Source organism: Phyllobates terribilis, unplaced genomic scaffold, assembly GCF_046119375.1.
Source record: "Phyllobates terribilis strain yellow unplaced genomic scaffold, ASM4611937v1 Scaffold_3__8_contigs__length_932513732, whole genome shotgun sequence".
Taxonomy (NCBI): domain Eukaryota; kingdom Metazoa; phylum Chordata; class Amphibia; order Anura; family Dendrobatidae; genus Phyllobates; species Phyllobates terribilis.
Genome location: NW_027362763.1, coordinates 192167096 through 192395942, shown reverse-complemented (window position 1 = coordinate 192395942; position 228847 = coordinate 192167096). Strand labels below are relative to the sequence as shown.

The window sequence follows — 228847 nt, the reverse complement described above, 5'->3', positions numbered from 1 at the left end:
GTAATACTGCACACTGTGCCCCTGGAGTAAGTAATACTGCACACTGTGCCCCTGGAGTAAGTAATACTGCACACTGTGCCCCCGGGATAAGTAATACTGCACACTGCCCCCGGATAAGTAATACTGCACACTGTGCCCCCAGGACAAGTAATACTGCACACTGTGCCCCCGGGATAGGTGCTACTGCACACTGTGCCCCTGGAGTAAGTAATACTGCACACTGTGCCCCCAGGACAAGTAATACTGCACACTGTGCCCCCGGGATAGGTGCTACTGCACACTGTGCCCCTGGAGTAAGTAATACTGCACACTGTGCCCCCAGGATAAGTAATACTGCACACTGTGCCCCTGGAGTAAGTAATACTGCACACTGTGCCCCTGGAGTAAGTAATACTGCACACTGTGCCCCCGGATAAGTAATACTGCACACTGTGCCCCCAGGACAAGTAATACTGCACACTGTGCCCCCGGGATAGGTATTACTGCACACTGTGCCCCTGGAGTAAGTAATACTGCACACTGTGCCCCTGGAGTAAGTAATACTGCACACTGTGCCCCCAGGATAAGTAATACTGCACACTGTGCCCGCAGGGATAATTAATACTGCACACTGTGCCCCCACAAATAAATAATACTACTCACTGTGCCCTCCGGAATAAGCAATACTGTACACTGTGCCCCCAAGAAATAAATAATACTGTACTCTGTGCCCTGGAAGTAATACTGTACATTGTGCCCCAGAAATAAGTAATATTGCACACTGTGCCCCCAGAAATAAGTAATACTGTATACCATGCCCCCACAAAATAAAAAAATACTGTACACTTTGCCCCTGGAAATAAGTAATACAGTACACTATGCCCCCTGAAAATAATACTGTACACTATGTCCCCACAAATAAATAGTACTGTACACTATGCTTCCACAAATAAATAGTACTGTACACTATGTCCCACACCCAGAGATAAGTAATACTATAAACTGTGCCCCCAAAAATAAGTAATACTGTACACTGTGCCCCTAGGAATAGGCAATACTGTGCACCCAGAAATAGATAATGCTGTACACTGTGCCCACATGAATAAGTAATATTATACACTGTGCCCCAGAAATAAAACTAGCCGAGGAAAGAAAGAAATGTGGTATTGTCCAGGTGCTGCCGTGAATGAATTGGCACAAGATCACAGTAGGATTAGTGACTTTTATTGGACTATGCGTTTCAGAGACAATCTGTCCCCTTCTTCAGGTATATACCTGCATATAAGAACTGGCAGTCAGTGCAGCAGCCTTGGTCGTTCCAAGGTCGTTTCACCAGTGTTGTGCCTGCCCAGCACAACTATCTCAGGTGAGCAGTACTATACTCACTTAGGTCTACTCACCAGCAGGGCTGTGGAGTCAGTATAAAATGGACCGACTCCGACTCCTAAAATATATAATACATTGAGTTCTGTTGTTCAGTGCAGGATGTGCTGTAAATGTTCTCATAAGGATTTGGGAAAGTTATGAAATGTCCTATTCCTGATCAAAGGATCTCGGCTTTTAGTTGAGATGAATCTGTGCTGCACTTTATGTACACGCTCAGTAGTGAGGTAGTGCTGTGGAGTCTGAGTCGTAGAGTCGACGTTGGAGTCTGAAGTCAGGGAAATTGAGTAGTTGGAGGTTTGGCTTACCGACTCCACAGCCCTGCTCACCAGGACTGGTTCACACAGGGCCCTTGATGTGTGGCTCTCTGCTGTCTGTCAGCTTCGTGCTCTAGGTCTAGCAAACAGCTATTAAGAGTAGATCTCTAGATGGTGACTTGTGTGTAGCCTTGCACAGAAGAACAGATATGAATGGGGGTAAGATAGGAAAACCCTGGAGTTTGGCATACAGCCTTTGTGTGATTTCAGTGGAAAAGCTTTGGCAGTCATTATACCAGTAATGGGAGCTCTGGGTGTCACTTCTGTGAATGGGGCAGGAGCTGGATGTGGCTGGCGACCCTCTTCCTTAGCTGAGTGTGGCTCTCAAGGTCAGAAAGGTTGGGGACCACTGCCGTATACTGTACTTTCAGGAGTAATACTTTTTTGCTATGCCACCATGAATAATGTTGTAAACTGTGCCCCAGAAATAATACTGTATTCCCCCAGAAATAATACACTGTACACTGTGCTGCTGGAATAAGTAATACTGTACACTGTGCCCTCAGAAATAAGTAATACTGTACACACTGTGACCCCGGAAATAAGACATTCTGTACATTGTGCCCATGTACACTCGAAATAAGTAATACTGTGCTCCCATGAATAAATAATACTGTACACTGCCCCCAGGAATAAGTAATAGCGTACACCAGGGGTCTCAAACACGCGGCCTGCGGGCCGCATGCGGCCCCTCCGGCTGCTTCATGCGGCCCGCAGGCACATAGACCCCTTGATGATCGCGGCCCGGTCCAGGAGCCGCCGACATCAGCGCTGTAGTGCAGTGTATTGCCGCGCAGAGACCGGCTCTCTGCACAGCAATACCAGTGCCAGCCGCCGGCCTATCAGAGGCCAGCAGCTGACATCTGCGTCCCAGCGCAGCGGCGTATGACGTCACTGCCATGCGCTGGGACGCAGATGTCAGTTGCTGGCCTCTGATAGGCCGACGGCTGCCATTGGTATTGCTGTGCAGAGAGCCGGTCTTTGCGCGACAATGCACTGCACTACAGCGCTGATGTCGGCAGCTCCTGGACCGGGCCGCGATCATCAAGGGGTCTATGTGCCTGCGGGCCACAGGTGCAGAAAAGACGCCGAGGGAACGGAGGACAAGTGAGAATAATCTTTATTTTTTTTTTTTTTTTCTGTCATGCCTATGTGAAATACTGGACAGGGGCACTGTGCACAGTATGGGGGGAGGGAACTTGTGCGCAGTATTGGTTGGGTGACCTGTGTGCAGTATTGGGTGGGTGACCTGTGCGCAGTATTGGGTGGGTGGCCTGTGCGCAGTATTGGGAGGGTGACCTGTGCGCAGTATTGGTTGGGTGACCTGTGCGCAGTATTGGGTGGGTGGCCTGTGCGCAGTATTGGGTGGGTGGCCTGTGCGCAGTATTGGGTGGGTGACCTGTGCGCAGTATTGGGTGGGTGACCTGTGCGCAGTATTGGGTGGGTGACCTGTGCGCAGTATTGGGTGGGTGACCTGTGAGCAGTATTGGGGGGTGACCTGTGCGCAGTATTGGGGGGGTGACCTGTGCGCAGTATTGGGGGGTGACCTGTGCGCAGTATTGGGTGGGTGACCTGTGCGCAGTATTGGAAGGGTGACCTGTGCGCAGTATTGGGGGGGTGACCTGTGCGCAGTATTGGGGGGTGACCTGTGCGCAGTATTGGGGGGGGTGACCTGTGCGCAGTATTGGGGGGGGTGACCTGTGCGCAGTATTGGGGGGGTGACCTGTGCGCAGTATTGGGGGGTGACCTGTGCGCAGTATTGGGGGGGGGTGACCTGTGCGCAGTATTGGGGGGGTGACCTGTGCGCAGTATTGGGGGGTGACCTGTGCGCAGTATTGGGTGGGTGACCTGTGCGCAGTATTGGGTGGGTGACCTGTGCGCAATATTGGGTGGGTGACCTGTGCGCAATATTGGGTGGGTGGCCTGTGCGCAGTATTGGGTGGGTGACCTGTGCGCAGTATTGGGGGGGTGACCTGTGCGCAGTATTGGGGGGTGACCTGTGCGCAGTATTGGGTGGGTGACCTGTGTGCAGTATTGGGTGAGTGACCTGTGCGCAGTATTGGGTGGGTGGCCTGTGCGCAGTATTGGGTGGGTGGCCTGTGCGCAGTATTGGGTGGGTGGCCTGTGCGCAGTATTGGGTGGGTGGTCTGTGCGCAGTATTGGGGGGGTGGCCTGTGCGCAGTATTGGGGGGGTGACCTGTGCGCAGTATGGGGGGGGCGACTTGGATGGGGACATATGCGCAGGATAGGGACCAGTCAAAAGGTGTATAGGAAAAAAAATGGTATCACTAAAAATGTCACTTTGTCCTGCAAATAATGCGGCCCCCCAAATTCAATGTTTTTCCGTGTGCGGCCCATATACCCAGCTGAGTTTGAGACCCCTGGCCTACACTGTGCCCCCGGAAATAATACTTTATACTGTATCCCAGAAATAAGTAATACAGTACACCACACCCCCGGAAATAAGTAATGCTGTACACTGTACCCCCACAAATAAATAGTCCTGTACACTATGCACTCCCCTCAGAAATAAGTAACACTGTACACTGTGCCCCCAGAAATACTTAATACTGTACACTGTGCCCCTGGAAATATATAATACCGTGCACAGTGCCACCCAAAGCTAAGTAATATTGTACACTTTTGTTCACTGATCCACTTAGTTATCACTTTTGCTTTGTGACATGGTCTCCGTCATGCGGATAAAAGCTTTGCTCATCACCAAATTTCTTCTGGATTGTGGGGAGAAGCTGGTCTTGAAGGATGTTTAGATCCCATTCTTTATTCATGGCAGTGATCGTAAGCAAAATTGTGAGTGAGCCCCCTCCATGGATGAAAAGCCCCCACCCATGAATGGTCTCAGGATGCTTTACTGTTAAGGCCCCGTCACACTAAGCGATGCAGCAGCGATCCCGACAACGATACGACCTGTCAGGGATCGTTGCTGCGTCGCTAATACATCGCTGGTGAGCTGTCAAACAGGCAGGCTCACCAGCGATCAGGGGAGCAGCGATATCGTGGAAAGAATCGTTCCACGATGTCCTGCTCCCGGTTACCAGCCTGCTGCTGAAGCAGGAGCAGGCTCGTAACCATGATAAACATCGGGTTACTAAGTGCGCGTGTGCCCCTAGTAACCCGCTGTTTACCATGGATACCACTCTGCTACCGTGCGCGGGAGGTTACCGTTCACCTTAGCAGAGTCGTATCCATGATAAACATCGGGTTACTAGGGGCATACGCGCACTTAGTAACCCGATGTTTATCATGGATAAGACTCTGCTAAGGTGAGCGGTAACCTCCCGCGCACCGTAGTAGAGTGGTATCCATGGTAAACAGCGGGTTACTAAGTGCGCGCGTGCCCCTAGTAACCCGATGTTTACCATGGATACCAGCCTGATCGCTGCTCCCGCTGGTCACACACAGCGATGTGTGCCGGCCAGCAGGAGGCCAACGACCAAAAAATGGTCCAGGACACTTTGCAGCGATCAGCGACCTCACAGCAGGGGCCTGATCGTTGCAAAGTGTCACACATAGCGACATCGCTGGTGAGGTCGTTGTTGCGTCGCCAAAACCGTGACACAGCAGCGATCTCGCTAGCGATATCGCTATGTGAGACGGGGGCTTTAGTAGGAGGTTTGATGAAATCCACTGTGACAGGGGCACAAAATACAAACAACTTTTCTTTTTACCAAAATATTTCCGTTCACTTTCTTTACACAGCTGTAATTACTACAAATATAATTCACATTGTCTGCTATGGGGATGTTTATATATCATCTCCCCTAAGAAAAAAATATTTGAATAAGAAATGTGTTGGCAGAAGTTCCTTTTCATGTTTCCACCACCAAGTCTGGCCAGGAGGGAGCCTCGGTAATCTCCTCTGTCCTATGCAAATTATTCTAATCGTCCATTACAGGATTGTGCAACTGCAGCCTCACTCATTGGGAAATCATGCGTCTGCTAACACAATGTTACTTTCCGGAGAGATAAGAGAACTGAAGTTTGGAATTTGTTATTACAGTGGAATTATACAGATGGAAATACCAGACATTGCACATAACACATGCTTGTGCTTCCTGTAGGACATCACGCTCCATCAGATCACTTCCATTTAATCGTTGATTAACCAAAAAGCTGCAGGGAAATTATACTAATATCAAGAAAATTACCTCCAGTGATTTAAGGTCAAATTTGGTTTAATTGAGCCCAAAAATAACATCTGCCCTGTCTTATGGGAGTAGAAAATTATCATCATGGCCGATTATTACAAGTATTATTATATATGTTGGAAATCATTATGAGATTAAAAGAAACAATTTCTGCATTTATGAGCATTGCATTCAGGCAAATTGGGGAAAACCCTCACTAACAAGCCCTAAAACTCAGTTTTTATTAATTTTTATTTAAAATAGCGAGGTGAATTAGAAATGATCCATTTTGTCCCTACACTGCCTAAATCATTATCATTGTGTATGAAGGCATAACCAATATTATTATGTGGTGAGTCCTCGAGGTGTCAACTCTGTTGGCAGTCTAGGACAATCATTTTAAAAGTACACATCCCCCAACATGTTTCACTGCAGATGCGGCGTCATCAGGGGTTGGGACAGTAACTACAATATTTGGGTTTTCCCAATTTGTCTGAATATCATACATATATCCCTCCCAAGTCCATTATATTTATTCTTTTATGAATATTGAGTCGATGATACGAGTTCGAGTTTGAGACGTGGATCCACTGTGTACCTACAGATTTGACTGACACCAAGTCATCTTCCTTAGCAACAGCGAAAATGAAGATAGACAGAAGACACCAGTCCACAGTACCAAGACAATAGACGTAGGGGCCGATTCATTAAGATTGGCATTTCATATGACCGTCTTAATAAAGGGATAGCTAGAGTAGGATATGCCTACATCTTTTAAGTGGTGTACGCATCCGTTGCGCCTCAACAGAAATGCTACTCCTGTTGGGGACTGCATTGCTGGAGTAGCGGTGGATGAGTAACGTTCAGTTTGTCTGTTTTAATTTTGGCAGGCTTGGGCAGTACGAAAAAATATTTTTGGAAAACCCTTTTTTGTAATCTTTTACTTCCTTAATATTTGAAAATAATAATATTAACTCCTTACCGACATATGACGTACAATTATGTCACATACGGGCTCAGGAACAAATGACTGAAAAACAAAACTATGCATGTTTGGTATCTCCATAATCGTACTGACCTAGAGGATCTTATTTTTAGATCATTTTTAGCATATAGTTAACATTGTAAATTAAAATAAAAATTGTGGGATTGCACTTCTTTCGCAATTTTGCCGTCCTTGGAATTTTCCCCCACTTTACAGTCCATCAAGTGATTAAATGAATGGTGTCATTCAAAAGTACAACTCATCATGCAAACAAGCATCCCTCAAGTGACTATGTGGATGGAAAAATACAAAAGTTATGGCTTCTGGAAGAGGAAAAACAAAAATGGAAAATGGCCGTGTCAGGAAGGGGTTAATAATAATATTTAAACTCTAAAGGATGTTGGGCTCCTTTTAAACTTTCATGCTGCCTTTTGTTCTTGAGGTCTATGGGAGCAGTGCAGGCAATTATGGTCTATTTTGCTGTTGTTTTATTTTTAGATATGATTTTGAAATATATGTGATTGGTTAGACCTTGCTTAAACCCTTAGTGACCGAGCCAATTTTGTCCTTAATGAGCAGGCCAAATTTTTGAATTCTGACCAGTGTCACTTTATGAGGTAATAACTCTGGAACACTTCAACGGATCCCACTGATTCTGAGCATGTTTTTTCGTGACATATTGTACTTCATGATAGTAGTAACATTTGTTTGATACGACTTGCGTTTATTTATGAAAATATCGGAAATTTGGCAAAAACTTTGAACATTTCACAATTTTCAAACTTTTGATTCTTATGCCCTTAAACCAGAGAGTTATGTCATACAAAATAGTTAATAAATAACATTTCTCATATGTCTACTTTACATTAGCACAATTTTTGAAACATCATTTTTTTTTGTTAGGAAATTTTAAGGGTTAAAAGTAGACCAGCAATTTCTCATTTTTCCAACAAAATTTACAAAACCATTTTTTTAGGTGCCACATCACATTAAAAGTGATGGGAGGCGGGTCTGTATGACAGAAAATACCCAAAAGTGACACCATTCTAAAAACTGCACCCCTCAAAGTCCTCAAAACCACATTCAAGAAGTTTATTTACCCTTCATGTGCTTCACAGGAACTAAAGCAATGTGGAAGGAAAAAATGAACATTTTACTTTTTTTCACAATAAATTTATTTTAGCCCCAAATTTTTTATTTTCACAAGGGTAACAGGATAAAATGGACCACAAAATTTGTTTTGCAATTTTTCCTGAGCATGCTGATACCCCATATGTGGGGGAAAACTATATTTTGGGCGCACAGCAGGGCTCGGAATGGAAAGAGCACCAGTTTGACTTTTTGAACGCAAAAATGGCTGGAATCGAGAGCGGACGCCATGTCGCATTTGGAGAGTTCCTGATGTGCCTAAACTGTGGAACCCCCCCCAACAAGTGACCCCATTTTGGAAACTAGACCCCTCAAGGAATGTATCTAGATGTGTGGTGATCACCTTGAACCCCCAGGTGCTTCACAGAAATTTATAACGTAGATGTTATGATCTGCAACAAGTACTAAGGAAAGAAAGAGGAAAGCTATCCCTACAGTAAGACTAAGCTGAATCCCTACGATGTAGCGGGCTGCCTGTTCCTATGAAACAGACCCGCCATAGTCCTCGGCTAGTCTGAAAGAAGACCTAAAGCATAAAGGAGAGGGGTCCGTAAAAGAACTAAGTACTGGAACAAAAATGGGACATCTCCTAAACAGAGAAGTTGTTGCAGAGCACAAAAAGATAAACTGACAAAAAGGTACTAGAGGTTCCAGAAGGACCAAGCAAACTGACAGAGAAAGGCACAGAAGCACCTGGCTAGCAAAACAGTCAAACAACACTGAAGTCCAGCACAGCCAAAAGGGCGGAGCTGGAATATAAAGGCAGATGGTCACATGACCGCAAAACACAAGATGGAAAAAACAAACAGGAGGGTTCTAACTGTACCCCCTCTTTTATGAGGATCCTCCGGATCCTCCAGGCCTATCCGGAAACCTCCTGTGGAAACCTCTAACAAGCCTAGGAGCAGAGACATCATCCGCCCTTACCCAGTAGTTATCTTCGGGACCGAAACCCTTCCAGGAGACAAGATACTGTAATCTCCCTCTATGCCATCTAGAATTCAAGATGCGAGAAATTTCATATTCACCGTCTTCCACCACAGGAGGAACAGTGACAGTGGCATCCCTATCTGATACATCAGCTTTTTTTCAACAAGGAAACATGAAACGCAGGATTAATCTTCCAGGAAGTAGGGACATCCAACCTAACCGCAGACGGGTTAATAACCTTAAGCACTTTAGAGGGAATCCTCAACTGCAAGTTCCTTGAGGACAACCAAACCAGGTCACCCACAGTAAACAAAACCTCCTTACGTTTCCTGTCCAAATACTTCTTGGACTTCTTGTTAGCCTCTTGAAGGCTGCAACGTACATTAGTCCAAACTCTCTCCAAATCACCGGAAAAATTCTCCTCCTCCGGCACCGCCGACCCCAATTTGGAGAACGAACCAAAAGATGGATGTCTCCCAGTACAACAAAAAAAATGGAGCACACCCAGCTGAGGAGGATGTATGATTGTTAAGAGCAAATTCTGTGAGAGGCAGAAACTCAGACCACACCTCTTGATTGTCCGCCACAAAACAACGCAAAAACTGTTCTACTGCCTGGTTCTTTCTTTCAGTCTGTCCATTAGACTCAGGATGATACCCAGACGAAAATGACAAATGGACTCCCAACCTGTCACAAAAAGCACGCCAAAAGCGAGCCACAAGCTGAGGTCCTCTATCAGAAACAATATCCGTGGGAACACCATGAAGCTTGACAATCTCCTTAACAAACGCCTCAGCGAGAGTTTTGGCGCAGGGCAACTTAATGAAGGGAACCAAATGACACATCTTACTAAAACGGTCCACGACCACCCAGATGAAAGTAAAACCCTCGGACACAGGCAGATCAGTAATAAAATCCATTGTGAGATGCGTCCAAGGCGCACTAGGAACCTCCAAAGGGCAAAGCAACCCCACAGCAGGAGTATGTGAAGCCTTTGACCTAGCACACACAGTACAGTGACGCACCCACTTGATGACTTCTTTCTGCCATCCAGGCCACCAAAAACTGCGACTGATAAGTCTCTTAGTGTCAGAAATTCCTGGATGACCTGCCAACTGAGATTCATGACATTCCACAAACAAATCTCTCCTAAAGGTTTTAAGCATGAACAACCTCCCATGGGGAGTGTTAGATGGAGCATAATCCTGAGCTTTCAGAATCCCATTATTCAAAACGGAGTCCAATGCCGCCACCACAACTCCTTTCTGTAAAATGCTCTCCTCCTCCTCGGCACCGACCGTAGGAGAGAAGCTACGAGATAAAGCATCGGCTTTAAAATTCTTAGTACCAGGGATATACAGTTAGGTCCATATATATTTGGACAGAGACAACATTTTTCTAATTTTGGTTCTAGACATTACCACAATAAATTTTAAACAAAACAATTCAGATGCAGTTGAAGTTTGGACTTTCAGCTTTCATTTGAGGGTATCCACATTAAAATTGGATAAAGGGTTTAGGAGTTTCAGCTCCTTAACATGTGCCACCCTGTTTTTAAAGGGACCAAAAGTAATTGGACAGATTAAATAATTGTAAATAAAATGTTCATTTCTAGTACTTGGTTGAAAACCCTTTGTTGGCAATGACTGCCTGAAGTCTTGAACTCATGGACATCACCAGACGCTGTGTTTCCTCCTTTTTGATGCTCTGCCAGGCCTTCACTGCGGTGGTTTTCAGTTGCTGTTTGTTTGTGGGCCTTTCTGTCTGAAGTTTAGTCTTTAACAAGTGAAATGCACGTTCAATTGGGTTGAGATGACTGACTTGGCCATTCAAGAATGTTCCACTTCTTTGCTTTAATAAACTCCTGGGTTGCTTTGGCTTTATGTTTTGGGTCATTGTCTATCTGTAGTATGAAACGACGACCAATCAGTTTGGCTGGATCTGAGCACACAGTATGGCTCTGAATACATCAGAATTCATTCGGCTGCTTTTGTCCTGTGTCACATCATCAATAAACACTAGTGACCCAGTGCCACTGGCAGCCATGCATGCCCAAGCCATCACAGTGCCTCTGCCGTGTTTTACAGATGATGTGGTATGCTTTGGATCATGAGCTGTACCACGCCTTCGTCATACTTTTCTCTTTCCATCATTCTGGTAGAGGTTGATCTTGGTTTCATCTGTCCAAAGAATGTTCTTCCAGAACTGTGCTGGCTTTTTTAGATGTTTTTTTAGCAAAGCCCAGTCTAGCCTTTTTATTCTTGATGCTTATGAGTGGCTTGCACCGTGCAGTGAACCCTCTGTATTTACTTTCATGCAGTCTTCTCTTTATGGTAGATTTGGATATTGATACGCCTACCTCCTGGAGAGTGTTGTTCACTTGGTTGGCTGTTGTGAAGGGGTTTCTCTTCACCATGGAGATTATTCTGCGATCATCCAACACTGTTGTCTTCCGTGGACGCCCAGGTCTTTTTGCATTGATGAGTTCACCAGTGCTTTCTTTCTTTCTCAGGATGTACCAAACTGTAGATTTTGCCACTCCTAATATTGTAGCAATTTCTCAGATGGGTTTTTTCTGTTTTTGCAGCTTAAGGATGGCTTGTTTCACCTGCATGGAGAGCTCTTTTGACTGCATGTTTACTTCACAGCAAAACCTTCCAAATGCAAGCACCACACCTCAAATCAACTCCAGGCCTTTTATCTGCTTAATTGAGAATGACATAACGAAGGGATTGCCCACACCTGTCCTTGAAATAGCCTTGGAGTCAATTGTCCAATTACTTTTGGTCCCTTTAAAAACAGGGTGGCACATGTTAAGGAGCTGAAACTCCTAAACGCTTCTTCCAATTTTAATGTGGATACCCTCAAATGAAAGCTGAAAGTCTGAACTTCAACTGCATCTGAATTGTTTTGTTTAAAATTCATTGTGGTAATGTCTAGAACCAAAATTAGAAAAATGTTGTCTCTGTCCAAATATATATGGACCTAACTGTAGGTAACAGAAAAATTAAACCGAGAAAAAAAAGTGCCCACCTAGCTTGATGGGCATTCAAGCGCTTGGCAGCATCCAGATAGATCAAATTCTTATGATCTGTGAAAACCTGAATAGGAAATCTAACGCCTTCTAAAAAATGACGCCAATGTTCAAACGCGAGTTCAATAGCCAGCAACTCCCGATTTCCAACATCATAATTCAGTTTGGTTTCCGAAGATTTTTTCGAAAAGAAGGCAAAGGATGTACTCCAACCCTGTTCTCCTGAGACAAAACTGCTCTGACCCCCACCGATGAAGCATCGTCCTCGGCCAAAAAATGCTTGGTCTCATCAGGCTGCATAAGGATAGGGGCAGAACTGAACCTCTCTTTGAGATACTTAAACGCTTCAATGGCCTCAGTAGTCCACTGGACCGTATTCGAACCTTTCCTGGTGAGATCGGTTAGAGGCTTAACAATTACAGAAAAATTCTTAATGAATTTCCTGTAATAATTGGCAAAACCCAAAAATCTCTGTATAGATTTCAAACCAATAGGCCTAGGCCATTCCTGAACAGCCTGAACCTTCACAGGGTCCATCTCAAAGCCCTCGCTGGAGACAATGTAGCCCAAAAAACTAATTTTCTGCACAGTGAACTCACATTTCTCCAGCTTAGCAAAGAGTGAATTATCACTCAATAACTGCAAAACTTCACGTACACTCTGCCAATGGGACTCCAGATCTGGCGAATAAATCAAAATGTCGTCTAAATACACAACCACATTCTTACCAATCAAAGGTCTCAGGATGTCATTAATAAGGTTCTGAAAAAATGCAGGTGCATTGGTAAGACCAAAAGGCATCACCAGATTCTCAAAATGACCTACCGGAGTGTTAAAAGCAGTTTTCCATTCATCACCCTCCTTCACTCGTAACAAATTGTATGCCCCCCGGAGATCAATCTTAGAGAACCACTTAGCCCCCACTAACTGGTTAAACAAGTCAGGAATTAACAGCAATGGGTAGGAATTGCGTACGGTAATCTTATTAATTTCACGAAAATCCAGACATGGACGTAAACCCCCATCCTTTTTTTTAACAAAGAAAAATCCAACTGCCACAGGCGACTTAGAAGGTCTAATGTGACCAGCAGCCAGGCTAGTCTGTATGTACTCCTCCAAGGCCTTTCTTTCAGGGATAGTCAGATTAAACAAGCGACTCTTGGGAAGAGTAGCTCCCGGAACAAACTCAATGGCGCAATCATAATCCCTATGAGGAGGTAAATCTTACGATTCCTCCTCCGAAAAAAACCTCCAAAAATCTTGAATAGGTACAGGTAATTCCCCTTTTTCCACAACCGCAATGCGACCATTGCAACATTTATCATAGCACTTCGGACTCCAAGACTTTATCATATTAGTAGACTAGTCCAGCAAAGGATTGTGCAGTTTTAACCAAGGCAATCCTAGAACGACCGGAGAGGGTAAATTATCTAATACAACCAGTCCAAAATTTCTTGGTGAAGTCCATTGATAGTGAGGGGAAATGCAGCAACCTTGTGAGTAATACATTTCAAGGGAGTGTCATCAATTGCAATCACAGAAATAGGTGATGACAAAGGTTTGGATTTCAATTTATGTTTTTCCAAAAACCCTTTATCAATCACATTAAGTGTTGAACCACAATCCACAAATACCTGAAATTCAATCAAATTTTCCTGCAAAGTAGTACTCCCTGAAAGAAATACTCCTGCAGAGCGTAAACAAGCTATACGGGCGTACCTGACCTTTTTTTTTTCTTTACTTAAACGAAGCTCACAATACTTAATCAAATGGTCAGCTTTACCACAATAAAGACACAATCCCTCAGCGAACCTCCGGTCTCTTTCCTGAGAGGGGAGCGACTTCGCCCCAACCTCCATCGGTTCTCCGCCGTCAGAGCAGATTTTCTGGAGACTAGGACCTGGCATTACAGGAGTCTTTACGTCATTCTGCCTAGCTCTCAGCCTCCTATCCACACGAACAGCTAATTGCATGGCATCCTGCAGAGTCTCAGGTGCGGGGAATGCAATTAGCAAAACCTTAACCCTTTCACTCAGACCAGCAAGAAATAGACATTTCAGAGCAGGATCATTCCATTTGACTTCTGAACCCCACCTTCTAAAGTGTGTGCAATAATTTTCAACATCACCTGACCCCTGATTCAAACGCCTGAGTTCTGCCTCAGCAGATGAGATTCGATCAGGATCGTCATATAATAGACCCATAGCAGAAAAAAATTCTTCTACAGACCTTAAGCATGGATCATTAGGTTGGAGAGAAAAGGCCCACCCCTGTGGTTCATTGCGCAAAAGTGTCATAATAAAACCAATGTGCTGTGATTCATTCCCAGAGGACCTTGGTTTCAAATAAAAATATAACAAACAAGCATTTTTAAAGGAAAAAAAATCTTGCTGTTTACCTTAAAAAAGCATCAGGCAGTCCTACCTTGGGTTCCACAAAATGCGCTCCAGAACAGCTAATCACGTGTTGCTGGAGCTCAGCCACCTCCAGAGACAATCCCTGCAAGCGTTGAGCCAAAACTTGGATGGAAACCATACTGATTCCCGAATTTCTTTCCTTTAGTTTTTTTTTGGTCTGGACTTACTGATCTGCAGCAAGTACTAAGGAAAGAAAGGGGAAAGCTATCCTCACAGTAAGACTAAGCTGAATCCCTATGACGTAGCGGGCTGCCTGTTTCTAGCGAACAGACCCGCCATAGTCCTCGGCTAGTGTGAACGAAGATCTAAAGCATAAAGGAGAGGGGTCCCTAAAAGAACTAAGGACTGGAACAAAAATGGGACACCTCCTAAACAGAGAAGTTGTTGCAGAACACAAGATAAACTGACAAAAAGGTACTAGAGGTCCCAGAAGGACCAAGCGAACTGACAGAGAAAGGCACAGAAGCACCTGGCTAGCAAAACAGTCAAACAACACTGAAGTCCAGCACAGCCAAAAGGGCGGAGCTGGAATATAATGGCAGATGGTCACGTGACCGCAAAACACAAGATAGAAAAAACAAACCGGAGGGTTCTAACAGTAGAGCCATGAAAATAAGAATATAACATTTTTCCCAAAAAAATGTACTTTTAACCCCAAATTTTTTATTTTCACAAGGATAACAAAAGAAAATGGACCCCAAAATTTGTTGTTCAATTTCTCCTGAGTACGCCAGTACTCCATATGTAGGAGAAGACTATTGTTTGGGCGCATGACAGGGCTCCGAATGGAAGGAGCACAGTTTGACTTTTGAACCCAAAAAGGCTGGAAACGAGAGCGAATGTCGCATTTGGAGAGCCCTACATGTGCCTAAACAGTGGAAACCCTCCACAAGTGACCCCATTTTGGAAACTAGACCACTCAAGGATTTTATCCAAGAGTATAGTGAACATTTTGAACCCACAGGTACTACACAGAATTTGATAACATTAGGTCGTCAAATGGAAATTTTTCATTTTTTTCACGAAAATGTTGTTTTAGTCCCAAATTTGTAATTTTCACAATGGATAATAGATGGAAGCGGACCCCATAATTTGTTTCGCAATTTCTCCTGAACGCGATGATACCCCAAAGGTGGTCAAAAACTTCTGTTTGGGCACATGGCAGAGGTAGGAAAGGAAAGAGCGCTATTTGTCTGAAATAAATTGTGAATTCCATGTCACATTGAAAGAGCCCCTGACATGCAAAAACAACACAAACCCCCCACAAGTAACCCCATTTTGGAAATTAGACCCCTCAAGGAGTTCATCTAGGGGAGTACTGAGCATTTTTAACCTATAGGTGATTCACAAAACTTTATAACATTTAGATATGAGAACAAAAAATTTTTTTTTTCCACTAATACTGTTTTAACACCAAATTTATAATTTACACGAGGGGTAATAGGATAAAATGGACCCCATAATTTGTTATGTAATTTCTCCTGAATGTGGCACTACCCCATACGTGGTTGTACAATACTGTTTGAGCACACGGCAGGATTTAGATGGGAAGGAGCACTACTTGGCTTTTAGAACACATCCCATTTGAATAGATTATGGGCTCCATTAGCTGAGCCCCTGAGGTGCCAGAACATCAGAACCCCCCTTCCCTCAGGTGACCCTATATTGGAAACTCCACTGCCTAAGGAATTCATCTTGGGGTGTAGTGAGTATTTTGAACCCATACGTGCCTCACAGAATTTTTTAACATTGAGACATTGAAATATGACAATTTTGTGGGAAAAACGTAATTATGATATTTGCTGCAAATTTTTCAGGTACACAAGGGTTAATAGGTGAAACTGGACCCTATAATTTATTGTGCGATTTCTCCCGTACGCGATGATGCCCCATATGTTGTCAGAAATTACTGTTAGGCCACACGTCAGGGCTGAGAAGGAAAGAGCACTATTTGGCTTTTGGAGCATAGATTTTGCTAGAATAGTTTGTGGTCAACATTTGCGGAACCCCAAAGGTGCCAGAACAGCAGAAAAACCCCAAAAGTGACCCCATTGTAGAAATCACACCTCTCAATTAATTAATCTACGACTGCAGTGACTATTTTGTAAAATGCACGCCAGGCTTTATTCTGGAGAATTGCAAATCTGCAGCTCATTGCCCATACATTGTGCCCCCATACAGTGTAGAGCCCCCATATATTGTGCCCATCTTTTGCTTCTGGCAAAAAGCACCCCATAAATTGTAAAGTGCTCTCTCCCCACTACAATACTGCCAAACATGTAGCCGCTTACTGCAGTTTAGGCACAGTGAGGCTCAGAAGGAGGGGGCATTTGGTTTTAGGGAGTGCAGAACTCACTGGATTTTATTTGAGGGTCCGGGAGCCATGTCGCTTCTCCAGAGTCTTTGTTCTACCAGTAACATGGGAACCCCCTATAGTTCCACTGAGAGATGACAGACCTGAGTGGGGGCTGGTTTTATGTGGGATAAATTAGGGTTTTATTGGTAACATTTTGGGGTACATAGCATTTTTGATTGCTTCCAGAATAAGGCTGGGATCACATTCTTGTATTTTACGCTGAGCACTTACGTCGGGTTTTCGTGTAACCACCCACCATAATGAGGGACATGGAGACACTTTGGTCTCCATCTTTTTAGACGTGCACAGATCTGTGGTCACCCACACTTGTGCACTAAAAAACACCTAAAATGACGGGACACCGCTGGAACACAGACCAGTCAAAAGTGACTCCATCTGCCTCATAAGTGAGTGGTTCCATCCGGGGTTTTGTCTGAATTTACACGAAAACCCCGAAATAAGTGCTCAGCGGAGAGCGCAGGATAAATGTGAGCAGAGCCTTATTCTGATTTTTAGGAGGTAGCATGAACAAATAGACAGCAGTACAAGAATAGTTCTTATTTTTATTTTTTTGGGGGGGGGCGAAATTTGTTTCTAATGTTTAGCTATAATTGTCTTGGCTGCTGTGAGAAAATGTTGAAACAACCTGGCAGCTCTCTTACCTAAAAATTTTAGGGAGACATTAAGGAGATAATTTAAGGGGTCTGAAGACACCATGAGCCAAGACTGGAGTAGTCAGCTATATCTGTTCCTCCCAGAAGGGCTGTATTGAGTAACACTCCCAGAAGATTTGGTAGATCATACCCTCTTTCGCCTGCCATCTCCAACACGGAGAATAAACTGAAGGGTGGATCCTGTGGAGAAAGGCAGTGGGGGTTGGGTTGGTACCAAAATATAATTTTGTATTGAATTTCTGTATATGTAGTGCATAGAGATGTCTTGGAAGGCCTCGACCATATGACCCTCTATAAATTGGGCGAAATGTGGCGGATCAATTATATCTGCTAGATTAAATTTGTCAGCTGATTACCAAAACCAGACTGTAGTTGAGCAAAACCTACCTGGAATAGAGAGATTACATAACAAAGAAATCGTTAGCGAACATTCAAAAACTAACAAGAAGTGGTTTCTACATTGGTGCCAGAGGTCTCTGGTAAACTTAATAGGTCCTAACAATACTTGCTGAAAAAGGGGAGAAGGGCGGTTCCACAGAAGTGAACTGGGGTAAATTGATGTATGTAGAAACAGGAAGTCTCTTGTCCCTGTATTTATCATTCCCCTCTTTAACTCCTGACTCAGCTGCTCTGCTCCTCCCCTTGTCATGAATTTTTGTAGTGAAAATTGACCTCCTGTTTCTACACAGAGCTAATAAGGATTCAGCTAGTCAGTTTATAATCATGTGAGTCATAAACCTAATGGAAAACAGAAGAATTAGCTGGGTAGAAAGGCTAAATGAGCAATTGTAAGTACACAGTGCTATATAATATGATGATTGCAATATATTAATAGGATAAAATTGTGATGGGAAGAGGAATGCTTCTTTAACAAAGAGGGACAGGATCTGTTGCAAAGGCCTATAAGCCAGCACCAGTCAGGATCTTATTTCAGGGGACAGGAGGAGTGCCAGACTAAGGGGATCTTTGCAATCATAGAATGGTAGAGTTGGAAGGGACCTCCTGGGTCATCTGGTCCAACCCCCTGCTCAAAACAGGATTCACTAAACCATCTCAGACAGATATCTGTCCAGCCTCTGTTTGAAGACTTCCATTGAAGGGGAACTCACCACCTCTCGTGGCAGCCTGTTCTACTCATTGATCACCCTAACGGTCAAAAAGTTTTTTCTAATATCTAATCTGTGTCTCCTCCCATTCAGTTTCATCCCATTGCTTCTAGTCTTTCCTTGTGCAAATGAGAATAAAGATGATCCTTCTCAATGTGACAGCCCTTGAGATATTTGTAGACAGCTATTAAGTCTCGTCTCAGTCTTCTTTTTTGCAAGCTAAACATTCCCAAATCCTGTAACCGTTCCTCATAGGACATGGTTTGCTGACCGGTCACCATTCTGGTCGCTCTTCTCTGAACTTGCTCCAGTTTGTCAATGTCTTATTTAAAATGTGGTGCCCAAAACTGGACACAGTATTCCAGATGAGGTCTGACCAAAGAGGAGTAAAGTGCGATAATGACTTCACGTGATCTAGACTGTATGCTTCTGTTAATACATCCCAGAATTGTATTTGCCTTTTTTGCTGCTGCATCACACTGTTGACTCATGTTCAGTCTATGATCTATTAGTATACCTAAGTCTTTTTCACATGTACTGTTGCTTAGCTCTATTCCTCCCATTCTCTATATGTTTTTTTCATTTTTATTGCCCAGATGTAGTACTTTGCATTTTTCCCTGTTAAAAACCATTCTGTTAGTTGCTGCCTACTGCTCCAGTTTATTTATGTCTATTTGAATCCTCTCTCTCTCTTCTCTAGTGTTAGCTATCCCTCCTATCTTTGTGTCATCAGCAAATTTAATCAGTTTACCCTCAATTCCTTCATCTAAATCATCGATAAAGATGTTGAACAATACAGGTCCCACGACAGAGCCCTGTGGTACCCCACTTGAGACATTCATCCAACTGAATGTGAAGCCATTTACGACCACTCTTTGAGTCCGATCACTAAGCCAGTTATGAATCCACCTAACAGTTGCCTTGTCCATTCCATACTTGGTCATTTTTTCAATAAGGATGGTGTGAGATACTTTGTCAAATGCTTTGCTGAAGTCAAGATATACTATATCTACAGCATTTCCCTGATCTACCCAGTCAGTGATTCTGTCATAGAAGGAAATTAAGTTAGTCTGACATGACTTGTTAGTTACAAACCCATGCTGACTCTGGTTAATCACTCCATTCTTATCCAGGTACTTACATACATGTTGTTTAATAATTTGTTCAAAGATCTTTCCTGGTATACAAGTCAGACTCACCGGCTTATAGTTCCCTGGGTCCACCTTCTTCCCCCTTTTAAAGATAGGAACAACATTTGCTCTTCTCCAGTCTTCTGGGACTTCTCCTGTTCTCCAAGAATTTTCAAAGATTATGGAGAGTGGTTCTAAAATGTCTTCTACGATCTCCTTCAGTACTCTGGGGTGTAATTCATCTGGACCTGGAGACTTGAACTCATTTATGTTAGCTAAATATTCCGTCGCAATCTTTCTGTTTACAGATAACCTGGATTCTTCTATTTCTTTAGTAGGACAGTGAAGATCAGTTGATGTTACATTTTCTTTCTGAGAGAAAACTGATGCGAAATAGGAATTAAAAAGTTCGGCCTTCTCAACATCCTTTCTTACCTTTTCACCATTTTCATCCTGTAAAAATCCTATATCATCTTTGACTTTTCTTTTACTTTTGACATACCCCCCAAATCCTTTTTTATTGCTTTTGACATCTCTTGCAAGCCTTAATTCATTGTCAGCTTTAGCTAACCTGATACTTGCCCTGCAGGTTCTGCAGACTGCATTATAATCTTCTTTAGATATGCCTCCCTCTTTCTTTCTTTCTTTCTTTCTTTTTAGCATGTGTTTAAGTTCTGTGTTCATCCATCCTGGTTTCCTTAAATGCTTCCCATTCGTCCTACTTTTTGGGATTTTTAACGATTGTGCTTTGAGAATCTCATTTTTAAAAATTTCCCATCCTTCCTGGCCATTTTTGTCCTTAAGGACATCCAGCCATTGGATCCCTCCTATTCTCTTTCTGAGTCGCTTAAAATCTGCCTTTCTGAAATCTAACCTTGAAGTTTGAGTCTTCACATGTCTTACTCCTCTAGTTATCCAAAATTCTATAATAGCATGATCGCTGCCTCCTAGGGTCCCAAACACTTTTACCTCCTCAACCATTTCCTCCCTGTTTATAAGGATTAGATCCAAAGTAGCAGATGCCGCCTTTCTCTGACGGTCTGCTACAGTCTCTGTGTGGAGGTGGCAGGTCTATATCTCAGTCCTGGATTTTTCGCATGAGTATCTCCAGGGTCTCCCAGAATGGTGGCAGGTCGGATTGGGAGCAGAGGATAGCCGTTGTCCGCCTTTTCTGGCTGATAAGACAAAGTCGAAGGTCCAGCAGGAAAGAATGCGATTCTTACATAAAATAGTAAGTAGAGGTTGAAGAGTTCTCCGTTCCTGCAATGTGATCCACGGAAGACCCTGAAATATCTGGACCTGTGTATCATCATATCCAGGATTCCTAATGCGTCTTGACTTTGCCACTATTTATTTTTTGAGGAGGAAGTCATGAACACAGCAGATTATATCCCTCAACTGCGAGCCTGTTCTTCTTGACTTCAAAGCCCTGTGAGCTCTGTCAATTTAAATTTTTTTGAGGGGGAGTAGAAGACAGGATGAGATTGAACAGAGATTCTAGGGACACATTCAGATCTTCATTACCATTTACTTCAGGAATCCTAATGTTATTTCTGCACACCCTAATATCTGAATCTTCCAAGTGGCAACTGTAGATTGCAGACATTCAATATATTTTCTAGTAACATCATAGTCGCCTTTTAGGGAGTCAACACAAGCAGTAATTTGCTGCTGGCCCTTCCCAAAACATGGGAGCATAGCATTGCATAATTCTGAGTCAGATCAGAGTCTGAAAATGAGGTCCACAAATCTCTAGCAATCTGTCAGCAAGATTTCACCCCCCAAAACTATATGTGCATGAAGTTCTTTCAATGACAAGTCCAGCAACACCTTTACATGGCCACTGCATTCCTGCATTATTGAAAAACCAACATTTGACCTGATGAGACAGTAGATCTGAAGTCTCTGTTACTCCAGCTCTATTCCCCACCCAGGGCCACTCCTCCTCCTGCTTGACTGATAGCCTCTATGCTGTGTGATTTTAGGCAAAGGAGTAGTTAGTCAAGAAGAAGAAGGCAGCGCTGGGCAGGGAATAGAGCTGGAGTGATGGGGGCTTCAGATCTACAAATAGCTCTTCAGCCTCATTTGCAAATCAATTCAAATGCTGATTTCTCAGTAATGAAGGAATGGACTGGCCATATAAAGGTATTGCTGGATTTGTCTTTGAAAATAGTTGTGTGTTGTGAAATCCTGCTGACAGAATCCCTTAAGGATGGTGTAGCTCCAAGTGATTTACTGATATATTGTGATGAAGTCACTGTAAGGGGCCATTTGTGTGGGTCACCAATCTGTCAATTTTTGACTGTTTTTGATCTTTAGGAGGTAAAGCAAGAGATGCTGTGATTGTGATGATGCAGCGGAATTGCCGCTGCTGAAATGCTTAAAAAACGCATAGTGGGCACACAGCCTAAAAAAAATATTATAATATATTAATATTGTGTCAAATGAATTTCACGTGAACTATCACAGGGGATCATGTGACATGTGATACATCAGGGGTGTGTGTGTGGGGCGAGGGGCCTGCGCCTTCTAAACTGCCTGGGGCCCTTGCTACTCTTAATCCACCCCTGTTCACATGCATTTCCGCATGCGGGTTGACAAGCACTTTCCAAGCGATTTTAGCATCACTTGGAAAGTGCTTGTCAACTTGGTCACACTATATAAATCTATGCAACCGGCATGGATTTATATACTGTGACCTTTAAAGAATGGTAAAAAAATAAAAAAATAAATCTATACTTACCTTCTGATGGCCCCCGGAGTCTTGTTTCGCTCTGTCCTGGCTGCCAGCAGCTCGCGGTACACTACACTGAAGGACCTGCCATCACATGACGTCAGCACAGGTCCTTCAGTCCATCGCGAGCTGCCGGCATGGGAGGACGAGCGCAGCTGAGGCCGTCAGAAGGTAAATATAATATTTATTTTTTATTTTATTCTTTTTTTCACAGGTGCTATGGTACCCGGGTCCGGAGGAGATTCTCCTGTCCTCCACACCCGGGTACCATCTGCACATTGGAACGCATGGAATGCGCATCTACAGATGCAGTGATGCGGAATCCATGCGTTCCAATGAAAGTCAATGGCGGTGAAAACGCAGCGCTTCCGCAAAATAATTGGTAGTGCTGCGTTTTTTTCCGCAATGATAACCCGCAGCGGAAATTGCACATGCGGATTATCATTGGGGAACATGGCAGGCCTTCTACCATGCATTTTTTAAGCGTTTCTGCAGCGTTTTTGCCGCTGCGGAAACGCTTAAAAAACACATCGTGGGCACACAGCCTAAAAGTGAGCTTGGGTTCAATATAACTATAAGTGTTCAGCTCCCCCTAGTGTCAGCCTAGATGTAACGCATGGAAGCATTTTGCAAAAAGAGTAAGGATGGGACTAGTGATGGGCAAGCACTAAAATGCTCGGGTACTCATTGCTCGGGTCGAGCACATTGGAATAGTCGGGTGTTCGACCCGAGCAACGAGCCCAATGTAAGTCTATGGGAAACTTGAGCATTTTTCAGGCGGCTCCCCCCGGCGGTCTGCAGAGGGCCTAAAAATTTCCCAAATTGTTGGGAACAGTGCTCAAATGACATGGGAACAGCATGGGGAAGACCCCTGGAAGCATTTCTGACTCCCAGGTCACTGCTGTCAACAACGCTGTCAGAGGTATTACGCCACTTTTACGGACTCACAATAACACATACTAAAACGAAACCAAAATGGATTTTCCTGGGAAATATGTTAAGGAACATCCGTTCCAGGGTAATGATTTGTATATAAGGCAAAATAAATAACCAAAAACAAAAATACTACTGCACACCTTGGGCTATGTTCACACTTAGCGTTTTTGATGCGTTTTTTGCACTTTTGCATTGCTTTCAACCGTGACAAATGCATTCACCGGGAAATGTCATTTTAACATTTTACAACCTTATCTGGCCATGTGGTGTGTGTGATATCATCAGACACATCCTGTTTCATTTATGAAGGAGGGACTCTGAAAGTCACAAAGCCTATTTTTATAGGGCCATCAGGCGGCCCTTACTATTCTTAAAGGGCAAGCAGTTGGCCCTTGCTATCAGAGAGCCATCAGCTGGCTAAGCTTTGTTGTTCCCATTACTAAAGATTGGGTATCCTATACTGTTTTTGCGTATGCAGTGAGTGGCAGGTCTGCCCAAAATTTGGACGCACCCCAATACCCCTTTGAAAATTTGGACGCACCCCAATACCCCTTTGAAGAGACTTAGAAGAGGGCCTCCTGAAAACAATGTTCCCAATATTAGGAAGTGGGTCTCCCATACTGTTTGTCTATGCAGTCAATGCAAGGGCTGCCAAAAATTGGGAGGCACTCCAATGCCCCTTGGGAGAGACGTGGAGGAGGGCCTCATAAAAAAATGTTCCCATTAGAAAGGAGCGGGTCTCCTATACTTGTAATGCCATGCACTAAGTGTATGGGCTGACAAACATTTACCCCTGGGGGGCATACATGAACATACTGTATAAAAAAAATGTTTTACGGGCATCATAAACACCCTTTAAAAGAATTATGTGGGTGTTGCATCACGGACCATGGTCACCCTGGTGATATGGTGGTGGAGGATGAGGAGAAGGAGGAGGACAAGAGCAAATAGCCAAAATCAAGAAGCGTATACCCATGTGTGGGTGTGAAAAGGTGCATGGGAATATACCTCCCAAAAAAAGACACTGGATTTGAGTTTATGTTACGCTGCTATCATTCGGTGGTGTTGAGAAGTCTGGCCCAATCCAGCCCTTGTTCATTTTTATAAGAGTCAGCCTGTCAGCATTTTCAGTTGACAGGCGGATGCGCTTAACAGTTATAATTCCACCAGCGGCACTAAAAACCCGCTCTGATAAAACGCTGGCGGCAGGGCAGGCCAGGACCTCCAAGCCGTAGAGAGCCCGTTCATTCCACTTATCCAGCTTGGATACCCAGTAATTATAAGGCACAGAGGAATCATGGAGGACGTTGGTACGGTCGGCAAGGTACTCCCTCAGCATCTTCCCAAACTTTGCACTCCTTGTGCACACCTCAGGGCCTGTGCGATGGGAGGGGCTGAGAAAATTCTCCCAGAACTTTGACAGTGTTCCCCTGCTCTGCTGGATTGGAGTTGTGTCTCTCTCGCATGTACTCCTTGGTTGTCCAACGAATTGTGACCTCTGCCGCCAGCGTTTTCAGATGGGAATTTTTTTAATAGTTCCGCAACAAGGGCCTTCTGGTACTGCCCCATTTTTGTAGACCTGTCCGCCTCAGGAATAAGAGATATAAAGTTCTCCTTGTAGCGTGGGTCTAGAAGTGTCACCAACCAGTAATGACTGTCACCCAAAATTTTGAGAACGCGAGGGTCATGGGAAAGGCAGCGTAACATAAACTCAGCCATGTGTGACCGACTGCTAACAGGCAAGACTTCCGTGTCCTCACCAAGAGGACTAGTGTCCATGCTCTCCTCCTCCTCCTCTCTGTCCTCACGCCATCCACGCTGAACAGACGGTATGACAGTTGTGCAGGTAGTACTGTCTATAGCGCATGAAACTAGCTCCTGTTCTTCCTCCTCTTACTCATTGTCACCCTATCCACGTTGGGATGAGATGAGGCTGGGCTGTGTGTAATCACTCTGTATGGTTCCGTGCTCCACCTGCAATGCATCCTCTTTGATTGTGAGCAGAGAGCATTTCAGAAGACAGAGAAGCGGGATGGTGACGCTAATTATAGCGTCATCACTGCTCACCATCTTGGTGGAGTCCTCAAAGTTTTTGAGGATGGTACATATGTCTGACATCCATGTCCACTCCTGAGGTCTTATGTGTGGAGTCTGAACTGAATACCGATGGCCTTGTTGATGCTGGTACTCAACAACTGCCTTCTTCTGCTCACAAATCCTTCCCAACATCTGCAGTATAGAGTTCCATCGCGTGGGGACATTACACACCAGTCTGTGAGCCTGTGAACACGGCAAGGGCGGCGGAAGCTGTGAGTGACTTTCTAAAATGGGCACACAGGCGGCGTACTTTAACAAGCAGATCTGGCTGCTCTGGGTAGGATTTGAGAAACCGCTGAACCACGAGGTTAAGCACATGGGCCAGGCATGGTACGTGTGTGAGCTCGCCTCGCCGCAGAGCCGCCACCAGGTTCCAGCTATTGTCACACACGACCATGCCTGGCTGTAGGTTCAGCAGTGTCAGCCACAGATCTGCCTGCTCTTTCAGAGCTGTCCACAAATCTTCAGCATTGTGCGGTCTGTCACCTAAGCATATTAGCTTCAGCACAGCCTGTTGCCGCTTGGCCGAGGCAGTGCTTCCAGCTTGTGACTGATGTGGTCATTTCGGAGATGGAGGTTGAAAAGGAGGCAGGTCTCTGAGGAGGATGAGGTGCAGGAGCTGTAGACTGTGGGGGCAACCTTGACTGACCTAGGGCCCACAATCCTTGGCGTCGAGAGGACGTATTCCGTCCCAAGGTTCGACTGGGTCCCGGCTTCCACTATGTTAACCCAGTGTGCCGTCAGTGAGATGTACCGTCCCTGCCCACAAGCACTTGTCCACGTGTCCGTGGTTAGGTGGACTTTCCCGGTAACTGCGTTGTTGAGGGCACGGCTAATGTTTTGGGACACATGCTTGTGTAATGCGGGGATGGCACACCTGGAGAAATAGTGGCGGCTGGGGACCGAGTACCAAGGGACGGCCGCCGCCATCAGGTTGTGGAATGCTTCGGTCTCCATGAGCCTAAAAGGCAACATTTTTAGCACAAGCAGTCGCGAAATGTGGGAATTTAGTATTGTGGTCTGTGGGGCGTTAGCTGCGTATTTGCGCTTGCGTTCCAAGGACTGGGGTATGGACAACTGAACGCTGTGCTGGGACAATGACGTGGACGTGCTTCTTGATGCTGCTACTTGAGAGTGTGCAACGACAGGTGCAGGGCAGGAGGCATCTTTGCATGCACCAAGGACAGGGGATTGGCTTGCATGCACAACAGTGGAAGAAGCAGTGGTGCCACCCACAGACACTGTTCCTGGACCCTGGGGTTCAGCCCACAAAGTCGGGTGCTTTGCTGCCATGTGCCTTATCATGCTGGTGGTGGTCAGGTTGGTAGTTGTTATGTTAGGCTACAAGCACTAAGGAAAGACAGAAGATCTGTCCCTACAATAGAACTAAGCTAGATCCCTACGATGTAACGGGGAACCTGATCCTGCGATCAGACCCACTAAAGTCCTCAGCTAGTCTGAACGAAGACCTATAGATGTGAGGGAGGGATCCCTACAAGAACTAGGGACTGGGAGAAAGATGGACACCTCCTAGCAGAAATTGTAGCAGTAAAAAGACAAACACACAACATAGAACATAAAGGTCAAAAGACCTAGCTAAACTGACTGAGAAAGGTTACAAAGCACCTGGCTAGCTTAAGAGTAGAAATTACAATGAAGTCCAGCATGGCCAGAAGGGCGGAGCAGGATTAAATAGGCAAAAAGGTCATGTGACCAGCAAAATAGAAAAAACCTAACAGGAGAGTTCTAACAGTACCCCCTCTTCTAAGAGGATCCTCCGGATCCCCTAGGCCCAGGCTTATCCGGAAACCTCTTGTGAAACGCTCTGACAAGTCTGGAAGCAAACATCATCCGCCCTCACCCATGAGTTATCCTCGGGACCGAAACCCTTCCAAGCGACGAGATACTGCAAACTCCACCTATACCGTCTAGAATTAAGGATGCGGGAAATTTCATATTCCTCGTCCTCCCCCACCGGAGGAACAGTGGCAGTGGCGTCTCTATCTGATACATCAGCTTTTTTCAATAGAGAAACATGAAACACCGGATTAATCTTCCAGGAGGTAGGAACCTCCAACCTAACAGCAGATTGGTTAACTACCTGAAGCACCTTAAAGGGCCCTACAAACTTGGGACCCAATTTTTTAGAAGGAATCCTCAACCGCAGATTCTTAGAGGACAACCAAACCATGTCACCAACCGTAAACAAAACCTCTTGACGTTTCCTGTCAAAGTACCTCTTAGATTTTTTGTTAGCCTCCTGAAGATTACCACGCACATCCATCCAAACTCTCTCCAAATCACCGGAAAAACTCTCCTCCTCAGGCACAGCCGATACCAATTTGGAGAATGACCCAAAAGACGGATGTCTCCCAGAACAACAAAAAAAAGGCGAACACCCAGCAGAAGAGGATGTATGGTTGTTAAGAGCAAATTCAGCAAGCGGCAGAAACTCAGACCACCCCTCTTGATTGTCTGCCACAAAACAACGCAAGAACTGCTCAACATCCTGATTCTTCCTTTCTGTCTGGCCATTAGACTCAGGATGATATCCAGATGAAAACGACAAATGAACTCCCAACCTGTCACAAAAGGCACGCCACGAACTGAGGTCCCCTATCAGAAACAATGTCAGTAGGAACACCATGGAGTCTGACAATTTCCTTGACAAAGGCCTTAGTGAGTGTCTTAGCGCAGGGCAGTTTGATGAAGGGAACCAAGTAACACATCTTGCTAAAACGGTCCACGACCACCCAGATGACCGTGAAACCCTCAGAGGAGGGAAGGTCAGTAATAAAGTCCATAGCCAGATGTGTCCAAGGTGCACTAGGAACCTCCAGAGGGCAAAGCAACCCCGCAGCAGGAGTATGAGAAGACTTAGATCTAGCACACACAGTACATTGACGCACCCACTTAATGACTTCCTTCTGACATCCAGGCCACCAAAAACTGCGACCCACAAGTCTCTTGGTCTCAGAAATTCCTGGATGACCTGCCAACCGAGACTCATGACACTCAACAAACAAATCTTTCCTAAAGGTCCTAGGCACAAACAACCTCCCATGGGGAGTGTTAAATGGGGCATTCTCCTGTGCTTTAAGAATCTCATCTTCCAAAACGGAGTCCAATGCAGCAATCACAACACCTTCTTGTAAAATGCTCTCCTCCTCCTCAGCACCGACCATGGGAGAAAAGCTGCGAGACAACGCATCAGCTTTAACATTCTTGGTACCCGGGATGTAAGTAACGGAAAAATTAAACCGCGAAAAAAAAAAGTGCCCACCTAGCCGGACGGGCATTCAAGCGCTTGGCAGCATCAAGATAGATCAGATTTTTATGATCAGTGAAAACCTGAATGGGAAATTCAGCACCTTCCAAGAGATGACGCCAGTGTTCAAATGCGAGTTTAATAGCCAGCAATTCCCGATTACCAATATCGTAATTAAGTTCAGTCTCAGAAAATTTTTTTGAAAAAAAAGCACAGGGATGTACTCCATCCTTGTTTTCCTGAGACAACACCGCACCGACCCCCACAGAAGAAGCATCAACCTCAACCAAAAACGGCTTAGTCACATCAGGCTGCATAAGGATGGGGGCAGAGCTGAACCTCTCCTTTAGAAACACAAACGCTTCAATGGCCTCAGTAGTCCACTGAACCGTATTAGCACCTTTCCTGGTGAGATCGGTCAGTGGTTTAACAATAATAGAAATTTTTTTAATGAATTTTCTGTAATAATTGGCGAAACCCCAAAACCTCTGTATCGATTTCAAACCAATAGGCCTAGGCCATTCCTGCACAGCTTGAACTTTCACCGGGTCCATCTCAAACCCCTCGCTGGAGATAATGTAGCCCAAAAAACTAATTCTCTGTACAGCGAACTCACATTTCTCTAGCTTAGCAAAAAGCGAATTGTCAATTAATAACTGTAATACCTCACGTACGCTCCGCCAATGAGACTCCAGATCAGGCGAATAAATCAAAATGTCATCCAAATACACAACCACATTTTTGCCGATCAAAGGTCTAAGGATGTCATTAATAATATTCTGAAAAAATGCTGGTGCATTGGTAAGACCAAAAGGCATAACCAGATTCTCGAAATGACCCACAGGAGTGTTAAAAGCAGTCTTCCATTCATCACCCTCCTTCATGCGCAACAAATTGTATGCCCCCCGGAGATCAATTTTAGAGAACCACTTGGCCCCCACTAACTGGTTAAACAAATCAGGAATCAATGGCAGTGGGTAGGGACTGCGTACAGTAATTTTATTAATCTCGCGAAAGTCCAGACATGGACGTAAACCGCCGTCCTTTTTTTTAACAAAAAAAAATCCAACAGCCACAGGTGACTTAGAGGGTCTGATATGACCGGCGGCCAAGCTCATCTGTATGTATTCCTCCAAAGCCTTTCTCTCAGGAATAGTAAGATTAAATAAACGACTTTTAGGAAGAGTCGCTCCAGGAACAAATTCAATGGTACAATCATAGTCTCTATGGGGAGGCAAAATTTGCGACTCCTCCTCAGAAAAAACTTTCCAAAAATCCTGAATAGGTACAGGTAATTCCCCTTTATCCACAGCAGCAATGCGCCCGTTACAACACTTGTTATAACACTTCGGGCTCCAGGACTTAATTTCATTAGTAGACCAATCCAGTACAGGATTGTGCAATTTTAACCAGGGTAACCCCAAAATTACTGGAGAAGGCAAATTATTTAATACTACCAAATCCAAATTTTCTTGGTGAATACCATTAATAGTGAGGGGAAATTCATAAACCTTGTGAGTAACACATTTCAAGGGAGAGCCATCAACAGAAACCACGGCAATAGGGGATGACAAAGGTTTGGGTTTTAATTTAAGTTTTTCCAAGAATCCCCCATCAATCACATTCAGAGTAGAACCACAATCCACAAATACCCGAAATTCAATGAATTCTTCCTGAGCTGCCGTAGTAGCAGAAAGAAATACCCCCTTAGTGTTTAAACAGGCTATACTCGCGTAACTGACCTTTTTTTTTTTTTTTCTTTGTTCATGCGAAGCACACAGTTCTTAATGAAATGGTCAGATTTTCCGCAATAAAAGCACAAACCTTCAGAAAACCTGCGGTCTTTTTCCTGAGAGCGGGGTGACATCGCCCCAATCTCCATCGGCTCTCCAATGTCAGTACAAACCCTCTCAAGACTAGGAGCTGACATGGCAAAGGATTTACTCTCATTAACCCTTGCACGCAGTCTCCTGTGCACCCGTATAGCTAATTGCATTGCCTCCTGCAAGTTTCCAGGTGTAGGATAAGCAATAAGCAGATCCTTAACCCTTTCACCTAGCCCAGCAAGAAACAAACTTTTCAGAGCTGAATCGTTCCACCCCACCTGAGCAGACCACCGACGGAAGTGAGTACAATAATTTTCCACATTACCTGATACCTGTCTCAAAAGTCTCAATTCCGTCTCAGCTGATGAGACACGATCAGGATCATCATACAACAACCCCAAAGCAGAAAAAAAACTATCCACTGATCTAAAGCACGGATCACTAGGTTGGAGAGAAAAGGCCCATCCCTGAGGTTCTTTGCGCAAAAGTGACAATATGAACCCTATGCGCTGTGATTCATCACCAGAGGATCTGGGTCTCAAACGGAAATACAATAAACAAGCATTTTTAAAGGAAAAAAAATCTTGTTGTTCACCAAAAAATAAATCAGGCAATCGTACCTTTGGCTCCACAAAATGCGCTCCAGAACAGCTACTCACGTGTTGTTGGAGCTCGGCCACCTCCAGAGAGAGTCCCTGCAGGCGTTGAGCCAAATCCTGAACCGACACCATGATGGAAACTGGAGGTCTTTCCTTAGAGATATTTTTGGGCTGGACTTACTGTTATGATAGGCTACAAGCACTAAGGAAAGACAGGAGATCTGTCCCTACAATAGAACTAAGCTAGATCCCTACGATGTAACGGGGAACCTGATCCTGCGATCAGACCTGCTAAAGTCCTCAGCTAGTCTGAACGAAGACTTATAGATGTGAGGGAGGGATCCCTACAAGAACTAGGGACTGGGAGAAAGATGGACACCTCCTAGCAGAAATTGTAGCAGTAAAAAGACAAACACACAACATAGAACATAAAGGTCAAAAGACCTAGCTAAACTGACTGAGAAAGGTTACAAAGCACCTGGCTAGCTTAAGAGTAGAAATTACAATGAAGTCCAGCATGGCCAGAAGGGCGGAGCAGGATTAAATAGGCAAAAAGGTCATGTGACCAGCAAAATAGAAAAAACCTAACAGGAGAGTTCTAACAGTAGTTTTGCTACCACTGCTGATGCTGGCCTGGCAGGTGGTGCAAATGGCTTTTTTGGGGTTATTGGTAGAGTCTTTAAAAAACAACCAGACTCGGGAAGACCTAACAGTTGTAATGGCAACTTCCTTCATGTTGGTGTTATGGGGAACGGTTGCCTGCCTACTGTCTGCGGCCACCACACTGCTTCTTCCTGCCTGTTGCGGTGCTCTGCCTCCCTCCCCCTATGTGCTGCTGTCCTCGCTCTGCATATCCTTCTGCCAGGTTGGGTCAGTTACTATGACATCCACCACCTCATCTTCCACTTCCGCACCCTGGTCCTCCACCTGACTTTCTGGCAATTGTGTCTCATCATCGTCCACCTCTTGTGACTTCCCACCGTCGCCTTTGTGTGACCGTGGCTGCTCAAATATTTGGGCATCACTACATGCGATCTCCTCTTGCCCCTCTTCAAGTGGACTGGGCGAGAGGCCCAAATCTATAAATGGAAAAGTGAACAGCTCTTTCGGAGTGTCCAAGTGTGGGATCAGTTGTCTCTGGGCACTCGGCATGGTGGGAGGAAAGAGGTTCAGGGTGAGGAATATGCGGTCCAGACTGACGGCTACTGAGACTTGACCATGTGGAAGACAGGGTGGTGGTGGATAAGTGACTGGAAGCATTATCTGCTATCCAACCAATAACATTTTGACACTGCTCTGTGTTCAATAGTGGTGTTCTGCGGTCACCTATTAATTGGGACAGGAAGGTTGAGCGAGAAGATGTGGGTGTTTGTTGCGGCACAATTTCTGCTTGCCCATGGCCTCGGCCTCTGCATGCACCATCATCAATATCACGTCCAGTTCCCCGTCCCTTGCCACGTGCCTTGCCCATTTTAAATGGAGGACAATATCTTCCACGCTCACTACAAATGGCGGAATTTGAAGCGAACTTATATGTGATCCATGTGATGGACAAACCACAGTTTTAAAAAGCTGGCCTGTAGGTAACTATTTTTAACAGCAAACTGGTGTCAATAGCTTCACTGACAAACTGAAAAAAAAATTAAATGGAGGCCAGAAATGGCAATATTTTCAGCGCAATTACATGTGATCCGTGTGACGGACAAACCACAGTTTTAAATATCTGGATTTTTAGCACTGTAATATGGAAAGGACCTGGCTGTAATCTGCAGTGCCAACAAGCAAATGGCACAGAAAAATGGTGTTCTCTGGATTGCTTTTTAAGCAAATAATGAGGGTTAAGATCCAAAAAAAAATTATTCCTGGCCCCTGAGACCTGGGCCTATGTCTAGAAATATCTAACAGCAGCAGCATACAAAACTGAAATGGAGCCTCTTGTGCTATTTGCACTGGAGTCTGCTCTATACCCTGCCTGCCTGCCTATATACACTGCCTGCCTGATATCTCTGCAGATGGATTAGTCCTCAGAAGGATTGTTTGTTGAGATTGATATGTGTAATATACTTCTGTTCTACCTACACTACCTATTAAACAAGCAAATCTCTCCCTAGCTCAGCAGCACCTCTCCCTACACTGTCTGATCCGGAGTGACTGTGACGAGCATGGTGGCGCCAGGTCTGATATTGACCTGATGACACTGTGCGGCCAGCCAATCACTGTAATGCCACAACCAACATGGCTGCGGCATTACAGTGAGTGGCTGGCAATCCCTGCATGTTTATTGGCTCTGTAAAGAGCGCCAAACATGCAGGGAGAGGACCCGTGCTCCTGCCGAGCAACCCCGGAAATACTCGGCGAACGCCAAACATCTCGAGCAGTGAGATGCTTGGGTGAGCACCGAGCAGTAGCGAGCATGCTTGCTCATCACTGGATGGTACAGCTAGATGATGACTTTGTCCGCAACACCGGTCGCACTGACAAAGATCACACTCGGCTGCTACTACACCATAATGTAATGCGGGTGAATGGGGTAGCGTTGAGACCTCTAGTGTATCGCGATCACAACAACCAACTTGCAAAATATCTGAACCAGCTGGATTTTTGCAGCTTGCTTGTTACACTACACTTCTAGCGGCATCACAATCTTTGGCCGAGGGGACCTGTGTCCTAGTCATAGTCGCCATCAAGCCCTGTCTAACCTAGTAACATTCTCCCTGTGTAATTCTCTTCAGGTGAAATGCACTTTATTGTAATAGGTTTATGTAGCACTATGGTGGTGGTTTGGGAGGCATAGGAGACCTGACCGCTTCCCTTTAATGTAAGTTGGTCCAATATTTTTAGCTGTTTATTTATCTTTATAGGGAGTAGGACTGCGATACTGAGCTCCAAATCCACTGAATCCGCTTAAACATCCTTAAAATTAAATCAGAAAATTCAGTTTGTTTGCTGGCACCACAGTTTATTAAATTATTTTACATGATCAGTTCAGAAAGTTTACTTCCCCTGGGTTCTTGGGCTGACTACCTGTATTGTACCATAGACTGATGGACTTTCTCAGTTCTCCCATTATATACAGTGCCTACAAGTAGTATTCAACCCCCTGCAGATTTAGCTGGTTTGATAAGATGCAAATAAGTTAGAGCCTTCAAACTGCAAACGAGAGTAGGTTTTATGAACAGAAGCATAAATCTTACAAACCAAAAAAATATGTTGCTCAGTTGAATTTTATTAAATTTTAAACATAAAAGTGTGGGTCAATTTTGTGGAATAACCCTTGTTTGCAATTACAGCTAATAATCGTCTTTTATAAGACCTGATCAGGCCGGCACAGGTCTGTGGAGTTATCTTGGCCCACTCCTCCATGCAGATGTTCTCCAAGTTATCTAGGTTCTTTGGGTGTCTCATGTGGACTTTATTCTTGAGCTCCTTCCACAAATTTTCAATTGGGTTAAGGTCAGGAGACTGACTAGGCCACTCCAACACCTTGACTTTTTCCCTCTTGAACCAGGCCTTGGTTTTCTTGGCTGTGTGCTTTGGGTCGTTGTCTTGTTGGAAGATGAAATTACGACCCATCTTAAGATCCTTGATGGAGGAGCGGAGGTTCTTGGCCAAAATCTCCAGGTAGGCCGTGCTATCCATCTTCCCATGGATGCGGACCAGATGGCCAGGCCCCTTGGCAGAGAAACAGCCCCACAGCATGATGCTGCCACCACCATGCTTGACTGTAGGGATGGTATTCTTGGGGTCGTATGCAGTGCCATCCAGTCTCCAAACGTCACGTGTGTGGTTGGCACCAAAGATCTCGATCTTAGTCTCATCAGACCATAGAACCTTGAACCAGTCTGTCTCAGAGTCCTCCAAGTGATCATGAGCAAACTGTAGACGAGCCTTGACATGACGCTTTGAAAGTAAAGGTACCTTACGGGCTCGTCTGGAACGGAGACCATTGCGGTGGAGTACGTTACTTAAGGTATTGACTGAAACCAATGTCCCCACTGCCATGAGATCTTCCCGGAGCTCCTTCCTTGTTGTCCTTGGGTTAGCCTTGACTCTTCGGACAAGCCTGGCCTCGGCACGGGAGGACACTTTCAAAGGCTGTCCTGGCCGTGGAAGGCTAACAGTAGTTCCATAAGCCTTCCACTTACGGATGATGCTCCCAAGAGTGGAGACAGGTAGGCCCAACTCCTTGGAAAGGGTTTTGTACCCCTTGCCAGCCTTGTGACCCTCCACGATCTTGTCTCTGATGGCCTTGGAATGCTCCTTTGTCTTTCCCATGTTGACCATGTCTGAGTGCTGTTCACAAGTTTGGGGAGGGTCTTAAATAGTCAGAAAAGGCTGGCAAAAGAGATCTTTAATCCACACATGTGAAGCTCATTATTCTTGGTGCCTGAACTACTTCTTAATACTTTAGGGGGACCAAACAGAATTCTTGTGGTTTGAGGGGTTGAATAATAAATGACACTCTGAATTAACTTTTAACGTTTAAAAAAAAAAAAAAAAAAAAAAAATTTGCTGCAGTGCATTTCCCACTTCCAGGCTGATCTACAGTACAAATGTCACAATGCCAAGTTAATTCCGCATGTGTCAACCAGCTAAATCTGCAGGGGGTTGAATACTACTTGTAGGCACTGTAGGTGGTTATAGCCAGAGGAGAAGACTAGGAAAATCTTTAGGTTCTTGCAGAGTGCCCCCAAGAAAATTGCCCACCATGGTCAAACACTATACGAGCTGGAAGACTGTGGAACCAGAAAATTTCTTTGAAGAACATTTGGGCCAGCTCTGTAGTAAATGGAAGTCCACATAGTGGAACAAAAGACATTTTGGAGAAATTCTCCATCACAACCTAGATATAAGTGAATGCTTATAACCCCTTTAAGAGTAATTTTTAATAAACTAGCAGTAATAACAAAGCCTGGAAACCTTTGGAGACCAATGGGTTGTGGCCAATCCAAAATAGCAGAAAGTTTCTGTGGGCACATTCTCAGACCCTCAGAAGAGATTATGGGCCCCCAGTTATGAAGGTGTTTTACTGGTTTAAAACATTTTCAACAATTGCAGTTATTTGCACAGCATGTGTGATTTTTCACACCAGTTCTGGACATTTCCACAAAAGTGGTGTGGAGCTGAGGTATGATGGGGTGTGACGAAGACTGCCCAAAAAATTCATAAAAAGTTGTGTCACAGCTTACAACAGAAATGTTACTCCAATCTCTGAATGGAGTAACATTACCGACGAGCCACACATCAGTGATGAGATCTGCCTAATTCATTAAGTTTCTTGATCCTCTTAATGAATTAGGCATATTTTACTCCTGCATGTCCATCATTAACACTGGCATATGAAACCCCAGTCTTAATGAATCGCGCACTATATATTGTATCTGAGAAGCGAAAATTCATGATACTCAATGAGACATTTTTCCAGCTTGGTATAAAGATGATGCTGATGGGAGTTTGTTCAATTTGGAGAAGACAAGAAGACATTGTAAATCCAGGTCTTTGGAGTAGATTAAGATTAGGATGCCATCCAGATAGACTAACACATACTCAAACAGGATGTCACAAAATAATTCATTGATGAAATGCTGGAACACAGCCAGTAAGTTGCATAAACCGAAAAGCCTGACTAGATATTCATAATGGCCATCATGGGTGTTGACTGCTGCCATCATTAATGCAGATGGGTTGTAGGCTCCACACAGATCTAAACTGATGAAGATGGAACCACCCTGTTTAAATAATATCGCTCCAAAAGATTAAAATCTACTGCACCAAATCTCAGAGTTGCTTAATCCAATCAAGCAACTCTGAGATTTGGTGCAGTAGATTTTAATCTTTTAGAGTGATATTATTTAAACACCAATAGTCTATGTGTGGCGCCCCTGAGGGTTCGACCACCACAGGGATGCTACACTTCTCTAATGGAGTGTAGTGTTCCTCCTCTGAGGTAAGAACAGTGTGATAGTCGTGACCCAACCTTTGCATCCAACACCACATTTCTCCACCAGAGGGGGCTAGTATGCACTAGGTGCTGCTCCCCTGGTTACAGGGAGACTGGGGAACCAAGAGTTAGGGGAACCAGTTAGTGGGTGAGGGTGGAGGACTTACAAGTTAGTTGCACTTTAGATTTCATATTTAATAAAAAGCCATCTTTGGTCTTTGTCTTTTGCTGGTCCTTGATAGTCAAGGTCTTTCGGCTGTTCTCTGTGCTGTCATAGACTGTGTGTAAATGTGACCTCCCTCCCGGAGCGCAGATCCTGTGTGGGCCTGCACCGGCAAGGGACACAGCCCTCGTACCTTAGCCTTGGGACGAGGGGCAGGTTGTGGACTAGGAAATGTCTCAACCCGGCCAATGACCAGGACCAAGAAGGCCCGGAGCTCAAGAGTGTGGCTCCACAGCAAATGGATCCCAGGCAGGATGCAGACGGAGCGGAGTACGCCACCTGTCCTCGCCATGCTGATATATTCAGAGGGAGTCCGGCTGCAAGAGGGGTACCGGCCCCCGACACCCGACCTTGCTACTCTATGTCCTGGTCGGGAAAGCCCGGTAGGCCCAGAGGATCCCACCGGGTATCGGACGGAGCGGAGCTGCCACCCGTGCCTTGTTCTGAGAGGAGCTCAGAGGGAGTCCCGGCCTATTTGCACACACACGGACAGGAAAGGATTCGGTCTGTAGTTCAGGAACACTCTGCTGTAGGGTCCCGATTGAACGCTGGACTTACTCGGAGGTTGTCGGACCCCCGTCTCTGATGACCGCAGGACTCCGCGGGGAGCAGGGAGTCGCCTTCCTTCTGCCAACTCTAAAGTGAGTAAAGCCTTGGAAGTTCTCCCCTATGGCCTCCGGACTGTTTATTCTGCGCCACACCGCGCGACGCGGCATCCGTTCTCCTCTACTACTACCCCCCTCCATCCTGTTCCTCTGCCCTGAGGCCCTGCTCCGCCTGTGGGGAGTAGTAATAACTTTGGCCACCATAACACCATGCCTCAGCGTACTGCGGTTGCGCTGGTGGCCTTCACCAGGTGCCACAGGTGGCGTAGTCGTTAAATCAGCCACTCAACCCGGATGAGCCGACACCATCTCTTTTAATGTGACGGCCCTGAGCACGGATCCGGTCCGGGCCATGGCTGCACCCCATCTCTTCATCACAGGACCTGACTCCGAGTCCCCCATCACCCAGGGTAAACTAAAGGGCTTTTTCGAGTATGAGGCGTCACATATACACAGCCTCAGAGACCCATCTTTCTTCTTTACAAAGAAGAAGCCTGCATTATCCGGAGATGTAGACTTATAGAAGAACACCCTCTTCAGGTTCTCTTAAATGTAATTGAACGTCGCTTTCATCTTAAGGAGAGATAGCTGATAACGTTTCTATCTGTGTGGTTCAGTACCTGGAAGATGAGGTACAGTACCAGTCTAAAGGTTGGACACATCTGTCCATACAATGGTTTTCCTTTTTCTTATTAGAAGGTGAACAATGAAGATTCAGAGCCTGGGGGTGTGTTTTGGGTCATTGTCCTGTTGCAACAAAAATGATGGTCCCACTAAGCGCAAACCAATTTGGATGACTTGTCATTGCAGAATTCAGTGGTAGCCTTGCTGGGTAAATGTACCTTGAATTTGGAATAAATCACCAATGGTGTCACAAGCAAAGCACACCCCTCCCCGCACCCACCATCCATGCTTCACAGTAGGCACCACTCATTTAGAAACCTTTCACTCACCTTTTCTGCATCACACATAGACATGGCAGTCGGTCCCAAAAATATAAAATTTTGACTCATCAAACCAGAGTGTATATTCCCACGACTCTAATGTCCAGTCCTTTTATTGCGTGGCCCAAACACATTTCTTCATACTTGTGGTCCTCAGTAGCGCCTTTCAGTGGTTGGACAATAAAGGTCTGCTTCTCACAGTCTCCACCGAACAGTTGATATTGAAATGTATCTACTACTTGATGTCTGTCAATCATTAGTTAGCTGTCAATTTGCGATTTATGAAGCTGGTAACTGATTAACTTATCCTCTGCATCATAGATAATTCTTGGTCTCCCTTCCCTGCGATGGGCGTCATGAGAGCCAGTTTCATCATAGCAATTGATGGTTTTCATGACTGCACTTGAGGATACCTTAAAGGTTCTAGCAATTTTACAGATTTACTGACCTTCATCCCTTAAAGTAATTCATCAGGACACAAACCGTATTTCTTTACTTAGTTGAGTGGTTGTTTTCAATATTCTGGCTTAGAACAGTTGTGGAACTGTAGTTAGCTGTTTACCAATATTGTCTTACCAAAACGCACCGGATGGTTGTCAACACTTTTCTAAAGGCAGGTGATGTTACAAATGAACTCTCGATGAGGCATACAGCAGGTGAAACGAGTATTGAGCATGTCACCAATTTCTAAGTAAATATATTTCTAAAGGTGCTATTGACATGAAATTCTCACCAGATGTCGGTAATAACCCATCCAATCCACACAGTCAAAAAAATCAAACCATAGATGTCCATACATTAAGTGTTATAATGAGAAATGACAGGGAAAAAGTATTGAACACGCTTACTGAAATTTATGTAATGGTTCGTACAAGAACCCAATAGGAACAAGAAAAACCATTGTGTGAACTTTTATGCCCGAACTTTTTACTGGTACTGTATGGCGCAGTCAAACAGCCGAGGTGGAGGTAGCATTTCGACCTTCTGCTAGGAAAAGACATTTGCAAAGTCCTAGTAAGAGCAGGTAAGTTGAAGGAACTGGAGGCTGAGTAGAGCTTCTGAGAAGGTGGTTGACAAAGAGCCTTTGTAAAACAAGACGATTCACACTCTACAATCTGATCTGACAACTAGTCAATAACCGGAGTATGTAACCTAAGAACTGAGTATCCCAAGAGCACGTGTGCATCAGGAAATATAAAACTAAAAAAGAAATGTCCTCAACCTGTAGTCCTCCCACCTGAAGAGTTATTACCTTCTCATTCTTAAATTGTATATGACCACCAAGCATTGTGGAACTATCCATGAAGATTAGTTTCAGAGGTGTCCGCAAGGAAAGAAAATGAAATTTCAGCCTTCTAGAGAAGTCAATATAATACTCTGTAACTCCAGAATCATTAAAGGCTTGTCCTGGGAACTCCGAGGAACGGAGAAAAATAGAGATAGGCAAAACATGCTTGTCTTTAGTGGAAAATAATATTAATCCTAAGGCAATTGCTCCTCTTCTACCTAGAATTTGAAATTTGTTTGGCGTTTTGTTTGGTACAATCAATGCTGGAATGATCCTTGACACCACAATACAGACAAAGTCCTTCAGGCTATGTGCCCACGATGCAGAAATGCTCCGGATTTTTCCTGAGCGTTTCTGCATCTCCCTGGCAGAAAAAACGCATGCGGATTGTACATGTGGATTGTACATGCGGATTGTACATGCGGATTGTACATGCGGATTGTACATGTGGATTGTACATGCGGATTGTACATGCATTTTTCCTACCAGGGACAAGCGGATGTGAAGCGTTCTTCACTTGCATTTCCGCATGCGGGTTGACAAGCGCTTTCCAAGCGATTTTAGCATCACTTGGAAAGTGCTTGACAACTTGGTCACACTATATAAATCCATGCAAACGGCATGGATTTATATAGTGTGACCCCAAAGAATGGTAAAAAATAAAAAAATATATCTATACTTACCTTCTGATGGCCCCCAGAGTCTTGCTTCGCTCCGTCCTGGCTGCCGGCAGATCGCGGTACACTGCACTAAAGGACCTGCCGTCACATGACTATGACGTCAACGCTGGTCCATCGCGAGCTGCCGGCATGGGAGGACAAGTGCACCGCGGGCCATCAGAAGGTAAATATAACATTTATTTTTTATTTTATTCTTTTTTTTACAGGTTCTATGGTGCCTGGGTCCGGAGGAGAGTCTCCTGTCCTCCACACCCGGGTACCATCTGCACATTGGAATGCGCATCTACAGATGCAGTGATGCAGATTCCATGTGTTCCAATGCAAGTCAATGGCGGCGAAAACGCAGCGCTTCCGCAAAATAATTGGTAGTGCTGCGTTTTTTTCCGCAATGATAATCCGCAGCGGAAATTTCTGCAGCATGTGCACAGCACATGCGGATTATCATTAGGGAACATGGCAGGCCTTCTACCATGCGTTTTTTAAGCATTTCTGCAGCATTTTTGCCGCCGCGGAAACGCTTAAAAAACGCATCGTGGGCACACAGCCTCAGTAAGGTAATGGGTAAACATTTTATCAGGTCATCTGTACGGCCTCTCTGGAAAGATGCTTTATGGTCCAGGGCTCAAGAATCTTCTGCTTTCTCCTTTGACCTGTCTTTAAAATGCAAGTTCACTCAGGTGGCAAGAGAAATAAGGTCATCAAGAGAAGATGGCAATTATCTACTAGATAGTTTGTGCTTAATCCTACTGGATATCCCAGCTTAGACAATAGCTAGGAGAGCATATAATGCTTCAATAAGACATGTGATAGATCGAAATGTTGCATCTTGTTTATGGCAGCATAAAAGATGTATTGAACTTCATCACTTGCTGGACGCTGCCTACTACTTTTCTATGCATATTGTATCCAAGTGAGATCCTTGGAATTTTGGACCTGTCATCTTTACGCAGGAGAAAGTCCTGATCAGCTCCTTTTTCTCAGAAAGAGTGCTGCAAGCAATTTCTATATGGTTAATAACCCGGAGAGCTTCATTGTGAAGGGGGGAGGCACAGGGCTGGTAACAACACGCCGTGGGCCGGAACTGAGTTCTCTTCGCCCTGTGTCCCCTCTTCTATAAAGGACTAAGAGTGGAGTGTATTGTGTGATGGAAGATTTTCTTTACTCATTGTTACACTGTCCATGGGACCGGAACCGGTTCAAACAAGACAGGAGATCTAAGATCCGGATTAACAGGCTCACTTTTACTGTGCAATTCTTCTACACATGGCTGCAGCAAACAGATTTAGACATGGTCTTTTGTTAGTGAAGTACCCTTGGTTATGTTCCTTTCCAGTGTTCATCCTTGTCCTGTCCTGAGTCTCACCATCTTCCACTTCCTCTTCGACCCAGCTGATATTCTCCCCATGAGGGATACAGAGGCCTGCTTCTCAGTGCCTCTTGTAGGCTTTAAGCCCAGGACTTTGCCAGCGTCCAGATCGAGCATCAAACGTGTCCTCATTCTGCTCAGAAAACTTGCGCTGAATAAACACTCTCTTCTCCACTGTATCTGCTGCTCAAACCTGTCTCCCTGTCTGTTCAGCCTTCCTTCTCCATTCCACTTTCTCTTGTACAAGACCTGCACCGGTCCTGTTCTATAAGAGTCGTGGACCCAGAACTTGGGTGTCCGTGTCATGAACTACACCCTGACCAACTCACTGCAACCCGGAAATTGTTTTCTATAAAACTGTTCTAAACCCTCCCAGCTGATGATCTAATCCCTGAGTTAACTGTCTAATGTCCAAGTATCGCGGGTGCTCGAGTGACATGCTCGAGTTCCCCCCTACATGTTTCACGGTTGTTAGACACCCAAAAAAAAAAAACATGCGGGGATTGGCAGGCAATCCCCGCTTGTTTTTTTTGGCTGTATAACAGCCACAAAACATATGGGGCGGAGACTCGAGCATGTCACTCGAGCACCCGCGATACTCGGTGCATACCCGAGCACCCAATGCAAACTGAAGAAGCAAGCACTTGTGCTCAACACTGGTCGCCATATCGTCATTATTTTTTTTTCTTTACTTTTGAAAAAATCCCAACCCCACCACAACCCTAACACTAACGCTAATCCTAACCCTTACACAACCCTAACACAACCCCAACCCTAACCCTAACACAGCCCTAACCCTAACACAGCCCTAACCCTAGAGTTTATTTTTTACGCCGTTCCTCGTGCTATGGAAATACGGCAGTGCGCACAAACACTTTGTTTTGACCTTGTTAACATGTACTGGCTAAGTGGTTGTGTGCACTGCCATATTTCCATATAGTGACTATTGGGTCTAATGTCAAAAAAATTTTGTGCACTTGATATCCTTACTCTTTTATAGCACACTCAGCATTTATTTAAGCTAGGTCTGAGCGTCATATTTATATTGCATTTTGATTTCTAGTGGTAATACCTCTTGACTCCACTAGAGGGAGATAAAATTATATAAATTGATTTTCCACACCTATATATGGTATTTTTTCTGGATATTTTTAGATATATGCAAGAGGCACTTTATATTAATATATTTCTACGTAGCAATCATGTAGGTTGCATTTACTTGAATCTCATTATGGGAATATATTGTGTAATAATTCTGTGATAATTTTTAGATACTACTTGTACATTTGTACTGGATTTTTATTGATATCTATATGTTTGTGTGTGGTATTATATTTCTCAATGTAGACTAAAGCATATATGCATATATAATTTCTCCCATAATATCCAATATAATTTTCTCTTGCATAATAAGTATAATTTTCTGACCTATGACCTGTTCATTGGCAGTAGGTTCTCCTTCCTTATTGTATTTTTTTTTTTTTATTGTGTGTTGTTGAAATACATGTTCAATAAAATTTAAACATTTTATTATTTTATTTTACTATTATTTTTCTTCTCATGGGAGTTCTTCTTTCGGCTGGAAATCTATAATTAAGACAAAAATTGGGCTAACGAAATGGTAATGGGGACTAGAGGAGAGAGAAGAGAGAGGTAGTAGAAAGTAAGGGAAAAATACGACACAACATGTAGGAATATTTTTTATGACTCCCCTTCATGCTCTGTAATCGAGGAAATAGGGCAAGAGGGGTTAAAGTGATTATGCGATTAAGGTGTCAGTCTTATGAATTTTTATACTCCTTGCTCATTTGTAATGATGTATTGAAGAAAAATTAATAAAGGGATTAAGGGAAAAATTTGATCACTGGGCATTATTACTAATTAAGGGGCCATCAGTAGACAGTGTTACTTTGCAAAAGGTTCACTCATCGGGCATTATTTGTTTCAATGGGGTACTCAAGAGATATTATTACTTATTTAAGAGGCACTTGAGAATTACTACTTTTTAAAAGTGGCATAATAAACATTATTACTTGTAAGGGGGCATTTTGTGGCATGATTAATTTAAGTGGTACTTAGGGAACATTGTTACTTTAAGAGAGCACATAAAGGGAATCTGTCAGCAGGATTTTGCTATACAATCAGAGTAACATGATGTAGGTCCTGAAACCCTGATTTCAGCGATGTGTCACTTATTGGGCGGTGTGTTGCTGTTTCAATAAAATCAGTGTTTTATAAGCAGGAGATTATCACTATAGGACTAGGTGTCTCGTGCCTCCTGGTCCAATCTCCCCCCGCTACTGACTAGCAGATTCCTGTCACTATACAATGTACACAGAAAGCTGCCAATCTGTGATCTGCGGCAGAGAAAACTGTGATTCTGTCACAACTGCTGCACCCAGTAAACTAAGTGACACCGCTAGAATCAGGGTCTCTGCCCCTACATCATCCTGCTGTCAGATTACATAGCAAAAACCTGCTAACATAGTCCCTTTAAGGGGCATTATTATTTTATTAGAGCATTGCTACTTTAAGGGGCATTTTTACGTTAAAGTAACACTTGGAGCAGTATAACTTTCAATGGATCAAAAAGAGGGACATTTTTACTGTCTAGGGGAAAAAAAAGGGGGCATATTACTTTCCAGGAAGAATGCAGGGACCCTATTACTTTTTAGGGACCCCCAACAATCAATCAAACCAATTTATCCGATGTGCAATTTCGGGAAACGAGCGCTGTGCTACCTGAGCTCGCACACAGAGCAGTGTCCAGGCGCTATAAGAAGTCTAGGCAGGGGCGGACATATCATTGGTGCAACCAGTGCAGCCGGACAGGGGCTCAAGAAATAAGGGGGTCACTTGTACCTCCAAAGCAGGTGAAATTGTGCATTATGATGAGCTATTGACTTGCAAAGGCCCCATATACTGTTCTTGCACGGGGGCCCTTTCCTGTCTGTGTCTGCCAGTGAGTCTAGGAGCCTGTACACAACTCCTCTAGGCATAGACAGTAATGCATATTTGATGTAAAGTGCTATATGTGAAAGCTGCAATAAAAGTGTGATAGATTTAGTGATGTGTTGCATGTGTTCTCTTCACCTCTGTACCAGTCTATCACTGTTACAGGTGGTAGATAAAGAACCTCACAACAGCACAGGATTTGCATACAGGTCAATAAGCAGTGGAGGATCAACCTTTCAGTATTAAAAGAAAAAAAAAGTGCCGTAAATTTGTTGTCCTTTTTTTACGCTTTATCATCATTTCCTAATACAATAATAACGGCAGAATAGAATGTTATGGTTTCTTTAGATTTAGTGGTTTGTCCATGGTTCTTACCTCATGGCCAAGAAACACATGGCAAAAACCACCTGCGGTTTTACTGTCTATTATCACATAAACCTGCGAAAACCACAGAATTGCGCAGTAAGGCTATGTGCCCACGTTGCATTTATGAAGCAGAAAATTTCTGCAACATTTCTGCATGTCCCTTGCCAGAAAATCGCGTGCGTTTTTTGGTCGCGTTTTTGACGCGTTTTTGACGCGTTTTTGACGCGTTTTTGTATGCGGATTTTACATGCGTTTTTGTAAGCTTATTTCATGCGTTTTTGAGCACAAAGAAAGTTATTGAAAAAAAAAAAAAAAAAGATGGAAATCCTGATGTCATTTCCTAGTTCAACCCCTCTTCACCATTTTGTTTTTTGCAAAAGACAGTATGCCACAGGAATTGCAGCCCCTGCGGGTCAGCAGACCATGCCTAAACCTTCTGCTAATGACTTGCTTAAATCTCCTGCACTACAACGTTGAGCAGGTAATATAAACTAAGTTTTTTTGGGGTACATTATTTTTATGTAGTGTGTGTACTAACCTATTATTGTTCTATAGGAGCGTTTAAGGAGGAGAAGACGACCAAAAAAAATTTGGGTGCACCCTATCTTGCAGGAGCGGACGGACAAGGGCCACTTTAATGTTCTCTACCAGGATTTAAGGAGGTAAGATATATGTGAACAAAGTATAATGTCATCCGTCTATGCTGTTTTTTTAAGGTTTTGTTTGTATACTATGTTCCAAAATTATCTTTTAATATTTTTTTTTTTCTCTGTTTACTATAGTTTTCCTGAAAAATTTAAACAGTTCTGCCGTCTGAACATTATTGCATTTGATCGGCTGCTAAGCCTTATGTCTCCTGACCTGGACTTCCAAGACACTGTAATGCGAAGGGCCATCTCTGCTGAGGAAAGGCTGCTCATCACCTTGCGGTAAGTTGAATGTTGATTTATATGTACCTGGTTTTGTTCGCCACCCTGCGGTGATGGCTCCACTGTGTCTGTCTTTGTGTACATATTTTTAGCTTGACCATGAGATCACCATGCACAGAGATCAGATTGAAAAGGTCACTGATGTGTAAACTCTAGAGCAAACATCGTAGGCAAACACAGACACAAAGTCAAAACACATTATAAATTGATATGTGTGAACTCAAGAGAAAACAAAAGATGACCAAAAAAGATTGAGAATGTGGAGCCCCCCCCCCCCCCAAAAAAAAAAGAGCCCATTGTTGGAATAGTTTTTTGTAATAAAGACCTTAATTTTTTAAAAGATGAATTAATAATGGATAATTACTGTTGGCTTGTATTTCTTTTTATGGCTTTTCTAATTATCTATTTTTCCTTTTCAGATTTTTGGCCACAGGAGAGAGCTATACATCACTGCACCTCCAATTTAGGGTTGGTAAATCCACCATTTCCAGAATTGTGAGGTGCACATGTACCGTCATCTGGCAGAAGTTGCAGCCCATCGTGATGCCTTCTCCAACCGAGGAGACTTGGCTGCAGGTCGCAGCAGGCTTTCAAACTGTGGCCAACCTTCGCTGACTACTTCATGAGTCCTGAAGGTGCCGTGCACTGGCAATACTCCTGTGCTGGTGTTGAGCAGCCTGACCAGCAGAGAAGATCTGATGAACAATAAAAGAAGAACTTCCTCCTTTTTTTTTAAAATAAAAATGTAAAAAAAATGTTTTTAAAAAAAATAAATTTTGGTTAAACTTAAATTTGTCTAAAATATTTCTTGAATTGCAACCTTCTACATTTTTTTTTTCGACAATACGTCAACGCAAAAGTGAACAAGCCACAAAGACCAGAGCCTGTAAATTGGCATTACTACCTAGAGCGCTATTCCCAAGTACTGTCTGCTAAAGTCAACCCTCACCATTGTTATTTGCTTGCGCTAAGAACAGAACTAGCAAATAACAGTGTTGAGAGTAGTATTCATCCAAAAAATAGTTGTGGTCCAAAATATCAAAGTATATTTCTAATTTAAAAACCACTGTATACAGCCGACCACATACGTAGATTAGTTTGAACAAATTTCAAAAATGTAGAGTTCCTCTGACCTGCGCTGTGGTGAGCGCAGATCAGGGGAACACTTTTTCATTACAACCCAATCCAACCACATATACACTTGAAAAGAAAAATTAACAGATAGTTTAAATAATTTTTTTAATACGTAATATAGAATAACTGTAAAAAACTTTTTAAAAACACAAAACAACAAACTTCTAGAAAATTTAATCGGACAAACATTGCCCATAACTTGGGAAAAAATTACACACTGTGTACAGCACACCTGTCCTGTAATCAGTTTTGGGCCCTAAAATACGGGCAGCACCTGTAGGTTGTTTAATTATATAAAAAGAAAGACCTTTTCTTACAGTCCCCTACGCCTGATGCCTGGTATAGGTGACCATAAGAAAAGGTCTTTGTTAATTGTCTGATTCTCTAAAACATTGTGTATCTATCGACCTACAGGTGCTGTCTGTATTTGCTAGGGTCCAAAAATGCTGACAGGGAGGGGTAAAATTTTTTAACTACAAGTTTTGAAGGTCTTCTTCAAAGCTGTACCCAGGAAACATTTCTTGCGAAAAAGTAGAGTTGGGGGATGGTCCTCTGATAAATGATGATGCACCATGAGCCATTTGCCGACCATAACTTGGTTGCATATCTTCTGGACGGTATGCTGCAGCAACCTGCCCAAAACGCTGGGTTGCAGCTGCTGGTCGTGGTGGAGGCACACTGGGTTTGAAACAATTAAATATTCCGCATACTACGGCTGGGGGCGAGGGCATAACTGCTGCCTCTTCAATTGCCATGACCATAGCGCCTGCTGCAGTCATGTACATGTTCTGCCTATCTCGTGGCAGAGATCTGATGCGGGCAGCTTGGGCTGAGCAAAATTTATCGATGGCATCTTCCTGGGATGCCCTTTCCACAAGGCTGAGGGTTCGATTTGTGAGTGCTTCAAGCACAATAGTCCCACCCCCGTGGCTTTTGGCCTTTTTTTTGCCCGCCCTTCTCGATGCCACGAGATGAGCAGAACCAGACCCCCTCCCAGTGGGCCTCAACACATCACCAGCAGAGCTTCCAGCGTCACTTGGAGCAGGAGCAGGAGAATCAGTCACCAAACCCGTCCCGATGTCCGCTGGATTGGACAAAGAATGTGAGGGACAACCAGATGCTGAAGATGCCGAAGCAGATGGATCCGGTGAGGAAAGCTGGAAAAAGTCCTCGGATTCCTCCTCTACTTGCTCAGTGGTTGTGTCCTCTTCTGCTGTTGGGGCCATGATGTTTCCTTCAGTTCTGTATATAATAAAAGGTAAATCCCAATGTAAATACAACATTTTTGGAAACATTTCAATTAATATGTTTTGGGAATTTACCTCCGCAAACTCCTACTGGTTAGTATGAAGGCCAGCTCGTCCGCAAAAGGAAATTTCTTTTTTTTGGGTGATGAGCCACTTTGCACCGACTGGTGATACTTCACCAGCCGGTCGGTGACCGATCTCCACCGATTTTTAATATCATACACTGCAATGACACAACCAAAACAATTTATGAACTGCTTTGACACCAAAAAGTGCAATTATAAATAGATATAAAAATAAGTGTAAAAATCAAAACTTACTAATTTCCTCTTGGGCATCACGTTCAGCATTAACCCACTGGGGATACATTTGGCTCAACACAGAGGCCCAGGCGTCTTTTTTCTTCTGCTTGTCTTTGTAGTCAGGACTAGCTCGGTCCCATATTTCGGGATATTTTTCAATCTACAGTGAATAATAACGTGTGTGAATATTATTTTAAAAACAAAATGGAGGAATAAAAGATTAACCCCAAAAAAAAAATTAAATAAACATATGGAGATATGTACGCACACACACCAACACTAACCCCTCACCTATATTGTACGGTTCTTTCACACGTCAATCTCCGGGACGAGTGTTGATGCCATTTTCCACACACAGCGGAGACCCACACACAGACCCATTGCAAAGCATGCTCGGTCACACTTATCTGTACTAACGTGGATATGTGGACGTGAGAAATCAACCTTACAGCGTATGCAGGAGCTTTCAGTGAATGAACCTACATACACTGTACAATAATCTTTCAATCTTTTAACCAAAAAAAATAAGTGGGCTCACGCATAGCTTTAATAAATAGCAAAGGGAAAGCAGACGGTTGTTGGCTGATGTTATAGTCTGTGAAGTAGCCAATAACCATGGACCCTTCCTTTGCTATTAATACCAGGCCGCAGCAGTTAGCTTAGCCTTTACTGGCTACTATATAGGAAGCCCCCCCCAAAAAAAATGACATGGGGTCCCCCTATAAATTGTAGCCAGCAAAGGCTAGCCACTTTGCCTTTTCTGGCTACTATTTATGAAGACCCCCCCCAAAAAAATTACATGGGGTCCCCCTATAAATTGTAGCCAGCAAAGGCTAGCCGCTTTGCCTTTTCTGGCCACTATATAAGAAGACCCCCCCAAAAAAAATTACATGGGGTCCCCCTATAAATTGTAGCCAGCAAAGGCTAGCCGCTTTGCCTTTTCTGGCTACTATTTATGAAGACCCCACCCAAAAAAAATTACATGGGGTCCCCCTATAAATTGTAGCCAGCAAAGGCTAGCCGCTTTGCCTTTTCTGGCCACTATATAAGAAGACCCCCCCAAAAAAAATTACATGGGGTCCCCCTATAAATTGTAGCCAGCAAAGGCTAGCCGCTTTGCCTTTTCTGGCTACTATTTATGAAGACCCCCCCAAAAAAAATTACATGGGGTCCCCCTATAGATTGTAGCCAGCAAAGGCTAGCCGCTTTGCCTTTTCTGGCCACTATATAAGAAGACCCCCCCAAAAAAAATTACATGGGGTCCCCCTATAAATTGTAGCCAGCAAAGGCTAGCCGCTTTGCCTTTTCTGGCTACTATTTATGAAGACCCCCCCAAAAAAAATTACATGGGGTCCCCCTATAAATTGTAGCCAGCAAAGGCTAGCCGCTTTGCCTTTTCTGGCCACTATATAAGAAGACCCCCCCAAAAAAAATTACATGGGGTCCCCCTATAAATTGTAGCCAGCAAAGGCTAGCCGCTTTGCCTTTTCTGGCTACTATTTATGAAGACCCCCCCAAAAAAAATGACATGGGGTCCCCCTATAAATTGTAGCCAGCAAAGGCTAGCCACTTTGCCTTTTCTGGCTACTATTTATGAAGACCCCCCCCAAAAAAATGACATGGGGTCCCCCTATAAATTGTAGCCAGCAAAGGCTAGCCACTTTGCCTTTTCTGGCTACTATTTATGAAGACCCCCCCAAAAAAAATGACATGGGGTCCCCCTATAAATTGTAGCCAGCAAAGGCTAGGCGGACAGCTGCGACCTGATATTAATAGCCTAGAAAGGGGCCATGGTTATAGGCCCCCTCCCAGGCTATAATATCAGCCCTCAGCTGCCCCAGATTTGGCGCATCATATTTGTGCGCCAAATCTGGCGCTTAGCCTCGCTCTTCCACGCTGCCCTGGTGCGGTGGCAGGGGGTAATAGTGGTGGGGTTCATGTCAGCGCCAGCTGACATGAAGCCCAGGTTAGTAATGATGGGCGTCAATAAGACACCCCCATTACTAACCTACAAAGTGTTAAAAAGAAAAAAGACAAACACCCAGAAAAAAATAATTTATTTGAAATAAAACACAATTTTATTTAATTCTAATTTTACTAAAAAAAAAAAAAATAGTTACCTGTCCACGTTCCTGCGCTGATCTCCCATGCACAGCTGTCACATCTGGAGATGTGACAGCTGTCATGGCTGCTGTAAGCTCACGCTGCCGGGAACACGTCCGCTCCCAGCAGCATGAGCCCCTGACTGAGGTCACCGGAGTGCATTCAGTCAGCGCTGCTCCGGTGACCTCCTTTACAGCCCTGTTGTACCGTGGGAATTTCTCACGATACAGCGGGGCCGTAAAGCAGATCACCGGAGCAGCGCTGCCTGAACTCCGGCGAACCCGTTTATTCTAGCGGCGGCAGCGGTTCAGAGCGGTCACATTCTATGTGGCTGCTCTGAACTGGAGATCTTCGTGGGACACTCGTGGACTGCTACGGAGGGGTAAGGATAAGGTTGTGGTTTATTATTTTATATTTTATTACAGGAGATCGATGGCTTCGGGGAATTAGGTGTCTAGGTGAGTATAGGTGTAGTTTTTTATTTTTTACTTTATTTTAGGTGGCGATCGGCGGGGACAGGTAATGTATGAACTATTTTATTTTAGGTAACCACTGGCCACCAATGAAAAAAAAGGGGGCAGTAGATGACATATTATTGGGGCAAATAAAAAAAAAACTTTAATAATGATAGCACCCCCCCCCCCAAAAAAAAAAAAATAGGGGGGGGGGGGATAGGGTCAATAATATATGGAGGCACATATGGGGGCTATTAAATTTAATTTTGGGGCACATTTTACAGCAGGATCAGTCTGATGGGAACTACTGCTCCCATCGAGCTGATCCTGCTGGCAGGAGTGGACGGGGGACAGACATAGGCCGATGGGAGTAGTAGTGTCACATCGGCCTATGTCTGCCTGCTGACACCCGCGCACACAGACCCCACACAGACTCCACACAGACCCCACACAGACCCCACATACACACCACACAGACACATACAGACCACATACACACCACACAGACACATACAGACACTTACCACACTAATCATGAATCCCACGTTGACATTCATCCGCTTGTACCATCCCACGTTAGCAGCCATGATCCTGAGAGACGGGAATATTATGGGATTCTCGTCTTCCTGGATTATGGGATGCTCATGGGATGGATGGATGGAACGCCCAATTGTGACGTCACTTCCTATTTGCTGCGGTTTTGAGGTACAAGACCGCAGCAAAGGCGCTTCACTTCCGCAATTATTTTTACATATTTGCGGATTTGAAGCGGCCCAATGCAAGTCAATGGCGGCGATTACGCCGCGCTTCCGCAAAATTAAATGACATGCTGCGGATTTTTCCGCGGAGCATAAACGCAGCGGAAAAAACCGCAGCGTGGGCATTGACAGTGCGGCTTCTCATTGAGGACCATGGGGGGCGGATTACAAAGCATTTTTGGAGCGTTTATGCTGCGGAAATTCCGCAGCATATACGCTTGAAAAATGCTACGTGGGCACACAGCCTAAAACTGAGTGCAAGAACCGTAGCCAAGGTGTTTGCTGTAAAGAATATACAAGTGCTTCTCACTAAATTAGAATATCTTCAAAAAGTTAATTTATTTCAGTTCTTCAATACAAAAAGTGAAACTCATATATTATATAGAGCAGTGTTCCCCAACTCCAGTCCTCAAGGCCCACCAACAGGTCATGTTTTCAGGATTTCCTTAGTATTGCCCAGGTGATAATTCCATCACCTGTGCAATACTGACAAAATCCTGAAAACATGACCTGTTGGTGGGCCTTGAGGACTGGAGTTGGGGAACCCTGATATAGAGTCATTAAAAACAGAGTGATCTATTTCAAGTGTTTATTTCTGTTAATGTTGATGATTATGGCTTACAGCCAATGAAAACACAAAAGTCATTATCTCAGTAAATTAGAATAATTAACAAAAAACACCTGCAAAGGCTTCCTACGTGTTTAAAAAGGTCCCTTAGTCTGTTTCAATAGGCTCCACAATCATGGGGATGACTGCTAACTTGACAGATGTCCAGAAGGCAGTCATTGACACACTCCACAAGGAGGGTAAGCCACAAAAGGTCATTGCTAAAGAAGCTTTTTGTATTGAAGAACTGATGCAAATTAACCTTTTTATGATATTCTAATTTAGTGACAAGCACTTGTAGGTGCATCTGTGGCACCCCTGAGGGTTCAGTCGCCACAGGGGTACTGCACCTCAGAACGAGGTGTGGTATCTCCTCTTCAAGGTAAGGATGGAGTACTACACAGGACCCCAACCATACACTCAAGACTACACCACTCCAGTTCTGAAGGGGGTCTAAAGCACCATAGTGCTGCCCCGTACCTGAATGGAGGAGTTGGGGGGAACCAAGTAGTGAGTGAGAGTGGAGGAAGCACTTTACTTTAGCACTTAATAGAATCATATATAATAGGAGGCCATCTTTATAACCGGGTCTTTAGTCATGGTTCTTTGGGAAGGTCAGTCAGCACAAGGCTACAGCCGGCTCAGGGAGTCACGGTTCCCGGTCTCAGGCCTCGAGACGGGGGATTGGGGCAGAGTTATAGCCAGCTCTATCCCCGGTCAGAGTCCAACCAAGAAGGCCCAGGAGGGGAGCAGAGGAGATAGGCTCCACAGGCGAAAGGATCTCAGGGGATGCGGACGGAGTGGAGTCGCCACCTGCACACCTTATTCTGGCCCTGCCAGAGAGACCCTGCCACAAGAGGGGGTACCGGTCCCCGATTATCTGACTTTGCACTTCATGTCTCTGTCGGAAAAGTCCGGAGGCTTAAGTGGATCCCAGGGGGATAAGGACGGAGCAGAGTCGCCACCTGTATCCCTTAATCTGAGTTTATCCAGAGGGACCCGGCCTAACGCCACGTTCTCACCACAAGTCACCAAGAAGGGCACCCAGTCGGTCCGGGAGCTACACGTTACCCATATAGGATATCGCAGTATCCGTACGGGACTCAGTGGGGGACACAAGGCGGTACTAGTTCAGCAAGAGAGGAACACACTAGAGCGGGGGTCCTGTCAAGTGCACCTGAACTACCTGGAGTGTGCTGAACCCCACCCTGGCGGCCGCAGCTCGCTGTGTGACAGCAGAGAGAAGCTCTGAGCTGAAAACTATACCGTGAGTAAAGACTTGGATGACTTCAATTCCTGCCTCTGTCTGTTCATTCCTCCGCGGCCCTGCACCCGCCAACGCTCTACTCTACACAATTTCTCTCTCTCCTTACTCTGCCCTGAGGCCCTGCTCCACCTGTGGGGAGCCGCACCAACTGAGCTGTCTGAACGCCGGCCTCAGAGGACTGCCGCAGCGCTGGTGATCCTCACCAGAATCTACAGGTGGCGTCACGAACATTTCCCCTATCCCATATACCTATCCCCCTTTTCCATAGCCTTTTAAAGAGTGACCACAGGGTACGGGCCCGGGAGCCGACCACCGTGATATCCCCCAAGGTCAGGCAACAACAACAAGGCCCGGGCGCCGAGTCGTGTCCCCCATCACCCTGGGCGCGTCACATCTACACTGAAAGATTATCATGAACCAGGGACACTCGATTCATGATAGTCTTTCAGTCTAATCAGGCTGCTGATCACTCAATGAGCGAGCAAAGCACTTGATCGTCGGGTGAAATTATCATTTGTGCTGCACAAAAGATCATTGTTCTGACAGCACATCCTCCAGTGTAAACAGGAATTGTTTTGCTGATAACAATGGCAGCCTGTGCGTACAGAGTGATCTATTATTGATTGTTCAGTGGGCATTGATAAAGGGAACCTGTTATGTTGAAGATGGTATATGATCTGCAGGCAGGATGTTATAGAGCAGGAGGAGCTGATCAGATTGATGGACATTTTTGTGGGAAGATTTTCAGCAAAAGTTATTACAATCATTGAAATCTTAGTTGCTTGTAGGCATATGAGTCCAGTGGGCAGTCACACACTGTTTAATTTACGTTTTTAAACAGTTATAGGGGAAAAAAAGCCATTCATTTAAAGCGTTCTATAGTGTTTTTAACAAGCATTTTTTGTGAGGTTTTTTTTTACATACATTACCGACCAAAAGTTTGGACACACCTTCTCATTTAAAGATTTTTCTGTATTTTCATGACTATGAAAATTGTACATTCACACTGAAGGCATCAAAACTATGAATTAACACATGTGGAATTATATACTTAACAAAAAAGTGTGAAACAACTGAAAATATGTCTTATATTCTAGGTTCTTCAAAGTAGCCACCTTTTGCTTTGATGACTGCTTTGCACACTCTTGGCATTCTCTTGATGAGCTTCAAGGTAGTCACCGGAAATGGTCTTCCAACAATCTTGAAGGAGTTCCCAGAGATGCTTAGCACTTGTTGGCCCTTTTGCCTTCACTCTGCGGTCCAGCTCACCCCAAACCATCTCGATTGGGTTCAGGTCTGGTGACTGTGGAGGCCAGGTCATCTGGCGTAGCACCCCATCACTCTCCTTCTTGGACAAATAGCCCTTACACAGCCTGGAGGTGTGTTTGGTGTCATTGTCCTGTTGAAAAATAAATGATGGTCCAACTAAACGCAAACCGGATGGAATAGCATGCCGCTGCAAGATGCTGTGGTAGCCATGCTGGTTCAGTATGCCTTCAATTTTGAATAAATCCCCAACAGTGTCACCAACAAAGCACCCCCACACCATCACACCTCCTCCTCCATGCTTCACGGTGGGAACCAGGCATGTAGAGTCCATCCGTTCACCTTTTCTGCGTCGCTCAAAGACACGGTGGTTAGAACCAAAGATCTCAAATTTGAGACTCATCAGACCAAAGCACAGATTTCCACTGGTCTAATGTCCATTCCTTGTGTTCTTTAGCCCAAACAAGTCTCTTCTGCTTGTTGTCTGTCCTTAGCAGCGGTTTCCTAGCAGCTATTTTACCATGAAGGCCTGCTGCACAAAGTCTCCTCTTAACAGTTGTTGTAGAGATGTGTCTGCTGCTAGAACTCTTTGTGGCAGTGACCTGGTCTCTAATCTGAGCTGCTGTTAACCTGAGATTTCTGAGGCTGGTGACTCGGATAAACTTATCCTCAGAAGCAGAGGTGACTCTTGGCCTTCCTTTCCTGGGGCGGTCCTCATGTGAGCCAGTTTCTTTGTAGCGCTTGATGGTTTTTGCAACTGCACTTGGGGACACTTTCAAAGTTTTCCCAATTTTTCGGACTGACTGACCTTCATTTCTTGAAGTAATGATGGCCACTCGTTTTTTTCTTCACTTAACTGCTTTTTTCTTGCCATAAAACAAATTCTAACAGTCTATTCAGTAGGACTATCAGCTGTGTATCCACCAGACTTCTGCACAACACAACTGATGGTCCCAACCCCATTTATAAGGCAAGAAATCCCACTTATTGAACCTGTCAGGGCACACCTGTGAAGTGAAAACCATTTCCGGTGACTACCTCTTGAAGCTCATCAAGAGAATGCCAAGAGTGTGCAAAGCAGTCATCAAAGCCAAAGGTGGCTACTTTGAAGAACCTAGAATATAAGACATATTTTCAGTTGTTTCACACTTTTTTGTTAAGTATATAATTCCACATGTGTTTATTCATAGTTTTGATGCCTTCAGTGTGAATGTACAATTTTCATAGTCATGAAAATATAGAAAAATCTTTAAATGAGAAGGTGTGTCCAAACTTTTGGTCTGTACTGTTTATATCATTTATTTTTGCTGTTTTTCATATCCTATAGAGAAGCTTTGTGAAAAAAATGCCATGCTTTGAACACTCTGCATTTCGGAAAAAATGTGCCAATAAACCTAAAGGCAACACAAAAAAAGCCATTAAATGAAACAAATTTCATATTCTTGTCCGTGAAAAATTGTACATATAAACATCATAAAAAAAAAAAAAATCCTTTTGCGTTTTTGGTTTGAAAATACTATATGTGATATAATGCTTTTAAATTATTTGTTTGACTCTATTAGCCAAACATTACAACCTATTTTTGCGCCTTTTGGACTAATATTATAATAGACCTGGCCCTGCAATCTACTGCTTTAGGAATTTTTTCCCAAGAGTGCTGTGCTTCAAATACATCATTGCCAATAGATTTAAGATAGTTGTATAAACTTAATTTATTGTACAGATTTTGGTCCCATCTGTTATGTACTGAAAAATGATGAAAAGATGAACAATCTGGATCATTTTTTTGGGTCTTATTAAAAAAACAAATCCTCTAAAATAAACGAATCTTGCAGATTTTAGGAAATGCAGATCCTTAGTCATAACAGGAGGCAAAGGTTAAATTGTAAAGATCAGTCAGATATGGGGAGGTCCAGCTTAGAAAACTACATAATCTGTTGGGTTCACTACTAGATGTATTTTCAAAAATACAAGCTAAACTAGTGGCATTACAAGGAAGTAATGTACTAATATTAATAAAGCAAAATAGTTAATAAAGCAGCACGGTGGCTCAGTGGTTAGTATTATTGCTGTGCAACGCTGGGGTCCTGGGTTCAAATCCCACCAAGGACAACATCTGAAAGGAGTTTGTATGTTCTCTGTGGGTTTCCTCTGGGTTCTCTGGTTTCCTCCCACATTCCAAAGACATACTGATAGGGAATCCAGATTGTGAGCCTCAATGGGGACAGGGATGATGATGTCTATAAAGTGCTTGCCCTATAAAAGCAAAGCCTAACAAATAAAAAAAATAAAATAAAGCAGGATAATAATCAATAATAATAAAACAAGATAACATTTTATAACTTAATGGCACCAAGGCATTTTAGAATTATTTGTAATTTGCTTCCTCCTTTTTGTGGACTTTAGCCTGTTAATCGTTTTTATAATTTTTTTCTTTCCTCTGGTAAACTTTAACTTTACTCTCTATGAAGCTCTGATACTTTTAAGTCTTCACTCATAGGCTAGTTTGCTCTCCAACAACATGACTTGCACAGAAAAATGGTCGTCTTGCAATGGATTCTTTCTGTTGGTGCTGGCTTTGTTGGCTATCGTCCTTAACTTGACTCCACTTGTTGCCGATTACGTAGAAGATGGCAGACCCTTCTATAGTCCAATTTCATGTTATGAGTGGTGGCTTCCAGGACTGCTTGGCGGAGGCTTACTTGTAAGTATCAGTTGACAGAAAGTATCAATGTGAGTAAAGCTATCTAGATAGAGATCAGACAATCGCTCGTTCAGTCGTCAGCTATCTTCTAGGCGTTGTCGTAAAAACACATTGTTTTGAAATTTTGCCACAAGGTAGCGGCATAAAATTGATAAATATATCAGCCTGGGTTTCAGCCGATTATTTAGTTTAGGGTCTGTTCATATCATAAGTTATTTTCCTAAGTGTGTATGGCAGGAAAGCTCCTGACGTACCCGCTACATGTGTCCAGAGGTGTTCCTTAGACAGAGGCCAAAAAATTTTAATTTTGGTTTTCATCTGAATGGTGTATGTTAGCATACCACAAGACAAAAGGTTATGAAACAGTTTAGTAAACTACTTTATTCTCTCCTGAGATGACCAGTGAAATCTTTTTTTTTTCACAGATATTTGATAACTTGATACGAGCTTTTCATTAACTTTTTATGATGTGTCCAAAAAAATGGATGCCGTGGGTGACAAATTCCAAAAATGAGTCATGTTTCATCAGCATTAAAAGGAAAAAGCCTAAAGTCTTAAATTGTACTTTCATCAATTCACTTTTATTTTTCTATGAGGGGTTTGCAGGACGAGTTTTCATTTTCAATGACACAATCCATTTTACCCTATAATCTACTGAAAACTGGAAAAACACTCGAAGTTGGATGGAATTGAAACAAAAAACAATCAATTCCATCATTGTCTTTTGGGTTGAATTTGTTCTATAAGTCACAAGTTTTACTACTTAAAAAAAAACTATATAAAAACATACTGACAAATTAGTTTGTGTAGCCATATTCTGAGAGTCATCACTTTATTTTTCTATTGATAGAGTTGTATGCGAGCTTAGGGTTTTTAGTTTTATACATTTATCCTATAGTTTTTATTGTTTCCACTTCAGGGTAAATACGACTTTTTGGTCACCTTTTTATTTCACTTTTTTTAAAAGTGAAGTGAACAAAAAGAGCATTTCTAATGTATAAGTTTAGGCGTTGACTGTGTGTAGTGTTATATTATATTATTAATATTATTTATTTACTTTGGATAATTGTACTAGACATGTTACTTTTTTTTATCCTGAACATTTTGTTATTTACACTTCAGGAAAAAGGGGTGATTTCAATTTTTTTATTCTAAATTTATACTATGTATACTTCTATACTATCTATTTTATATTTAAAAATATATCTATCTATTTTAAACTAATTTTAATCAGTCTCCTTAGGGGACTTGAACTTGTTTTAAATTGTTTAAATTACATTGACATTGCAGTAGCTTAGGTAAATTTCTAATTGGAGGTATTTGCTAATATTATTATTACACCTATCATATATTAGGATAGGACCTTGGAGATGGGAATACCCCTTTAAGTCTCTGCTGTATAACACAGCCAGCCCACGGAGTGAATGGAGTGGACTTGACTCTAGTACTCACTTCATACATGTAAAATGCACATCCGCTGTGTCGTGAAGGGGTTAAATCGATCACTGCCAAGACCTTTTTTCCATATTTGACATACACACAATGGGAAATCTTAGCTCCCCAAATGCCAGGAAAAATTTAGTTAACAATTATCCATTTTAGGCAAGGGAGGGCAATGAAACTTTTACCCCTTTGGAAATATAAAAAATCCTATACAGTACTGATCAAAAGTTTGGACACACCTGTTAATCCAATAGTTTTCTTTGTTCTTATTGGAATGTGCACGTTGAAGATTCAGACTGAAGGCAACAAAACCACAAAATAACACATGCGGAAACAAGGAGTAAAGAAATAGTCTTCTACTTCAGCTCACATACCCCACTCTGTTTATAAGTCTACAGCATCTTCTGATTGTTCTTGAAGCAAATAGTCTTGTAGAAATTCAGCAAAGAACACATCCTTGGTTAGCCTTCTGCTGATCATTTCCACTTACATCTGGAGAACAGATGAAAGGTGGCGCTTTGCCAGTAGGGACAGAGCTTAAAGGGGTTTTCCCATTCGGGATTGTTTTTAACCTCTTCACCCTTGGGCCATTTTCCATTTGTTCTTTTTCGTTTTTTCCTCCCGTTCTTCCAAGAGCCATAACTTTTTTATTTTTCCGCCAATAGTTGTACTATTGAATGTCAGGACTAAGGGCGGTTGAGCTTGAAACGCGCAGACCTATGCCTCCCCTCCTCCTTTTTTCTACTATTTTTGGTTATGTTTATGTTCATGTTCTTATAATCCTTCTTTTTTAAATATCGCAAATGAAAGGTCATGTTTTTACTTATTTGCTGTGGATGCTGTTTTTTTTTCTTTGTTTGTTGCTGTACTTTTGAATGACACAATTGATTTTACCATATAGTGTACTGGAAAGCAGCAAAAAAAATTCAAGTGTGGTGAAATTGCAAAAAAAGTGCAATTCCACAATTGTTTTTTTTACTTACCATATTCACTATATCGTAAAACTGACCTGGCAATATGATTCTCCCCGTCAGTACAAGTATTCACATACCAAACATGTATAGTTTTTTTTTATTTACGTGATGGGAAAAAATTCGGAAATTTGTATGAAAATTTTTTTTTTGCTTTTGTCACCATTTTCCGAGACCCATAACGTTTTTATTTTTCGGGATCTGGGTCTGGGTGAGTGCTCATTTTTGTGCCCTAATGTTTTACTGATACCATTTTGTGATGGATACAATGTTTTGATCGCCTCTTATTACATTTTATAGCAAAAAAATATAATTCTGGAATTTTGATTTTGTTTCTCATTACGCTGTTTACCGATTGTATTAATTTACTTTGTATATTGATAGATCGGACGTTTCTGTATGCAGCGACGCAAAATATGTGTATTTTTTTTATTGTTTCATTTTCAATGGGGTAAAAGGGGGGTGATTTTCAACTTTGTGTTTTTTAATTTTTTATTATATTTTTAAAACTTTTTTTTACTCTGTTTAATAGTCTCCTTAGGAGACTTGAAGCTGCGATCATCCGATCACTTGTGCTACACATAGCAGGGCTTCAGCATTGTTATGTATGGCGAAAATCACGATCTCCTATGAAAAGCGGCCACAAGCCAGCATTAACAGGAGATTCACAATGACAGAAATAGGGGTCATCAGCGGACCCCCAACTGTTATGACGACCCATCGGAGTCCCACGATCATATGATAGGGGTGCCGATGGTCGGGATGAATTACACGCTTTCGGCCGGTGCATGTTAAATCCCGCTGTCAGTGATTGACGCGGGATTTAACTGGTAAACACCGCTTCATCTGCGGCTGTTAAAGGCAGATGATGACTGATTAAATCAATCATCATGTGCGGGGAAAGATGCGGGCTCAGCGTGTGAGCCCACATCAAAGTCAGGGACATGACATATGACGTAAATATATGTCATATTGTTGAGGGAGGGCAGTAATGACCCTTCACGGTTGACCAAGTGAGTGTCAAATTATTATGTTACAAGGTTGATTGCAATCCAATAGAAAACCAGGCGGAGGCAAAGGTCTGTATGGGGGGATTCAAGAATCTCTAACTACGTTTATTTCTACTTAGCATTTTATATTGTTTTGAGTTTATTAATATCTAATCACCTTTAGCCATACTACAAGCTTGAACCAATGTTAGTACAATTATTACGGAAATACACATATGGTCATATTATCGTTAGTTCGGTACATGGTGGAAAGTTACAAGGTAATACATCCCGGCTCAGACTAGCTAGATAACAGGAGCAGGGTGTCTCATAGAATGTTCCTGAGAGAAAAGGTTAATGTCGGAAAGTTGCTTGTGAATCAAGAGGAAAGAAGGAAAGAATGTATGTTATGCAAAGAGTATAATAACATGATTTTGAAGCAAGCAGACAAAATGGAGTTGCCATAGCATGAATATCAATATGTCCTTTACAATATGTCATGAAAGAGTTAAAGCATGCGTCAAAATAAATATAAAAATAAAATAAAAATAAATGTTAAAAAATTCTCTTAACCAATCACTATCGTTCCTGTTCTAATGCTGCCTTAGTCCTCAGCCCTTTATCTCTGTGGTTTCACTTGTAATGATACATTTAATAGTTCTGCTGTGTAATGCACACGCCCGGACTGACTGGCGTGTGCGTGTTTAGTGGTTCCACTGTGCCATGAACCGGAGAGTGCCTGGAGGGGCGTAACTAAGTATCTGCCCGATCCGACTAAGGTCGCACGACGGCATACGACGCCAGTGCACCAGGGAGGAACCGAGCAGAGGGACCAGGGTCTACTCCAGGTCAGACTCCGGACACGGCTGTTGACCCACACCGGGGAATACAGGAACAGGCAGACTAGAGCGCAGGCTGGGTAGGGTCCAGTACAGACTGGGAGACAAGTTCAGAGCCGCAGATGCGGTAAACAAACAGAGTAAAGCGAAACCGCAGACGCGGTAGACAAGGCTGAGCAGAGCGAAACCGCAGACGCGGTGAACAAGGCTGAGCAGAGCGAAACCGCAGACGCGGTAGACAAGGCTGAGCAGAGCGAAACCGCAGACGCGGTGGACAAGGCTGAGCAGAGCGAAACCGCAGACGCGGTGGACAAGGCTGAGCAGAGCGAAACCGCAGACGCGGTGGACAAGGCTGAGCAGAGCGAAACCGCAGACGCGGTGGACAAGGCAGAGCAGAGCGAAACCGCAGACGCGGTGGACAAGGCTGGGCAGAGCGAAACCGCAGACGCGGTGGACAAGGCTGAGATAAATCGCCGAAGAGGTAAACAAAGACAAAGCAAAAGGGATAGGGCTCTGTTCACACGGAACAGACTGGAAAAGAAAAGCAGAACCAGATACACACAAGGTACTTGCAAAGAAGTAGCGAAAGGACTCCAACTCACAAACGGAAGTACAATGACAACGAGTAGAAGTTAGGTGCAGGTTCAGACTCTACAGAAAAAGGGAGCAAACCGACAAAATGACAAAACAGGTAAGAAGCTAGGAGACAGTTCAGACAGGAACTGTACTGCAACAAATACAGGAGCGAGTCTGGGTATATGACCCCCAGAGGGCGAGACAAACAGGCTAGGAGCGTGTTCAGACAGGCCTGGAAATACAGCCTCCAGGAAGGCAGAGAGACAGGTGGCTAGAGTGCACAGACAGGACACAGTTCAGACACGGGAACTGATACCGTAAGACAGGAAACATAGATAGGACCTGGCATGTCAGCGACCAAAAGCCAACTGACAGAATAAGATGCTCAGGCCTGGATTCCAGGGAGGAGCTGGGTTAAATACCAGGTGACAGACAGCAATAGGCTGAGGACGCATTAGGGGTGTGTCTGCAGCAGCTACAAGAATCAGGAAGTTCGGCGGGCGTCGCCCTAAACAGCAAGAGCAAAGCAGACAACATGGAAAGAAGCCAAAGTGACAGTCTGGACTGGAGATCAAGTGCGCGCTCTTGCACAGTGGGAGATGGACCACTATGCAAGGACGCCGCCAGGTATGTTACATCCTGCTACAAGATAAATATCTGACTTTGCTCATGGTGCCAAAAGCAAAGTCAGGTGAGATCAGATAATTTTTAAAGACGGTGCCTCTAAAGAGACAACTCCCTTTCAATGTCCTTTAACATGGGCAAATTACTGTATATCATTAAGATCCACTCCTTTGCAAACAAAAACAATAGTTCAATAGTTGGGGAGTTCAAAAAGATCAGAGATAAACTATAAAACAGCCCTGTATCGTTGATCTTATTTGTGCCACATAAAAATGATCAATGGTTTGTTTTTGGCAAGAATGACATTTTCACACTCCGGATGACAACACCACTTCTTGCCTGGCTAGATAAAATTCCTTCTTGGTCATCTACATTCTGAACAAAATGTCCATCAAATCATCAAGAAATAAATATTTATATATGTAATTAATTATGCTGTGGTATGTATAAAGAGATAGTTTATGTGGATATATTATAAGATGGCATTACTGTATATTTTTGCATAATATCTGTGCTTTGTACAACACTACATACATTCTCTGCTTGAAGTCTGGTCTTCTCCCCAGGATTCAAACTCAAAACCTCTGGCATAGTAGGTAGTAGCTATAGCTGTGAGTCACAGACTGCGCTACCGAGTATAGGAGAATTCTCTCTGCTTACTTCTCAAAAGTAAGTTGTTATTCTTTACAGGCACATTGTTCTGGTACAAAGAGATACATCTCTATATTCAAATAAAATAAATATAGCGCCTTACCCCAAAAAATAGGAATAAATAAGATTTTGTTTTGTAGAAACACATTTTATTATACAGTGGTATGTAAAAGTTTTGGTACCCCTGGTCACAGTTAAGTAAGTTGAAGATGAAATGATCACTAAAAGGTCTAAAGTTAAAGATGACACATTTCCTTTGTATTTTAGGCAAACATGTGTGGAGAAAAAAGGGCACAGAATTTCAGGAAAATAATATCTTGCCAACCATTTAGCATGGGAGTGGATTAATCATGCTTTGGGGTTGAGTTACAGCCAATGGCACAGGGAACATTTTACGGGTAGAAGGAAGAATAGATTCAATGAAATTTCAACAAATTCTTTTTTTGAATCAGATATTTTTTTATTAAACATTTTCAAAAGTACAGTACAATTAACCCCCAAACATTACCCAATTTCAACAGATTCTTGATGCAAACATAACTCCATTTGTAAAAAAAGCTGCAGTTGAAAAGAAGATGGCTTCTACAAATGGTTAATGATCCTTAACACGTGTCAAAATCCACAATAGACTACCTCAAAAGGCGCAAGCTGAAGGTTTTACAATGGCCCTCACAGTCCCCTGATCTGAATATCATTGAAAATCTGTGGCTATACCTCAAAAACGAAGTGCATTCAAGACGACCCAGGAATCTCACAGAACTGGAAACATTTTCCAAGGAAGAATGGATGAAAATCCCTCAAACAAGAATTGAAAGACTCTTGTCTGGCTACAAAAAATGCTCCCCCTTTGTGATGCGGGCTCTCGCGATGAGCCCGCACCTTTTCAGGCACATGACAGCTGATTTCATCAGCTGACATGTGCCCCTAACAGCTGCGGGTGGAATCATGATCCACCCGTCGCTGTTAACAAGTTAAATGCCACTGTCAATCTCTGACAGCGGCATTTAACATGATCGCACCGGAAGCGAGTCATTAGCTCCAGCCATCATGCCCCTGTCGCATGATCGTGGGGCGCTGATGGGTTGCCATGACAACCCGGGTCTGCAGGAGACCCCTGTGGTTGTCATTGCCGAACTGCTATGAATGCCGTCCACAGGGTGGCGCTCATAGCAGATGAGCATTTTTGTTACACATAGCAGGGCTGAAGCCTTGCTATGTGTAACACAAGCGATCAGAAGCTCGCAGCTTCAAGTCTCGTAAGGAGACAATTGAAGGAAGTAAAAAGTAAAAAAAAAAGTTTTTACAAATATAAAAAAAATGTAAAAAATATAAAAGTTCAAATCACCTCTTTTTTGCCCCATTCAAAATTTAGCAAAAAAAAAATCAAAAATGCCCTTATTTGGAAAACAATAAATCCGATCGGTTAACAGTGTAACGAGAAAAAAAACTACAGAATTACGTTTTTTTGGTCCCTGCAACATTGCAATAAAATGCAATAACAAACGATCAAAACATCGTATCCATCACAAAATGGTATCAATAAAAACATCAGCCCAGCGCGCAAAAAATAAGCTCTCACACGGCCCCAGATACCAAAAAATGGAGACGCTACGTGTCTCGGAAGATAGTGCCATTTTTTTTTTACAATTTTGGATTTTCTTTCACCACTTAAATAAAAAAGAACCTATACATGTTTGTTATCTACAAACTCGTAATGACCCGGAGAATCATAAAGGCAGGTCAGTTTTAGCATTTATTGAACAATAAAAAAAAAATTGTGGTATTGCACTTTTTTTTGCAATTTCACCGCACTTGGAATTTTTTTCCTGTTTTCCAGTACACTATATGCCAAAATCAATGGTGTTGTTCAAAAGTACAACTTGCCCCACAAAAAACAAGCCCTCACATGGCCATATTTGCGGGAAAATAAAAAAGTTATGGCTCTGGGAAGAAGGGGAGCAAATAACGAAAACGCAAAAATGGAAAAACCCAAGGTGGTGAAGGAGTTAAAATGTAAAAGATGAAAATATATATTTTTTGACTAAAATACAAAGGAAATGTGTCATCTTTAAAGGGAACCTGTCACCAGTAATAACGCTATGCAGTTAATCTGCAGGTGTCCACTCGTCATCCCATAAGAATCTATTGAACTTGTCACTTTTGCCCTCTGCATTTGTTTTTCCCTTAGTTTCCTTAATTCCTTCAGAATATTGAATGAGATAAGGAGACACAATAGTTCAGCAATTTTTTTCCTGTTTTATGGCCAGAACCTTTTTGGTACAGAGTCCACACTATTATATGGGTTCTTAATACTTTCTGTACGGAAACTTGTTTGCATCACATTTGATAAAGCAGGTTATTACTATGCTCTCACCTGATCGAGATAGAAACTGCAAGAGTATTACGAATGTTCTGATAAAAAGAATAAGCCGCAATCTTGTGCTCCTTGCCAACATTATCTATTTATGAAGATGGGAATAACCCTTTAACTGTGTGCAGTTGACTCTCCATCTCATTTATGTCTTTTCATGAAGTTCCATTGATGAGCCCATGAAATACCTGAAATACAGTGGTGTGAAAAAGTGTTTGCCCCCTTCCTGATTTCTTATTCTTTTGCATGTTTGTCACACTTAAATATTTCAGATCACAAAACAAATGTAAATATTAGACAAAGATAACACAAGTAAACACAAAATGCAGTTTTTAAATGAAGATTTTTATTATTAAGGGGAAAAGAAATCCAAACCTACAGGGCCCTGTGTAAAAAAAGTGATTGCCCCCTGAACCTAATAACTGGTTGGGCCACCCTTAGCAGAAACAACTGCAATCAAGCGTTTGTGATAACTGGTAATGAGTCTTTTACAACACTCTGGAGGAATTTTGGCTCACTAATCTTTGCAAAATTGTTGTCATTCGGCCACATTGGAGGGTTTCCGAGCATGAACCGCCTTTTTAAGGTCATGCCACAGCATCTCAATCAGATTAAGGTCAGTACTTTGACTAGGCCACTCCAAAGTCTTAATTTTGTTTTTCTTAAGCCATTCAGAGGTGGACTTGCTGGTGTGTTTTGGATCATTGTCCTGCTGCATAACCCAAGTGCGCTTTAGCTTGAGGTCACGAACAGATAGCCGGACATTCTCCTTAAGGATTTTTTGGTAGACAGCGGAATTCATGGTTACATTTACCACAGCACATCTTCCACATCCTGAAGCAGCAAAACAGCCCCAAACCATCACACTACCACCACCATATTTTACTGTTGATATGATGTTCCTTTTCTGAAATGCTGTGTTACTTCTACGTCAGATGTAATGGGATAAACACCTTCCAAAAAGTTCAACTTTTCTGTCGTCAGTCCACAGACTATTCTCCCAAAGGTCTTGGTGATCATCAAGATGTTTTCTGGCAAAACTGAGATGAGCCTTTATGTTCTTTTTTCTCAGCAGTGGTTTCCCCAGTCTCTTTCTTATGGTGGAGTCATGAACACTGACCTTAACTGAGGCAAGTGAGGTCAGCAGTTCTTTGAATGTTGTTGTGGGGTCTTTTGTGACCTCTTGGTTAGGTCGTCGATGCGCTCTAGGGGCAATTTTGGTCAGCCGGCCACTCCTGGGAAGGTTCACCACTGTTCCATGGCTCTCACTGTGGTTCGCTGGAGTCCCAAAGCTTTAGAAATGGCTTTATAACCTTTTCCAGACTGATAGCTCTCAATTTCTTTGTTTCTCATTTGTTCTTGAATTTTGTTGGATCGCAGCATGATGTCTAGCTTTTGATGATCTTTTGGTCTACTTCACTTTGTCAGGCAGGTCCTATTTAAGTGATTTCTTGATTGAGAACAGATGTGGCAGTAATCAGGCCTGTGTGTGTCTAGGGAAATTGAACTCAGCTTCCTAAAGAAGTGATAAACCACAGTTAATTTATGTTTTCACTTTTCACACAGTGCCCTATAGGTTTGGATTTCTTTCTCCCTTAATAATAAAGACCTTCATTTAAAAAAAACTGCATTTTGTGATTACTTGTGTTATTTTTGTCTAATGTTTAAATTTGTTTTGTGATCTGAAACATTTAAGTGTGACAAACATGTAAAATAATAAGAAATCAGGAAGGGGGCAAACACGTTTTCACACCACTGTACATACATATTTACCCATTTTAATGGGTACTAGGCAGTGTTGCTATCGTTTATACTTTCTTCAACATTAAAACTACAACACCAAGATAGAAAAGTCATGGAGTTATGTAAATCACAGGATGGATAGACATGTTAGTGACATGCAAATGATGAAAAAATTGAAACAAAAATGTTATAACATCAACATTTTTTCAGTAGCGAGTACATTGGGAACATAAATAATCAAAATCTGCTGCTGGCAGCTCCCTTTGCAATTGCGGAGCTATGATGTCACAGATGTGTTCGATGGAAGACAAATCTGGAGAATCTGCAGGTCATGGTAGCACGTTTAGGCCATGCAGGCTGCTCACAATAGCAGAAACAACATGCAGCCTGGTGTTGTAATGTTGAAAAATAGCTCCTGGGACATTTTGGAGAAATGGCCGTAACACTGGTTCCACCAAATCACTGTAATGCTGAGCTGTTAGTGTACCTGTAATAAAGACTAGAGGGATCAGTCTACCATACACTATGCCAACCCACCCCATAATCCCAGGAGTAGAACCTATTATTATTGTTATTTATTTATATAGCGCCATTGATTCCATAGTGCTGTACATAAGAAGGGGTTACATACCAGATACAGACATCACTTACAGTAAACAAACTAACAATGATAGACTGGTACAGAGGGAAGAGGACCCTGCCCTTGCGGGCTTACATTCTATAGGAACGGGGAAGGAGACAGTAGGTGGGGGTTTCAGTAGCTCCGTTGGTGTTTGTAACATCCCTGGCGGCGTGCTTGCATGGCTTACCACCTCCCACCATGCAAGACCGCGATCTTACCTATCAATCCAGGCTGCACACTTTGCTCCAGTACCTGCTGTGTCTCTTGTCTGATTGCTTAGGGCGGCGGCGCGGTTACTGCCTGATTCTTATAGTTACTGTGTGCACACTCCTAATGCCTCCCCAGCCTATTGCTGTGAGTCACTGGATACTTAAACCCCCTCCACCCAGTAGGGGGTGCCTGAGCAACACTTTTCTTCAGTGTGTTCCTTGCAACTGAGTTGCCAGGTCCTGTCCTGTATCTTGTCTGTTCCGCCCCTGGTGGCTGTATACCCAGGCCTGTTACCTGTATCTGTGACTTCAAGTCTGTTTCCGCCACCCTGGGGGCTGAGTTCCCAGGCTCGTTCCTGTATCTTGTTCCTGTTTCAGTTCCTGTCTGAACTGTGTCCTAGCCCGTTACCTGTTTGTCTCTATGTCTGAACCTTCCCTTTTCCTGCAGTGTCTGAACCTGCACTTAACTCCAACTCATTGTCTCTGAACTTCTGTTTGTGAGTTTTGTGTACACTCGCTATTTCATTGTAAGTACCTTGTGTGTATCTGGTTCTACATGTTCACCGCACCTGCGGTTTTGCTCTGCTTGTTCACCGCACCTGCGGTTTCGCTCTGCTCTGCTTGTTCACCGCATCTGTGGTTTCTCTCTGCTCTGCTTGTTCACCCCACCTGCGGTTTTGCTTTGCTCTGCTTGTCCACCGCACCTGCGGTTTCGCTCCACTTTGCTTGTCCACCGCACCGGTGGTTTCGCTCTGCTCCGCTCTGCTTGTTCACCGCACCGGCGGTTTCACTCTGCTCTGTTTGTTGACCGCATCTGCGGTTTCGCTCTGCTCTGCATGTTCACCGCACCTGCGGGTTTTGCTCTGCTCTGCTTGTTTACCGCACCGGCGGGTTTTGCTCTGCTCTGCTTGTTTACCGCACCTGCGGGTTTTGCTCTGCTCTGCTTGTTTACTGCACCTGCGGGTTTTGCTCTGCTCTGCTTGTCTACCGCATCTGAGGGTTTTGCTCTGCTCTGCTTGTCTACTGCACCTGCGGGTTTCGCTCTGCTCTGCTTGTTCACCGCACCTGCGGTTTCGCTCTGCTCTGCTTGTTCACTGCACTTGCGGTTTCGCTCTGCTCTGCTTGTTCACCGCACCTGCGGGTTTTGCTCTGGTCTGCTTGTTTACCGCACCGGCGGGTTTTGCTCTGCTCTGCTTGTTTACCACACCTGCGGGTTTTGCTCTGCTCTGCTTGTTTACCGCACCTGCGGGTTTTACTCTGCTCTGCTTGTTTACCGCACCTGCGGGTTTTGCTCTGCTCTGCTTGTTTACCGCACCTGCGGGTTTTGCTCTGCTCTGCTTGTCTACCGCACCTGTGGGTTTTGCTCTGCTCTGCTTGTTCACCGCATCTGTGGTTTCGCTCTGCTCTGCTTGTTCACCCCACCTGCGGTTTTGCTCTGCTCTGCTTGTCCACCGCACCGGTGGTTTCGCTCTGCTCCGCTCTGCTTGTTCACCGCACCGACGGTTTCGCTCTGCTCTGCTTGTTCACCGCACCTGCGGTTTCGCTCTGCTCTGCTTGTTCACCGCACCTGCGGTTTCGCTCTGCTCTGCTTGTTCACCGCACCTGCGGGTTTTGCTCTGCTCTGCTTGTTTACCGCACCGGCGGGTTTTGCTCTGCTCTGCTTGTTTACCGCATCTGCGGGTTTTGCTCTGCTCTGCTTGTTTACTGCACCTGTGGGTTTTGCTCTGCTCTGCTTGTCTACCGCACCTGCTTGTTTTGCTCTGCTCTGCTTGTCTACCGCACCTGCGGGTTTTGCTCTGCTCTGCTTGTCTACCGCACCTGCTGGTTTTGCTCTACTCTGCTTGTCTACCGCACTTGCGAGTTTTGCTCTGCTCTGCTTGTCTATCGCACCTGCAGGTTTTGCTCTGCTCGGCTTGTCTACCGCACCTGAGGGTTTTGCTCTGCTCTGCTTGTCTACCGCACCTGCGGGTTTTGCTCTGCTCTGCTTGTCTACCGCATCTGCTGGTTTTGCTCTGCTCGGCTTGTCTACCGCACCTGCGGCTCTGTTCCTGTATCCCAGTCTGTACTGGTCCCTATCCTGCCTGCGTTCCTATGTGCAAGTACCCGCCTGTCTGCATACCAGCCGTGCATGCCAGTGCCCACCTGTCTGCATGCCAGACGAGCCTGCCAGTGCCCACCTGTCTGCATACCAGCCGTGCCTGCCAATACCCACCTATCTGCATACCAGTCGTGCCTGCCAGTACCCACCTGTCTATATGCCAGTCTAACCTGCCTGTTCCTGCATTCCCTGGTGTGGGTCAACAGCTGTGACCGGGGTCTGACTTGGAGTAGCACCTAGTCCCTCTGCTTGGTTCCTCCCTGGTTCATGGAGTCGACTGAGCCGCCGTGCAACCTTGGTCGGACCGGGTTCATACTTAGTCACGCCCCTCCAGGCACTCCTCGGTTCATGGTCCAGTGGGATCACTAACCACGCTCACGCCAGACAGTCTGGGCGCGAGTGTAACAGTGTTGAGTGTGGTTATACTATTAACTTATTGTAATTTTTTGTGCAAACTATGACTTTTTGGATTTTAGTTTACACCTAAAACTGTTATTTAGAAAGTGATGGCAGCAACACATCACAAGACCTATGTGACACTCCCTCGTCATGCAGACCTCTTCATAGTGTTGCCCACCTTGTTAGAAGAATGGCACGTAGTGATCCATTCTGCACTGAATGAACAAATGTTAGCATAAAGGCGAAAACACGATTGGTGGCAATTGATATATTGAAAAATATCCCTATTTTCGATTATTTAAATATATCAAAAATAAAATAATAGGGTATAAAAATTGGATAACGAAGTAGAAAAGTACTTAGAGCAGTTATATGAAAGGAATAGGAATCAATTGTTCTCAAAATTGTAAAAATAATTCAAGCTCAAGAGTAAGGAACATTTTTTGGAAGGATGAAAAATTAGTGCAGATTTTGGGAAAATAGGTCATAAGGAGCTACTGTCACATCATAACTCATAAGATATGACTCATAAGATACTGTAATAAAAAATTACTAGCTATTAATATAATATATGTACAAGGTGAGATACATAAGGATAGAGTTAAAAAGGCATGGGAAGCAGACATTGGGGCATTAATATCCCAATGTCAATGTTATGAGATTTTTACATTTTTACCTAAAATTTCACAGAATTTATTAAAAAGGAACACTCAGTGTTTTATCATATAGATTACACTGGAGTCCTGCATTTTTGCATACAATCCACAGGCCGCATGTATCAGGCACAGCTGTATGTTTTCAGCCAGGTGTGTTTGAAGAACATGCTTTAATTGTCGCTGGGGACCGAACCACATGTGAAACTAGTCAGACAGACGGGTCTGTTCTTAAGTCAATGAAGGGCATTTTATGGATTGTGATTTTTAAGAATCGGGTCCTCAACAAATTCCAAATTTGCCACCCCATACCATCCCATGGACCCTGACAGTTACAGAACAGCGGTTAAAAGAAGTGAAGTTTTAAAAAAAAGACTTAAGAGAATTTAGAGTTTGTAAGGATAGCAACCCATGTTTTATAGAGCATCTGTCACCAAACAGACTACTTTACTTTCGGACATCTAAAAGACACACTATGAAAGACAAGAAGAGAGGTTATAATGTGCTTCTTTTATAGAGCCATCATATTCCACAGCGCTTTACTTACATTATCATTAGTGTTGAGCCACCCCCGTAGTGTTCGAGTTCGGTTCGGTTCGTCGAACACCCGTGTGTTCTTCGAACTGTTCGTCGAACACCTTCGAACACCGTTAAAACCAATGGCAGGCAAACAAAAACACATAGAAACACATAGAAAACACCTTCAAAGGTGTCCAAAAGCTGACAAACTGCTCAGAAGACACAACTAACACATGGAAAAGTGACAAGTACATATAGTCATGCGAAAAGAAAAGAGGTGGAGGAGTAAAAGGAGGGGGAGACACAGATATAGGCATGGCATGCCCTTCTAAAATCCAAAAAGTGAGAAGCCGACACGGCCAGTCCGCTCCTGCCCGTGCCACCTCCGTGTCGCCGGGTTTGTGCCAGAGCCGCGGTGAACCCTGACGGCCAGCCCCCCTCTCCCAATACTGGTGCCTGTCCGCTGGTGGGTCGAGCGAGCCCCCCTGTGGTGGAGGCAGCTCTAAGCTTTTTAATTTAAATTGTCTCTCTAATTTGAATGAATACACTTTAAATCCATTTACAAGGATCTATTGGAGGGCAAGTCTCATGCCAGCAGCCGCGTAATTCCAGCTCCAGTAGCGTCCACTAAAGCTGCTGCAGTTAAAAAGCTTTTATAAGGATCGAGCTCGGCTGTCCACCGCAAGGCATCCTACTGCCAGTCCCAGCCCCTATGCCTTGGGGTGCCTCCTGATGCTCTTCACTGAGTATCCCGTGGTCCCGAAGCATTTCCTTTGAAAAAATTAAGTGTCCAAACTACAGGTGGTGTAGCTTGCTTAACAGCCGGGATAATCCGCTGAATAGCAGACACTGCTACTAGGCACAAAGTATTTCCTGGGCTAGATGCAGTTAAAAATTTGTAATTAGATACTCTCGTTGGATGCTGAGAAAGCATTCCATAGAGTCTCCTGGCATGCCATATATGATTCTCTTAAAAAGCTTGGGGTAGGGGTCTAGGGGACCCTTTTATAGCCAAAATCACGGCCCTGTATCGCAATACGTCACCTAGGCTGAAGATAAATGGAACTGTAGCACCCTGAGGGCTCGGTTGCTACAGAGGTATTGCACCTCACCCAGAGGTGTGATATCTCACTCTCAGGTAAGGATGGAGTGTGGATCAGGACCCGACACCTGCATGCATTACACCACATTGCCGTGGGGCAGGGCGACCAATATGCCCCTGAGATGGGCACGACAGTCCCTGTCCCTGGCTGGAGTGGGGGGAGGGAACACTGAGGAAGGGGAACCCTGTAGTGCAGGAGCAGGGAGGAAGCAGTTCCTGGGTGCATTCAGAAGGGAGTATAAAAGGTGGGCACCATCTTAGTTCAGTGCAGAGAAGTCTGAGCAGAAGTGACAGGGAGCAGGGGCTCTGCATGAGCTCTGCTCCGGAGGCGGGCCTAGTAACAGAGGCCCAGGCCTGGAAGAGGGAGAAGGAAGGAAGAGGAGCGGAGAAGGCTCCAGGAATGAGGAACCAGGAACTGTGAGTAAAGGCCCTGGACTGCATCACTGACTCCGTGTCGTTACTGCTGCTGCCCTGCACCATCACCCCCATCCTCCGCATACACAGCCCTGAGGCTATACTCCTCCCGTGGGGAGTTATGCTACGCTCTGCTGCACCCACAACACCAGCCTCAGCGGTCTGCCCTGCAGCGGCGGTTCACTCTGACCGCAATCCACGGGTGGCGTAGTCGGACATTTAAACATCAAAACCACATAAATAGTTCCGCCACTGGTTTGACCGCCCTGAGCCACGGAACCGGGTCGCCGCCACGGAGACTACAACCACCAGCATCCACCAAAAAGGGTCTGGCTCCGGGTGTCCCAAGGCCCAGGGGGTGCATCAGAACATTTTCATCACCTTTCACAATCACCAATGGGACAAGGCAGGGATGTCCTCTGTCCCCTCTCTTATACATCCTAGTGACGGAGCACCTGCTCTCATCAATTCGCCATAACCCCAATATTAGGTGGATTGAGGTGGGAGGCACCGAGTACAAGTGCTCTCTATTTGCTGATGATGTCCTAGTATATATCACTCAATCACATATATCCACCCATGCTGTTATGGCTGAAATAGATCACTTTGTTACATGGTCAAATTTTAAAATCAATGCAGCGAAGTCTGAGGCCCTCGATGTCTCCCTCCCCAAATCCATACAGGATTCCATCCAGTCCAACTTTCCCTTTGCCTGGCCCTCACAGGGTATCAAATATTTAGGAATTCCTATTCATAGAGACCTCTCCCATCTATGTTATCTTAATTTTGGGTCCTTTATTGAACATCTCCATACAGACCACGGTTGGCAAGTTAGAACTGTAAGATTCACTACGTGAACCACTGGTGTTTTGTGGAAAAGCACATGTACACTGTGTTCCAAATTATTATGCAACAAGTGTTTAGGAGTGATAAGGGAAGAATTTGTTTGTTTGTCAGTTAAACTCATTGATGGTGATGTGTGTCAGGGCTCTTTATATCACTGTAAGCAATTGCAGACACCTGTGCTAATTAGTTTGGCAGGTGTGTCCAATGAAAGGCAAGACTACTTAAGAAGGCTGTCCCACATTATTAAGCAGCCTACATTTTCTGCCAAAATGGGAAAGAAAAAGGATGTGTCGGCTGCTGAAAAGCAACAAATTGTGGAGTGTTTAGGTCAAGGCATGACTACAATCAACATTGTGCGATGATCAGGATGAAGTGTCTTGGCAATCAAGAAGTATGTAGCTGATTCACAGAACACACGTGTGCGTGCTGATAAGGGCAAATTGAGGACTCTTTCCTACAGGCAATTACGTCAGGTTAAAAGAGCAGCGGCAAAAAAGCCTTGTCATAGCAGCAGACAAGTTTTTGAAGCTGCTGGTGCCTCCAACGTCCCCCGAACAACAAGTTGCAGGGTCCTTCAGAGGTTTGCAGCTGTGCATACGCCATCCTGTCGACCTCCTCTATCCACTTCACACAAGCAGAAACGGCTCCAGTGGGCCAAACATTACATGAAGACTGATTTCCAAACTGTTTTGTTCACGGATGAGAGCCGTGCAACGCTCGATGGTCCAGATGGATGGAGTGGAGGATGGCTGGTTGATGGACACCCCACGCAAACACGGCTACAGCGCCAACAAGGAGGAGGTGGAGTAATGTTTTGGGCTGGAATCATGGGGAGAGAGATTGTCGGCCCCTTTAGGATCCCTGAAGGGGTAAAGATGAACTCCATAATGTATGTGGAGTTTCTCAAACAGCACTTCCTGCCATGGTTCAAGAAGAAGAACCGTGTATTCCACAGCAAGATCATTTTTATGCATGATAATGCACCATCTCATGCTGCACATAAAACATCTGCATCTCTGGCTGATATGGGCATAAAAGGGGACAAACTTATGGTGTGACCCCCATGCTCCCCTGACCTCTACCCCATTCAGAACCTCTGGAGCATCATCAAAAGGAGTGTCTATGATGGCGGGAGGCAGTTCACATCTAAGCAACAGCTCTGGGAGGGTATTCTGTCCTCATGCAAAACAATTGAAGCAGAAACCATCCAAAACCTGACAAATTCAATGGACGAGAGAGTTCAGAAGCTCCTTTCGAACAAGGGGTTCTATGTGAAAATGTAACATCACCTAGAATAAAGTTTTGAGTTGAAAACTGTTTGATTTCAGTTTCTAATAACCTGCTAATGCTTATAATTTCAAAAATGACCATTTTTTTGGTCTTTCTTAAAATTAAAAGGTTGATCGAAAAGTTTGGAGGATCTAAGAGTGTGGCAACCCAGTAGTCAGGATTACTTCGAATTCTGACAATATGAGGGTCATGTTGCAGGTAGTGCAGCAAGAAGGCAGTTATGTGTCTTGCGCATCTCGGAGCCCCAAAATTATTTTCCGGGCTAGATGCAGCTAAAAATTATTATTAATTTTAAATCTGGTGGAGCTTAGTATAGATGGCCTAATAGAATCAGTGCTGCACACTGCTACAAAGCCCAAATTATTTTCCAGCCAAGGTACAGATAAACATGATTAGTAATTTTAAATCTGGTGGAGCTTAGTATAGATGGCCTAATAGAATCAGTACTGCACACTGCTACAAAGCCCAAATTATTTTCCAGCCAAGATACAGATAAACATGATTAGTAATTTTAAATCTGGTGGAGCTTATTATAGATGGCCTAATAGAATCAGTGCTGCACACTGCTACAAAGCCCAAATTATTTTCCAGCCAAGATACAAATAAACATGATTAGTAATTTGAAAGCTTAAAACGGTTGGTGAGGTGATTTTAACCAATCATCAAGCTTTTACTCTCCCCAGGATGACACAGGGGTAGAAAAGTCGTTTCGGATCCATGATTTGTTCATCTTTTTGAACGTGAGTCTGTCTACATTATCAGTGGAGAGCCGCGTGCGCTTATCTGTCAGCACACCACCAGTAGCGCTGAACACACGTTCAGACAGAGCGCTGGCTGCGGGGCATGACAAGATCTCCAAGGCGTAAGTGGCTAGCTCCGGCCATTTATCCAGATTGGAAGCCCAAAAAGAGCAAGGGTCCAGTGACACAGTCATGGCTTCAATGTTTACTTGGAGATACTCCTGTACCATCGTCTCTAGGCGTTGACTATGTGTCAGACTTCTTGTCTCCTGTGGCCTTGCAAAGGATGGGCTAAAAAAGTGGTGAAATGATTCCGCAAAATTGATGTTACCAGCAGATACTGTGGTTCTGTTACGGTTTGAGTGCTGAACACTCGACGGTTCCACGGTTGGCAAGTTGGAACTGTGAGATTCACTACGTGCACCACTGGTGTTTTGTGGAAAAGCACATGTAAGATTCTGCAACAGTCTCTGCTGATACTCCTGCATGGGTGCATCCCTTTCTATGGCAGGAATAATTTCTGCAAATTTACTTTTGTACCGGGGATCTAACAGTGTGGCAACCCAGTAGTCAGGATTATTTCTAATTCTCACAATTCGAGGGTCATGTTGCAGGTAGTGCAGCAAGAAGGCACTCATGTGTGTTGCGCATCCAGGAGCACCAAGTCCCTGTTGTGTTGGTGCGAGGTAACAATCATGCTTCCTTCCTCTGTCCTCTCCCCCCAACCTCGCACAACAGAAATGTGATCAAGGTCTCCCTCATCTGATGAGTCTTCCATCAGTTCGTCCTCCACTTCTTCCTGGGCTCCTGCACCTTTCTCACTAGTTTGGCTGCTACCATGCGCCCTGGTAAAACCATCTTCCCCACCCTCACATCCCTGCCGCCTTGGTGCTGCCGACCGTCTGGACCTTGCAGATGTTAGCCCTTCCGCATACAACTCCTCCTCCTCTACTTCCTCCACCTCCTCTTGTGCCACCACCTGACTCCGAATTCTGTTTAACATGTGCTCCAGCATGTAAATCACCGGAATAGTCATGCTGATAATGGCATCGTCAGCACTAAAGATCTTCGTCGCCATTTCAAAACTGTGCAGAAGGGTGCATAGGTCCCTGTTCTGAGACCACTCCTCCAGCGTGATTTGCCCCACCTCTGGATCTCGTTGGCCCAGGCTATACGTCAGAACGTATTGCACCAGGGCTTGTCGGTGCTGCCACAGTCGCTGCAACATGTGCAGAGTTGAATTCCACCGGGTAGGCACATAGCATTTTAGCCGGTGAAGTGGCAGGCCCAACGACTTCTGTAGAGATGTAAGTCGCTGAGCTGCGGGATGCGAACGGCGGAAGTGAGCACACAGCGACCGTGCCCTCTGCAGAAGGCCATCTAGTCCGGGATAGTGGGCTAAAAATTGCTGGACAACCAGGTTCAACACGTGAGCCATACAAGGCACGTGTGTGACATTGCCCCGGCGAAGGGCCGCACCCAGGTTTGCAGCATTGTCGCACACGGCCTTCCCTGGTTTCAGGTCCAGAGGAGACAACCATTCATGAAATTGGTTCTCCAGAGCTGACCACAACTCCTCAGCTGTGTGACTCACATTTCCCAGACATTTCAAAGTAAAAACCGCCTGATGATGTTGAGCCCTACTGCCAGCATAGTAAGGAGGTGTGCAGGATCCCTTCTGCGCAGTTAGAAAGCTTGTGGCATGACCAGACAGGCTTTGGGTGCAGGTGGAGGACCGAGAGGAGGTTGAGGAGGCAGAAGCAGTGGAGGAACTTTTAGATAAAGAGGATTGACGCACAACTCGTGGGGACGGCAAGACTTGGACAGCAGCCCCTTGTCCTGCTGTCACCATAGTTACCCAGTGCCCAGTCAGCGACATGTAACGCCCCTGTCCATGCCTACTCGTCCAAGTGTCTGTGGTGAAATGCACCCTGTCACACACAGAGTTTCTCAAAGAAGCGGTGATGTTGTGTGCGACATGCTGGTGGAGCGCAGGCACACCTTTCTTTGAGAAGTAGTGCCGACTGGGCATCTGGTACTGGGGCACTGCGACGGACATAAGGTCTCGAAAATCCTCTGTGTCCACCAGGCGGAAAGGCAGCATTTCTGTAGCCAAGAGCTTGCAGATGGTGAAATTCAACCTCTTAGCTTTCTCATGGCTAGGAGGAAATGGTCTTTTACTTGTCCACATCTGAGGGACCGAGGGCTGGCTATTGTGCTTAGACGGGGTTGATAAGGATGTCCCCGGCAAACTGCCGGTCTGTGAGGAAGATGCAGGCGGACATGTTAGGTTGCCTTGATCCAAAGGTGGTGCTATCGATGTCGGACAGCGCTCAACACCAGCTGGTGTTACCACCTCCAAAGAAAATGATGACCTGCCAATCACGCTGGCTGTTGCGGGTAAAGAGGTGGCAGGTCTGCGCCCCAAAACAGGTGTGACTGCTGTCCCCCCAGTCACAGAGGATGAAGAGGCCGCGGATGCACAAGATATGGCAGAAGGTGGTTGGCCCGGCCGGCTAGGCCGCATTGTAGCACAGTGAGCTTCCCACTGCAACTTATGCTTCATGTCCATGTGCCGGTTCATGCATGAAGTACTCAAACTATGTATTTTTTGGCCTCTACTTAGCTTTTGCTGACAAATGTTACAGATAACACGAGTTGGGTCATCTTTATCGATCTGAAAAAATGCCCAGGCTATGCAAGGCTTAGCACCCATGCGACCTGAAGAGCCACCACGACTTGTGGTGAGAGGCAGAGTTGTGTTTGAGGATGCAGTTGTTGACGTGCTTCCAGTACTACGTCTCTGTCCAGGAAGGCGCAACCTGACCTCGTCGTCTCTAGCATTCTCCTCCAACTCCTCTACTGACCTCATCTCTTGGCTGACTGTGGGTTGACAGTAAGTGGGATCTCCAACCTCATCATCATCACCCTGTGCGTTATCACACCCGTCGTCCTCAGAGCCAACCTGTTCCTGTCCTGACAAAAAACTAAAGTTGTCGCTCCAATCAGGTATTTGAGTCTCATCATCGTCTTCCTCATTGTCTCCACCAACAGGAGTTACAGTTTGGGAATGAGGGTCTACATTATGGTCAGAACCTTCTGCGTCTGGTCCTGGATCCGACTCATAAAGATTCTGGGCATCAGTTCAGATCATTTCCTCGTCTGGATTCACAGAAGCGCTGGAGTCGACCTCTGATTCCCAGGCTATAGTATGAGTAAACAGCTCTGCAGACTCAACCATCTGTTCTACCTCATACTCAGACGGGCAGCTGGAGATTTGGGAGCTGTGAGGAAGCAAGTGCGATTGGGGTGACACCTTTAAGGACTGGAGTATTTGTGATGTTGAAGTTGATGTGGAGGAGAGCCCACTTAAAGGAACACTTGATATCCGTTGAAGCACCTGCTGTTTTTGTGCCTCATCTGGAATTTGTAGCGATTGGCGTGGCCGTAAGAAAGGGATCAAATCACATTGTCCGCTAAAAGTAGTAGACATTTTAGTTTGGCTGGAAGATGGTCTTTCTTCTGCAGATGTTACTGTTGCTTTAACACCTACCCCACGGACACAACCTTTTTTCCCCTTCCCAACACGCCTATTCCCCTTTCCACCAGCAGCAGGCCTTTTTCCACTCATTTTGGTGGTTAACTAATTCACAACTCTGGAGTTGTTTGCACAAAAAAACAATGGATGGGAACCGAGCAGAGCTGAGTGGCCAAACTGTGGTATTAGGCCAAAACTATTGGCTGGGTTAGATGCAGAAAAAAAATTACATTCAATTTGCAACCTGATGGAGGTCAGTATAGATGGACTAATAGAACAAGTCCCACACACAGCTAGAAGCCCAAATATTTTTTCAGAGGTAGATGCAGAAAAAAATTGTATTCAGTTTGCAACCTGATGGAGGTCAGTATAGATGGACTAATAGAACAAGTCCCACACACAGCTAGAAGCCCAAATATTTTTTCAGAGGTAGATGCAGAAAAAAATTATATTCAGTTTGCAACCTGATGGAGGTCAGTATAGATGGACTAATAGAACAAGTCCCACACACTGCTAGAAGGCCAAATATTTTTTCAGAGCTAGATGCAGAAAAAAATTATATTCAGTTTGCAACCTGATGGAGGTCAGTATAGATGGACTAATAGAACAAGTCCCACACACTGCTAGAAGGCCAAATATTTTTTCAGAGCTAGATGCAGAAAAAAATTATATTCAGTTTGCAACCTGATGGAGGTCAGTATAGATGGACTAATAGAACAAGTCCCACACACTGCTAGAAGCCCAAATATTTTTTCAGAGGTAGATGCAGAAAAAATATATATTCAGTTTGCAACCTGATGGAGGTCAGTATAGATGGACTAATAGAGAAAGTCCCACACACTGCTAGAAGGCCAAATATTTTTTCAGAGCTAGATGCAGACAAAAAATTATTTTTAATTTGCAACCTGATGGAGGTCAGTATAGATGGACTAATAGAGAAAGTCCCACACACTGCTAGAAGGCCAAATATTTTTTCAGAGCTAGATGCAGACAAAAAATTATTTTTAATTTGCAACCTGATGGAGGTCAGTATAGATGGACTAATAGAGAAAGTCCCACACACTGCTAGAAGGCCAAATATTTTTTCAGAGCTAGATGCAGATAAAAATTATATTCAGTTTGCAACCTGATGGAGGTCAGTATAAATGGACTAATAGAACAAGTCCCACACACTGCTAGAAGCCCAAATATTTTTTCACAGGTAGATGCAGAAAAAATATATATTCAGCTTGCAACCTGATGGAGGTCAGTATTGATGGACTAATAGAGAAAGTCCCACACACTGCTAGAAGGCCAAATATTTTTTCAGAGCTAGATGCAGACAAAAAATTATTTTTAATTTGCAACCTGATGGAGGTCAGTATAGATGGACTAATAGAGAAAGTCCCACACACTGCTAGAAGGCCAAATATTTTTTCAGAGGTAGATGCAGAAAAAAATTGTATTCAGTTTGCAACCTGATGGAGTTCAGTATAGATGGACTAATAGAACAAGTCCCACACACAGCTAGAAGCCCAAATATTTTTTCAGAGGTAGATGCAGAAAAAAATTATATTCAGTTTGCAACCTGATGGAGGTCAGTATAGATGGACTAATAGAACAAGTTCCACACACAGCTAGAAGCCCAAATATTTTTTCAGAGGTAGATGCAGAAAAAAAATATATTCAGTTTGCAACCTGATGGAGGTCAGTATAGATGGACTAATAGAACAAGTCCCACACACTGCTAGAAGGCCAAATATTTTTTCAGAGCTAGATGCAGATAAAAATTATTTTTAATTTGCAACCTGATGGAGGTCAGTATAGATGGACTAATAGAGAAAGTCCCACACACTGCTAGAAGGCCAAATACTTTTTCAGAGCTAGATGCAGAAAAAAATTATATTCAGTTTGCAACCTGATGGAGGTCAGTATAGATGGACTAATAGAACAAGTCCCACACACAGCTAGAAGCCCAAATATTTTTTCAGAGGTAGATGCAGATAAAAATTATTTTTAATTTGCAACCTGATGGAGGTCAGTATAGATGGACTAATAGAGAAAGTCCCACACACAGCTAGAAGGCCAAATATTTTTTCAGAGCTAGATGCAGACAAAAAATTATTTTGAATTTGCAACGTGATGGAGTTCAGTATAGATGGACTAATAGAACAAGTCCCACACACTGCTAGAAGACCAAATATTTTTTCAGAGGTACATGCAGAAAAATATTATATTCAGTTTGCAACCTGATGGAGGTCAGTATAGATGGACTAATAGAACAAGTCCCACACACAGCTAGAAGCGCAAATATTTTTTTCAGAGGTAGATGCAGAAAAAAATTATATTCAGTTTGCAACCTGATGGAGGTCAGTATAGATGGACTAATAGAACAAGCCCCACACACTCCTAGAAGCCCAAATATTTTTTCAGAGGTAGAAGCAGAAAAAAAATATATTCAGTTTGCAACCTGATGGAGGTCAGTATAGATGGACTAATAGAGAAAGTCCCACACACTGCTAGAAGGCCAAATATTTTTTCAGAGCTAGATGCAGACAAAAAATTATTTTTAATTTGCAACCTGATGGAGGTCAGTATAGATGGACTAATAGAGAAAGTCCCACACAGTGCTAGAAGGCCAAATATTTTTTCAGAGCTAGATGCAGATAAAAATTATTTTTAATTTGCAACCTGATGGAGGTCAGTATAGATGGACTAATAGAGAAGTCCCACACACTGCTAGAAGGCCAAATATTTTTTCAGAGGTAGATGCAGAAAAAAATTGTATTCAGTTTGCAACCTGATGGAGGTCAGTATAGATGGACTAATAGAACAAGTCCCACACACAGCTAGAAGCCGAAATATTTTTTCAGAGGTAGATGCAGAATAAAATTATATTCAGTTTGCAACCTGATGGAGGTCAGTATAGATGGACTAATAGAACAAGTCCCACACACAGCTAGAAGCCCAAATATTTTTTCAGAGGTAGATCCAGAAAAAAATATATTCAGTTTGCAACCTGATGGAGGTCAGTATAGATGGACTAATAGAGAAAGTCCCACACACTGCTAGAAGGCCAAATATTTTTTCAGAGCTAGATGCAGACAAAAAATTATTTTTAATTTGCAACCTGATGGAGGTCAGTATAGATGGACTAATAGAGAAAGTCCCACACACTGCTAGAAGGCCAAATATTTTTTCAGAGCTAGATGCAGATAAAAATAATTTTTATTTTGCAACCTGATGGAGGTCAGTATAGATGGACTAATAGAGAAAGTCCCACACACTGCTAGAAGGCCAAATATTTTTTCAGAGCTAGATGCAGATAAAAATAATTTTTAATTTGCAACCTGATGGAGGTCAGTATAGATGGACTAATAGAGAAAGTCCCACACACTGCTAGAAGGCCAAATATTTTTTCAGAGCTAGATGTAGAAAAAAATTATATTCAGTTTGCAACCTGATGGAGGTCAGTATAGATGGACTAATAGAACAAGTCCCGCACACAGCTAGAAGCCCAAATATTTTTTCAGAGGTAGATGCAGAAAAAAATTATATTCAGTTTGCAACCTGATGGAGGTCAGTATAGATGGACTAATAGAACAAGTCCCACACACAGCTAGAAGCCCAAATATTTTTTCAGAGCTAGATGCAGAAAAAAAATATATTCAGTTTGCAACCTGATGGAGGTCAGTATAGATGGACTAATAGAAAAAGTCCCACACACTGCTAGAAGGCCATATATTTTTTCAGAGCTAGATGCAGATAAAAATTATTTTTAATTTGCAACCTGATGGAGGTCAGTATAGATGGACTAATAGAGAAAGTCCCACACACTGCTAGAAGGCCAAATATTTTTTCAGAGTTAGATGCAGACAAAAAATTATTTTTAATTTGCAACCTGATGAAGGTCATTATAGATGGACTAATAGAGAAAGTCCCACACACTGCTAGCAGGCCAAATATTTTTTCAGAGCTAGATGCAGATAAAAAATATTTTTAATTTGCAACCTAATGGAGGTCAGTATAGATGGACTAATAGAACAAGTCCCACACACTGCTAGAAGGCCAAATATTTTTTCAGAGCTAGATGCAGAAAAAAATTATATTCAGTTTGCAACCTGATGGAGGTCAGTATAGATGGACTAATAGAACAAGTCCCACACACTGCTAGAAGCCCAAATATTTTTTCAGAGGTAGATGCAGAAAAAATATATATTCAGTTTGCAACCTGATGGAGGTCAGTATAGATGGACTAATAGAGAAAGTCCCACACACTGCTAGAAGGCCAAATATTTTTTCACAGCTAGATGCAGAAAAAATATATATTTAGTTTGCAACCTGATGGAGGTCAGTATAGATGGACTAATAGAGAAAGTCCCACACACTGCTAGAAGGCCAAATATTTTTTCAGAGCTAGATGCAGACAAAAAATTATTTTTAATTTGCAACCTGATGGAGGTCAGTATAGATGGACTAATAGAGAAAGTCCCACACACTGCTAGAAGGCCAAATATTTTTTCAGAGGTAGATGCAGAAAAAATTTGTATTCAGTTTGCAACCTGATGGAGGTCAGTATAGATGGACTAATAAAACAAGTCCCACACACAGCTAGAAGCCCAAATATTTTTTCAGAGGTAGATGCACAAAAAAAATATATTCAGTTTGCAACCTGATGGAGGTCAGTATAGATGGACTAATAGAGAAAGTCCCACACACAGCTAGAAGCCCAAATATTTTTTCAGAGGTAGATGCAGAAAAAAAATATATTCAGTTTGCAACCTGATGGAGGTCAGTATAGATGGACTAATAGAGAAAGTCCCACACACTGCTAGAAGGCCAAATATTTTTTCAGAGGTAGATGCAGAAAAAAATTATATTCAGTTTGCAGCCTTATAGAGGTCAGTATAGATGGACTAATAGAACAAGTCCCACACACTGCTAGAAGGCCAAATATTTTTTCAGAGCTAGATGCAGACAAAAAATTATTTTTAATTTGCAACCTGATGGAGGTCAGTATAGATGGACTAATAGAGAAAGTCCCACACACTGCTAGAAGGCCAAATATTTTTTCAGAGCTAGATGCAGATAAAAATTATATTCAGTTTGCAACCTGATGGAGGTCAGTATAAATGGACTAATAGAACAAGTCCCACACACTGCTAGAAGCCCAAATATTTTTTCACAGGTAGATGCAGAAAAAATATATATTCAGCTTGCAACCTGATGGAGGTCAGTATTGATGGACTAATAGAGAAAGTCCCACACACTGCTAGAAGGCCAAATATTTTTTCAGAGCTAGATGCAGACAAAAAATTATTTTTAATTTGCAACCTGATGGAGGTCAGTATAGATGGACTAATAGAGAAAGTCCCACACACTGCTAGAAGGCCAAATATTTTTTCAGAGGTAGATGCAGAAAAAAATTGTATTCAGTTTGCAACCTGATGGAGTTCAGTATAGATGGACTAATAGAACAAGTCCCACACACAGCTAGAAGCCCAAATATTTTTTCAGAGGTAGATGCAGAAAAAAATTATATTCAGTTTGCAACCTGATGGAGGTCAGTATAGATGGACTAATAGAACAAGTTCCACACACAGCTAGAAGCCCAAATATTTTTTCAGAGGTAGATGCAGAAAAAAAATATATTCAGTTTGCAACCTGATGGAGGTCAGTATAGATGGACTAATAGAACAAGTCCCACACACTGCTAGAAGCCCAAATATTTTTTCAGAGCTAGATGCAGATAAAAATTATTTTTAATTTGCAACCTGATGGAGGTCAGTATAGATGGACTAATAGAGAAAGTCCCACACACTGCTAGAAGGCCAAATACTTTTTCAGAGCTAGATGCAGAAAAAAATTATATTCAGTTTGCAACCTGATGGAGGTCAGTATAGATGGACTAATAGAACAAGTCCCACACACAGCTAGAAGCCCAAATATTTTTTCAGAGCTAGATGCAGATAAAAATTATTTTTAATTTGCAACCTGATGGAGGTCAGTATAGATGGACTAATAGAGAAAGTCCCACACACTGCTAGAAGGCCAATTATTTTTTCAGAGCTAGATGCAGATAAAAATTATTTTTAATTTGCAACCTGATGGAGGTCAGTATAGATGGACTAATAGAGAAGTCCCACACACTGCTAGAAGGCCAAATATTTTTTCAGAGGTAGATGCAGAAAAAAATTGTATTCAGTTTGCAACCTGATGGAGGTTAGTATAGATGGACTAATAGAACAAGTCCCACACACAGCTAGAAGCTGAAATATTTTTTCAGAGGTAGATGCAGAAAAAAATTATATTCAGTTTGCAACCTGATGGAGGTCAGTATAGATGGACTAATAGAACAAGTCCCACACACAGCTAGAAGCCCAAATAGTTTTTCAGTGCTAGATGCAGAAAAAAAATATATTCAGTTTGCAACCTGATGGAGGTCAGTATAGATGGACTAATAGAGAAAGTCCCACACACTGCTAGAAGGCCAAATATTTTTTCAGAGCTAGATGCAGATAAAAATTATTTTTAATTTGCAACCTGATGGAGGTCAGTATAGATGGACTAATAGAGAAAGTCCCACACACTGCTAGAAGGCCAAATATTTTTTCAGAGTTAGATGCAGACAAAAAATTATTTTTAAATTGCAACCTTATGGAGGTCATTATAGATGGACTAATAGAGAAAGTCCCACACACTGCTAGCAGGCCAAATATTTTTTCAGAGCTAGATACAGAAAAAAATTATTTTTAATTTGAAACCTGATGGAGGTCAGTATAGATGGACTAATAGAACAAGTCCCACACACAGCTAGAAGCCCAAATATTTTTTGAGAGGTAGATGCAGAAAAAATATATATTCAGTTTGCAACCTGATGGAGGTCAGTATAGATGGACTAATAGAGAATGTCCCACACACTGCTAGAAGGCCAAATATTTTTTCAGAGCTAGATGCAGAAAAAAATTATATTCAGTTTGCAACCTGATGGAGGTCAGTATAGATGGACTAATAGAACAAGTCCCACACACAGCTAGAAGCCCAAATATTTTTTCAGAGGTAGATGCAGATAAAAATTATTTTTAATTTGCAACCTGATGGAGGTCAGTATAGATGGACTAATAGAGAAAGTCCCACACACAGCTAGAAGGCCAAATATTTTTTCAGAGCTAGATGCAGACAAAAAATTATTTTCAATTTGCAACGTGATGGAGTTCAGTATAGATGGACTAATAGAACAAGTCCCACACACTGCTAGAAGGCCAAATATTTTTTCAGAGGTACATGCAGAAAAATATTATATTCAGTTTGCAACCTGATGGAGGTCAGTATAGATGGACTAATAGAACAAGTCCCACACACAGCTAGAAGCCCAAATATTTTTTCAGAGGTAGATGCAGAAAAAAATTATATTCAGTTTGCAACCTGATGGAGGTCAGTATAGATGGACTACTAGAACAAGTCCCACACACTGCTAGAAGCCCAAATATTTTTTCAGAGGTAGATGCAGAAAAAAATATATTCAGTTTGCAACCTGATGGAGGTCAGTATAGATGGACTAATAGAGAAAGTCCCACACACTGCTAGAAGGCCAAATATTTTTTCAGAGCTAGATGCAGATAAAAATAATTTTTAATTTGCAACCTGATGGAGGTCAGTATAGATGGACTAATAGAGAAAGTCCCACACACTGCTAGAAGGCCAAATATTTTTTCAGAGCTAGATGTAGAAAAAAATTATATTCAGTTTGCAACCTGATGGAGGTCAGTATAGATGGACTAATAGAACAAGTCCCGCACACAGCTAGAAGCCCAAATATTTTTTCAGAGGTAGATGCAGAAAAAAATTATATTCAGTTTGCAACCTGATGGAGGTCAGTATAGATGGACTAATAGAACAAGTCCCACACACAGCTAGAAGCCCAAATATTTTTTCAGAGCTAGATGCAGAAAAAAAATATATTCAGTTTGCAACCTGATGGAGGTCAGTATAGATGGACTAATAGAAAAAGTCCCACACACTGCTAGAAGGCCAAATATTTTTTCAGAGCTAGATGCAGATAAAAATTATTTTTAATTTGCAACCTGATGGAGGTCAGTATAGATGGACTAATAGAGAAAGTCCCACACACTGCTAGAAGGCCAAATATTTTTTCAGAGTTAGATGCAGACAAAAAATTATTTTTAATTTGCAACCTGATGAAGGTCATTATAGATGGACTAATAGAGAAAGTCCCACACACTGCTAGCAGGCCAAATATTTTTTCAGAGCTAGATGCAGATAAAAAATATTTTTAATTTGCAACCTAATGGAGGTCAGTATAGATGGACTAATAGAACAAGTCCCACACACTGCTAGAAGGCCAAATATTTTTTCAGAGCTAGATGCAGAAAAAAATTATATTCAGTTTGCAACCTGATGGAGGTCAGTATAGATGGACTAATAGAACAAGTCCCACACACTGCTAGAAGCCCAAATATTTTTTCAGAGGTAGATGCAGAAAAAATATATATTCAGTTTGCAACCTGATGGAGGTCAGTATAGATGGACTAATAGAGAAAGTCCCACACACTGCTAGAAGGCCAAATATTTTTTCACAGCTAGATGCAGAAAAAATATATATTCAGTTTGCAACCTGATGGAGGTCAGTATAGATGGACTAATAGAGAAAGTCCCACACACTGCTAGAAGGCCAAATATTTTTTCAGAGCTAGATGCAGACAAAGAATTATTTTTAATTTGCAACCTGATGGAGGTCAGTATAGATGGACTAATAGAGAAAGTCCCACACACTGCTAGAAGGCCAAATATTTTTTCAGAGGTAGATGCAGAAAAAAATTGTATTCAGTTTGCAACCTGATGGAGGTCAGTATAGATGGACTAATAAAACAAGTCCCACACACAGCTAGAAGCCCAAATATTTTTTCAGAGGTAGATGCACAAAAAAAATATATTCAGTTTGCAACCTGATGGAGGTCAGTATAGATGGACTAATAGAGAAAGTCCCACACACAGCTAGAAGCCCAAATATTTTTTCAGAGGTAGATGCAGAAAAAAAATATATTCAGTTTGCAACCTGATGGAGGTCAGTATAGATGGACTAATAGAGAAAGTCCCACACACTGCTAGAAGGCCAAATATTTTTTCAGAGGTAGATGCAGAAAAAAATTATATTCAGTTTGCAGCCTTATGGAGGTCAGTATAGATGGACTAATAGAACAAGTCCCACACACTGCTAGAAGGCCAAATATTTTTTCAGAGCTAGATGCAGATAAAAATTATTTTTAATTTGCAACCTGATGGAGGTCAGTATAGATGGACTAATAGAGAAAGTCCCACACACTGCTAGAAGGCCAAATATTTTTTCAGAGCTAGATGCAGACAAAAAATTATTTTTAATTTGCAACCTGATGGAGGTCAGTATAGATGGACTAATAGAGAAAGTCCCACACACTGCTAGAAGGCCAAATATTTTTTCAGAGCTAGATGCAGATAAAAATTATATTCAGTTTGCAACCTGATGGAGGTCAGTATAAATGGACTAATAGAACAAGTCCCACACACTGCTAGAAGCCCAAATATTTTTTCACAGGTAGATGCAGAAAAAATATATATTCAGCTTGCAACCTGATGGAGGTCAGTATTGATGGACTAATAGAGAAAGTCCCACACACTGCTAGAAGGCCAAATATTTTTTCAGAGCTAGATGCAGACAAAAAATTATTTTTAATTTGCAACCTGATGGAGGTCAGTATAGATGGACTAATAGAGAAAGTCCCACACACTGCTAGAAGGCCAAATATTTTTTCAGAGGTAGATGCAGAAAAAAATTGTATTCAGTTTGCAACCTGATGGAGTTCAGTATAGATGGACTAATAGAACAAGTCCCACACACAGCTAGAAGCCCAAATATTTTTTCAGAGGTAGATGCAGAAAAAAATTATATTCAGTTTGCAACCTGATGGAGGTCAGTATAGATGGACTAATAGAACAAGTTCCACACACAGCTAGAAGCCCAAATATTTTTTCAGAGGTAGATGCAGAAAAAAAATATATTCAGTTTGCAACCTGATGGAGGTCAGTATAGATGGACTAATAGAACAAGTCCCACACACTGCTAGAAGCCCAAATATTTTTTCAGAGCTAGATGCAGATAAAAAATATTTTTAATTTGCAACCTGATGGAGGTCAGTATAGATGGACTAATAGAGAAAGTCCCACACACTGCTAGAAGGCCAAATACTTTTTCAGAGCTAGATGCAGAAAAAAATTATATTCAGTTTGCAACCTGATGGAGGTCAGTATAGATGGACTAATAGAACAAGTCCCGCACACAGCTAGAAGCCCAAATATTTTTTCAGAGGTAGATGCAGATAAAAATTATTTTTAATTTGCAACCTGATGGAGGTCAGTATAGATGGACTAATAGAGAAAGTCCCACACACAGCTAGAAGGCCAAATATTTTTTCAGAGCTAGATGCAGACAAAAAATTATTTTGAATTTGCAACGTGATGGAGTTCAGTATAGATGGACTAATAGAACAAGTCCCACACACTGCTAGAAGGCCAAATATTTTTTCAGAGGTACATGCAGAAAAATATTATATTCAGTTTGCAACCTGATGGAGGTCAGTATAGATGGACTAATAGAACAAGTCCCACACACAGCTAGAAGCCCAAATATTTTTTCAGAGGTAGATGCAGAAAAAAATTATATTCAGTTTGCAACCTGATGGAGGTCAGTATAGATGGACTAATAGAACAAGCCCCACACACTGCTAGAAGCCCAAATATTTTTTAAGAGGTAGAAGCAGAAAAAAAATATATTCAGTTTGCAACCTGATGGAGGTCAGTATAGATGGACTAATAGAGAAAGTCCCACACACTGCTAGAAGGCCAAATATTTTTTCAGAGCTAGATGCAGACAAAAAATTATTTTTAATTTGCAACCTGATGGAGGTCAGTATAGATGGACTAATAGAGAAAGTCCCACACACTGCTAGAAGGCCAAATATTTTTTCAGAGCTAGATGCAGATAAAAATTATTTTTAATTTGCAACCTGATGGAGGTCAGTATAGATGGACTAATAGAGAAGTCCCACACACTGCTAGAAGGCCAAATATTTTTTCAGAGGTAGATGCAGAAAAAAATTGTATTCAGTTTGCAACCTGATGGAGGTCAGTATAGATGGACTAATAGAACAAGTCCCACACACAGCTAGAAGCCGAAATATTTTTTCAGAGGTAGATGCAGAATAAAATTATATTCAGTTTGCAACCTGATGGAGGTCAGTATAGATGGACTAATAGAACAAGTCCCACACACAGCTAGAAGCCCAAATATTTTTTCAGAGGTAGATGCAGAAAAAAATATATTCAGTTTGCAACCTGATGGAGGTCAGTATAGATGGACTAATAGAGAAAGTCCCACACACTGCTAGAAGGCCAAATATTTTTTCAGAGCTAGATGCAGACAAAAAATTATTTTTAATTTGCAACCTGATGGAGGTCAGTATAGATGGACTAATAGAGAAAGTCCCACACACTGCTACAAGGCCAAATATTTTTTCAGAGCTAGATGCAGATAAAAATAATTTTTATTTTGCAACCTGATGGAGGTCAGTATAGATGGACTAATAGAGAAAGTCCCACACACTGCTAGAAGGCCAAATATTTTTTGAGAGCTAGATGCAGATAAAAATAATTTTTAATTTGCAACCTGATGGAGGTCAGTATAGATGGACTAATAGAGAAAGTCCCACACACTGCTAGAAGGCCAAATATTTTTTCAGAGCTAGATGTAGAAAAAAATTATATTCAGTTTGCAACCTCATGGAGGTCAGTATAGATGGACTAATAGAACAAGTCCCACACACAGCTAGAAGCCCAAATATTTTTTCAGAGGTAGATGCAGAAAAAAATTATATTCAGTTTGCAACCTGATGGAGGTCAGTATAGATGGACTAATAGAACAAGTCCCACACACAGCTAGAAGCCCAAATATTTTTTCAGAGCTAGATGCAGAAAAAAAATATATTCAGTTTGCAACCTGATGGAGGTCAGTATAGATGGACTAATAGAAAAAGTCCCACACACTGCTAGAAGGCCAAATATTTTTTCAGAGCTAGATGCAGATAAAAATTATTTTTAATTTGCAACCTGATGGAGGTCAGTATAGATGGACTAATAGAGAAAGTCCCACACACTGCTAGAAGGCCAAATATTTTTTCAGAGTTAGATGCAGACAAAAAATTATTTTTAATTTGCAACCTGATGAAGGTCATTATAGATGGACTAATAGAGAAAGTCCCACACACTGCTAGCAGGCCAAATATTTTTTCAGAGCTAGATGCAGATAAAAAATATTTTTAATTTGCAACCTAATGGAGGTCAGTATAGATGGACTAATAGAACAAGTCCCACACACTGCTAGAAGGCCAAATATTTTTTCAGAGCTAGATGCAGAAAAAAATTATATTCAGTTTTCAACCTGATGGAGGTCAGTATAGATGGACTAATAGAACAAGTCCCACACACTGCTAGAAGCCCAAATATTTTTTCAGAGGTAGATGCAGAAAAAATATATATTCAGTTTGCAACCTGATGGAGGTCAGTATAGATGGACTAATAGAGAAAGTCCCACACACTGCTAGAAGGCCAAATATTTTTTCAGAGCTAGATGCAGACAAAAAATTATTTTTAATTTGCAACCTGATGGAGGTCAGTATAGATGGACTAATAGAGAAAGTCCCACACACGGCTAGAAGGCCAAATATTTTTTCAGAGGTAGATGCAGAAAAAAATTGTATTCAGTTTGCAACCTGATGGAGGTCAGTATAGATGGACTAATAGAACAAGTCCCACACACAGCTAGAAGCCCAAATATTTTTTCAGAGGTAGATGCAGAAAAAAATTATATTCAGTTTGCAACCTGATGGAGGTCAGTATAGATGGACAAATAGAACAAGTCCCACACACAGCTAGAAGCCCAAATATGTTTTCAGAGGTAGATGCAGAAAAAAAATATATTCAGTTTGCAACCTGATGGAGGTCAGTATAGATGGACTAATAGAGAAAGTCCCACACACTGCTAGAAGGCCAAATATTTTTTCAGAGCTAGATGCAGAAAAAAATTATATTCAGTTTGCAACCTGATGGAGGTCAGTATAGATGGACTAATAGAACAAGTCCCACACACAGCTAGAAGCCCAAATATTTTTTCAGAGGTAGATGCAGATAAAAATTATTTTTAATTTGCAACCTGATGCAGGTCAGTATAGATGGACTAATAGAGAAAGTCCCACACACAGCTAGAAGGCCAAATATTTTTTCAGAGCTAGATGCAGACAAAAAATTATTTTGAATTTGCAACGTGATGGAGTTCAGTATAGATGGACTAATAGAACAAGTCCCACACACTGCTAGAAGGCCAAATATTTTTTCAGAGGTACATGCAGAAAAATATTATATTCAGTTTGCAACCTGATGGAGGTCAGTATAGATGGACTAATAGAACAAGTCCCACACACAGCTAGAAGCCCAAATATTTTTTCAGAGGTAGATGCAGAAAAAAATTATATTCAGTTTGCAACCTGATGGAGGTCAGTATAGATGGACTAATAGAACAAGTCCCACACACTGCTAGAAGCCAAAATATTTTTTCAGAGGTAGATGCAGAAAAAAAATATATTCAGTTTGCAACCTGATGGAGGTCAGTATAGATGAACTAATAGAGAAAGTCCCACACACTGCTAGAAGGCCAAATATTTTTTCAGAGCTAGATGCAGACAAAAAATTATTTTTAATTTGCAACCTGATGGAGGTCAGTATAGATGGACTAATAGAGAAAGTCCCACACACTGCTAGAAGGCCAATTATTTTTTCAGAGCTAGATGCAGATAAAAATTATTTTTAATTTGCAACCTGATGGAGGTCAGTATAGATGGACTAATAGAGAAGTCCCACACACTGCTAGAAGGCCAAATATTTTTTCAGAGGTAGATGCAGAAAAAAATTGTATTCAGTTTGCAACCTGATGGAGGTTAGTATAGATGGACTAATAGAACAAGTCCCACACACAGCTAGAAGCTGAAATATTTTTTCAGAGGTAGATGCAGAAAAAAATTATATTCAGTTTGCAACCTGATGGAGGTCAGTATAGATGGACTAATAGAACAAGTCCCACACACAGCTAGAAGCCCAAATAGTTTTTCAGTGCTAGATGCAGAAAAAAAATATATTCAGTTTGCAACCTGATGGAGGTCAGTATAGATGGACTAATAGACAAAGTCCCACACACTGCTAGAAGGCCAAATATTTTTTCAGAGCTAGATGCAGATAAAAATTATTTTTAATTTGCAACCTGATGGAGGTCAGTATAGATGGACTAATAGAGAAAGTCCCACACACTGCTAGAAGGCCAAATATTTTTTCAGAGTTAGATGCAGACAAAAAATTATTTTTAATTTGCAACCTGATGGAGGTCATTATAGATGGACTAATAGAGAAAGTCCCACACACTGCTAGCAGGCCAAATATTTTTTCAGAGCTAGATGCAGAAAAAAATTATTTTTAATTTGCAACCTGATGGAGGTCAGTATAGATGGACTAATAAAACAAGTCCCACACACAGCTAGAAGCCCAAATATTTTTTCAGAGGTAGATGCAGAAAAAATATATATTCAGTTTGCAACCTGATGGAGGTCAGTATAGATGGACTAATAGAGAATGTCCCACACACTGCTAGAAGGCCAAATATTTTTTCAGAGCTAGATGCAGAAAAAAATTATATTCAGTTTGCAACCTGATGGAGGTCAGTATAGATGGACTAATAGAACAAGTCCCACACACAGCTAGAAGCCCAAATATTTTTTCAGAGGTAGATGCAGATAAAAATTATTTTTAATTTGCAACTTGATGGAGGTCAGTATAGATGGACTAATAGAGAAAGTCCCACACACAGCTAGAAGGCCAAATATTTTTTCAGAGCTAGATGCAGACACAAAATTATTTTCAATTTGCAACGTGATGGAGTTCAGTATAGATGGACTAATAGAACAAGTCCCACACACTGCTAGAAGGCCAAATATTTTTTCAGAGGTACATGCAGAAAAATATTATATTCAGTTTGCAACCTGATGGAGGTCAGTATAGATGGACTAATAGAACAAGTCCCACACACAGCTAGAAGCCCAAATATTTTTTCAGAGGTAGATGCAGAAAAAAATTATATTCAGTTTGCAACCTGATGGAGGTCAGTATAGATGGACTAATAGAACAAGTCCCACACACTGCTAGAAGCCCAAATATTTTTTCAGAGGTAGATGCAGAAAAAAATATATTCAGTTTGCAACCTGATGGAGGTCAGTATAGATGGACTAATAGAGAAAGTCCCACACACTGCTAGAAGGCCAAATATTTTTTCAGAGCTAGATGCAGACAAAAAATTATTTTTAATTTGCAACCTGATGGAGGTCAGTATAGATGGACTAATAGAGAAAGTCCCACACACTGCTAGAAGGCCAAATATTTTTTCAGAGGTAGATGCAGAAAAAAATTGTATTCAGTTTGCAACCTGATGGAGGTCAGTATAGATGGACTAATAGAACAAGTCCCACACACAGCTAGAAGCCCAAATATTTTTTCAGAGGTAGATGCAGAAAAAAATTATATTCAGTTTGCAACCTGATGGAGGTCAGTATAGATGGACTAATAGAACAAGTCCCACACACAGCTAGAAGCCCAAATATTTTTTCAGAGGTAGATGCAGAAAAAAATATATTCAGTTTGCAACCTGATGGAGGTCAGTATAGATGGACTAATAGAGAAAGTCCCACACACTGCTAGAAGGCCAAATATTTTTTCAGAGCTAGATGCAGATAAAAATTATTTTTAATTTGCAACCTGATGGAGGTCAGTATAGATGGACTAATAGAGAAAGTCCCACACACTGCTAGAAGGCCAAATATTTTTTCAGAGCTAGATGCAGACAAAAAATTATTTTGAATTTGCAACGTGATGGAGGTCAGTATAGATGGACTAATAGAACAAGTCCCACACACTGCTAGAAGGCCAAATATTTTTTGAGAGCTAGATGCAGAAAAAAATTATATTCAGTTTACAACCTGATGGAGGTCAGTATAGATGGATTAATAGAACAAGTCCCACACACTGCTAGAAGCCCAAATATTTTTTCAGAGCTAGATGCATAAAAAAATTATATTCAGTTTGCAACCTGATGGAGGTCAGTATAGATGGATTAATAGAGAAAGTCCCACACACTGCTAGAAGGCCAAATATTTTTTCAGAGCTAGATGCAGACAAAAAATTATTTTTAATTTGCAACCTGATGGAAGTCAGTATAGATGGACTAATAGAGAAAGTCCCACACACTGCTAGAAGGCCAAATATTTTTTCAGAGCTAGATGCAGATAAAAATAATTTTTAATTTGCAACCTGATGGAGGTCAGTATAGATGGACTAATAGAGAAAGTCCCACACACTGCTAGAAGGCCAAATATTTTTTCAGAGCTAGATGCAGATAAAAATAATTTTTAATTTGCAACCTGATGGAGGTCAGTATAGATCGACTAATAGAGAAGTCCCACACACTGCTAGAAGGCCAAATATTTTTTCAGAGGTAGATGCAGAAAAAAATTGTATTCAGTTTGCAACCTGATGGAGGTCAGTATAGATGGACTAATAGAACAAGTCCCACACACAGCTAGAAGCCCAAATATTTTTTCAGAGGTAGATGCAGAAAAAAATTATATTCAGTTTGCAACCTGATGGAGGTCAGTATAGATGGACTAATAGAACAAGTCCCACACACAGCTAGAAGCCCAAATATTTTTTCAGAGGTAGATGCAGAAAAAAATATATTCAGTTTGCAACCTGATGGAGGTCAGTATAGATGGACTAATAGAGAAAGTCCCACACACTGCTAGAAGGCCAAATATTTTTTCAGAGCTAGATGCAGATAAAAATTATTTTTAATTTGCAACCTGATGGAGGTCAGTATAGATGGACTAATAGAGAAAGTCCCACACACTGCTAGAAGGCCAAATATTTTTTCAGAGCTAGATGCAGACAAAAAATTATTTTGAATTTGCAACGTGATGGAGGTCAGTATAGATGGACTAATAGAACAAGTCCCACACACTGCTAGAAGGCCAAATATTTTTTGAGAGCTAGATGCAGAAAAAAATTATATTCAGTTTACAACCTGATGGAGGTCAGTATAGATGGACTAATAGAACAAGTCCCACACACTGCTAGAAGCCCAAATATTTTTTCAGAGCTAGATGCATAAAAAAATTATATTCAGTTTGCAACCTGATGGAGGTCAGTATAGATGGATTAATAGAGAAAGTCCCACACACTGCTAGAAGGCCAAATATTTTTTCAGAGCTAGATGCAGACAAAAAATTATTTTTAATTTGCAACCTGATGGAAGTCAGTATAGATGGACTAATAGAGAAAGTCCCACACACTGCTAGAAGGCCAAATATTTTTTCAGAGCTAGATGCAGATAAAAATAATTTTTAATTTGCAACCTGATGGAGGTCAGTATAGATGGACTAATAGAGAAAGTCCCACACACTGCTAGAAGGCCAAATATTTTTTCAGAGCTAGATGCAGATAAAAATAATTTTTAATTTGCAACCTGATGGAGGTCAGTATAGATGGACTAATAGAGAAAGTCCCACACACTGCTAGAAGGCCAAATATTTTTTCAGAGCTAGATGCAGAAAAAAATTATATTCAGTTTGCAACCTGATGGAGGTCAGTATAGATGGACTAATAGAACAAGTCCTACACACAGCTAGAAGCCCAAATATTTTTTCAGAGGTAGATGCAGAAAAAAATTATATTCAGTTTGCAACCTGATGGAGGTCAGTATAGATGGACTAATAGAACAAGTCCCACACACAGCTAGAAGCCCAAATATTTTTTCAGAGCTAGATGCAGAAAAAAAATATATTCAGTTTGCAACCTGATGGAGGTCAGTATAGATGGACTAATAGAGAAAGTCCCACACACTGCTAGAAGGCCAAATATTTTTTCAGAGCTAGATGCAGATAAAAATTATTTTTAATTTGCAATCTGATGGAGGTCAGTATAGATGGACTAATAGAGAAAGTCCCACACACTGCTAGAAGGCCAAATATTTTTTCAGAGTTAGATGCAGACAAAAAATTATTTTTAATTTGCAACCTGATGGAGGTTAGTATAGATGGACTAATAGAGAAAGTCCCACACACTGCTAGCAGGCCAAATATTTTTTCAGAGCTAGATGCAGATAAAAATTATTTTTAATTTGCAACCTAATGGAGGTCAGTATAGATGGACTAATAGAACAAGTCCCACACACTGCTAGAAGGCCAAATATTTTTTCAGAGCTAGATGCAGAAAAAAATTATATTCAGTTTGCAACCTGATGGAGGTCAGTATATATGGACTAATAGAACAAGTCCCACACACTGCTAGAAGCCCAAATATTTTCTCAGAGGTAGATGCAGAAAAAATATATATTCAGTTTGCAACCTGATGGAGGTCAGTATAGATGGACTAATAGAGAAAGTCCCACACACTGCTAGAAGGCCAAATATTTTTTCAGAGCTAGATGCAGACAAAAAATTATTTTCAATTTGCAACCTGATGGAGGTCAGTATAGATGGACTAATAGAGAAAGTCCCACACACTGCTAGAAGGCCAAATATTTTTTCAGAGGTAGATGCAGAAAAAAATTGTATTCAGTTTGCAACCTGATGGAGGTCAGTATAGATGGACTAATAGAACAAGTCCCACACACAGCTAGAAGCCCAAATATTTTTTCAGAGGTAGATGCAGAAAAAAATTATATTCAGTTTGCAACCTGATGGAGGTGAGTATAGATGGACTAATAGAACAAGTCCCACACACAGCTAGAAGCCCAAATATTTTTTCAGAGGTAGATGCAGAAAAAAAATATATTCAGTTTGCAACCTGATGGAGGTCAGTATAGATGGACTAATAGAGAAAGTCCCACACACTGCTAGAAGGCCAAATATTTTTTCAGAGCTAGATGCAGACAAAAAATTATTTTTAATTTGCAACCTGATGGAGGTCAGTATAGATGGACTAATAGAGAAAGTCCCACACACTGCTAGAAGGCCAAATATTTTTTCAGAGCTAGATGCAGAAAAAAATTGTATTCAGTTTGCAACCTGATGGAGGTCAGTATAGATGGACTAATAAAACAAGTCCCACACACAGCTAGAAGCCCAAATATTTTTTCAGAGGTAGATGCACAAAAAAAATATATTCAGTTTGCAACCTGATGGAGGTCAGTATAGATGGACTAATAGAGAAAGTCCCACACACAGCTAGAAGCCCAAATATTTTTTCAGAGGTAGATGCAGAAAAAAAATATATTCAGTTTGCAACCTGATGGAGGTCAGTATAGATGGACTAATAGAGAAAGTCCCACACACTGCTAGAAGGCCAAATATTTTTTCAGAGGTAGATGCAGAAACAAATTATATTCAGTTTGCAGCCTTATGGAGGTCAGTATAGATGGACTAATAGAACAAGTCCCACACACTGCTAGAAGGCCAAATATTTTTTCAGAGCTAGATGCAGATAAAAATTATTTTTAATTTGCAACCTGATGGAGGTCAGTATAGATGGACTAATAGAGAAAGTCCCACACACTGCTAGAAGGCCAAATATTTTTTCAGAGCTAGATGCAGACAAAAAATTATTTTTAATTTGCAACCTGATGGAGGTCAGTATAGATGGACTAATAGAGAAAGTCCCACACACTGCTAGAAGGCCAAATATTTTTTCAGAGCTAGATGCAGATAAAAATTATATTCAGTTTGCAACCTGATGGAGGTCAGTATAAATGGACTAATAGAACAAGTCCCACACACTGCTAGAAGCCCAAATATTTTTTCACAGGTAGATGCAGAAAAAATATATATTCAGCTTGCAACCTGATGGAGGTCAGTATTGATGGACTAATAGAGAAAGTCCCACACACTGCTAGAAGGCCAAATATTTTTTCAGAGCTAGATGCAGAGAAAAAATTATTTTTAATTTGCAACCTGATGGAGGTCAGTATAGATAGACTAATAGAGAAAGTCCCACACACTGCTAGAAGGCCAAATATTTTTTCAGAGGTAGATGCAGAAAAAAATTGTATTCAGTTTGCAACCTGATGGAGTTCAGTATAGATGGACTAATAGAACAAGTCCCACACACAGCTAGAAGCCCAAATATTTTTTCAGAGGTAGATGCAGAAAAAAATTATATTCAGTTTGCAACCTGATGGAGGTCAGTATATATGGACTAATAGAACAAGTTCCACACACAGCTAGAAGCCCAAATATTTTTTCAGAGGTAGATGCAGATAAAAATTATTTTTAATTTGCAACCTGATGGAGGTCAGTATAGATGGACTAATAGAGAAAGTCCCACACACTGCTAGAAGGCCAAATACTTTTTCAGAGCTAGATGCAGAAAAAAATTATATTCAGTTTGCAACCTGATGGAGGTCAGTATAGATGGACTAATAGAACAAGTCCCACACACAGCTAGAAGCCCAAATATTTTTTCAGAGGTAGATGCAGATAAAAATTATTTTTAATTTGCAACCTGATGGAGGTCAGTATAGATGGACTAATAGAGAAAGTCCCACACACAGCTAGAAGGCCAAATATTTTTTCAGAGCTAGATGCAGACAAAAAATTATTTTGAATTTGCAACGTGATGGAGTTCAGTATAGATGGACTAATAGAACAAGTCCCACACACTGCTAGAAGGCCAAATATTTTTTCAGAGGTACATGCAGAAAAATATTATATTCAGTTTGCAACCTGATGGAGGTCAGTATAGATGGACTAATAGAACAAGTCCCACACACAGCTAGAAGCCCAAATATTTTTTCAGAGGTAGATGCAGAAAAAAATTATATTCAGTTTGCAACCTGATGAAGGTCAGTATAGATGGACTAATAGAACAAGCCCCACACACTGCTAGAAGCCCAAATATTTTTTCAGAGGTAGAAGCAGAAAAAAAATATATTCAGTTTGCAACCTGATGGAGGTCAGTATAGATGGACTAATAGAGAAAGTCCCACACACTGCTAGAAGGCCAAATATTTTTTCAGAGCTAGATGCAGACAAAAAATTATTTTTAATTTGCAACCTGATGGAGGTCAGTATAGATGGACTAATAGAGAAAGTCCCACACACTGCTAGAAGGCCAAATATTTTTTCAGAGCTAGATGCAGATAAAAATTATTTTTAATTTGCAACCTGATGGAGGTCAGTATAGATGGACTAATAGAGAAGTCCCACACACTGCTAGAAGGCCAAATATTTTTTCAGAGGTAGATGCAGAAAAAAATTGTATTCAGTTTGCAACCTGATGGAGGTCAGTATAGATGGACTAATAGAACAAGTCCCACACACAGCTAGAAGCCGAAATATTTTTTCAGAGGTAGATGCAGAATAAAATTATATTCAGTTTGCAACCTGATGGAGGTCAGTATAGATGGACTAATAGAACAAGTCCCACACACAGCTAGAAGCCCAAATATTTTTTCAGAGGTAGATGCAGAAAAAAATATATTCAGTTTGCAACCTGATGGAGGTCAGTATAGATGGACTAATAGAGAAAGTCCCACACACTGCTAGAAGGCCAAATATTTTTTCAGAGCTAGATGCAGACAAAAAATTATTTTTAATTTGCAACCTGATGGAGGTCAGTATAGATGGACTAATAGAGAAAGTCCCACACACTGCTACAAGGCCAAATATTTTTTCAGAGCTAGATGCAGATAAAAATAATTTTTATTTTGCAACCTGATGGAGGTCAGTATAGATGGACTAATAGAGAAAGTCCCACACACTGCTAGAAGGCCAAATATTTTTTCAGAGCTAGATGTAGATAAAAATAATTTTTAATTTGCAACCTGATGGAGGTCAGTATAGATGGACTAATAGAGAAAGTCCCACACACTGCTAGAAGGCCAAATATTTTTTCAGAGCTAGATGTAGAAAAAAATTATATTCAGTTTGCAACCTGATGGAGGTCAGTATAGATGGACTAATAGAACAAGTCCCACACACAGCTAGAAGCCCAAATATTTTTTCAGAGGTAGATGCAGAAAAAAATTATATTCAGTTTGCAACCTGATGGAGGTCAGTATAGATGGACTAATAGAACAAGTCCCACACACAGCTAGAAGCCCAAATATTTTTTCAGAGCTAGATGCAGAAAAAAAATATATTCAGTTTGCAACCTGATGGAGGTCAGTATAGATGGACTAATAGAAAAAGTCCCACACACTGCTAGAAGGCCAAACATTTTTTCAGAGCTAGATGCAGATAAAAATTATTTTTAATTTGCAACCTGATGGAGGTCAGTATGGATGGACTAATAGAGAAAGTCCCACACACTGCTAGAAGGCCAAATATTTTTTCAGAGTTAGATGCAGACAAAAAATTATTTTTAATTTGCAACCTGATGAAGGTCATTATAGATGGACTAATAGAGAAAGTCCCACACACTGCTAGCAGGCCAAATATTTTTTCAGAGCTAGATGCAGATAAAAAATATTTTTAATTTGCAACCTAATGGAGGTCAGTATAGATGGACTAATAGAACAAGTCCCACACACTGCTAGAAGGCCAAATATTTTTTCAGAGCTAGATGCAGAAAAAAATTATATTCAGTTTGCAACCTGATGGAGGTCAGTATAGATGGACTAATAGAACAAGTCCCACACACTGCTAGAAGCCCAAATATTTTTTCAGAGGTAGATGCAGAAAAAATATATATTCAGTTTGCAACCTGATGGAGGTCAGTATAGATGGACTAATAGAGAAAGTCCCACACACTGCTAGAAGGCCAAATATTTTTTCAGAGCTAGATGCAGACAAAAAATTATTTTTAATTTGCAACCTGATGGAGGTCAGTATAGATGGACTAATAGAGAAAGTCCCACACACGGCTAGAAGGCCAAATATTTTTTCAGAGGTAGATGCAGAAAAAAATTGTATTCAGTTTGCAACCTGATGGAGGTCAGTATAGATGGACTAATAGAACAAGTCCCACACACAGCTAGAAGCCCAAATATTTTTTCAGAGGTAGATGCAGAAAAAAATTATATTCAGTTTGCAACCTGATGGAGGTCAGTATAGATGGACTAATAGAACAAGTCCCACACACAGCTAGAAGCCCAAATATTTTTTCAGAGGTAGATGCAGAAAAAAATTATATTCAGTTTGCAACCTGATGGAGGTCAGTATAGATGGACTAATAGAACAAGTCCCACACACAGCTAGAAGCCCAAATATTTTTTCAGAGGTAGATGCAGAAAAAAAATATATTCAGTTTGCAACCTGATGGAGGTCAGTATAGATGGACTAATAGAGAAAGTCCCACACACTGCTAGAAGGCCAAATATTTTTTCAGAGCTAGATGCAGAAAAAAATTATATTCAGTTTGCAACCTGATGGAGGTCAGTATAGATGGACTAATAGAACAAGTCCCACACACAGCTAGAAGCCCAAATATTTTTTCAGAGGTAGATGCAGATAAAAATTATTTTTAATTTGCAACCTGATGCAGGTCAGTATAGATGGACTAATAGAGAAAGTCCCACACACAGCTAGAAGGCCAAATATTTTTTCAGAGCTAGATGCAGACAAAAAATTATTTTGAATTTGCAACGTGATGGAGTTCAGTATAGATGGACTAATAGAACAAGTCCCACACACTGCTAGAAGGCCAAATATTTTTTCAGAGCTAGATGCAGAAAAAAATTATATTCAGTTTGCAACCTGATGGAGGTCAGTATAGATGGACTAATAGAACAAGTCCCACACACAGCTAGAAGCCCAAATATTTTTTCAGAGGTAGATGCAGATAAAAATTATTTTTAATTTGCAACCTGATGCAGGTCAGTATAGATGGACTAATAGAGAAAGTCCCACACACAGCTAGAAGGCCAAATATTTTTTCAGAGCTAGATGCAGACAAAAAATTATTTTGAATTTGCAACGTGATGGAGTTCAGTATAGATGGACTAATAGAACAAGTCCCACACACTGCTAGAAGGCCAAATATTTTTTCAGAGGTACATGCAGAAAAATATTATATTCAGTTTGCAACCTGATGGAGGTCAGTATAGATGGACTAATAGAACAAGTCCCACACACAGCTAGAAGCCCAAATATTTTTTCAGAGGTAGATGCAGAAAAAAATTATATTCAGTTTGCAACCTGATGGAAGTCAGTATAGATGGACTAATAGAACAAGTCCCACACACTGCTAGAAGCCCAAATATTTTTTCAGAGGTAGATGCAGAAAAAAAATATATTCAGTTTGCAACCTGATGGAGGTCAGTATAGATGGACTAATAGAGAAAGTCCCACACACTGCTAGAAGGCCAAATATTTTTTCAGAGCTAGATGCAGACAAAAAATTATTTTTAATTTGCAACCTGATGGAGGTCAGTATAGATGGACTAATAGAGAAAGTCCCACACACTGCTAGAAGGCCAAATATTTTTTCAGAGCTAGATGCAGATAAAAATTATTTTTAATTTGCAACCTGATGGAGGTCAGTATAGATGGACTAATAGAGAAGTCCCACACACTGCTAGAAGGCCAAATATTTTTTCAGAGGTAGATGCAGAAAAAAATTGTATTCAGTTTGCAACCTGATGGAGGTTAGTATAGATGGACTAATAGAACAAGTCCCACACACAGCTAGAAGCTGAAATATTTTTTCAGAGGTAGATGCAGAAAAAAATTATATTCAGTTTGCAACCTGATGGAGGTCAGTATAGATGGACTAATAGAACAAGTCCCACACACAGCTAGAAGCCCAAATAGTTTTTCAGAGCTAGATGCAGAAAAAAAATATATTCAGTTTGCAACCTGATGGAGGTCAGTATAGATGGACTAATAGAGAAAGTCCCACACACTGCTAGAAGGCCAAATATTTTTTCAGAGCTAGATGCAGATAAAAATTATTTTTAATTTGCAACCTGATGGAGGTCAGTATAGATGGACTAATAGAGAAAGTCCCACACACTGCTAGAAGGCCAAATATTTTTTCAGAGTTAGATGCAGACAAAAAATTATTTTTAATTTGCAACCTGATGGAGGTCATTATAGATGGACTAATAGAGAAAGTCCCACACACTGCTAGCAGGCCAAATATTTTTTCAGAGCTAGATGCAGAAAAAAATTATTTTTAATTTGCAACCTGATGGAGGTCAGTATAGATGGACTAATAGAACAAGTCCCACACACAGCTAGAAGCCCAAATATTTTTTCAGAGGTAGATGCAGAAAAAATATATATTCAGTTTGCAACCTGATGGAGGTCAGTATAGATGGACTAATAGAGAATGTCCCACACACTGCTAGAAGGCCAAATATTTTTTCAGAGCTAGATGCAGAAAAAAATTATATTCAGTTTGCAACCTGATGGAGGTCAGTATAGATGGACTAATAGAACAAGTCCCACACACAGCTAGAAGCCCAAATATTTTTTCAGAGGTAGATGCAGATAAAAATTATTTTTAATTTGCAACCTGATGGAGGTCAGTATAGATGGACTAATAGAGAAAGTCCCACACACAGCTAGAAGGCCAAATATTTTTTCAGAGCTAGATGCAGACAAAAAATTATTTTCAATTTGCAACGTGATGGAGTTCAGTATAGATGGACTAATAGAACAAGTCCCACACACTGCTAGAAGGCCAAATATTTTTTCAGAGGTACATGCAGAAAAATATTATATTCAGTTTGCAACCTGATGGAGGTCAGTATAGATGGACTAATAGAACAAGTCCCACACACAGCTAGAAGCCCAAATATTTTTTCAGAGGTAGATGCAGAAAAAAATTATATTCAGTTTGCAACCTGATGGAGGTCAGTATAGATGGACTAATAGAACAAGTCCCACACACTGCTAGAAGCCCAAATATTTTTTCAGAGGTAAATGCAGAAAAAAATATATTCAGTTTGCAACCTGATGGAGGTCAGTATAGATGGACTAATAGAGAAAGTCCCACACACTGCTAGAAGGCCAAATATTTTTTCAGAGCTAGATGCAGACAAAAAATTATTTTTAATTTGCAACCTGATGGAGGTCAGTATAGATGGACTAATAGAGAAAGTCCCACACACTGCTAGAAGGCCAAATATTTTTTCAGAGCTAGATGCAGATAAAAATTATTTTTAATTTGCAACCTGATGGAGGTCAGTATAGATCGACTAATAGAGAAGTCCCACACACTGCTAGAAGGCCAAATATTTTTTCAGAGGTAGATGCAGAAAAAAATTGTATTCAGTTTGCAACCTGATGGAGGTCAGTGTAGATGGACTAATAGAACAAGTCCCACACACAGCTAGAAGCCCAAATATTTTTTCAGAGGTAGATGCAGAAAAAAATTATATTCAGTTTGCAACCTGATGGAGGTCAGTATAGATGGACTAATAGAACAAGTCCCACACACAGCTAGAAGCCCAAATATTTTTTCAGAGGTAGATGCAGAAAAAAATATATTCAGTTTGCAACCTGATGGAGGTCAGTATAGATGGACTAATAGAGAAAGTCCCACACACTGCTAGAAGGCCAAATATTTTTTCAGAGCTAGATGCAGATAAAAATTATTTTTAATTTGCAACCTGATGGAGGTCAGTATAGATGGACTAATAGAGAAAGTCCCACACACTGCTAGAAGGCCAAATATTTTTTCAGAGCTAGATGCAGACAAAAAATTATTTTGAATTTGCAACGTGATGGAGGTCAGTATAGATGGACTAATAGAACAAGTCCCACACACTGCTAGAAGGCCAAATATTTTTTGAGAGCTAGATGCAGAAAAAAATTATATTCAGTTTATAACCTGATGGAGGTCAGTATAGATGGACTAATAGAACAAGTCCCACACACTGCTAGAAGCCCAAATATTTTTTCAGAGCTAGATGCATAAAAAAATTATATTCAGTTTGCAACCTGATGGAGGTCAGTATAGATAGATTAATAGAGAAAGTCCCACACACTGCTAGAAGGCCAAATATTTTTTCAGAGCTAGATGCAGACAAAAAATTATTTTTAATTTGCAACCTGATGGAAGTCAGTATAGATGGACTAATAGAGAAAGTCACACACACTGCTAGAAGGCCAAATATTTTTTCAGAGCTAGATGCAGATAAAAATAATTTTTAATTTGCAACCTGATGGAGGTCAGTATAGATGGACTAATAGAGAAAGTCCCACACACTGCTAGAAGGCCAAATATTTTTTCAGAGCTAGATGCAGATAAAAATAATTTTTAATTTGCAACCTGATGGAGGTCAGTATAGATGGACTAATAGAGAAAGTCCCACACACTGCTAGAAGGCCAAATATTTTTTCAGAGCTAGATGCAGACAAAAAATTATTTTTAATTTGCAACCTGATGGAGGTCAGTATAGATGGACTAATAGAGAAAGTCCCACACACTGCTAGAAGGCCAAATATTTTTTCAGAGCTAGATGCAGATAAAAATTATTTTTAATTTGCAACCTGATGGAGGTCAGTATAGATGGACTAATAGAGAAAGTCCCACACACTGCTAGAAGGCCAAATATTTTTTCAGAGGTACATGCAGAAAAAAATTATATTCAGTTTGCAACCTGATGGAGGTCAGTATAGATGGACTAATAGAACAAGTCCCACACACTGCTAGAAGCCCAAATATTTTTTCAGAGCTAGATGCAGAAAAAATATATATTCAGTTTGCAACCTGATGGAGGTCAGTATAGATGGACTAATAGAACAAGTCCCACACACAGCTAGAAGCCCAAATATTTTTTCAGAGGTAGATGCAGAAAAAAATTATATTCAGTTTGCAACCTGATGGAGGTCAGTATAGATGGACTAATAGAACAAGTCCCACACACTGCTAGAAGCCCAAATATTTTTTCAGAGGTAGATGCAGAAAAAAAATATATTCAGTTTGCAACCTGATGGAGGTCAGTATAGATGGACTAATAGAGAAAGTCCCACACACTGCTAGAAGGCCAAATATTTTTTCAGAGCTAGATGCAGACAAAAAATTATTTTTAATTTGCAACCTGATGGAGGTCAGTATAGATAGACTAATAGAGAAAGTCCCACACACTGCTAGAAGGCCAAATATTTTTTCAGAGGTAGATGCAGAAAAAAATTGTATTCAGTTTGCAACCTGATGGAGTTCAGTATAGATGGACTAATAGAACAAGTCCCACACACAGCTAGAAGCCCAAATATTTTTTCAGAGGTAGATGCAGAAAAAAATTATATTCAGTTTGCAACCTGATGGAGGTCAGTATATATGGACTAATAGAACAAGTTCCACACACAGCTAGAAGCCCAAATATTTTTTCAGAGGTAGATGCAGATAAAAATTACTTTTAATTTGCAACCTGATGGAGGTCAGTATAGATGGACTAATAGAGAAAGTCCCACACACTGCTAGAAGGCCAAATACTTTTTCAGAGCTAGATGCAGAAAAAAATTATATTCAGTTTGCAACCTGATGGAGGTCAGTATAGATGGACTAATAGAACAAGTCCCACACACAGCTAGAAGCCCAAATATTTTTTCAGAGGTAGATGCAGATAAAAATTATTTTTAATTTGCAACCTGATGGAGGTCAGTATAGATGGACTAATAGAGAAAGTCCCACACACAGCTAGAAGGCCAAATATTTTTTCAGAGCTAGATGCAGACAAAAAATTATTTTGAATTTGCAACGTGATGGAGTTCAGTATAGATGGACTAATAGAACAAGTCCCACACACTGCTAGAAGGCCAAATATTTTTTCAGAGGTACATGCAGAAAAATATTATATTCAGTTTGCAACCTGATGGAGGTCAGTATAGATGGACTAATAGAACAAGTCCCACACACAGCTAGAAGCCCAAATATTTTTTCAGAGGTAGATGCAGAAAAAAATTATATTCAGTTTGCAACCTGATGGAGGTCAGTATAGATGGACTAATAGAACAAGCCCCACACACTGCTAGAAGCCCAAATATTTTTTCAGAGGTAGAAGCAGAAAAAAAATATATTCAGTTTGCAACCTGATGGAGGTCAGTATAGATGGACTAATAGAGAAAGTCCCACACACTGCTAGAAGGCCAAATATTTTTTCAGAGCTAGATGCAGACAAAAAATTATTTTTAATTTGCAACCTGATGGAGGTCAGTATAGATGGACTAATAGAGAAAGTCCCACACACTGCTAGAAGGCCAAATATTTTTTCAGAGCTAGATGCAGATAAAAATTATTTTTAATTTGCAACCTGATGGAGGTCAGTATAGATGGACTAATAGAGAAGTCCCACACACTGCTAGAAGGCCAAATATTTTTTCAGAGGTAGATGCAGAAAAAAATTGTATTCAGTTTGCAACCTGATGGAGGTCAGTATAGATGGACTAATAGAACAAGTCCCACACACAGCTAGAAGCCGAAATATTTTTTCAGAGGTAGATGCAGAATAAAATTATATTCAGTTTGCAACCTGATGGAGGTCAGTATAGATGGACTAATAGAACAAGTCCCACACACAGCTAGAAGCCCAAATATTTTTTCAGAGGTAGATGCAGAAAAAAATATATTCAGTTTGCAACCTGATGGAGGTCAGTATAGATGGACTAATAGAGAAAGTCCCACACACTGCTAGAAGGCCAAATATTTTTTCAGAGCTAGATGCAGACAAAAAATTATTTTTAATTTGCAACCTGATGGAGGTCAGTATAGATGGACTAATAGAGAAAGTCCCACACACTGCTACAAGGCCAAATATTTTTTCAGAGCTAGATGCAGATAAAAATAATTTTTATTTTGCAACCTGATGGAGGTCAGTATAGATGGACTAATAGAGAAAGTCCCACACACTGCTAGAAGGCCAAATATTTTTTCAGAGCTAGATGTAGATAAAAATAATTTTTAATTTGCAACCTGATGGAGGTCAGTATAGATGGACTAATAGAGAAAGTCCCACACACTGCTAGAAGGCCAAATATTTTTTCAGAGCTAGATGTAGAAAAAAATTATATTCAGTTTGCAACCTGATGGAGGTCAGTATAGATGGACTAATAGAACAAGTCCCACACACAGCTAGAAGCCCAAATATTTTTTCAGAGGTAGATGCAGAAAAAAATTATATTCAGTTTGCAACCTGATGGAGGTCAGTATAGATGGACTAATAGAACAAGTCCCACACACAGCTAGAAGCCCAAATATTTTTTCAGAGCTAGATGCAGAAAAAAAATATATTCAGTTTGCAACCTGATGGAGGTCAGTATAGATGGACTAATAGAAAAAGTCCCACACACTGCTAGAAGGCCAAACATTTTTTCAGAGCTAGATGCAGATAAAAATTATTTTTAATTTGCAACCTGATGGAGGTCAGTATGGATGGACTAATAGAGAAAGTCCCACACACTGCTAGAAGGCCAAATATTTTTTCAGAGTTAGATGCAGACAAAAAATTATTTTTAATTTGCAACCTGATGAAGGTCATTATAGATGGACTAATAGAGAAAGTCCCACACACTGCTAGCAGGCCAAATATTTTTTCAGAGCTAGATGCAGATAAAAAATATTTTTAATTTGCAACCTAATGGAGGTCAGTATAGATGGACTAATAGAACAAGTCCCACACACTGCTAGAAGGCCAAATATTTTTTCAGAGCTAGATGCAGAAAAAAATTATATTCAGTTTGCAACCTGATGGAGGTCAGTATAGATGGACTAATAGAACAAGTCCCACACACTGCTAGAAGCCCAAATATTTTTTCAGAGGTAGATGCAGAAAAAATATATATTCAGTTTGCAACCTGATGGAGGTCAGTATAGATGGACTAATAGAGAAAGTCCCACACACTGCTAGAAGGCCAAATATTTTTTCAGAGCTAGATGCAGACAAAAAATTATTTTTAATTTGCAACCTGATGGAGGTCAGTATAGATGGACTAATAGAGAAAGTCCCACACACGGCTAGAAGGCCAAATATTTTTTCAGAGGTAGATGCAGAAAAAAATTGTATTCAGTTTGCAACCTGATGGAGGTCAGTATAGATGGACTAATAGAACAAGTCCCACACACAGCTAGAAGCCCAAATATTTTTTCAGAGGTAGATGCAGAAAAAAATTATATTCAGTTTGCAACCTGATGGAGGTCAGTATAGATGGACTAATAGAACAAGTCCCACACACAGCTAGAAGCCCAAATATTTTTTCAGAGGTAGATGCAGAAAAAAATTATATTCAGTTTGCAACCTGATGGAGGTCAGTATAGATGGACTAATAGAACAAGTCCCACACACAGCTAGAAGCCCAAATATTTTTTCAGAGGTAGATGCAGAAAAAAAATATATTCAGTTTGCAACCTGATGGAGGTCAGTATAGATGGACTAATAGAGAAAGTCCCACACACTGCTAGAAGGCCAAATATTTTTTCAGAGCTAGATGCAGAAAAAAATTATATTCAGTTTGCAACCTGATGGAGGTCAGTATAGATGGACTAATAGAACAAGTCCCACACACAGCTAGAAGCCCAAATATTTTTTCAGAGGTAGATGCAGATAAAAATTATTTTTAATTTGCAACCTGATGCAGGTCAGTATAGATGGACTAATAGAGAAAGTCCCACACACAGCTAGAAGGCCAAATATTTTTTCAGAGCTAGATGCAGACAAAAAATTATTTTGAATTTGCAACGTGATGGAGTTCAGTATAGATGGACTAATAGAACAAGTCCCACACACTGCTAGAAGGCCAAATATTTTTTCAGAGCTAGATGCAGAAAAAAATTATATTCAGTTTGCAACCTGATGGAGGTCAGTATAGATGGACTAATAGAACAAGTCCCACACACAGCTAGAAGCCCAAATATTTTTTCAGAGGTAGATGCAGATAAAAATTATTTTTAATTTGCAACCTGATGCAGGTCAGTATAGATGGACTAATAGAGAAAGTCCCACACACAGCTAGAAGGCCAAATATTTTTTCAGAGCTAGATGCAGACAAAAAATTATTTTGAATTTGCAACGTGATGGAGTTCAGTATAGATGGACTAATAGAACAAGTCCCACACACTGCTAGAAGGCCAAATATTTTTTCAGAGGTACATGCAGAAAAATATTATATTCAGTTTGCAACCTGATGGAGGTCAGTATAGATGGACTAATAGAACAAGTCCCACACACAGCTAGAAGCCCAAATATTTTTTCAGAGGTAGATGCAGAAAAAAATTATATTCAGTTTGCAACCTGATGGAGGTCAGTATAGATGGACTAATAGAACAAGTCCCACACACTGCTAGAAGCCCAAATATTTTTTCAGAGGTAGATGCAGAAAAAAAATATATTCAGTTTGCAACCTGATGGAGGTCAGTATAGATGGACTAATAGAGAAAGTCCCACACACTGTTAGAAGGCCAAATATTTTTTCAGAGCTAGATGCAGACAAAAAATTATTTTTAATTTGCAACCTGATGGAGGTCAGTATAGATGGACTAATAGAGAAAGTCCCACACACTGCTAGAAGGCCAAATATTTTTTCAGAGCTAGATGCAGATAAAAATTATTTTTAATTTGCAACCTGATGGAGGTCAGTATAGATGGACTAATAGAGAAGTCCCACACACTGCTAGAAGGCCAAATATTTTTTCAGAGGTAGATGCAGAAAAAAATTGTATTCAGTTTGCAACCTGATGGAGGTTAGTATAGATGGACTAATAGAACAAGTCCCACACACAGCTAGAAGCTGAAATATTTTTTCAGAGGTAGATGCAGAAAAAAATTATATTCAGTTTGCAACCTGATGGAGGTCAGTATAGATGGACTAATAGAACAAGTCCCACACACAGCTAGAAGCCCAAATAGTTTTTCAGAGCTAGATGCAGAAAAAAAATATATTCAGTTTGCAACCTGATGGAGGTCAGTATAGATGGACTAATAGAGAAAGTCCCACACACTGCTAGAAGGCCAAATATTTTTTCAGAGCTAGATGCAGATAAAAATTATTTTTAATTTGCAACCTGATGGAGGTCAGTATAGATGGACTAATAGAGAAAGTCCCACACACTGCTAGAAGGCCAAATATTTTTTCAGAGTTAGATGCAGACAAAAAATTATTTTTAATTTGCAACCTGATGGAGGTCAGTGTAGATGGACTAATAGAGAAAGTCCCACACACTGCTAGCAGGCCAAATATTTTTTCAGAGCTAGATGCAGAAAAAAATTATTTTTAATTTGCAACCTGATGGAGGTCAGTATAGATGGACTAATAGAACAAGTCCCACACACAGCTAGAAGCCCAAATATTTTTTCAGAGGTAGATGCAGAAAAAATATATATTCAGTTTGCAACCTGATGGAGGTCAGTATAGATGGACTAATAGAGAATGTCCCACACACTGCTAGAAGGCCAAATATTTTTTCAGAGCTAGATGCAGAAAAAAATTATATTCAGTTTGCAACCTGATGGAGGTCAGTATAGATGGACTAATAGAACAAGTCCCACACACAGCTAGAAGCCCAAATATTTTTTCAGAGGTAGATGCAGATAAAAATTATTTTTAATTTGCAACCTGATGGAGGTCAGCATAGATGGACTAATAGAGAAAGTCCCACACACAGCTAGAAGGCCAAATATTTTTTCAGAGCTAGATGCAGACAAAAAATTATTTTCAATTTGCAACGTGATGGAGTTCAGTATAGATGGACTAATAGAACAAGTCCCACACACTGCTAGAAGGCCAAATATTTTTTCAGAGGTACATGCAGAAAAATATTATATTCAGTTTGCAACCTGATGGAGGTCAGTATAGATGGACTAATAGAACAAGTCCCACACACAGCTAGAAGCCCAAATATTTTTTCAGAGGTAGATGCAGAAAAAAATTATATTCAGTTTGCAACCTGATGGAGGTCAGTATAGATGGACTAATAGAACAAGTCCCACACACTGCTAGAAGCCCAAATATTTTTTCAGAGGTAAATGCAGAAAAAAATATATTCAGTTTGCAACCTGATGGAGGTCAGTATAGATGGACTAATAGAGAAAGTCCCACACACTGCTAGAAGGCCAAATATTTTTTCAGAGCTAGATGCAGACAAAAAATTATTTTTAATTTGCAACCTGATGGAGGTCAGTATAGATGGACTAATAGAGAAAGTCCCACACACTGCTAGAAGGCCAAATATTTTTTCAGAGCTAGATGCAGATAAAAATTATTTTTAATTTGCAACCTGATGGAGGTCAGTATAGATCGACTAATAGAGAAGTCCCACACACTGCTAGAAGGCCAAATATTTTTTCAGAGGTAGATGCAGAAAAAAATTGTATTCAGTTTGCAACCTGATGGAGGTCAGTGTAGATGGACTAATAGAACAAGTCCCACACACAGCTAGAAGCCCAAATATTTTTTCAGAGGTAGATGCAGAAAAAAATTATATTCAGTTTGCAACCTGATGGAGGTCAGTATAGATGGACTAATAGAACAAGTCCCACACACAGCTAGAAGCCCAAATATTTTTTCAGAGGTAGATGCAGAAAAAAATATATTCAGTTTGCAACCTGATGGAGGTCAGTATAGATGGACTAATAGAGAAAGTCCCACACACTGCTAGAAGGCCAAATATTTTTTCAGAGCTAGATGCAGATAAAAATTATTTTTAATTTGCAACCTGATGGAGGTCAGTATAGATGGACTAATAGAGAAAGTCCCACACACTGCTAGAAGGCCAAATATTTTTTCAGAGCTAGATGCAGACAAAAAATTATTTTGAATTTGCAACGTGATGGAGGTCAGTATAGATGGACTAATAGAACAAGTCCCACACACTGCTAGAAGGCCAAATATTTTTTGAGAGCTAGATGCAGAAAAAAATTATATTCAGTTTATAACCTGATGGAGGTCAGTATAGATGGACTAATAGAACAAGTCCCACACACTGCTAGAAGCCCAAATATTTTTTCAGAGCTAGATGCATAAAAAAATTATATTCAGTTTGCAACCTGATGGAGGTCAGTATAGATAGATTAATAGAGAAAGTCCCACACACTGCTAGAAGGCCAAATATTTTTTCAGAGCTAGATGCAGACAAAAAATTATTTTTAATTTGCAACCTGATGGAAGTCAGTATAGATGGACTAATAGAGAAAGTCCCACACACTGCTAGAAGGCCAAATATTTTTTCAGAGCTAGATGCAGATAAAAATAATTTTTAATTTGCAACCTGATGGAGGTCAGTATAGATGGACTAATAGAGAAAGTCCCACACACTGCTAGAAGGCCAAATATTTTTTCAGAGCTAGATGCAGATAAAAATAATTTTTAATTTGCAACCTGATGGAGGTCAGTATAGATGGACTAATAGAGAAAGTCCCACACACTGCTAGAAGGCCAAATATTTTTTCAGAGCTAGATGCAGACAAAAAATTATTTTTAATTTGCAACCTGATGGAGGTCAGTATAGATGGACTAATAGAGAAAGTCCCACACACTGCTAGAAGGCCAAATATTTTTTCAGAGCTAGATGCAGATAAAAATTATTTTTAATTTGCAACCTGATGGAGGTCACTATAGATGGACTAATAGAGAAAGTCCCACACACTGCTAGAAGGCCAAATATTTTTTCAGAGGTACATGCAGAAAAAAATTATATTCAGTTTGCAACCTGATGGAGGTCAGTATAGATGGACTAATAGAACAAGTCCCACACACTGCTAGAAGCCCAAATATTTTTTCAGAGCTAGATGCAGAAAAAATATATATTCAGTTTGCAACCTGATGGAGGTCAGTATAGATGGACTAATAGAACAAGTCCCACACACAGCTAGAAGCCCAAATATTTTTTCAGAGGTAGATGCAGAAAAAAATTATATTCAGTTTGCAACCTGATGGAGGTCAGTATAGATGGACTAATAGAACAAGTCCCACACACTGCTAGAAGCCCAAATATTTTTTCAGAGGTAGATGCAGAAAAAAAATATATTCAGTTTGCAACCTGATGGAGGTCAGTATAGATGGACTAATAGAGAAAGTCCCACACACTGCTAGAAGGCCAAATATTTTTTCAGAGCTAGATGCAGACAAAAAATTATTTTTAATTTGCAACCTGATGGAGGTCAGTATAGATGGACTAATAGAGAAAGTCCCACACACTGCTAGAAGGTCAAATATTTTTTCAGAGGTAGATGCAGAAAAAAATTGTATTCAGTTTGCAACCTGATGGAGGTCAGTATAGATGGACTAATAGAACAAGTCCCACACACAGCTAGAAGCCCAAATATTTTTTCAGAGGTAGATGCAGAAAAAAATTATATTCAGTTTGCAACCTGATGGAGGTCAGTATAGATGGACTAATAGAACAAGTCCCACACACAGCTAGAAGCCCAAATATTTTTTCAGAGGTAGATGCAGAAAAAAAATATATTCAGTTTGCAACCTGATGGAGGTCAGTATAGATGGACTAATAGAGAAAGTCCCACACACTGCTAGAAGGCCAAATATTTTTTCAGAGCTAGATGCAGAAAAAAATTATATTCAGTTTGCAACCTGATGGAGGTCAGTATAGATGGACTAATAGAACAAGTCCCACACACAGCTAGAAGCCCAAATATTTTTTCAGAGGTAGATGCAGATAAAAATTATTTTTAATTTGCAACCTGATGGAGGTCAGTATAGATGGACTAGTAGAGAAAGTCCCACACACTGCTAGAAGGCCAAATATTTTTTCAGAGCTAGATGCAGACGAAAAATTATTTTGAATTTGCAACGTGATGGAGTTCAGTATAGATGGACTAATAGAACAAGTCCCACACACTGCTAGAAGGCCAAATATTTTTTCAGAGGTACATGCAGAAAAAAATTATATTCAGTTTGCAACCTGATGGAGGTCAGTATAGATGGACTAATAGAACAAGTCCCACACACTGCTAGAAGCCCAAATATTTTTTCAGAGCTAGATGCAGAAAAAATATATATTCAGTTTGCAACCTGATGGAGGTCAGTATAGATGGACTAATAGAACAAGTCCCACACACAGCTAGAAGCCCAAATATTTTTTCAGAGGTAGATGCAGAAAAAAATTATATTCAGTTTGCAACCTGATGGAGGTCAGTATAGATGGACTAATAGAACAAGTCCCACACACTGCTAGAAGGCCAAATATTTTTTCAGAGCTAGATGCAGAAAAAAATTATATTCAGTTTGCAACCTGATGGAGGTCAGTATAGATGGACTAATAGAACAAGTCCCACACACAGCTAGAAGCCCAAATATTTTTTCAGAGGTAGATGCAGATAAAAATTATTTTTAATTTGCAACCTGATGCAGGTCAGTATAGATGGACTAATAGAGAAAGTCCCACACACAGCTAGAAGGCCAAATATTTTTTCAGAGCTAGATGCAGACAAAAAATTATTTTGAATTTGCAACGTGATGGAGTTCAGTATAGATGGACTAATAGAACAAGTCCCACACACTGCTAGAAGGCCAAATATTTTTTCAGAGGTACATGCAGAAAAATATTATATTCAGTTTGCAACCTGATGGAGGTCAGTATAGATGGACTAATAGAACAAGTCCCACACACAGCTAGAAGCCCAAATATTTTTTCAGAGGTAGATGCAGAAAAAAATTATATTCAGTTTGCAACCTGATGGAGGTCAGTATAGATGGACTAATAGAACAAGTCCCACACACTGCTAGAAGCCCAAATATTTTTTCAGAGGTAGATGCAGAAAAAAAATATATTCAGTTTGCAACCTGATGGAGGTCAGTATAGATGGACTAATAGAGAAAGTCCCACACACTGTTAGAAGGCCAAATATTTTTTCAGAGCTAGATGCAGACAAAAAATTATTTTTAATTTGCAACCTGATGGAGGTCAGTATAGATGGACTAATAGAGAAAGTCCCACACACTGCTAGAAGGCCAAATATTTTTTCAGAGCTAGATGCAGATAAAAATTATTTTTAATTTGCAACCTGATGGAGGTCAGTATAGATGGACTAATAGAGAAGTCCCACACACTGCTAGAAGGCCAAATATTTTTTCAGAGGTAGATGCAGAAAAAAATTGTATTCAGTTTGCAACCTGATGGAGGTTAGTATAGATGGACTAATAGAACAAGTCCCACACACAGCTAGAAGCTGAAATATTTTTTCAGAGGTAGATGCAGAAAAAAATTATATTCAGTTTGCAACCTGATGGAGGTCAGTATAGATGGACTAATAGAACAAGTCCCACACACAGCTAGAAGCCCAAATAGTTTTTCAGAGCTAGATGCAGAAAAAAAATATATTCAGTTTGCAACCTGATGGAGGTCAGTATAGATGGACTAATAGAGAAAGTCCCACACACTGCTAGAAGGCCAAATATTTTTTCAGAGCTAGATGCAGATAAAAATTATTTTTAATTTGCAACCTGATGGAGGTCAGTATAGATGGACTAATAGAGAAAGTCCCACACACTGCTAGAAGGCCAAATATTTTTTCAGAGTTAGATGCAGACAAAAAATTATTTTTAATTTGCAACCTGATGGAGGTCATTATAGATGGACTAATAGAGAAAGTCCCACACACTGCTAGCAGGCCAAATATTTTTTCAGAGCTAGATGCAGAAAAAAATTATTTTTAATTTGCAACCTGATGGAGGTCAGTATAGATGGACTAATAGAACAAGTCCCACACACAGCTAGAAGCCCAAATATTTTTTCAGAGGTAGATGCAGAAAAAATATATATTCAGTTTGCAACCTGATGGAGGTCAGTATAGATGGACTAATAGAGAATGTCCCACACACTGCTAGAAGGCCAAATATTTTTTCAGAGCTAGATGCAGAAAAAAATTATATTCAGTTTGCAACCTGATGGAGGTCAGTATAGATGGACTAATAGAACAAGTCCCACACACAGCTAGAAGCCCAAATATTTTTTCAGAGGTAGATGCAGATAAAAATTATTTTTAATTTGCAACCTGATGGAGGTCAGTATAGATGGACTAATAGAGAAAGTCCCACACACAGCTAGAAGGCCAAATATTTTTTCAGAGCTAGATGCAGACAAAAAATTATTTTCAATTTGCAACGTGATGGAGTTCAGTATAGATGGACTAATAGAACAAGTCCCACACACTGCTAGAAGGCCAAATATTTTTTCAGAGGTACATGCAGAAAAATATTATATTCAGTTTGCAACCTGATGGAGGTCAGTATAGATGGACTAATAGAACAAGTCCCACACACAGCTAGAAGCCCAAATATTTTTTCAGAGGTAGATGCAGAAAAAAATTATATTCAGTTTGCAACCTGATGGAGGTCAGTATAGATGGACTAATAGAACAAGTCCCACACACTGCTAGAAGCCCAAATATTTTTTCAGAGGTAAATGCAGAAAAAAATATATTCAGTTTGCAACCTGATGGAGGTCAGTATAGATGGACTAATAGAGAAAGTCCCACACACTGCTAGAAGGCCAAATATTTTTTCAGAGCTAGATGCAGACAAAAAATTATTTTTAATTTGCAACCTGATGGAGGTCAGTATAGATGGACTAATAGAGAAAGTCCCACACACTGCTAGAAGGCCAAATATTTTTTCAGAGCTAGATGCAGATAAAAATTATTTTTAATTTGCAACCTGATGGAGGTCAGTATAGATCGACTAATAGAGAAGTCCCACACACTGCTAGAAGGCCAAATATTTTTTCAGAGGTAGATGCAGAAAAAAATTGTATTCAGTTTGCAACCTGATGGAGGTCAGTGTAGATGGACTAATAGAACAAGTCCCACACACAGCTAGAAGCCCAAATATTTTTTCAGAGGTAGATGCAGAAAAAAATTATATTCAGTTTGCAACCTGATGGAGGTCAGTATAGATGGACTAATAGAACAAGTCCCACACACAGCTAGAAGCCCAAATATTTTTTCAGAGGTAGATGCAGAAAAAAATATATTCAGTTTGCAACCTGATGGAGGTCAGTATAGATGGACTAATAGAGAAAGTCCCACACACTGCTAGAAGGCCAAATATTTTTTCAGAGCTAGATGCAGATAAAAATTATTTTTAATTTGCAACCTGATGGAGGTCAGTATAGATGGACTAATAGAGAAAGTCCCACACACTGCTAGAAGGCCAAATATTTTTTCAGAGCTAGATGCAGACAAAAAATTATTTTGAATTTGCAACGTGATGGAGGTCAGTATAGATGGACTAATAGAACAAGTCCCACACACTGCTAGAAGGCCAAATATTTTTTGAGAGCTAGATGCAGAAAAAAATTATATTCAGTTTATAACCTGATGGAGGTCAGTATAGATGGACTAATAGAACAAGTCCCACACACTGCTAGAAGCCCAAATATTTTTTCAGAGCTAGATGCATAAAAAAATTATATTCAGTTTGCAACCTGATGGAGGTCAGTATAGATAGATTAATAGAGAAAGTCCCACACACTGCTAGAAGGCCAAATATTTTTTCAGAGCTAGATGCAGACAAAAAATTATTTTTAATTTGCAACCTGATGGAAGTCAGTATAGATGGACTAATAGAGAAAGTCCCACACACTGCTAGAAGGCCAAATATTTTTTCAGAGCTAGATGCAGATAAAAATAATTTTTAATTTGCAACCTGATGGAGGTCAGTATAGATGGACTAATAGAGAAAGTCCCACACACTGCTAGAAGGCCAAATATTTTTTCAGAGCTAGATGCAGATAAAAATAATTTTTAATTTGCAACCTGATGGAGGTCAGTATAGATGGACTAATAGAGAAAGTCCCACACACTGCTAGAAGGCCAAATATTTTTTCAGAGCTAGATGCAGACAAAAAATTATTTTTAATTTGCAACCTGATGGAGGTCAGTATAGATGGACTAATAGAGAAAGTCCCACACACTGCTAGAAGGCCAAATATTTTTTCAGAGCTAGATGCAGATAAAAATTATTTTTAATTTGCAACCTGATGGAGGTCAGTATAGATGGACTAATAGAGAAAGTCCCACACACTGCTAGAAGGCCAAATATTTTTTCAGAGGTACATGCAGAAAAAAATTATATTCAGTTTGCAACCTGATGGAGGTCAGTATAGATGGACTAATAGAACAAGTCCCACACACTGCTAGAAGCCCAAATATTTTTTCAGAGCTAGATGCAGAAAAAATATATATTCAGTTTGCAACCTGATGGAGGTCAGTATAGATGGACTAATAGAACAAGTCCCACACACAGCTAGAAGCCCAAATATTTTTTCAGAGGTAGATGCAGAAAAAAATTATATTCAGTTTGCAACCTGATGGAGGTCAGTATAGATGGACTAATAGAACAAGTCCCACACACTGCTAGAAGCCCAAATATTTTTTCAGAGGTAGATGCAGAAAAAAAATATATTCAGTTTGCAACCTGATGGAGGTCAGTATAGATGGACTAATAGAGAAAGTCCCACACACTGCTAGAAGGCCAAATATTTTTTCAGAGCTAGATGCAGACAAAAAATTATTTTTAATTTGCAACCTGATGGAGGTCAGTATAGATGGACTAATAGAGAAAGTCCCACACACTGCTAGAAGGCCAAATATTTTTTCAGAGGTAGATGCAGAAAAAAATTGTATTCAGTTTGCAACCTGATGGAGGTCAGTATAGATGGACTAATAGAACAAGTCCCACACACAGCTAGAAGCCCAAATATTTTTTCAGAGGTAGATGCAGAAAAAAATTATATTCAGTTTGCAACCTGATGGAGGTCAGTATAGATGGACTAATAGAACAAGTCCCACACACAGCTAGAAGCCCAAATATTTTTTCAGAGGTAGATGCAGAAAAAAAATATATTCAGTTTGCAACCTGATGGAGGTCAGTATAGATGGACTAATAGAGAAAGTCCCACACACTGCTAGAAGGCCAAATATTTTTTCAGAGCTAGATGCAGAAAAAAATTATATTCAGTTTGCAACCTGATGGAGGTCAGTATAGATGGACTAATAGAACAAGTCCCACACACAGCTAGAAGCCCAAATATTTTTTCAGAGGTAGATGCAGATAAAAATTATTTTTAATTTGCAACCTGATGGAGGTCAGTATAGATGGACTAGTAGAGAAAGTCCCACACACTGCTAGAAGGCCAAATATTTTTTCAGAGCTAGATGCAGACGAAAAATTATTTTGAATTTGCAACGTGATGGAGTTCAGTATAGATGGACTAATAGAACAAGTCCCACACACTGCTAGAAGGCCAAATATTTTTTCAGAGGTACATGCAGAAAAAAATTATATTCAGTTTGCAACCTGATGGAGGTCAGTATAGATGGACTAATAGAACAAGTCCCACACACTGCTAGAAGCCCAAATATTTTTTCAGAGCTAGATGCAGAAAAAATATATATTCAGTTTGCAACCTGATGGAGGTCAGTATAGATGGACTAATAGAACAAGTCCCACACACAGCTAGAAGCCCAAATATTTTTTCAGAGGTAGATGCAGAAAAAAATTATATTCAGTTTGCAACCTGATGGAGGTCAGTATAGATGGACTAATAGAACAAGTCCCACACACTGCTAGAAGCCCAAATATTTTTTCAGAGCTAGATGCAGAAAAAAAATATATTCAGTTTGTAACCTGATGGAGGTCAGTATAGATGGACTAATAGAGAAAGTCCCACACACTGCTAGAAGGCCAAATATTTTTTCAGAGCTAGATGCAGACAAAAAATTATTTTTAATTTGCAACCTGATGGAGGTCAGTATAGATGGACTAATAGAGAAAGTCCCACACACTGCTAGAAGGCCAAATATTTTTTCAGAGCTAGATGCAGATAAAAATTATTTTTAATTTGCAACCTGATGGAGGTCAGTATAGATGGACTAATAGAGAAAGTCCCACACACTGCTAGAAGGCCAAATATTTTTTCAGAGCTAGATGCAGATAAAAATTATTTTTAATTTGCAACCTGATGGAGGTCAGTATAGATGGACTAGTAGAGAAAGTCCCACACACTGCTAGAAGGCCAAATATTTTTTCAGAGCTAGATGCAGACGAAAAATTATTTTGAATTTGCAACGTGATGGAGTTCAGTATAGATGGACTAATAGAACAAGTCCCACACACTGCTAGAAGGCCAAATATTTTTTCAGAGGTACATGCAGAAAAAAATTATATTCACTTTGCAACCTGATGGAGGTCAGTATAGATGGACTAATAGAACAAGTCCCACACACTGCTAGAAGCCCAAATATTTTTTCAGAGCTAGATGCAGAAAAAATATATATTCAGTTTGCAACCTGATGGAGGTCAGTATAGATGGACTAATAGAACAAGTCCCACACACAGCTAGAAGCCCAAATATTTTTTCAGAGGTAGATGCAGAAAAAAATTATATTCAGTTTGCAACCTGATGGAGGTCAGTATAGATGGACTAATAGAACAAGTCCCACACACTGCTAGAAGCCCAAATATTTTTTCAGAGGTAGATGCAGAAAAAAAATATATTCAGTTTGCAACCTGATGGAGGTCAGTATAGATGGACTAATAGAGAAAGTCCCACACACTGCTAGAAGGCCAAATATTTTTTCAGAGCTAGATGCAGAAAAAAATTATTTTTAATTTGCAACCTGATGGAGGTCAGTATAGATGGACTAATAGAGAAAGTCCCACACACTGCTAGAAGGCCAAATATTTTTTCAGAGCTAGATGCAGATAAAAATTATTTTTAATTTGCAACCTGATGGAGGTCAGTATAGATGGACTAATAGAGAAAGTCCCACACACTGCTAGAAGGCCAAATATTTTTTCAGAGCTAGATGCAGATAAAAATTATTTTTAATTTGCAACCTGATGGAGGTCAGTATAGATGGACTAATAGAGAAAGTCCCACACACTGCTAGAAGGCCAAATATTTTTCAGAGCTAGATGCAGAAAAAAATTATATTCAGTTTGCAACCTGATGGAGGTCAGTATAGATGGACTAATAGAACAAGTCCCACACACAGCTAGAAGCCCAAATATTTTTTCAGAGGTAGATGCAGATAAACATTATTTTTAATTTGCAACCTGATGGAGGTCAGTATAGATGGACTAATAGAGAAAGTCCCACACACTGCTAGAAGGCCAAATATTTTTTCAGAGCTAGATGCAGACAAAAAATTATTTTGAATTTGCAACGTGATGGAGGTCAGTATAGATGGACTAATAGAACAAGTCCCACACACTGCTAGAAGGCCAAATATTTTTTCAGAGGTAGATGCAGATAAAAAATTTATTCAGTTTGCAACCTGATGGAGGTCAGTATAGATGGACTAATAGAACAAGTCCCACACACAGCTAGAAGCCAAATATTTTTTCAGAGGTAGATGCAGAAAAAAATTGTATTCAGTTTGCAACCTGATGGAGGTCAGTATAGATGGACTAATAGAACAAGTCCCACACACAGCTAGAAGCCCAAATATTTTTTCAGAGGTAGATGCAGAAAAAAATTATATTCAGTTTGCAACCTGATGGAGGTCAGTATAGATGGACTAATAGAACAAGTCCCACACACAGCTAGAAGCCCAAATATTTTTTCAGAGGTAGATGCAGAAAAAAAATATATTCAGTTTGCAACCTGATGGAGGTCAGTATAGATGGACTAATAGAGAAAGTCCCACACACTGCTAGAAGGCCAAATATTTTTTCAGAGCTAGATGCAGAAAAAAATTATATTCAGTTTGCAACCTGATGGAGGTCAGTATAGATGGACTAATAGAACAAGTACCACACACAGCTAGAAGCCCAAATATTTTTTCAGAGGTAGATGCAGATAAAAATTATTTTTAATTTGCAACCTGATGGAGGTCAGTATAGATGGACTAATAGAGAAAGTCCCACACACTGCTAGAAGGTCAAATATTTTTTCAGAGCTAGATGCAGACGAAAAATTATTTTGAATTTGCAACGTGATGGAGTTCAGTATAGATGGACTACTAGAACAAGTCCCACACACTGCTAGAAGGCCAAATATTTTTTCACAGGTACATGCAGAAAAAAATTATATTCAGTTTGCAACCTGATGGAGGTCAGTATAGATGGACTAATAGAACAAGTCCCACACACTGCTAGAAGCCCAAATATTTTTTCAGAGCTAGATGCAGAAAAAATATATATTCAGTTTGCAACCTGATGGAGGTCAGTATAGATGGACTAATAGAACAAGTCCCACACACAGCTAGAAGCCCAAATATTTTTTCAGAGGTAGATGCAGAAAAAAATTATATTCAGTTTGCAACCTGATGGAGGTCAGTATAGATGGACTAATAGAACAAGTCCCACACACTGCTAGAAGCCCAAATATTTTTTCAGAGGTAGATGCAGAAAAAAAATATATTCAGTTTGCAACCTGATGGACGTCAGTATAGATGGACTAATAGAGAAAGTCCCACCCACTGCTAGAAGGCCAAATATTTTTTCAGAGCTAGATGCAGACAAAAAATTATTTTTAATTTGCAACCTGATGGAGGTCAGTATAGATGGACTAATAGAGAAAGTCCCACACACTGCTAGAAGGCCAAATATTTTTTCAGAGGTAGATGCAGAAAAAAATTGTATTCAGTTTGCAACCTGATGGAGGTCAGTATAGATGGACTAATAGAACAAGTCCCACACACAGCTAGAAGCCCAAATATTTTTTCAGAGGTAGATGCAGAAAAAAATTATATTCAGTTTGCAACCTGATGGAGGTCAGTATAGATGGACTAATAGAACAAGTCCCACACACAGCTAGAAGCCCAAATATTTTTTCAGAGGTAGATGCAGAAAAAAAATATATTCAGTTTGCAACCTGATGGAGGTCAGTATAGATGGACTAATAGAGAAAGTCCCACACAGTGCTAGAAGGCCAAATATTTTTTCAGAGCTAGATGCAGAAAAAAATTATATTCAGTTTGCAACCTGATGGAGGTCAGTATAGATGGACTAATAGAACAAGTCCCACACACAGCTAGAAGCCCAAATATTTTTTCAGAGGTAGATGCATATAAAAATTATTTTTAATTTGCAACCTGATGGAGGTCAGTATAGATGGACTAATAGAGAAAGTCCCACACACTGCTAGAAGGTCAAATATTTTTTCAGAGCTAGATGCAGACGAAAAATTATTTTGAATTTGCAACGTGATGGAGTTCAGTATAGATGGACTACTAGAACAAGTCCCACACACTGCTAGAAGGCCAAATATTTTTTCACAGGTACATGCAGAAAAAAATTATATTCAGTTTGCAACCTGATGGAGGTCAGTATAGATGGACTAATAGAACAAGTCCCACACACTGCTAGAAGCCCAAATATTTTTTCAGAGCTAGATGCAGAAAAAATATATATTCAGTTTGCAACCTGATGGAGGTCAGTATAGATGGACTAATAGAACAAGTCCCACACACAGCTAGAAGCCCAAATATTTTTTCAGAGGTAGATGCAGAAAAAAATTATATTCAGTTTGCAACCTGATGGAGGTCAGTATAGATGGACTAATAGAACAAGTCCCACACACTGCTAGAAGCCCAAATATTTTTTCAGAGGTAGATGCAGAAAAAAAATATATTCAGTTTGCAACCTGATGGACGTCAGTATAGATGGACTAATAGAGAAAGTCCCACCCACTGCTAGAAGGCCAAATATTTTTTCAGAGCTAGATGCAGACAAAAAATTATTTTTAATTTGCAACCTGATGGAGGTCAGTATAGATGGACTAATAGAGAAAGTCCCACACACTGCTAGAAGGCCAAATATTTTTTCAGAGGTAGATGCAGAAAAAAATTGTATTCAGTTTGCAACCTGATGGAGGTCAGTATAGATGGACTAATAGAACAAGTCCCACACACAGCTAGAAGCCCAAATATTTTTTCAGAGGTAGATGCAGAAAAAAATTATATTCAGTTTGCAACCTGATGGAGGTCAGTATAGATGGACTAATAGAACAAGTCCCACACACAGCTAGAAGCCCAAATATTTGTTCAGAGGTAGATGCAGAAAAAAAATATATTCAGTTTGCAACCTGATGGAGGTCAGTATAGATGGACTAATAGAGAAAGTCCCACACACTGCTAGAAGGCCAAATATTTTTTCAGAGCTAGATGCAGAAAAAAATTATATTCAGTTTGCAAGCTGATGGAGGTCAGTATAGATGGACTAATAGAACAAGTCCCACACACAGCTAGAAGCCCAAATATTTTTTCAGAGGTAGATGCAGATAAAAATTATTTTTAATTTGCAACCTGATGGAGGTCAGTATAGATGGACTAATAGAGAAAGTCCCACACACTGCTAGAAGGCCAAATATTTTTTCAGAGCTAGATGCAGACGAAAAATTATTTTGAATTTGCAACGTGATGGAGTTCAGTATAGATGGACTAATAGAACAAGTCCCACATACTGCTAGAAGGCCAAATATTTTTTCAGAGGTACATGCAGAAAAAAATTATATTCAGTTTGCAACCTGATGGAGGTCAGTATAGATGGACTAATAGAACAAGTCCCACACACTGCTAGAAGCCCAAATATTTTTTCAGAGCTAGATGCAGAAAAAATATATATTCAGTTTGCAACCTGATGGAGGTCAGTATAGATGGACTAATAGAACAAGTCCCACACACAGCTAGAAGCCCAAATATTTTTTCAGAGGTAGATGCAGAAAAAAATTATATTCAGTTTGCAACCTGATGGAGGTCAGTATAGATGGACTAATAGAACAAGTCCCACACACTGCTAGAAGCCCAAATATTTTTTCAGAGGTAGATGCAGAAAAAAAATATATTCAGTTTGCAACCTGATGGAGGTCAGTATAGATGGACTAATAGAGAAAGTCCCACACACTGCTAGAAGGCCAAATATTTTTTCAGAGCTAGATGCAGACAAAAAATTATTTTTAATTTGCAACCTGATGGAGGTCAGTATAGATGGACTAATAGAGAAAGTCCCACACACTGCTAGAAGGCCAAATATTTTTTCAGAGGTAGATGCAGAAAAAAATTGTATTCAGTTTGCAACCTGATGGAGGTCAGTATAGATGGACTAATAGAACAAGTCCCACACACAGCTAGAAGCCCAAATATTTTTTCAGAGGTAGATGCAGAAAAAAATTATATTCAGTTTGCAACCTGATGGAGGTCAGTATAGATGGACTAATAGAACAAGTCCCACACACAGCTAGAAGCCCAAATATTTTTTCAGAGGTAGATGCAGAAAAAAAATATATTCAGTTTGCAACCTGATGGAGGTCAGTATAGATGGACTAATAGAGAAAGTCCCACACACTGCTAGAAGGCCAAATATTTTTTCAGAGCTAGATGCAGAAAAAAATTATATTCAGTTTGCAACCTGATGGAGGTCAGTATAGATGGACTAATAGAACAAGTCCCACACACAGCTAGAAGCCCAAATATTTTTTCAGAGGTAGATGCAGATAAAAATTATTTTTAATTTGCAACCTGATGGAGGTCAGTATAGATGGACTAGTAGAGAAAGTCCCACACACTGCTAGAAGGCCAAATATTTTTTCAGAGCTAGATGCAGACGAAAAATTATTTTGAATTTGCAACGTGATGGAGTTCAGTATAGATGGACTAATAGAACAAGTCCCACACACTGCTAGAAGGCCAAATATTTTTTCAGAGGTACATGCAGAAAAAAATTATATTCAGTTTGCAACCTGATGGAGGTCAGTATAGATGGACTAATAGAACAAGTCCCACACATTGCTAGAAGCCCAAATATTTTTTCAGAGCTAGATGCAGAAAAAATATATATTCAGTTTGCAACCTGATGGAGGTCAGTATAGATGGACTAATAGAGAAAGTCCCACACACTGCTAGAAGGCCAAATATTTTTTCAGAGCTAGATGCAGATAAAAATTATTTTTAATTTGCAACCTGATGGAGGTCAGTATAGATGGACTAATAGAGAAAGTCCCACACACTGCTAGAAGGCCAAATATTTTTTCAGAGCTAGATGCAGATAAAAATTATTTTTAATTTGCAACCTGATGGAGGTCAGTATAGATGGACTAGTAGAGAAAGTCCCACACACTGCTAGAAGGCCAAATATTTTTTCAGAGCTAGATGCAGACGAAAAATTATTTTGAATTTGCAACGTGATGGAGTTCAGTATAGATGGACTAATAGAACAAGTCCCACACACTGCTAGAAGGCCAAATATTTTTTCAGAGGTACATGCAGAAAAAAATTATATTCACTTTGCAACCTGATGGAGGTCAGTATAGATGGACTAATAGAACAAGTCCCACACACTGCTAGAAGCCCAAATATTTTTTCAGAGCTAGATGCAGAAAAAATATATATTCAGTTTGCAACCTGATGGAGGTCAGTATAGATGGACTAATAGAACAAGTCCCACACACAGCTAGAAGCCCAAATATTTTTTCAGAGGTAGATGCAGAAAAAAATTATATTCAGTTTGCAACCTGATGGAGGTCAGTATAGATGGACTAATAGAACAAGTCCCACACACTGCTAGAAGCCCAAATATTTTTTCAGAGGTAGATGCAGAAAAAAAATATATTCAGTTTGCAACCTGATGGAGGTCAGTATAGATGGACTAATAGAGAAAGTCCCACACACTGCTAGAAGGCCAAATATTTTTTCAGAGCTAGATGCAGACAAAAAATTATTTTTAATTTGCAACCTGATGGAGGTCAGTATAGATGGACTAATAGAGAAAGTCCCACACACTGCTAGAAGGCCAAATATTTTTTCAGAGGTAGATGCAGAAAAAAAATATATTCAGTTTGCAACCTGATGGAGGTCAGTATAGATGGACTAATAGAGAAAGTCCCACACACTGCTAGAAGGCCAAATATTTTTTCAGAGCTAGATGCAGATAAAAATTATTTTTAATTTGCAACCTGATGGAGGTCAGTATAGATGGACTAATAGAGAAAGTCCCACACACTGCTAGAAGGCCAAATATTTTTTCAGAGCTAGATGGAGATAAAAATTATTTTTAATTTGCAACCTGATGGAGGTCAGTATAGATGGACTAATAGAGAAAGTCCCACACACTGCTAGAAGGCCAAATATTTTTCAGAGCTAGATGCAGAAAAAAATTATATTCAGTTTGCAACCTGATGGAGGTCAGTATAGATGGACTAATAGAACAAGTCCCACACACAGCTAGAAGCCCAAATATTTTTTCAGAGGTAGATGCAGAAAAAAAATATATTCAGTTTGCAACCTGATGGAGGTCAGTATAGATGGACTAATAGAGAAAGTCCCACACACTGCTAGAAGGCCAAATATTTTTTCAGAGCTAGATGCAGACAAAAAATTATATTCAGTTTGCAACCTGATGGAGGTCAGTATAGATGGACTAATAGAACAAGTCCCACACACTGCTAGAAGCCCAAATATTTTTTCAGAGGTAGATGCAGAAAAAAAATATATTCAGTTTGCAACCTGATGGAGGTCAGTATAGATGGACTAATAGAGAAAGTCCCACACACTGCTAGAAGGCCAAATATTTTTTCAGAGCTAGATGCAGATAAAAATTATTTTTAATTTGCAACCTGATGGAGGTCAGTATAGATGGACTAATAGAGAAAGTCCCACACACTGCTAGAAGGCCAAATATTTTTTCAGAGCTAGATGCAGATAAAAATTATTTTTAATTTGCAACCTGATGGAGGTCAGTATAGATGGACTAATAGAGAAAGTCCCACACACTGCTAGAAGGCCAAATATTTTTCAGAGCTAGATGCAGAAAAAAATTATATTCAGTTTGCAACCTGATGGAGGTCAGTATAGATGGACTAATAGAACAAGTCCCACACACAGCTAGAAGCCCAAATATTTTTTCAGAGGTAGATGCAGATAAACATTATTTTTAATTTGCAACCTGATGGAGGTCAGTATAGATGGACTAATAGAGAAAGTCCCACACACTGCTAGAAGGCCAAATATTTTTTCAGAGCTAGATGCAGACAAAAAATTATTTTGAATTTGCAACGTGATGGAGGTCAGTATAGATGGACTAATAGAACAAGTCCCACACACTGCTAGAAGCCCAAATATTTTTTCAGAGCTAGATGCAGAAAAAATATATATTCAGTTTGCAACCTGATGGAGGTCAGTATAGATGGACTAATAGAACAAGTCCCACACACAGCTAGAAGCCCAAATATTTTTTCAGAGGTAGATGCAGAAAAAAATTATATTCAGTTTGCAACCTGATGGAGGTCAGTATAGATGGACTAATAGAACAAGTCCCACACACTGCTAAAAGCCCAAATATTTTTTCAGAGGTAGATGCAGAAAAAAAATATATTCAGTTTGCAACCTGATGGACGTCAGTATAGATGGACTAATAGAGAAAGTCCCACCCACTGCTAGAAGGCCAAATATTTTTTCAGAGCTAGATGCAGACAAAAAATTATTTTTAATTTGCAACCTGATGGAGGTCAGTATAGATGGACTAATAGAGAAAGTCCCACACACTGCTAGAAGGCCAAATATTTTTTCAGAGGTAGATGCAGAAAAAAATTGTATTCAGTTTGCAACCTGATGGAGGTCAGTATAGATGGACTAATAGAACAAGTCCCACACACAGCTAGAAGCCCAAATATTTTTTCAGAGGTAGATGCAGAAAAAAATTATATTCAGTTTGCAACCTGATGGAGGTCAGTATAGATGGACTAATAGAACAAGTCCCACACACAGCTAGAAGCCCAAATATTTTTTCAGAGGTAGATGCAGAAAAAAAATATATTCAGTTTGCAACCTGATGGAGGTCAGTATAGATGGACTAATAGAGAAAGTCCCACACACTGCTAGAAGGCCAAATATTTTTTCAGAGCTAGATGCAGAAAAAAATTATATTCAGTTTGCAACCTGATGGAGGTCAGTATAGATGGACTAATAGAACAAGTCCCACACACAGCTAGAAGCCCAAATATTTTTTCAGAGGTAGATGCAGATAAAAATTATTTTTAATTTGCAACCTGATGGAGGTCAGTATAGATGGACTAGTAGAGAAAGTCCCACACACTGCTAGAAGGCCAAATATTTTTTCAGAGCTAGATGCAGACGAAAAATTATTTTGAATTTGCAACGTGATGGAGTTCAGTATAGATGGACTAATAGAACAAGTCCCACACACTGCTAGAAGGCCAAATATTTTTTCAGAGGTACATGCAGAAAAAAATTATATTCAGTTTGCAACCTGATGGAGGTCAGTATAGATGGACTAATAGAACAAGTCCCACACATTGCTAGAAGCCCAAATATTTTTTCAGAGCTAGATGCAGAAAAAATATATATTCAGTTTGCAACCTGATGGAGGTCAGTATAGATGGACTAATAGAGAAAGTCCCACACACTGCTAGAAGGCCAAATATTTTTTCAGAGCTAGATGCAGATAAAAATTATTTTTAATTTGCAACCTGATGGAGGTCAGTATAGATGGACTAATAGAGAAAGTCCCACACACTGCTAGAAGGCCAAATATTTTTTCAGAGCTAGATGCAGATAAAAATTATTTTTAATTTGCAACCTGATGGAGGTCAGTATAGATGGACTAGTAGAGAAAGTCCCACACACTGCTAGAAGGCCAAATATTTTTTCAGAGCTAGATGCAGACGAAAAATTATTTTGAATTTGCAACGTGATGGAGTTCAGTATAGATGGACTAATAGAACAAGTCCCACACACTGCTAGAAGGCCAAATATTTTTTCAGAGGTACATGCAGAAAAAAATTATATTCACTTTGCAACCTGATGGAGGTCAGTATAGATGGACTAATAGAACAAGTCCCACACACTGCTAGAAGCCCAAATATTTTTTCAGAGCTAGATGCAGAAAAAATATATATTCAGTTTGCAACCTGATGGAGGTCAGTATAGATGGACTAATAGAACAAGTCCCACACACAGCTAGAAGCCCAAATATTTTTTCAGAGGTAGATGCAGAAAAAAATTATATTCAGTTTGCAACCTGATGGAGGTCAGTATAGATGGACTAATAGAACAAGTCCCACACACTGCTAGAAGCCCAAATATTTTTTCAGAGGTAGATGCAGAAAAAAAATATATTCAGTTTGCAACCTGATGGAGGTCAGTATAGATGGACTAATAGAGAAAGTCCCACACACTGCTAGAAGGCCAAATATTTTTTCAGAGCTAGATGCAGACAAAAAATTATTTTTAATTTGCAACCTGATGGAGGTCAGTATAGATGGACTAATAGAGAAAGTCCCACACACTGCTAGAAGGCCAAATATTTTTTCAGAGGTAGATGCAGAAAAAAAATATATTCAGTTTGCAACCTGATGGAGGTCAGTATAGATGGACTAATAGAGAAAGTCCCACACACTGCTAGAAGGCCAAATATTTTTTCAGAGCTAGATGCAGATAAAAATTATTTTTAATTTGCAACCTGATGGAGGTCAGTATAGATGGACTAATAGAGAAAGTCCCACACACTGCTAGAAGGCCAAATATTTTTTCAGAGCTAGATGGAGATAAAAATTATTTTTAATTTGCAACCTGATGGAGGTCAGTATAGATGGACTAATAGAGAAAGTCCCACACACTGCTAGAAGGCCAAATATTTTTCAGAGCTAGATGCAGAAAAAAATTATATTCAGTTTGCAACCTGATGGAGGTCAGTATAGATGGACTAATAGAACAAGTCCCACACACAGCTAGAAGCCCAAATATTTTTTCAGAGGTAGATGCAGAAAAAAAATATATTCAGTTTGCAACCTGATGGAGGTCAGTATAGATGGACTAATAGAGAAAGTCCCACACACTGCTAGAAGGCCAAATATTTTTTCAGAGCTAGATGCAGACAAAAAATTATATTCAGTTTGCAACCTGATGGAGGTCAGTATAGATGGACTAATAGAACAAGTCCCACACACTGCTAGAAGCCCAAATATTTTTTCAGAGGTAGATGCAGAAAAAAAATATATTCAGTTTGCAACCTGATGGAGGTCAGTATAGATGGACTAATAGAGAAAGTCCCACACACTGCTAGAAGGCCAAATATTTTTTCAGAGCTAGATGCAGATAAAAATTATTTTTAATTTGCAACCTGATGGAGGTCAGTATAGATGGACTAATAGAGAAAGTCCCACACACTGCTAGAAGGCCAAATATTTTTTCAGAGCTAGATGCAGATAAAAATTATTTTTAATTTGCAACCTGATGGAGGTCAGTATAGATGGACTAATAGAGAAAGTCCCACACACTGCTAGAAGGCCAAATATTTTTCAGAGCTAGATGCAGAAAAAAATTATATTCAGTTTGCAACCTGATGGAGGTCAGTATAGATGGACTAATAGAACAAGTCCCACACACAGCTAGAAGCCCAAATATTTTTTCAGAGGTAGATGCAGATAAACATTATTTTTAATTTGCAACCTGATGGAGGTCAGTATAGATGGACTAATAGAGAAAGTCCCACACACTGCTAGAAGGCCAAATATTTTTTCAGAGCTAGATGCAGACAAAAAATTATTTTGAATTTGCAACGTGATGGAGGTCAGTATAGATGGACTAATAGAACAAGTCCCACACACTGCTAGAAGCCCAAATATTTTTTCAGAGCTAGATGCAGAAAAAATATATATTCAGTTTGCAACCTGATGGAGGTCAGTATAGATGGACTAATAGAACAAGTCCCACACACAGCTAGAAGCCCAAATATTTTTTCAGAGGTAGATGCAGAAAAAAATTATATTCAGTTTGCAACCTGATGGAGGTCAGTATAGATGGACTAATAGAACAAGTCCCACACACTGCTAAAAGCCCAAATATTTTTTCAGAGGTAGATGCAGAAAAAAAATATATTCAGTTTGCAACCTGATGGACGTCAGTATAGATGGACTAATAGAGAAAGTCCCACCCACTGCTAGAAGGCCAAATATTTTTTCAGAGCTAGATGCAGACAAAAAATTATTTTTAATTTGCAACCTGATGGAGGTCAGTATAGATGGACTAATAGAGAAAGTCCCACACACTGCTAGAAGGCCAAATATTTTTTCAGAGGTAGATGCAGAAAAAAATTGTATTCAGTTTGCAACCTGATGGAGGTCAGTATAGATGGACTAATAGAACAAGTCCCACACACAGCTAGAAGCCCAAATATTTTTTCAGAGGTAGATGCAGAAAAAAATTATATTCAGTTTGCAACCTGATGGAGGTCAGTATAGATGGACTAATAGAACAAGTCCCACACACAGCTAGAAGCCCAAATATTTTTTCAGAGGTAGATGCAGAAAAAAAATATATTCAGTTTGCAACCTGATGGAGGTCAGTATAGATGGACTAATAGAGAAAGTCCCACACAGTGCTAGAAGGCCAAATATTTTTTCAGAGCTAGATGCAGAAAAAAATTATATTCAGTTTGCAACCTGATGGAGGTCAGTATAGATGGACTAATAGAACAAGTCCCACACACAGCTAGAAGCCCAAATATTTTTTCAGAGGTAGATGCAGATAAAAATTATTTTTAATTTGCAACCTGATGGAGGTCAGTATAGATGGACTAATAGAGAAAGTCCCACACACTGCTAGAAGGTCAAATATTTTTTCAGAGCTAGATGCAGACGAAAAATTATTTTGAATTTGCAACGTGATGGAGTTCAGTATAGATGGACTACTAGAACAAGTCCCACACACTGCTAGAAGGCCAAATATTTTTTCACAGGTACATGCAGAAAAAAATTATATTCAGTTTGCAACCTGATGGAGGTCAGTATAGATGGACTAATAGAACAAGTCCCACACACTGCTAGAAGCCCAAATATTTTTTCAGAGCTAGATGCAGAAAAAATATATATTCAGTTTGCAACCTGATGGAGGTCAGTATAGATGGACTAATAGAACAAGTCCCACACACAGCTAGAAGCCCAAATATTTTTTCAGAGGTAGATGCAGAAAAAAATTATATTCAGTTTGCAACCTGATGGAGGTCAGTATAGATGGACTAATAGAACAAGTCCCACACACTGCTAGAAGCCCAAATATTTTTTCAGAGGTAGATGCAGAAAAAAAATATATTCAGTTTGCAACCTGATGGACGTCAGTATAGATGGACTAATAGAGAAAGTCCCACCCACTGCTAGAAGGCCAAATATTTTTTCAGAGCTAGATGCAGACAAAAAATTATTTTTAATTTGCAACCTGATGGAGGTCAGTATAGATGGACTAATAGAGAAAGCCCCACACACTGCTAGAAGGCCAAATATTTTTTCAGAGGTAGATGCAGAAAAAAATTGTATTCAGTTTGCAACCTGATGGAGGTCAGTATAGATGGACTAATAGAACAAGTCCCACACACAGCTAGAAGCCCAAATATTTTTTCAGAGGCAGATGCAGAAAAAAATTATATTCAGTTTGCAACCTGATGGAGGTCAGTATAGATGGACTAATAGAACAAGTCCCACACACAGCTAGAAGCCCAAATATTTTTTCAGAGGTAGATGCAGAAAAAAAATATATTCAGTTTGCAACCTGATGGAGGTCAGTATAGATGGACTAATAGAGAAAGTCCCACACACTGCTAGAAGGCCAAATATTTTTTCAGAGCTAGATGCAGAAAAAAATTATATTCAGTTTGCAAGCTGATGGAGGTCAGTATAGATGGACTAATAGAACAAGTCCCACACACAGCTAGAAGCCCAAATATTTTTTCAGAGGTAGATGCAGATAAAAATTATTTTTAATTTGCAACCTGATGGAGGTCAGTATAGATGGACTAATAGAGAAAGTCCCACACACTGCTAGAAGGCCAAATATTTTTTCAGAGCTAGATGCAGACGAAAAATTATTTTGAATTTGCAACGTGATGGAGTTCAGTATAGATGGACTAATAGAACAAGTCCCACACACTGCTAGAAGCCAAAATATTTTTTCAGAGGTAGATGCAGAAAAAAATTATATTCAGTTTGCAACCTGATGGAGGTCAGTATAGATGGACTAATAGAACAAGTCCCACACACAGCTAGAAGCCCAAATATTTTTTCAGAGGTAGATGCAGAAAAAAAATATATTCAGTCTGCAACCTGATGGAGGTCAGTATAGATGGACTAATAGAGAATGTCCCACACACTGCTAGAAGGCCAAATATTTTTTCAGAGCTAGATGTAGATAAAAATTATTTTTAATTTGCAACCTGATGGAGGTCAGTATAGATGGACTAATAGAGAAAGTCCCACACACTGCTAGAAGGCCAAATATTTTTTCAGAGCTAGATGCAGACAAAAAATTATTTTGAATTTGCAACGTGATGGAGGTCAGTATAGATGGACTAATAGAACAAGTCCCACACACAGCTAGAAGGCCAAATATTTTTTGAGAGCTAGATGCAGAAAAAAATTATATTCAGTTTACAACCTGATGGAGGTCAGTATAGATGGACTAATAGAACAAGTCCCACACACTGCTAGAAGCCCAAATATTTTTTCAGAGGTAGATGCAGAAAAAAATTATATTCAGTTTGCAACCTGATGGAGGTCAGTATAGATGGACTAATAGAGAAAGTCCCACACACTGCTAGAAGGCCAAATATTTTTTCAGAGCTAGATGCAGACAAAAAATTATTTTTAATTTGCAACCTGATGGAGGTCAGTATAGATGGACTAATAGAGAAAGTCCCACACACTGCTAGAAGGCCAAAAATTTTTTTGCAGAGCTAGATGCAGTTAAAAATTATTTTTAATTTGCAACCTGATGGAGGTCAGTATAGATGGACTAATAGAGAAAGTCCCACACACTGCTAGAAGGCCAAATATTTTTTCAGAGCTAGATGCAGATAAAAATAATTTTTAATTTGCAACCTGATGGAGGTCAGTATAGATGGACTAATAGAGAAAGTCCCACACACTGCTAGAAGGCCAAATATTTTTTCAGAGCTAGATGTAGAAAAAAATTATATTCAGTTTGCAACCTGATGGAGGTCAGTATAGATGGACTAATAGAACAGGTCCCACACACAGCTAGAAGCCCAAATATTTTTTCAGAGGTAGATGCAGATAAAAATTATTTTTAATTTGCAACCTGATGGAGGTCAGTATAGATGGACTAATAGAGAAAGTCCCACACACTGCTAGAAGGCCAAATATTTTTTCAGAGCTAGATGCAGAGAAAAAATTATTTTGAATTTGCAACGTGATGGAGGTCAGTATAGATGGACTAATAGAACAAGTCCCACACACAGCTAGAAGCCCAAATATTTTTTCAGAGGTAGATGCAGAAAAAAATTATATTCAGTTTGCAACCTGATGGAGGTCAGTATAGATGGACTAATAGAACAAGTCCCACACACAGCTAGAAGCCCAAATATTTTTTCAGAGGTAGATGCAGAAAAAAAATATATTCAGTTTGCAACCTGATGGAGGTCAGTATAGATGGACTAATAGAGAAAATCCCACACACTGCTAGAAGGCCAAATATTTTTTCAGAGCTAGATGCAGACAAAAAAATATTTTTAATTTGCAACCTGATGGAGGTCAGTATAGATGGACTAATATAGAAAGTCTCACACACTGCTAGAAGGCCAAATATTTTTTCAGAGCTAGATGCAGATAAAAATTATTTTTAATTTGCAACCTGATGGAGGTCAGTATAAATGGACTAATAGAGAAAGTCCCACACACTGCTAGAAGGCTAAATATTTTTTCAGAGCTAGATGCAGATAAAAATTATTTTTAATTTGCAACCTGATGGAGGTCAGTATAGATGGACTAATAGAACAAGTCCCACACACAGCTAGAAGCCCAAATATTTTTTCAGAGGTAGATGCAGATAAAAATTATTTTTAATTTGCAACCTGATGGAGGTCAATATAGATGGACTAATAGAGAAAGTCCCACACACTGCTAGATGGCCAAATATTTTTTCAGAGCTAGATGCAGACAAAAAATTATTTTGAATTTGCAACCTGATGGAGGTCAGTATAGATGGACTAATAGAATGATGCTATGCCCAAAAGATTTTACTTCACTAGGTGCAGTAAAAAAATTGGTATTCTATACACAGGTGGTATATCTTGCAACACAGATAGGCTACTCCACTGACTAACACACTCTGCAATAGGCTAAAAAGGATTAGCTTTGCTAGATTTAGCCAAATGCTATGAAAAAAACTTGCACAGCACTGGCACAGACCTGCCTGGCAAAAACTGATAGGAACTGATGTAACCTAGTCCTGAAAAGGACTGCAATTACAATTAGTCTTTACTCCCACAACCTATCTATTTAAGAGCACAGACCTGGCTGATAAAAGTCGTAGGAAATGCTGTAACCTAGTCCTTAAAAGGACTGCAATCACAACTATTCCCTACTCCCAAGCTATCTGTAGATTTGTGCGAAAATTGGCTTGAAATTAACAAGGTATAGCGCACACAGCAACAGCGGTGCCGTCTAACACGCAGCTGCAGCAGTGAGAAAATGGTGGCGACGGGGAAAATGGCTTGGTCTTATAGGGCAAGGACATGTGACATACACTGCCAATGACACATGCCCTTGCTTGTGTGAAAAAAGCACTTCGCTCTGTGTGTGCGCTGCTGATAGGCTGACAGATTGCACCTTCCCACTGTAAATGCGGGAAAGAGAAAAAAAAATGGAGATCTTCATTATTCCTGCAGAGATCCATCCCCTGCCCCTCCCCCCACCCCGCTGTACACTCAAACTGCGTATTAACATTAATTTTCATCATTACTGAGAAAAAATCCAGTTATGATTTTGGTGCACGAACAGTTATCGAACATAACCTCGAACAGCCGAATTTTTCTCAAATCGTTCGTGTTCGCCGAACGGCTCGAACACCGCCCAAAACAGCTCGAATTTGAGATTGGCGAACAGTTCGAGTCGAACAACGTTCATCTCTAATTATCATCAGTTTGTCTTTGGAGTGTAGGAAGAAACCAGAGGAAACCCAAACAAACACAGGGAGATCATACAAACTCCTTGCAGATGTTGTCCTTGGTGGGATTTGAACCCAGGACCCCAGCGCTGCAAAGCAATAGTGCTAACCACTGAGCCACTGTGATTGGTGGGTGCACTGGTATACTGGAAGCCTAGCCACTCAAAGCATCTTATACAATAAGTGTATATAGGGCTTATGTGATTGCCCCTTCCTGTAACAAAGGAACTTTCTAAATTAAAGGACCCACTTCGCACATTTGGAAGAGATGGATGTGTATAGTATAGTTGTCAGGCTATGTCCTTGAAGCTTTTTTGAATATGGGGGTAACATTACCTATTGCCAGTCCATGAAGTACATTCCATGTATGCAGAGAATTCTAAATTCCTAAAAAAAGAGTTGCTGTTTTTTTAATTAGTGAACTAAGTTCCCTAAGAACACTATGATGGAAATCACCTTTTGTTTGTACATCTGACCTGCAAAAGTTTTCACCCTCTGATGTCTTATATTGAACATTTTTATGTTTTGATTACATGTTACTTGTACTGTTTTTGTGACTTGTTTGTATCTAGCATATTACTTATGATGGTGTGTACTGTATATTTTCTATTGACTTATGCGAATACAGAGATCAAATGAGCAAACAACAAATATTATTAGTTTTGTCTTCAGTGGCATTGTGCCTGTTCTGCACAATTTCATCAATGCATATTGAAATTGGATGTATGAGGTACCAATTTATTTTCGATACAGTCTACATGATATAGATTATTCATGCATAGTCACCCCACCTGGTGCCTTCTGTTTGCCTCCCGCTGCCTCCTCTACTTAAATCAGCGTTCTTTTCCTCCTGCTTCCAAGATGGACACTGCATAGCATGAGGAGTGCAATGGTAAGACTGAGGCTATGTGCACACATTCAGAAAAATCTGCTGCAAATACTGGAGTGTTGACAGTAATGCTGCCTAAACTACGTGGGTTTTTGCAGCATTTTAATGTCTATTTTCCCCATTGTTGAAAATTGCAGCAAAAATGCTGAAAGAATTGACATGCTTCAGATTTGAAACTACTTCAAATCTGCAAGGGAAAGATAGGAAGCATATGCATGAGATTTCAGAAATCTCATTCACTTTGCTGGTCCAGGAAAAATGCAACGTGTGAACATACCCTAAACCACAGCACCCCTGCCCTTCATGTGCTGTGGGATAGATATGGCAGGGAAGGCATGGCTTAGACTTACCACACACCCCACACCACTGTGGTGGCCATATTGGAAGCAGGAGGACACGAAGGCTGATCAGAAAAGGCAAAGGGAGACAAGCGTAGGGCACCAGGTGGGGTGACTATACATGAGAAAAGTATAGTCACTTTTCAGTCTCCACAAACTTGATATTTTTGTTTCTGCTAAAGAATATGGCTTATTGTCTCTTTTTGCCAATCTCTCCTGTAGGTTTTACCAGCCGTATCAATGACTTTGGCAGCAAGGAAGAAAGGCAGCTGTAATAGCAGGACAGGTGTAAGTATATATATTAATATCTAAGATAAATGAATTAAAGATTTTATTTGGGGGTGACTGAGAACAGAATAGTTTGTAAAAAGTGCTATCAGGATGGTAAGTATTGGCCCCCTCGGCAGTCAGATTTTCCCACCAGTCTAACTGTCTGGATAACCCTGGTTTTACTGTCTATGGTCTAAGAAAAGCAAAACAAAAAGACTAAAAAAGACTAAAGAAAAATATAAATATTTACTACTCTCAAGTGTTATTGACTTTGGTGATATCTGTGATGGATAACTAAACGTGATCTCTTCACTCTGCAGATGCTGTGCTCCTCGCTGTGGTGTGTTTTTAGCATTTTAGGATCTGCTTACTGCATCTTGATATCCATCTATGCAATCAGTAAAGGGCCTCTGATCTGTGAGAAAGGAAGAAACACTTTGGATTTTTGTGACTACACATTGGGAAATCTCAGGTAATCTCAAAACTCATTTCCAATAAGGCTTTCAAAACTGTATGACGTCGCAAAGGTGAGGAGAACAAAGAAAAATGCATGGTGCCTACAGTGAAACATGGTGGTGGCAGTGTCCTTATGTGGGGCTGCATGAGCGCTGCTGGAGTCAGGAGCTACATTTCATTGATGGTGTAATGAATTCATAGATGTACTGATCTATATTGAAAGAGAAGATGCTACCATCACTCTGTGCCCTTGGTAGACATGAACATTTCCAACATGACAATGATCCAAAACACAAATGTAAGGCCACTGTTGCACTTTTGAAGAAAAACAAGGTAAAAGTGATTCAAAGGCCAAGTATAATATGTAATTAGCATAGTAACAAATAACATTAAATGTTAAGGGAGTGGCCGCCCTTTCTCTGAACTGGAAAATCCATTCTGCTTCCCAGGTCTATGCTATTACAAGTGGTTCAGTCTCTCATCCTTATTCATATGCATGTCACTTGACAAATGGTAAGGTTTTGATACAGAGTTAGGACTGTCCCACAAGGGTTGCCGTTACGAGGCGGAATGGCTTTTACATTATGTTGATCAAAATTATGTTAACTAAATACTCTTTATTATTTTTATTATTATCATTACCTTCATGCACTTTTGCAGTTTATTTATGTATTTTATTTACTTTAGGGTAACTGTGTATTGTGCTTTTGTCTTTGTTTTTTTCTGATATTATAGTGAGAATTTCATTTAGCAAAATCTCCAATCCTTCTTGCACATTTCTGTCCTTTAGAACATCCAGCCATTATTGGACCTTTCCTACCCTCTTTCTGAGTTCATTAAAATCTGCCTTTCTAAAGTCCAACCTTAAAGTCTGAGTCCTCACAGGTCTTCCTCCTCTTGTAATCCAAAATTCGAAGATAGCATGATTCCTGCCTCCTAAATTCCCAGCCACCTTTACTTCCTCAACCATTTCCTCCCTGTTGGTAAGAATTAGGTCCAAGGTGGCAGATCGTCTTGTTCTCTCTTTTATCTTTTGAAAGATAAAGTTGTCAGCGAGAGAAGATAAAAAATTTTGTGGATCCATTACTCTTGCCTGCGAGAGATTGCAAACAAATATCTGGATAGTTAAAATATCCCATGATCACTATGTTGTACTTTTTTTTTAGAACAAAGACATCTGATGTAAAAAGAGTTCATTCATACCATCAGGTATGTCCAGGTGGCTTATAGTAAACACATACAATAGTGTCCTTTCTGTTCTTCTCTCCTTGTATTCTTCCCCAAACAGTTTCTTCAGAGCTACCATTCTCTGAAGCCTGGATCTCTATGGAGATATACACTTTCCTAACATACAATGTAACATCTCCTCCCCTGTTGTTAAGCCTGTTTCATATAAATTAGTTGTAGCCTTCAAGGTTTGCATTCCAATCATGTGTATCATCCCACAAAGTTTCAGTGATGCCTATGCCATCATATCTCTCTTCCTGTTTTAGCAGCTCCTGTTCTCCTTGTTTGTTCTCCATGCTCTGAGCATTTGCATAGAGCATTTGCATAGACACATTGTAGTTTGTAGTCAGTTTCTCTTGCTCCTCTATTTTCATTCAGAATATGTTGTCTGTGTTCTTTATTTCCACTTCAAATAGCATGGTTCTCAAAAGAATTCATAGCTGCATACTTTTTACTGGTCTTATATTTCTCATCCCATATTACATAGTTTAAAGTTCTCCTGATGAGTGTAGCAAGGCGTCTTCCAAATATGTGTTTTAGTGTTTTCATAAGATATAACCCATCAAGATGTCAGTTATGTGTAATAATGAGTAATGACACAGGGAAAAAGTATTGAACACCCTTACTGAAATGTATTTAATATTTTGTAAAAAAGCCTTTGTCGGTGATGACAGCTTCACAACTCCTCCTGTATGGAGAAACTAGTCGCATACATTGCTCAAGTGTAATTTTTGCTCATTCTTCCACACAAACTTTTCAAATCCTGAAGCTTCCTGGCCTCCTTTTATGAATTCTGAGCCTTAGTTCCTTCCATACAATTTCTATTGGATTCAGGGCAGGTGATTGGCTGGGCCATTTTAGCAGCTTTATTTTCCTTCTCTGGAACCAGTTGAGAGTTTACTTGGCTGTGTGTTTGGGATCATAGTCTTGCTGAAATGTCCACCCTCATTTCATCTTCATAATCCTGGTAGATGGCAGCAGATTTCTATCAATAATACCAATAATGTTTCGGTACATTTGTCTATTCCTCCTTCCTTCAATCATATAAAGTTTGCCAGTACCGTATGCTAAAAAACTGCCCCAGACAATGATGTTGCCATCTCCAAGCTTCACTGTTGGTATGGTGTTTTTGGGTGTGAGATGCAGTGCTTTTTGACCTCCAAACATGCTGTGTATTATGGAATCCAAAGAGTTCAGTTTTGGTCTCATCTGACCAGACTATATTCTCTCAGTATTTCACAGGCTTGTCTAAATGTTAAGCAAACTATAAGCGCACTTGAACATGCTTTTTATTCAGCAATGGAGTCTTGCGTGGTGAGCGTGCATACAGGCCATGGAGGTTGAGTGCATTACTTGTTTTCTTTGAAACAGTTGTACCTGCTGATTCCAGGTCTTCCTGTAGCTCTCTACAGGTGGTCCTTGGCTCTTGGACACCTCTTCTGATACTTCTTTTCACTCCTGTGTCTGAAATCTTGCAGGGAGCACCTGGTCGTGGCCGGTTTACTTACTGGGTTGCTTGATGTAGTTTTTTTTAAAATCACTGCTTCATTAGCAGGAGATTATCACTAGAGGACTAGTAAACTTGCTGCTATGTAGTCCTCCATATTCATGAGCTCTATTTAACCCCACTCACACTACTGATTGACAGCTTTCTGCCTATGCACAGTGTACACAGAAAGCAGCCAATCAGTGTTGTGGGCAGGGTTATACAGAGCTCAGCATTCTGAGAAATGGTAGATCTGCAGCAGATAAAATATTGATTTTTTTCAAAACTGCAACAAGCAGCCTAGTAAGTGACACATCGCTGGAGTTAGGGTGTCTATATCATGCTGCTCTCAGATGGGGTAGCAAAAACCTGATGACAGATTCCCTTTAAGGGCTACAAAAAAGGAGCCATTACTAATAGATGAGTATATGTAAATTTACATACAGTGGGTACGGAAAGTATTCAGACCCTTTTAAATTTTTCACTCTTTGTTTCATTGACGCCATTTGATAAATTCTAAAAAGTTCATTTTTTTTCTCATTAAAGTACACTCTGCACCCCATCTTGACTGAAAAAAACAGAAATGTAGAAATTTTTGCAAATTTATTAAAAAAGAAAAACGGAAATATCACATGGTTGTAAGTATTCAGACCCTTTGCTCAGTATTGAGTAGAAGCACACTTTTGAGCTAGTACAGCCATGAGTCTTCTTGGGAATGATGCAACAAGTTTTTCACACCTGGATTTGGGGATCCTCTGCCATTCTTCCTTGCAGATCGTCTCCAGTTCCGTCAGGTTGGATGGTGAACGTTGGTGGACAGCCATTTTCAGGTCTCTCCAGAGATGCTCAATTGGGTTTAGGTCAGGGCTCTAGCTGGGCCAGTCACAAATGGTCACAGAGTTGTTCTGAAGCCACTCCTTTGTTATTTTAGATGTACTTAGGGTCATTGTCATGTTGGAAGGTGAACCTTCGGTCAATTCTGAGGTCCAGAGTACTCTGGAAGAGGTTTTCATCCAGGATATCTCTGTACTTGGCCGCATTCATGTTTCCTTCAATTGCAACCAGTCGTCCTGTCCCTGCAGCTGAAAAACACCCCCATAGCATGATGCTGCCACCACATTTCACTGTGGGGATTGTATTGGGCAGGTGATGAGCAGTGCCTGAGTTTCTCCACACATACTGCTTAGAATTATCACCAAAAAGTTCTATCTTCATCTCATCAGACCAGAGAATCTTATTTCTCATAGTCTGGGAGTCCTTCATGTGTTTTGGAGCAAACTCTATGCTGGCTTTCATATGTCTTGCACTGAGGAGAGGCTTCTGTTGGGCCACTCTGCCATAAAGGCCCGACTGGTGGAGGGCTGCAGTGATAGTTGACTTTGTAGAACTTTCTCTCATCTCCCTACTGCATCTCTGGAACTCAGCCACAGTGATCTTGGGGTTCTTCTTTACCTCTCTCACCAAAGCTCTTCTCCCACGACTGCTCAGTTTGGCTGGACGACCAGGTCTAGGAAGACTTCTGGTGGTCCCAAACTTTTTCCATTTAAGGATTATGGAGGCCACTGTGATCTTAGGAACCTTCAGAAATGCAGACATTCTTTTGTAACCTTGGCCAGATCTGTGCCTTGCCACAATTCTGTCTCTGAGCTCCTTGGGCAGTTCCTCTGAGCTCATGATTCTCATTTGGTCTGACATGCACTGTGAGCTGTGAGGTCTTATATAGACAGGTGTGTGCCTTTCAAAATCAAGGCCTATCAGTTTAATTAAACACAGCTGGACTCCAATGAAGGAGTAGAAACATCTCAAGGAGGATCACAAGGAAATGGAGAGCATTAGTGTTGAGCGAGTATGTTCTGTTAACCCTTTTGCCGAGTATGCTCGGGCCGAGCTCCGAGTATTTATAGCTGCTCGGTGATATGGTTGAATCGCTCCCGTGTGCATGATTTGCAACTGTTTGACAGTTTTAATGCATGTGAGGAATGTCTATTTCTTACACATTCCTCACATGTAATAAAGCTGTCAAACAGTCGCAAATCATGCACACGGGAGCGATTCAAACATATCACCGAGCAGCTGTAGATACTCGGAGCTCGCCTGAGCATACTCGGAACAGAACATACTCGCTCAACACTAGACAGCATGTGACTTAAATATGAGTGTCTGAGCAAAGGGTCTGAATACTTATGACCATGTGATATTTCAGTTTTTATTTTTTAATAAATTTGCAAAAATGTCTACATTTCTGTTTTTTTTCAGTCAAGATGGGGTACAGAGTGCACTTTAATGAGAAAAAAAATAAACTTTTTAGAATTTACCAAATGGCTGCAATGAAACAAAGAGTGAAAATTTTAAAGGGGTCTGAATACTTTCCGTACCCACTGTACACTTGCATATACTTTGGTTTTGTATACCTCAACTTTTTATTTGTATATCTACTTTATCGCCTTCTTTTTTTTTTTTTTTTTAACTAGTTCCCTCCAGACATTGAAGTTTGACCTGGCCTGGTTTCTGAACGGTTCCTGCATTTACACTCCGACAGTGGATGAGAATGTGAAGAACGTCGCGCAGGACTGGTTACCCGATTTTGACCTGAATTTTAAAATTGATGAGGACATTCAGAAGATTATCCACATCACAGTGTTTGTGGGTTTGGCCGTTGTGGGGCTGCTAGAGATCTTAGTGGCCCTTAGTCAGATTGTGGCAGGTCTATTCGGTCTCATTTGTGGAACCTCCAAACCCAAAAAGAACAAAAGCAATGACAAGGTCAATGACAAGGGCAATGACAACTATGGCTACAATTATAGCTGAAAAAATGCCTTTTAATTCTCAAAAATCCTGTTTTTTCATTTATGTAATTACATATATAAAAGGGAAAAATGTATGTAAATAAAAAAATAATTGTATAAAATATGAAAATTGGAAAAAATTAAACAGTTTTAAATCAGCGGCCATTCAAGACACAAGTATCAGTATGCCTCATCATTTCATGTCTTGACCTTGGGGCAATCCTACGGTTATTCATTACTCAGTGGTTAGTCTTTTTACTGATGGACGATCCATAACCTGTTTTTTTTTTGTATAAACGATAGTATAAAGTTCAATAAAGTTATTGCCTATATTATGCCTGACACAAAAATAAGTGGTGTACACTGCACTCATTAAATACAATGGGATTCCATAGCATTTTTTTTTCAGGTAAATACATGGGGCACAATTCATTTGTGGTTTTTACTGACATATTCTGGGCCAAATCCATCAAAGATTCATGAATTTTGCACAAAGCCCCATATTGTATTTTTTTTTCAACCTTAAACTGGTTTTGAGACGTTTTAGGAGGAAAAGTCGAACGCTGCAAAAAATGCACCAAAATAAGTGGCGTCCATAAAAGCATTCCAGGTGGGGGGGGGGGGTTGCAGTAGAATTAAGGCAAATTTTGCAACTTTTTAACTAACCAAAACCCCGAAAAACTGTCTACCCAGCTAATTCTTCTCTTTTCCATCAGGTCTATGACATCACATGATTAAAAACTGACTAGCTGAATCCTTTTAAGCTCTATATAGAAAGAGGAGGTAAATTTTCCCTGTATGAGTCATCAGTCACTGCAAAAGTCCCTGGCAGAAGGAGGAGCAGAGCAGCTGGGTCAGGAGTTGAAAAGGGGAATGCAGGGACAAGAGACTTCCTGTTTCTACATAGAGCAGAGAAAAGAGAAGAATTAACTGGGTAGAAAGGAAATAAGCAATTGAAAGTACACAGTGCCATATAATATGATTGCAATATATTCATGGGAGGAAGAGTGCTTCTTTAAGCAGCGTGAGGCTTATTGAACTTATAATCTTCCATGCCTGTATCCAAATGCACTCAATGAGGTGGTAGAGATGGCCTTTTAGGTTACGTTCCCTCAATGAGTATTTGGGAAGTGTTTGATGTTGCAGCATTTCTGCACCTTGTAAGTAAATTAGGTTGTGTTTTTGTTTGAATTTTTTTATGTACATTTATTTAGTTTTTGACGCTGCGTTTTTTTGTCTCTTGTTGGTGTGTCTTCCTGCTTTGTTTTCAACACTTCCTGGTATTTGGCTTTGACAAAACTTCTCTGATAGTCATGTGCGAATTGGATATGCGCTTTTACTTACGGATTTTCCGCATCTCGTGAAATTCTAAAAGGAAAATCTGCACCTAAAACGTAGTGTGCTCTCAAGAGAACCTGTCATGCTGCGGATATGAAACACGCACCGTAATTCAGTTTACACTGAGTTAAAAAAAAAAAAAAAGGACAGTGGGCATGAAATTTCTATAAATCCCATCCACCTTGCTGGAACTGTAAGATGCTGCGATTTTGACGCAGCATCAAAAGCTCCCCAAAAACTCAAGGTGGGAACACAGTCTTAGGGTTTTATTAGGCTACCTACCATTTACACTCATAGGGCAGACACCCATCTTTTGTTTTATTATTCATTTCCTTTTTATACTTTGCTGATTTTTATTACACTGCTATGTTTTACAACACAGTTTCACTCGGTCCTATAGCACAGTGCTTAGTAACATAGTAACATAGTTTGTAAAGCCGAATAAAGACTTGCGTCCACCAAGTTCGACCTGTTAGTTCTGTAATTGCTAAAGTTGATCCAGAGGACGGCAAAAACCCCAAATGATTTAGCCAATCTTCACCTGAGGAAAAATTCCCTCCCGACTCTGAAACCAGCAGTCAGAATAAATCCCTGTATCAACCTACTATTTTATTTTATTTTTAAGTATATGCTGAAATCTGCCTGGTATCTAGAAATGCATCCAGTCCCCGCTTGAACTGGTGTAGTGAATCCGACATTACCGTCTCCTCACTCAGTGAATTCCATATTCTCACTGCTCTTACCGTAAAGAACCCCTTCCTATGCTGGTGCTGAAACCTTTTCTCTTCCAGTCTTAGTGAATGCCCTCTTGTTACCGCAATATCCCTCCTTTTGAACAAATCCCGGGCAAGATCTCTATACTGTCCCCTAACATATTTGTACACATTTATTATGTCCCCCCTCAACCTTCTCTTTTCCAGGCTGAATAGTCCTAGTTTTGCCAACCTCTCTTGGTATTGCAGTCCCTCCATTCCCTTTATTAATTTTGTTGCCCTCCTTTGTACCTTTTCAAGCTCATTTATATCCTTTCTATATATTGGGGCCCATAACTGAGCACAGTATTCCAAGTGTGGTCTGACCAGTGCTTTGTACAGTGGAAGAACAATGTTCTCATCCTTTGCAGCTATACCTCTTCTGATACATCCCATTACCCTGTTTGCCCTTACAGCAGCGGCCTGACTTTGGGCACTCCAATTTAGTTTGCTATCAATCAAGATGCCCAAGTCCTTCTCCATCTCTGTATCCCCCAATGATTTCCCATTCAGTGAGTATTGGTGACTTCCATTTTTCCTTCCCATATGTATGACCTTACATTTCTCCTCGTTAAACCTCATTTGCCATTTAATGCTCCACCTACCCAGCTTATCCAAATCCCTCTGTAGGTCTGCACTGTCCTCTTTTGTATTAATTGTTTTACATAACTTTGTGTCATCTGCAAATATTGATATTTTACTATTTATCCCGTTGACTATGTCGTTAATAAAGATATTAAATAACATTGGGCCTAGTACAGACCCCTGTGGTACCCCACTAGTGACGCTTACCTAATCTGTGTATATTCCATTTATAACCACCCTCTGCCTTCTATCCTTTAGCCAGTTAGCTACCCACTTGCAGACATTTTCCCCCAGCCCCATCATTCTCATTTTGTATACCAACCTATTATGTGGCACGCTATCGAACGCTTTTGAGAAGTCGAGATACACGACATCCACTGGTTCCCCCTGATCTACTCGAGAGCTAACCTCCTCGTAGAAGTCAATCAGGTTTGTTTGGCAGGAGCGATTCCTCATGAATCCATGTTGGTTCGGGATTAAAAGATTATTAGCATCAAGATGCTCCGTAATTGCCTCTTTAATGAAGCTTTCAAAAATTTTGCCCACAACGGACGTCAGACTCACCGGCCGATAGTTTCCGGCGTCACTTTTCGCTCCCTTTTTGAATATTGGCACTACATTTGCCTGTCGCCAATCAAGTGGTACAGACCCAGTCTCAACAGAGTCCTTAAATATAAGATAACGGTCTGTCTATCAGTTTACTTAGTTCCCTTAGTACCCGTGGGTGTATGCCATCAGGTCCTGGTGATTTGTTTATTTTAATGTTACTGAGGCGTTTCTGTACCCCAGCTTGGGTTAGATTAGTCATATTTAGTGGAGGATTAAGTTTGTCACTTCTCATTTCGCCTGTTAGTTCTATTTCCTTTGTGAAAGTTGTCGAAAAAAAATTATTTAATAGATTAGCTTTATCCTCATCTTTCTCTATGATTTTGCCTTCCTCACTTTTTATCGGTCCAATATTATCCGATTTAATCCTTTTACTATTTATATACGTAAAGAACAGTTTGGGATTTGATCTACTTTCCCTAGCAATACGTTTCTCTGTTTCCTCCTTCGCTATTTTAGTCTGATATTAATAGCTTATGGATTAAATCCAGCCTAAATTGTCTCAGTTTCATTTTAGAACCTACCATGGCAGATTTTTTTTAATCTCCTTTTCTTTTGATAAAGTATATTAGCATCATAATTGAAGCAGTACCTCTACGGTTACGTATAGCGTTATCCCTTAGTATTTAATGTGCTCTTGTTATGTATACCTTTGTCCCTTAGTATTTAGTGTACACTTTTGTTATGGTTAGCGTTGTCCCTTAGTATTTAGTGTACACCTTTGTCCCTTAGTAAATAGTGAACTTTCTTGTTATGTATAGTGCCGTCCCTTAGTAAATAGCGTACTTTCTTGTAATGTATAGCATCATCCCTTAGTACATAGTGTACTTTCTTGTTATGTATTGTGTTGTCCCTTAGTGCACAGTGTTCTTTCTTGCTATGTATAGCACCATCACTGATTACATAGTTTCCTCTTTGGTGATATACAGAGCCATATCTTTTTATGTAGCGTCCTCTCGAGTTATGTACAGTACCATCCCCTATTACAGTGTACTCTCCTATTATGTATAGCGCTGTCCCATTATTACATGGGATCATCTCCTTCTGTATTGCACTGTCCCTTATTATGTAGCGTATTCTCTTGTCATCTTTGTTATTCATTGTGGCCTCTCTTAAATACATAGAGTCCTCATAGTGTGACCAGTCTATCAGCCTCCTCCAATGGAAAAGCAGATTTCCCATATGCCTCAAATTGTCACACTCTTTTGTGGAAACGATGCATATTATTTGAGGATTTTCCCATAGACTTGAATGAGGTGAGGATAATCAGCTGCTAGAAACGAATATGCATTTTTAGTGCACAACAGAAACGCACTTAAAATGCATGTGATCTGCACATGACTTCATCAAAGTTTTATCAACCTAAGCAACAGGAAATATCCAAAACAAAGCAGTTCCCAAAAGAAGACAAAAACTGGACTGTCTCTGCGAGGGTTCGTTATTATCCCCAATCTCTACAATGATGCAATGGCCTCCTGATTATACCCTGACTGCAGATGTTGAGGGAGTGAGTAGACATGCTGTCACTAAATATGCCCAATCCTTTGTTTCGGCTGCAATGTCACCACTACCTCGGGTGTCTGACAGCAGCATATTCTCCTTGTCTCCATATGAATACTCAATCTTTGTGGGTGTGTGTATGACCAGCTTTAGAAATTACTACTAAATGCTTTCAGGCCGGTTCCAATCTGAATGACCACCATGTAATATCACATTTCCTGCTACACTAATGGTTACACTCAACAAAAACATAATAAGGCAGATTAATTCTGATCATAGAATTAAAATTAATGTTCAATGTATATTATATTCTAACAAGATGCAGATATAATTAATGGTTTATTAATTTTTTTCTGATATTATGAATACAAAAAGTCAGCAATCATCCTGCGGAGATGTCAGCGTAGTCCCCACGGTGCAGGGTCCCACTGTCTGTATATTTGGGGGGAGTGCAAGATACTTCTGGAAATGTTAGCTCCTTTATATCTCTAATATAACAGTCATGTGTAAAGTCCGTTCACGCAGTGCGTATATACACTGCAGAGCTATGATGTATGTGCGGCCTTCTTATCACGGATGTCCTCTCTGTGTGGGGGATAATCCCAAGGACGCCGGTTTTCTGCAAATCCAAACATCTTTCTCAGGGCCACGCGGGCCACCTCCTCCTCTGCAGCAATGACCGTCTCACCCGGACCTTCCGCAATCAGCTTCTTATCACTGATGGAAACAAGAAAATGCAGTTTTAGTGTCATACACATAATGTACCGTATTTTTCGGATTATAAAACGCATTTTTTTCCTCCAAATTTGGGAGGAAAATGGGGGTGCGATTTATAATCCAAAAGGTAGCACTGGAGGAAGGCAGCAGTGGTGGAGCAGGGTCACAGGGTTGCTGTGTCAGGAGGCCGGCGGTGGCGGGAGCGGGGCAAGGCTGAGGGCCCTGGGCTCTAAGAAGATGTCGGTGCCGGTGAGCGAAGTCCCTTTTCCCATAGATTTCCCTGCAGTGGGCTTTGGGAAAATGGCCGTTGGAGGCGGCACATGCGCAGATTGAGATCTCAGCAGCCATTTTCCTGAAGTCCACTGCAGGGAATTCCACTCACTGGCATCTTCTGAGAACCTTGGTCCCACAGCCTCGCCCCACTCCTGACACTGCCGGCCTCCTGAACCAGCGACCTCGCCTCCTGGGACCCCACGCCACCGCAGCCGTTCCCCCAGGTAAGTTACCGTTAAAAAGGACTACAAGACGCACCAACATTTTGTTAAAAAACACTTTTTTTTCTATTTTCCACTTGGGGTGTCTCTTATGGTCCGATACATCTTATAATCCACAAAATACGGTATATTACGACACGCGCTGCTTTTTGGGGCCTTTGTTTTCACAACAGCTTAGTAATTGCACCATCCAAATGTTAGATAAATAAGGGCGTGAGATTTCCAATATTCGCTATCATATTCTGTATATGAAAACCGGTCTTCAGGGTTTGCGGAAGTAACATTGCAAATGGTCTAAAATAAAAAAAAAGTCCTACTAAATGTATTTTAGCAACAACCCAAGGACAGGCAGAAGAGTATAACGACACGATCAGACTATCCAGTGTTTGTAGCCTGGGACCATGAAGACACATAGCTCTTCAGATGAGCTGGGGGCACAAAATGCTGGAACATTGCTAAGGAAGACTATTCGCAAAGTGATTTTGATTTTTTTCAGTGCCTTTTAAGGAATAATAAAGTCTATAATAATCTTCACAAGAAATTTTGATTATATTTCCTCCTAAGTTGTACACAAGCATTTTAGGATCTTAGGTAGAAGGAACACAAAATTAATTTGAGAAGATCACGTTCGTTTCCTAATGGGGTCTTCACCAAGTCTCTCACCTTCATCATGATGTAATCTGAACTCCAACGTGAAAGACTCTTCTCAATAACAGCAAAACTGTTTTTTTTTTGTAATGGCGGCTATAATGGAGGTTGGAGCCAGTGTTTTCTTTATTATGATTTTCTTTTTTGTTTTTTTACACACATGTCCAAATGGGGCACGGATTTCCCATCAATAAGGCTTGTATATTTTATCTAAAATCAAAATGTTTTTTTCCATCTAATGGCATATCGATAGAAGATTCCATCACTTTATGATCAGGGGGTCCGCCTATTCCTCTCCACAGAGCTCCTGGTCTCCAGGCTATGAGGAGGAAAGCTAGAAAGGGTTACATAAGCACTGTATCCTAATTAGTTTGGATCCCAGATGTTGGAACCCCACCGATTATAAAGTGATGGGCAAGCCTTAAGATTTAGCATCACTTTATGAAGTGGAAACGATTTTAAGAAGAACAGAGAACAAACTAACCACAACTCATCAAGACCGGCGGGAACAATGCTGGTGCTGAAGAGGGGTGTTCTGGAGTCAAACAGATGCCTCCTAATGAATCAGGAGTGTCTGACAAGCAGTGTGCGCCTCTCCACTAAGCTTACTACAGTCAGTGACTGGAATAGGATTTGCGGCATAAGGTTGTAGTCCTGAATCAGATGAGCAGTGCTTACCACGCCCATCCTGGTCCAGCTATGCCCACTTTTTCGCAATTGTGCAAAAATGGCTTGAGACTGCCAAAAGCCGCAAAATATCAGTGCCCCCAAAATATTGTGTTGCACCCAAACTTGCGACTTATCAAAGCTTTTTACGCCAGAATTCTGGAGTAAAAGCTGTAATGTAATCGGGCCCATAGTGCTTACCAGTAAAGTCCAACAAAGTATACAGGTAGCACAGTAGTGGCTCCAGACTGTCTTGTGATCCTGGGCTCGGGGAGAGGAATATTTCTTTGGGATAATTGCTCAACAAGTAACGCCATTGGGTCCATCACAGGCCAGATATCAAATAAATCCTTCCCGATCATCTGAGTGATTAAGAAATCCTGGAAGATGGGGGAACTTTGTTATAATGAATTCAGAAGCCCAGACCGGACTGAACATCACAAGGACAAGAGATTTACCTGGAGGAAGCGGCCCGTGGTGTCAGGGCCTGAACTTTCCAGCAGAGCTCCGATCACGGCTGAGAAGGTTTTCTGTAAAGTGTCAGGAGACAGGGGGCACTCCGAGCTCAGCGCCAGATCTTCTACAGACAGATTTTGGGCCACGTGACACATAACCTCCTGGCTAGTGAGATAGTCAACTATGGCCTCCAGGCCAGCTCTGGGCAGACTGGGAAAGGCCTGCTGTAAAGCACCGGTGAGAAAGGACGCAGTAAAGTCTGCACCCCCTTCTGCCAGAGTCTGGTTGTCTTGTAGATTTAATGCGGCAGTTTCATTGTCCAAACCAAGCTCTCTCCGTCTGCTCTCCTCCTGCACCAGATAGGAAGGACTCACAAATGCCGTCTTGAGGAGCTGAATGGAGAAGGTCTCATGGAGACGCTTGGAGAACGCGATTATCTCCGCGTGGTAATCAAAGTTTGGCTGCTGTGACCTGGAGAGGGAGACAAAATGACGTCAGAGCTAAGTCATCTGTAGTTGTAGTGGAGACATTCATCTCTGACCAGTCATGGTCTCCTGTAAAAGTACAACCTAAAGGGAATGTGTCATCAGAAAATACTCATTTACATAAAGTATAGGTAAATTGTATTTTTCTTTTAAAAAAAGAAAAAAAAAAGTGTTTTTCTCCTTCAATATGTACTTTTAAAAAAAAAAAATCAGAAATCTTGCAATGCTCACACTGGCCACTAGGCGCAATACTAGACTCACATTATCATCACAAACAGGATTACAATGACAGGTAACACCTCTATACACAGCTGACATTACAGGATCTACCATCCATGAAAGGTGATGTCACAGCTCCCTCTTCCCCCTGCCCGGATCAGAGCATGCTCAGGTAATGCTTTTTATCCAATGAATAGGGTCTGGTGCTGCTAATGTCCACAAACAGGAAGCAGGAGTCTGATATTAAGCCTAGTGGCCAGTGGGAAAGTTGTAAGAATTTTCTATGGGCCTGCTGGAGAAAGCTGAAAAAGCGCTCAGCTATTTCTGACAGTCCCATTGATAGTGAATGGAGCTGAAGTCGGGCGTGCGCATCTTTTCTCTATTAAGCCGGGGTTCTTGGGGTTCCAGAGCCCAGTTCTCTGGATTGTCGGGGGTCCCCACAATCAGCAACTTGTTTCCTATCCTACGGATAGAGAATAACTCGCAATGATTGAAAGCCCAGTAAATATAAATAGTGACCTTAAACAATAGGATATCTGCCTCTCTGTAAGAAAAACTGATATGCTGTGTTATGCCGAGTGCAGAACGTGACTTATTTGCATCTGTGTCACACACTGTCCCCTCCGGCTCTGCACAAGCGCCGTCCATAAGCTTCTCCTGCAGACGTCTGAGCAAACGGCTTCAGAAATCCCCAGCTACTCAGCCACGGCGTACATATGGGCCCGGCCACCCGAGGGGAAGCCGCTCTTAACAAGTTAATAAGTCTGGCTCTGGGCCGTGCACACGACCAACTATATCAGACGAATGATCTATGGTCGTCACAGATACAATGTCATGCAATATTCAGACCAGAGGTGCCCAAACTTTTACATGCCACTGTAGCACTCATGCTCATGATATTATTCCATGGGGATTTTTTTCCTAGGGCTGATCAGTGGGAGGAAACAAAAAATCAGAGACTTGTCTGATTTTGATCCGAGCGTCACATCAAAATTGGCAATGCAAGTCTATGGGTTCGTGAAAAACATCGGACTGCACTCGGATGACATCGGAGTGAGGTTCAATTTTCACAGACTGACAGAATGGAGAAACTTTTTATTTTTTTCTCCAGAAAACTGATGTCACTCGGATCAAACTCTGATCAGAATATTCAAATTGTTTTTCTCAGATGGAGCGAAAACGGTTGTGTGCATCCATCCACAAAGAGAGGCTCCTGATATGCAGGGCTGTGGAGTCGGTAAGCCAAACCTCCAACTCAAACAGACTGCTCAATTTCCCCGACTCCACAGCCCTGCTGAGAAGGATTCTGCCATCAATGACATCCATATACTGCAACGACCATGATCGGAGATAACTCAGCTCCTGACCTTTTATCTTTTGGGTGCAGGCTCTTTATGTCACCTCACTGGAGCCGATTTAATGTGATTTCAGGGCACCCTCATAATGGGCAAAAAAAAGAAATTGCTGTTTTTTTTTTTGTTAATGCTGCCTTTCAAAAACATGAAATAAGTAAAAATAAATAAATAAAAAGTGGTCAAAACTTCCTCAATATAGAACCAATGAAAACTACAGCGCATCGACCTTGAATTACAGGTCCTGGAATATGGTGGCACAAAGCCAAATGTTTCAAATGTTTTTTGTGTTCCATTTTTAAGAAAAACTAGGCCCAGCCATAACTTGTACTAACCCGCCTAATAAAGTTGACAAGTCATTTATACTGCATGACATATACCGGATAATGAACCCCAAATGTGGTGAAACTTTGGGTTCCCCCCAATTAAAAAGATAACAAAAGTTTCTCAAAACATTATATTTACCCAAATACAGAAGGCAATAAAGAATACGACTGGCTCTACAAGTAAAGAAGTCATCGAACCGATGCATTAACGGGACGGTGTAAAAGCTCTTGTGATAACAGTCATCAGGGGGTTCATAGGTTATTACAGAGATGCCGAGAACGGTACAGGTTAGGCAACCAATTTAGAGCACGTACAGTCATATGAAAAAGTTTGGGCACCCCTATTAATCTTAAGCTTAATGTTTTATAAAAATTGGTGTTTTTGCAACAGCTATTTCAGTTTGATATATGTAATAACTGTTGGACACAGTAATGTTTCTGCCTTGAAATGAGGTTTATTGTACTAACAGAAAATGTGCAATCTGCATTCAAACAAAATTTGAAAGGTGCATAAGTATGGGCACCCTTACCATTTTCTTGTTTTAAATACTCCTACCTACTTTTTACTGACTTACTAAAGCACTTTTTTTGGTTTTGTAACCTCATGGAGCTTTGAACTTTATAGCCAGGTGTATGCAATCATGAGAAAAGCTACTTAAAGTGGCCACTTGCAAGTTGTTCTCCTGTTTGAATCTCCTCTGAAGAGTGGCATCATGGGCTCCTCAAAACAACTGTCAAATGATCTGAAAACAAAGATTATTCAACATAGTTGTTCAGGGGAAGCATACAAAAAGCTGTCGCAGAGATTTAACCTGTCAGTTTCCACTGTGAGGAACATAGTAAGGAAATGGAAGAACACAGGGACAGGTCTTGTTAAGGCCAGAAGTGGCAGGCCAAGAAAAACATCAGAAAGGCAGAGAAGAAGAATGGTGAGATCAGTCAAGGACAATCCTCAGACCACCTCCAGAGAGCTGCAGCATCAACTTGCTGCAGATGGTGTCACTGTGCATCGGTCAACTATACAAGGCACTTTGCACAAGGAGAAGCTGTATGGGAGAGTGATGCGAAAGAAGCCATTTCTGCAAGCACGCCACAAACAGAGTTGGCTGAGGTATGCAAAAGCACATTTGGAGAAGCCAATTTCTTTTTGGAAGAAGGTCCTGTGGACTGATGAAATCAAGATTGAGTTATTTGGTCATACAAAAAGGCGTTATGCATGGTGGCAAAAAAACACAGCATTCCAAGAAAAACACTTGCTACCCACAGTAAAATTTGGTGGAGGTTCCATCATGCTTTGGGGCTGTGTGGTCAATGCTGGCACTGGGAATCTTGCTAAAGTTGAGGGATGCATGGATTCCACTCAGTATCAGCAGATTCTTGACAATAATGTTCAAGAATCAGTGACAAAGTTGAAGTTACGCAGGGGATGGATCTTTCAGCAAGACAATGATCCAAAACACCGCTCCAAATCTACTCAGGCATTCATGCAGAGGAACAACTACAATGTTCTGGAATGGCCATCCCAGTCCCCAGACCTGAATATCATTGAACATCTGTGGGATCATATGAAGAGGGCTGTCCATGCTCGGCGACCATCAAACTTAACTGAACTGGAATTGTTTTGTAAAGTGGAATGGTCAAAAATACCTTCATCCAGGATCCAGGAAATCATTAAAAGCTACAGGAAGCGACTAGAGGCTGTTATTTTTGCAAAAGGAGGATCTACTAACTATTAATGTCACTTTTCTGGTGAGGTGCCCATACTTATGCACCTGTCAAATTTTGTTTGAATGCAGATTGCACATTTTCTGTTAGTACAATGAACCTCATTTCAAGGCAGAAACATTACTGTGTCCAACAGTTATTACATATATCAAACTGAAATAGCTGTTGCAAAAACACCAATTTTTATAGAACATTAAGCTTAAGATTAATAGGGGTGCCCAAACTTTTTCATATGACTAAGTCACCAAATTTCACAATATAAATTGTATACATCTCTTCGATTTGATGAGGCTGGAGAAGTTATTTGCACTCTATGTCAGAATGACACTTCGATCCTAAGTAAAACGATCATTTTTTTTCTTGGTCTAGCTAGAGTTGGACTCATAAAATGCTCATTTTAACATTAGGCAAAGAAACTTTCACCAAGGATTATATATCAATTCTTATAGGGATTTTTACGTAAGTACACCAGCCTCATCAGGTCCTAGACATCCATTTAATTATGTAGGCAGTTTGTATTGTGAAATCTGTCACAAATCCATATTATAGCACATGTGGCCTTTAGCAGTCTGGGTAAGCAAAGTGACAACTATGATAGGATGTGCGATGACTACTGACTGTCAGCCAACTTTCCAGGGATCAAATACAACTAAATACAATATTTAACACGAGAGAGGAGTGACCATTAGGCCACATTCACACTATCAGTATTTGGTCAGTATTTTACCTCAGTATTTTAAAGTTAAAACCAGGAGAGGAACAATCAGAGGAAAAGTATAATAGAAACACGTCACCACTTCTGTATTTATCACCCACTCCTGGTTTTGGCTTACAAATACTGATGTAAAATACTGACCAAATACTGAACGTGTGAACGTGGCCTTACCAGGGGAGTTCTGCTAACATATAAATTACTATAAAAGTGGCGAAACAATATAGTGTCAGTTACAACAGGACAGGTGCAGATCAGTGACTGACAGCAGATCACGGGACAGGTGCAGATCAGTGACTGACAGCAGATCACGGGATAGGTGCAAATCAGTGACTGACAGGCGGTCACAGGACAGGTGCAAATCAGTGACAGACAGTAGATCACAGGACAGGTGCAGATGAGTGACAGACAGTAGATCACAGGACAGGTGCAAATCAGTGACAGACAGTAGATCACAGGACAGGTGCAGATGAGTGACAGACAGTAGATCACAGGACAGGTGCAGATCAGTGACAGACAGTAGATCACAGGACAGGTGCAGATCAGTGACAGACAGTAGATCACAGGACAGGTGCAGATCAGTGACAGACAGTAGATCACAGGACAGGTGCAGATCAGTGACAGACAGTAGATCACAGGACAGGTGCAGATCAGTGACAGACAGTAGATCACAGGACAGGTGCAGATCAGTGAGACAGTAGATCACAGGACAGGTGCAGATCAGTGACAGACAGTAGATCACAGGACAGGTGCAGATCAGTGACAGACAGCAGATCAAAGGACAGGTGCAGATCAGTGACTGACAGCAGATCAAAGGACAGGTGCAGATCAGTGACTGACAGCAGATCAAAGGACAGGTGCAGATCAGTGACTGACAGCAGATCAAAGGACAGGTGCAGATCAGTGACTGACAGCAGATCAAAGGACAGGTGCAGATCAGTGACTGACAGCAGATCACAGGACAGGTGCAGATCAGTGACAGACAGTAGATCACAGGACAGGTGCAGATCAGTGACTGACATCAGATCAAAGGACAGGTGCAGATCAGTGACTGACAGCAGATCACAGGACAGGTGCAGATCAGTGACTGACAGCAGATCAAAGGACAGGAGCAGATCAGTGACTGACAGCAGATCACAAGACAGGAGCAGATCACAGGACAGGAGCAGATCATAGGACAGGAGCAGATCACAGGACAGGAGCAGATCACAGGATAGGAGCAGATCAGTGACAGACAGTAGATCACAGGACAGGTGCAGATCAGTGACAGACAGTAGATCACAGGACAGGTGCAGATCAGTGACAGACAGTAGATCACAGGACAGGTGCAGATCAGTGACAGACAGTAGATCACAGGACAGGTGCAGAACAGTGACAGACAGTAGATCACAGGACAGGTGCAGATCAGGGACAGACAGTAGATCACAGGACAGGAGCAGATCAGTGACAGGCAGTAGATCACAGGACAGGGGCAGATCAGTGCCTGACAGCAGATCACGGGACAGGAGCAGATCAGTGCCTGACAGCAGATCACAGGACAGGTGCAGATCAGTGCCTGACAGCAGATCACAGGACAGGTGCAGATCAGTGACTGACAGCAGATCACAGGACAGGAGCAGATCAGTGCCTGACAGCAGATCACAGGACAGGAGCAGATCAGTGCCTGACAGCAGATCACAGGACAGGAGCAGATCAGTGCCTGACAGCAGATCAGTGCCTGACAGCAGATCACAGGACAGGAGCAGATCAGTGACTGACAGCAGATCACAGGACAGGAGCAGATCAGTGACTGACAGCAGATCACAGGACAGGAGCAGATCACAGGACAGGTGCAGTGCAAGGATGCATCTGCAGTGCGGAGTCAGTCACCTTGGCACCGGCTGTGGAGGACCCTCCAGCTCCGCCTTCTTCTCCAGAAATCTGAGATACGGCCACAACCAGCGTTTTTTCCCCCGCACCGGAGGACAGCGGAGCCCGGTCGCCGCCACAGAGCGGAGACCCAGCAGCAACAAGGACATGATCCCGGCAGCTCCTACTGACCGCGCTGCTGCACACTGAACCTTGTGATCTGCAGGAAGGGGGAGCAGTGCAACCGTTACACACTTCCCCTAAGAACATGGTGCAGAGTACAACAGTTCTGCGCAGTATTTTGCCACGGAGCAGAAAACAGTCTCTGTTACTGGTGGGAGACAAGTCACACTGAGAATATTTATTCGCCCCATGGCGGTGTATGGAGTGTATTCTCAGGTCATCACACGGATTAGTAAATGTCAACGTGAATCATGTAATCCATCGTCTCTCCATGTCTGGCAGGGTGTACTTATTATTTGAAGAAAGATTGCAGCTATCTGCAGACACATGACAGAAAAGGGTCCAGAATCAGGAGGGAAAAAAGGGTGGAAAACAATAAGTCTATGGGGGCGGTAGTGAACTATTGGGATGTTATACAACATATCTGGCACAATGGCATGGATCCAGGGTGCCCCCTTTTTTCTTTTGCACCAGATTACCTACTTGCTGGAAAAGTAGGAATAATCTGCAGCAAGTGAATAAAAAAAAAAGGGGGGGGGGGGGCGCGAGGGAACCATGGAAACGGACATTGTACCAGATGTGACGCACAACATCCCAGCAGTGCCCTACAGCCGCCATTGAGATGGGGAGGTGCATGTAAATGATTGGCCCCGCCCTGATGCACCGAGCGCCTGTTCTTGGATTGAACAGCCATTCTGTGCTGACCGAGTCCCTTTAAATCAGGGGTCTCAAACTCAGCTAAGTATATGGGCCACACATAGAAAAAATGTGAATCTGAAGGTCTGCATTCTTTGCAGGATGATATCACATTATTACTGATACCATATTGTTTTTTCTATACACCTTTTGGATAATTTTTTTGAACATTTTTTTTTTAAATTATTTTATTCTTTTAAATGCCATTCATTTTATGGGCTATGGTACAGTTTTATAGTTTTTACAATTTTTATTTCGTTTGTGTGTCCCCTAATTGGCCACATACAGTTATTTTTTTTCTTACAATTAGCACCATATAGTAATTCTGACCAACTTCTTATAGTAATGCCCCCATCGTGTAGTAATGTCCCCATCCTTGTACGCATCTTGTAGTACTGTCTCCCATCCCGGTCCCATCTTGTAGTACTGTCTCCCATCCTTGTCCGCATCTTGTAGTACTGTCTCCCATCTTGGTCCTCATCTTGTAGTAATGTGCCCATCCCGGTCCCCATCTTGTAGTAATGTGCCCATCCCGATCCCCTTCTTGCCGTAATGTGCCCATCCTGGTCCTTATCTTGGAGTAATGGCCCATGCTGGTCCCTAACTTGTAGAACATTCAAGTGAAAATAATCACGGACTTTGGCGGGCCCTCAGAACCAGGTCGCAATCATTACGGGGGCTCCGATGCCTGCAGGCCACATTCAGTAGCCTCAGGGTCCGCATGCAGCCCTCGGGCCACGTGTTTGAGACCCCTGCTTTAAATCATGTGGACTAGTATTGGGGTCTGTCGCCCTGAGAAACTGCCACACCAACTGATCAGGAATCAGTAACACCCCCTGCATGCCCAGATGGAGGAGATCCTGAATCTGCACTTACTCTAAACCAAGTTGTGGAAACGTTCAACCTCAGTTTCATTGTACGAGAAGTGAAATGGGAAAAAAAAGCAAGATGACATTGCTAGCTAGCAATGCATTTACACGAGTAGGCCCGCGTTCTCGAAAATCAATTACAGTCTCCCCTAGCAGCAGTGTAGCGCTGGCGTCCCTGCCCTCTGCTAGGCAGGGACGCTGCTCCCCTCACCGCTCTGCTCTGTGCCCGGCGTCCTCTCCCCGCTCTGCTGTCAGCGCGCGCTCCTTCCCGGCGTCCTCCTCCCGCTCTGCTCTCGGCGCGCGCTCCTTCCCGGCCCCTGTGCTTAGGGCGCGCGCGCGCACGCTCCCCTCCTCTTAAAGGGGCCGCGCGCGCCGTCCTAAGGAGTCCCCGGCCAATGGCCGGAGGACTTCATCATATATAAGGCACCTCCTCCAAAATGGAGGTGCCCGAGCAATGTTGTTTGCACCTGTGTCTCACCTGTGCTTCAGCCCTCAGGTCCCGTTGCCAGTTTCCTGCCAGTTTCCTGCCAGTTTCCTGCTAGTTACCTGCCTGATTCCTGCCTGAATACTTGTTACCTGTCTGCCAGTCTGAGGTCCGACGGTCTGCCTTACTACTCCTGTCAGTCTGTCTAAAGGACCAGCCTGCCCGCTCACCTGGGAGCGCATATCAGCTACCTGCCCGCTTGCCTGAGGTCCGACGGTCTGCCTTACTACTCCGGTCAGTCTGTCTATGGACCAGCTTGCCCGCTCACCTGGGAGCGCTTCTCCGTTATTTGCCTGCTTGCCAGCCCGGAGGCTCCGTTGTCACGTGCTGTGACCACCAGCTATCTCAGAGACTCTTGCCCGCTCACCTGGGAGCGCATCTCCGTTACCTGCCTACTTGCCAGCCCGGAGGTCCCGTTGTCACGTGCGGTGACCACCAGCTATTCCAGAGACTCTTGCCCGCTCACCTGGGAGCGCTTCTCCGTTACCTACCTGCCTGCCAGCCCGGAGGTTCCGCCGTCACGAGCCGTGACCACCTGCTATTCCAGAGACTCTCGCTTGCTCACCTGGGAGCACACATCTACCATCTGCCTGCTAGCCTACCCGGAGGCTCTGCCATCACAGGTCGTACCTACCCCTTACCCAGAGACTGCCCTGATCACTTGCCGTAACTCCCTGTCCGTTCACCCAGAGACTGCCACCCGCTCCCTTACAAGGGCCGCCCCCTTGTATAGTAGCTCAGAGGTTCCGCCTCCCGGACCCGTTACAAGCAGTTTGCTATAAAAAAAGACAAACCGCACCGGACTCCCTCCCCTCTCCCAGATACACAGTTCAGTCTTTGCCACTGTTCCCAATGTCTGGCATTGGCTGCGGCACTGATGTCACCTTGTCAGTGAGCTCAGCAACTCTAATAGGACCTTCCCATGTAGGCAAAATGCACCGTCCAGAGTCACTGAGCTCATGGATTGGCTGCTGTGGTGTTGACGTTAGCATCACAGACGAAGCCAGACACTGGGAACAGTAAGGCTATGTGCGCACTATCAGGAATTGCTTGCAGAAATTTCTGCAGCGTTTCTGCACCTCTTGGCATCAAAAACTGGAATTAGTCTTACCGGTAATGATGTTTCCAGGAGTCCACATGGCAGCACCATAGGAGGAGTAATCCCATATCCTGTGTAGGGACAGGAAGCACAAGAGGTTAAAAGTCCTCCCACCCCAACCTCCTCAGTGATTTTCCAAGAACCACATTTGCTGGGTACAACAAAATTTTATTTTTAGACTTGCTTAGACATATGTTAGAATCACGTACAGTAGTAATATAGGGAGAGAAATAAGGGTGCTGTCATGTGGACTCCTGGAAACATCATTACCGGTAAGACTAATTCCGGTTTTCCAGTACGTCCCCATGACAGCACCATAGGAGTATACCCAAGAACTCATAGCTTAGGGTGGGATAACTGCATGAAGTACCTTCCTACCAAACGCCGATCTCTGCTGTGAGAGAACATCTAGCTTGTAGTGTTTGCAGAAAGTAGTATGTCCTGACCATGTGGCTGCGGTACATATCTGTTCAATGGTAGCCCCTGCTCTAGTCGCCCATGCGGTGGAAATTGCTCTGGTGGAATGGGCTTTGATAGTTTCAGGGGGAGGCTGTCCTTCTGAAAGATATGCTAGATTAATCATGGATGTGACCCATCTAGCTAAAGATGGTTTTGAAGCCTTCATGCCTCTATTTTTTCCCCCAAACTGTATAAAAAGATTAGAGTCTAATGTCCTGTTCCGAGTGGCTTCCAAATAGGCCAACACTGCTCTGCGGACATCGAGATGGTGGAACTCTTCCTCCCTCTGATTCCTAGGGTTTTCGCAGAATGATGGAAGAACCACTTCTTGGTTCAAGGTCATTGATGATACCACCTTCTGGGAGAAACTTGGATACAGCATCAGAATGATGCAATCATCCCGAATCTGCATACAAGGCTCGACAATAAATAGAGCCTGGATTTCACCCAACCGTTTAGCCGTGGTGATTGCCACCAAGAAGACTGTTTTCAGAGTCAAGTTCTTTATTCCCAATTCATTAACTGGGCCGAAGGCAGGCTTACAAAGGACTCTCAGGACAAGATTCAGATCCCACGGAGGGGAAGAAATTCTCTGGGTAGGCCTAAGTCTCTGGATTGCCTTGACAAACCTGATTATCCAGGGATGCGAGGACAATGATGTGTTGAAGAAAGCACCTAGTGCCGCAATCAGCACCTTCAAGGTACTTGGTCTAAGACCTGCGTCAAATCCTGCCTGCAAGAAATCAAGGATCGCAGGGATGTCTGGCTGAGAGGTGTCTACCGTCCTATGGAACTGACAGAAGGTCTTCCAGACTTTTTTTTAATAGATGGCCTGAGTTACAGGTTTTCTACTAGCCTGCATAGTCTGGATCACTCTGGCGGATAAGCCCTTATTCTTCAGGATCTCCCCTTCAGAAGCCAGGCTGAGAGCTGGAGTTGTTGAAGATTCCGATGCAACAGTGGACCTTGCGTCAGAAGATCCTCCTGAAATGGTAAAATGATTGGGTCTTCCAATGCTAGATGACATAGAAGGGAGAACCAACCCCTCCTTGGCCAGAACGGGACAATTGCTATGACTGTCGCCCGATCTTCCTTAATTTTCCGCAGCATTCTCGGAATTAGAGGGGCAGGTGGGAAGGCATATGTTAGGCCTTCTCCCCAATATTGTAAGAGAGCATCCACTGCCAGAGGATGATCTCCTGGGTCGAGAGAGAAGAAAGATGATGTCCTTGCATTCGTTCTGGATGCAAAAAGGTCTAGGTGCAGCTGACCCCATCTGCGAGTTAGTTGCTGGAACACCTCTTCGTTCAGTTCCCATTCTGAAGCCTTCATCTGACGCCTGCTGAGATAATCGGCCTCCTGATTGTCGGATCCCTGAAGGTGACCTACTGAAATATAGCTCACTATTTTCTCTATCCCTAAGAATATCCTTTTGGTCAGGGACTGGAGAAGTGGATGTCTTGGTCCGCCCTGATGTCTGATGAAGGAGACTGCCATGATGTTGTCCGACAGGAGTTTTACATGTCTGTCTGTTACGACTGCCCGGCTTCTCTGTAGGGCTTCCCAGATCGCCTGTAGTTCCCGAAAATTTGATGATCGGGTTTGAATTTCTGTGGACCATGTTCCTTGGAGATAAGAATCTCCCACTCGAGCTCCCCATCCCGAGAGACTTGCGTCTGTGGTCACTAAAAGACAAGGTTCCAGGATCCACTGCACTACAGTCTGTAGATTCTTCTGGTCGAGCCACCAGTGTAGAGAGCCCTGGGCATCTCTGGACAAAGACATCCTCCTGTCTAGGTAATTCTGATGTCCGTCTGTCACTTCCAGGATGCATTTCTGTAGAGGCCTGGAATGGAACTGGCTCCATCTGACGCAGGTGATACATGACGTCATAATTCCCAAAATACTCATTGCCTTTCGGATTGAAGGCTTCTTCTCTCTTGAAAAAGAACGAAACCTTTTTGGAATTGAGAGCATTTTGTCTTCCGGGAGATAAGACATTCGCCTTCGGGAGTCGAGCTGGACTCCCAGGAAGATGTGTGAAGTACTGGGGATAAGATTGGATTTTTCTTTGTTCACAATCAAACCCAAGTTGGTAAATGTCTGTAGGACAACTTCCAGCTGTTGCGTCATACCTAGAGGAGATCCTACCACCACCAGGAAGTCGTCCAAGTACGGAATGATGGTAATATCCCTGAGTCGGATATAGGCCACTACCTCTGCCATGATCTTCGTAAAGATTCTGGGAGCAGATGACAGGCCAAAGGGAAGACATCGGAACTGATAGTGTAGAATCTGACTGCCTGATGGTAGTGCAAACCTCAGATATTGCTGACTTGAGGAATGTATTGGCAGGTGGTAGTATGCATCTCTGAGGTCCAGGGTGCACATTACCGCATCTGCGTCTATTAGAGGAATGGCTGATTTTACTGATTCCATGCAGAATTTTTTGTAACGGACCCATCGGTTTAGGGGTTTCAAGTTGATTATTGTACGGAACTCCCCTAACGGTTTCTTTATTGAAAACAGAGAGGAGTAATGGCCCTGATGTTGTTCGTGTTACGGAACTGGCACAATAACCCTCTGATGTAGCAGCTTCTCTATGTCTGCCCGAAGATGGGAAAGAGGTAGGGGAACCCTCTGTCAGGCGGAATTTTTGAGGGGGATATTGAGAAAATTCTATCCTGTAACCCTGTGCTATAGTTGTTAGTATCCAGGGATTTTGAGTGACCCGATGCCCACTGTTTTTGAAAAACTTTAATCGCCCCCCCACTCTGACATAGTCATTGTCGTTTTGGACGGGAGCTAGTACTGGGCTGGTATTTCCTATCTTTGTTCCCCTTATTAAAACTCCAGCTTGTGGACCTCCCTTTTTTCCTGAATGTTATATTTACGGGAGGGGAAGGGTTTACGAAAGGGCTGCTCCTTTTTCTCCTCGGGGAAGCCCTTCTTTCTATCGGACGCTTTTTCTAGAATGTCATCTAGTACAGGTCCGAATACTCTGAGCCCTGAAAATGGAATAGAGCACAGCTTGTTCTTAGAAGCTGTATCTCCCGACCATGTTTTTAACCAAACAGCTCTACGGGCCGAGTTGGAAAGCACATTATTTCTGGCCGCAAATCTGACCGATTCCGCCGAAGTGTCGGTCAAAAAATTTGTTGCCATCTTTAACAGGGGCAATGATTGAAGGAGTTTCCCTCGGGGTGCCATCCCGTAGGTGACTCTCTAACTCTTCTAGCCAGATTCTCATGGATCTGGCAATAGATGTAGCAGCAATTAGATTTAATGATTGCCACCGAAGATTCGCAGGCTTTTTTCAAAAGTCCATCCGCCTTCCTATCCATAGGATCTTTAAGTCCTGACGAGTCCTCAAAGGGGATAGAGGTTTTCTTGACCACTTTAGCCACTGGGACGTCAATTTTAGGAAGTGTCCCGCACGTTGGTGTCCTCTGGGTCAAAAGATAGTCGGACACGGAAATCTCGTGGTATAGAGAGTCTCTTCTCCGCATCTTCCCATTCCTCCAGTATCATGTCCTTCACATGAGCGTTAACAGGAAAAAACATGGATCTCTGGGTTTTAAGACCACCAAACATCTCATCCTGAATGTTACTGCTCTTCTCCGTTTCCTCTACCTGCATCGTGTTTCTGACGGCTCGTAGAAGAATATCCATACCATCTGAGTGGAACATATATCTTTTCTGTTCCCCGCACTGAGGTAGACTAATGGTCTCACTGTCAGTGTCGCCAGATGGGTCGATTTCACCCTCAAAAGATGGTGCTATATCTTCTCTGGGTCTTTTGGGTCCCGGGACTTCCTGGACTCCTGAACCTGGGGGCTGTAGAGACGTGATAGAAGCCTGAACTTCTTAATTATACTGCCCATCTCATTTAATAAAGCCCCGTGCTCCTCCTTTAGCATGGAGGCTCTACATTCAGCATATAGACGCTTTGTATATGAGTCGGGAAGTCTGATGTTACAATCCAGGCACCTCTTGGATTTTACTGTGGCCCTTTTTTCCCGTATCCTTCTTTTTCCAGAAGGAGGTGGTAACTGCCCAGAGACATCCTATAAAATATATGGAGTGCCTGGTAAGCGTAAGCCCCATTAGCCATATAAAAAGGAGTAATGGTACACTTACATGACTCTGGGACGATCCAGGGAGGGTATCAGGGTGTGACACGTCAGCCATTGTACTGCCAGGGGTGCCAAAGCTGTAAGCCTGCCTATGCTGCTCCCAAGCCCCTCTTCTTATACCTTACCTGGTCGTCCTGTCATTTTCTCCTGCTCCCTGGCGTCTGGTCTAACCGGGGTTTGAATTTCCCGCGCGACCGGCACCGGAAGTAGTCATCTCCGGACTTCCGGTTTCGACGCCGGGCGGTCCTGGAGCCGGGAGAAGCCGGACCCGCCCAGAGCAGGACGCCGAGAGCCCCGGCGATGGGGAAGCGGCACCTGGAGGCTCCAGCACACCGGAGGGCTGAGAGACTCCCGGCAGGGAGTGTCGGCCTAGGACCCGCTTGACGGCGGGAAGGAGAGAGCCGTGGCCCCCCCGATCCCCCTGGGGTCCTCGAGGTAAAAAGCTTTTCTTCAGTGCTCCCGCACCAGCGCTCCTCCTGCACTCCCTGTCCTGTGTAGGGACAGGAAAAACACTGAGGAGGTTGGGGGTGGGAGAGCTTTTAACCTCTTGAGCTTCCTGTCCCTACACAGGATATGGGATTACTCCTCCTATGTTGCTGTCATGGGGACGTACTGGAAAATGCGTTTATGTGCGTTTCTGCCATGCGTTTTTTCCAGTGCATTGAATAGGAAAAACGCAGGCAAATCCGTACAAAGAATGGACATGCTGCTGCTTCTTTTTCAGCACATGAAATCCTGTCAGGAAAATTCCTGATCATGTGCACAGCTCTTCCAAAATCCAATAGGAAATGCTGGGATAAGGTTTGCAATGCTGTTTTGGGGCCAAATCCACGCGGATTTGCTGCAGCAAAAACGCATAAAAAAACGCACCGTGTGCACATACCTTAAAGGAGAATCGCCAGTGGATCCAGGAAACGCGAGTACAGCCTGGTTTCTTTTTTTTAATAGCAAAATGCATCCAGGGGAGAAATGTAACTGAAATGGACAATCCCTTTAAGGAGAATATGAGAATGTTATACGTACATGTGCTGTCCATTTTAATAGTTGGACCTATAGGGCTGTTAAGATGAGCTTTGTTCTACCCACACAGACCAAAAGTCCATGTGAAAGGAAAATAATTATTTTAAAAAAATACTGCAATTATTAACATAGGGAAATGTAGATGTAAATTTTATATATTGCTGATGTATAAAAACGGATGCTATTAAGTTTTCATATGGATGACATACTGATGATTTTCATCCATATTGACACCAGCATTTAATCCATTTTTTTCTGGATGAAAATCTGACGATTTTTCATATGCTTGACTGAACCCGACCCAAGAATAAGATACGTTAGTGATGATCTCCATAACATAGTGATCTCCAGAGAAGTGACTTGTGCCTCCACAGCTTCCAGACAGGTCGATTTCAATAAATACATGTTCACAAAAATAAATAAATCTATATCTGTCTCTCCTCAATGAAGGGCAAAGAAAACATTTTTTTGATAACTTTATTTTTGTTCTGTACAGTTACATCTTAGTTATTGTATAAGTGACGAGCAAGACATAATATAATAAAAAGAGGCAAACCACACAAAACAAGAAAATGCTATAAAAAATTTCCTACACGAAAACCTTCCAACCGCCGGTGCTCCCCCACCCTGAATCCCACCACACATTGCATTCTGTGTTGCCAGTTACATTTACAGTGGATCCTTTTTATATTCAAATTTCAACTTTTGAGTCAAGATTTAACACACATTCTACATATACTAAGAGCAGATTACACTAGTTCTAAATACATATTAAAATATAAACTGTTTAAATGACGTTTTTCTTTGTGTCGCTATGTCCCGCTCGTCTCACCATACTGTCTCCTGTATCCATGACAAGAAGATCGAATGGGTTGTTCAGGATTTAAAAGAAATGTGTAAGAGCAGGGAATGTGATACTTTTTATTCTAAGAATTACTCACTTGTTAAATCTGAGCAGCTCTGCTCCGGTGATCGCTCTGCTTTACTGCAGCAATGGCATGCCGTACATCTGTGTACCTGGTGAGACCACTGAGGCTAGTAAGAGCGGCTCGCAGCGGTCACAGGGGTGTATGTGACACTATTGCTACGAGGAAATAATCGGGGACTGGAACAGCGGAGCTAGAACAGAGGGAACTTAACAGGCAAGGAATCTTTATTTTTAAGGGAGCAGTCAGATGGTCAAATAAATTGGAGTGATACATGAAGCTGTCCCGCTCGGGTCGTCGGCCAGTCCGTGAACGGCGTTCTCAATTATATGGCCGTCTGACTGCTTTTTATTCTATTTTTACATGCTGTCATATTTTATCTTTTAAATCCTAGATAACCCCTTTAATGTATCAGAAATAAATAATATATTTAGCACTACCTGACACCAAGATCATTATAGCCACAATTCAGCATTTCTTTTAAGAAAATGTTAAGAATTCCTATTTCGCACATGCAAAGACGGCCAAGCCATTGATTTATTCACAGGTTTTCAGTGGATATATATTAAGAAAACACAATAGGAGAGGGAGAGGCAAGCTTTTGTAGCGGAATAGGTCCTCACTTTACTTTAGTATTATACTGGCACGTGACTACTGCAGTCAATCAATTGCCTCAGTCATCATGTCTCAAGCAACACCAGCAGTACTAGCCAATATTATTTGAAAAAAAAATAACATCTTAGCTATTCCTGCTTTTTTTTTTAATAATGACCTTTTTCATTTTATAGAAGAGCTTCCAAACTCTGATCTTCAATCTTGTCAATGTGAACTTCCATATTTTCTTACATCTGAACAGTCCCCGTCACCCCTTTCAAAAAGGACAGATGGACAATTGACAAATCCTCTAGTGACGAGCTGGACCAGCGGCCAGATTTACACATGGACTAAGGTGGGGAGCTAGAAATGTAACCAAAAATAAAGAGAAATGTAAGTGCTTTCTTTATACCTGCCCTGTGTGAAAAAATAAAAAAAACTTTTTATGGAAATCTGGCCTAGAGCTACATTTGTCTTCATGTCCTGAGCATAGTCCAAAATATATATACATCACTACAACAATGCACAATATGGCATGAGGCACAAGCATTAATAATGGGACTGTGCACTTCTGGGCAACCCCAAAATACCAATAAACCCTGTCACATCTGGAAGATGTGGCTTAATTATGGTTGAAATTCATTGCAATTGCCTTTTCATTTTTTTCGTTTCACATGACCCCTCTGTGCTATAGTGATATCATCTTCTAACCACCTCATCCCTGTCCCGTAACTTAAAACAGAAACCTATAGAAGTCCATGATGTCTTATATGTCAGGAATGATTCTCGCATGCTGTATGTATAAAGAAGGCTTTGAGAGACGACACAGACTTCACTCCAGCATAATACGGATGATGAAAAAAAAACAAAAAACTGATTTTTACATGAGCCCAGTAGCAGGCAGAGCTGGATGCGCTCTCTGCGGCACAGCTGGAGGGACGGGATGTAGGTTCCCACGTTGGGCTGATGATTTGTGCTGTGCGTTTAGGTCTCTCCCACTGCTGTCTGTGTAGTTGTAAGGTTCGGTGGGTCTCTTTGTATGAGCTCTGTGCAGTCTCTTGCATTAAAAGTGGCAAAGTCTTAACGCCTGAACCAGAACCAGCTGTTGAGGAGCCAGAAGGCCACAGTGATGGAGTACATGACCATTTCCCTTTTGATCCTCTCCTTGTTCTCCTCTTCCAGGAGGAGAAGACGTCTGTTCAGCTTGACTATCTGTGAATTTAGAAATAACCTGGTGACACAGTGTTGATTTGACAGCAGCCTATTAATTGCCCAGTTCAATCAGTAATTGGCAGACTTACACATCATCTTTCATACCAGGGTCATGCTTCCCATTCTGAGGGTAGTATAAATAATGACCCCGATTCCAGCGGTATATCAATTACTGAGCCTCTTGCTTTCATGTTGATACTTTTTGTTTCTGCTAGTTCTCACAATAAGCTGTGTAGAAACCTTGCATCATTAACAGACAACTTTCTGCGTACACAGTGCACTGGCAGAAATCTACTCATCAATGGTGGGTTGCGGGGCCAGTCATTGATCATGAATAGTGAGGAGCGAAAGCAGGATCTAAATCATTGAACAAACTAGCTGCAGTGGTTGAGCAGCGATTTAGCAAAATGACAGCAAGAAGCCCAATAAGTGACAACACAGGAATGAGGTTCTCTGTCCCTATTTAAAGACTTTGGACACTTTCAGTAAACTCTTGCCCTCGCACATAGTTAATGTTTTTTTTTTTTTAATCTGTGCTTTACCTACCTTCCCGAGATCCAGCCCTGAGTATCCACCTCTGCCACAGTCTCTATTGGATACTGTAATGGCGACATTTCGACAGCGCTGCAGCCAATCACAGTGTTGAGTAACTTTACCAGTGTAGATGGGATGATTGTGATTGGCTGCAGCACTGTCGACATGACATCACCGCTGCAGCCAAATAACAGACATGAAGCAGCAATAGCACAGCGATGGACCTAGGGAGGGTAAGTAAAGTTACACTTTTGTTTTGTTTTTTAAAGCCAATTGGGAAAAGTTTTCTGTAAGGAAACAACCCCTTTAACTTTGCTCTAAGATAAGGCAGAAAAACCAGGTGAAAAATTATCTTTAAAGCTATGAAAGAATGTATAGCATTGCTACATACGGAATAAATAGTGGTAATCCCTGCGCTTTACAATGGTCTACATTTACACTAAAACTGCTTTACCCTCACCCGGTAAAGTCTGTGACTGCTAACCAATGCAGAAGTGCAGTACACACGATGGGCGTAAAATATCAGCCAGTCTACATACGGCATGGCTGTGCTCAATGTGCCTTACAGAGTATTAGGGCCTGCGATATACAGCATGGATGGCCAACTGCTCTGTTGGGAATAATGGCTTATACATAAAAAACATAGAAACATTTTATAGACATATAGTTTTAGAGTTCTCCACCCGTTTTACCTTGAAGTAATGTCTTTATTGTAATACTACATTTCCTTGCAGCGGCTGTTCAAAGGGATCTGGCTGGCTAAAGATGGCTTGCCTTGCTAAAATAAGTTTTTTACCAAAAGCAGGACTCTGGGAGATTAGCTGAAAACCCCAAGCAAACGCACAAGAAAATCCCTTTAAGTGAATGGAGCCAAGCTGCAATACTAAAACACACCTCATGGAAAAAGAGTGGCACCGTTTCCAGAAATAACACATCTATTGTGTCCCAGTTGTAGACATATGTACTGAACTGAAGCTGTAAGTCCAATCTATGAAACCCTCCTCATTCACCTCTGTATTCTTCATACATGTCTTTACAGCAGACACTTTATTGGCCCCAATTCTGTACTCTGAATCCAGAAGGTAAGAGGAGACGCATAAATATGGAGTACGGGAACTGGTAATAAACAGGAAGCAAACCAGCTCTGAAAACCAAGACTCATGTCTTAGTAAAGTAACTTCTTCCCGTTTTACTACAAGGGGGAAATTAGAACCTAAATGACATCAAAATGATGAAACTGCTCCCGATTCCTCTCAGATAGTCATGTAGAATATCTCCACCTGAGAAGAGTCACGAAACAATTTGACCACTACGACGTCACAATGACTAACCTGTCTTCTAAGTGACGCTGCATCCACTAGTGACAGGTCGTCTGGTGTCCCTTCCATGGTGGCATCCAGTGATGAAACTGCGTACCTACAGGAGAGTAATGTATTCAAGCGTTACTGAAAAAAGGGGTAAAGCGGTCGCAAAAGCAGCACTTGTGATCAAAGGTTGGTGCCATGAAACTAGTGAATGGCTGCATGTGCCTATTCGCTTCCCTTTCCATCTCTGAATCCTACATTCTGTTAAATACTTTTATCCTCGGGTTTATGGCGCGAGCAGTAAATACTCAGCCCCCGGGGTACATAAATGTGGGACCATCCCTCTACTATCCTATATTCATTGGTTATAGTACAATGCATAAACGACTGTAAATGCAAAGACCTCAATATTTTGGGGGTGATATTACAGAAGAACAAAAATACTGCTGGTAAGTTTCCTACACATTTGGTGCGGTACACGACACCTTTTCTTGAGCACATGGCTATAGGGCTCTATTAATCAAAGGCCAAAAAGAGCATTCTTTTCACCTTTATCTTGCAAGTGTAGTGGACTGCACTAATTTATCCTTCAAGTCATGAAAATAAAAATGTATAATGTGCAGCTAACCTATGTATGATATGCCTATGTGTGACCAGTGCCTAACGGTGGCATCCACATGGGCATACCTTATGAAAAGCTCCTGACACGTGTTCTGTATCATTATAGCCCATATGTGACGGACACCTCTGTTCCATAACATGTACAAGCTCTTACCGGCACACACATAAGGGCGCAGTCAGACGGCTGCATTGCAATCCTCGGACTGGCCGGCGGATCTCCTCACCCGAGCGTAACATGTATTTCTATGTAGCTGTCCCGCTCGGGTCAGGAGAGCTGCCAGCCAGTCCGAGCAATGCTATGCGATCGTCGTCCGTTTTATACGGCCGTCTGACTGCACCCTCAAGCACAGACTGACCATCATGTGAGCATGGCCTCCGTGTAGGTGTATGATACCTTTTTGGTTCCTAAGTGTATCAGTCTATGGACTACACTGATTTCTGGAGAGATTTTTTCTATGTAGGAGGTGCGATGTGATGTTTGGAAGCAAAATTCACAAAAGCAAGAAAATCAGAAAGACCGAAGTAACATGCAGCAATGAGAAAAAAATGTCATTCCAGCCAAATTAAAGCAGCAGGGTCATGAAGGATTATCATCCGAATTCAAAGCTTTTGTATTAAAAATAAATGAATCAAATCATACCAGTGAATTATAGGGTCGCTGGACATAAAGGACTGGGTCAGATGGATCATTTATCTGCTTGGGATATTCACTATAGCTATAGTACAACGGTATATATTTTTCCAATATATTTGATAAGCCACAGGATATATATGCCCTATTGCTTTTTACTTACTTATAACAGAGTATATGTTTATTTTGTTTCTATCTTAGGTTTTGTCTGTTTAGTGGCCAGTATGAACAGGCTCCTACACATTGCATGTATACCAACTCGTACTCCAGTTCATTTCTTTTGGTTTTATTTTAGGTTCTTGCACTCGGTACACACGAGGCTGGGCATTACGTTTATATAGCGTCCCAATGCTGAGTGTCCATAGTTGGGCCCCGACCCTGCTCGGCTCGGCCCTTATTCACCTTGAGATCATTTTTTGACACATGGTAAGGTTTTAATACCAGATGTTTGGACCGTCCAGATTGGGTACACTTTGGCGTTGCACTATTGCTTTTTACTTACTTACAGTGGGGTATATGTTTATTCTGTTTCTATTTTAAATCCTGATCTAACTTAAAAGGGAACCGGTCACCAGTATTTTCACTGATAAACTATGCCCATCACCTTTAAGATCATAAGAATGAGGATCCTGCAACCCCCTTTATATCCTGAGAAGAAGTGTTTTATACTTGTCCCACGCTGTATGTAAATTGTCCGGTCCAATGGGTGTTTCCAAATTGTGATCAGCGCCGCCTCGGTCCCTTCAAACGCCGCCTCTTCTAACAGCATATAAGTGCATGACATATGTCCATGTAGTGCTCGAAGTCTCGCGCCTGCGCAGTGGAATCGGGGAGCTGCACAGGCGCACGCCATTATGCACTATTGAATAGCCAGTGCGCAGGCGCGAGACTTCGGGCACTACATGGCCAGACGTCATCCACTTCCATGCAGTTAGAAGAGGCGGCGTTTGAAGGGACCGGGGCAGCGCTGATCACAATAGGGAAACACCCATTGGACCGGACAATTTACATACAGCGCGGGACAAGTATAAAACACTTTCTGAGGTATGCAGAAGCACTTTTGAGGGTACAAAGTGGTTGCAAGATCCTAATTCTTATGATCTTAAAGGTGATGGGCACAGTTTATCAGTGAAAAAACTGGGACAGGTTTCCTTTAAAAGAGCAAGTTCCTACATAGCAGTCCCGGTGCGGACCTCCCACAGCAGCATTAAAGGGAATCTGTCAGCAGGTTTTTGCTACCCTATCTGAGAGCAGCATAATGTAGGTAAAGAGACCCTGATTGCAACGATATGTCACTTAGATTACTGGGTGCAGCAGTTGTGATACAACTAGAGATTTCAAATATAGAATGCAGCAGAGCTGAGAAAGCTAACTCCCCCACACCAGGCTCTGTATCTACAATGTCCATAGACAGTAAGCTGCTCATCACAGGAGGGGGCGGAGTCGGACTACCAGGCACAAGCCAGCTAGTCACAGCAATGATAATGTCCTAGTGATAAAACCTTACTTGTAAGTAAGAACAGCACACAGCCTGATAAGTGACACATCGTTGAATTCAGTGTTTTAACCCCTGCCTCATGCTGTCCTTAGATTACATAGCAAAAACCCGCCGGCTCTTTTTGATAGCTGCGGATATCACAGCGAAAATAGGGAGGCAGACTCACATTTCACCCTTTGCATTGCATCGGCAGCATAAACTGACATGCCGCAGATCTCAGAGCTGAAATTATTGTCAATTTACAATATGGTTATATTTCTCAGTAGATCTTAAAATCTCAGCGAATTTTCTGCAAGCGGAAAATCCACAGTATTTTCCCTACACACCCTAACGAGTTATTCCCATCTTAGCCATCCATGGTTTGCTGTGCTATGCGGTGTCTTCCTATTGAGTTATATGGGAATAGTGGAAACAGCATAGCACTGCCCGTCAGACTGTCCCTGGAGCACGACCTACTGTGGCGCTGCATATTCCCATCTTACCTAATAACTGCTGGAATGGTAATGACCCTTCAATGATTCCCCATACTGTGCTCACACCTTTACAATGGTGTCATATCGATATAGCTCATAAAAAAGTCCAATAAAAGTTGCTCCAGTCAAACAAACATGCCACTGACCCAGCCCTGAACAAGGAAGATTTGCAGCTCCTATTGCGATAAACAGTGATGGACAAGCAGCGCACCGGCAAATTGTGCTGATTACCTTGTATTATCATGATGAGGAGGAGCAGGAGCAGAGGCTGAAGACCCTCCACGCAAGACTGGCCTGGAGCATTAGGAAGGAAACAAGGACAGAAGGGGAAGTGAAGACAAGAAGGACAGGAATCACCCAACAAATAGAAGGTTTGGAGCCACAAATGAGCACAAAAGAGGAGAATATCTGAATGCATTGCAGGGGTTGGACAGGGAACAGGAAAGACATTCACCTGCGGTTTTCATCCAGCACATCGAGGACCTGCTGATAAGCCCTGCGGGTGGAGGTCTGGATGAGCGACAGAATGCCACGGGCAGAGAAAAGATCTGCTCCATCTGCGGGGAGCAAGGGAGCAGGGTTCGGGCGACCTGTGGGGGCAGGTGGAGTCGGGCTGACCGGAGGAGAGCAGCAAAGAGAAACACAGAAGTCAGACCGTGTGCGAGCGTGACCGAAAGGTGGATACATATCACTGACTGCAGATATGGACATTAGGGAGAGTACAGCAATGGAAGAGGCAAGAGAAGAGGAGGTCTACACAGCAGACAGGGATCTAATCAGAAAAGACAGGAAAGGGAAAAGGAGCAGGAACACCGCAAAAATCCACAAAAGACCGAGCAGAAGAAAATAAATCAGAAATATGAGATGGAAGGGAAAAAAGGAGAGAGAAGGTAGATACACATGCATGTTCTGGAGTCACTTACAGATGGAGCAAACAAGACAGGGGCAGAGAACGAGCAGCCAACCTCAGGCATCAACAGTCTACTACATAAGTCAGAGAACGTCCATGGACACAAACTATTTTTTAAATAATTCCATTTACGGTTATATAAAATGGAAAAGGTAAGCACTTTTGCAAATAGTTTTGTAAAAAAAAAAAAAAAATCTGTTATGGTTTTGAGTCTTAATCTCCTAAGTGTCTCCATGATAACAGACTACAACCCTAGGAGATGTAGACACAAAGCAATAGGAGATTTTGAATATTTTTTTTTTAAAATTTTTATTTTAGAAACACTAGAATGATAAATTGGTTGTAAAGGTGGATTCATTCTTAAACTAAGATGATCTTACTACTACCACTTTAAAGGAATTGTCCACGATTTGGAAAACCCCCTTTTTAAATAATATATTCCCCTTGTAAAGTAAAAACACCTACTCCCCCCTCGCGCACCGATGCCTTCCAGTGACGCTGAGTCTCTCATGACCAGGAACCAGCGGCTGCTGAGGAGCTGCAGTTCTTAAACCTCCGCGGATGTCCAAGGTTTGTGCAATGGAAGTGAGCGCACAGCAGCTCAATAGCAGCCGATGGACCCTGCAGTCAATGCGAGTCTCAGATGGTCCGGTGCCAACTTCGCTCAAACGGCCCTGGTATGGTGGGGTGAGTATAGGGTATTTTTATTTTTCAAGGGAAAATGTAGTATTTAAGAATGGGTTGTTCTTATAGTGGATAATCCCTTTAAGTCAGACATAAGACAAAAGCAAAACATTACCGAGTCGTGAATTGGGCACCAAAACTACAACAATGTGAACGATGCAAAAGAGGGACATAGAGAAAAATTGGGGTGCATTTTCAGACAGCACCAACATTTACCAGGCAGACTGAAGATGGGCCAAATTTATCACAGTGGTGCACACAGAGGGATAGATCTGACACATCTTAGTAGAAGTTAGAAACTTTACTCCAGCTCAATGCGGACTTACTTTAGATTAGTATTCTGTGCCAAAAAATGGTGCATGCATTTTAGCAATCAGGAGTATTTTATAACTCAAAGTCAAGCCCCCATTTCACTTTGGGCTAAAAAGTGTCTAAAACTAAGAATAAATGTGGGGCATATGGTTTTTTTTTTTGCATCTTTTTTTTGTCTCGTCACAGTGACACATCATTACCAGCAGCAGATAAATAGTTTTATTAATATGCATAACCATATTCATTCATTCACCACATAAGGGTGCCTCAGCAGAAATCCCACAAAAACATATTTATAAAAAACAAAAAATGAAGACTAAGGACTCATTCAGATGTCAGTTTTTTCCCCCCCAAGTACAAGAAAAATGGACCGAGTTTCATCAGTGTTTTTGATCAGTGTCCTCGTTTTTGGTCAGAGCGTCAAAAAAAATAATTAATTTCAAGCTGCTCCTATCAAACAATCAATGAAAAAAAAACGTACACAACACAGAAGGCATCCAATCGCTGTGATTTTTTTCACTGACCTTTCTAGCATTAGGGATTTTGATACAACACTCAGATCAAAATGGAACACCTCTGCAATTTTGCAGAAATATATATTATATTATAATATATATTATATATTATAATATATATATATATATATATATATATATATATATATATATATATATATATATATATATATATATATATATATATATATATATATATATATATATATATACACATATATACACACATACATACAGTACAGACCAAAAGTTTGGACACACCTCATTTAAAGATTTTTCTGTATTTTCATGACTATAGAAATTGTACATTCACACTGAAGGCATCAAAACTATGAATTAACACATGTGGAATTATATACTTAACAAAAAAAGTGTGAAACAACTGAAAATATGTCTTATATTCTAGCTTCTTCAAAGTAGCCACCTTTTGCTTAGATGACTGCTTTGCACACTCTTGGCATTCTCTTGATGAGCTTCAAGAGGTAGTCACTGGAAATGGTCTTCCAACAATCTTGAAGGAGTTCCCAGAGATGCTTAGCACTTGTTGGCCCTTTTTCCTTCACTCTGAGGTCCAGCTCACCCCAAACCATCTCGATTGGGTTCAGGTCTGGTGACTGTGGAGGCCAGGTCATCTGGCGTAGCACCCCATCACTCACCCTCTTGGTCAAATAGCTCTTACACAGCCTGGAGGTGTGTTTGGGGTCATTGTCCTGTTGAAAAATAAATGATGGTCCAACTAAATGCAAACCGGATGGAATAGCATGCCGCTGCAAGATGCTCTGGTAGCCATGCTGGCTCAGTATGCCTTCAATTTTGAATAAATCCCCAACATTGTCACCAGCAAAGCACCCTCACACCATCACACCTCCTCCTCCATGCTTCAGGTGGGAACCAGGCATGTAGAGTCCATCCGTTCACCTTTTCTGCGTCGCACAAAGACACGGTGGTTGGAACCAAAGATCTCAAATTTGAGACTCATCAGACCAAAGCACAGATTTCCACTGGTCTAATGTCCATTCCTTGTGTTCTTTAGCCAAAACAAGTCTCTTCTGCTTGTTGCCTGTCCTTAGCAGTGGTTTCCTAGCAGCTATTTTACCATGAAGGCCTGCTGCACAAAGTCTCCTCTTAACAGTTGTTGAAGAGAGGTGTCTGCTGCTAGAACTCTGTGTGGCATTGACCTGGTCTCTAATCTGAGCTGCTGTTAACCTGCAATTTCTGAGGCTGGTGACTCGGATAAACTTATCCTCAGAAGCAGAGGTGACTCTTGGTCTCCCTTTCCTGGGGCGGTGCTCATGTGAGCCAGTTTCTTTGTAGCGCTTGATGGTTTTTACAACTGCACTTGGGGACACTTTCAAAGTTTGCCCAATTTTTCGGACTGACTGACCTTCATTTCTTCTTGCCATAATACAAATTCTAACAGTCTATTCAGTAGGACTATCAGCTGTGTATCCACCAGACTTCTGCACAACACAACTGATTGTCCCAACCCCATTTATAAGGCAAGAAATCACCCTTATTAAACCTGACAGGGCACACCTGTGAAGTGAAAACCATTTCCGGTGACTACCTCTTGAAGCTCATCAAGAGAATGCCAAGAGTGTGCAAAGCAGTCATCAAAGCAAAAGGTGGCTACTTTGAAGAACCTAGAATATAAGACATATTTTCAGTTGTTTCACACTTTTTTGTTAAGTATATAATTCCACATGTGTTAATTCATAGTTTTGATGCCTTCAGTGTGAATGTACAATTTTCATAGTCAAGAAAATACAGAAAAATCTTTAAATCAGAAGGTGTGTCCAAACTTTTGGTCTGTACTGTATATATGTATAATATGTGAACAGCCCCCTGGACCATCATAGGTGCGAGTTGAAAAATGGCTGTCTAAATGAGCCCGTGAAATTTAAGTCGTTTTTGCTTTGAATTAAACAGTTTTCTAGAGAAAGCATGTGATTCTTAATGGTTATCAAAAAATTATGTCATCCTTGTACACTATTAACTTAATATAAGAATATGCAATATCCATATTATTGCCCATATGACTTACAAGAATTAACCCCCTCAACCTGCTTGCTTGGATATCACATTCTGACTAACAAACCACAAGTGGCTTCTGTGTATTACATTAGGCCAGTTCTGTATTCCCGCTTTGCAGTGTTGCTTGTGTAGATGTGATTAAATGATAAGCAGGAGACAGCACTTCCGTTATCTAAAATGTATTGTGTGTATAAGGCTATGTGCCCACGTTGCGGACCTGAAGCATATTTTTTACGCATCTCCCTGGCGGGAAAATCGCATGCGGATATTACATGCGGTTTTCCCGCCAGGTAGAAGCGTTTGTGAGGCGTCTTTGCATGCATTTCCGCATGCGGGTTATCAAGCACTTCTCCAAGTGATTATAAGCATCACTTGGAAAAGTGCTTTGACAACTTGTTCACACTATATAAATCCATGCAACCGGCATGAATTTATATAGTGTGACCAAGTAATAGTTAAAAAAAAGAATCAGAATGGTAAAAAATAAAGTTTATACTCACCTACCGATGCATTCTGTGCCCCGTCCGGAGTCTTGAGCGGCTCACGCTGTTGTGTGCAGGACCTGCGGTGACGTCATTGAGTCATGTGATGGGTGACATGACTCATGACGTGGCAGGTCCTTCAGACAACAGCGCGACAGAGGGAAAACATCAGAAGATAAGTATAAACTTTATTTTTTCTTTTTTTTACAGGTTCTTTGGTACCCAGGTCTGGATGAGAGTCTTCTCTCCTCCAGACTTGGGTACCATCCGCACATTGATTCCGCAGCGCTTCCGCAAAATTAAATGAACATGCTGCGGGTTTTTGACCGCAGCATATACGCTGCGGAAAAATCCGCAGCATGGGCATTGACATTGCGGAATGCCATTGGGGACCATGGGGTGCGGATATACATGCGTTTTACAAGCGTTTACGCTGCGGAAATTCCGCAGCATATACGCTTGAAAAACGCTACGTGGGCACACAGCCTTAAGAGAAAACAGATGTGAAGCAACAAATCACTGTCTCCACAAAGGCTGTCTGCATGGCTAGAAAAACAAAAGCTTATAAATTGTTTTAATCCTCAACTAAGTAAAACATGAAGCTCTACCAATACGTGATATACAACTATATAATGGTCTGATTTATTCCCCTCCATAACAGCATGGGTCATGTCCCAGAGTACCTGGGCTAAGCTGCAATACCAGGCACAGGCTGGGGACAGGAGAGGCACTATTATGGAAAAAGAAAGATGCTTTATTACCTAATCTCAGACAACACACTTTGAATGGATAATGACAATATGATAATGTCCTCTCATAATTATGTACATGCCTTTTTATACAAGTGTGCCAATATTAGTCATTTTGAAATCTAGGCTGTTTTTTTAAGATGCCCTCTAATCATGCAGCACCGGCTCAATGTACCCGCTCTAACCTTTGATATCATCCTCCAGTAGCTCCATATAACATTTTTTTTTTCTTTTTTACATACTCATCCATCACAAGCGAGCAGATGGAGGGAGCCTGCAGCGCTGAGAAGAAGCAGTGCGCTGCTGGAAAATTAAGTTTTAGCAAATAAGAGGCACCAAAACCATTCTACTCTGAAGCTGGATGGACTGAAGGGATGAAAAAGTCATAAAGGTAAAAACAAACAAGCGTTGTGTTGGGCTTTGCCTGTATATTTATAATAGCTATGCACATACTGCACTCTGAAAAAAAAAAGAAAGATATTGTCATTGTAGGAATAACCTTTTAAATTTTTTTTTTTATTTTATTTTTTTTCAAAGAGCAGTAAATGCATACTTATTAATATACAGATTAAGCCCAACAAAGTTTCTTTCTTATACCTTTTGTATCTTTTTCATCTCTATCTGCCCCCTCTATCTGCTTCATATAGCAGAGTGGTCCTATTTTCATGTGCTAAAACTATATTTCCCAGCAGAACTTGCTTTTCCTTGGTGCGGCAGTCCCCTGCCATCCTCCCCTGTGTGCTCCTGACAATTCCTCCCTCTCCGTTATCATTAAGCTAATGTAAGTGTAGAGTTCACCTTATGCTTCTGTGCACTCCCTGCTCCTGTACAGTACCCTGCCTTCTGCCATCACTACAGCTGCCTGTGTGGTTTTTATCATTAGCTGCTTCTAGCACAGCTCAACTCTCCTTCACTTCTCAAAAAAAAAAAAGTCATCCATGAAGTTACCTCCTGATGTTCAGAAGCTCCTATTCCATAATGCAGACAATGTTCATAGAAAAGCATTTCCTTATGTCCAGAACATGCCCCCATTATACCCTCCTGTGGAGAATAGTATATGTGCTTATATTCTGTGTTAACAGTTTGTGTAGAAACACAAAATACACAATATAGCTGAAATTTAATACAAGTCTAATAGAAAAAATAAATAGAAAACTCTTTATAGCAACAAGATAATTTACATATTTTTGTTCCTGGAATCATTTTCCCTCATGCAATGAGACAGACTAAAGTCTGGCGCTTGTGTCCTACTTACATGGAGTCATTTCTGACCAGCTGCCCATTGTGCCGTATGGTGGTCTCACTGACCGAGCGCTCCCTCTTCTGTCGTCCCATACTGCGCACCTAGCAATGAATTAACATGGCTTAATGGATTAAGGATGCAATAAAATAACGTGCATGTTTCCTTGTATTTTAAACAGCACACATGTCACAGCGCTGTCCTGTAATCATAGAGCCTGTACACCCTCCCGTGTCTGCACCTCAGATGTACACACAATCTAATGTCATACAAGAGGATCCGTCATCATCCCATAATACTCAAAATAATTATATACATTACATCCTTGTGCTATGCAGGTGCTTTTCCTTCTCTTAGGTGTCTCAGTTTATTCTTTAGGTTTCCAGTTATTTTTGACATCCAAACTGCAAATAGGCAGCACTACATTAAATGTAAAATGGTTGGTGCCATTTTCTACTTTCCCAGATTCCTGATTGAGCGAACCAGACGCAGCGGGTTGATTGACAGCCCAGGCCAGCAGCATTATCGCAATGTTGGCCCGATTTGTATGATGTGAGGCTGCTTGCCCCTGTAGCATCGGAGGCGCAGTGGAACGCTGGTCAGGATCAGGAGCCAACATCATGCTCAATATGAAAGAGCTGGTAAGCAAACAATATAGAAGATGAATGACTAATCTAAGTGTCTATTGGTGAATAGTGCACACGCCTTTGAGGATGCTTGAACTGAGGTTTTATAAGCCTGGTATAGGATGTGTTTATTACAGGAAAAGTAGGGGAAACATAAAAACGCCATACAGCATCTACCTCAATTGGATTAAATCCCAGTCCTCAGCACCACCAATACCGCTAACCACTCCTTTTCATAAGCGAAGCCCAGTGTCATCTACAGGAATTGTAGACCATGCCAACACTTAGCAGCTGTCTGCCACTCGTGATTTTAGGACTTGCCTCATCATTCTGCGGAGTGACTGGTGTGGGTCTTTCCAAATCCAGGAAGTCTAGTGGCCTCTCACTGAGTGTCAGGACCCGAGGTGGAGTCTTCAGGGCTAAAGGCTCGAAAGGGGTCGTCTGAATAAGATCCAGATCTGCTGGCCTGGAGAAAGAAGCTTCCTCATTTTGACCTTTAAAATATAAAGGAAAAAAAAGAGCATTTAAAAAGGCCCCAAGCAAAATGATCCCAAGAACACTTTGTCAGGCACTCCCAAAAAAGTGTAGAAATGTTACAGAACATCCACTCACCTGCCACCACAATTCTCTCAGGAACCTGCATAATGGCGCCAGCCATGGGGATGTCAATGGGGGGTTTAGGAGCAGCTTCGGAGTTGCTTGGGGCGACTTTGAGCTTCTCTGGGACCCGCATTCTCTGGCTGATGCCCTCTGTATACTCTATGTCATACTGCATACGACTGATTTCCGCCATCTCAGCTGCCGGAGGGGAGAATCCTGCACCGTTCATCCTGAAAAGTTAATGTGGGATAGAAATTTCCAAAATTAACATCTTTTTAGGAATATTAATAGATACTGAAGACTTTCTATTACAGGACAGAATAGAGAACGTGGTCACATTAATTGCATATTACTAACACTCACAACTTGGAAACCGAATATACGAGCGCCCCCAGCAGACAGACATTATGAAGAAGGCTTGTAAGAGGTCTCAGATGAGACAAATACATTAAGGACTGCACATCGCTGGTGTAACTGTGCATCAGGGTGGGCTCAAGTCGCCCCTCTCAACATTAATAGCGAGAACCACTGACATTTCTTTCTATTTTTGCCTATTCATCCTGCAGTAATGTTTTACATACAGCCTTATAATACAAAGAAGGCCCAGATTATGGCCAAATATACTGCAAAGGGGCAAACGTCTCCACATGGTCTTCTATTCAAATTTAGGACATTTAGAAAAGTACCCCAATAGGTGCATATGCACTCACTATACCCTGTGATAAAGCTCAGTATGAAAGCCTCTGATCTCATGCATTACAATGTCATTTATAGATTTAAATCCATGCTTATCCTTGGTCCAAAGAAGATCATACTGAAGGCACCATGATCATCTGTTAAAAAAACCCATAATGTGTGTGTGCAACATGGACGTCTGAATGAGGCCTATGAGTGAAGTATGTCTTAGATGGGATTTTATTTTAAGAAAAATCCCCAAAATTAAAGACTCCTGAAGTAAACCATCTAAAAGAAATAAAAAGGCTGTTACATCTTCATCCATTTGTTACCTGTAGAGACATCATAACAGTAAGGGTGATCAGTAATCGCCGCAGTGTAACCATGCTCATGGTAACATAAATGTTATCCCAGGGATTATTTTCATACCAAAATTATATAATATAGTAATTTGCTGTAATTCTACCTTTCCCATTATTTTTTACTTTCAGATGTCTCTCTTGGTACTGCTGCAAATCTGTTCTACTAGGGTTGGTCTACTTCTCCCTCTGGCAGCTGACATTATTTCCCTGCCCAGCAGGGCAACCATTTCTATTGGCTGCTCTGCTAAGAGCTGAGGTTCCCTCTGCAAACATCTGCCGTGGGAGAATTCCTGAGCACATGTGACCAGACCCCTATTATGTAGGTAAATGTCATACATCTCCACGGGAACATTTTTTATTGGCATGTAAAATACAAATATTGTTCAATTTTTTACTTTACTATTCTGTTGTAGCCATGTGACGTCATTATGGATAACACATCATTAAAGCCAGGTTCATGTTTCAGAACAACTGGTGTCTAGTCATATATTGCTGAGCAACTAAGGTCTTTAACTGACGTCTGTAGAAACCAGGCTGTCAAATTGGTGAAGCCAATGGCAAAATGACCCTGGACTGTAAGTATAAAAGGGTCAGAAGGGACTGTGGTCTGTAATGTCTCATCGCCATGTTAATGACACGTATATAGATATATATTAATAGTTATTTTTGAAGCACCATAACATAACCACCATATACAAGTAACAGTGACATACAGGTACAGAGGGGAGAAGACCCTGCCCTCACAGGCTTACAGTCTACAAGATGATGGGGAAGGAGGCAGTAGGTCGGGGGGTTGTGGCAGCTCTGTTGGTGGTGCAGTGGTAGCAGGGTCATTGCAGGATTTCTTATAGAGATGAATTTTCAGGTTACATTTGAAGGTTTTAAATATGGGAGACAATCGGACTTGAGGCCCCTGAACGCCAGAGGATAGGGGAAGTCTTGGAGACGGTGGTGTGAGGAAAACATGTGAGGGTAGAGGAGAGGAGGTCTTGTGAGGACGAGAAGTTACGTGAGGGAAGATATCAGGAGATTAGTTTGGAGATGTACAGAGGAGACAGGTTATGGACGGCCTTCTATGTCATTGTTAGTAGTTGAATTTAGATTTGCTGTAAACTGAAAGCGAGTGAAAAGATTGACAGAGAAGTAACAAGGGGAGAGGTGGATCAATCTAATTTCATAACTTGAATTTACCCCTTTACATTTTTTAGAAGGAGGAGGGAGGAGTAAAGTGAGAGAGAGGGGGGGAAAAAAGGCCTTGAGCATCTTATAGTGCTGGATTTACAGCTACACTGCTCTGTACAGCTGTATAATGTCCTCCGTGCTGCTGCTGAACATGTGCTACCGAGAGACAGGAGACCTGAGAACGCTCACATCTGTGTGCGGTGTGTGATTGCATCAGAAGACCAGACTATCCTGTTAAAGGCAGACTGGAGACGATTCCGACAACGATACGACCTGTGAGGGATCGTTGCCGCGTCGCTATGTGGTCGCTGGTGAGATGTCAAACAGTCAGATCTTCCCAACGATGCAGCAACCTGTATAACGATGTCGGCGGTCGTTGGGACCCTGTCACATAGCAGCTACTCTGACGATTCAGACCTCGATGAGGGACGACTTCTCAGTTCTGAGTCGCCAACGAGGTCGTTGGTAAGGTGTCAAACACACCGATGCATGCTGCCCAGCAGGGCCTCAACGATCAAAGAAATGTCCAGACCATTCCGACACAACCAGCGATCTCACAGCAGGGGCCTGGTCGCTGCTACGTGTCAAACGTATCGAGATCGCTTCTGAGGTCGCTGGTGCGTCACAAAACTTGTGACTCAGCAGCGATCTCGCTTAGTGTGACGGGGGCTTAAGAGTGTTGGTCAGGAGGTGACAAAAGATGCTGCAGTAATAGAGGCGGGAGATGATGTACTGACATTGTAGATTTGGGGCTGAGGAAAGGGCGGATTCTGGAAATATTTTGGGGTTGGAGCTGGTCCGGGCTGGGATGTGCGGTGAGAAGGACAGGGCAGAGGCGAGGGTTATTCCAAGGCGGCAGATGACTGGCGATGAACGACTGGCGATTGCGGACATCTGGCAGCGGACAAATGGCGACGAGGTGGGGACGGACGACCGACGACTGCGCCATGTACTGTTGTGATAGATCAGTAGGGGTGGAGGAAGGTTTACTACAGTCACAGGTGACACTATTGTGTGGAGGATTCAATGTGACCAGAAATAAAGTAACAGAACACACTCTGCCTCCGCAGCCGCACAGCGCCGCCATGGACCCGGCTGCCCATTGTAGACAGCTCCCCCTGTCAGCGTCTGACCATGGCGGGCCGTGCGCTGTCCTGCCAAGCAACACCCAGGCCCTGCCGCCGGCACGTACCCGTGGGCACACACAACAGAATGTACTCACTGGATATCGCCCTACAGCAGTGCTGCCTCCAGGAGATGACCCTTCTCAGCCGCCGTATCCCGGAAACGAGCAACCCTCGGTCATGTGACGGCAGCGGAAAGGGAAAACAAGGAGAGGTGAACGAGTGACGTCAGGACAGAACGTCAGCTCACTGCACGGCTGACATGTACTGTACGCAGTCAATAAAGTTAAGATGAAGTGAGCGGCCAATAGATGGCGATGTAGGACCGTTTGTGCCATTTTGTGCGGCTCATTCAATGCGTGGTAAGAGCCTCATAGTACATATTAACCAATCAGCGCGCACTTTCTACTTGTATATTGCCATTTAAAAAGCGAAAGCCGAGTTCTCATTGGTTGCTGAGACAGCGCGCGGCGCCTCTGTTTCCTTTCCCTCTTAGATGTCACATTGACTTGTGCCCTGCAGACCTGCTTGTATTCAGTTTCTGGGGTGCAGCTATAGGAGTGCAGGGGTAACAGTCAGACCATGGAGCAGATATAGGAGTGCAGACGTAACAGACAGACCATGGAGCAGATATAGGAGTGCAGGGGTAACAGTCAGACCATGGAGCAGATATAGGAGTGCAGAGGTAACAGTCAGACCAGGGAGCAGATATAGGAGTGCAGGGGTAACAGTCAGACCAGAGAGCAACTATAGGAGTGCAGGGGTAACAGTCAGGCCAGGGAGCAGATATAGGAGTGCAGGGGTAACAGTCAGGCCAGGGAGCAGATATAGGAGAGCAGGGGTAACAGTCAGACCAGGGAGCAGTTATAGGAGAGCAGGGGTAACAGTGAGACCAGGGAGCAGATATAGGAGAGCAGGGGTAACAGTCAGACCAGGGAGCAGATAAAGCAGTGCTGGGGTAACAGTCAGACCAGGGAGCAGATATAGGAGTGCTGGGGTAACAGTCAGACCAGGGAGCAGATATAGCAGTGCTGAGGTAACAGTCAGACCAGGGAGCAGATATAGGAGTGCTGGGGTAACAGACCAGGGGGCTGATATAGGAGTACAGGGGTAACAGACCAGGGGGCAGATATAGGAGTGCAGGGGTTACAGTCAGGCCAGGGAGCAGATATGGGAGTGCAGGGGTAACAGTCAGACCAGGGAGCAGATATAGGAGTGCAGGGGTAACAGTCAGACCAAGGAGCAGATATAGGAGTGCAGGGGTAACAGTCAGACCAGGGAGCAGATATAGGAGTGCTGGGGTAACAGTCAGACCAGGGAGCAGATATAGGAGTGCTGGGGTAACAGACCAAGGGGCCGATATAGGAGTACAGGGGTAACAGACCAGGAGGCAGATATAGGAGTGCAGGGGTAACAGTCTGACCAGGGAGCAGATATAGGAGTGTAGGGGTAACAGACCTGGGGGCAGATATAGGAGTGCAGGGGTAACAGTCAGACCAGAGGGCAAATATAGGAGAGCAGGGGTAACAGTCAGACCAAGGAGCCGATACAGGAGTGCAGGGGTAACAGTCAGGCCAGGGAGCAGATATAGGAGAGCAGGGGTAACAGTCAGGCCAGGGAGCAGATATAGGAGAGCAGGGGTAACAGTCAGACCAGGGAGCAGATATAGGAGAGCAGGGGTAACAGTCAGACCATGGAGCAGATATAGGAGTACAGGGATAACAGTCAGACCCTGGTGCAGATATAGGAGTGCGGGGGTAACAGACCAGGGAGCAGATATAGAAGTGCAGGGGTAACAGTCAGACCAGGGAGCAGATATAGAAGTGCAGGGGTAACAGTCAGACCAGGGAGCAGATATAGAAGTGCAGGGGTAACAGTCAGACCAGGGAGCAGATATAGGAGTGCAGGGGTAACAGTCAGACCAGAGGGCAGGGGTAACAGTCAGACCAGGGAGCAGATATAGAAGTGCAGGGGTAACAGTCAGACCAGGGAGCAGATATAGGAGTGCAGGGGTAACAGTCAGACCAGGGAGCAGATATAGGCGTGCTGGGGTAACAGTCAGACCAGGGAGCAGATATAGGAGTGCTGGGGTAACAGACCAGGGGGCCGATATAGAAGTACAGGGGTAACAGACCAGGAGGCAGATATAGGAGTGCAGGGGTAACAGTCAGACCAGAGGGCAAATATAGGAGAGCAGGGGAAAAAGTCAGACCAGGGAGCAGATATAGGAGAGCAGGGGTAACAGTCAGACCAGGGAGCAGATATAGGAGAGCAGGGGTAACAGTCAGACCATGAAGCAGATATAGGAGTGCAGGGGTAACAGTCAGACCATGGAGCAGATATAGGAGTGCAGGGGTAACAGACCAGGGAGCAGATATAGGAGTGTAGGGATAACAGTCAGACCCTGGAGCAGATATAGGAGTGCGGGGGTAACAGTCAGACCAGAGGGCAGATATAGGAGAGCAGGGGTAACAGTCAGACCAGGGAGCAGATATAGAAGTGCAGGGGTAACAGTCAGACCAGGGAGCAGATATAGAAGTGCAGGGGTAACAGTCAGACCAGGGAGCAGATATAGGAGTGCAGGGGTAACAGTCAGACCATGGAGCAGATATAGGAGTGCAGGGGTAACAGTCAGACCAGGGAGCAGTTATAGGAGAGCAGGGGTAACAGTCAGACCAGGGAGCAGATATAGGAGAGCAGGGGTAACAGTCAGACCAGGGAGCAGATATAGGAGTACAGGGGTAACAGTCAGACCAGAGGGCCGTTATAGGAGAGCAGGGGTAACAGTCAGACCAGGGAGCAGATATAGGAGTGCAGGGGTAACAGTCAGACCAGAAGGCAAATATAGAAGAGCAGGGGTAACAGTCAGACCAGGGAGCAGATATAGGAGAGCAGGGGTAACAGTCAGACCAGGGAGCAGATATAGGAGAGCAGGGGTAACAGTCAGACCAGGGAGCAGATATAGGAGAGCAGGGGTAACAGTCAGACCAGAGGGCAGATATAGTAGAGTGGGGGTAACAGTCAGACCAGGGAGCAGATATAGGAGTAAAGGGGTAACAGTCAGACCAGGGAGCAGATATAGCAGTGCTGGGGTAACAGTCAGACCAGGGAGCAGATATAGGAGTGCTGGGGTAACAGACCAGGGGGCAGATATAGGAATACAGGGGTAACAGACCAGGGGGCAGATATAGGAGTGCAGGGGTTACAGTCAGACCAGGGAGCAGATATGGGAGTGCAGGGGTAACGGTCAGACCAGCGAGCAGATATAGGAGTGCAGGGGTAACAGTCAGACCAAGGAGCAGATATAGGAGTGCTGGGGTAACAGACCAGGGGGCCGATATAGGAGTACAGGGGTAACAGACCAGGAGGCAGATATAGGAGAGCAGGGGTAACAGTCTGACCAGGGAGCAGATATAGGAGTGCTGGGGTAACAGTCAGACCAGGGAGCAGATATAGGAGTGCTGGGGTAACAGACCAGGGGGCTGATATAGGAGTACAGGGGTAACAGACCAGGAGGCAGATATAGGAGTGCAGGGGTAACAGTCTGACCAGGGAGCAGATATAGGAGTGCTGGGGTAACAGTCAGACCAGGGAGCAGATATAGGAGTGCTGTGGTAACAGACCAGGGGGCCGATATAGGAGTACAGGGGTAACAGACCAGGAGGCAGATATAGGAGTGCAGGGGTAACAGACCAGGAGGCAGATATAGGAGTGCAGGGGTAACAGTCTGACCAGGGTGCACATATAGGAGTGCAGGGGTAACAGTCAGACCAGAGGGCAAATATAGGAGAGCAGGGGAAACAGTCAGACCAGGGAGCAGATATAGGAGTGCAGGGGTAACAGTCAGACCAGGGAGCAGATATAGGAGTGCAGGGGTAACAGTCAGACCAAGGAGCAGATACAGGAGTGCAGGGGTAACAGTCAGGCCAGGGAGCAGATATAGGAGAGCAGGTGTAACAGTCAGGCCAGGGAGCAGATATAGGAGAGCAGGGGTAACAGTCAGACCAGGGAGCAGATATAGGAGTGCAGGGGTAACAGTCAGACCAGGGAGCAGATATAGGAGTGCAGGGGTAACAGTGAGACCAGGGAGCAGATATAGGAGAGCAGGGGTAACAGTCAGACCAGGAAGCAGATATAGGAGTGCAGGGGTAACAGTCAGACCAGAGGGCAGATATAGGAGAGCAGGGGTAACAGTCAGACCAGGGAGCAGATATAGAAGTGCAGGGGTAACAGTCAGACCAGGGAGCAGATATAGGAGTGCAGGGGTAACAGTCAGACCAGGGAGCAGATATAGGAGTGCAGGGGTAACAGTCAGACCAGAGGGCAAATATAGGACAGCAGGGGTAACAGTCAGACTAGGGAGCAGATATAGGAGAGCAGGGGTAACAGTCAGACCAGGGAGCAGATATAGGAGAGCAGGGGTAACAGTCAGACCAGAGAGCAGATATAGGAGAGCAGGGGTAACAGTCTGACCAGTGAGCAGATATAGGAGTGAAGGGGTAACAGTCAGACCAGGGAGCAGATATAGGAGTGCAGGGGTAACAGTCAGACCAGGGAGCTGATATAGGGAGTGCTGGGGTAACAGACCAGGGGGCAGATATAGGAGTACAGGGGTAACAGACCAGGAGGCAGATATAGGAGTGCAGGGGTAACAGTCTGACCAGGGAGCAGATATAGGAGTGTAGAGGTAACAGACCATTGGGCAGATATAGGAGTGCAGGGGTAACAGTCAGACCAGGGAGCAGATATAGGAGTACAGGGGTAACAGTCAGACCAGGGAGCCGATATAGGAGTGCAGGGGTAACAGACCAGGGGGCAGATATAGGAGTACAGGGGTAACAATACAGGGAGCAGATATAGGAGAGCAGGGGTAACAGTCAGACCAGGGGGCAGATATAGGAGTGCAGGGGTAACAGTCAGACCAGGGAGCAGATATAGGAGTGCAGGAAGAACAGTCAGACCAGGGAGCAGATATAGGAGTGCAGGGGTAACAGTCAGACCAGGGAGCAGATATAGGATTGCAGGGGTAACAATTAGACCAGGGAGCAGATATAGGAATGCAGGGGTAACAGTCAGACCAAGGAGCAGATATAGGAGTGCAGGGGTAACAGTCAGGCCAGGGAGCAGATATAGGAGAGCAGGGGTAACAGTCATACCAGGGAGCAGATATAGGTGAGGAGGGGTAACAGTCAGACCAGGGAGCAGATATAGGAGAGCAGGGGTAACAGTCAGACCAGGGAGCCGATATAGGAGAGCAGGGGTAACAGTCAGACCAGGAGCAGATATAGGAGAGCAGGGGTAACAGTCAGACCAGGGAGCAGATATAGGAGAGCAGGGGTAACAGTCTGACCAGGGAGCATATATAGGAGAGCAGGGGTAACAGTCAGGCCATGGAGCAGATATAGGAGAGCGGGGGTAACAGTCAGACCAGAGGGCAGATATAGGAGTGAAGGGGTAACAGTCAGACCAGGGAGCAGATATAGGAGTGTAGGAGTAACAGTCAGACCAGGGAGCAGATATAGGAGTGCAGGGGTAACAGTCAGACCAGGGAGCAGATATAGGAGTGCAGGGGTAACAGACCAGGGAGCAGATATAGGAGTGCAGGGGTAACAGTCAGACCAGGGAGCAGATATAGGAGAGCAGGGGTAACAGTCAGACCAGGGAGCAGATATAGGAGAGCAGGGTTAACAGTCAGACCAGAGGGCAGATATAGGAGAGCAGGGGTAACAGTCAGTCCAGGGAGCAGATATAGGAGTGAAGGGGTAACAGTCAGACCAAGGAGTAGATATAGGAGTGCAGGGGTAACAGTCAGACCAGGGAGCAGATATAGGAGTGCAGGGGTAACAGTCAGACCAGAGGGCAAATATAGGAGCGCAGGGGTAACAGTCAGACCAGGGAGCAGATATAGGAGTGCAGGGGTAGTAGTCAGACCAAGGAGCAGATATAGGAGTGCAGGGGTAACAGTCAGACCAGGGAGCAGATATAGGAATGCAGGGGTAACAGTCTGACCAGGGAGCAGATATAGGGGTGCAGGGGTATCAGTCAGACCAGGGAGCAGATATAGGAATGCAGGGTAACAGTCCGACCAGGATGCAGATATAGGAATGCAGGGGTAACAGTCAGACCAGGGGGCAGATATGGGGGTGCAGGGGTAACAGGCTGTATTCCCTTTCTTAAGCATTAGAGCTTTCTTTTTACCGCTGACTTCATCACATGACCCTTATGTAGATAATGTCTGTAATAGTCCATCTGTTATAAATCATGCAGAATTATACATAAAGAAGCACTCCCATGAAAACTTTTATCTTTAGCCCCTTTGCTATCGTTTGTATACTCAATGCATGTCTTAATGTCCTAATCGATTGCCACCTTATTGGCTCTGTTCCTATCCTCTTCTTTACCACATGACTGATAATGAGATTAGTCAGATCACGCAACATCTTTTCTGTGGAGCAATAATCTCTTTATCAACATAACCTGGGAGGCTGACATCAAGGTTCTTACAGGATTGCATTCTGAAAGCAACTTCTGGCCCACTCTGGAGATGTTGTGTGAGCTGTCTAGTCTCCGTGGTGGTCACGTGGTGAAGAAGAGGACCAGTATGGTGCTTGTAACGGGAGAAGACCGTGATTGGTAAGTATATTGGATCATGCACTGTCTAAACCAGGGGTCTCAAACTCGGCTAAGTATATGGGCCGCACATAAGCATTAAGCACCCTCAGGGGCCGCATGCGGCCCTCGGGCTTCGTGTTTGAGACCCCTGGTCTAAACAATGAAGATTGTACAAGGACTAAAAGCTATAAAAAAAAATACAAGTGCTTCTTTATTCTATAATAGAACACACCAAGCTCACCTTAAAGAAGCAGATATCTCTGATAAAATATATTGATGCCTGTGTCAAAATTCTCATGTAACACACATCGATTTAGCTGTTAAATTGATTAAGTTTTTTCTAATGTGTTTTAATTCATCCCAGTATTGCATACTAGCAGCCCAAGTTCCGAAACAAATAAGTTTCGGAAGCTGGAAGAGTGTACTCTACATAATAAAAACTATCTCAAATTCACTTGCATTATTGTACGATGGAAATCCCTTAATAATAAAACTTCATATTTCTGGAACCACTTCCAATTTAAAAAAAATTAAATTACCGTACATTTCTGGATTCCCCGCATTTAAATACGTATTTGCATTTACACTGATAGCAACTTGTATTCTTGACAGCCTCATTTTACACTAAATATGGATATTTTGTGGCCATGCACTATGTCACTTTACACGTCTCCTGTCTTTTTGTATTTTGTGTGGGTTTTTTTGTACAATATTTTTTAATATTACTTCAATAAAATTCAGTTTTTATTCCTTGAGTCTATAATACTTCTCATTTTCTCCTGAATTATCATGATTGTATATGGAGTTTGACTATGGGTACTCTGGGGGTAAATTTTCCCCGATTCCCCCTGATGTGTTTTGCCAGATCTGGGGTTATATTCACTAATCTGTTTTTTTGTGTTATCCACAGTATTTCCCAAGGCTAATATGGATTTTAGGACACACGATGAGGCGTGGGCCCTTCAACTACATGATGTCTTTAAAGATGGTGATGATATGAAGCTTGGTGCAAGTGACGCGCCCCCTGGGCCGTGTGTGTGGGAATACCCAGAGCCGGGTCTCTGTGTAATGCTAGGGGTTGTAGTCTCCGTGGCGGCGACCTGGTCCCGTGGCTCAGGGTGGTCAAACCAGTGGCGGATCTGTTTACTTGGTTTTTAATGTTGAAGTGTCCGACTACGCCACCCGTGGATTGCGGTCACTGAGAACCGCCGCTGCGGGGCAGACCACTGAGGCTGATGCTGTGTGCGCAGCAGAGGGTAGTATAACTCCCCACGGGAGGAGTATAGCCTCAGGGCAGCGTCTGTAGATGGTGAGGGTTGTGGTGCATGGGCGCAGCAGAAACGACTCAGAGTCCGTGCAGTGCAGTTCAGGGTCTTTACTGTTGGTAATGAAGAAGGCCCTGCCGGGAGTACTGGCTAACATTAGAGGCCTGGTCAGTCTGTGAGCGAACAAGAGTCCCCCTGGCCAGGTGGAGGTGTAGGCCTTCCCGTCTGACTGCACTCTTCCTGGCTACCCTGCTGTAGTCATGTAGTAGCCCACGTCCCTGAGTGTACCGTGTGGTGGTCACCCGTATGGCTGGTGACTTGGGGCCTTTGGTACCTTCCTCTCCTCGATGGCGGTGCCGGTCCCTTGCGTGTGACTGAGCCTCCGGACTTTCTATGGCCAGAGGACCTGAAATCCCCTGCCAGGTGGTTTCTGCTGCTGGATGTGGATATCCTCACAGCCTCGGACTCCGGTGTCCGGTTCTCTGTGTCTTCTGCCAGGATGAGCTCTATCAGCTCCAATCCCTGGCCTTCAGCTCCTGGCTCCTACAGAGCTCCTTGCTGCTCCTCTGTCCCTTCCTCTGGAACTAACTAACCCCGCCCCAGATCCAGTTTATAAAGGGCAGGTTCCTCCCCTCCCTGGACTGGGGCAGGAGGCGTTGCATGCAAATGTGCTCCTGACCAGGAAAACCCATGCTCGCTCTCAGACATAGTATTTCTACCACTGTGGCAACCAGACCCCCTGGGGTGCCACATTCCCCCCTAGTAAATTTTAGTACTCCGGGACTAAACACATTTTATGAAAACATACATAACAGGGTATAAGCAATAACACAACAACCTATGTACAAGGAGTTCAGTCTTTATAGGTCACGGCGCTTCCGTAACCAGGTGTCCATGTCACCCAAGATGTATTTTGAGGGACCCGTCCCAAACCCTCCACATAGGCCCTGGGGTGGCTACAGGGCATAGATGATCCGGTGTTGGACCATGTCTTCAGCCACCTCCACGGGTTTTTGTTCTGTGGTCTGGCACAAAAGGGGCACTTAACAGGTGCAACTATTTACAAGGTACAGTTCCGGTTATTCATTGTCCATAACCTGTCAGTCTATAAACCCTGTCGGGTAACTTGAGAAACATAATTATTAGTCATGCAACAAACATAAAACATTTCAACATTTGCAATATACAGGTATATATATCACATTTAAATTCTCCAGCGAGCGGGCTTCTGACCTCTAATGCTCCTGGTGGACCTACGTAACACACTATCTGGTGGTGTTCTTTCTGGGTCCCCTGTTTCCACCCCTTGTGTAGTGGGCTCGCTAGTGTCTGCACTACAGGTGTTTGGTGATGTTACTGGTAGGCTGGGCAGCTTTCTGCGTACTCTTTGGCTTACCACAGGCACGGCAGGCTCACTACTAGCAGAGGGTTGATTCTCCTGGGCTGCCGGTATGGAATCTTCTGCCTCTGGGGCCGGTTGCTTTTCCAACACTACTTGCTCTTCTGTAGGCCCTTGAGGGGCTGGCTGGAGAAAGGTAAGGATGGGTACCACAATAGCTTTGTTAATTTGTGTCCAGGGCCGGGGAAATTCTCCGAGTACTGCACTGACCATTTCTTCCCTTTCCTCTGCGGGTTGAGGGCTGCTCGGGACACTTCTTCAGGTGGTCTCTGGAGACAGTGGCTGTGGTCTCTCCTCCATCCTTACTGATAATGCATACTTTCGGATTTTCATGACTTGAGGGCAGTACTGTGTACGGGTCTTTCTCCCACTGGTCATCCAACTTATGGAGCCGCCTCTTCCTCTTCAAGACCTGCTCTCCAAGTGCCAGGGGAACAGCGGGAGCATGCTGGTTGTAAGTCCTCTCTTGCCTTTCTCTTGCTTGAGACAGACTTCTCTCAACACTCTCCTGCACTTTCCGGTACTGCTGCTGCCATTCTGTATCCCAGTCTGCCTCTGGCGAGGTGTCCTCGGGTGTCAGGACTCCCATATCGAGGTCAATAGGCAGCTTACCAGGTCTTGCTCTCATTAGGTAAGCCGGGGTGCAGTTGGTGGAATTTACTGGGATGTTGTTATACAAGTCCACCAGATCAGGCAGTTTTTCAGGCCACAGACTGCGTTCTTCCAGGGGCAACGTTTTCAGCAAGTCTATCACCACCTGGTTCATCTTCTCGCACAATCCGTTGGTTTGGGGGTGATAGGGCGTTGTCCTTATCTTCTTGCAGCCATACAGGTTGCAGAACTCCTGGAAGACCTCCTCTTCGAAGGCTGGACCTTGGTCAGTCAACACTTGCTCCGGATACCAATGTGGACGGCAGAAGTGCTGCTGGAAGGCTCTAGCTGCTGTCTGAGCTGTTAAGTCCTTGACAGGGACCACCACCAGGAACCGGGAGTAGTGGTCTACGATGGTGAGGGCGTAGACGTACCCGGACCTACTTGGAGCCAGCTTCATATGGTCCAGGGCTACCAGTTCTAGTGGCTGCTTAGTGATGATGGGCTGCAGGGGAGTCTTCTGGCTGGCACGGTCCTTTCTTCTCAGGTTGCACGGGCCACAGTCTCTGCACCATCTCTCAATGGCCCCTGTCATGCCTACCCAGAAGAACCGTTCACGCAACAGGAACTCCAACTTCTTCCATCCAAAGTGCCCTGCTCCGTCGTGGTATGCCTCCAGGACCATAGCCGCGTCTCGTCTCGGGACCACTACCTGCCAGGTCAGCTCATGTGTCCGGGAGTTGACAATTCTCCGGCACAGCTTCCCCTTGTAGAGAAACAGTTTACTCTTCTCCTTCCACAGCTGTTTGGTCTCTTCTGGAGCGTCTGGGTCAAGGCGGGCATCAGCCTGTGTCAGCATCTCTTTTACCAGGCAGATGGCTGGGTCACTGTCTTGCGTCTCCGCCCAGCTGTAGTGGGGTAAGGGATTGAACGTGGCAGAGTGCTTGTCCCTTACACAGTGGGAACACTGGGTAATCCCATGACGGTGGAACGCAGGGAGTTCAATCTCTTCCACTTCTTCTGGATCTTCCCCTCCGTCCGGCAAGTTCTGCATCCTGGACAGGGCGTCTGCGTTGGCATTTGTGCGTCCCGCCCGGTATTTGATGGTAAACTCATAGTTGGACAGCCGGGCCATCCATCTATGCTCCAGGGCACCAAGTCTTGCAGTGTCCAGGTGTGTCAACGGGTTGTTGTCCGTGTACACAGTGAACTTGGCAGAGGCAAGGTAATGTTTGAAACGTTCTGTCACTGCCCACACCACTGCCAGGAACTCTAGCTTGAAGGAGCTATAATTCTCAGGGTTTCTCTCTGTGGACCGTAGTTTTCGGCTGGCGTAAGCAATTACCCGCTCTCTGCCCTGCTGGATCTGGGATAGTACAGCTCCCAGCCCCACGTTACTGGCGTCTGTGTGGAGGATGAAAGGCTGGCCGTAATCAGGATAAGCCAGGACCTCATCCCCCGTGAGGGCCATCTTCAGCTGGCGTAAAGACTCCTCTTCCAGCTTGTCCCACCTGAAGGGCGGCTTCTGATTCTTGGTCTTTGACTGACCCAACGGGAGATCTTGCATAGGGGCTGCCATTTTGGTGAACCCGGAGATGAATCTTCGGTAGTAGCCTACCAACCCGAGGAACTGCCGCACTTCCTTTATGCTGGAGGGTCTTTGCCAGTCCTTAATCACTGTGATCTTATCAGGGTCTGGAGCTACTCCGTAGCACTCACCACGTGTCCCACGTACTGTACCTTTGGTTTCAGTAGATGACACTTGGAGGGTTTCACTTTTAAGCTGTAGCCTGCCAGGGCGTCAAACACCTCTGCCAGGTGTTTCAGATGGTCCTCATATGTTTTGGAATACATGATGACATCGTCCAGGTATAGCAGGACCGTCTCGAAATTCCTGTGCCCCAGGCAGCACTCCATCAACCGTTGGAAGGTCCCTGGTGCGTTGCAGAGCCCGAACGGCATACAGTTGAATTCGCTGAGACCCATCGGGGTGGTGAACGCGGTCTTCTCCTTGTCTGCCTCTGCTACAGGAACCTGCCAGTACCCGCTAGTAAGATCCAAAGTGGAGAAGAAGTTAGCAGACTTTAATGCAGCTAAAGATTCCTCTATCCTAGGTAACGGGTACGCATCTTTGTGTGTGATACGGTTGATCTTTCTGTAATCTACACACATTCTCATGGTGCCATCTTTCTTTTTCACAAGAACTAGTGAAGCTGCCTAGGGGCTACAGCTGTCCCTGATTACCCCAGCCTCCTTCATTTCTCGCAACATTCCCTTGGCATTCTGATAGTGTGCAGGGGATACAGGTCGGTATCTTTCCTTTATGGGTGGATGGTCTCCTGTGGGGATGTGGTGTTCTACCCCCTTTACTTGCCCAAAGTCTAGCGGGTGTTTGCTAAAGACGCTTTCGTACTCCTGCACCACCCGGTAGACTCCCTGTTTTTGGTGTGAGGGAGTGGAGTCGGTGCCCACATGCAGCTTCTGACACCAGTCCTCCATTTGTTTTTTGGAGCCGTTACCCTCCTCTGGTTGAGATGGAGGCAAGAGTTCCACGGCCTTTACAGAGTTTTGGTTAACGGTGAACAGTTTGGCTAGAGTGGCATACCGGGGCAAGTATACTTCTCTTTCCCCAATGTTTAGGATGCGGACGGGTACCCTCCCATGGCGGACATCGACCACCCCCCGTGCTGTCAAAATGGTGGGCCTACTGTCTGAGTAGACAGGTTCTACCATGGCTTGGTAGTCCCTTCCTCTTAACCCGATTGCAGTCCGGCACCAGATCATCATCTCACTTTTTGGGGGCATGGCGATAGGGAACGGGTCACTCATCCTAACGCTACCAATCTCACCACCAGACAGTTCTACCTGTTGCCTTTTCATCAGGGCTCTGATCACTTTTTGTAGGACACGCTGCTGGCTGGAGCTGGCGTTCACCGCAACCTGCTGTAATATGACAATTATCTCTGCAAGACAATTTTCAATAACATTAGTACCCAAGGTTATCTTAGGGTGGCTTTAACGACGGTCAATGTCCACAATAATCAGTCCTTGCGCTGGCAGTTCAACTTTACCAATTTTGATGGTCACCTCTTTGAATCCCACCTGCAGTACGGGCTAACCATTGCTGGCGATGATGCTCAAATCGTCATCTGGGTAGCGGGTAATATCCGAGTCATTCCAGTACCGCTTAAAAAGTACATAGGGGATGGTGGTTACCTGTGACCCGGTGCACTCATAGGAATGCCATCCAGCACCACAGTCAAAACCGGTCGTCCCCCTACGTACTTATCACGCCAGCTCGATGGGCCTGATGGTCTTATGCCTGGGGGTCGGCCCTCTGCCCCAGGTTGGGCCCGTTTAAATGACAGTACCTTGCCATATGTCCTGGTTGGTTGCAGCGGCGGCAGATGGGTTGTCCGTCTTGGTCGTAGCAGTCGCTGGGCATTCCTCTGGACGATGGGATCCTCCTCTGGTGACTCCAAGAGACGTCCTCCGGACTGGAAGCCAGCTGGATCTTTTCTGGGGAAGACACCTGTAAAGACTGCATAGTTCTGGTTAGCGCGGCAACGCTTTTGATCAGTTCTTGGACCTGATGGTGCAGGTCTGCAGCCGGGGCTTTGTCCAAAGCCTGTGCATCGGCTCCCACAGGCTCTGCAGACAAGGGCGCCGCCTCCTGGTGGTAGGAGATAGCAGGGCGCCTGTGGGTTACAGTGCCACCTGGTGCCGGTTCTCGGAGTACCCGGATGGCCCTGTCTTTAAACTGCGCAAAGTCCAAATCAGGGTTCTGCAAGGCCATTACACGCAACAGGGTTCGGTGGGCGCTGGACTGTAGACCCCCAATGAACTGTTCAGTCAACAGCTTATCCTCATTCCGCACGCTGTCAGGGTCTGCCTGCTTGATGGCTCTCAGGGCCTCCTGCAAATTCAAAGCATAGTCCCATATACTGTCTTGTTCCCACTGCTTGCATCCATAAAATTTTAGTTTAATCTCTGCTGAGGTGCGGGTATCAAAAGTGTCCTTTAGACGGGCCAGTATTTCCTTTACAGTCCCCCTTTCCCTGGCTGACCAGGACTTCACTTCTCTTTGGGCTGCTCCGATTTACTGGCCTGTCAGGATGCTCATTTTTTGTTCCTCGGACAGGGGATATACTTTGAATAGGTTATTCAGTCTTTCTTTAAAGTTGCTCAGGGTATGCGACTCCCCTGAGTACTGGGGTAACCATGCTGCTCCGGGGATATACGGCATCGTGAACGGCATCACTGCGGAAGCAGCCACGCTGGCGGTGGGAGCTCCCTCCTTTCCTGGTGTCTTCCTCCCCCCTAGTTAAACGTGGCCTACCTTCCGTTGCTTCTTCTCCGTAGGCCGCGGCTCCGCAGGCGATCGTCGGGGTCGAGGACCTTGCGTCGCGCGCTGGTGACGTCGGCGTCCGCTGGGCTCCTTCCAGGACTTTGCGCAGCGTCAGTACGTAAGGTGGGGCTTCAGCTCTCTCGCACTTTTGGCGTCCACGCCCCTCTTCTTCCCGCGCGGCATCCCAAAAATGGCGCCCAATGGCGGGAAAATGGCTGCGGATGGCGGGAAAATGGCTGCGGATGGCGGGAAACTTCACCACGGTAAGTATCACAGTCTTTCTTCAGGCACGCAGTACCCGGTGGTTGCGGGCACGAAATCCTGCCGACTACGCCAAAGTTGACGCGCCCCTTGGGCCGTGTGTGGGGGAATACCCGGAGCCGGGTCTCTGTGTAATGCTAGGGGTTGTAGTCTCCGTGGCGGCAACCTGGTCCCGTGGCTCAGGGTGGTCAAACCAGTGGCGGATCTGTTTACTTGGTTTTTAATGTTGAAGTGTCCGACTACGCCACCCGTGGATTGTGGTCACTGAGAACCGCCGCTGCGGGGCAGACCACTGAGGCTGATGTTGTGTGCGCAGCGGAAGGTAGTATAACTCCCCACGGGAGGAGTATAGCCTCAGGGCAGCGTCTGTAGATGGTGAGGGTTGTGGTGCATGGGCGCAGCAGAAACGACTCACAGTCCGTGCAGTGCAGTTCAGGGTCTTTACTGTTGGTAATGAAGAAGGCCCTGCCGGGAGTACTGGCTAACATTAGAGGCCTGGTCAGTCTGTGAGCGAACAAGAGTCCCCCTGGCCAGGTGGCGGTGTAGGCCTTCCCATCTGACTGCACTCTTCCTGGCTACCCTGCTGTAGTCATGTAGTAGCCCACGTCCCTGAGTGTACCGTGTGGTGCTCACCTGTATGGCTGGTGACTTGGGGCCTTTGGTATCTTCTGCTCCTCGATGGCGGTGCCGGTCCCTTGCGTGTGACTGAGCCTCCGGGCTTTCTATGGCCAGAGGACCTGAAATCCCCCGCCAGGTGGTTTCTGCTGCTGGATGTGGATATCCTCACAGCCTCGGACTCCGGTGTCCGGTTCTCTGCGTCTTCTGCCAGGATGAGCTCTATCAGCTCCAATCCCTGGCCTTCAGCTCCTGGCTCCTACAGAGCTCCTTGCTGCTCCTCTGTCCCTTCCTCTGGAACTAACCAACTAACCCCGCCCCAGATCCAGTTTATAAAGGGCAGGTTCCTCCCCTCCCTGGACTGGGGCAGGAGGCGTTGCATGCAAATGTGCTCCTGACCAGGAAAACCCATGCTCGCTCTCAGACATGGTATTTCTACCACTGTGGCAACCAGACCCCCTGGGGTGCCACACAAGCAGTACCTGCCTACAGGAAAAATGACCAGATATAAGGTTCTTACTAAAAAACGACCCCGTACATGGTGGAATCGAGCATTTCTTGAGAGATACATCTCTAAAGGGCTAATACCTAGAAGTTTGAGAATACAAGTTTTCCGGTCGTTTCCAGTAGATAATGTAGGATTTAGAGACAGATGGGAGGAGTTGTCGGATCCTTGTTCAGTGGGTTTCATGAAATTATTGTCTGAATATAACTCTACTTCCCTTACTGAGATAGAGACGGAGATGGAGGATTTACAAAACTCCATCAAAAACAAACTTACAGCGGACGCTTTGAAAAAGTTCAATGAAGGATTAGATTCCGATTATCAAAAATGGGAAAGAGGTCAGAGAGACTAAACTTAAAAAGTTCCAGAGGGATATAAATGACCAACAGATGAACAGAGTTTTATAGGTGGTGGACATCAATGAATCGTTCTAGAGCCCCTTCTAGGTCCAGCTCACTCACTCGTTCTCGATCTGCCTCCATCAGATCAGCTACCTCCACGGATGAATTAAATGTAGGGGCTGCATCGAGGGGAAAGGATATGGAGGCTGATTATTCTATAGTGGTTACGAGAAATCATGGAATGCAAACCTCACGCCAAATACCTAACCCTAAAATCACCAAAAGTAACAAAAATGCCCTGCAGGTGATCAATCTTTCTGATCACTTATTGACTGATGCACAAATTGAGGTCCTGTCCAAAGAACTGATGTTTGCACCTACTAAATGTTACAATTTCTTTACAGCACTAAAGGATCTCCATATCTTTTCATGTAAATTAATATTGAAGAAATTGCATTACAGACAAACCCAAAGTCATGGCTTCGATACTCCAGCTGAAATTAAAGCTCTCAAAGTTCTCGAGGACCTCCTTAGGGAACAGGTGCCTACACAGGAAGGTATGTTCCCTACTACTATTCTGCCTAGATTTACTAGGTTCCCCCCTTGTCCCTGTGTGCGCCTATTGAGATTTTTACGAGATTGGTGACTGAGGAATTCAGAGGAATATCCACTAGAAGACTCTATGATAATTTGACACATCCGCAAATATTAGCTTTGACTGAACTTCAGTCATTTGATGATGTGGTAATTAAGGCAGCGGACAAGGAGGGGAACATAGTTACATAGTTACATAGTTAGTAAAGCCGAATAAAGACTTGCGTCCATCAAGTTCGACCTGTTAGTTCTGTAATTGCTAAAGTTGATCCAGAGGAGGGCAAAAACCCCAAATGATTTAGCCAATCTTCACCTGAGGAAAAATTCCCTCCCGACTCTGAAACCAGCAGTCAGAATAAATCCCTGTATCAACCTACTATTTTATTCTATTTTTAAGTATATGCAGAAATCTGCCTGGTATCTAGAAAAGCATCCAGTCCCCGCTTGAACTGGTTTAGTGAATCCGACATTACCGTCTCCTCACTCAGTGAATTTCATATTCTCACTGCTCTTACCGTAAAGAACCCCTTCCTATGCTGGTGCTGAAACCTTTTCTCTTCCAGTCTTAGTGAATGCCCTCTTGTTACCGTAATATCCCTCCTTTTGAACAAATCCCGGGCAAGGTCTCTATACTGTCCCCTAACATGCAAATGGGGGCACTTTAGCTCCAAAAAACTTTGCCACTTAGTGATTTCAGTAGTGATCGCCTTTCTTGCTGTGCAGGGGTCCTATAACAACCCATATTTAAAGGAAACCTGTCCCCATGAAAATGCTGTCAACTCTACAGACAGCATGGTATAGATCAGGGGGAATTGACCAGATTGATATATAGTTTTGAGAGTAAATATTTGGTATAACTTATGTCTTCATCATTTAATTGTCTTCTCTTTCAGGAATTTCAGTCCAGTGGGCAGTCCTATCTTTGACTGACAGCTAAAGTTATATGTGTGCTGTGCTGTCCAGCTATCTTTTTCTTAGTAGTGATGAGCGAGCATGCTCGCTACTGCTCGCCTCAGCATCTCACTGCTCGAGATGCTCGGCGCTTACTGAGTATTTCCGGGTTTGCTCGGCGGGAGCTTGGGTCCCCTCCCTGCATGTTTGGCGCTCTTTAGAGTGCCAATCAACATGCAGGGATTGTCTGCCACACACTGTAATGCCGCCGCCATGTTGGTTGTGGCATTACAGTGATTGGCTGGCCGCACAGAGTCATCAGGTCTATATCAGACCTGATGCCGTCATGCTTGTCACAGTCACTCCGGAATCAGACAGTGTAGGGAGAGGTGCTGCTGAGCTAGGGAGAGATTTGCTTGTTTCTAGTTAGTGTAGGTATACCAGACTATAAAGACACATATCCATCTCAACTAACAGTCCTTCTGAGGATTAATTCAGCTGCAGAGATATCAGTGCTAGGCAGGCAGGGTATATAGCAGACTGCAGTGTACATAGCAAGAGGGTCCATTCCAGTTCTGTCAGCTGCTTTTATAGATATTTGTAGAAATTGGCCCAGGTATCAGGAATATTTTTTTTTATGTTAATCCTGATTATTTGCTTAAAAAGCAATCCAGAGAACACCGTTTTTCTGCGCCATTTTCTTGTTGGCACTGCAGAAGCCAGATCCTTTCCATATTACAGTTGCGACGCGAGTCACTACAGAAATAACAGTCTCAGAAGAAGAGAGAAGAGACTAATATTGCTGAAAGAAATATTATGTAAGTGCTACTTACTGAATAAATAGAGGGAGGTCAAACAATCCAAAGTCAAGTCCAGGAAGATGGCGCAGTACAAAGGGAGCAGACAAAAGAGTAGTCAGATAACAGGCAAATGGTCAAAATCCAGGTAAGGGAAAATAGTCAGGCTGGGTCAGGCACAGAGCACAGAGAGATCAGTCCTACACAGGCAACAGCAAGTGTACAATTGACACTGGGTGAAGGAGCTAGCATGCTTAAGTAGAAGACTAATCAAGGGAAGTGAACACAGATGATTGCAGAAATGACCCAGCAAAACCAAAACAGACCGACAGCCTCCACACAATAGTAACATAGCAGACAAGGAAAGTGTGGAGACCGTGACAACAGTGCTAAAAATCCAGCTTTTTAAAACACATATAATTACACTGAAAATATTTCCATTTCTTGGAATTGAAATTTTTTTTTCAGTTTGTCAGTGAAGCTATTGACACCAGTTTGCTGTTAAAAATTTCAACTGAAAATGCTGACAGGCTGACTCTTATAAAAATGAACAAGGGCTGGATTGGGCCAGACTTCTCAACACCGCCGAATGATAGCAGCGTAACATAAACTCAAATCCAGTGTCTTTTTTTGGGAGGTGTATTCCCATGCACCTTTTCACACCCACACATGGGTATACGCTTCCTGATTTTGGCTATTTGCTCTTGTCCTCCTCCTTCTCCTCATCCTCCACCACCATTTCACCAGGGTGACTGTGGTCCGCGATGCAACACATAATTTTTTTAAAGGATGTTTATGATGCCCGTAAAATGTTTTTTTTTTTTATACAGTATGTTCATGTATACCAGCCAGGGGTAAATGTTTGTCAGCCCATACACTTAGTGCATGGGCATTACAAGTATAGGAGACCCGCACCTTTCTAATGGGAACATATTTTTATGAGGCCCTCCTCCACGTCTTTTCCAAGGGGCATTTGAGTGCTTCACAATTTTTGGCAGCCCTTGCATTCACTGTATAGGCCAACACTATAGGAGACCCACTTCCTAATAATGGGAACATTGTTTTCAGGAGGCCCTCTGACCTCCACGTCTCTTCCAAGGGTCATTGGAGTGCCTCCAAATTTTTGGCAACCCTTGCATTCACTGCATAGGCAAATACAATGGGAGATCCACTTTCTAATAATGGGAACATTGTTTTCAGGAGGCCCTCTGACCTCCACGTCTCTTCCAAGGGGTATTGGAGTGCCTCCCAATTTTTGGCAACCCTTGCACTCACTGCATAGGCAAACAGTATGGGAGATCCACTTCCTAATAATGGCAACATTGTTTTCAGGAGACCCTCCTCTAAGCCTCTTGAAAGGGGTATTGGGGTGCGTCCAAATTTTCAAAGGGGTATTGGGGTGTGTCTAAATTTTGGGCAGCCCTGCCACTTACTGCATATGCAATAACAGTATAGGAGACCCACTCTTTAGTAATGGGAACAACAAAGCATAGCTGGCTGATGGGTCTCTAAGAATAGTGAAGGCTGACTACTGGCCCTTTAAGAATAGTGAAAGACGCCTGATGGCCGTATAAAAATAGGCTTTGTGACTTTTAGAGTCCCTCCTTCATAAATGAAACAGGATGTGTCTAATGATGTGTCACACACCACATGGCCAGATAAGGTTGTAAAATGTTAAAATTACTTTTCCCGATGAATGCATTTCTCATGGTTGAAAGCAATGCAAAAGTGCAAAAACGCATCAAAAACGCTACGTGTCAACATAGGCCAATGTGTGGAGGAGTATTTTTAGTTTTGGTTATTTATTTTGCCTTATATACAAGTCATTACCCTGGAAAGGATGTTCCTTAACATATTTCCCAGGAAAATCAATTTTGTTTTTGTTTTTGTATGTTTTATTGTGAGTCCGTAAAAGTGGTGTAATACCTCTGACAACGTTGTTGACAGAAGTGACCTGGGAGTCAGAAATACTTCCAGGGGTCTTTCCCATGCTGTTCCCATGTCATTTGAGCACTGTTTCCATCGATTTGGGCAATTTTTAGGCCTCTGCAGACCGCCTGAAAAATGCTCAAGTTTCCCATAGACTTACATTGAGCTTGTTGCTCAGGTCGAGCACTCGAGTATTCCAATGTGCTCGACCCGAGCATCGAGCACCCCAGCATTTTAGTGCTCGCTCATCACCACTTCTGAGTTTATAGCTTTTACAAGGATTTATGCATAACATTTTGATTCTATTGAAGTGAAGGTTGTACAGAATTTGTTGTCCTTTGCTGCAAACTACTGCCCATTGTTATTTTATATTCTCATGTATGGCTGATGTAATGTCCCATAATGCCTCTCTCTCTCTCTGTATAGTCCCCATATCTTCTTCCTCACATCCTTTTTTTCTGATCAGTGCCATCTTGGCTGAAGCACACATCAGAGCTGGAGAGAGGATTCTCCTGTTACCTCTATCCTCCAACTTCCATCTTCAACCTCATCCTCATTTCTTCATCTTCGCTGACATCTAAACCTCATCATTTGTCAAGGTACTGTGACTAAACTACCTAAAAGTTTGTCCACCGCATGTTCCTTCCTGGATCATCCACGTGAAGCTGTTAAAGGCAAGAGAGAGGCCGGAGATAGCGAGTAAGCTATCTACCATGGCTTGTACAGAGATCCGTGGTCACATCCCTCAGACACATCTCACCTACGTACTAGCATCGGTGGCAGAACATGTGCATACAGTGATAACTGTCAGTCACTGATAGGACCGCCCACTGGACCAAAGATCCCAGAAAGAGCAGAGGATTAAATAATGAATACACAGGTTATACAGAATCTTTTCTCACAAATCTATATATCAATCTGCTCAGCATCTCCTGATCTATAACATGGTGCAGCAGATTGGACGGCATTTTCCTGGTGACAGGTTTCCTTTAAGATCTGCCTTCATCCTCAAATGAGGAATTGTTTCTCCATCTTTACACGAGGTAAGGGAAATTAGGAAAATGTATTTCCATCAAGTATATCTGTATTACTAATCCTCACTCCTCATGTCTGAATTCACTTCTATGTTCTTTTTTGTCTTTTCAGAACAAGTCTGGATCCTGACACAGAAATGGTTTGCAATCTCTTTGCACTGAATGCTACTTCATTTCTCATTCCATATATCATATTAGCCAACAAAACTTGCATTGCTACTTGCTCCGAGCACCTGGAGAGCCACTGCTTTGACAATGTGCATTTCTCTTCAATTGTATTCATTGTGGTTTTTCTGCTATAACTTGTTTTATTATTTCTCTCTATTCCATATTTAACTACATTTATTTACTGCTTGTTAAAAAACTTGGGAAATGTGTAATTCCATTGCATCCCCTGAGTTTGTATCACTCCGGCACTCCAGGTCTAATAAACACTTTATAAAAAGCAATATGGTTGATGATTAGTGTTGAGCCACCCCCGTAGTGTTCGGGTTCGGTTCGGTTCGTCGAACACCGGGATGTTCGAGGAACTGTTCGTCGAACTGTTCGTCGAACACCTTAGAACACCGTCGAACACCGTTAAAACCAATGGCAGGCAAACAAAAACACATAGAAACACATAGAAAACACCTGCAAAGGTGTCCAAAAGCTGACAAACTGCTCAGAAGACACTCTCTTTAAAAAAGCCGGCCGGCAAATTCAGCAGCGGCATACACCGGTACCCGACAATTTAGACAAGAAGGAATAGAGCATCACACATAGATTAGATAGATAGAAACATGTCAGTCACACATATAAGAAGCACAGTGACAGTGTTGGTTACTGCACTTGTCATTTAGTGTAAAGGATTTATTAAAAAAAATATTAGTGTTTTCATGCACCGTCTCTTTAAAAAAGCCGGCCGGCAATTCAGCATCTGTACCCGACAATTTAGAACAGAAAGAATAGAGCTTCACACATAGATTAGATAGATAGAAACATGTCAGTCACATATATAATAAGTACAGTGATAGTGTTGCTTACTGTACTTGTCATTTAGTGTAAAGGATTTATTTAAAAAAATAATAGTGTTTTCATGCACTGTCTCTTTAAAAAAGCCGGCCGGCAATTCAGCAGCGGTACCCGACAATTTAGAACAGAAAGATAGAGCATCACACATAGATTAGATAGATAGAAACATGTCAGTCACATATATATGAAGTACAGTGATAGTGTTGGTTACTGTACTTGTCATTTAGTATTAAAATAAAGGATTTATTATTAAAAAAATTGGCGTGGGGTTCCCCTTAATTTTAGGCTCTAGCGGAGGTTAAGCAGACGGCTGGGGCAGATGTTTGAAGCCTGGGAAGGGGGTAATACCCACGGAGCTTCCCAGGCTACTAATATCAGCCCCCAGCTGAATACATAGCCTTTACTAGCTATTAAAATGGGGGACCCCCCCAAAAAAATGACGTGGGGTCCCCCCTAATTTAATAGCTAGCAAAGGCTAGGCAGACAGCTGGGGGCTGATATTAATAGCCCAGGAAGGGAGCCATGAATATTGGCCCCCTCCCAGGCTAGAAACACCAGCCGTCAGCCGCCCCAGAAATGGCGCATTCATAGGATGCGCCAATTCTGGCACTTAGCCTCGCTCTTCCACGCTGCCCTGGTGCGGTGGCAGGGGGTAATAGGGTTGGGGTTGATGTCAGCTTATAATGCCAGCTGACATCAAGCCCAGGTTAGTAATGGAGAGGCGTCTATAAGACACCCCCATTACTAACCCCATAGTCAAAGTTAAAAAAAACACAAACGCCCAGAATAAAGTCCTTTAATTGAAATAAAGACACAATCCTTTATTGTTCTAAATTAAACCATACTTACCATCACGCCCATTCCAGCTGAAGCCAACGATCTCCTGCAATAAAAGAAAAATAATAAAGCAACCTCATCCTTACCTTTCCATGGTTCCCACGACAGCTTCAGCTCTGCTACATCGAGATGACAGGCTGGACCGCAGCAGAACGCTGCCATCCAGCCTGTCATCCCGCAGACACTGAGAAGCGCAGGCTTGCTTGCGCTGCTCAGCGTCTCTCTGTGACGACATCCAGAGGAGCCGAGTTCATGTCCAATGAACTCGGCTCACCTCATGCACGTCACTGACAGCGTGGGAAAATTCTCACGCTGAAGTGCTGATTGCAGGAGAATTTTCCCACGCTGTCAGTGACGTGCAGGAGGTGAGCTGAGTTTATTGGACATGAGCTCACCTCATGCACATCACTGACAGCGTGGGAGAATTCTCCTGCACTCAGCACTTCAGCGTGAGAATTTTCCCACGCTGTCAGTGACGTGCATGAGGTGAGCCGAGTTCATTGGACATGACCTCGGCTCATCTGGATGCCGTCACAGCGAGACAGTGAGGAGCGCAAGCATGCCTGCGCTTCTCAGTGTCTGCGGGATGACAGACTGGATGGCAGCGTTCTGCTGCGGTCCAGCCAGTCATCTCGATGTAGCAGAGCTGAAGCTGTCGTGGGAACCATGGAAAGGTAAGGATGAGGTTGGTTTATTATTTTTCTTTTATTGCAGGAGATCGTTGGCTTCAGCTGGAATGGGCGTGATGGTAAGTATGGTTTAATTTAGAACAATAAAGAATTGTGTCTTTATTTCAATTAAAGGACTTTATTCTGGGTGTTGTGTTTTTTTTAAATACTTTACTAGAAATTCATGGCGGTCATGTCTAATACTGGCGTGACCCCATGAATTTTGGGCTTGGGGCCAGCTGATAATACCAAGCTGGCCCTAACCCCTTTATTACCCAGTGAGCCACCGCACCAGGGCCCTGGATGAGTTGGGTACAGCGCCAGAAGATGGCGCTTCTATGAACGCGCCATTTTCCGGGGTGGCTGCGGACTGCAATTTGTAGCGGGGGGGGGCCCAGAAAGCTTGGGCCTCCCTGCGCTGCAGATTCCAGCCCCCAGCTGCCTAGTTGTACCTGGCTGGACACAAAAATAGGGTGAAGCCCCACGTACTTTTTTTTTAATTATTTCATGAAATTCATGAAATAATTAAGAAAAAAAGGCCTTCCCTATATTGTTGTGTCCGGCCAGGTACAAATAGGCAGCTGGTGGTTGGGGGCAGCCCGTTCCTGCCTGCTGTACCTGGCTGGACACAAATATAGTGCGAAGCCCCACTTCAATTTTTTTTAATTATTTCATGAAATAATTAAGAAAAAAAGGGCTTCCCTATATTGTTGTGTCCGGCCAGGTACAAATAGGCAGCTGGTGGATGGGGGCAGCCCGTTCCTGCCTGCTGTACCTGGCTGGACACAAATATAGTGCGAAGCCCCACTTCAATTTTTTTAAATTATTTCAGGAAATTCATGAAATCATTTAAAAAAAATTGACGTGGGGCTTCGCACTATATTTGTGTCCAGCCAGGTACAGCAGGCAGGAACGGGCTGCCCCCAACCACCAGTTGCCTATTTGTACCTGGCCGGACACAACAATATAGGGAAGCCCTTTTTTTCTTAATTATTTCATGAATTTCATGAAATAATTAAAAAAAATTGAAGTGGGGCTTCGCACTATATTTGTGTCCAGTCAGGTACAGCAGGCAGGAACGGGCTGCCCCCAACCACCAGCTGCCTATTTGTACCTGGCCGGACACAACAATATAGGGAAGGCCTTTTTTTCTTAATTATTTCATGAATTTCATGAAATAATTAAAAAAAATTGACATGGGGCTTCGCACTATATTTGTGTCCAGCCAGGTACAGCAGGCAGGAACGGGCTGCCCCCAACCACCAGCTGCCTATTTGTACCTGGCCGGACACAACAATATAGGGAAGCCCTTTTTTTCTTAATTATTTCATGAAATAATTTAAAGAAAATTGACGTGGGGCTTCGCCCTGTTTTTGTGTCCAGCCAGGTACAACTAGGCAGCTGGGGGCTGGAATCCGCAGCGCAGGGAGGCCCAAGCTTTCTGGGCCACCCCCGCTGCAAATTGCAGTCCGCAGCCACCCCGGAAAATGGCGCGTTCATAGAAGCGCCATCTTCTCGCGCTGTACCCAACTCATCCAGGGCCCTGATGCGGTGGCTCACTGGGTAATAAAGGGGTTAGGGCCAGCTTGGCATTATCAGCTGGCCCTAAGCCCGAAATTCATGGGGTCACGCCAATATTAGACATGACCACCATGAATTTCTAGTAAAGTATTTAAAAAAAACACAACACCCAGAAAAAAGTCCTTTAATTGAAATAAACACACAATTCTTTATTGTTCTAAATTAAACCATACTTACCATCACGCCCATTCCAGCTGAAGCCAACGATCTCCTGAAATAAAAGAAAAATAATAAAGCAACATCATCCTTACCTTTCCATGGTTCCCATGACAGCTTCAGCTCTGCTACATCGAGATGACAGGCTGGACCGCAGCAGAACGCTGCCATCCAGCCTGTCATCCCGCAGACACTGAGAAGCGCAGGCTTGCTTGCGCTCCACAGTGTCTCTCTGTGAGGGCATCCAGATGAGCCGAGTTAATGTCCAATGAACTCGGCTCACCTCATGCACGTCACTGACAGCGTGGGAAAATTCTCCTGCACTCAGCGCTTCAGCGTGGGAGAATTCTCACACTGAAGCGCTGAGTGCAGGAGAATTCTCCCACGCTGTCAGTGACGTGCAGGAGGTGAGCTGAGTTCATTGGACATGAGCTCACCTTATGCACGTCACTGACAGCGTGGGAAAATTCTCCTGCACTCAGCGCTTCAGCGTGGGAGAATTCTCACGCTGAAGCGCTGAGTGCAGGAGAATTCTCCCATGCTGTCAGTGACGTGCAGGAGGTGAGCTGAGTTCATTGGACATGAGCTCACCTTATGCACGTCACTGACAGCGTGGGAGAATTCTCCTGCACTCACTGCTTCAGCGTGAGAATTTTCCCACGCTGTCAGTGACGTGCATGAGGTGAGCCGAGTTCATTGGACATGAACTCGGCTCATCTGGATGTCGTCACAGAGAGACGCTGAGCAGCGCAAGCAAGCCTGCGCTTCTCAGTGTCTGCGGGATGAGAGGCTGGATGGCAGCGTTCTGCTGCGGTCCAGCCTGTCATCTCGATGTAGCAGAGCTGAAGCTGTCGTGGGAACCATGGAAAGGTAAGGATGAGGTTGCTTTATTATTTTTCTTTTATTGCAGGAGATCGTTGGCTTCAGCTGGAATGGGCGTGACGGTAAGTATGGTTTAATTTAGAACAATAAAGGATTGTGTCTTTATTTCAATTAAAGGACTTTATTCTGGGTGTTTGTGGTTTTTTTTACTTTGACTATGGGGTTAGTAATGGGGGTGTCTTATAGACGCCTCTCCATTACTAACCTGGGCTTGATGTCAGCTGGCATTATAAGCTGACATCAACCCCAACCCTATTACCCCCTGCCACCGCACCAGGGCAGCGTGGAAGAGCGAGGCTAAGTGCCAGAATTGGCGCATCCTATGAATGCGCCATTTCTGGGGCGGCTGACGGCTGGTGTTTCTAGCCTGGGAGGGGGCCAATATTCATGGCTCCCTTCCTGGGCTATTAATATCAGCCCCCAGCTGTCTGCCTAGCCTTTGCTAGCTATTAAATTAGGGGGGACCCCACGTCATTTTTTTGGGGGGGTCCCCCATTTTAATAGCTAGTAAAGGCTATGTATTCAGCTGGGGGCTGATATTAGTAGCCTGGGAAGCTCCGTGGGTATTACCCCCTTCCCAGGCTTCAAACATCTGCCCCAGCCGTCTGCTTAACCTCCGCTAGAGCCTAAAATTAAGGGGAACCCCACGCCAATTTTTTTAATAATAAATCCTTTATTTTAATACTAAATGACAAGTACAGTAACCAACACTATCACTGTACTTCATATATATGTGACTGACATGTTTCTATCTATCTAATCTATGTGTGAAGCTCTATTCTGTCTGTTATAAATTGTCGGGTACAGCTGCTGAATTGCCGGCCGGCTTTTTTAAAGAGACGGTGCATGAAAACACTATTATTTTTTTTGATAAATCCTTTACGCTAAATGACAAGTACAGTAAGCAGCACTGTCACTGTACTTCATATATATGTGACTGACATGTTTCTATCTATCTAATCTATGTGTGATTCTCTATTCTTTCTATTCTAAATTGTCGGGTACCGCTGCTGAATTGCCGGCCGGCTTTTTTAAAGAGACGGTGCATGAAAACACTATTATTTTTTTTGATAAATCCTTTACGCTAAATGACAAGTACAGTAAGCAGCACTTTCACTGTACTTCGTATATATGTGGCTGACATGTTTATATCTATCTAATCTATGTGTGAAGCTCTATTCTTTCGGTTCTAAATTGTCGGGTACAGGTGTATGCCGCTGCTGAATTGCCGGCTTTTCATGTTTCACTGTTGGCACTGTTCCCATCGATTTGGGCAATCACTGTAATGCCACAACCACCATGGCTGTGGCATTACAGTGAGTGGCAGACAATCCCTGCATGATTGGTGCTCTAAATAGCGCCAGACATGCAGGACACGCTTTTGGTGCACGAACAGTTATCGAACATAACCTCGAACAGCCGAATTTTTTGCAAATCGTTCGGGTTCGTCGAACAACTCGAACACCGCCCAAAACAGCTCGAATTTGAGATTGGCGAACAGTTCTAGTCGAACACCGCTCATCTCTATTGATGATGTTTTTGAACTGCACTGCTGAGTAATAATAGTGCAGCAATCATGACAAGTCTGGCCTTGTGCTTACAAGAGGGGGCATGTTAGGTCATATTGTGGTTTATATATTGAGCAAGGCAAAATGTGTCTGTAGGACCATAATTAACACTAAATGAGAACTAAACAAAATAATTTATGTAGACGGGTGCATGAAGAAAATCACTCATTATAAAACACTATGTTGCAATTTATAGCAATTCAATGTTAAGCAGCTCATTCAGTTCACAAGATATTTTGGATAGTCATGGATGCTCTTGTTATTAAGCTGTAAGTTGTACACTGTACACTGTGTGCACAATTATTAGGCAAGTGAGTGACCATATCATCAATGTACACCAATATGTAGATTTTCCAACTCCAAACTGTATAAACTAGATTACATATTAGATGAAGCAGACCAGGTGATGTGTATTTGTATAATGAGGAGAGTGAGGCCTAAGGATTCAACCTGCTTTATCAAGGTGTGTAAAATTATTAGTCAGCTTGTTTTCCTCAGGCAAAATAGGCCAAAAAAGAAATTTAACTGACTCTGAAAAGTCAAAAATTGTTACAAATTACAAATCTTACAAAGGGATGTAGCCCTCTTGCAGTTGTTATGATATTGGAGCGAAATCACAGATCCATCAAAAATGTTGTTGCAAATAGTCAACAAGGTTGCAAAACATGTGTTGAGAAAAAATGACGCACATTATCTGCCAAAGATTTGAGAAGAATCAAATGTGAAGCGACCAGGAAGCCATTATCCTCTAGTGCTGTCATACTCAAGACCTGAAACCTCCCTGGGACATGGCCGAGGTGAGGAGGCCGAACACGACCACCACTGAGCAAGACACAGAAGGTGAAATGTCAAAACTGGGCCAAGAAATATCTGAAGACAGATTTTTCAAAGCTTTTATGGACTGATGAGATGATAGGGATTCTTGAGGGAGCCGATGGATGTGTAATAGTGAGGAAGGGTGTAACCTTCCCCTGGGACTGAAGTAGTTAGAATTACATATCCCCATAGTTAGGCACTCTCTGAACTGCCATTAGGCCAAGTTACGGGGTTAATTTCAGTGGCGCAGTCAGTGGAGTAAGGGGGAAACTTAGTGACAGGGATAGACATTGGGCATGTCTAGAGGTTATATATAATTCCTTGTGGGGCTGCAGTACTTTTTATCAGCCACAAGATGCCACTGCTGAGCACAGTTGTCAGTGAGAGGCAAGGCAGTTGTTAATCAGATGGCTTAGTGGGTGGAGCCTCTGGGTGTGCTAAAAATAGCTGCAGCCCTTATTTTTGAGTCAGTTGAAGCCCTGTCAGGGACGTGGCAGGAACTCTTACGTGCGGACGTCCAGGGAATTTGGCTGCTAGGGTAGACGGGGGCTCTCTACCCTCAGACAGTGAATCCGTAGTGTGAATATCTCCTCACGCAGGAGTCCTATTAGCCGGCCGGAGAAACTCAACAGAGGTATTGAGGACCCTGGACACTTCTAGTCTGCAGGTAGCAGAGGAAAATAGGACTCCAGGATAAGCCGTGAGGGAGATAAAGGATCTGGGCACACTGTCGCTGGTGAGGAACCGTCTCTTAGACTAAGGAATAGAAACAGAGAGCTGCTTCACCTAAAGAGGGCACCAGGGCTGAAGATGATTTTAGCACCAGTATGGGAGATAAGAACCTGTTGGGCCTTATCCAATCTACCAGACTGTAAATATTGTAATTACTCCTTTCTCCCAAGTAAAACCCCAGTTATGTGTCCTCTGAAATTATTACTGCCCTGGTCCCAGAAGAGAAATGTCTGGAGACAGCCGTGACCGGATGGTGTGAAGTAAGTGAAGAATGTCACATGCATCGCCACACATCAGAGGGAGGACATGAATTGTCTGTAAGGTGCCAAAGCGAGCAGGGGCCACAGCTCGCCCATGACTACCTCGCTGGGGCGCCTTACAGATGGGCCTGTAACAGGCACAGATCTTCACTTCGGCTCAGGTGCCAGCAAGGTGGAGGTGGGGTACTGCTATGGGCTGGAATTATTAAAGACGAGCTAGTTGGTCCTTTTTGGGTTGAAGATGGACTCCAGATCAACTTCCAAGCCTACTGCCAGTTTTTAGAAGACACTTTTTTCAAGCAGCGATACAGGAAACAGTCTGCCTCTTTCAAGAGAACCATGATTTTTATGCAGGACAATGCTCTATCGCATGCACCAATGTCTCCACTGCATGGCTGCCAGTAAAGGCCTTAAAGATGAAAGAATAATGACATGGCCCCTTCCTCATCTGACCTAAATTCTATTGAGAACTTGTGGGCCCTGCTTAGTCGGAAGAAAGAAAACAATACAACCCCTCTGTACAATGTCTGGGAGGCTGTGGTTGGTGCTGCCCAAAAAGTTGAGCATCAACCGATTAAGAAACTGACAGACTCCATGGATGAAGCTTATGACTGTTATTGAAAAGAAGGGTGGCTATATTGGTCACTGATATTTTTTATGTATTTTGTACATTTTGAGTTGTTTGGTTATTATTCTCACTGTAACAGGTGAAAATAAATAGATGGGAAAATTTACATTTTTCATATACAATCATGGTCGAAAGTGTTGGCACCTTTGAAATTGTTCTAGAAAATGAAGTATTTCTCCCAGAAAATGATTGCAATTATATGTTTTGTTTTACACATGTTTATTTCCTTTGTGTGTATTGGAACAACACAAAAAAAAACAGAGCAAAAAAAAAAAAGGCAAATTGTGCATAATTTCACACAAAACCCCAAAAATGGGCCAGAAAAAATTGTTGGCACCCTCAACTTAATATTTGGTTGCAAACCCTTTAGAATAAAAAACTGCAATCAGTCGCTTCCTATAACCATCAACAAGTTCCTTCCACCTCTCAGCTGGAGTTTTGGACCACTCTTCTTTTGAAAACTGCTCCAGGTCTCTGATATTTGAAGAGCGCCTTCTCCCAACAGCAATTTTAAGATCTATCCACAGGTGTTCAATGGGATTTAGATGCGGACTCATTGCTGGCCACTTCAGAACTCTCCAGCGCTTTGTTTCCATCCATTTCTTGGGGCTTCTTGAAGTATGTTTGGGGTCATTGTCCTGCTGGAAGACCCATGACTTAGGATGGAAACCCAGCTTTCTGACACTGGGCACTACATTGCGACCCAAAATCTTTTGGTATTCTTCAGACTTCATAAAGCCTTGCACAGAGTCAAGGCATCCAGTGTCAGGGACAGCAAAACAACCCCAAAACATCTTTGAACCTCCACCATATTTAACTGTATTTAATGTGTTCTTTTCCTTGTTGTACGCCTCATTCCATTTTCGGTAAAGAGTAGAATTATGTGCTTTGCCAAAAAGCTGTATCTTGGTCTCATCTGTCCATAAGACGCTTTACCAGAAGGATTTTGGCTTACTCACGTACTCAGGTGAGTTTGAACGAGCATCACATGCTTGAAACAAAGTTATTTACCCACAATTTTGGAAAGGTACCAACAATTTTGTCTGGACCATTTTTGGGGGTTTTGTGTGAAATTATGCCCAATTCGCCTTTTTTTCCCTGTTTTTTTTGTGTTGTTCCAATACAAAGGAAATAAACATGTGTGTAACAAAACGTGTAATTGTAATAATTTTCTGGGAGAAATACTTTATTTTCTGAAACAATTTCAAGGGTGCCAACACTTTTGGCCATGACTGTAGTTACATAATAATTCTACACATTAATAGCTGTTCAATTATTCTGCATACATAGATTTTGACCTAAGAAAGACAAAATCTTTCTTTTACTTTCTTAAATATTCAGATTTCAGATTTATTAACATTTTGGATTGACCAACAGCAGGGGTGGATTAAGAGTAGCAAGGGCCCCGGGCAGTTTAGAAGGCGCGGGCCCCCACCCCACACACACACACCTGATGTATCACGTGACATGTCACATGATCCCCTGTGATAGATCATGTGATAGTTCACGTGAAATTAATTTGGCACAATATTAATTATAATTATTTTTTTTAGGCAATTCCGCTGCAGAAACGCTTAAAAAACGCTTGGTAGAAGGTCTGCCATGTTCCCCAATGATAATCCGCATGTGCTGTGCACATGCTGCGGAAATTTCCGCTGCGGATTATCATTGCGGAAAAATCCGCAGCACTAACAATTATTTTGCGGAAGCGTGGCACTTTCGCCGCCATTGACTTGCATTGGAACACATGGAATCCGCATCACTGCATCTGTACATGCAGAATCCATGCGTTTCAATGTGTGGATGGTACCCGGGTTTGGAGAAGAGGAGACTCAGAAGGTGGTTGCATGGATTTATATAGTGTGACTAAGTTGTCAAGCACTTTCCAAGTGATGCTAAAATCGCTTGGAAAGCGCTTGTCAACCCGCATGCGGAAATGCATGTGAAGAACGCTTCACATCCGCATGTCCCTGGCAGGAAAAACGCATGTAAAATCCGCATGTACAATCCGCATGTACAATCCGCATGCGTTTTTTCTGCCAGGGAGATGCAGAAACTCTCAAAAAAAATCCGGAGCATTTCTGCATCGTGGGCACATAGCCTTACATTAATTGTATGACTCAATATTGAGCACACGTAGCCATCTATACACAGCAGGAGGCCGCACGGCGCCATCTATACACAGCAGGAGGTCGCACGGCGCCATCTCTACACAGCAGGAGGCCGCACGGCGCATCTATACACAGCGGGAGGCCGCACGTAGCCATCTATACACAGCGGGAGGCCGCACGTAGCCATCTATACACAGCGGGAGGCCGCACGTAGCCATCTATACACAGCGGGAGGCCGCACGTAGCCATCTATACACAGCGGGAGGCCGCACGTAGCCATCTATACACAGCGGGAGGCCGCACGTAGCCATCTATACACAGCGGGAGGCCGCACGTAGCCATCTATACACAGCAGGAGGCCACACGGTGCCATCTATACACAGCAGGGAGCCGCACAGTGCCATCTATACACAGCAGGGAGCCGCACGGTGCCATCTATGCACAGCAGGGAGCCGCACGGTGCCATCTATACACAGCGGGAGGCCGCACAGAGCCATTTAGACACAGCGGGAGGCCGCACGGAGCCATCTAGACACAGCGGGAGGCCGCATGGAGCCATCTAGACACAGCGGGAGGCCGCACGGAGCCATCTAGACACAGCGGGAGGCCGCACGGCGCCACCTATACACAGCAGGAGGCAGCACGGTGCCATCTATACACAGCAGGAGGCAGCAAGGAGCCATCTATACACAGCGGGAGGCCGCACGGAGCCATCTATGCACAGCGGGAGGCCGCACGGCCCCCCCTCCAGAGACAGCATACACGCATAAACACATTTGAAACACAAAAATACATATAAACAGACATCACACAATGATATCTGCCTATACATACATACACATACACTCTCTCACACACACACACACACACACACTCACCATCCCCCGGCTCGGCTCCAGTCCTCCTGGCTCCTGCTTCTCTCCGGAGGTAAGTAGCAGTGCAGGCCGGGCGCGCACGGCGTGACGTCACAGCTAGGAGACACGGCCGCGGACAGGGCCGTGTCTCCTGGCAGTGACGCGGCCGGGCCAGCACAGGGAAGTTAACTGCTGCAGTGCTGGCCCGGCCGATGAAGAAGTAGCGGCCGTGCACCGCTGCTGGGGGAGTGGTCCGGGGCCCCCCCCCGGCACTGTCTGCCGGTATGTGCCGCGCGGCCACACATATAATGAGGGCAATCCGGCCATAGCCCTCCCGGAGCCCCGGGCCCCCTGGAGACCCGAGGCCCCGGGCGGTGGCCCGGACTGCCCTCATTATAATCCGCCTATGACCAACAGCACTGTAGTTGTTCAATATTAAAATAAATAATCAAAAATACAAATTGCCTACTAATTGTGCACACAGTGTAGATCAGTGATTCCCAAACTCCAGTCCTCAGGGCCCCCAACAGATCACGTTTTCAGGATCTCCCTAGTATTGCACAGGCGTTCAAGCCTGTGGCAATTTCTAATGCCTTAATAATTCGATCACCTGCGCAGTATCAAGGAAATCCTGAAAACATGATCTGTTGGTAACCCTGGATTTTGGGAAACAATGGTGTAGATCATTGTTCAAAACCATCATCATGGAGAAATATCATTTTTCCAGGCTTACACAGAATTCTACATATATATTTAGGATAAAATAGGTGACTCCAGAGTGCTCCCCCATGAGATTAGGAGAAATGAAGGTGAAAGAGTATGCTGTGGTGCTAATGAGAGGAGAGCTGGAATGGTCGTCATGCATTGCCCACTGGAGCTGCTATTGGCCTGTTTGAAGTTTAGTCCAGAGACCTATTCCACTTATTAAAAGCTGAGAATACTTTGAGCCTGGAAAGGCCTAAACCTCTTCAGACATGTATCAGGAGAAGTGATTGTGGTCTGCGGAAATTTGCTCAGAAGGTTGCATGGTCTTCTGAGATAAACCTCTGAAGGGTAGACGAGATACTGTTTTCCATAGCGATATTGAGTTATCACAGAAGCAAGTGGGGAGCTAACACAAAAAAAAACTTAATAAGTAGGCTAACCATTGGAGAAAGGAAGCTTGGAAGTCTATTATACCACTGAAGTTGAGTAGGCTGAGAGCATCACTTGGGGTTCTGGTGTGAGACACTGCTGTGGCTGTAGGGAATTAATTCAGCCTTGAAGAAACCAGGGAAGAATGACTGTAGTGCTGACATCAGACCAAGGAGAGGTCCAGCCATAGGATTGGATTGGTCCACCATTGATCAATGGTGGGTCCTCTTTCTGACACCATAATTGACCTCTAACACAAAAGCAGAAGACAGCCCCAAATGGAAGCTGACTTTGGTAAAAATTACTTACCACTTGAGTCTATTTCTTAAATAGAAGTGGCCCTGTATTTTTATTAATGTAAAAATAGATCCATGGAGCTCATAAAAATAATAATAAAAAAAAAAATATTGCTGCCAGTGTACCCCACTATGATATCTTATTCCTGCAGGGAGTGTAAGGTAGGTGACCGCTGCAACCAATCAGTGGCCACTGATATGTTGAATCAATCATATTAATCCGAGCCAGGGGAAAGAGCTAGGAAACTGTTTCATCCTGCTCAGATGGCACCTGAGCATTGCAACCTATCGGGGGCTGCTAATTTGCTTCACTGGCCACCTTACTCCCTCACGTAGAGGAAAACAGGGGGCTAGCGGGTGAGATCAACAGCAATTGAGAGGATGCTTGGGTGTCCTACATTAAAAGAGGAGATACACACAGAGAAGATTGAGGTGGTGTATATCTGAGGATTTAGAGACATGTATCACTTGATAAAGCATTAGGCTGTTACATGTCAACTAAAAGTTAACTTAAAGCACCACTCCAGTGTTTTTTTTTTTTTACTTCATTGCTGGAGTGGTGCCACTAATGTAAGTTCCATAACCCTAATAATATATCCTGCCTGATCCGCCATCTTGTGACCGCAACCTTGTGACTGTCTGGAAGTCAGAGGTAACAGTCATAAGCTTTCAATGTAAGTCTATGAGAGCTGCGTTCTGGCCATGTTCTGCCTCTCCTACACTTACATTGAGTAGTGACCTCTAGTTCGCTCAGCAAACATTGGAGCGATCTGATAGGTTACAATCTGCAGGAGACGACCAGAGCAGCAACAATAACTGATGAAGATGGCGGCTGGTGAGTATAATACTAGGGTGGGGGAACTTACGCTAGTGACACCACTGCAGCAGTGAAATAAAAAAAAAAAAGGCAGGATTGGTGCATTAAAGGGAACCTGTCACCAGAAAAAATATGGAGTTAATCTGCAGGTTAATAGCGTTGTGAACCTGGCCCGTGGCATTTACCCTAACACTGCAGGAAGAAAATTAACTTTATTCCCTCCGGCAGCGTTCTGGTTTCAGTCACAGGGGCGGCACCGGCACTGGTTCAGTCCCCGCTCTGAGTATAGAGCGTGACTGACACTGGCTCTGCATTGTTGCCGGCTGTCAGTCAACTGTATCAGTGTCAGACTGGTGAGCCAAAAGTGGGGCCCCGGAGTCCAACTTCAGGGCCCCACTTTTCAGCTACATGCAATATGTGACATTATCCTCATATTGTGCCAAGAACTGCTCATATAAGAGGGTGGTGGCCCACTCTTGCACAAGGGCCCACCAGAGCATTCTCCTGTGGGCCAGTCTAAGCATGCACTGTATACTCCAAGCGGTGTGAGTGAACCAGCGCCGGCACCGGACTTGTGGCTGAAACTGGAACGCTGCCAAGGGGATAAACTTAACTTTCAAGTTCGGACAAGTGCCGGTGCTGGGCAGGTTCACAATGCTATTGTCATGTGTGTGTCAGAGGTGACAGACAGTCGCCCTGCAGTTGGTTGCAGGAGATCTCTACGTTTGGCATTACAGACATCTTCTTAGAGCCTGTCTCTAGGAACCAGTGCTACCTCCCTCTGGCTAATTAACAACCTGCCTGGGTGTATAAATACCTGCTGTGTTTCAGAGGGAGGTGCCGGATATATTCATTACTACCTGTGAAAGCTTTAGTAAGAGCAGTACTTTGTCCTTTCTGGAGCTTGAGGACGTGTGCGTATTTGTCTGGAGTTCTTCTAAAGCTAAGCAATTTCCCCCTGTTTGTCCACCCCTGTTGTCTATAGTGTTTAGTGGAGATCGACTAGTGCTCATCTCCTCCCTTCCCTGGCCTTAGTCGTGTTCCGGGGAAAGACAGGGCGAGGCAGGCGTGCGGCGATCAGTGAAGAGCCAATACAGGGACGTTAAGGGAGATAGGGTGACGCTAGATCAACCTAGGAGGTCTCCACTTCCCCCCTTTCCCTAGAGTCTGGGCTCCCTTTCCCTTTTCTCTTTGTGTTGCACTAAGTCTTTCCCACACCTTGCCTGACAGCTATTAACCTGCAGATTAACCCTATGTCTGCAGGTTAATAGCGTTTTTTCTGGTGACAGGTTCCCTTTAAATTAATCCCTATATGACATACGCAACCTTGTAGCCCACAGATTGCGCAGCATGTATCAGTTTATAGGTTCACTTTAAGCATCACAGACTACAAATGCATTCATACTCCATTAACTCTGAAATAATGCAGGTGACTAGTAATTCTTGAATGGTCACTATCATTTCAACAAATATTACATGAAATGTACAAGCAAATATTAGAAACTTTGTAATATATCTAATCACAGCAATATTTTTTTTCTCCACATATGAGCCATTTCTTCTGTCTCCTGAACTCATCACTCACTCTAAACAACTGTTAAAATCCATCCTGCTCCAGAAAAAAAGGACTGCCAGCTCAGCAAGGAATCAAAATACAGCTGCCTACTGAGGTCTATGTAGAGTAGAGGAGAAGGGATGAGTCGAGAGACAAATGTGCTGCTTCTTGCTAGTGTTTTTCTCACAACAGTATTATATTCACACCTTCGTTGCCCAGTACTGCTGTATAATGGCCACCATTCTGCTGCTGCTGAACATGTGTTACATGGAGACACAAGAGCTGGAATCCTTCATAGACAACCAAAATTAGAGACAGCATTCAGAAGAAAAACCTGGTGAAAAATGCAGGATATAAATCGTATAATGGCCAGAAATAGAGTTATTCCTCCAGTAGACACATAACAGCCTATTCCGTAAAGTCACCTCAAGCGATAGGCATGCTTTAAAGTGTAAGACATGTTAAAATAAATGTGTAAAAACAATACAAAGAAACGCCAGAAAATAACTAAAATGAAGACACACATAATTAATTGTATCTTTGGATTTTAGATATGCAGATTTTTCTTCTCTAACACTGCGGTGGAAAATAAACCATTTTGCTATGTTGCAGACATATTTGACTAATCAGTGCAAAATCTAAAAATGTTTCGGCTGTGATGAAGCATTGCACAACATCTGGCCTGGTTTCAAGCTTGTTCGTCTCTTCTCTGATCAGAGCCAGCCAGACGTCCTGTGTCTGCATGGCTTAAATCGTAGGGCTCAAGAACCATGCAAAAATTCAAGAACATACTGCTACCACCTGTAGCTCTCCCCTTGGCTTTTATACTACAACTTCCATCAAATCCTGCTGTCTGGGAGTTGTCTT

At 42.6% G+C, this 228847-nt stretch overlaps 3 protein-coding genes and 1 long non-coding RNA gene across 7 annotated transcripts; 2 read left to right on the top strand and 2 right to left on the bottom strand.

The window, feature by feature from the left end:
- Positions 1 to 57947: 57947 nt before the first annotated feature.
- Positions 57948 to 148582, top strand: TM4SF20 (transmembrane 4 L six family member 20). The gene is made up of 4 exons (XM_073674419.1): positions 57948 to 58208; positions 142227 to 142292; positions 142595 to 142746; positions 147915 to 148582. Exons 1-4 carry the CDS (start codon positions 58026 to 58028, stop codon positions 148249 to 148251), a joined length of 738 nt encoding a protein of 245 aa, XP_073530520.1. The 5' UTR covers positions 57948 to 58025; the 3' UTR covers positions 148252 to 148582.
- A 4750-nt stretch (positions 148583 to 153332) lies between these two features.
- On the bottom strand, positions 153333 to 162927 carry MRPL44 (mitochondrial ribosomal protein L44). Its single transcript, XM_073674418.1, has 4 exons — positions 162680 to 162927; positions 155994 to 156462; positions 155737 to 155915; positions 153333 to 153727 (listed from the first exon to the last, which is right to left on the bottom strand). The coding sequence occupies exons 1-4, from the start codon at positions 162826 to 162828 to the stop codon at positions 153556 to 153558; spliced, it is 969 nt and encodes a 322-aa protein (XP_073530519.1). The 5' UTR covers positions 162829 to 162927; the 3' UTR covers positions 153333 to 153555.
- A 10349-nt stretch (positions 162928 to 173276) lies between these two features.
- MFF (mitochondrial fission factor) lies at positions 173277 to 191148 on the bottom strand. Of its 4 annotated transcripts, XM_073674414.1 has the most exons (8): positions 190991 to 191148; positions 187562 to 187779; positions 187271 to 187443; positions 186339 to 186427; positions 179852 to 180010; positions 179629 to 179691; positions 176202 to 176286; positions 173277 to 174336 (listed from the first exon to the last, which is right to left on the bottom strand). In XM_073674414.1, exons 2-8 carry the CDS (start codon positions 187776 to 187778, stop codon positions 174205 to 174207), a joined length of 918 nt encoding a protein of 305 aa, XP_073530515.1. In that variant the 5' UTR covers position 187779; positions 190991 to 191148; the 3' UTR covers positions 173277 to 174204. The 4 variants fall into 4 exon arrangements, with proteins under 4 accessions (XP_073530515.1, XP_073530516.1, XP_073530517.1 ...); XM_073674415.1 differs by lacking the exon at positions 179629 to 179691; XM_073674416.1 differs by lacking the exon at positions 179852 to 180010.
- LOC141259021 (uncharacterized) lies at positions 191079 to 212440 on the top strand. The gene is made up of 3 exons (XR_012318358.1): positions 191079 to 191254; positions 207292 to 207386; positions 212187 to 212440. It is a non-coding gene; the product is annotated as an uncharacterized lncRNA (long non-coding RNA).
- Positions 212441 to 228847: the final 16407 nt, after the last annotated feature.

Coding starts and splice junctions, on each gene's coding strand:
- TM4SF20 (XM_073674419.1), top strand. CDS start 58,026: ATGACTTGCACAGAAAAATGGTCGTCTTGCAATGGATTCTTTCTGTTG. Junction 58,209..142,226: donor TGCTTGGCGGAGGCTTACTT/GTAAGTATCAGT, acceptor TCTCTCCTGTAG/GTTTTACCAGCCGTATCAAT. Junction 142,747..147,914: donor TACACATTGGGAAATCTCAG/GTAATCTCAAAA, acceptor TTTTTTAACTAG/TTCCCTCCAGACATTGAAGT.
- MRPL44 (XM_073674418.1), bottom strand. CDS start 162,828: ATGTCCTTGTTGCTGCTGGGTCTCCGCTCTGTGGCGGCGACCGGGCTC. Junction 156,463..162,679: donor CCTCCACAGCCGGTGCCAAG/GTGACTGACTCC, acceptor CTCCCTCTCCAG/GTCACAGCAGCCAAACTTTG. Junction 153,728..155,736: donor TACTTTGTTGGACTTTACTG/GTAAGCACTATG, acceptor TGTTTCCATCAG/TGATAAGAAGCTGATTGCGG.
- MFF (XM_073674414.1), bottom strand. CDS start 187,778: ATGAACGGTGCAGGATTCTCCCCTCCGGCAGCTGAGATGGCGGAAATC. Junction 186,428..187,270: donor TCACTCCGCAGAATGATGAG/GCAAGTCCTAAA, acceptor ATTCATTGCTAG/GTGCGCAGTATGGGACGACA. Junction 179,692..179,851: donor GTGCTGGATGAAAACCGCAG/GTGAATGTCTTT, acceptor CTAATGCTCCAG/GCCAGTCTTGCGTGGAGGGT.